Source organism: Sarcophilus harrisii, chromosome 4, assembly GCF_902635505.1.
Source record: "Sarcophilus harrisii chromosome 4, mSarHar1.11, whole genome shotgun sequence".
Lineage (NCBI taxonomy): Eukaryota > Metazoa > Chordata > Mammalia > Dasyuromorphia > Dasyuridae > Sarcophilus > Sarcophilus harrisii.
This window is the reverse complement of record NC_045429.1, coordinates 398,934,629-399,222,986: the sequence shown is the minus strand read 5'-3', so window position 1 is coordinate 399,222,986 and position 288,358 is coordinate 398,934,629. Positions and strand designations below refer to the sequence as shown.

At 34.2% G+C, this 288,358-nt stretch overlaps 1 protein-coding gene across 4 annotated transcripts; it reads right to left on the bottom strand.

Annotated features, from left to right (window-relative positions):
* Window positions 1-93,109: 93,109 nt before the first annotated feature.
* SNX7 (sorting nexin 7) lies at window positions 93,110-221,597 on the bottom strand. 4 transcript variants are annotated; one of them, XM_003769678.4, is made up of 9 exons: window positions 221,369-221,589; window positions 198,934-199,116; window positions 192,256-192,366; window positions 190,782-190,946; window positions 184,838-185,036; window positions 172,813-173,012; window positions 155,051-155,137; window positions 115,040-115,192; window positions 93,110-94,585 (listed from the first exon to the last, which is right to left on the bottom strand). In XM_003769678.4, exons 1-9 carry the CDS (start codon window positions 221,552-221,554, stop codon window positions 94,508-94,510), a joined length of 1,362 nt encoding a protein of 453 aa, XP_003769726.1. In that variant the 5' UTR covers window positions 221,555-221,589; the 3' UTR covers window positions 93,110-94,507. The 4 variants fall into 4 exon arrangements, with proteins under 4 accessions (XP_003769726.1, XP_031822987.1, XP_031822986.1 ...); XM_031967127.1 differs by lacking the exon at window positions 221,369-221,589 and adding an exon at window positions 199,321-199,339; XM_031967125.1 differs by lacking the exon at window positions 93,110-94,585 and adding an exon at window positions 100,743-100,811 and having other exon boundaries at window positions 221,369-221,597.
* Window positions 221,598-288,358: the final 66,761 nt, after the last annotated feature.

The following is a 288,358-nucleotide window of genomic DNA, read 5'->3' as shown; positions in this document are numbered from 1 at the left end:
AGAAAGGCAACTTACAGACTTGCTAAGTAGACTGTGCACCCCAGGATATGTTTCCTAAATTGTGTAAATCTACATTATATTCACATTATTGTTGTTCAGTTATCTGACTATAACTCCAGTTGTGGTTTTCGTGGCAAAGATATTGGAGTGATTTGTCATTTTCTTCTACAGCTCATTTTACACATGAGTAAACTGAGGTAAACAAGGTTAAGCAGAGAGATACTGTTAGTATCTGAGGACTGATGAACTCAGGAAGAAGAGCCTTCCTTACTTCCAGGTCTCTAACACTGGGCAACCTAGAGTTCCCTACATTCACATTAATACTTAGCGAATCCTCTCTTCTAGAGGTACATGTAAGTAATGGGGAGACTACTGGATCATACATCTGAAATTCTAGATCCTGACTTTCTGATCTTGGGCCTGTCACCTAAGTTTTCTCAGATTTTGTGTTTTGTTTTGTTGTTGTTTTGTTTTTCTTTAAGAAGAGATGAATAAAAATGATAGTGAAGAAGTATTTATTTTGTTCTAACACCTGCTAAGCTCTGCTGACAAAGACAGAAAAAAACAATCTCTTTCCTTTAGGAATTTACATTAAATGGGGAAAAAAAACAATATTCTTGGATAGTGGTGGCCAGGGAGGGGCAACTTGGTCTAGAAAATTACAGAATCATGAGTGGAGTCATACAGGAGTAGATTTAAGTGCCTCATGTAGAAACAATGGTGATTTGATCATAGTGATGCAACTGGAGAGGGAAGGGCAGCAAGACCTTTAAGTGAGGACTGACTGTGGGAGCTAACCAGAGAGAGTGAAGGAAAACATAATCAGAACTTTCCTAAAATTGGGCTAATAATTTGTGTCTTGCTAGTCTCACTGGGGACCAGAGAAAAAAAGAGATGAGATCACAGAATTTCAGAGCTGAAAATGCCCTCAGTGCATAAAGTTAAATTAAATAATGCATTTACTTGACAGTTTTCCCTAAAACTGAAAAAGTTATTTGACCTCTAAGTACCCTCAAACAACTCTCTTGAGACTATAATTTTCAGAGAAATTGCTATCTTCCGCAGTAGAGGAAGCTCTTCATGACAATAAAATTAAAAATCCATGTTTCAAAATGATGTCCTGATGCCTTGTAAGGATTGTTCATATTTAAGAGAGAAGAAATTTGGGACCAGAAAATGGGACCTGAAATATGGGAATCTCCTGAGTGTGAATACTGCTTTGATGTCTCAGTAAAGTTGGTAAACAAAGAAGTAGATGGTGTCTAGTTCTGGAGTCAGGAAGATCTGAGTTCAAGTCACAGACACTAGTTGGGTGAGCTTGACAAGTCACTTGACCTCAGTTTTATCATCTGTAAAATATGATAACAATAGTTCCTACCTCCGAGGATCAAATGAAATAATAAGCTTTTTATCTTATTGAATAGACAATGAGATAATATTCTAAAAGCATTTAGCATAAAGTCTGGCATATAGTAAGCTCCATATAAATGGTAGTTATTACTAAGCTGTCTTCATGAATTTCTATAGTTTAAAAAATTGAATTGTCAGATTGTTAAGCCTCTGATAATGAACATCTCTGAACTTAGGTATTAGCACAAATAGGAGGATAGAATCTGTGGGGCAGAAAGGCAATAGACACTAGCAAGAGCTTTAAAAAGGGCATGGATCTCTCCCACTCTGAGGCTACATCTAAATAGCATATAACTCTGGGATAATGTGAGACTTCATTTTAACATAAGGTCAGGTTGAGTGGAAGGAAAAAGAACAAGAGTCATGACTCTTTTTGACATAAAGGAATGAGGTTCAAATAGTTTGATTATTGAGATCAATTTCCTCATGTTCCTTTGTGTTATGGGGACTGTGTGTGTGTGTGTGTGTGTGTCTTTAGAGAAAGTCTTGTACATTGCCATATTCTGTGAATTTCTGCAGGTTTTTGCAATAAATTCACCAAAGGACTGAATAGGGGGAGATATATGTTGCAAGGGTAGTAAAAAGCATGCTGTTAACTAGGTACCTAAGGAAAATAGCAGATCTAGTGTCAGGAAAACATATATTCAAATTCTACTTCAAATACTTAACTGTTGTTCAACCCTGACAAGTAATTTCACTTCTGTCTGCTTCAGTTTCCTCAATTGTAAAACTTATTAATAATAGCCTCTGCCTCAAAGGCTAATTGTAAGAATTAAATGACATAATACATTGCAGAGACTTGGTAAACATTTGTTCTTTTCTCATAACAATACCTTCTGAGACCTGCCTTAATCTCTGAATTAATCTGTAACTGAAGTTTCAAGAATCTTGTGGTCAGGAGACCTTGACACTAGAACAGTATTCAGATAAAAGATATATAGTTCATTATGTGATCCATATTTGAAATCTTTCCAGCTTGGCAAGACCTCCAGATTTTAAAAGCCACTATAAAAACCCTGAAGAACCCAGCAGCTCCACATGTTTATAAGACATCAGAGGAAAATGTTAGAAACTTAATTTCAGTCTTTTTTTCTTTCTGAGTCATGTCCAACTTTTCATGATCCCATCGGGGGTTTTCTTGGCAAAGATACTAGAGTGGTCTGCCATTTCCTTCTCCAACTCATTTTATAGAAGAGTTCAAATAGGATTAAGTGACTTGCTTAAGGTCACACAGTAACTCTCTGAGGCTGGATTTGAATTTAGGAAATTTAGTCTTCATTCCAGGCTGAGTGTTCTGTCCACTGTGCTGAGACTAAATTACAAATGAATATTTCAAAATTTATTTTTAAATTAGTGATCTGAAATTTTAAAAAGTTTTGAACAGAGTTAAGAATTGTTTTTAAAATGTTGTTTAGATTTACTTGGGTCCCTTGATGTTTATTAAATTAGAGGAGACTGAAAAGTGCCCTTAAAATCACCTAGTTCCCCAGGCCTCCACAATTAATAGGCATATATCCTTTTCTTAAAAATCTCATTTACTGTCACATTTTACTATGTGGGAGTTATTCATCTATAAGCAAGGATGTATGTATATGTCTATATACACATAATATTAGTTTAGAGTTAGCAGAATAGTAGTTCTTGCTTATTTTTCATTTTAAAGTTTAAAAAGTGCTTTCCTTAAAATAATCTTGTGAGATATATAGCATAAGTATCATTATCCCCATTTCACAGAAGAGGAAACAGATTTTGAAATCTTTACTAACTTGCCCCTGGCTAAACAAGTTGGTAATCATCTAATCTAAGCCTTGTTATTATATTTTGTACCTTCTGAACCATATTGTACTGTTTTATGAATCTTTGTTTTGAGACTGACTTAAAACTCCCTGAGTTTGCCCCTGGCTTTCTGACAAATGCACCTAGACAACAATTGTTTTTCCAAATTTTGGCATAAAAATCTACACTAAGAGGCTCCTCATCCCTATGTATGACAAAGTTACCACCACCCATGAGATATCTCTCAGAGCAAAAATTGTTAGCTGAAAATCTCTAAACTTGCTATTTCAGTTTAATGAAATTCAACTGCTTAGCTTTTTTATGCTTATAGTACTTTTTGGGACATATTAAAAGATAAAGTCTCTCCTTAAAAGATACCATAAATTAACTTTTATCAGCTATTCTCAGGACACTTTTTATCTAGAGTTTGGAAAGACACCAGGTATCTAGGAAGAATTATCACTTTCAGGCTCTGGCAATAAACATTTGAACACACCAAGTAAGAGTTCTAAGTTTCATCTATCTATAATGAATTCCATTCAACCAAATAAACATTTATCAATTGCCTACTGTTAGTAGAACTCAACACTAGGTTGGTGGAAGATAAAGAAAATTCACAAAATATTGTGGTTTGATATTTTAAAAACACCTATTATGTGCTAGTCATTCTAACAGGTGCTAGAGAAATAAAGATAAAACTTGAAATGGTCTTAGACATGAGAGAGCAAGCTTGCATCCTACTGGAGGGAAAACAGCATACATGTGGATAAATTAATATAGAACATAAGGCAAAAAAATATAAAGTAACTTCAAGAAGGATTAGATATTAAGTAGGCATTAATAATTGAAGGTATTATAAAATATATGATCTCTCTTGAGCATCACTGAAGGGTGTTAGGGACTCTAAGAAGTGGGAATGAATAGAGACAAGCATTCTAAGTATCAGTATAGGCTATGCAAAGAGATGAAAAATATAAGATATATGAGCGGTGATTAGTTTGGCTGATATTCCCACATAATAATCAATCTCTTAAATACTTTAAGGTCAACATTTTAGGATAAAAGATCAGTGATTAGAATGTAATGAATATAATGTTTCAGAGGAAAATGCAAAATAAAACAAAAAGATAAATGAAGATCATCCATGAATTCATATATTATGGTATATAAGCTTCCATGAATATGATTTTTTAATATGCTGAACTTTTATTTTAACAACTATATTCTGTACTCCAAGTCAGAAATCTGAAAATGAAGGGATACAAATGAGACTTATTGATAACTTAATTTTTTTAAAAAATGGTTTCAAAGACACAAATTCTCAAGCTTCCACTCAAAAAAGTAATTATCTTTTCATGCGAACAGAAAAAAATAGCTAGAACTCAAAAAATAATTGTTGATTTATTGACAGTATAGTAAAATAAAAAAGTGTAGCTTTAGGCAATAAAGCAGATTTTTAGATCCCTGGATATTAGTTATCCTTTCATTAGTTATCCTGGATTTAATGCCATCTGGCCTGAACCATTGGTTTGATTTTTTTTGTTGTTTTTCCCCTGGGGTAGAAAAGTAGAGAGGACATTAATGATGAAATAGGATATTTTGCCTCAGTTCTATGATATTGAAAGCAAGTCACCTGCTCCACAGACCAGCTCTGCATAAATGAATCATGCATTATTTATTGTTTTTATTCAAATAGTGCCTGGGTAATTCTGGTGTTATAAGGAGTGTAGGCTGCTTAAGTGGGGGAGGCCTCAAGGGCAGATGTTACTTGAAGTCTGAGCTCATACCACAGCTACTGCAGAGTCTCAATGGTCTACTCTTCTAGTGACTATGTGGCCAATAGAAAATTATGTCATAACTATTTCAAAACAATCTGTATCTAAATATTAATTTATCATTTGAAGTGGAATTTTACCTCTTTTGCAATCATGTAGCTAGGGCACCCTGTCCTTGGTACCTAGGTGACTAGAAAACAATTAACTGTTGAACTATTCAGGCTGACTCTTTCTGAACCCATTTTGGGATTTTCTTGGCAAAGATACTGGAGTAGTTTGTCATTTCTTTTTTCAACTCATTTTTACAGATGAGATACTGAGGCAAATAGAGTTAAGTGACTTGTTACATAGCTAATAAATGTCTGAGGCTGGACTTGAACTTATGAAGATGAGACCAAACTCAAGAATCTAAGATTTCCCAGTCCCAAATCCATTGTTTTATCCCTTGTGCCACCTAGCTGCCCTTAACTATTAAATTAAATTGTATTGAATTGAACTGTTTAAACTAGAACTAAAGCAGAGATTGCTACATGATCTTAAATGATATTTCTTTTTTTTTTTTCATTTCTTCCTACAAAGCAGGACACCATATCATTTATTTATTTTTCTCTTTTTAAAGGATATTTCAATTAGGTTATTGTAGATTTGGAGACTAATTCCTCATCTGGTAGGATCACTCCCCTTTTCACTGAGTAAAATACTTGAGTGAACTTCTTCTAGTACCTATTGCTAGATCCGTAATATAGCATACTTTGGTAAGCAAGATAGAATAGCATTTTCTAGCACCCTGTACTAGATGTGTATATCATAGTATACTTTAGTAACCGAAAGACAGTAAACATTTTTAGTACTTCATAGAGGGCTCATTGTATATACTATAACTGGAATATAAATCAAAAGGCACTTACTGTATGCCAGGTACCTCTAAGCATTGGCAATACATATTACAAAAAAACGAACAAAAAATTTTAAAAAGCACTTGACTTTTGAAGAAATTTATGTTATAATAAAGAAACAACAAATAATTCAGAACTTAGAAGATGAATACAAAGGAGAAATTAGGTAGGAGTAGTGTGGAAGGCAAAGGAAATGGGAAGGACAAAGAAAGATCTACTCTTTGACTGAATCAATCAGTCAGTGTGTCAACTAGGAATTTTTAAAATTATTTTTATTTATTAATTTTTTAATTCCTGGAATAAAACAAACATTTTCTTAACAGTATAATAAAAAGATAACTGCACATGAAACTAAAACTCTATTATGTACGCCTGGTTTTTCTTTCAAAATATATCATAAAGTGATTTTGGAGAGACTTGAAGAGGCTTACATGAACTGATGCTTAGTGATAAATGAGCAGAACTTGGGGATCATTGTACTCAGCAACAACAATATTATACAATCGATTCTGATGGACATAGCTCTCTTCAACGATGAGATGACTGATGACAGTTCCAATGATCTTGTGATGAAGAGAGCCATCTACACCCAGAGAGAAGATTGTGGGAATGGAGTGTGGATCACAACATAGTATTCTCAGTCTTTTTGTTGTTGTTCTTTGCATTTTGTTTCCTTTTTGATCTGATCTTTCTTGTGCAGCAAGATAATTGTTCAAATATGTTTACATATATTGGATTTAATATATATTTTAACATGTATAATATATATTGGATTACTTGCCATTTAGGGAAGGGGGCTGGGGAAAGGAGGGGAAATTTTGGAACAAAAGGCTATGCAAGGTTCAATGTTGAAAAATTACCCATGCATATGTTTTGAAAATAAGAAACTTTACTAATAATAAAAAATAAATATGTCATAAAGTTATCAGAAATTTTTTCCTCTTCCCTCCATTTATGATTACCATTAGACACAAATGTGAGTGTGTGTGTGTTGAAATCATTCTATACATACTTCTCTTATCATTTCTTTCTTTTTATAGATGTAGATAGTATTTTCTTTCATATGTTCTTTGTAGTTCATTTGGGTGTTTGTAAGAATCAGCATGACTTATTCAATCAAAGTGGTTCTTAAAATGATATTGCTGTTACTATAGACAATGTCTTCTTGCTTCTACTAATTTTGCTCTTCATTATGCAAGTCCATGTTTTTCCCCTAAGATCATAAAACTCATCATTTCTTATATATAGTACAATACTATTTCCTCACAATCATATAACACAATTTTAGCCATTCACCAAATGAGGGGAATCCCTTCATTTTCTCCTCTGATTCCTTTTATTTCTTTTTCTTCTATTGCTATTGGTAGGCTTTCTAATGCAATATTGTACAATATTGGTACAGTGGATATCTTTGTTTCATACTTTATCTTGCTGGGAAGACTCATTCTCTCCTCTAATTTTCTTCTAGAAAAAAAATCTAGAATTCTTTTCTGTCTCCTCAGAGACCTTACTATATATTGGGCAAAGAGTACACATGGTGAAAAAATAAAGATAGTGGGATATAGAAATGGTTTCTATAGAAATTTCTATGGTTTCTCAGGTCATTATAATTCCATTTAGTGAATTGCTTCTTTCAATCAACTTCTATTTCCTATTCCCAGTAGGATCAAGCCCAAAGTGTATAAAGCATTTTAACTAGCAGCGAAAGAGATTCTAAATTAATATAAAAAAGCTGTTATGGTAAATAATGGTTAATTTGCTTACCAAGTCGTTTAGAATGACATTTTGTGAACAGGAGATTCTTAATGTGTCTTAATAACACCCCAGGGATCTCAAAAGAGTTACTTCACTTCCCAAATATAAATCTCTTAATCCCCCATCATTAGTTCATTTTTCTAATAAACCTCAATAACTCATTCATCTTTTCAACAACTTCTTCATAAGTCATATGTCTTTATGTTAGAAAGAGCAAAAAATTAAAATGGATTATCCATTTTTTAAAATTCAAGAATGAATCATGGTATCATGAAAAGAGCCCTGGACTAGAAATCAAAAGATTTGCATTCTAATTCTGGAAATATTATTTACTAGATCTCTGGCCTTATGTCAATCATAATTTTTCAGAATATTGATTTCTTATTCTATCAAATAAGAGATGAGATAACACAATAGATTTTTTATAATATTGTGAAGATATTCCAAATGCATGAAACTTGGAAACCTTTAAGTGATATACAAATATATAGTTTAAGAAGAGCTTCACCTAAGACTTTGTGATTGGAGCTTTGTTACAGTGCCTTAAATTTTTTAAGCCATGAACTTTAACACATGATCTCCTCCAATAGAGCTAAAGCTGTAAGTTATCCTAATTACTTCATGTATTATCTTCCTAAGACTTAAAGTTGATTTAAAAAGAGCTCTTTATTAAAAAAACAAAAATAAAACAAAAAAAAACTTTTTTCCTGGATGTATTTCATGTTGCTTGACCTTAATACTAAAATTTTCAAGTTACAATTCTAAATTTAAGACCTCATGTTTACCATCTCCAAACTTGATGTTTTACCCTCTAGGTCACATTACCTCTGCAACAGCTCAGATACAGAGGGGTTTTTTTCCTTCTTAGATAACAATAAATCTGGATCAGATTAAAATAAATGTCTTTGTGTAGAGAATTAAAACAGTATATTTAAAAATGAACTTTTATGATGATTTAATTATCACATGAGTCCATTAAGTTCTCTGAATCATACATTTAAAAACATATTATTTTTGTTTGCTTCTGACATGCAACAAAAATTTATTTGCCATCTATAGTATATCCAGAAGTTTCATGAAAAGAGAAGGAAAAGACATGTTCTTTTTCTCAATGTATCAATATCTGTTAAGTGACTGCTTTGTGCCAGGTATTGTGCTAAGCACTGGAAATAGATAATTAATCTAGCTGGGGAGAGAGATTATATATAATAAAATATCTGTCACCATCACCACCACCACTTATCACTTCCATTCCTGTCCCATTTTTCCATATTACTTCTGTCTATAAAGATATTTTTTGTGTCACTGCAATAAACAGTCAAAGTCAAAATATTTAAAATATAAATGATTATTCCCCAGACATATGTGCTTAGCTTTCTGTTATTTAACATTTTATCTATGATAAAGGTATAGATTTACCTATCATGCCTATCTAAGTTACAGACAACACAAAATTAGGAGAGGTAGCTAACATGCCAGATCACAGAGAAAGGACTCAAAAAGATTTCCACAGATACTGAACACAATTTTTAGCTAGCTGCAATTTAGTAAGTATAAGGGTGTGTATGTATGTCCACATAGACAGTCAAATATAATTCATAGGGAGGCATGAATACATATCTCTAGATTCTCACTCAACTTTTTCTAAAAGAGGCTGATTTCTGTCCAGAAGGGAGGCAGAGAAAAGGCCATTAGGGTGGCTGCTCTGCTCTCCTAAGAGAGAAGGGGTACTAAAATTACATCTGTCTGTAATAGAATATAAGGACTAGATGATATGGACTAGAATTCTATATCTATGTATCTCACCTAAGTATTGTTGATCTAGAGGAAAAATTTTTTTTTTCTTGGGCTCAAAGATTTTTCTGGTTGATATTCTTTAAAAGTGGAGGAATTCTCTGAATTCTCTGAAGGCTTGGTTCCATCCCACCAAATACTAGTAACAAAAAAGACAATCACAGATAGTGACTATTGAATAAACCCATTTATTAAAGCAGATAACAAATAGAATTCAGAAAAGATAATATATGTAAAGTGCTTAGCACAGTGTGTAGCACATATTAAATGTTATATAAATGCTTATTTCTTTCCTTTTCTCTCATCCAGTTTAGAATGTAACAGAAAATACATAGAATGAATAAATTTTCCCTCTGCCAGTAAGGTCAGTCAAAAAATAAACATTTATTAAGCACTTACTATGTGCCAGAAACTGTATTAATGACTAGGACACACAAAAAAAATGCAAAAGAAAGCCTTTTTTAAAAAACACAATCTAATGGGGGAGACAACATGTAATTGGATATATAAAAACAAGCTATTCACAGGATAAAGAGGAAATGATCGACAGAAAAGGCACTAGAATTAATAAAAACTGGGAGAAACTTCCTATAAAAAGAGTTGAAGGAAACCAGGGAAGTGAGGAGGTATAAATGCAGAGGGAAAACAATCCAGGCCTGAGGGAGAGCCATAAAAAGTGAGATATATGAGAGAAAGGGGAGGGAGAAAGACTGAGGGATAAAGACAGAGAGAAACAGAGAGAGATAGAGACACACAGAGAGAAACAGAGAAGGAAAGACAAACAGAGAGAGAGAGAGCAATAGATACAGAGAGACGGAGAAAAAGAGACAGACAGACACAGACACAGAAAGGAAGAGAGAAAGAGACAGAGTCCCCATCTCACCTAAGGGAAAACTCCCCAAAGTCTCTAGGAAGGCAAAGTAAAAATGAATCCTTCGTTATCAAATCATATTCTCCCCAGTATTTCTAAGGTCAGCAATTCTGATACATAATGAACACTGCATGAAAACAGATTCCTAAACTCATGCTGACATCTTCAATTGAGATATAGTTTATGGCTGACAAAAATTTAAGAAAGCATCCTGGTTGTGAAAGCATCTCCTTAGAATTAATAAACCTTATCCAGTGGTTTAAAGCTGTTCCTTAGGTAGGGTAAAAATGGAATCAATAGGGAAATATATAACTGCTCATGTTAATTTATTCTTGAGAAGTTACTTCTTAGAATTAGTCAATAAAAATATTTCCTTGAGGATTCAAACTTAAATTTGAAAGTACTTCGTAGTGTGCCTTTTTTGATTAAAAAAAACACAACAATAAATTGAATAAAACAATTTATCATAACATCTTTTATGATTGATTTTATTGGTACAAAATATGTAAATTACATTTTATCCCAAAGCCCAAGTATCTTAAAAATGGCCAGCTTTGGCCAAATACAGCTCAGAACATTTCTAATATCCAATCACTTCTTTCCACCTTCACATCCTTCACCACCTTTCATCTCAGTTATTCCATTAGCTTCCTAATTGGCACCCCATTCCCATTGCCAAATGAACTCCTCTACTCAACTAACTTCTGAACTTTGCTATTGCCTCTAGGCTACAATAATGTAAAATCTTCTTTCTAGTTTTTAAAACTTAACACAATCTGACACATATTTCATTGGAGTATCCCTCCCACAATTCATGATCCAGGCAAATTGACCTTTTCTCTGTTCCTTACATAGGATGTGCCATATTCCACCTCAATGACTTTGCACCTGCAGTGCCCCATGCCTTGAATGAACTCTATCTTTACCCCCATCACATAGTTCTTCTTTTCCTGTATAAGTAATTCAGCTCAATCTCGATCTTTCTAATTAAGCCTTTCCTGACCCCCTCCCTTACAGTGCCTTCTCTCCTAAACTATTTGTGTTTAATAACTATATATCATATATGTGTATGTTACATGCATATATATACACATGTGTGCATACATATACATATATATAAACATATGCATGTGTATATAAACATAGTCATCTTCCTACTAGAAGATAAACTCAGTTGAGTATGGAGGGATTGTTTCATTTATATTTGTATCCTCTGGTTCAGAGCCAAGCAGATAGCAGGAATTTAAGAAATAATTCCTAATTGTTTCAAAAGGCTATATTAGTCTGGTGAGAAGTGATATCTGGTTGGGTTTAGTAGAAACAGACCATACTAAAAACTGGGAGAAACTTCCTATAAAAGGAGTTAAGGAAACCAGGAAAGTAAGGAGGTATAAATGCAGAGGGACAACAGTCCAGGAATGAGGGAAAGTGATAAAAAATAAATATGTGAGAGAAAGGGGAGGGGGAGAGACTGAGGGACAGAGACAGAGAGAAACAGAGAGAGACAGCCCATACTAGAGACACCATGGCAATGGGATTCTGAGTGAGTTTGCTCAGGGATTCTATACAATTGGTTGGAGAAAGACAGATGACCAGGAAAAATCATTGCCCTGAGGAAGAATTATATCCCAACAAGGCTACAACCTGGTGCCCTCATGTTCACCATATTAGTTACATCTCTCATATCAATTTGAATCTTTTTTACTGTTATGCCATAAGGATCCAATTCACTTTCAAACCAGCCATTATCTTCAACAACCAAAATCTTAAGCCTGTGGTTTGGCTAGCAGCTTCCGTTGCTTCCCCCAGGCTGTTTTGAGCTATTTACAGAATTTTTGTTTACTTGTTTTTTTTTAATTAAATACTTCAATTTCTCCCAAATTAAATGTAAAATATTTTTTACATTTATTTCAAAACTTTGAGTTCTAGATTCTCTCCCTTCCTCCCTACCCCACCCACATTCAGAAGGCACATGTTAAGTTATGCAAAACATTTCCATAAATGTCATGTTGCAGCACAAGAAAACATAGATCTCCATCCTCTCCCCCCCCCAAAAAAAAAACCCTTAAAAAATAAAGTGAAAATAAATAGTATGCTTCAATCTGTATTCATACACAATCAGTTCTTTCTCTGGGTATGGATATAGCATTTTTCATCCTAAATCCTTCAGAGTGGTCTTAGAGGATTTTATTGCAAAGAATGGCAAAAACAGTCACAGATGATCATCCCACAACATTGTTATTACTTTGTACACATTATATTTAATTTTGTTTGAGTTTCTTTCTAGGTTTTTCTGAGAGCATCCTACTCATTTTTTTTTTCTTACAAATTTTGTTAGGTTTTTACAGGTCTACACATTGAACCCAATCAACTTAATACTAAAAGCACCATAATATGTAACTTTAACATTGTCCTGGTCTTGGTTCCATATCTGATCTAATGGATCACTAGGATAGATAACTTTGCTAAAATAAATAGACTTTTGATTAAAACTTATTCTAATATCATTAGGTAAAATCAATTCTCTTGGTGGCTGAAAAGTACCTTCAAGATGACAAAAGCATATAAAAGATGCCAGCAGTCAGGATAAAAATCAATCAGCAAAACAACTTTAGGTCTCAGGAATTCTTAGCAAAAGTTCTAAAAACTACTTTTATGGGTTTTTTCCCCAAAGGAGTAAATGGTTGAGTCAGAGAAAAATCCTCCTAACGGCAGAATTAACTCAAACTTCATCAGATTTATATCACATGTTCCTTTCTCACAGTGGTCCCAGTTAGTATTTTGGGAATGTCAGAAAGGAGAAGGAAAGGAAAAGTTAATTAATGTCTTTCAAGTTCCACAAATATATTACCCATGACAGACAGTTATAGTTGCTCCTAAAAGTAATGAAAAAAATTGTATGGGATTTATTTCTTACTTAGCTTTCATTTTCTTTCCTATAATTTTACTAGAATTTGATCCTTTATAAAGAACAAATGGTAATAAAGGAATATTTTTTGCTAGATAAAGATGAAGAAAAAGATGTTTTTCATCTGTAAAATTGGCAATTATAATTTCTGGGGGGATTACTATGGAAGAAATAATTTCATTCCCAGATTGTGTTTTTGTTTTCCAAAATAGTCTCTAATCAATCTTTAATTACAATGCCATATTCTTATGGTCATTTATTAATCCAACTAAATTCATTTAAACTTTCATTAGAGTGCTAGACTTGTAGCCAGGAAGACATGGGTAGAAATTTTGACTTTAACATTTGTGAGATCTAAGAGCAAAGTTCTGTGAGCATCAGGTCTCCACCTGTAAAATAATGTTGTTGGACATGATAGTTTCTAAGGTGTCCCGCAGCTCTGAATCTATGATTCTATTGTAGCATTTCAGCTCTGGGATTTACTCTTCCAACCTTCACTTGGACTACAGGGTCAGGTCTTCAGAGCACAGCTGCCTACATTTCCCCCTAGAGATCCTAAGAGATTGGGGATTATTATTTTTTCTCTATTATCAGTCATTAGCCCATATTCTAGTTTGTTTTCCTTAATAACATTCCTAACCTCAATCAACTAATTAACATGTATTAGTTTTTATAAAAGAACACTTGCTTAGAAGGTAGGAAAAGAACTTACATACAACTTCTCCAGTGTGAAAATACTTTCCCCCACCATCTTGAGAGTTGGAAAGAGTGAGTTCAAACTTATAGTGTTGCTGCAAAATAATCACATTGAGTATGGCATAGTCAATAGTCAAATTACTCCCTTGCTTGCAGGATATGACATATTTATTATGCAAGTCAATGCATCATGACTTGAGTCACACAAGCTGTTCCACAGGGACAGCTCATCCTGAGGCTCAGCTGCCAAAGTTGCTTGCATACTCTGCTACCCTTTCCTCCCACCAGAACTCTGATATATCGCCTCATCTTTCAAAGCTCATCATCATATTCATGTCCTTTTTGTCCCTTACACTAATTTACCTAATATCAAAAAGCAATAAATCTTTGCAAAGAACTGGAAACATAATAGGTGTTCATCAACTGGGAAAATAGGTAAACTGTGATACGTGCAGTCAATCAAGGAGCCATTTATTCAGCACCCATTATGTACCAAGCAAGTGCTGAGGAATAAAAGGGAAAAGATAGTATGTTTTCAAAGAGTTTGAAGTATAATGGGAGACAAAACTTTAAATGAAACTAGAAGAGGAGGATTAGGAGAGAACTCATGAAGTTAGGAATGTAGCCAGGTGAGAAAATGTCTGTTTTTCTTTAAATGGAGGATATAAAAGAAGCTCTCCACTTCTCACCTTCCACCCTCTATAATCAGAAGGAAAGAAGATCTCCAGGGCAATGGATACTGAGGAGAGATGAGGTCAAGATTGATTTGATCTTGCACCTTTAAGGGATTCTGAAGAAGTACAGGAGTGCATTCAGATGGCAAATTATATAATAGAGTATTAATGAATGTAATAAAGTATTACTGGATTATAGGAAATGACAAATTTAATAAACAAAGAGGAAGATCACCTGATGCAGAATGAAGTGAACAGATCCAATAAAACATAGACATAGATCCAATAAAACAAAAATGACTACAACAATATAAATAAAGCAACCACAAAACAATCTAAAATAAATGTTACAAAATTACAAAGAATAAGCAGCATCCCAAGAAAAGAAATAAGAAGAACCTCTATCATACTCCTTTGTAGATGTGAGAAGGTTTTAGATATGGAAATTTTTCATGTTTTCAGAATTTTTTTAATGTGTTTTTTGGTTTTGCTGATTTTTTTCTTCCTCATTAAAAATTCCCTAAAAATATTATTTGTTATATGGTATGAAACTGGAGGAAGGCAAAGGGGGAGAAATACTGTGAGAAATTTTGGTAATGTTAAAATATCAATAAAATTTTATTTTTTAAAAAGAAAATGAATATTACAAATGTACAAAGGATAAGCTTTATCCTAAAGAAGAGTTATGAAAAAAGGACTGCTCCCACTCCTTTGCAGAAATGATGAGAGAGGGAAGGTATCCAACAAGTGTGAAATATTACATATATTTTTAGTATTCTTTTTGATGTATTGATATATTGTTTATGTCCTCTCTTTTTTAATTAAAAAAATAATTCTTTGTTATGAGAGATGCCTCTCTGTGCAAGGTAGAGATATAGAAAGAAATGTAGGCAATGTAAAGAAATCACTTTAAAATGATTTAAAGAAAACAATAAATTCAAAAATAGAATTACCATGTGTTCATGGCCACATGGCAGCTAGTCCAACAGATGAAACAGCAGGCAGTAGGCAACTGATGGCAAGCTTCTACCACTTCTGCCACTTCTGCCTCAACATCTCTTTTTATCTCAGTTCCCTAATTTTTAAAGTGGCCATGATAATAGTACCTACTTCACAAGATTCTTTTGGGAATTTAGCAAATATACACATATTTATACATATATGAATACATATATATGTATGTATGTAGCTAAGTTGTAGTATATAAATGATAGCTATTATTAGATTGAAATGAACAGGATAAAAAATTATGTGAACAATTTAATATATGAACGGTATTGAATATATTATAAAAAAGACTAGTAATTAGTCTTTACATTTCTAAATGGCTTTATTTTAAAAGATAAAAATGATGAAGAATAAAGGTGGTAAAAGATATCTGAGAGATATGAGACCCCAAAGTAACTGCCACAGATTCTTTAGAGCATGTGTTTCAGATTATTCCAAATGCAACTTCAGGAAGAGCCATATCAGCAAGATGGCCCAAGATGGACCTGTCAGTCACATACATCATTTTATGTTTGGGAGTTAAGACAGATACTTTAGATCATGGAAAGAAAAATGATCAAAGCAATGTGAGGACATAATTCATTACCAAGAACTGATGATGCTTTGCGCATCTGATGGATTGGTTTATATGACAACTCATTTACTATTGCACATAGACTTAAAATCAGTTTTTTTCCCATACGTTGCTGAATTTCAAACCATTAGCATTCAAATACACCAAGAAGTTGGGCTTGAAAAATGGGTTTGAGAAGGGTCATTTGAGATTATGTCAATTTTCTCAGGCACAGTTTACTCATTTATTATTTTATTTGCATAATGCATTGTCTTGTCAGTGCTGAGCAAATTAAACAAATAAAGAATAATTCCTCTATAATATTCGTCCATATGGAAAAGATTTAGGAAGACTCAAGATATCCTTTAGCACTTTGAAATTAGCAATAGAGCTCAAAATAACATATGATTACCACCTTTTCTCCAGCCCTGTCCCCAAAGTGTTTCCATTTTTCATTTCAGGCAGTTGAAACAAACCAAATTAAAATAAAGAAATATTTCCATATTCCCAACTTCCTACAATGGCATTCTCTCACATTACTTGGCCTCAGGCTTTTTCAGGATTGAGGAAACCTACTATTTGACAAAGCTTCAGAGCACATTCTCCAGTGTGACAGATAGCAATTGGGCATTTGTGCATCTCTGCTATTTTGGCAAAGAGAGCATGCCTTTGACTAATGAGAGTTGACATCCAATTGGCCTGTGTTGGTTCTGCTGTGATAGCCTTATGTGGTTCTCCAATAACTTCAGTGAGATCCCTCACCCATTCTACTGGGTTTTCGATGAGTTAATGAACATTTACTAAGTGTTTCCTATGCACCAGGCATTGTGCTAAATTCTGGGGGTACAAAGAAAGGCAAAAGGCACTTCAAGAAGCTCATAGTCTAATGGGGGGAAACAACATGCAAACACCTATGTGCACACAGGCTATATCCAGCACAAATTCAAAGCACATTAATAATAGGTGTTGGAGGGTGAGATGTGTGTTGGGAGGAAAAATGTCTTGCAGAAGGTGAGATTTGGGCCGAGTTCTGAAGTCAGGGAATCCAAAAAGCTGATTCTCTCCACTTTTACTACCCACTAGAGTCTTTGGGCCATTTGCATATTTGTTAAGTACACCAAATATGTCTCTCTCAAAGCCATCATAATGGTGTAAAAAATGAAAAAGCATGGCAAAATATTATGGTAACAGGGTAGAGTGCTATAGGTGAAAAAACTAATGGAGAGAACTGGCTTTTATACATCTATTGGGTCAAAGAAGACTCTCAGAGATATACTAGGACTCAAAGATATACTCAAAGAACAACTTATCCATTAGATTTTTTTCATAGACTGTCAAATACCCCATCCTCATACAGACAGGTGACCATAGGATCATAGTATAGAAGAGAACTTAGACCTCCAAATCCCTCATTTTGTAGATGAAGGAACAAATTCAAAAAGATGAGGTGACTTTTTCAAAGTGATGGTTGTTGTTTTTGTTGTTATTGTTGAGTTGTTTCAAGTCATGTCTGATTCTTTGTGATGCCATTGGGGTTTTCTTGGCAAAGATACTAGGGAGATTTGTCATTTCTCTCTGTAGCTTATTTTACAGAGGAGGAAACTGAGGCCAATGGGGTTAAGTGATCTGCCCAAGGTCATCCAGATTGGAACTCAGATCATCCTGATGGCACTTTATCCACTGTGTCTCATTACATAAGCCCAAAATGACAGCACTGGGATTTCAACTGAGATTCTCTGACTCCGAATTCAATAGTTTTTATATGAGGAAAAAGCTCAAAGTCTGAAAACAACTAAATTTTATTAGGTTGTGAAGAAAAAGTATTTTTATCCCCATATCCAGTATCTTGTGTATAGTAAGCATTTAATAAGAACTTGTCGAATTGACTTGAATTAAATTGTACCTTAAAGTACTATATAAATGTACAATACTAGTGTGTTTGCTATGGGAAGAAAAGAAACATAAAATTATATAGATATGTGTACCATTAAAAGATTGAAATTGTCAATAATTTATTTAGAGATTTCTTAGGATGAACATCTGAGTCTCTTTCTTTTATTTTTCTATACTATAATAATTACCCTCTACAGAAAATCAATAGCTATTGCTACTGCATTGGGCTACACACTGCACACAGAAACACACCATTGTCCTGAAAGCAGCATGGTAGGAAAGGGCAAATTAGAAGCCGTGTAACTTTTGTTCCTATTGATTTCTCAGTAAATAATTCCCAAGTGGAATTCATTTTCTGTTACTATGGGTCAAAATATTGGCAATCAAAAAGTCAGAAACAAAAGCTTATCACTAGAAATTTTTGAGTTGCTTGTTGAGAGAATAGCACACTCCCAACTGCAGCCAGGAATCCGTACTCCCATCCAACATGGACCAGTGGATTTATTGTCATTCCTAATCAAATGATGACAACCTGATTTAAATTTTTTTAAAGTGATGTCATGGAGAGATCACTGGACTGGAACTCACAGAATCTGCATATCACCTGTGCAACTTTGGACAGAAAAATCTCTTAACTTCTCTGTATTTCAGTTTCCTTATCTGTAATATGAGAGAATTAGATTAAATGACCTTTAAACTTTCTTTCAACTTAGCTATAAATCCTACCATCCTATTATCTGTCCTTTCTACTTCAAAGGGTTGATACAAGAATCAAATGACATCTTGTGGAAAGTCCTTCACAAAGGATAAAGTGTTTTGTTCGACTGAATTAAATGTAATTTACTAAACATTAAGCATCTACTATGCGTAAAACATTCTGTTAAGTAATGGAAGAATAAAGATGAAACTAATATAGACTGTTCTCAAGGAGCTTATAGTCTAGTAGGAGAATGTAACCTATCTATAAATAATCATAATTGAAAGCTGAATGTAGTAATGTGGCAAATGAATGATACAGAAAAGTTTTAGGAGGATTTGAAAAAGAAGCTGGAGAGATGAAGAAAAGCTTTCTAGTGAATTATTTGAGGAGTTGATATTTATTATCATTATTATATGAATAAAAATATTACATCAAATTGATAATGTGACATAGTGCATAGAAAGTTGCTCATGAAGCCAGAAAGAGTTGGGTTCATGTTCTTATGACTCATCCTCTTATGTCACTTTGGGTGAGGCATTTAACTTCTCCATTCTCAAATGCCCTCAGTGCCCTAATTAGGCAAGCTCCCCAGGAGTGATAATTGTCTTTCACTTTGTTTGTATTAGTATTCCCAGCCCTTAGCATGGTGTCTGGTTCTAGTACATGCTTAATAAATGCTTATTGCCTGACTGACCCATGGGTGCCTAATAAAACCATATCCTTGTTGGTTCTTTACTTCACTCTGTAGAAAACATTTTAAAAGATACCTTGTAAAATTCCACAATTAGATTAATCTTGTGTTTGTACCAACATTTTTACTTCTCTGTTTTCAGTAATATGGATTCTCCCCACTCCACCCTTTACAGGTGATAACCTTTCACCTCTTCTTATCCTCTTCAATTTTTGTCCACCTTCCAAAGGAAGATGGAAACTTTCCCATGTAATTCTTTACGCATAAAGGTTAATCTACTTTATTTCAATAGTGGTAGGAATGTTGAGGAGAAGTTCTCAGATTTAGATATTTTCCAAATAAACCCTCCATTGCAAATATATGCTAAGTGCCATTTATTTTAATAATTCATTTTGTATGGTAGGACGCAGAGCCTGGGATATGATCAATGACTCCAGAGAGAATGTAGAATACCTTGAGCAAATGTGAATAGCAAAAGAAACTCCAATTATCCCATGGAAATCCCTGGGCCTTGTCTAGCACTATGCTCCTTTGGTCAGTTTCTATGTAATACCTGGCCTGGGGCTGGCAGCAGGATCCACCACTTTACTGTCCTGACATCCAGGACAACTGTCCTCTTGTGAATAAGCTATCCTAATTAACCCTACAAAAATTTATTAATAACCCAATAAAATCTACTAATAACCAAGCCAGCAGGGACCCCTCTTTGTTATCTCAGTATTCAGTAAGTATGGCCTCCTACAATTGACATAATAGGGCAGAACAGATCTACTCCATTACACACGTAAACCAGAAGAACATACAGGCTGTTCTGAATGCTGAATACTATTATTCCTTGCTACATGAATATCTATCCCATCTCTTTTATCAAATCATATATATACTTGATATAGTTTACATCTCATAAAATATTTATCATATTATTAAGGAACTCTATGCATGTTGAATAAGATAAAAATCTAACATTAGCAATGATTCAACATCAGATGCCTAAAGGAAAAGATTATTTCCTCCTCAATATAGCTAGCCAGAAATGTCAGAGATTATCACTAAACAGAAATGCAGAGCATCGGATGTCTTAGAGCTTCAGAGGATCACAGATTTTGAGCTGGAAGAGAAGTTAGTGCTCTATCCTACACTCAGCTATTCTCTTCTATTTGGATTTTATTCTCTTCACAAGCTTGTCCCTTCCAACTTTTTCAGTCTTCTTTCATTTCACCCCCCTCTAGCCCAATGACATTGACCTCCTAAATCTTCCTTGCATGTTATGGATACTCCATCACATGATTACAATTTCATTCATTAGCTGTCTCCCAGACCTAAAATGTTCTCCTCTTTCATTTCTGCCTCTTTTCTCATCCCTTCTTCCTTTCAGTCTCAACCAAAATTCTGCCTTTTGCACAAAAGTCACTCCTGCCTTCCCTTAATGGTGAAGACTTTGCTCCAAGATTACTATTCTTATATTTTTTGCATATTATCTTCCCCATTAGACAATGAGGTCCTTGAGAGCAGAGACTCTTTTGCTTTTCATTGTATCCCCAGTACTTTGCAATGGGCATGGTATACTGTAGGTACTTAATATATGTTGCTTGCTTGTCATGTTGACTAGGTTATCTCATCTAACTTCCTTTTATAAATGGAAAATTAAATCTCAAAAAGGTCAAAGTGGCTTGGAAATAACAATATCACCTATTTCTTAGAACTGTTTTAAGGCTCAAATGAAATAATATATGTAGACAACTTTTCAAATTTTTTAAATTTTTATATGACTTTATATTAACATATAAAACTTTATATGAATATTAGACAGCAAGGTATCAGAATGGATTGGATTGGAATTACTGGGATTGTAATTAGGAAGTCCTATGTTCAAATTATTCCTAGATATTACTAGCTGTGTTAGCCTGGACAAATCATATATCCTCTCTCAGCCTCAGTTTTTGCATCTTTAGAATGAGAATAATAATATCCCCTACCTCACAGAATTCGTGTGATGATCAAATAAAATGCAATAGCTCGTGTAAAATACTTTGAAAACATTAAAGTAACATATAAATACTATTTTTATCATCATTACTCAGATTTATATAGTCAATGTTTGGCAGCATTCAGATCCAAGGCTAAAAGTTCAGTGCTCTACTCCAAAGTTTCTTAAACTGTGGACTGCAACCCTACATGGAATTGTGTAACCAAATGCAGGGATTGTGAAAATTTTGGCAACAGTTAAGGATATCAAATAATCTCCCAAGATTTAATTCTTTACGTGAAAATAGATAATCACATCTATCTCATCCATCCATCTTCAATTAAAAAATATGTATACAAAAGAATTGTTTTTTAAAATAAATTTATTTATGATTTATTATCAGTAAACGTTTGATTTATATACCTATTATATACTTATATGCCCAGAATCTTGTAAAAATTTCTCAGGTGAAAAGGGATCGTGAATGGAAAAATATAACATACTGCCTCAGCTATCTAATATTTTATCACCTAACTCTTTAGGGGGAAAAGTGAAAATAAATGGTGGAGTATATATATATATATATATATATATATATATATATATATATATATCAATGAGCAAAATAAAAAAATTTTCCGAGTAAAAGTTGTGTTTTACTGGTTCATGAGAGTGGTGGAACAATTGTTGATTCTCACAATAGGGCAAAAATGGGAGATTTTGGAAAAGCTGGTGCATTTAAAGAATAGTTAATCATTACTTTGGGCACTCACCTTAATCCACTGGACACTACTGCTGAGGCAATTTGAGATGTCATATTAGGCACCATTTGACATTCAAAGAAGGTCAGAAGGACAGCTGATAGTTAATTTTCTGAGAGCACTTGCTTCTCCCATCTCTTCCTCCCCACATCCCATCCATTTCCCCCCCAAAAAAGGAGGTTAGGGGAGAGGGAGAAAATTCCTTCATCTATACTTTGGGTTTTCAATTATTACTTTCCCTGGGATTGCCAGGGAGAATTGTGGCTACCCCTTTGAATGACAATGTTTCAACCATTTTTGGGTTTGGAGGAATCATTTTCATCAGGGCTTTTTGGAGTATAAATAATTTTTCTTGGCAGATATTGCAGCCTCTGCAGGGCTCATTAGTCTTTCTGGGAAGAAGACTGTCACAAAAAGAGGTAAGGTTTGAATGGAATTCCTAATGGATCTACAATGTCTGTGGCTTTCCTTAGATCTCTGAATTCCAAAGTAGGGCTTTCAGAGTTGTCATTTACCTGACTGTTCATCCCAGAGCAATGAAGCTGCTATTTTCTACATCTTTTATTCCCAGCCTTTCTTTTTGATGCTTACTCCATGGAGGGAGTGAGAGGAGACACCTATATGATTTAACAGCATTGGCAATCTCTTCAAACTGGTTTCCTGGTTCATCTACACATGAAGAATCTCTTTGCAATGGCCGATTTCTCAGAGTTAAGCTATCATATCTCCTCTCCCTCCTATGGGTGCTAATGCTGGAAGCTTTCCTATGTGATCCCTTACATAGAAAAATAATTCAATAAATTTCACTGCAAGGAAGAAACTTTATAGTCAAATCCTAAAGTCTGTTATATACTTTCCAATCAGCTCTGAGAATGAATGATGAACAAAGTAGATTTTGTTTCATAAAAACAAAAGAGCTTACTGTGTTTTCTTTGATTTTTTAAATCTATCCATTGTGTAAAGTAAATAAGTAGAAAGGCTACTATCATTTTACTAATGTTTTTGCATTTGGTTCAGATTAATAAAAGTATTTTCCATTTCTTTTTATAAATTACTTATTACTTTGAAGGAAAAAAATCATGTAATACCACAAAGGGCATAATTCATGTAGTCATCCATAATGCTTTGTTATGCTTGACTGTGGCAAACTAAAGGCCATCTTAAGGTCTGGAAATCCTTTGTTCAAGACTGCCTTTAAATTACACTATTTGTGTAAGCCAAGGTAACGTCATCTACCCCAACCTCCATGTCCCTGAGCAAATGTCTAGGACTATAAATTACAGATTAATATCTAGGCTGCACTAGTGAAAAAACTTCCCACACCAGAAGTTCTCCATATCCATATAATCACAAATCCATATAATGTTATGGAGAAAGAGGAGTCAAAGATCCTGAATTCAAATCTTCCCTTGATGTTTACTAGCTGTGTCATTTTAGGTGTCTTTACATTTTGCATCACAGTTTCTTCAGTTTTAAAATGAAAGGGATGAACTAGATAAATTCAGTCCTTTCTATCTCTACAGCTAGAGGCAGCTAAACAGCATAGGACTGGATCTAGCGTGTGGAAGAACTGAGTCCAAATCCAGTCTCAGGTACATACTATTGTGAATAAATCGCTTAACTTCAGTTTGCCTTAGTTTCCTTGTCTGAATGGGGATAATAACAGAACCTATTTCAAAGGATTTTTTGATGATTAAATGAGATAATAATTTTAAAGCAGTTAGCATAATGCCCCACATATAATAAGCACTACATAAATATTAGTAATGAAGAGGAGAAGGAGAGGGATGGAGACAAAAAAGAAGAGTCAGATAGAAAAAGTAGCTCTGATACTTGATTTCAGGACTGGAAATCACCTGGAACCCTAGTCACATACTTCTGTAAATTGATAAACACACAATACATGACAACCCAATAAAAAAAAGCAAGATTTTATAATGAGGTAGCACTATAAAGGAATTAAGAGAGTTTCAGAATATCAATGAAGGAAATAGTGTGAAATACCAGATTGTGACAAAGTGAATCTGTTTTAAGAGGATACATGTTAGTTGAATTCATAGCCTTCAATTTATTTTTCATTTGCTTCCTTATGTGCATGAAATGAGAAGCCTATTACCCGTCTCTAGTCACCTTAATGCAAAAATAATTACAAAACTGTTGTCATCCTACTGAATCATAGCTGAATAGCACACGGGAAAAAATGAAAACTCTCAGTCTGGCTTATTCAAGATTTAAGCTAATTAGGATGAGCAGATCTCAATTTGATAATTGCATCTTTCTATTACTGCTTATGTAGACTTGGTCTATGATGCTTTGTTTCTTAACTGAACATCAATTGACCCTAACAGATATGGAATCAGAATACGAGATCTAAATAATCTAGGCTAACCCTGTCATGTTTTAGACATAAAAATATACACTCACAGAAGTAAAGTGATTTATGTTATATGACAAAGATGAGACAAAAAAGTTAATTGCAGGATATCATGACATCTATGACCATTTTCTTTCTATACTAAGTGGTTCTTCCAATTAAATGTTTGAGATTTTTAGTTGTTTTTTTTTTTCAAAGAAACTGCAAATCTATTGTAAACAACTTTCTGTTATTTTAAAATATATAATAAAGTTGTTATATAACTTTTAAACTTTTTCTTCTATCCCCCCCTCTAAAAATGGCTTACATTAGATTAAAATGTGTACATATAATTATGTGCATATATAAATGTGTGTAAATATACATTATATACATATATACATATGAATCAGCATATACACATTTCAATTCACTAATTCTTTCTTGGGATGCAGATAGTATCTTCCTCCACAGATCCTTTGTAGTTAATATAGTTATTTATAATAATAAAAATGATTTAGTCCCTGAAAGTTGTTCTTAAAATAATATTGAGGTTACTATATACAACATTCTCTTGGTTCTGCTCATTTCTCTCTTCATTATTTCATGAAAGTCTATTCATGTTTTTCTAAGATCATTGAACTCATCATTTCTTATAGCACAGTAATATTCCATTAGGATTATATACAACTTATTTGGCCTTTCCCCAATTGATGGACATCTCTGCAATTTCCAGTTCTTTGCTACCACTAGGAGAGCTGTTGTAAATATTTTGGAACATTTAAGTTATTTTCCATTTTTTCTCTAAGTATCTTTGAAAACAGTAGCACTATTGATAGGTCAAAATGTATTTACAGTTTAATAACTTTTTCAGACATGATTCCAAATTGTTTTACTAAAATGATTGGATCAGTTCACAGTTCCACCAATCACTAATTCACTAATTAGTGTCCTGATTTTTTCACATCCCTTCTAACATTTGTTGCTTTCCCTTTCATCTATTTTAGCCAATCTGAATTTTAGCTAATTAAATACAACATGAAAGATCTCTTATTGTTTCACTGTAGGGTTTCACTGTAGGGTCTCACAGTGTGAATACTCCCTCTACCAACTCAGACTGCAAATCCTTTCTTTCCTTGAATTAATAGACAAGGAACTAGAGAGTTATCCAAAGTTAAATCACTTGCTAAGGTCAAATAGCAAATAAATGGCAAAAGTAAGACTTGAACTCATCCCTTCCTGATTTAGGAATTATATCACTCAGAGTAAGAATACATTAAAGAATAATCTGGCACAGAATAGAATAAGGAATTCTAAACTAAGAAGAAAATATCTAAAGTCCACATTATGATCCCAGGATAGACAGCTATTTTGATAGTCTTATCAACTATTCTTACAAATAACTGTAAGGTACTCCAATACAACAATCATTTGTTTATTGCCTACTGTATGCAGAGCTCTATGATAGGTTTTGGGAAATGTATGGAATAGCTATGTACAAAGTAGGTCATCCTTGAGGACAGGAACTTCCTTTTGACTATTTCTGTATGTTCAGTGTTTAATACAGCATATGGTATATAGCAGGCACTTGGCAAATGTTTATTGATTAATTGATCAATTATAAGTCCTAATTCCAATCCTTCTAGAGTTTACAATTCATTATCAGACACAATCATGATTACTGTACTACAAAATATTATATGATCAGTGTGTAAGAGTCACAATACAAAGTGCTCTATAAAGTCAGAAAAAAGAAGATTGTTACTAATGTTAGGCAATATGGAAAGCTTTAAGAAAAAAAAATGATTGGGGTATCAAAGGAAGGGAAGGAACTCAGCTATCAGTGGAATCAAAATGAATATTCTAAGCATGAAGAATGGTATGAGCCATAGACACACAGAGCTTTTCTCAAAAGGTAGAGAGAAGTATATAACGTAGTAATGAGCATCGTGGTTGCTTTTCCAGATTATTATCCTACAATGATATGATATAATAGAGAAATACCTTCCTAAAAACGTCTTCTTCTTCTACTATCATAAAATTGGAGCTATAACATAGTGTGTTTATTTAACTTTCTTATGGTCTTCTCTGTGTTGCTAATGCTTAAATCAACGAGCAGTTGGGGAGCAAAGTAATCCAGTTTCAGGATCACTGATGCGATGAAGGTCCTGGCATGATAAAGTGAGAAAAGAAAAAACACTGAACAGGGATTTGTGATTAATCAGTAGCAATAACAGTGTCACATCAACATTCTCTTGGACACATAGAAATAAATTTTCCATGGGAAGCCTTGCCAAGTAGTGTGATCCCTGGCTATGCATTAGAGTAGCAGCTAGCAACCAAAGTATGACCTAGAAAGGAAAATGACATTGTCAGTAAGTATGAAAATGATTTTGTGGAACAATGTTCATGAATCATTTAACATGATTAATTATGCATTCATCCAAAAAAGATTGCTGTGTCCAAGGATCAACCTAGTTGGATGCAGAAAAACTCATTACTAGAGGGTTGGCCACTAGGTCATGAATTTTTTGGTGCTGACAATCCAAGAAACAAAGAAAAATTGAAAGTGACCCTTGATCCTATGCAGACTCCTCTTGTTTTAATGGACATCACTGTAGAGTAGCACGAAATGCATGAATAATAATAAATGGATGAATGGGATGCTAAAAAATGAGACAGTTTTTAGACTATATACATTATTTTAATTATGAGCATGCTAAATATATTATCAATTTGGACAGTGTCAATATCCCCTCCCCCCCAAAAAAGTGAAAATTTAGAACACTAGGCCAAAACCAGAATTGGATAGTGACTAGTCCTGTGATTTCATTGATACAAGTAAAGAATGAGGAAGGAATAAGCATTTGTGTGTCAAGCACTGTGCTGGGCACTTTATAAATATGATCATATATTTGATCTGTATCTAAAAACATTCAAGATGTAGAAATTTCAACCATCAATGCAGCTTACTTAGTTCCTTCTCTGCAATTTGTTATCTTAGAGAGTTGCTTAAAACACTCAAACATTAAGAGATTTGTTCAGCAAAGAAAGAAAGGGGGGAAAAAGGAAATGAGCATTTTAAAGCACCTACTAGATGTCAGAAACTATGCTAAGTGCTTCACAAATATCTCATTTGATCCTCACAACAACCTGGGGAGGTGGATACTATGATTACAGCCATTTTACAGATAAGGAAACTGAAGCTAAGGGAGATTAAATGATTTTCTCATGGCCAAAGAGCTGGCAAGTGTCTGAGACTGGATTTGAACTCAGGTTTTCATGATATACTGAATAATTCAGTAGTTACACAGGGTCACTCTGCTAGTATGCATCAGAGGCAGAGCATGAACTCAAATTTTTGTGACTCCAAGCCAACTGCCTCTCCCATATGCCATGCTACTTCTCAGGTAAGGATATTTAGTAGGGAGAAATTTTAAGCCTTAAAGTTGTATTACAAATATCTCCTTTACAAGTATAAAATGGAAGAGACATAGGCAAGGTAGACATTCATCTAAAAATATATAGATAGTTTAGGGAATTGAAAATTCATAGACTTGTGATGGAGAGAGCCATTTTCATCCCAAAAGAGGGCTGTGGGTAGTGAATGTGCATCACAACACAGTATTTTCACCTTTTTGTTGTTGTTTGCTTGAATTTTATTTTTTCTCATTTTTTTCCTTTTTGATCTGATTTTTCTTGTGCAGCATGATAATTGTGGAAATAATGTATAGAAGAATTGCAATATATGTTTAACATATATTGGATTACTTGCCATCTAAGGGAAGGGGTGGGGAGAAGGAAGGAAGAAAATACACAAGGTTTTGCATGAATAAATATTGAAAACTATGCATATATTTTGAAACTAAAAGGTTTTTAAAAAAGGAAAAAAAAAAGAAAATGCACCATAAAATACTTTGTAATATACCTTGGTGCTTTCCAAGGCCTTTTGTGATCTCACTGAATGGGGAATTCCTTCCAATGGCATGTCACAATCAATATAAGTTTTTGTCATTGTTATACATATAGCCACCCATAAATCATCCATAAGGACTCACTCAATGTACTTTGGCACTTTCCTGTAGATCTCTTGACATTCTAAGATTCTCAGTGGAGAACACAATGACCTTTTCCCAGTTCTCTTGACATAAGTTTATCAATGGAGAATACAATGACCTTCCTCTGCATCTCTTGACATGATTAGGTTCTCTCGGGAGAACACTGCCTGTCTAATTTAAAATCTTATTTTCATTATATGTCCACCCAACCAACTTTTTTGCTCTTGTTGTTGGTGATATCTCTTATACTAATGACAGTTTATAACTTTTTTGATGGTAACATATTGCAGCTTATTTTTTATCTACATGTATCTCTTTATTTCCTTTCTGGATGCATTTCAGTTTATCAATATCCTTGCTAAAACTGGATTCCTTGGATTCCAGATTCCAGAAACTAGGAAAACTGAACACAATACCCAAATTGTGGGGAGAGCACACCATGAAATGAACACTATGATCCTCAAAATAGGTTAAAATCATATTAGCTTTTTCAATTGCTATCACATTGTGATTAGTGTTGGCCATACAGTCCAACAAATGCTCTAATCTTAAAAATATTTTTAAAAATTAAAAAAAATATTTTAATAGCTACTGTATAACTTTTACTTATGAAGTTGATATTTTTAAGATTTTAAGAATTTTTAAAATTTAATTTAATATTTAAAATTTTAAGATTCAAGTGCAATCATTCACACATTATGTTTATCCAAAATATTTTAATCTATTGATATATATATTTGAATTCTGACTTTATCATCCAGTGTTCACTATTCCTTTCATCTTTGTACCATCTGTGTATTTGAGTAATGTAACTATGCCTTTGTCCAAATAATTCATTAAAAAATTGCATGTTATAAGGCCACGGGGTTTAGCTTTCCAGTGCACTACATTAATGTTCTCGTTACAAGTTGACCTTAAGTCATTAATAACTACCCCATATAATTGTACTCTTATTTAGAGCTGATTTCTCTATTTTCTACAAAAATTTATGATAGCTTTTGTCAAATGCTAAGCTACATTTATGGCTTTCCCCCCTGGTATATGAATCTAATAACCCAATCAAAAATATGAAATAAAGATACTCTGGCATGGCTTCTTCTTGATGAAGTCATTGCTGACTCTTTGGAATCATCACTTTCTTTTCTAAGTGATCATTAAAAATCTTATTCATAATACATTTTAGAATTTTATCAAAAATTGAGGCCAAACTCATTAACCTATAATTATGGACTACATTATCTTATTTTCTCCTAAAAAGAGGGATAGCATTTACCCTTCTGTATCCACAATCTTTAAAACATAGAGCAGATTATCACATCTGCCAGTTCTTTCCGTAGCTAATAATTTGGTTCATCTGGACCTTTTGACTGCTGGATATTCTCCTCTCTGTCTATTTTTATGGCACTGTTCTTTTGCAATTCTCCTACCTATCTGACTGATTCCTCTAAGTCTCCTTTATAGAGTTCATTTCCCATACTCTATAGATATGTGAACCCTAAGACTTTATTCTTGTCCCTTTTCTTTTTTTTTTTAAATCTCTTGATAATCTTACTAGTTTCCATGTGTTCAACTATTAATTAGAAAGGAACTAAAAGCCATGTACTCCAACACAAAGCAGTTAAATGGAAAGAGCACAAATAGCTAAAGAACAATTCTTTGAGAAAGGAAGATATAATTTCACATCTTTCCTCAGATAATAGTTGTATAATTCTGAAAAAAATCTCATAACTTTTCTGTGCCTCAGTTTCATTATATATAAAATGGATAATAGTAGCTGCAGTAGTTAGTTATTATTACCTAATATTGTAAAGATCAAATGAATTAACATATAAAAAATCTTTTGCAAACCTTAAAATGATAAATAAATTCTAACTATAATTATGAAGAAAAAAAGAATTCCTTTACAACAAATCTGATCACTCAATCATCTAGCTTTTTCTTGAAACTTTTTAAGGAAGACCCTACTGCCTCCTGAGTCCATCCTACACCAATGTAGCCCTACTTATTAGGACTATGTTTCACTATACCTTACTATTTCATTGAATTATATTTGCAAAATCATTTAAAAAGAAACTTTCTTAAAGATAAAGGATTTCCATATTATGTTATCAGTTTCCTGGCTAAAGGTATATTAGGAATCTGGAAGAATGCTAAGCTATACATTTTCATTTCTTGAGACTCCAAGAGAAGGCAGTGTACTGGGCTTTTCATTTTCTTTTCATCATATATCCTGGCAACTGTTAAGGCTTGTCTGAGAGATGAAGAACATGGGGTGTAAATATGTAAATGAATTATCTTCCACAGTAGGGTTGAGTAATCTTAATTTAACAAAAACCTTAACTCTGTGGTACTGCTCAGCTCCCACTGAGGCCTTCCTTTCTTTGCCAAAATAGAACTGATTGGCTTCTACTAAACAAGCACGATATGGTTCTTCCGAAGGCAGCTGGTGCATTCACCTCATTTGTAATTACCTGGCTTGAGAGAGGTTGATTTCTTCATATTCTACACATTTGCTTTGCAAGATTTTACTAATATTCTTTTGGGAATGTAAAAATCTATACTCTACAATATGAAGTTCAATATTAGGACATGAGAACCTATTTTTGTTATTTATACTCAGTACTGATTTCAGAAACAAAAAATAAATAAGTTCTAGGTTATTGGTACTCTGTGCTAATTGGTCCAGTGTTCACAGTAATCCTCTGATTATTCTGGCTGATTGTTAACTAGAGAATACTAAGAGCTATCTAAAAAATACTAAGAGCTAGCAATAAAACTTGGGATTTTTATCCATATCCCATATCCATGGGATCCTTATCCATAAAATGATTTGGAGAGGGAAATAGCAAACCAGTCCAGTATTTCTACTAAGAACACCCCAAGGGGGATCCCAGAGAATTGTACAAAACTTAAATGACTAAACTACACCAATACATATTTTGTCAGCCTTGGTTATCCTAGTGTTGCCTCACTGCTTTTTCCTCTTTCATTTAATCCACTCTTACAAAAAAAAAATAATTAGTTCTCCAGATATGGAAGAGGGATGAAATATATTTGGAAGTGAAATAAATAAATAATAAAATAAATAAAATAAAAACAAAGATAAAAAAGGAGCTACTGTTTGATAATTTTTTTCCGTTTGTTAAATCAATAGCTTAATGTAATAAACAGTGGCATATGTACTTTGCTCTAGGCTAAGACAAAGATGGGAGAACTTTTATTTTATTTCTGCCTTTATTTTACCCAATAGAATATTCAGAAGAGGAATAAAAAGCAAACATTTCACAAAATGTATAAATGACTCAAAATAATTTCTATTGAGTCACTGTAATTTTTCTACCTACATAAGTCCCATTTTTACACAGGGTCCCATTTCTTCCAGACTCCATGACATGTTATAATCTGGACTCCCCATAGAGAGCAAATAAAACCAGGATCACTAGTTTTAGGGCAATCCTTCCAATCTCAGGGTGAATTCATTTTCCCACAGGAAGTCAGGAAGTCTCATCTAAGCATACAGTGCTTTTCTACAATTCCACTCTCACCTTAAATGAGACCATATTTGGGACCAAAAGCCAGGCGACCCCTTTCCCAGTAGGCTCACAGTATCTAACTTATTTTTAATAGCAGAGTATTTCTCAGGATCATAACTTTTGTTTCTGCCCTGTCAAACACTAAAAGACATGGATCTAATCCTCTTCACCACTCTGTAAGAGGCACCTATTTTAGGAAACTGTACATGTCTTGTTACTGAGAAAATTAAGATTGATCCTATAACATTTATTTATTGATCCAATTTACATTTAATTGGTTTTGTCCTGTAACCATTTTTTTTTCTGTAACTTCTTTTTTAATTGTGGTTCTTTGAACTTAGTTAAGAAATTCAGCTGGCTTGTAATGGGTTAAACTTAAAAATACAGATCTCTTGATAATCACTAATCTATTCTTGCCTCAAATAATTTAACTGGCATTGGGGAATGTGTACACAAAGGGAGTCAGACCTGATATCTACACTACCAAGCAATTCTTCAAAAATGTCTGGTTTACTGTCCAAAATTTTGGGCCTCTATCTTAAATTTGTATTCAAATAATGAGCACTTTTTAGTCTCAAGAGAGAAGAAGCAAAATCATTGCTAGTTCCCCTTAGCAAACTTCCAACCAGATATGTTATTCCTTTTGTTTTAGCTCTAGTCTTTTTCACTTAATCCCATGATTTCATCCACCCTGTTCTGTTCTTTCTTTTGTTCTCTGCAAAACCTATAAAATGGGAACTGTTTTTTTGTTTTGTTTTGTTTTTTGAGTGTAAGGTCTTTGGCATGAATGAGGGCAAGCCATTATTGACAGGCTGCATGTCCTGATAATAAATCTTACCTTGCTGGGAGATTTGCTTCCATTTATTCCTTTGTTAAAACTAAAACACAACAGTATAAATTCAGATCTAAAAAGTCTCAACTTTGAAATTATTCACAAGGCAATCCTCAAGGCCTAGAAAGTACAAGGAATCTATTTTTTTAAAAAAGAAAGTCAAATTTTAGAATGAGTTATTGAGGAAATTTTTCTTCCTTCTCCTGTTCCTCCTTCTCTTCCTCTGTCCCCTCCTCCTTTTCCTCCTTCCCCTCATCCTTTTCCTCCTTCCCCTTCTCCTTTTCCTCTTCCTCCTCCTTCTCCTCTTCCTCTTCTTCTTCTTCCTCTTCTTTTTCTTCTTCTCTCTAATTTATTGGCAATTTCATAACAACTGAAAATTTTATTTAGCTTTCTGTTTAATTTTTCAAATATCAAGCATTCTCAAAATGAATTTGTCCTTCCTACTACCAACCTAGAAATTGAGGAGTGGAAAAAAAAAGCAAAAACAAATCCCTCAATATATCTACCTAGTAAAGCAAAACAAATTCCCACACTAAACATGCCCAAGGTTATATGTCTACTTTGCAATTTAAGTTCATTGCCTTTCAAGAGATGAATAATATGCTTCATCTTCATTCTTTTGGATTCCATGAACAGGAGTAGAGATTATGTGAAATAAGTGAAGGTAGAATTGATAGGATATGGTAATTGATAGGAAATGGAAAGACATGGAATAAGCCACTGAATAGGCCATCTAATATGACCTGAATAAAACTAACTATATGTAAATACTATTTAAATCATAAAAAATATTTGATTCCTACACTTTTCAAACATCAAGTAGCCACAGAAGTATGAAAATTATTATACAGGATACAAAAAAAAGTAGAAGGCATGATTCTTGCTTTGTGTGTCTAAATCCAAAATTCCAATATTTCATATATATAGACTGTATTTATTTATTGCTGAGGCAACTGGGGTTAAATGACTTGGCCAGGGTCACACAACTAGGAAGTGTTAAGTGTCTGAGGCCAGATTTGAAGTTAGGTTCTCCTGACTTCAGGGCTGGTGCTTTATCCACTGTACCATCTAGGTGCCCCTAGACTGTATATATATATATATATTATACTAAGGTCTATATAATTGTTGGATGGGACTATTCAAGGAAGGCTTCATTGAAGAAGTGAGCTGGATTGGGTTGTGATGTAAAAGCAAGACTAAGTAGGCAGAACAAAAGAGGAAAGGCTTTCTAATGCATGGGGAAGATAAGTACAAATAAGGAATCAGACATGTGGAGGAAAAAGGAGACAGAGCAGACATGCATTCCTGTTAAAAGCATAAATAATGCTTTTAAGAAGGAAGGAAGGAAGGAAAGAAGGAAAGAAGGAAGGAAGGAAGGAAGGAAGGAAGGAAGGAAGGAAGGAAGGAAGGGAAAAAAATAAGATAGGTAGGGAGAGGTCAGATGGTAATGAATGATCTTATTCCAGGCTAAATAGTATAGATTTGATCTTCTATTGGAAATAATATTTAAAATACTTTCAAGCACTTTGATTATGAAATTATCACTAAAGTAGAACAAGAGACTAGAAACCAAAGGACATTCATTGATTTGCTCAAAATCACATAGATGAAATTTGAATCCAGGTTCTCTGACTACAAAGCCAATATTATTTCTACTATACCCCAAAGCATGTATTATGTGCTATAGAAAAATAGAAAAATAACTCAGCCTGTTGGGACCTGTTCCATTTCCTCAATATGATAAAACACTCACTATATATCATAGAAGAAACTACCCAAAAGATTAGAGACTTTTCTTTAGCTGTTTATTCTGTGGATAACACAGAAATCCTAATGCTCCTTTGATAATGCTTCAATTCAATATAAATTTATTAAATATTTACTATGTGCCAAGCATTAGGTATAAAAATAATAAAAAAGAAAATCCCTGCCCTTGAAGAACTTGCAATCTACTGAGAGAAGACAACACATAAAAGGAAGCTAGAAAGCAAGAGCTACCAAGTGTGGGAGCATGAGGCTCACTGGAGTCAAAACTAAGCGGACCTGCTGACGAAAAGAGAGAAGTAGCTGGAAGATTCAGATCCTAGCCATTTATAAAGGAAGGCTTTGGGAGGAGTTTAGTGTATGGGATGCTAGAAGTACCAGAGTCTCTGATATAAAAGTTTGCTGAGCCCTTTTCAGGACTGTTTATCTCCCTTTGGTGTCTACTTTCTCCAACTCTCACCTCTGGCTCCAAAAAGCTGTAGCATGAGGAATGGCTGGCTACATCCTAGTAAAAACAGCTGGGTAAACAGGCTAAATAAGGCTATGAGCAACCAGTAGACTTCACACCTATTGGTGAGTTAGGGAGCGTCTATCACAGCCATGTGAAGACTTTCCTTGGTGGAATGGGCAAATGAGAACAATTTGTTCCAGTGGCTCACGGCAGCCAAAGCAGATACCTTGGAGCATTTAAGGCTTGGTCAGACACTGCAGGTGCCAAAGTCACCTACTACATCCTGACCCATCACTAGCCTTGCTACTGGACTTCTGTGATTCTGGAAAAAAGAAACTGAGTTTTTTGTGCAACTCTTCAGGCCCTAGTCAGGATATCACCTATGATGTCATTGGTCCGCTTTGAAAAGGAAGGACAGACAACAGGGATCTCTACCCTCTAGCCCTCCAATCAGAGGGAAGGAGAGATTGAGGGAGATGAGTTGTTCAAATCTGAGTTAATTAGAATGATGATGATAATGTTATAGGAGATCAGTTTATCCTAGATGGACCATGATGTTCCCTGGAATTCAAACCAAGCAGAACTGCTGATCACAAGTGGAGAGTTAGTATAACTGGCCCACATGCTTTTCCAATCATGTCATTATTTTTGTTTTTATACCACTTGTGCACAAGTTAATGTTGGAAATATGATATCGTTTACAGTACTTTTATTCACATTGAAACTTTACATTGCCATTTGATTTACTAGCAATAATCATTGTAAGTCATGGTGTTCTCTTTTTCATAGCTATTTAGGATTCCTGGGAAAATATTGAAATTAAAACAATTGTTTTTCTGTCGGATAACAACTTGGGATCATTAAAAGCACTCTGCAATTTTCTAAATGAAATGAAGTCTACTGTTCCATATCTTCTGCATCTAAATGTAACGTCTGTCCAAGATATTGATAGTCTATTTCAATTGGCTGTCATTTAGACTTCATTTCACAATCTGTGATATTTGCATAATTCATCTATTGGTTTTATATTGAGGTTTTTTTTTTTTTTTTTGCATGATCTGCTGGGCTTTTCACTTTTAATTGGTCCTAGATCTCATGAAAGAGAATCTATAGAATTCCAAGATAGCACAATGGGTACAATGAACTCAAATAAGAGAATCACCATTTACTGAAAATGTTTCTTCCATTTGGACTTGTCACAGGATATCATCTATGACAGTGGAAAACACTTTTGATAAGCATGCCTCCATATTTTTTGATTCACTTGATGTCAATTAGATTAAGGATCTTAACTGATTAATGATAAGAATCATTAAATAAATTTATTTATGTGGTTATCTCTTTCAAGGAATCACATGGGATCGGAACATATGCATGGGCAACATCTTGTTGAAGGAGAGCTTTTAAAGTTTCATTTTAATCTTTTGATAGAATTCTGATAGAATTGAATTTATATTCCTTTCAGACTATTTTCTGACTAAGACAATATCCCTTGTGTAAAATCATCTGTGAATACATTTTTATATATATTTTCATCCAGGTTACATATGATGAATACATAATCTCCTCATCAAATATGAACAGTGAGTTAGACTCAAAATTTTCAAAGGAGGTTTATATTTTGTAATTTGAACAGTGTTTTCTGTATTTCAATGGTAGTGGTTTCCAAACCATTCATATAGGTAAGGAAGTCTGGAGTGGAAGATGGGAGAATGCTCTCAATATTCTCCCATGAATGCTATACAATTGAGGATCATGGGGCACTGATTTCAGAAATATTGAAACTGTAGCTGACCCAAATTCCTTTGAAAAGGAATTCAAATAGATGCATGTAAAGTTTGACAATATATAAACATTTTAAGTCATTTGTTAAATGCCTACTATGTGCCAGATACTGGAGCTATCATAATAAACTTTATTAAAGATTTATATTCCAGAAAATGAAGCAGTTGTGTCATGTGGCAATAATAACAATAGTAATAATACTATTTATGTAATACCTACTATGGACCAGATATTTTGCTAAAGGCTTTACAATATTTCATTTGATCATCACAACTCTGGGACACAGATATGATCATTATCCCCATTTTATAGTTGAGGAAACTGAAGCAGACAGAGTTTAAATGACTTTCCCAGAGTCACACAGCTAGTACGTATCTAAAACCAGATTTGAACTCAACACTTTCTGACTCCAAACTTAGCACTCTATCCTCTATGTCATCTTGTTACATCCTGAAAAGAAGGAAGAAGAGCAGATGGACTATTCTAGCATTGTATTTCTATGCACAAATATTTAAAGGACTCATGGATGGCTTCCAGCATATTGAGTGGGTCATTATGAAAACATATGAGCAAGTCATACAGGATGAAAGGGAATAGATGAGTTGCAATCAGCCTTGGAGGAAGGAAGTCTAATACCAATGAGACTACAGATTTATTGAAATGATGAGGTAAGGTACTTTAAGCAATAGAGTTGTCCAAAAATGGAATAAGCTGCTTTGAGAGGTTTTGACTTCCTGATCAGGAGTGGGCTTCATTTAAGCTAAGTGACTACTTTTTGGGAGACACTACAGGCAGGATTACACTTTGGGTGGGGGGTGGCGGGGTAGAATGTCAGTCTAGATGACCTCTGTAACTCTGATTCCAGCTCTAGGGAAAGATATCATGGTATTGGCAAAAGTAAGAAGAAGATCCCTTCCCTTTCAGGCTGTGGGTTCAGAGGTTCAAAGGAGAAAAAAAAAAATGCTTCTAAGAGCATCTGTAGGTAAGGGTAGGACTTTCCCTCCTTCCCTCCCTCTGTCCACATATACTCAGTCACAACTCTTAGAAGAGAAGTCGTTGCTGTTATTCAGTAGGGTCTAATTCTTTGTGACCCTATTTGGGGCAACTTTGGCAGAGATATTAGAGTGGTCTGCCATTTCCTTCTGATGTCATGATTCTCTTCCAGAATGAAGGACAAACAACATTTCCTTCCCCAGCTCATTTTACTGGTAAGGAAAGGAAAGCAGACAGGCTTAAGTGATTTTTCCAGTCATGAAGCAAACAAGTGTCTGAGGAGGGAATTTGAACACAGGTCTTCTTGACTCCAGGCCATCATACCACCTAGCAGAAAGCAACTAAAAGAAGAGATTATCCTTTCTTTGAAGAACCCACCATTATTACTAATTAATTAAAGTTACCAGAGGAAGTAACATAGTAAAATCAGAAGATCACTGGTTGTATAGTCAGGGAATGTTGCCTCTGCTACTTACAATTTATGAGGTCTTGGACAAATCGTGACTGTTCTGTGCTTTATTTTCTCTTGAAATGAAGGAATTGTAATAGATGATTTCTAAGCTTCCTTCTAGTTTGAGTTCTGCATCTGTAATCCTAAAATCCAATAAAATTACAATAAGAGACTAGTGTTCTTGACTAAAAATATCTTTTTAAAAAAATTGTCAGTCTGTTTACTTTTCCATTGGCCAGGAACACATTTGGGAGTTGGGGAGTGGGGAGTAGGACTCAATCTGTCTGAAAAATCAAATTTGTCCTGGTTCACATACAATTGAATTCTTTAGACAGTTGGCTGACAGAACACTGATATTCCAGGCTGCACTTCAGAGGATTTTAATGAAGGTCATTTTATTTACCCAATAATATTTTTTAAAAATAAGAAATCTATCTTTCAAAACAGCTAGGTCATCAGAAGGACCATGTTCAAAAGTCAATGACCACAAATGCTCAAAATATAGTCTTTTTATACTTGGTCTGCCATTATAAAGTCCCAATAGTCTGGAAAACAAAAAAGGCTATGGAGAGGAGCTATTGAAAGAGCAAAGCAAAACTTGTGGCAACAGAACAGCCAAGGAAAGAGGAAAATGAGAGAAATGTGAGCAATGCAGAACTGCTCAACTGTAACTGCAGCTTACCCCCAACATGACAGAGAGCACAGATGGACAAGGGATTAATGTCCCCTGCAAGCCCAATGCCACCAGGCCAAGACCCTACAGTCAGACCAAACTGTCTTTTATTTAAAAAAAAAAAAAAAAAGCAAATGTCCTACTGCAAGCTCAGAGCTATCAGACCAAGGCTCTACAGTAAGAGCACACTGTCTTTTACAAAGAAAAGCAAATGCCGTAAGCCAAATGCAGCCATGTGTGAGCACCACCAAAAGACACGGCTAGTTGCCACGTTAGTTTTTAAAACTGGCATTTAAAATCACTCAAACAGATGGAAGAAAATTATGCAATAAAAAGTTGACATTTGATTCTACTCTGTATGTTTGTTAAGTTAATTCTTATTATCTCAAACTGAGATTAGTACTGAATGATAATCAGATTGTGACAGTTTGTAGGTCATGTGAGGATTACATCGCTTCCAAGGGCCAAATGGAGACTAAGTGATGCTTTGGTAGGTAACAATTAATCACAAGTATATAATTACATCAAGAGGTTTCAAGAATGACATGGTTGGCAAGGTCAAAGTTTACAGAAAGAAATATTAAATATCTGAAGCACATCAATTTTATTTATAGGAATAAAAAGTTTCATTGGTATGGAGTATCAGAATTAATGGAAGGAAAAGAAGAGTTAGTAGCTCCATTTTTACAAAGGGAGAGACACAGAAAGGTTAACAATTCCATAGTCATAAAATTAATAAGCCTCAAGGACAAATCCTTTTCTATAACCTCCTCTTTCTTGTGTCATGCAATTCTGTAAAACATTGCATAATATGTATGTTATTGTATTTGGAATAACATTTATTAGAATAAAGAATTTTGATAACTCCAGTCCACTCTTCTTCCTCAGTGAGTTAGTTTGTGGTTTACAATCCTTTCTTTCCCAATACCTCATCTTCTTCCAAGGAATTTTAACATTCATTTGATATTTCTTCAATAACCCTAACTTCCCACTTAGTCATTTCTCATGACCTATTCCTCTATCACACTCCAGCTATACAGAAAGATAGTCATATCTTTAATCTTGCCATCACCTACAGGTGTTTCATTTGCATGTTTATGAGCTTTGAAATTCCTTTATTTGCTCATCATCTGACATCATTCTCTTCTTCCTGTGTCTTGTATCCCCAAACTTTGTACTTTGTCTTCATCAAATCCTCAGTCCTTCTGCTAATCAATTCTTTCCCAAGCCATTATCTTTGTATTGACTACACATTTTCCCCCTTTTCAGCATTACCCTTTGATGAACAAATTCGACTTTACACTGTCTTCTCCCAAGTTCCTTGCCTCTCTCTCTATCCTACTTAATGTCCCACAAAACTTCAACCTTAGGTTACTTCCAATCTTTCGAATCTTCCAATCTTCTAAACTTCCAACATGCTAAACACAGATAAGAAAAATCATGAAGCCATGCCAGCTGGGTACACTATAAATTCATGTTACATTATCTCCACTAGGCCCTCTCCAAAGCAAGGCAATCCTTTAATACCTCTTTGATGAATTCACTATATCACTCACCATGGCAGCTTTTCCAGTCTATTCCTCCCTCCTCAAGCTCCTTATGATCCCTTGCCTACCCACTCTCTTCCCTGAGAACTTTGCCTCATTTTTCACTGAAAAAACAGACCATCATCTGAGAGTTCCTTATTCTTCTTCTCACATTACTCAGATACTCTCTGCTGCTTTTTCTTCATTCACCCGTCTTCCAAAATGAAGCGGCCTCTCTCCTTGCTAGGGTAACCCTATAAATAAATGCCCTCTTGCTAATCTTCAAATCTCTTCCTGAGTACTTCTCTAGTGTTTAGAAATATACCTACATCTCTTTCATTCTTAAAAAATCCTCATTCAATTTCACCATCCTTTTTAGCTATTATATAATATCTTTTCTCCCTTTGGTAGCTAAACTCCTTTAGAAGGCCATCGCCAAATAAATTCCTCCATTTCCTTTGCTCTCACTCACTCTCTTTTTAACTCTTTGAAGTCTGACTTCCAACTTCATCATTAAACTAAACTGCTCTCTTTAAAGTTCCAAACATCCCTTAGTTGCCAAATCAAAAGGCCTTTTCTCAGTTCTCATCTTGCTTGACTTCTCTGTAGCTTGTGAAATTATCAGATACCTTCTTATTGATACTCTCTTCTTTGAAGGTTTTCTAGATACTATTTCTAATTATTGTGTTCTCTTTTGGATTACTTCTTTTCTGTCTCCATTGCCAAATCTTTCTCTAGGCTCCATCCTTTCTAGTCAGTCAGACATAGATAGATAGATAGACAGACAGACAGATATATAGATAGATGAGTATAAGTATAATAACTTAAATATATACAATAAATCTAAGAGGAGACAGAGAGGGGGGATTGAAAGAGAGACAGAAAGAAAAAGACAGAGAGACAGAGAGGAGGTGGGGAGGGAGGAAGAGAATGTTTGTTGACTCCATGAGAACTGAGCAATGATATCACCAATCTCTCTCTCTCTCTCTCTCTCATGCTTTCTTTCTCTCTCCATATATAGACATATGTACAAAATTATATATAAATATTACATAACTATAAAGTGAAATATAATTGTATATCTGAAATATATACATGCATATACATATATATATATATATATATATATATAAAACTTGGTCAATCTAATGGCTACTCTTATGAATTCAACAAATATCTCTCTGCCAATGATTTTCAAGTCTATTTGTCCCATAGACATCCTAAACTTAATATGTTCCACACTGAACTTTTGATCTTTTCCCCATCCTTTTGTCTTTTCCTAACTTTACTATTAGTATCTACTCAATCAATCTAGCTCACAATTTTGGTGCTATCCTCAACTCCTCATTCTCATTCTTGATATTTCATCAGTGGTAACTAGTCTTTCACATAAGTTACAGGTGTTAATAGCTCAGGGAATCAAAGAATTTGACATGTGGAAGGGATGTTAATGGTTTCTTAGTTTTTCCCATGTTTTAAAAGGTTTCCTCATTTTAATATGTAAGACAAATGGACATCTGATGAAAGACTGAAAACCTCTAAGGAACAAGGACACATCTTGAGACATCTTATTTTATTTTTAGACCTCTTAAATGTGAGAAAGTTTAGTTTTATTTTGCTTTGTTTTGTTTTTCTGAAGTTACACTTTAACTTGATTCTTTTTAACCTTTAATTAGTATCCTTTGGGACCAAACCGAACAAATTTCACTTAACATTTCCTCAACTTCAATCATTTTATAGTCCTAGAGAGTTGCTAGGCCCTTCCCTCAAAAAAAAAAAAAAAAAAAAGGCATTGCTTAGCAACCAATTAATTTACAAGCCTCTGTAACTGGCCCAATTGACTCTTATATCATATATCAACATACAATCCCAAGATACACCTTTCCAGAATCGGGATTCTGTCATTACAAAACATGAAAACTATTATCTGTGTAAAATTCTTTAAAAAAAATTATTTTAAAGATTAGTAGGGAAGGGGCAGCTAGGGGGCACAATGGAGAGAGCACCAGCCCTGAAATCAGAGAGACCTGAGTTCAAATTGCTTGATACTAGGTGTCTGACCCTAGGCAATTCACTTAACCCAATTGCCTTGTCCCTCCCCAAAAAAATCAGTGGGGAAGTTATCTTTCCTATCAACCTCAATCCTTTTTCTAGTTCCTCCATTCTTGATGCCAGGGTATCAAGCTTTCTTAGTTTTCATCTTCTATAGTTAATAAAGTTACCAATTTAAAAAATCCTTCTAGACTGTTCGGTTCTGCACACATATATTGTATCTAAGATCTATTGTAACCTATTAAACATGTATAGGACTGCTTGCCATCTGGGGGAGGGGGTGCAGGGAGGGAGGGGAAAAATCAGAACAGAAGTGAGTGCAAGGGATAATGTTGTAAAAAAATTACCCTGGCATGGGTTCTGGCAATAAAAAGTTATTTAAAAAAATAAAAAAAGAAGTTAAAAAAAAAAGAAACACTTTGAAGCTGAAAAAAAAAATCCTTCTAGGGCAGCTAGATGGGTTAGAGCATTGGCGGTAAAGTTAGGAGGACCTGAGTTCAAATCCAGTCTCAGATACTTTCTGCTTCCTAGTTGTGTGACTCTGGGCAAGTCCCTTAATCCCAATTGCCTCAGCCAAAAAAATAATTAAATAAATAAATCGAAATTTTTTAAAAAAATAATTAAATAAATAAATAAGATTAAATTAAATAAATAAATGGCTAAATAAATAAATAAATAGAATCAGTAAATAATTAAATAAATGAATGAATAAATAAAAATAGATAAATAAATAATAAAATAAATAAATAAAAATATTATCAATAAATAAATAAATGAAATATTTAGGGGATAAAACCCCTAAATAGAAACTGAAAACTGAAAAAAGGAATATTCCTAAAATAAATAAAATAGATACTTAAAAAATAAAATTAAAAATCTAGCTACACAAATATCCACTACATTGTGAGAAAGAGAAGGATCAAATATGGGACAGAGTTGCTACTCAAGGAAGATGGGACAATGATAATTGACAATAGAGGAAAAACAGATTTTATTTTACTTCTGTTTTTTCTACCAATGTTTGGTTAGGAAAAAAGAAAACTAAGGTGGCTAATGGGTAATCAATATCTAAGATAAGTAAGAAAATAATAAGAGAACATGTAACTGCTCTTGGTGAATTCAAAGCATTCAGTTTATATAAATAACATCATTAAGTAATGAAATAAATGGAAGATGTGATTGCTGAATCACTGCCAGTGATATTTCTAAGTTTGCAGCAAACAGAAAAGGTACGGCCAAAGTGGTGGAGGGCACATGTGTTCATCCAGTTTTTTTAAGGAAAGTGAATCATTAAGTCAATCTATAAGTCAGGGAACTTAATTTTGATTCCTGAGAAATTTCTGAAATGTTAATAATAATAATAATAATAATAGATAACATTTATAAGAAGTGTATTTTGTGCTAGGCACTGTGCTATTTGTCATAATTATTACTTTACTTAATTCTCACAAAAACTAACAGAGATGGAAGCTATTATTATCTCCATTTTACAGATGAAGAAACTGAGGTAAACAGGAAGAAGTGAATTGCCCATGATCACATAGCTGGCAATTATCTGATGCCAGATTTGAATTCAAGTCTTCCTCTACTGGTATTTCATCCATTGGCTTATTTAGTTATTGTCTCTACAGAGTGAACATAAAGAATCAGCATAGTTTCAAGAACAGATCACATCAAATTAATTTTATTTTTTACATAGGTATAAAATATTTGCTAAAATATTTTATGTTATTCTTGTGGAAAAGATGAAAAGCTATGAACTTAAAGATAGAACAATTAGAGAGATTCATTTCTGGTTGGAAGAGACATGATTAACCAGCAATTTAGCTAGAAAAAAAAATCTGGGTTTTTTTAGTGGACTATAATTTCAATATGAATATGGCCACCAAAAATGCTAATGCAGTGTTGGCATTTATTAAGGTAGAAAAATCTTCCAGGAATAAGGAAGATCATGTCTTAGTCCTGCTCTACTTTGCTGGGATCACTCCAAAACTATATCATTCTATTCAGTTAGAAGGTATAGGTAGCACAATGGATATAGTACAGGCTTGGAGTCAGGAAGACCCATCTTCCTGAGTTCAAATCTAGTCTCAGACACCGTTTGAGTGAGCTTGATCAAATGACTCAACCATCTTTGCCTTAGTTTCTTCATCTGTCAAATAAGTTGGAAAAGGAAATGTCAGTATCTTTGCCAAGATACCCCAAATTGGGGTCATGAAGAGTCATATATGACTGAAACAACTGAACAACACGAGCACAATATTTTAGAAAGTTCTTTAATAAGTTGGAGAGTATTTAGACCATAAGATACAGAACTTCAATGGGCTTTGGGCCTATGGTATATAAAAATCACTTGAAAGAACTAAAGGAGTTTCTGGAGAATATGATAGACATCTTCTAATATTTGAAGTACTGTCATATAAATGGAAGTATTTGTTCCATTTATGTCTAGAGGGAATGATCAGAAGCAGTGTTTACAAATTCCAAAGATGTAGATTTGATGTAAGCAATAGTTACAAGTCCCAAAGAAATATGGTTGATATAAGGAAAAAACCAAACAATAAACTTCCTTACAATTAGAACTGTACCAGTATATGAATTGCTGCCTCAATGGAAAATGGGTTCCTCTTTATTTAACATCATTAAGCAGAAGCCGGGTGACCTCTTGTCAAATATGGTAGATTAAGGGCTCCATTCAGAGATGGTTTAGCTAAAAGGCTGCTAAAGTCCTTCATAACTTTAAAATTCTATAAGTTTGTGAATCCACTTCAGATGCAGAAATCTTCAGAACTAAGACTCTCAGTCATTGACTCTTGAAAATCCTCAAAGCATTCCCATTACAGGCTAATAACTCTTCCTTCATGACATAACAATGTCATACTTTCTCCTTTAACCTCAGTGGCATTTAAGCAAGCTTTGCAGAAAGTCTTGCTACATTGTACAAGAACAATCCTTCCAAGTATGGGGGAAAAATCCACAATCAGCAACTTCCTATCATGGTATAATCAGGCCTGATGGAAGCCTTATTCTCCTCTCTCTTGGTCCCTTGGTCAAGCCTGTCAATGAGAAAAATATTTCTAAGACAGCACTAATGATCAACATCATCATCAATGATTCAACAATGAGAAAACCAGAACTCCTCAACTCCTCAGCCACTCATTAATGACATGTAACCCAACTGTCAAGTTTGCAGATGTTACTATAAATGAATTTAACTTTTAGAGGATTTATTAATGAAGATATCACTATTAATATAAAAGCATCACTATAACCTCCTTGAGGTCAAGAATAATTTCTTATACTTCTGTCATGTGCCCTATGACATACATATAGGGGATCCTCAATAAATCCATAATGATTGATTGCTGTATAGATTTATACCTAGTCTTACAATATTATTTCATCTAATTCTCAGATCACCTTTGGAACATTAAGTGGTATAATTTTCTGAATTTCACAAATGAGAAAAGGCAGACACAAGTTAAGTGACTTGCCAAAGGTCACACAGATCAAGTAGACAGGATTTGAATTCAGATATTCCTGACTCTCAAGTCCAAGACTTTAACCACAGATCTGGGAAGAAGATATTTTCACAACATGTATTTAGTAAATCTAGTTTGTATGCATGTATATATATATATATATATATATATATATACATATATACATATAAATTCATTCATTCATTCGTTTATTTATTTATATATGATGTTTTGTCTCCCTTGGTACAATAAAAGCTCTCTGGGGGCAGAATTTCTGTCTTTTTCTCTAGTACCTGGTACTTAGCAAGTATTTAATTATCATTTGTTGATTTGGTTTTCAACTATACTCTATCCTGAAGACAGTGCATAGCCCCAGAATTTTTTTTCTGACTTCCTGTATTTGTGAGGTGATTTCCCATGTCTAGTACATACTCCCTTCTATTTCTACTTCTCAAAATTTTATCTTCCTTCAAGACATAGTCAGATGCACTTTTCATAAAATCTTTATTTGTTCCATCGATTTGTTACTTGGCTCTCCTTGAAATCACTCTACTCTTTTACATATCACCTGTGTTTAATTTCTCATGGACATACTACTGTTCACTCTTCTTCCCTCTTGAGCCCCAAGTAAGTTCCTTCAGAGAAGGTAGTGTTTCTTTTTTTAACTTTGTATCATCAGTATCTAGCACAGTGTGGTACATAGTAGGTATTTTATACCTACTATGAATAAGATTGAGATTTTGTGTGTGTGTGTGTGTGTGTGTGTGTGTGTGTGTGTCTATAGGGGATTCCCACCATTGAGGGAAAGACAAAACGTCTGATTTTTAAATATTCAAAGAGATGAACAAGCGAATTGTTCCATATCTGAGATTATCTTTTTTCTTCTTACTATCCCCAGTGGCAAGCACATTTCTGGGCAAATAATATTTGATCTATGTGTTGAATGGATAAAAAGATAAATGAATGAAATCAAAAAGAACACTCAAATTCTCTGAATTTCTTAAGCATTTGGAGTACCTCTTAACCCAGTTTGAGTTATGTAGCAGGGGAAAGTTTTTGAGGATTGGATCTTCAGCTCTCATTGCTATTTTATTCTTATGATCTCCAGTCCAGCCCCAGAAGACTGTGATATAGATCTACACAAATTGAGAAGGCTGGAAGTATATCAGATTATCAGACCTTGTAGCACAAAAGGTGAAAAAAGGAAAAAAAATATGAAAGAAAACCAAAATCACTATGATTATATCCCATCACTCCCAGTCATGAGTCTGAGCCCAAAGCTGATAATGGACAAGTAAAAAATTCTACACATCAATTGTGTTGTCTAAACAATGCTTAATAAGTACAGTCTCCTCCCTCATACATGAACATCGAATTGATATTTTTTTCCAGTGCCATGTAGACAAAGACGTAATGGATGCTTTTCACACAGGTGGTAATACTAAAATTCCCAATGATTTGGTTTCATGCACTAGATAAAGAAATCCTAACAAACCTGGTATTTGGCAGGGGGAAATGGCAGGCCAGATTGGAGGATGGTCAATGGATGAATGTTTTTGAAAGCTGGGGACATGAATCACAGTTTAAATATTTCCATGAAAACCTGTGGAAGCTCACAAAAAAGCATCCGAATATGTTAATTGTGTTTGTCATCTTAATAAATTCCTCATTAAAAAACCTGTCACAGACTTGCCGCTCCAGTCTCCTCTTTGGACATTTCCCAGTCTCAGCATGTAAATTTTTCTCTTGCACATCTGCTAGGAAAATGCAATTAGTTAAACCCATATGTCTCAGGGGAATATAAAAAATTTAAACAGCCAGAAAAGACCATGAAGCCTAACAAGCATATCCTTATGGTTTCCCAATTTTCATTTTTCAATGGCTTTAACTTATCCTCTTCTTCATCATCCCTATGCTCGTGTATAGTCATACCATCTCCCAAAAACCACATGAGTCCTTAGTAACCTTTCCCTAGCAGATGCTATTATATGCTGAGGTCTTTGGAAGTACAGAGAGCATACACATGCATGATTCTTGTGACACCGGTCCTTTATATACTTCTCATGCTGTTTTCAATGCCTTAATTGATTCCAGGAAGAACAAAAGTTTGACATGAAGAGAAATCTCAATTAGACAAATGCTTGTGCCTTTTCTGACAAGCCCTAGAATATCTGATTAGGTTTCAGGTCATCCTGGATACAAAAGCCATTAGGGGAAGGAGATAGAGTCTAGAATCATTCTGGGTTCTTTTTGGTATTTGGGTCTAATTAGAATAGTTCTGGGATTGGCTTTACAATATTATGGGAACAACACCAAATATCTCCCCATGACATTCAAACCCTAAAGTTAACTTTGGAGCTAAAGATCTACCTTTTTTGATGTTGTTCAGCCATCTCCAAATCTAGGACCTTATTTGGGGTTTTCTTGGCAAAGATACTGGAATGGTTTGCCATTTTAGTTGAGACTCAATACATATAATGAATTTAATATGTCAACATCTAGTTCCAAATGTCTGAAAGATAGTTAGAGTGTGAGATTAGAGTTCAGCAGAGAGTTTGGGGCAAGATAGAGAAATCTGAGAATCATCTGTCTACAGATTGTCATTGGAGCTGATGAGGTCACCTAGCGTAATGTTCGGGATGGCTTTCTGGAGGGCATTGGGACCAGGCCTGGTCTCAGCAGAATAATAATTTCAAGAATAGTCAGGAATAAAGTCCAAAGTCTTTATTGTCTCCTTCAGTTTCCCAATCTGAACCAGTCTCACCCATAGTGCAGCAGGCAGGAGAGCCACTAGGAGACTGATCAAAGATAGAATGTCTGTGGCTGACTTTGTCCTCAGTTTAAATACCCTATTACAATTACATCAATTGCAGAACTATTACATCACCATGCTAAGTACTAAGTATATGTAAACTAGATAACCATTGTGTCATCAATTCCACGAAGTTAACACCTTGTTTCAAGTGTACTTCTTTCAAGTATACTTCTCCAGAATTCTGGCTCTTTAGACCCTAGTGAAATAGTATAGAAGAAGAAAAGGGAACCATATAGAACCTTGAGGGACATCTACATCTACAAGGCATAATTTGGATGAGAATCCCACAAAGGAGAAAAGAATCAGTCAGATTTGTTGGAGGAGAACCAAGAGAATGATCAACAATGTTAAAGGCTGCAGAGACATCAAGGAGAATGAAGTTTGAACAAAGGACATTGGATTTCATTTGTAACTTTGGAGAGAGCAGTTTCAGTGGAATGATAATATCAGAAACTGGATAAGAAGAGAGTGATAGGAGAGAAAGTAGAGGCACTTACTGTAGATAGCCTTTTAAAGGAGTTTAGCCACAAAAAGGAAGAGATATAAAATAACAAGGATGGAAGGGTCAAGTAAGGTTTCTCCTTTATTTGTTTGTTTGTTCTTTTCAAGATAGTGAAAACAAAGACATTCTAGACAGTAGAAACTGGGCCAGTAGTAGGGAGGGGGATCGAAAATAAATGAAAGAGTGAGGATGGCAGAAATGCCAAATTATTGACGAGACAGAATGGAATAAGGTTTCTTAAAGAAGCAGAAGTGTTAGCCTTGGTGAGGAGTAAGATCATTTCATCATGAGAGAAGAAGGAAAAAGTAGAACAATGCATTTGAATGATAAGAGATAAGGAATAGAGGAGGAGTTCCCAGTGAATGGCCTCAATTGAGGTGATAAATTTGAAAAGCATGGAACTTAAAAGAAGAAATATTACTGAATGATAATGGAAAGGGGAGAATCTAGAAATGTTATCAAGAAACAAGGAAAATTTCAACTTCAACTCCAATAGGGATCGCTTCAACAAAATTTGTAATAAAAGGTCATCCAGAATTTCCTTAAAGATCTATAATTTAGAAAATCCAGGAATTAATTCCATATTTGCATTCTAATTGCTGGGAACTTTTTTCTCTTTTTTTTTCCCTGCTCTCACAGATATGTATTGTAATCTCCAGCAAAATGTAAGCTCCATAATGGGATTCATAGACCTCAGAGACCATTTAATTGCTGCATTTGTTTTCTTCATGCCCATCACAGTGCTTGGAACAGAACAGATTTTAAACAAATGCTTATTGATTACATGATTGATTACTTTAAGCCCATGAATATCTCTATAAAGTCAATCAATAAACATTTATTAAGGGCCTCCTGCATGTCAAGTGATGTGCTAAGTACTGGGAATACAAAAAAATGAAGATAGTCCCTATGCTCAAAGAACATGGAACTAGGTAGTACAGTGGAATCAGTCTTGGAATGAGGTAGACTCTTCATAATTTCAAATCTGACCTCAGACACTCATTAGCTGTGTGACTCCCAGATAAATCACTTAACACTGTTTACCTGAGTTTTCTCATTTGTAAATTGAACTAGAGAAGGAAATGCAAATTCTTCCAGTACTTTTACCACAAAAAGTCCCAAATGGAGTTACAAAGAGTCAACAAAACTGAAATGATTGAACAGCCCTTAAAGAGCATATAATCTAAATCTATTCATTTCCCCTAGCTCTGTTCTCATCATCAGGAAAAACAAATCTAACTCTTTGAGTCTTTAAAATATTCAAAAACAAGTTTTTACCACCTCTCTTTCCTACCTCCTACCCATCCATCCACCCCCTACTCATATAGCCACCCATTGGCAGATGAACACATACACACACAATTCTCTAGGTTAGGTGCCTCCATTTTGTTCAGTTGATCTTTCCATACCCTGTCATCATTCTAGTCACACTTTTCTGGATATAAAACTTATTCAAATGTATCTCTCATTTTCCATTAGGGCATTACTTTTAATGTGGATAAATGGAATGGATATATTGCTTGTTCTTAGAGGCTTCAAACAAAGCAAACTGAATGCCACAACTTTTTCAAAAGATTGTTCTCATGCTTAAAACAATATTTCCTTTGTCATTAATTCTACAATTTAAACCAATATTATTTTATATTGAATATCATATGCATATAATTATCAATATAAACAATCTTCCCTCAATATAACAAACCATTCCTTCATGAATGAACCAGAATCACCACCCTTCTTATAGTTCAACAGAGAACTGAAAGCCTATATGGCACAAGAAAGTAATTTATTTGTCTTTTCCCCTCAGTCATTTTCACAAGGGACTGAATAGCAATCAATCGTGTCACACATGTGGGGACCTACTTTAGCTGTCACTACTGGATCAATAATACAATCCATTCTCCCCCCCCCCCCCTTATTTTCAATCTCCAAGTTGACTCATCATTCTTCACTTCAAATTAAGTACTTCCAATTCACCACTCCATCTTTGCCATCCTGATTTTCTAGTCCTTTTTTCACTTTATTGTGATTTTCCACTGTATGGCTCATTAGCTCTGACATTCATCTGTCTATGCCAGACACAGGTAAGAATTTTCTTTCACTTGTGGTCAAATCCAGAGTAGAAGGTACACACATCAGTACACACACATAATACATGTCTGGATATATGTGTGTGTGCATACACAAATGAATATACGCTTTTGGAACATTGTTATAAACATATCCCAGAATGAGAAGCCAGAAAGTCTCTCCAAGGTTTGGTTTTTTGGACAATGGCTTCCAAACCCTCACTGGAAATGGAGCTAATGGTTTGGAGGAAGGGATGGAGGGAGATAAAGAGGGAGAGGGAGAGAGGGAGAGAAGGAGAGAGAAAGGGAGGAAGGAAGGGAGGGAGGGAGGGAGGAAAGAAGGGAAGGAGGTAGAATGTGCATGAGGGGAGGGGGATATTATTGCTGAGAATCTTGGGCTTACTTCCCCATAGGTGACAATACCTGATTGGCAAAAATGATGGCATGGCACGGATGTCACGTACCTTTTCCATAAGTGTTGCTATACTTTATGATGGCTATGAGGTTGAAAACAGAGATAATGGTCTTGTGATACTATTATTGAGCTCATGTATTCTTGTTTCCAGACTTTTCCCATCAGGGTCTGGGGTAAAGTAGTGGTCAATTTGGGGGACTGATAGGGAGGATAGAGGATCATGACTTCACCGAGCTTGCACCCATGGATGATGGCTCGGGGCTAGACTGGAAGCAGGGCTGGGCAGTATAGAACCATTTGTGCTATCATATCTGGACTTTTTAAGGTGCTTTTATGGTATTCTGCCAAAAATTCAGTTAAAATTATCTCTGAAAGGCATGATGATCAAAGTTCTCACCTTACTGGAGAACTTACTCTTCCATCTACCTTTACACCATTGGCAGATGGTCAAGAACTACTATGGAGCACAAGATACTCCAACAAGACACACAGATTCATATTTACTTCCCTGGATGCATATCTGCCTATTGCCACTTGGGAAGAAACAGAAATAAGACTAAAAGGTTTCCCATTCAGAATAATGTAGTAGCCCTTCCCAATTCCTAGAGGCTCACCTCAGTCTGAATCTCAGTTTGCAAAAAATTTGAAAGCCATCTAAATGTACCAGCCTAATTCAGCTTAATTGGTGGCCAGGAACCAATAATAAATGATTTCCATAGTTTCTACTAAAATGTCTCATTGATGAGTGTAAATTAATCTGGATGTCTCAAAGCCTATTCAAGTAAGCATAAGTACTGAAAAAGGTTTACTATACTAAAAAGTCTTTGACTGTGATTCTAGAGGCAGACTGAATCATCTATTCGCCAAGGACCAATCTATTCAACAAGGACCAACTACATACAGAAAGACATACCATTAGGTTTGCTATTTAATTGCATTTTTTTAGTTGTGACTATTACACCTAACGTCATCAAAATAATCACAGCTACAATCTGATAGCAGAAAGTACTTTTTCGAAATGTTAGAAAGACATTAAGGAGGGTGAGATTACCATGAGACATACCATCCAGGCTTTTGAAAGGCATGAGAAGCAGACACTTATGAGAAAGATATCCATTACTATAGACTCAATCTTAATATGAGCTTTATCCCTCCAACTAGAATAGTTCCTTTTATTTAGACTATCCTTGGGTATGCAACTTAGAATCATATAGGTCACAGGGGCAGTTATTCAGGGGTTCAATAATTGGCCAAAATGCATCTTGGGTATTATAGTTAAGGGCATTCCAAATTCAGGCAGTGACCATTATGTTGCCATAATGTGTTGAATATATGTTGCATATAATTCCTTTAGCTGATTTCAAATAATGGTTGCTATTTTATCTCAAATATGTGTGTATGTATGTGTGTGAAACACACAGAGAGAAATAACCTCTTTGCCCAACCTATTTTTTCATATAGTCTTTCATAAAATCCATCTCTTACACAGACAACATAAGAAACAAAGGGAAAAATGGTCTTCCCTCTTTTGTGTCCCCTTTCTATCTTCATAGACAGAGTGGTAATGAAGTACCATAGGATGTTAAGAAATACATAGTTTTTAGAACATCTTAAATATTAAATAACCAAAGAATTAACATATAATGGGAATAATTAAATCATGTCAATACTGGCATCATCATGACAAATGAAAGTAGAAAACATAAAAAGAATTATAAACAAGTGGAAATATAACTCAGAAATTTTTCTTTGGAGAAATAACTAGACACTATGGAAGTAGCTTTATTGTGCTCCCAATGGCAACAAGAAACGTCACGTCACGTCACGGACTTAATTGTCCGTGTCTTTTATGTATGGTTTATGATCACCATAAGTTTAAAAAAAAATCACCAGATTTAATTGTATCTTTTCTGTTGCAAGGGATAGAGGGACAGAGAAATTCTAGTAACAAATAATATCACCCAGACTATCTACATATATTTTAATATTTGATGATTTCAAAAATACAACATTGGCCATAAGGATAGATGAGTAAAAGCTTATTGGAAATTGGCTCAAATTTAAGGAACTAAGTCCAAGAACCTATGAGTCAGTCATAAGTCTCACACCTATGAAAATTCAATACTTTTTTCAATAAGTAAGCCACAAGGTGCTGAATATGGTAAGCATTGAAAGGCATCACACACACAATTAGCTACATATCATAACAGACAGAAAATAACTGGTTATTGATGTGAAAATCATATCAATGTAACCTCTTCCCAAATAATTTAACCAGAGAAAACACAGACAGATGCAATGAAAGAATCAATCAATCAAAATGTAAACTATGTATAAATAAATACATAATATATTTTTGAGTAATAAAGTCTTTTGATAATTATATAGAGAAAATGATGCCGCATTTTAAAAAAATGTATAACTATCTGAATCAAAGCCATCTCTGACTTTTGATCACAAAGAAAACCAGTTCATAATTTCTTTTTCCAGAAGGAAAAGTGGAAGAATTCCAGTTAAGTCCCCAAGAGGGAATACTTTCCACAAAACATCAAGCAACCTTGTGAGTTAATGATCTCATTAGAATTCCCACCAGTAACTGGGTAACTATAGTAGATAGGACAATTGACTGAAGTCAGTAATAGTGGCCACTTGTGTGAAAATAGTCAACCACAATGGAAACTCCTATAGCTAGATTTAGAAACATATTTAGTTGAGGACTGTAGCAGTTTCAGGAATCTCTCATGATACGAGAAAAATTGTGGCTATGAACCCTAAAAAGACCCCAGCTTTTGGAATTATGCAGAGAAACACAACTAACAGGAACTTCAAGTGTATCCTTGAAATGTAAGGGGGAAAAAGAGTATTCTTCAAAAGGAGAAAAGCACTCCTACTCCCTAGGATCTGTCTTCCTTCTGCCACGTCTGTTCTCTATGCATATACCTTCTTATTTTCACATTGAATGTGAGCCCAATCTTCTTAGGGATCTTGTATGAGTGGAAGGAAAGTAAGCCACAGGTTTGGGGTAAATGTTTTTTCTACCAACTGTTAGTACTCTACTCTTTTAAGGAAATACTTTTTGCTAAAAGCAAATTGGCAACTCCTATCCATGAAAAGACTAGAAACCCTTGACCTTCTTGGCTAATAGAGTCAAAAAGCATTTGCTTTCTAGTTACCCCAATTTGCAAGCACTAATGAAGGTTGGAGGAATGAAAGCAGAGGGGAATCTTATTCCAGAATGTATTTTCTGTGTACAGCCAGATGACTAACTTCTTAGAGCAAATATCAAAACTACCACAAAATCTGAGTAAAGATTCATATTAAGAAGACTCTGATTACAATTCTAATTGTTCTAAAATGGTGTTCCAAAGACAATTTATAGGCAAAAGAAAAGAAAAAGAAAAAGAAATGACAGAATGTGAAAATAACGACCTTAATGATTTTGATTTCCAGCTCAAACTCAACAAATGCCAAAGCTAATGCCATAATGAGTCCAAAATTGGGGCGGGGTGGGGGGAATTGTGTTAACTTGCAAGTATTTCGTCCTCTTAGAGAAACAAATAATAACCCAGAACAACCTTGATGTAGCACATAATTTTATTTATTCCACACCATGAAATTAGATGGTAGAATATTATGAGCAGCACTACCTCAAAAACAGTGAAAAGCAGTATGATAGAAAACTAGACAATTTCAGTTGAAACTCAATTAAGCTATCTCATCTTAAGAGCATTTTGACTGTAAAGGATAATAAAACTGGCAGAAGGAAAACAAAGAGGCAGAAAATAGAACAGATCTTTAAGAATTTCCATAACTAATTGCATCATCAATAACAGGCAAATACATTTGTGCTATGTGAGAAAAAAAATAGCATTTGTGAAATTAAAACGAGTAGCTGCACTAGGTGAAATTTTCAGTGGAAGTCTATGCCTGAGTGATACAATCTTTGAAGTAATCTCATTTGTGGACTTTTAAAATCCTTCTCAATATAACTCTCTTATGTGTTATATATTACTTTCTTTTAAGCACTTGTCTAGAGTGAGTGGGAGAGAGGAAGGTGCCATTGTTTCTGTCACACTCTCTGTGCCATGAAAATGCTCACCACTAAGAAACATCTAGTCATGATGAAGCATTGAATTTAAAAGATTAAATATCTATGTATAGGACCAAATCTGTAAGACACATGATTACTTAGATCCCATGCTTAGGTGTTATCTTCCTCCAGAACTTACCTACACGTTTTCACTCTGAGTTCCCTAATAAGAAACTTTCCCCTTCCATTAATGATGCCACTCAATCAGCTGCTTACATATATTATCCTGGATATTACAAAGATATAGGATTGTAACTTGACAACCAACTCACAGTGGTCAAGAAAAGCCTTCCTCTCCCACCATCCTTAGAAAACAGAGACACTAACATTTTCTTTCTTCAGAAGAGGAGAGCTTACTGTGGGAAGGATAGCTGTAGCTCTGTAAGGGCTATTCTGGCTGGATTAAGACATGATTAATTATTGCCTTAAATTCTACCAAATTTCTCACCCAATATATTTAACAGTTACATTATCCTTCCCAGAATAAATGGAAGAAAAATAAATGCTACTGTTTCTGCTATAGTCTGCCATGAAGATGCTCATCATTAGGTTATTTTTATCCCACAGATTGAGGATTCAGTTTCATTTGGAAATATTAATTCTATATCTTTGGAGACAGATCTGAAAAATATATATCATTAGTCAGACCACTTCTTCAATTAACTTTTTGTCCCGGTTTCCAAGCAGCATGTAGAGTATATAGTATACCGTGAACCTAAGAACCGAAGAGAAATTAATATCCCACAAACTCCCATCTGACTATTTTCCTGGGAGTAGAGTAGCCAGGGTCACAAATACTAGGGAGAACGCCACTGCTACAGAAGAGAGGGAAAAGCCTTGAGATCATGTCACATAAATATTAGTTCAAGGAACTTGGGATGACTATCTTAAAGAAGGGAAGATTTGGGCTGGGTACAGGGTCTTCAAATATTTTGTAGAGTTTGAGTCAAATGTCTCCCATAGGGGAAATGTTTCCCAATTGAAAGTTTCTCATCACCTTACCTACTGTATAGTTTTCCATATTCTCAAAAACTAGAAAGAAATTTGGACAAGAGATAAAACCTCCAGAGGAGGAAAAAATTCTAAATAAATTTTAATTGAATCTCTGATGTTCTCTTCTAGTCTGACAATGTCAACTCCATATTCAATTAACTCCAATGGCTCCCAGAACCTCCAGGATCAAATATAAAATCTATTTGATATTCAAAGTCCTTCACAATCCACTCTTCCACTCTCTTTCTAGTCTTTTGACACTTGTGTTCCTCATATATGTATTCTAAAACCCATAAACTACTTTCTCCCTTGTGATTCTTCAAACAAGATAGTTCATCTAACTAAACATTTTCATTGACTGTTCCTTATGCTTGCAATGTTTGCTCTCCTTTCCTCTGCCTCCTGCTTTTCTTGGCTTTCTGCAAATCCCAGCTAACACCCTCCTCCCTTCTACAGGAAATCTTTCCTTATTTCTCTTAATTCTCATGCCTTCCCTCTGTTGATTATTGTCAATTAATTTCATTTAGCTTGTTTGTGTGTAGTTTCTTGCATGATATCTCCCCCATTAGACTGTAAGATCCCTGAAATCAGGGACTGGAATGTAGGAGGCACTAAATAAATGTCTTGACTGATAATCTCGACTGAACTTGGGCTTTTTGCTAACCATCATCCATGAAACCTGGTCCCAGGTGAGCTTTTATTTGGGTAAAGAGAGGATATCAGAATTACACAGGAACTATTTACCTCCAATTTTGCTATTTCTATTCCAGTATTTTTTGTTTATTTTAATGCATGTTCCTTAACTGATCTGTTATTATGGATAGAGACAGGGATTTGACCTATGATCTCATTGGTAAAAGAAACTCCTAAGTGAGAAATTCCCTGTCAGTGTTCAAGTTGTAGTCTCAAGCTCAAGCATTGCCTAGAATGTTGAGAGCTTAAATGGCTTGCTCAGGGTGGCACATGTGTCAGACATTATGAGTCAGATCTAGAACTTAAATTCAGATCTTTCTGACTTTGAAACTCTATGCATTTTACTATGTTGGTTCTCATCAGAATATATAGAGCTATTTACCTGACCTTTAAAGTTCTCAGAAAACTTGGATACAAAATGAACCAAGACAGGTGATAAGCCAGCTAAAATAAATTATAATCCTTTACAATATCCTTGCATTGACCTTCTAATCTGTATAAATCCAGTGTAGAGTGACATACCTAATGTAATTCATGTAGGAACTCATTATTCATTCTCTTCTCTGATACATAGTCCCAGCTGAGGTCCTCCACTCCTACTCATTACTCACACCCATCTCTATTATATACCCCAAACTTGTTAGTAACTCCTTGCCCTATGCCAATGTCCTTTAACATTTTATGAATATAAATGTTTAAGTTATGATTCGTAAGTTGAAATGCATGGGATAAATGTGAGACTGAGCAAACTTATTTATTACAAACACATAGGAAGAACAATCCTTTAAACTGTCCAAAGTCTGGCTGGGGTCATTGGACATAATGTCCATCCAAGCTCTAGAAATCTCATCTAAAAGCCTAATAAATGATCTACTCCAGGGTGATAGGCAGTTGGTGAAATCCTGAGCAACATCATGCAAGTGACACCATGAAATTACCTCCAAATTAATTCAGGCAGATGTACAGCAAAGACACCAGCAGCTTTGTTTCCCTGTTTCCTCTGTTCATTTCCCCACAATAAACATCACTGCTCATGATCCAAACTAATTACACAGCTCTCCAACGTTAAAGGAAACTCCATTTTCATCCCATTTCTGACACACTGCACTTAGTTGCTTCCCCCTTTAATGCCTACATTCCTCCTCTTATGAGGACCCCAAGCTGTACTTCCACTTCTTTCCTCAGCTTCCTTCAGAAAAAAAAAAGTGATTCCACACATTCTGCCCATCCTTATTTCACTTAGGGTTAATCTTAAGGCAAATCCTAATTATAGGGATTTAATGTTCTTTCAAAACTAGCTATTTTAAGACCTGTTTACAAGAACCCAATTTGAAGCATCATTCAAAAGCAGCTTGAACTGATTGCCTCCTTCTTTGAAAGAGAGAGAACATCTAACAGCAGACTATCCATTTGTAGCGGGTTCATCTGCCCTATAATTAAGACTCCATTGCAGGCTTGCTCCAAATGTGCTGCTGCTACCAGAGAACAGCTGAGGTCCTTGAGAGAAGTCAGAATATCTGTTCCAAGTACTTTATCCAACATTTTTTTTTCTAAACACCATTGGACTGGTTACAGTACTGAATTTGGAGGGCAAGAAACAGTGATGATACAGCAACATTTAGACACATATGTCTTTTGTGAAGTCAGTATACCATCTTTCCTCCCACTGTGATCACTTGAAAGTCTGTCTGGTGACTACATCTCATCAGTATCTTTTGGCCCTGTGACTGGACCCTCTGACCAGAGGGCAAGGTTATAGGCTTCATGAATCTACTTAAAGAAGTTCAACACAATTTCCCCATTTCCCACTAGGTGAAGTGCTTTAAGACATCCCTGTAACTCTCTAATATGCATCCTTTCCCCCTTTAGCTCTCCCTTGTATGTTGTTTTCCTCTTATTAGATTACAACCTCTTTGAAAGCAGGAAGTATCTTTTTTTTATATTTCAGGTCATATCACTTCCTTACATATTTTATCACTTCCTTAGTAAAACAGGAATTAATTTTTTTAAATGACAATTCTCAGGCAAGTTCCAATGGTTTTGTGATGAAGAGACCCACCTGAATCCAAAGAGAGAACTGTGGGAATTGAATGTGGATCACAACAGAGTATTTTAGCCTTTGTTGTTGTTGTTTGCTTACTTGTTTTTTTCTTTTTTTTTTTTCTTTTTTGTCTGATTTTTCTTATGCAGCATGATAAAGTAGAAATATATATAAAAAATTGCATGTTTAACATATATTAGAGTGCATTATAGAGGAGGGAGTAGGGGAAGTGAGTGAGGGAAAAAATGGAACACAAGATTTTGCAAGGATGAATGTTGAAAATTATCTATGCATATGTTTTAAAAATAAAAAGCTTTAAAAATAAAAATAAATAGAAAATGACTGTGATTTAGATTACATTTGGGTAGTAGGGATTTTAAGGGATTTCTAGTTTAAGAAACTATATGGTTCCATATAGTTTCAAAGACTTGTCACTCTAAGTGACATAGAAAAATAGGTATCTGAAAGGGTATGAACTGGGAAGCCATATATAAAGATGGTTCAGGAATTCATGTCAAAAAATGGCAAAGGAATACAGGAGCAATCATGAGGGGGGAAAGATGATGAACCAGGGAAGGAGGTCATTCAAAAGAAAGAAAGGAATGAATGAATAAATAGATAGATTAGTATATAGATAGATAAATAATAGAGAGATGAAGGAAGGAAAGTAGGAATGAACATTAAAATTAAATAAATTACATAAGTTATTGCAATTTGACACTAAATGTCACCTGAGTTCTGAGAAGTAAAGGATAACATCCAGGTTCATAATGAGGAATTTATCATTCAAAAATACTATATTCCAATACCCAGAACAATCCTTGGCACAAAGTAGATGCTAAATAAATATTTATTGACTAACTCTCAATTATGGCATCAATATGATCATGGGATACTATCCTCTGATTCTCAGAGCTCAGGTGGCAGTTAATGTCAAACCAGTCTTTTCGAACATAAACTCATTCCTATTTCCCCAACTATTTATGGAAGTGATATAATATTCATTTTATTTAAAAGCTAAGCAAAAGGGGCAGCTAGATGGCACAGTGGATAGAGTACCAGCTCTGAAGTCAGGAGGAACTGAATTCAAATGTGACCTCAGAAGCTTAACAATTCCTAGATGTATGACCCTGGGCCTTTTTGCCTCAGGAAAAAAACAAACAAACAAACAAACAAAAACCAACTAAGCAAAAGCTCCAGAAACTGGACGGCTAAATATTTGTAATGCTCCAAAGACTCAAGGCTTCCTTTAGAAGTGGGAAATGGCCTTTTAAGAAAAAGAGTGGAATCATAGAGTTAGAGCTAAAAATCACATAATATGGAAATTAATACAATCTTCTCATTTTAGAGGTATGGTAATTGAGACCTAAAGATGTTAACTGGCTTGGCCAAAGTGACACCATTAGAGCCAAAATCTGAACCATTCAGTTCTCTGTAAATTATACCATAGACAACATGAATAAATTTAAGGGAATGGTTTTCAACAATTGAATTCTAAAGAAGCAAACGAAGAATGCTCCAAGTCCAGATTGGGGTCTCAGTGTCTGAAAGAAGTGAATAAACCAGAGGACTAAAATTAGCAACTGAGATGGCATGAAGATTAGAAATAATAGAAATCATTGAAGAATTGATAATGTTGAATCTGAAGAACTTTGGATAGGAGGCTCATGATAGGGACTTTCAAGCATTTGAAAAGTTGGACTATGAAAAGACATTAAACTTGTTCTACTTGACCACAGATGGAACCATCACTAGGAGCCATCAGTAAAAATTGCAGAAAAATAAATGTCTGTTTAATGTAAAGAAACATATTCTAATAATTAGAGCTATCCACAAATGGAATAAGCCTCAGAAAGTAATGAGTTCCCTACTACTAAAAATTCTCAAGCATAGATGGGATGATCACTTGGTGGATAGATTGTAGAGGAGATGCTTATTTAGATACCAGATGGATTTGTTGATCTCTGAGACACTTCTATCTCTGAGATTCTGTGAGTCTGTGACATGTCATTGTCCCACATACAGACATAAAAGTCAGGAATTTTTGTCATTCCATTTTTCTCTGCAGAGATGTAGACATTATAAATTTAAACAAAAAATTCCATAAGTCAAATAAATGTATGTAGGAACAACAAATCAAATCAACAGAATTTTACTGATCCATTATGAGAGACATTGTGTTAAACCCTCTAGGGGGATACAGAGATATATTACTCATTTCTTGTCTTTGCTGGGTTTGTTGTACATTTATCTGTAATGAATGTCATTAATAATTTGAAAAGAACAACAAAACAAAACAAACATGACATTCCATATATGTCAGCCTTTGAAGAAGTAGAATGTTCTTGTAGTTTTATTTCTATGAGTGCCTTCCACATTTCCCCTAACTCTCTCAACCATAGCCAGAGGTATGCTGGGTGTGCTAATAAATGTTCAATAATTAACTATAAGATACATTGTGTGATAAGTATTTTTCTATCACTTTCTTAAGCTTAAACAATCAACAAAATAAGAAATCAAGTCCTGATTTATTAATGTTTGCCAGTTTCAGAGTTGTAAATGTTGACATTAAAATTTTAACATTTGGCTCCCAGAAATCTGAATCATCTCTCCAAGTCTTCATTATTAAAAATAGATATACTGATACTTTTTTTTAAAATCCCAGTTTTTACTAGCTATCACACACACACACACACAAAGAGAAACAGAGATACAGACAGACAGACAGAGAGACATAGAGAGACAGAAAGATAGGGTGACAGAAACAGAGAGACAGGGAGAGATAGAGACAAAGAGAGACAGAGAGAGAGAGAGAGAGAGACAAAGAGAGACAGACAGACAGATAGAGACAGAGACACAGTGCTAGAACCAAAGCTTCCGTAAAGAAAAAAAAAAGCTATTAGTGACTGTGTCTAACAATATATGAAATGTTTTGTGTTTCTGGGTCCCTACCTTTCAAATGAATTGAAGGTGAGGGAGACATATTTCACTAACTCTTTTCTTGGACTATTATTAGTTTTTAGTTTACTTTAGGGTTCAGCTTCCTTTTTAATAATATTTTCATTTACATATAACAGGTGTCTAAGAACTGACGCATTCCAGAATTTGTAATTGAGGGACAAATATTATTTCACAACCCTGAAAGTGATTTGGATGATCTTGATTTTTGAGCCAGAAGGGCAATTTTAGTCAGACCTAGAAGTTTTTATAAAAAAAAGACAAATAGCCTGAGAGAAATGAGACTGAGAGAAAAAGTGGGGACTGCCAAGAATTTAGCAGTAGCAACAAAAGCAACTGTGAGAACAATCTTCAGCCCCATAAAAGATTTAGAGAATTGAATTGGAAAGAATTGCTGACATAGGGACAATGGGTGAAATGAGAAACTTAAAAGGAGAGATGAGTTGGAACAGAGAAGGGAGAGAATGAGGTGGGGGCCACTGGCTCCTTAAAAACATCTTTAAAAAGAGAATTGTGACCCAAACTGTCAGCTATTCTTCCTTCTTCAATAATAGAGAGAAGTTCCCTCCCCTCAAAAAAGGAAGCTACTCCCCAACTTCTCCTCATTATATCTTTCCAGAAATAGATATTACACACCATAATATACTCTGCTTGCTTCTTTTTTTAAAGCATTTCTTGTAACATATGTAGATGTGATCTATACAGAGATATGATCTACATATAGTTTATGTAGGTCATAGTAGTCATAGATAGAAATATAGATCTCAAATATGAAGAAGCCTGAGTTTATGTGGAGATATATGAAAAAATAAGTTAAGACAGGAAGCTAAATCTCTGAATGTTAATAACTTTTCTAACTGGGGGCTCTGAGCTATTTTGACTAGTTAATAATTATTCATTTGACAAAAACATAAGATGGGAGAGAAAAGGAACAGATGAACTTAGAGTCCTTTATATTTTCCCCAAGCTAACAGCAAATTAATGTTTTGCTTAATTAAATTTCTAGTCTCTGATGTATAAAAGGAAGAGGAACAGAATGAAGATACAGGAGAAGTGGGTGATAAGCACTGGCTGAGACTCAGATCTAACCCTACCAAAAAAGAGAGAAAAGGAAGTATTGAATGTTTTTTCATTGTACGCATTCTGTTCGTTGTTCTGATTCTATTTAGGACCATAAGATCATAGATTTGACCTTAAAAGGACCTGAGTAATCATAAAGTAATCATCTAAACTTTTAATGAGCAAATATACTATATGTAAGGTGATGGGAAGGAGGGGAAATTTTGGAACACAAAGTTTTGCAAGGGTCAATATTGAAAAATTATCCATTCATATATTTTGAAAATAAAAAGCTTTGATAAATATATATATGTATATATATATATATATATACACATATGTATATACTATATGTAAAACATCAGAGTAAGCACTGGGGATATAAATACAAAAGTGAGACAGTCCCTATCTCCAAGAAATGTACATTCTAGTTTGATTTCCCTAGTTTACAGATAACTGTGAGAGTTATTTCACCATGTATAAATGATTAAATGGTATAATAGAAATAGGAGAGCTGGTATATTGACTAATTCCAACTAAGTACATACAGAGACACATACCTACCACACCCAAGGCCTTTTTCTGCTCTCCTAAATGCTAATTTCAAAGATTTGGATGAGTCAGGAGCTCATTAGCTATCTTTTTAGCAGGTATTCTAAGAGCTGGGCCACTTATCAACCCTTTTTTTTCCCCTTGTTCCTTCCTAGACAAAGAACCTATGAATTAATAGGACTTCTGGTCAGTAGAGTTAATTTATTAGTGAGAAAATCATGAGTAGAAGAAGGGGTATCTACTCTGCAAACACATTTCAAAGGTTAACAAAAGTAAAATGTATATAAAGCACAGCTCAGTGTGGAGACAAGCTCTTGGAACCCCTTGCTGGCTCAGTCAGAGTAAATTAACCCCCTTGCTTCACTTGGGTAGCAGCTGCAGAATACAGATTAAAAACTTCTCCCCAGACAATATTAGTTTAAAATATTCATTTTCCTTCCCCATAAAGCCAAAATAGAGCTGGACTGTTATGTCAGTGCTTAAGAACTGAGCTTGCTCAATCAAAAGTTCTTAGGTAAATGAGGTGACAAATGCTGAGGAAGGTACTTGAGAAAGGTTTTCTTCAGTGCCTCAAGACTTGTTGGCCATTAGTGAAGAGGATGAGTATGGAATTGAAATGGAAGATTCTGACCCTACTTTAAGTTTTGGGGATATTTCCCTTTTTGCAAAGACACACTTTTGGGGACAGAAAGATTGATCATTTCAGTAAGAGCTCTTTGCTGAATGAAGGCTCTAAAACAAGATTAGGAAGGAAATTTCACCTGCTTTATTAACTGCAGACTGAATGAAAGGGGATAATCTAAACCAGAAAAAAAATCAAACTCATTGGGTGTTATATATGTAATAAAGCCAAGAGGAAAATCTTTCAGCTGCAGGCCTGAGAATATGGGCCTACAAAATGTGTAAAAGGAGAGTTCTAAAGTGTATTGAGAAATCTAGCAATGACCTCCAAGATAGAATAATAATGATTATTATTATTATCACCATCTTTGCTTTACAATACATTATTAAGTGTAAATGATGTTATAATCCTCATCTCATTTGAACCTCACAACAAATTGCAAGATAGATGCTATGTTATACTCATTTTACAGATGAGGAACTGAGGCAGAAAAATTATTTTCTCAGGGCAAACAGCTTACAGTAAATAACTGAGATCAACTCTGAATCCAGGTCTTCCTCTCTCTAGCTCCAGTGCTCTAGCCACTGTACTACCTAGAACCAGGAATTAGGTAAAGTTGAGCCAGGTTCAGAAATGGGTTAGCTCTTGGAAATGACTGAAATGCCAGTCTAGTAGCAGCAGCAGGAAAGAGAAGCACCTCCTGAGTTTTGGTTGTTTACTTATTGATAATATTTATAAGAAACATTTATATAGTACTTTAAGGTTTGCAAAGCATTACAAATATTGTCTCATTCATTCTCACAACATCCCTGGAAGGTAGATGATATTACTATTCCCAATTTTATTTGTTTATTTATTTATTTTGGTTACATTTTAAATTCTGAACTCTTTCCCTCCCTCTATCCCTCTCTAACCTACACTAGAGACCATTTGACATAAATGTATGTGTGTATATATGTGCACACATATACCTATCCATATGTGTATTTATGTATGTATATAAAACCAAACAGTACATACTTCTATTTATCTGTTCTTTCAAAAGAAGTGAATAGGATCTTTCTTCATAAGAGTACTTATAATATCCAGAATAACTTAGCCATTCATAGTTATCTTTTGAACAATACTGCTGTTACTCTATAAAATGTTCTCTTCATTATTCGTGCAGTTCATTATTCATGCAATTTAATAGATTAATAATTATTCATGCAAGTCTTTTCATGTTTTTTGAAAGTCAATTCATTTTTTTCTTAGAGCATAGTATTACATCACAATCATATATCACAACTTTTCTATCCATTCACCAATCGATTCGCATCTGTTCAATTTCTAGTTCTTTGTCACCACAAAGAGAGCTTCTGTAAAGATTTTAGAACATAATAGGTTTTTTACTTTTTCCCTGATCACCTTAGGAAATAGGCCTAATAGTGATATAGCTGCACCAAAAGGCACACACAGATTTTTAAAAATAAGCTTTAAAAATAAAAAGCTTTTAAAGATATATATATATAACTTTTTGAGAATAATTCCAGATTGCTTTTCAAAATAATTGTATCTCTTCACAGCTCCACCAGTCATGTATTAGTATCCTAATTTTTCCATATCCTCTCCAACATTTGTCATTTTCCCCTTCTATCATATTCACCAATCAGATAGGTGAGATGATATCTCAAAGTTGTTTTAATTTGTATTTCTTTAATCAATAATGATTTAGAACATTTTATATATGACTGTATATATCTATATTTATATCTATCTATCTATCTATATATATCTTTGATTCCTTCATTAAAAAATTGCCTGTTCATATACTTTGGCCATTTATCAATTGGGAAAAGCCTCATATTTTTATAAATTTGATGAAAATCTCTATATATTTAGATATGAAATAGAGAAACTTTCTACTTAAAAAAAATTCCCAATTTCTGCTTTCCTTTTAATCTTGACTATATTGATTTTATTTGCACCAAACTTTTAAAATTCAATGTAATCAGACCTATCCATTTTATCTCACAATGTTCCTTATCTCTTATTTATTCATAAATCTTCTCATCCATCAGTCTAATAAGTAATATGTTCCAAACTCAGGAATACAGAGGTTAAATAGCCTATCAAAAGTCACATAACTAGCATGTGTATGAAGCACGATTTAAACTTGGGTCTTCCTGACTTCAAACCCAATGCTCTATTCTTTGTGCCATCATCTGCTTCTACTGAGTATGAATAAGAGAAAGAAGATCGGATGTAGTGCAACCATATATCATCAAAAGTTTACTCCACTGCCTCATTAAAATAAAATGGCTTTACTGAATTCTTATAGAATCTCTAGTAAGACATTTAAATAAAAAAAGCAATGACAATCAATATGACAAAGTGGATAAGAAATCTTGGAGTCTGAAAGAATAGGAATCAAACTCTGCTTTTGATAAAAAGAAGCCTGGTGACCCTGGATAAGCCATATAACTTTCAGAGCCTCAGGTAACCCACTTAAGAAGAGGTTCTTAACCTGATCTGTGCATAGATTTCAGGGCTCTGTGAATTTGATGAGAAAAAAAATTGTATCTTTCTTTTCACTAACTTCTAATCTGAAATTTAACATTCCTTCAATTATGTAAAACCATTAATCTGAAAAGAATGTCTAAATTTCACCTGACTGCCAAAGAGGTCCATGATATAAGCAAAATGATTAAGAAGCCTTGTTATAAGACTATAAATTGCAGAACAAGTATCTGTATGACTAGAGTAAGTTACTTTTATAGTCAACAGGGACAAGCTCTTACTTGTTCATGGCTGTATCATTGCTATGTTTCAGAGGCAGAATTTGGACCCATGTCTGCAAGGCTAGTTCTCTAAACACTATTGACACTATATTGTCCCTCATAAGCAACATCATCCTCCATCAAAGGCTTACTCTGTTGCTTCATTGAAATAAAATGGCTTTACTGAATTCTTATTAGAATCTCTAGTAAAGCATGAGTTCAAAAAGTTTTTACCCACTGGAAAATCTTCCATTTTTCCTATTAGATAAGGAGCTAATTATGGAGAGTAAGTTGGTCATTGTGAAATGAATTTTTGGCCACAACAGCCTAAAAAAAACAAAGATGAATACAAAAAAGGTCCTTAGTTCTTCTTAGTCCTGTTCTACTTTAGTGGTTACAGTAGCAGAATAGTAATAAGAAAGGGAACAGAGGATGCTAAGACTGACACAAATGGGGGGTAACATGTAAGAATGCATTTAACCGTGCACCTGTAAGGGTGAGATGCTTTTGCCAAGAACCAAGAAATTGACATAGTATTGGAAGAACCCAAATCATAGAAATATTGAAGTTCTTTTAGGATGTAAAAGGAAATTGCTACTGAGAGAAAGGATGACTTGCAGACTCTCCTAAGACAGGCTGATAAAAGAGCTGGTGGAGTTGATATCATCATGTGTCCAACAGCAATGAGAAGCATCAAACATGATTCCATCTTTCTTCATAATGTGCAAGAGAAACCTCAGCAAAAAGGATAAAGTGCAGATAATTGCAGTTTATGATCGAACATTTTTGTGCACAAGGATTTTAAGGTAGAGCAATCTATAATGATCTAGATAATGATCATCCACATTGAACCAGTATATATTTTCAGACTTGTAACTTCAATGCAAAGATCAGCATAAGGGGGAATAGTAACAAATATAGATAAACAGGGTTTGAGGTAAAGAAATGAAGGCTTATAGATTACATGGACCTATATGTTTCAACAGCTTCATGAGTCTGTTGAGTTCACAGAGATAGATTTAATAGTACAAACATACATATCCCCACCTTCAGATTCTGCAACACTTTTGCCCAAATCCTGCAAAGAATCTTCCATAAGAGTAACCATCTAATAAACTGAAAACTTTTCTTTAGTTATCTAGATATTACACAATTACCAGTGAAGAATAAAAACTATCGATTTGTTGTCTCATTCACAATATATAAACATCCCATTTCCAATTCTATTTGCACATCTCTGATGATACAATTCTATAATGCTTCTCCATTGGCTATACATTGTTGCATACTTATGTCTTTCTCTTTGAATGATGTGCAACTTTAATTTTTTATAGCCTGTGGCATTTGATTATTCACATATAGCATCATTAGGAGAATGTGAGTAATTGATAAAATGGGAATTTGTGTCAGAGAGAAAACCTTCTTTGCTCCAGCACAAATCCTACTCTTACATTTCCCATTTCTGTCTCTGTGATTCTTTCATCTTCAATCTCTTCCTATCTACTGACTACATCTCTGCTGCTTACAAATATATTCAATTCTTCCCAGTTCTTAAAAATATGCCCTCAAATGAATTTATGACCCCAGTATTTTCTCAAGCTATCATCCTGTATCTCTACTGCATTTCAAAAGTCAGAAATTCTAGGGGAAAAATAAAAAGCTGTTCTCAATCGTTATCCACACTTCTTTCTTCTCATTCTCTTCTAAACCCTTTGCAATCTAAGTTTCAACCTTTTCTGTCAACTAAAACTATTTTTCTTCAAAAGTACCAAATGATTTCTTAATTGTCAAAGCTGACAGCATTTTTCAGTGTTTTATCATTCTTGACTTCTCTATGACATTTCACACTTTTGACCACATTCACTTCCTAGACATATTCTCTTCTCTCTGTGTTGTTTTATTTTGTTTTGATTTGCTGATCTTGGTTACTCTTATTCCTCCCCCTACCTCTTTGCCCATCCCTTCTTGGTTACTTTTGAGAGATCATCACATATGTCCTCTCTGCTAACTCTGGATACACCCCAGGGCTCTGTTTGGACCCTCTTCTCTCTATACACAGTTTCTCATTGACTTCAATACCTTTGATGGCTCTAAATCTATTATGTCCAAACCTCTTCTCTGACCTGTTTCAGCCCCATATCAGCAACTACCTGATGGATATTTCAAACTAAAAGACCTATAGGTGCTTCAATTCAACATGTCCAAAGCATGAATCATTTTCTTTCTCCTTAAATCTTTCTTCTCTTTCTAATTTCTCCTTTTCTATCATGGGTATTATTTGTCTTCCAATTTCTCCAAATTCACAACTTCAGAATATTCCCAGAGGTATTTCTTGCCTTATTTATTCAATTAGTTACCAACTGTTATAAATTCTACCAGTAAAACATCTCTCAACCATTCTTTTCTCTCTACTTCCAAGGCTACCATTCTAGTTTGGGTTCAGATCTCTTCTCACCTGGACAAATTTTAGAGCCTCCTAATTCATCCTCAATTTCAGTCTTTTATTTAGTCTTTTCCTCAGTAGTATCTGACTCTTTGTAACCCCATCTGGCCGTTTCTTGGCAAAGGAGTGTTTTTGGTTTGCCATTTCCTTTACCAGCTTATTTTACAGATGAGGAAAAAGAAGCAAACATGGTTAAGTGTTTTGTCCAGAGTCACATAACTAGTAAGCATCTGAGGTGGGATTTGAACTCAGGAAAGTGAGTTTCCCTGACTTCAGGCTTGGCAGTCTATCTACTGTGCTCCCTACTAGCTCAATTTCAGTCTTTCTCTTCTTTAATTGACATAGTTGAAAAAGTGGGATTTCTAAAGCATAATGCCTAACCAGGTCACTCTCATATGTAAAAAGTTTCAGTGTTTCATGATTCCTGAGAGTTTACTATTGCCCCTATTATCTTGATACATTCCTCTATTTGGCATGGAAGCCTCCACAATCTGGCTCTAGCAAAGAACTTTAAATAAGATAAATGCCTATAAATTGGGGCAAATTGGAACAGACCAAATCAAAATATATGGAAGTTAGGAACATTTATTTTACCATAAGAAATTATGAACATAATGGGTTCTGAGAAAAAATTGAAGTCCGTGTTTCATCTGATGAAGAATGAATTAAGAAGAAAAGAAGAATAATTTTTGTGACAACATCAATGCTAATATAAAGGGAATAGATTTGGGAGTTTTAGTGGACTTCTGTCTTAATATGAGTAAACAGTGTGATATAACAGCAAAACAAAAAAAAAAAAGCATATATTCCAACACACTATTATCTACATTAAGGTAGGCATAACTCAGAAGGAAGCAAGGAATCCATTGTGCTCTGTCTTCATTAGATCTTATTTGGCATGTTGTATTTAACTCTAGATAGTTTAAATTTGTAACTGTACTGTTAAATTTTATATTATATATAATTTATATATATACATATATATCTTAAAATGGGCTGGAACAAAAGATCATGATTTCATATAAAATCTAATTTTTATATTTTCTGTTTTGGAACATTTATGTGTGTAGATGATGTGTGTTGATAATAAAAAATGGCATCAAAATAATATAATAGGAACAGAAAAAAATGATATTAATAAGCTGGAGAATTCCACAAGAGAGTAACCAGGATAGTGAAGGGCCTTTTTTCCATTATAATCATAGCCAGCACTCTTATGTACTTACTAGCTAGACACTATGATAAATACCTTACAGATATTATCTCATTTGATCTTTACAATCCTGGGAAGTTGTTCCTATTATTATCATCTCCATTTTACAGTTGAGAAAACTGAGTCAAACAGAACCTAAGATCACACAAGTAAGTGTCAGAGGCCAAGTTTGAATTAATGTCTTCCTGAGTCCAGGCCCAATACCATATCCACTATGCCATTTAGCTGCTTATATCCAGAACATATGAAGATTGACTGAAGGAACTGGGCATGTTTAGTTTGGAGAATGGAAGGGTCAGGGCAAAAGATAATACTTATTTTTGAGTAGGGAATATCAGGGAGAAAAAAATTTGAGGATAGAACCAAGAGCAATGGGTTGCAGTTGGAAAAATGTCATTTTAGATTCAGGTTTAGTTTTTTAAAAATGCCTAAAATTAGAACTGTCCCAAAGTAAAATGTTCTACCTCTAAACATAGTCAATTTTCTCTCCATGTTGTTCTTCAAGTAAAAGCTGGATAAAACTCTTGCTGACTATGCCCTCATAGCATTTTTCTTTATGTATGGTCTGGATTAGGTGACTGTTGGGGTTCTTCCTGTTAACATTAATTCAGATTCTATCATTCTTGTGATTGGACTTAAATAATCTGAATTATTCAGAAGTGATTGTTGTCACCTTCTACAGAAAAAAAAAAATAATGAGATAAAGAGGCTTAGCATGCAATCCATGATATGTAGGTAGATATATAACTTATAACTCTAGTCTATCAATACTGATACCTTGAGAATTACACAAGAAACAACAAGCAGGATTGAGATTTGCCTAAGGAAAAGAATATGCTGAAAAGCTCATAGTGACTGAGCAGATTTGGAAAACTACTTAGGCTTTCTTTGTGAAGAAAGATCCATCTTTTGTTAACAGTGATATTTTTTCAATAAAGTCATATATATGTTCACAAAAATCATGATATACCATCGCCTCTGAAGAATTAAAGTTGCAAATAAAGGTCAACAGAGAACTACACAATAAGGATAGATATGCTATAATGTATTACTAATTTAAGTAAAATAAAAGATATTTTCACAAAATTTACATTTAGAAAAATGGGTGTGTTGATCAAATAATGAGGGTGAGAAATTATAGTTTATACTTCATTTGTAGCTATGTAATGACAAGGAGGAAGGTCTATAGCACCTTGAAAAAAATCTCCTACAGTGTAGGGCTTTTTAAACTTTTTCCACTTGTGACCCCTTATTTGCTCAAGAAATTTTTAGGTGACCCCAAATATATGGGTATGTATAAAATATGTAAAATACGTATGTAAGTCAAACGTTTACTAATAATAAATCAAAATTTCATCATCTTCACATTCAGTTACATGACTTCATATGGGATGGCAACCCACAGTTTAAGATGTCTTGCCATAAAAGGTAAGGGCAGTTAATGGAGCTACCATATATATACTACTGAAAAGAGTACCAACATCAAATAAATCATTTTGTTGTTGTTGTTTTTAGTTATGCCTAACTCTTCATGATCTCATTTGGAGTTTTCTTGGCAGAGATACCAGAGTAGTTTGCCATTTTCTTCTCCAGCTCATTTTACAGATAAGGAAACTGAGGCAGATAAGATTATGTGACTTGTCCAGAGTCATACAGCTATGAAATGTCTGAAACCAGATTTGAACTCAAGAAGATGAATCTTCCTGACTTCAGGCCCAGGACTCACTGTGCCACCTAGCTTCCCAAAAGAAATCATAGATCTATCAAAATATTGGTGGATCCCTAACAGTATAAGCTGAATCTTGCAGTTTTAGTGTTTCTACTGATAGTGTTAATAATTGTCTTAGAACATAGATCATTTTCATCACAACTAATTCAAAAGCTTTTAAATGGATCATGGGACCACTTAGCTTTGTTTTTTTTGTTTTGTTTTGTTTTATTGCAGAGGAAGTCAATAGTAGCCTAAACAAAGCCTTTTCTGAGGGTCCTAGTGATAACACTCAATGTGCCTTGCAAGAAGTCAGCCCTCCCCAGTCTTCAATATATTCACAGGTCACTCAGCATAAGAGGTGATGGGGAAAGCTGGGTATTCATGAGAGGCATTAAATAGGCATGTCAGTCTTTATGATCCTGCATGACAGCTTGCAAGCCATAGCTTTCCAAATGACAAATAAAGTATTCCTATAGCAACTCTTATTTCACCATGGTTTTTACTATAATCCTTAAGATACACATTTCCTCACTAATGAAATTTATATGAAAGGGAGGTATCAGAAGACTTGGCAAATAGTATGATAAGGAATTGTGATAATTCTTGGAGCAAATATATATATATATATATATATACTTTGAACTTTATTCTTTTCTAAAGTGGCTTTTAAATATTTATTTTCACATTATTCTTTAGCTGCTATTTTTTACAGTTGATGTGGAATTAATTTTGTTTTTCACTGCCAGCATCAATTTCATCACCCTGCTTTCTAAGGAGAAAGAAATATGGGAGAGGATGAAGGCCACAATTTTTTTTAATTGTGGAAACTAAGCTATGTTTTACAAATATATACCAAAATTTAACATAAGGTCACAGCACCAGATATGGAGGGGCCTTTGAAGTTGTCCAGTTCAACCCCCATATGTTACAAGTGATTGAACTGTAACCAGAAGAGTCATGGGAAAGGTCCCACTGGTAATGTAATGTCAGAAAAACTGAGGCAAGATAGAGATTAAAGAATTTTTAATATTTTGAGGAGGAGAGATTGTGCTGGGGGTATATTGGGGAGTAGGACCATAATTCTGATAAATCGGGATTAAGAAAAAACAATGACAGAATGGGGGGAGGCACCAGACACTGGTAAGTAGGGAAGATCTGGGGTCATGATGTCTAAGATGGAAGGTCTTTCCCCTTATGTGGATTAAACTTTTACAGTTTATAATCTTAGAGTAGCCAGCCCTAAATTATATCAGTCCTAAAGATTAGGAGGGAGGAGTGGTATTGCAACCAGGGGGATTGAAGCAGAACAATTTAGGAAAATTGAGGCAGGACAATAAAAGGGAACTGTGGCACAACAGTAAGAACTGGGTTAAGTCAGAATTTGAAACCAGGACTTGTGCCTCTAAGTCTAGCATTCTTTCTACTACATCACTCTGTCTTCTAGCTTTGGTAGCTTGTGATCCCATTACTCCCATTAATATAATTGCAAACCATATTTCATGTCTTTGTGTTGTGTGAATCTCTCCATAAATCCTGCCCTAAATAAATAAATCTTGCCCTAAATCCTCAAATGGGGTCTCTAACATTATGTTCATGGCCTTCATCTAGATCTCTGACATGATATGGTTGCCAGAACTACCCATTAGTTCTTTTTTACTTTCCCTACATGACCATCCCACCTGGTTTTCTGGAAAAAAAAGAAAAAAAATATGGTAACATCCTGTTTAAAAAAAATGCTTCTCTTACGCAAATCTTTGCTGGTAATGTGTAACTGGTGACATGTGAAACATGAATCTTTCTATGATCCTTTGGGTGACATTCAAATTTAGTTCTTCAGATTTGACTTTCCACAATTTCCATTTAATCAATAAGACTCTTGCTACCACAAAAAGCACTACTATGGCTATTTTGCAAGAATATTAATATTAAAAGGTTAACAGTTTGTTTCTGGGAAAAACATGAATTAAGTAAGTGGCCTGCATAATTGTCTAAAAGTGACATATTGCATTGTCTTCTTCCAAGTATTAACTGGTTCACTGTCCATTTACAACATCTGTCCAAGATACACAGATTGATAGAACAACTCTATAAGTTGTCTCTCCAACGCATATCATAGTTTTGACACTAGGCATTCATTACCTGTATGGCTTTTTTCCTGTGTGGATAGTTAAGTTGAACTAATTTAAACAATTAAAGAGTCTGTTTGGAGACAGCATTGTCTTGTATATAAAAAACAACCTCAAAGTGAGGAAAGCCTAAGCTTAAATTAAAATGCTAACCTTTACCACTTTTGTGACTCTGATCAAATCTATTAACTTCTCAGTGCCCTAGGCCAGTGGTGTCAAACTCAAAAGAGAAATGATGGTCACTAATTTAAACAAAAGGATTCCTCTAGGCTGTATATTGATATAATTTTAAAAGGTATTATTTATTTTTTTAAAATTCTTATTTATTTTGTTAAATATTTCCCAATTACATTTTAATCTGGTTTGGAATGCATTCAGGTATAGTAAGCCATATTATATGTTTGAGGTCTCTGGTCTAGGCAATTTTATAACTAAATTTCAAGGAAGATGGGAGTTCCTTTTATTTGATGAATAAGTCTAGTTCCTATCTATTCTCATACTTAATGCAATCATCACAATGTTAACAGCAAATAGAAGCCTGTAGAAGATTGCCTATCTATAGTGAAACTATTCAATGTGGACTTTGCTGGCTTAAGAATGATTTTTCACGGGCTTAAAACAAATAAATGTACCTAACAATATATTCTATGATAGCACTGAGCACTTTGACTGAGATATAGAATTAATCAAAGATCCAAACTATATATGAAGAAGCTCAAAGTACCTCCATTAAATCAATCAATGCCAATAAGTCACACATGAAAAAGTTTATAATCAATCTGGAAAGAATGAAGTGTTTTAGAGTCACTGGATGAATATCATGGCCTTGGTATTTGCTGATTTCAGAGGTATAAATACTTAAATCAAATATTTAACAATTAGATCTCTTAAAACAGTTCAAATAGTCTCTACTATGTCTCAGCCCAGGTCCTAGTTTCTTTTCAAATGAAAAAGCCTAACAGTATCTTTTCTCTACTAAGCATAGCAATCCACATCTGCTTCACAATTGCTAATTCTAGTTTCTAAAGGCACTAAAAGACTCTGTGTTTTGCCCAGGTTCACACAGTCAATAAGACAGGAACTGAAAGCAGACCTTACTACCTTCAAAGGTGGATCTCCATCCACAGTATCATACTGCCTATCATACCTTCAACACAGTAGGTGTTTAATGAATGAATGTTGGTTAAATCAAGCTTTCATTTAAGTGCTCTGTAGATCCCTAACCTAGCTGTTACTGTCACCTGCCCTACTCTCAACTGAGATGTCACTTCCTACAAGAAGTCTTTCTTAATCATCGTAATTGCTTATGCAGGATTTGCACCCAGAATTTCTTAACTACAAGTCTATCCCAATACACAATGCTCTTTCTAAATATAGAAAAGGAGTTCTAAAATTTTGCTGAATTTAAGGGTAAATGAATGGATCACCTTGGGTTTCCTCCCAAGGTGGAGGAAATAAGTTCTTTTTAAGGTCATTTCCCAGCTTTAGGCTCTAGGGCTGACAGCAGCCTGTGGGAGGGTGTTCTTCACCATTAATGCATAAGTCCCTGTCTGTTTCACTGCCATTCCATGTTTGTGACACAATTACAGATTCAGTTGGGTGCTGCATTATTTTTCTGATCTCCTAACAACTGGGTGTCAAATTTCTCCATGCACCACCACCCACTCACAACAAGATTAGACATCAGCTTCTTTGTTATCCATTTCTATTAAAGATTTCTGAAAGCTAAAAGGAATAAATTAGCCACACTGCATCTGTAACAATATATATGTCACCATCTGACTGCTTATGATAGTTTGCTGGTCGTATGGCAATCCATATCAAAAGAAAAGCTGTTTTTGTTATCTTAAAAGTATGACCAGAAATGATGACAAAGCATATATATACACACTCATCTCTTGAAGGCGCTGTAAATTCATACTTCATTCTAAAATGGAATGTGTAACTTTTTTTTAATTTTAGAAATGAGACCTTTATCAGAAATATTGGCTGTAAAGATTTTTTCCCAACTTTGTACTTTCTTTTTTTCTTTTTATGTAGTGTTTATTTATTTTTAATATGCATTGCTTTTTGGGAAAGAAAAATCAGAGCAAAATGGAAAAAAATGAGAGATAAAAAAAAATAAAAAAGAAGTGAGGAATGTGTAACTTTATCAAAAACAATTGACAAGCATTAAAATTGTTATTTTGTTCGCATCCTAATGTTAATTAGATGAAACTAGAGTTTTCTGGAATTTCATTTGCCTCAATATATATATATATATATTTTTTTTTCTCCTTCCTCTATTCGCACATAACTCATATAAAGATTTCCTACCTTATATTTTTCTCTGAAATTCTTTCATTTAAGGTAGTGAATTCAGAAAGTACCCATGAGATACCTAGAGTATCATTGGTATTAGAGTTGGAAAGGACTTTAAACAAGGAATTTTTTTCAGTGAAGTTACTGAAAATGTATAGAATACTATTAAATGACTATAAATTTGAGGCTCTAGAGAATGGACATTAAACATATCTTTAACAAATGATTGCCTTTTCACTGATGCTGATTCCCCAAGAGCAGTGAACTCTGGGTCAGGTGGCAGGGAAAATTACAAGTGTTTGCTTGTCAGTCAATGGCTTCCCAAAGCTATTTGGATTTGCATCAGTCCAGAATCTGAGATCTTCAGACAACCAAACATTTTCCAAACACCTGCGCTTTTTCGAAAGTGGTCATTACATACTTTTTCATGCTTCTTTGAGTTCCAAATGCTGTAAGCTGGCGAGTTACTATGACTACAATTTTTATTTGTTCATAAGACAAAACCAAAAGGTTGGCATTCCTCTATGCTTGAATTTGGCTTTGAACCAATCAAAGCAGGTTCGTAATTAATAACAGAGAGGTGCGAGAAGTATGTATTTATAAGTAGTAGTTATTTTACACTGAAAAAAGTAGGAATATTTCCACAAGTATATTAACCCAGATACAAGGGACACAAATAACACTAGGAATGGAAGGATCAGTCATTTTCAAGTCAAATAGCTTCATGATGGTATCTTAATTTGTAACAATCAAATAAAAAATATATTTGACCTCAAGGGTAGTTGAGGCATGAAAACTCACTGTCTATATTTTGGAATACAAGTCAGTTAAGTATTTCATCCCATATATTTGTGACAAGTCAACTCAAGGAGAAACTTCATTTGGTATAGAGGAATGTGTCTGTATGGAGCAAGAGGGCTTTCTGAATATTAAATATCTCCCAAAGGTAGAGCAGAAAGAGATAATAATCATCCTGGGTTCATAATTATCAGTCATTAGCTTTGGGGGCAATTTGTTGTGTTTCTTACAAGGGAAAACAAATATGTTATAATCTGCTAATCTATCATTGTCTTTGGTGGTCCCAAGCATGAGATCTCTAATTATCTTTTGATTATCCTTGTACAAAAACTAGGAAAAAAAAAAAAAGAAAAATACAAAAGAAAGATGTGACTTTGCCACATCTGTTCTTGGAACTTTTGTTTTTGGAAAAGAGGCTTAAACTAAGAAAAGGATGGGAAAACACAAATATAATACCATTTCTGCCACAACAAGGACTTAGAACTATGTACTAAGTAGAATAAATACTGTACTATTCAAATGAGTAATCCATAAATACATAAATACCTGGAACTGAAGAACGGACCCAAAACTCTAAAACTCCTTGAAGGAGAAAATCTCCTTCAACTCTGCCTCAGTGAGAGACCACCCCAAAGAATGAGATAAAGTGGTTTATCTAGGTGGGGTTAGTTCAGTCCTGAGCTAAAGAATTCCAACCCTATTGAATTAAAGAGACTCATTCAATTCTAATTCCAGCTCAAGCTGAAATCCAGCTTGTAGATAAAAAGAGCCAACTTGGAACTCCACCCACTAGCTCAGCCCCCATGGAGCAGGCTTGGAATATAGCCAAAGACTTCTTATAAAAATGGCAATTAAAAACTCATTTCTTTGCAGAAAGGTCCTGATATGCCATGCCATGCCATGCTAGGCTATGCCATGCCATGCCAAGGAAGCCTCTTCCCACTGGAATAATATTCTCTTCCAGTGTTACCCTCTGGTAACCTCACCTATTTCCCTAACAAGACTTATGCCGCTCTGTTGGGACCTCTCCACAAGAAACTTTACTTCTCGGTCAGATTTTGCCTCTAAGGAATTCAGCCTTTCTATTCTTGCATAGTAAAAGCTGACTTCCCAATGCCAATAATAAACCTCTTTTATCTGTCTAGCCTTTTTGGATCTGTAAATTCCTTTACAGAGAATCTCTGAGCCTCCAGAAGGGGGTTCTCCAAAACTCCCTACCCTTGTGCCAAATCCCAAGGGGGTATAGGGAAGCCAAAACTCTCCATTTGGTTCCTTGAACCCCGAACCTGCCACTAGACCATATCATTTAACTCCCTGACCACCAGAAACCCTAATCTCATTTTGATTCCCTAAATCTAGACTTCATCATTTAGTTCCCTGACAGGGAACCCCAAAACCTAAACCTCATCAGAGGAAGCATCATAGATAGACAAAAAGTTGGACTTAGAGGAGCCCCAATAGGAAACAGAGAGTAGATTCAATTGTCAATCTATGAGAAATACAAAGCTGCTTTAATAACTCCTAAATTACTCACAGAATTAAAAGTCTATCTACTTAGCACAAATATTCTACTATTGTTGCCATGTGGTTGCGAGTGATCAAACATTGAAGTCTTAAAAGAATTAAAAATGAGTTTCACACAGAGAACAATGAGGCGTGACCAGTCTGCAACAGAGAATAAACATGAAATGTTGAAAAATCCAAATATAGTTTAAACTTGGAAAATTTATGCATCATATTACTATTAGGTATGTTATACTAATGAGAGCAAAGAAAAGGAAAAAAGACCTATATGCACAAAAATGTTTATAGCAAATGTTTCTTTTTGTGGTGACAAAGAATTGAACTTGAGGACATGTCCATTCACTGGGGAACAGTTGAACAAAGTGTGGCTTTTGATTGTGATAGAGTATTATTTTTCAATGAGAAAGGATGAGCAGAATGTTTTCAGAAAAACCTGATATCACTTATATAAACTCATACAAAATGAAGTGAATAGAACTAGAACACTGTACATAATCACAGCAATAGTGTAGGATAATCTACTGTGAAAGACAGCTATACTGATCAAGACAATGATCCAAGAAAATTCCAAAGGACCCAAGATGAAAAATGCTACCAACCATGAGAAAGAGAATGATGAATTCTGTGCGAATATTAAGCATCCTTTAAAAAATGTTATTGATTTTTTGGTCTCTTCTTTTGCAAGATGGTTAACATGGAATTGTATTTTGCATGACTTCAAAAAAAAAGAAAATGTATGAATTCTCATTGTTTAACTCTGAGGATGTTTTGCCCTCATGTTTTGATGACATTTTCTTTAGATCATCATAGTTGTTATTTCTGTTGCTCCTTCATTTTCAAAAAACCATTTCTGATATTCCAATGACACCAGGAGGGTGATGTCTTGATTTGCAAATGAATTGAATTTAGGGAGGAGGAACTTGACAGAAAATAATTTGTGTAATGAGTTTGTGGGAGAGGGAGGTAATGAGACTCCCATAAAACATGGAAAAGACTGAGGAGCTTACCTCCAGAAAGGATGATGATGAGTAATGGAAGCATCCTGCTCTGCAATTTGGTGCATGTGCAGATGTTCAATGGTTGGTTCCATTCTGTTAACCCCATAACAAGGAGACAAATTGGTCATTGTCTGCATAGCCAGAACTGAAAAGAGCTTAAAAGGCATTAGTACTATATTTGTCACATGAAAGAAATTTGGCAGATTGTTTTCTTTCTCAATTTGTGAGAATAATTTAGGTAGTAAGGGTATGAATGGTTTTTTGTATATTGGGTAGAATAGACCTGTAAGCCATTGGAGCAAGCTTCTTTCTGCCTTCATATAGTAATTTTTTATACTTGGTTCAATTTCATTTTTGAGAGCAATATCTTGCTCTGTTTTAAGTTTTAATATTTGAGAGTATTTTTGTAGTTTATTTTTGTAGTTTATATGTGGGACAGGTGCTAAATCCCCTTACCCAAATTAACTACTCAGAGACATCTTCAGATACATTTAATTAGTCCCTCCAGGGAGAAGCCCAAGCCTTGAGATCATGTGACTTCCTGCAACCTGGGCCCAAGGCCTGATCTTCTGGCTCTGCAGACCTCTAGGAACAGGGATCATGTGATTTAGGCTTAGTTTGACCTACTCCATCTCAGAGACTCTTTGAAAAAACTTCACCTGGTTTCATTCATTTATCTTCTGGTTTTGTTGTCAAATAATTGCATATAGCTACTTTATATTTTTTATAGTCTAAGTACACAGGAATTGTAGCTAGAAAATAAGTTTGAATTCTTGCTATCAACTGTTCTCTGGCTGATTTTAGTGAATTCTTTAATCTCATTGGACCTTGATTTCCTTACCTATAAAATGCATTTAAATAGATGACTTTTAACACCAGTTTTAAACTAAGATTAAAGATTTGGGTTTTTTTTTTTTTTCCCATATATGAATGTCAGCTTCTTACTTAGATTATAAATATTCATAGAACAAATTTGGTTCTAATATTTTGTTTATAATATGATATATTCTCTACTTCAGTTTTGTTCAATAAATTTCAGTTTAATTCAATTTATCTCTACCTATCTTATCAAGAAGGCACTGTGTAAACTCTGGAAATACAAAGACAAAAGTACAATAGACCCTGCTGTCAAGAATCTTGCATTTAACTGAATTGTTCAATATATATATATATATATATATATATATATATATATATATTTGTAAATCTATTAGACGGTGACTTTAGAATTTTAAGGTGAGTTGCCTCTAGGGATTACTCAACCTTAGAAGGAATTTGTTGCTGTAGGGTCAAAAAGTAAGTGTGCATATTTAAATCAGCAGCATCTGTTTTTATGATGACCTAGAAATCTACCAAAATATCTTTACAGAAATTTTGAAAATGAACAGTGATTTGAGATGGCTGATTATTTACTGAGGTTTATTTTTACTGTTGAGATAGTGAAACTAAGATGTGCAAACAAAATTCCCAAGAGTACTTCAGAAATATTTTAGGACTAGAAAGCCCTTTAGAAAGGATAATCCCTCCCAAAGACAATGACAATTTAATTCATGGATTATTTTCTTTAGGAAAGTGTTCTGGACTGAATATGTTATATTATTTATATACAAGATGGTAAATATTTCCTCAGCAAAGCCTTCAGCTTAATGCTAGTCATATCTATAATTTATTCACAATGAAATATGAATCTATGAATTATATGAATATAGAGAAGACTGATCCAAATGACAGAGATCCATCTTAGGAAGTAGAGAACATGTATTTTGACTAAAATATAAAAATATAAGAAAAGATGTGTCAAGCAGTCTTCAACAGGAAGACTCAACAGCAGAGGAACATAGAAAATATCAGAATCAATGACCTCCTATGACAAAAAAAAAAAAAATAAACCCGAAACTTGGCTTTTATCTTAGTATCCCTTACACCCAGAAGAATGCCTTATATATAGATATAAGAATTGTATCTATTATTTCATTGGCATAGAGAATTTCCAGATGAGAAAATACAGGGGACAACTTTTCTACCATTTGTAGATATGGGGAGTTGTTAGGAATAATGCAATGTTAAGTGATTTGTCTAGGATCAGACAAGCTAGCAGGCGTCAAAAGTGGAACCTGAACCCAACTGTTCCTGGTTGGAAGGCCAGAACTTTTTTTCATTATTCCAAAGTGCCCTGAACATAGAAATATTCTAATGACGGAGAAACTGAGGCAAGATAGAGATTAGAAAGTTTTTAATATTTTATTTGAGAGGGAGAGATTGTGCTGGGAGACCAAATGGATCCATGGTTTGATTCCAGGGCTGAATGAGACTATCATCTCCAAGAATCCAGTTGCAAATGTGAGTTCTAAATGACATATCTACATGTAGCTCCAAGCTTGGGTAAACAAAGGGGAGTGGAGTCCAAAGTCTGCTGAGTGGGAAGCTCCAAGAAGAGGACCATCAATCTGCTTCTGACAGATTGGGGATAGGACCATAAATTCTTACAAATTGGGAGGACTTAGGAGGTGTCCAACTAGAGCTAGGAAGTCTGAAACTTAGAGATATAGACAATGCCAATTAGGTATCTGAGATAGGACATCTGCAGTCATCTTTTGAATGTCAGATCTCTGTAGCCCTAATTTATCTCCATTTTAATGAGCAGAAAAGGGGGATTACAACCAGGGGAATTGAGGCAGAACAATTCAAAGAACTGAGGCAGAACAATTGGGGAAAATGAGGCAGGATAATTCAGAGAACTAAGATAAAACAATTTAGGGAAACAGGCAGAACAATTTAGGGAAACTAAGGACAATTAGGGAAACTAAGGCAGGACAATAAAAGGGAACTGTGGCACAACAATATATATAATTGAATTGAATTGGGTCCAAATTTCCTTTATTTTCTTCTCATTATCCTATTTGACATATATATATATATAATGTGTGTGTACAATAGTAATAAGATTCTTATGAGGATTGTATTTTAAATGCTGAAATATGTAAAAGGGCAAACTTTATATTTATAATGAGACTAAGTATCCTCAAAAACTTTTCTTTGAATTATTTTCCCCCAAGGATTATGTGTGTGGGGGCTAAGGGGCAAATAACAATGCATATAACAGAGATTGTTTTACTGAGAAACTATTAAAAAAGAAAGAAAGAAACCTAATTGCTTACAATTATCTATATCTAGCACCACTTTCAACATATAAAGGCATTTGGGACAAGATGGCATAATGTGAGATAGGATATCAGATAATTAACTACATGTCTAGAGGAGGTCCTACATTGGCAGAGATGATATGTTTGATGGAAAGACAAACATCCAAAGGAGGGAGTAACAAATGGGTCAAGGGATAGTTACCTTAAACAATGGTTAGCCTGGATCCCATCCTTTTATTCTGTAACTCCTTGGTCCCACCATGGAAGACTCTTAGAAGTGATCCTTATCCATTTATTATCAGTATGAGTGGGTCTTAGAATAAGCCTACTATTCCTACTTTCTAGATCAGCAGATCTAATAATAAAACAATCCACAAATGAATCTCTCTATAAAGAACCTTCTAAAATCAGCAGTCATCTTGACTAAGCAGAAGAGATAGTCAATCTGATTTTTTGGTTCATTTCTCTTCTAATTCCTGCCATTCACCTGCTTCTAAAAGATTGTTTAGCTGATTGTACCTTCAAGAGAAAAAGTTCTCTGAAACAAAAAATGAAGTTTTTTTAAAGTAGTTAAATTTCAGTTCCAAGGTATATTAGTGTGTGTACTGTTTTAGTCTTTCCATGTAGCACATTTAGAATATGAAATGAAAAATATGCTATCAAAGCCCATGAAAGCCCCTTAGAAATACATTTTTTTTTTTGCTTAACATGAGAATTGAGGTTTTTGCCAGTGAAGGATGTCCATTTGAATTTTAACTTTCTTTTCCCCAAAGATCAAAATAAAAAATGTTTTTATTAATATGGAAATATAAGTAAAAGGAAAAATCAATATGGTAATAAAATGAAATTAGACATCTCCTAGGATGGTATTGCTCAAAAGGTAATGTGTCATACTTAAAATTTTGTGGCAAAGTTTTTATGTTTTCATTATGATCAAAGGGAAAAAAAAAAACAAACGATTAGCTGGAATAGACAGTGGTATATTTCTCTGGATTTCTAAAGAATAAAACATTGGTGACCTTTTTTTCAAAGTCTGAAATGTTTTTAAAAAAAACAAGCTTGAGGCAATTTGGCATAGGGGGTTGGGGGACACCTATGTGAGGATGATATAACTGACATAATTCTTGGTTATAGAGTATCTTGATATTGGAATCAAATGATCTGCCATCACAAGGCATACTCATTTTTGGTTTGCTTTCATAAGTTTTATTGTAAGGTACTTTAGAGGTAGAGAAAAGATAAAAATCTCTAGATATCCCTAAGCAATCAGTGATATTTAGCATACTTTACTTGGCCACAGAATGGCCCATCTTCTCCTCTGCCCCAAGGATAAGTCATCCTGTTCACACAAAACAGGACTTCTGCTAAAACTAAAGTCTATTTGCGCTGTTCAAATGGGAGTAATTAGGCAGAAGATTATTAATAGACTTGTTATTGTATCAGAAAAAATACCTTTAAACCTAAGGTAGCCTCTAATGATTAAACATATATGGCATTGGCTTTAATTACTAAGCTTATATATAGGTTCATAGATTGAGAGTTGGAAAGGTCCTCAGAAGCCATGTCATCCAAATGATTTTATAGATGGGGAAACTGAAACCCAAAAAGGTCATATGTCTTAACCAAGGTCATATAGATGGTAAGTATCAGAGGAAAGAGCAAGATGCTTCTCCCTTCCAAATGCCAAATGAAACAGCAAGCAGAAGCTTGAACAGTTAAAGGGATGGGACTTCTGATAATTTTTATATTGAATTCAGCCAATGTTGGCACCTAGATATAGATTTGGAAGGGTCATTTGAAATCTACCTATTGGACAGTTGGGAAGTTAAAAAGCCTATCAGGATTTTAATTCCAAACATGAACGTAGACTGAACAATAACTGAATATTTTAGAAATTTGTGCTGTTGTTCTTGTTAATATATGCCATGGATGTTTGGAACATAATGAATTATGAAGAATTGTCTTATTTTATATATGAATGAGTTGTAGAGATAGAAATATATATATATACACATACAGATATTTGTGTCTAATGCTAGCAATCACTAGAGTGGGGGTAAGGGTGAGGGAGAAATAAGAAAAATAGTTTTAAAAAGTTATAACTTTATCTTTTAAAAGAATAAGATGCACAAGATAGAGGTATCATTTCATGCAAAATCAGCTTTTTTTTCTATTCTATTATATTATGGAAATGCTTGTTTAATTTCTTAAGTTCAGAATTAATAAAATTAAAAAAAAAAAAAAAACAACCCTGCCTTCCACATCAGAAGGACATGGATGTAAGTCTTGCCGCTGCCATTTTGGCTTTGTGTCCCTGGTCAAGTTCATTACCTTTCAATTACCTAGTGAACTCTCTAAGACAGTAAGTTGCAGAGAACATGCTGTAGTACATTGATAGAGACAATTTTCTCATCTGGAAATTCCCTATACAAAGTAAATCATTGGTTCAGTCCCTCTCCTCTGTCCTAACTACTCTGGATAATTTCCAGAATTTAGTAGATTTATCTACTAGTTTGCAGTGAAGGAGAATGAAAGCTGATATAATTCACCTCTGAACTCAAAGACACACACATATGCACAGTGTATTTGTGTGCATGTTTGTGTCTATCACAGAAGGGTTTTTCCCCCTAAATTCCTATGTAAATTATACCAGCTGATTGGTTTTATGAGGTCTAATCCAGCAAAAGTATATAAAATGATTAAGAACTCAAATGGCATGGAGATAGCAAAGATGAACTAAATGGCTGTTATTGTATCCTTTCTGAAGCTTAGTTTACCATATCAGCGTTTTCATTAGGAAAGCAATGACAGAATTTGTTTAGTGGGTCATTTTATTTTCTAAGTGGGATCCAAATCATTGTGAGTATTTAGTGAATTGATATGCTAGTTTGCAGTGAGGGATCATGAAAACAATAGTCATGGTTCATCTCTGAATTTAGCTTTAATCATTAGCACTGGGGAGAAAACTTAAAATTCAGATCTTGCCCAGGAGCCTGCCCTGGAGCTGATCATTTTATTACAATCAGACATGGAGAGGAATGCAGAATCTGAGCTTCTGTCTTCATTGTTAGGCTGGTGCAATGATTTTATATGAGTCAATACATGTGACACTAAATGGTTCATGGAGCTAAGTAATGTAATACATTCACGTGATGACTCAAATTCCCCTGTCCCCATAGACTGCATGTAATCTAGATGCCCTCTTGCTATTTTTCTGCACCTCAGGGCAGATACTCATTGCGAGAGGGGACATTCATGTCATAGAAATTCTTCAGACTAGCATCCCAATTATAAAATAGCAGTGAAGGGACAGCTAGGTGGAGCAATGGGTGCAGCACCAGCCCTGAATTCAGGAGGGCCTGAGTCCAAATCTGATCTCAAGACACTTAACACTTCCTGGCTTCAAATCTGACCTCAGACACTATGAGCTGGAGAGGAAAAAAAGGCAAAACCCCTACAGACTCTTTACCAAGAAAACCATCACTTAACCCCAATTACCTCAGCAAAAAAAAAAAAAAAAATTAAAATAGCAGTGAATTGTCAATCAGCTGGGCTAAGAAGGTATATTGATACTAAATTCTCATTCAGTCTTATTCTTCAAATGATTTTCCCTAAGAGTCACTAAGAAAATGTCAATCAAATGAAATATTCTGAATATTAGTTATCAATAACACTGTGCTTAAGAATTAGCAAGAGGGTACAGTAGATAAAGTGGACTCAGCTTTCTGACTTCAAATCGGGTCTCAGACACACACTATCTATGTGACTCAGGGCAAGTCACCTAACCCTGTTTGCCTCAGTTCCTCATCTGTAAAAAGAGCTCGAAAAGGAAATGGCAAATAACTCTAGTATCTTTGCCATGAAAACCCCAAATTGAGTAATAAAGAGTCAGACACAACTGAAAAGCAACTACTGGTCTTGTTCCTTTCTTAAAGAACCTCCCACTCTACAATGTATGTGCCTGAAATTAGAGAATAGAAAGGAATATATAATTACAAATTCAGATGAGGAAGGATTTATTGCATCAATGAGATCACATCTATCAATATGGCGGGAAAAAAAACTGATTAAAGGCTGTCTACTGCCCAGACTTTGATATAATTGGATAGAGATCCTATTGAAACAGTTCACTCAGTACCTATATCTTGGACATGCAACATAGATAATAATTTGGGCCTAAAATTCAACAGGGAAAAGAAAGTGAATTAGACTGAATTTAGCTAAGTGGTGCACTGAAAAGCATTGGCTTAAGAGTAAGGATTATCAAAATTGGAATCCTGCCTCATATCCTCAGAAACTATGTGATCTTGAACAAATCATTTAACATTTCTCATTTGTAAATTGGGATAATATTAGCACCTCCTTCAAAGAATTATTATGAAGATCAAATAAGATCATATTAAAAGCACTTTGCAAATCTTAAAGTGCTACAAAAGTGCTAATTATTATTTGAGGAAGTTGTGTAGTACTTTGAATAATCTCAAGATCCTTTCCAAAACAAAAACCCACCTTTTAAACACAAATAATCGTTTGGTGCTACCATCTATGTGCCTAAAAATGATAAAATAAAATAATCTTTAAAAGATGAAAAATTGTAGTGATCCAAACAGAAGAAAGGTGAAAGGTGAGCACAGATTATAGCACTCTAAAAACAAAGATATATTCAAAATGCAGCATAAAGAACATCATCCAGCATTACAGAAGATGAAGGCAATATCTTCATGTATCAATTAAGTGATAAAGAGATGGTCAATCTGTGTTAAAAGCCTCTAGTATGTTGCATGGATAACCTGGTAAAGAATTTAAAGACGGGAATGGATATGAGGTATAAAAGATGAAAAAAGGTAGGTGGGTTATAATCTATGTCTTAGGAGAAAGTACCACATTATTTAGTCATTATTATGCTATTTATGTGATTGTGTTTGATTCTTTGTGAGCTCATTTGGGAGTGGAAACAGGCAAATAGGGTTAAGAGATTTGCCTAGTCAAACAGCTAGCAAGTGTCAAAGGCCAGATTTGAAGTTAGAATTGACTCCAGACTTGGTATTTTATTCACTGTGCCAGGTAGTTGCCCTGCGTGATCTAGTTAGGAGGTGCAGTGGATAGAATGTCTGACATCAAATCAGGAAGAACTGAATTCAAATCCAGCCACAAAGCTAGTGTATGAGGCTAGATTTGGATCCAGGTCTTCTTCACTTCAACTCCAGTACTGTATCTATTACACCACCTACTAATATACCCAAAGAGCCGCAAACACTATATATGCAATCTTATTGTTTTGGATGCAACTAATTGATGAGCACTAATATTATTTTTTTTGAGAGTAGCCAGGTAGCATGATAGAACATCCAGTCTGGACTCAGAAAGACTCATTTTCTTGACTTCAAATCTGACCTCAGACACTATGAGCTGGAGAAGAAAAAAAGGCAAAATCCCCACAGACTCTTTGTCAAGAAAACCTCAAATAGGGTCACAGAGTCAGGCAAGCCTGAATAACTGCATTTTTAATCGATTATATTCATAAGGCAACTGGGGAAAGAATTGCATGTCTTGTCCAAGGATTTAAGTTTCAAACAATTTCAACTAAATTATCCTCAAACAATATAAACTGCATATATGTCATTTTTATTAAAACTAATAGTTTGGTTCCTGATTATTGACAGCCTTTGGTGATAAGTATATGCTACTGTTCACTAGATTCAAAAGAAAAAGAAAAATATTTAGCTACCTTATTTGTTTAGTTTTCCACAAAATATTTTCATTAAATATTTCTTTAAATGAATGAATATTTCATGGAGTACAACATTGACTTCTACAGGGTATATCAATTTAGAATTATTCCTATTTTACTTTGACTCTTCTTCAAAGTGTTCACATAGTTGCTCTCTCTTTATCAGTTCAAAGACTTTGAAACAATGTGATATTTAAAAAAAATAGTCTTTTTATAGCACTGAATACTTGAAAGCAGTTTGAATTCTAATATTTTTTTTTTGCAAATTATATTTGATTAGCTTTATCAACGTTTCTTTTGATTGAAATGATTGAATTTCAGATGTCCTGTTCATTTCTACTGTCTTTTGAAATAATTAAAATTATTTCCTTTTAAGTCCATATTTTTTTCAAAAATGCTTGTTTTGTTTAGCAAATTCTACATTTTAATTCAAACTTTTTCCTTTATTTTTGAACAATGACATTCTAAGTATATTTTGTTTAGTCATTTTTTTCAGTCAGCTCTGGAGCTTCCTACCCCATTTTAAAGGACTTTTCCTGGCAAAGATACTGGAGTGATTTGCCATTTCTTTCTCCAGCTCACTTTACAGAAGAGGAAACTAAAACAAAAGAAATTAACCAACTTGCCAGGGACCATACAACTAGTGTCTGTGGCCAGATTTAAACTTAGGTCTTTCTAACTCTAAGCCCACCCTCTATCCATTGCATCACCCAGCTGGCCCCATACTTAGAATGGCGTGGAATATTTTCCCTTGACTTTTGAGCTTTTTCTTATATACTTAATATGCTTATTATTTACTGATGGAGCTCTGGAATTTGAACAGATATATATGATTAACTTAAATTTAAGGTTCCTCCTTGCTGACAGTATGTAGATTCCATTTTTCTGTATTTGCCTTCTGTTTCTACTTCCAGGGTAAAAAATATTGTGTTCAGAATTTTCATTTGATTTTTTTTAGGGAAGAATTCTAACTTGGATTATCTCTGTGCATTCAGGCCCAATTTTGTTGGCTTATAGAATTCATATATGTTTTTCTAATCTTGTTGTCATTTGTTTTCATTCAGTAAATATTTCTTTCATATCCCTAATTTTTCTTTTCTTTTCTTTTTCTTTTTTTTTTGGCTTCTTAATCATTTAATCTTTTTTTTTTCTTTTATTTGTCTAATTCTTTTTTTTTCCCCCCTTTGGAATTCTATTTTTTTTCCCTTTATTCCTTTTAACTTTTCATTACTCTTCTGGGACATTTCAGAAATTCAGGCTGCTACTGTTAACCTTTGGTATTTGTTGTATTTTAGCTTTTAACAGATTGTCCTATTATCCCCACTTTCTCACTAAGCTAGATTGTCCTATTATCCCCACTTTCTCACTAAGCTTCAACCTTTTCTCATCTTTTGGCTACTCCTGGCTATAAACATACTAATGTCTTCCTCATCTTAAAAAAAATCCTCAACAGATCTTTCAGTCCCTACTAACTAGCTATCATTCTATCTCTCTCCTCGTTTTCACTTTTCATTTTTTTTCTTTGAAAAAAGGAAGAGTGCAATTAGTGCCTCTACTTTCTTTCACTCTCTTCTAAACTCTGTAATCTTGTTTTCCAACTTCGCCAGTGAACTAAAACTACTTCCTCAAGTCACCATGACCTTTTAATTGCCAACACTACTGGTCTTTTCTCAATCCTTAACATTGAGTTTTCTTCAGTCTTTGACACTGTCAGTCATTCTTCTCTACAATATTGTCTTCTCAGTCATGGGAACATAGCTTTCTCCTAGTTTCCTTCATTTCTCTGACCATTTCCTCTCAGTCACTTTTACTAGAATAAGATTAAGAAGAATAACTTTTCTTCCTTGCTCTTTATCCAGGTCAAATCTGCTAATTGTGGATGCCCCCTAAGCTATAATATATGTTTCTCATTTCTATTCCTTCTATCACATATTTCACTTGGTGATCTCATTAACTTTCATGGATTTGGTGATCATCTCTATGGAGATGATCCCTAGTGCTAAATCTCTCCTCCTTTCTAGATTTGTATCTCTGCCTATTGACCATCTTGAACTACATGTTCCATAGAAATTGTACTTAATATTTCCAACTGACCTCATTATCTTTCACCTCAAAGTTTCTCTTTTTCCTATCTTTCCTGTAAATATAAAGGGAACTACCATCATTCAAGTAGCCCAGGCTTACAATTTGGGCATCATTCTCAGTTCATCACTCTTTCTCCCTTATCCCATCTATTGCCAAGTCTTGTAAATCTGACCTTCATAACATCTTTTCTCTCCTACTGCTTCTACTCTTGTATATGGGTCTTCATTTTCACACACATGAACTATTATAATAACCTACTGGTTGGTCTGTCTCAAACTTCTCCCCATTTTAATCTACCCAATGCTCAGCTACCACAATGATCTTTCTAAAGCACGGATCTGAACATATTACCCCTCTATTCAAACAATTCTGGCTCCATATTACCTCCAAAATCAAATATAAAATTTTGTTTTTCCTTTTAAAGCTGATTCTAATCTATATCCTTTCCACTTTTCCAGGATTCTTCTTTTCTGCTCCTCTTCAGAGATTCTACATCTGGCCCCTTTGTTGTTCCCCAAATAAGACACTCCACCTCCCAATGCAGGCATTTTCACAGCAAATTCCCCTTACCTAGAATGTTCTTCTTTCTGACCTTCATCTCTTTGATTCTTTCAAGTCTCAGCTAAAATCCCACCTCCTCAAAGAGGTATTTATTTGATCCCTTAAATGCTAATGCTTTACTTTTGAAATTATATTTGATTTATTCTGTATATATTTTGTACGTTGTTGTTCCATGTTTCCCTTAATATTAGATTGTGGGGCTTCTTGAGAAATACTACTGTTTTTTATTTTCTTTTTATTCCCAAGACTTATCACAGTGCTTGATATATAAGATATGCTTTGGTAAATGCTTGCTGGAAGCTCCCTCTATTTTGTTGAATCTATTATTGGATACTTGAAAACTACCCAAAGTATAAATGTTTCTTATTTTAATTACATAAAGCAATTCAAATTCCAGGTTTTTTTTTTTTTCCTTTTTTCCTGCTAATTACTGTCATCTCATGGATCACCTTTTTTCAAAAATCTCCTGGTGCTTCCATTAGTTCTCTATGCATTTGGTAGTGATTTTAAAATATTTTGAAGGAATTCATAAATCTTCCTAATTTGCAGCAAAATCAAATAACCAAAATTGGTTTTTTACATTAGATATGACAGTGATATGACACAGGTATGACTTCAATAAGTCTTAGTAAATAAAAATCAGCTAATTCAGTTTCTTGATGTAACTGCAAAATTAATATAAACAAATAAAAATAAATGAATGCTTTAAAGCATGAAATGTGCACTTTCTAAAATAAAATCTATTTTGAATTGTGAAGGTACAACAAAAAAGGATGTTTTTGATGGAGGAAAATATTAAGTCAAAACTTCCTGCTTATAGTCTTAAATGTACTTATTTTTTTAAAGAAGTTTATTATATCACAGTTATCCAAACTACTCTGAAGGCCACTTTTTATCTCATTAGAGCCATGTAATACTTCTTAACATGTCACTATAAAAACGCATTATCAAAAAACCCAGATTCTTTTGAGAAATATCAAGGAAATAAAAAATGAACATTCCCAGTACACTTGTTAACTCATGCTTAATTCATGAGCAAACTACACCACAGTGCTGTCAGGTTGTGAATGTGGCATCAAGATAGTAAAAGACCTGAACAGAAAGCTACTGAATGCATCATAAACATCAGATCGCACAGATTGTAAATTCTGAGATACTATCTAGGTTCTCAGTTTAATTTAATGCCACAGAAGCTTCAGTAACGTCAACATCAAGACTTTCTGAGAAAGGCATATTTATTAATTGACATAATGAGGAAAGAAAAGACATTGATTTCCTTTGTCAATGTAAGAAGGCCCTAATATGATAAACAGAATTCTACTGATGGAACATCTATTTGGAACCAAAGCAAATGTTGGTATCATCTTCAGATAAAAGTGAAATTGTACAGTTTAGATAATTTTTTAGGAAAATTAAGACTATCCTTTTTGGTAATATTTCCCATTTCTGAGTTCACCCAAAAGATAGGCAATAATACTGAAATTTTGATAGCATTTTAAATACACTCTCAAACTTGATAAGCTTGATAACTCTGATATGTTGGTACTGATTGTTATAATCCTTAATTTCAGCTGAGGATCATGATATTACATAGTTAACACTCAACACAGAAGCCATCTACTACAAAAACCCCTGATCTTACACATAAGTGATATGAGGCTCATAGAAGTTTCAATGGTTATATCATAAATAGGTATCAGAAAAACTTGCAGATCTAGGTCTCATTTTACTCCAAATGCTGTGTTCATTTAGTAACAACATTCAGTCTCTCAAGCAATGCAGAAAAAAATTGTTCTACATCACACATAGATGACATCTGGAGCCAAAAGTATATTTCATCTGAGACACATGATGGTGCAGATAGGAACCATTCATCAAATTTCAGGCATTTCTTATTAAACTTTTTTTATTCAATGTAGTCTTTACAACCTATTCAAAATGTCACATCCCAATTATAGAATGCCTGAGAAAACAATTACCATATGCAAGTACTTAAAGACAAAAATTTTGGGATAAATGAATTAAAACTAAGCAATATATATGTATACCATGATCAAAATGCAGGTGAGAACCATGGAGTACCTGAGTTTTCAAATTATTGGCTTTCCAGATACAGTGACTGCATTTTGACCCAGTTATATTAAACGCAGCCCACCCCATGAAGAATGTCTTTGGTTGGTAGGCACTATATCACCAAAGGTTAGGCAAGTAGTCTTTAAGTATGTTCAAGGCTTATCTTCAGATATTTCTTCCAGATGAAGGTCGGTTTGAGTTGTAAGGAAGGACTCCCAAGTGGCAAGGCACTTTAAAAAAAGAAAACAAACAGAGGTTAGACAAACTCACTTTTCTTTAATATTGACAGAAACAATACTAGTTGATAAATTTCAAATTTCATTGTATTTCCCCATTTACTCATTTGAAAATCTTGCAATTATTTTCATTATTGCTTTTCCCTCCACATTCACTCAACCATTCTTCATTCATAATATTTCTTCCCACTTCCTAATCTCACTTTCTTAGTTCAGGCCCTCATTCTCTCTCCCTAGTATTTGAGAAAAAGCCTCTTATTCTTTTAAATCCTCTTATTTCTTCATGTCATATTAATCTTCTTAATGGTCAACTTTCTTCAAGTCATTAGCCTGTTTAAAAAAAAATCTTTAATGACTTCCCCCTGAGTCATTCATTATTGCAATGGATACAGTGTAGGACATTAGAAAATTTATAAGCTCTGGGACTCTGGGCAAGTCACTTAACCTTTGTTTACCTCAATCAAAAGTTTCCTCATCTTTACAATGGGGACAATAGTAGCATATGCCTCATAGGGTTGTTGTGAGAATCAAATGAGATAATATTTGAAAAGCTGGTAATAACACAGGACATTATAAATGTATATTACATTCTCCTCTGTCTAGGAAATAAAATCCCCACTCCTTAGCCTGGCATTCAAAAATTCCTATAATTTGAACTACAATCCATTGTGGGTCTTTTTTTTTTTTTTTTTTTTTTGCTCTATCTCATTCTTCTCTTTTGCACATGCCCTTTATAAGTTGGATTATTCAATATTCTGTTGAACACATTTCATTTGTACTATTTTCTCCTTTTTTACTACTACCAGCTAAAACCCTACCAACCTCATCCTGCTCCTCCAAATGGCTACCTTCTCCACTGAGTACTTCTTGATTTTTTTTTGTCCCTCTTTCTTGTATAAAGATTCAAATATGACAAAAATGGGAATGGTGATGTTGGAAGGATAGTTGAAAAGTGGACACATTAATGCATTGTTGGTAGAGTTCTGAATTGATACAACTATTCTAGAAAGCAGTTTAGAATTATGGAAATAAAACAACAAAAATATCCATACCTTTTGACCCATGGAATCTAGTACTAGGCATATAAACCAAAGAAGTTATTGATAAAATCTCTTTTATTCATCAAAACAATTATAGCAGCACTTTTTTATGACATTATTTAACTAGAAATAAGATAGATGTTCATTAATTGGGGAATGGCTAAAAAAGGTGTGGTATATCAATGTAACAGAATATTATGGTGCTGTAAGAAACAACAAATATGATGGATATTTGAATAGGAATAATTTGAACAGGAATAAGAAGCCTGAATATGAACTGATGTAAAATCAAGTAAGCAGAGCCAAAAATAGACAAAGGAGAAACATGGTCACAAAGAAAGGACATGAGAAAACATATATTCTACTTTCCTAATAGAGTAGACAGAGACAGAATATTAGAGATTAAGGCAGATAAAATTAATAAAATATCAAAACTGAGGAAAATCAGCTTATTCAAGGTCATAGTACCAGGCATATTTGATTCCATATAGAATGAGTTAGTGTTCATATTATATGTAATCAATTTTTTTTTCATTATTAATATTTCCTGTTACCAAGTAGGATTGCTAATCATAAGTGTAAGGACAAATATAACTTTAAAAATATACTCTATGTGCATTTTACATTCTATTGAAATTTTGTTGTAATGCTTTGATTTCTGATGGGTTTAAGAATATTTTAGCTAAAAGAAAAATTTATCAGTATTGCTTCAAAAGCAAGTTTTAAGAATAAAAATCAAAGTTCATGAGTGTTATTTAAATAGAAAGAGGCAGGAAAGTTCAGAGGAAAAGGATGAGATGGGTAACACTTAAAATTTATTTTATTCTAATTGCTTTCTTTGAGTATAATTCCTATGAAGTGTGTTGAATAAGTAAGAACGTGTCATCAGTATAAGATGTACACAATGCTTTACTTGGAGGACTTATTTAGAGATCTTATCTCCCAGCTAAGTCTGTTGTTTATAACTCTCTTGTGCTTGGAGATAATTTTAGTCAAATTCTGTTTTAAATGTGGTACCTAAATGTCATTTAGTAAATCCCATATTAATCCCTAGAAACATTCCACATGCAAATACTCCAACCCCAAACATTTCAGATTGTTTTGTGGTTTGAGATCCAGAAATATGAATATGAAGATTATGGAAATATATCAATTTTAGACAACTGAAATTTCAGAGATATAAAATTGGCAGTTTCTTAAAATCATATAATCAATCAGGTGAAAGCAATTTAATTAATTTTTAAATTCTTCCAGGCACAGTAGAGGATAATGCTGGATATAAAGTCAGGAAAATGTGAGTTCAAATCTAGCTCACACATTTATTAGCTAGATAATGCAGAATAAGCATTTAACCCAGTTCAATCTGTTTCTTCATTTATAAAATAGAGATCATAATAGTATCATCCTCCTAGGGTTTGTAAAATGATTTGTAAAGCAACCTAAAGTCTTATTATTAGCTATCATTATTTGGATATAGAAACATACAAATCAATACTTATTTAAAGGTTGCAACTCCATTATAGAAAATGTCCATTTACTAAAACAACATCAAAAATAATCTTACAGACTCAAATGAACATGTGACTTAGGGTCAATTGTTTGCTTGCTTTTTGGAATCACTTTCAAACTTTAAGTATTATATGTGTGTGTGTATATTTAAGTTTATATATGAATATTTTGTTGGTTGATTGAATGAAAGCTATCTAAGGAGAGAGACTGTTTTCTTTTTTGCTCCTGTATCCATCCTCAAAGCCTGGCACAAAATAGATTCTTAATGAATGCTTGTTAAATGACTGCTTTATTGATAAAGTGATGGTTTTTCTTTTGCATGCATATTCTGCATAGATACTGAGTTGATGACAGTGGATAAAGTAGAGGGAAACTGGCAGTAGTACAAACTTGGAAAGTATAACAAATAAATTTTCATAAAGCTTCAGCAAATATTAACTGTTTTGAAGATCTCAAATTAATATTTAGAATTCTGGTTTGAAAGTTTATTTTTTTAATTTTGTTTCCCCCATAAAGTAGCTATTAACTAACACACATTTTCTTTCTTTCTCTCTCTCTCTCTCTCTTTCTCTCTCTCTCTCTCTCTCTCTCTCTCTCTCTCTCTCTCTCTCTCTCTCTCTCTCTCTCTCTCTCTCTTTCACACACACACACACACACACACACACACACACACACACACACACACACATTTATTTGAGGGTTAGGGATAGCTAGATGTGCACCAGCCCTGAAGACAGGAGGACCCAAGTTCAAATCTGGCCTCAGAAACTTAACACTTCCTAGCTGTGTGACCCTGGGCAAGTCACTTAACCCCAATTGCCTCAGCAAAATAAATAAATAAGATAAAATATCAAATTATGCCTGCGTGAAATTTATTGGAAAAAAAATTGCCAATCCCAAAGAAAGCATTCAAGGATACTTTAGACTAAATGGTCTTGAAAGTCCCAACACAGTCTAATACTGAGATTTTTAGAAAGACAAGTTCACTCAAAGTCACATAACTAAATAAATAGGACTCAAATCCAGTTTTCCTGTCCCTAAATTCCATATTTTTCCCATTATATTATTCTCTTTAAGTGGGTTCTATCAATTTACCCTTTTGGTGTATTAAATCTCCAAGGCATTCACCTGTGACCACCAGATTAACTGCTTGGGTGCTCCATCTTACATATGAGAATACAAAGAGAGTTCATTATTCTACCCTACTCCCCAAGTCACTCATTCAGGTTCCACCACAACTCGGAGCCTCCCCCTATCATGTGTCCTAGACTGGTTGCTTCTCTTAGAAACCTGAGGGAGGGGACAGCTGGATGGCAGAGAAGAGTCAGGAGGACCTGAGTTCAGGCTGACCTCAGGCACTGGACATGCACTTGGTTGTGTGATCCTGGACAAGTCACTTAACCCCAATTGCCTCACCAAAAGAAGAAACCTGAGGGAATCAAGTAGTCTTGGTATCTTCTGAATAATTAGCTCTGGAATAGCCCAAGATAAAAGCAAGATGCTCCCAGAAATCCAGTCAAGTCTTGACTGCTTCAATCCTCTGGAAAATTCAAGTTTGGCTCAGGGAGGGAATGAGTCTCAGTACAAATACCTAACTTAGCCCAGGAGTCTCCAGCTCAATCTTCAAACTAGGGGAGCTCAAAGAGGCCAAAATGAATGTCATGAAAAGCTGATCTCTCCATAGGAGTCAAAGGTTATCCTATTTATCCATGACTTGTTAAGTATGGAACCTACTTTTAGCAAGATTTTGGTTGGGGTATTCACTTTGAATCACTTTCCTAGGAGTAGCAATTAAGTACTTAGGAACCTTTGTCCTATTTCTAGGCTCCCTAAATGTATGGTTTTAACAAGTACTGAAACAGCAAGCATTTATTAAATACCTCAAACATGACTATTAGATATTATTGCAACGAGGATACCAAATACAATAGCTCCTTCTCTCAAGAAGATGCATTTTATGGAACCTGGGGGAGAAGGAGAGATAAGTAATTGTGTGAAATCTGGGAAGTTCTTATAGTTGGTGGTAAAAAGAGAATATTTATTCTATAATCCTGGGCAAAGATCTCAAAATGTGACTTGTAATGTTATGTATAAGCAAGAGCAAATGAGGCAGTTTAGCTAGAATACAAAGTGCACAAAATGAAGTAATGTGTAATAAACTTGGAAGAGTAGGCTACAGTAGACTAAAAAGGATTTAAAAGCTGAACAGAGAAGCATAACATTGAATAGGTAATGTAGCTAACCTGAGCCTTGATGTTAAAAAGTTTTGGAGAAAAGAGGCTATAAAGCAATAAACAAAATGATCATATATGTCAAAGGTAGATTCAAATTCAGATCTTTTTCATTTTAAGCTCAGTGCCCTAGCCACTAAGCAATGTTATCTGAACATGTTATACACAGACAAAATAATACAAATTCAAGTACAATATATAAACACCTGTTACTCAAACATCTATCTCTTCAGTCACAGCTACACACAGGAAAGCAATTAACGACAGTGACATCATTCTTAAATTCCAAAGGGAAGAAGTATTAGAAGGGATTTGACATCAAAATCATTGGCACTTTTCTTCAGAAAATTAATTTAAAGCTATCTAATTTATGGATATATCAAGTTCAGATATATGCAAACCTCTGAAAAGAAAAAGAACCTTGCTCCATGTCTTTATCACCTCTCTTTGGCTTTTAGAGCCCTTACAACCTGGCTCTTTCCAACATTTCCAATTTTTTTTTTTTTTTTTTTACACTTTCCTATCAGGTGGACTCTATAATCCAAAAAACACTGGTCTTTGTGCTGTCCCTCAGTCTCCTGATTCTTTGTTTTTTAACTGGTTTTCCATCCATGTTTGGACTACTTTCCTTCCTCATTTCTGTCTCCTGGATTTCCTGGCTTTCTTCAAGACCCACTTCAAGGTCTCTGCCATCTTGTTTTTAGATCCTTCCCTCTGAGATTGCTTTCTATTTCCATCCATTTCTATTTCTTGCATATTTAATTACTTGTAAGCTGTCACCTTCATTAGAATGTGAGTATCTTAAGAGCAGGAATACTATATTTGTCTTTTTTTGAAATCTCAGTACTTAGTACAGTGCCTGGCACATAGCAAGCTCTAAAATAAATACTGCTTAATTGTTTGACTTCCTGAGTTTCAGTTTCCTTATCAGAAAAATAACAATAAGCTATTAAGTGCTTTCCAAGATCCTCTACAACTTTAAATCTTATGGTCAGTTACAATTCTGACAGTATTATTGTCTAGGCTGGCAAAAGAATTATATGATTTTTGCCCTTATTAGATGATGCTAGATATTGAGAAGCTTGGGAATCAGTTTTAGGCTTTTCACCTTAGTTGGTAAATTAAAGATTTATATGGAAAAGCATAAAAAATAATTTCTGGAATTTTCCTGTTAAGATTGTGCTAAATGTCACAGATTTTACTATAAATTGTCTTATTTAAAAAAAAAAAAAAAAAAAAAAAGCAAAACTAAGCAGGTCATGTTAAGTAATAAACACTGAAAATTTATAAATGGCCTAGAAAAGCCATGCTGGAGAAGCAAAGGAGATGCAAAGGAGACATGGTACATATATCAAAGATGGAAGAGATGGAGGGTCAATTCTGTCATTAACTAACCTGACACTCTGAGAAACTTCCTTCTGGAGGCATATTTCCTCTTCTCTTAAAAAAAAAAAAAAAAAAAAAAGGGTTTGGATTACTTGTCTTCCAAACTCCCTTCTAAGATGTCATGACTTTTTTGAATATTAACTTTATTCATCTAGGAGGACAAAAAGCCCAGAAATTTGTAAATTTGTTCCCTATGTTTGGAAAATTCTTTAAAATAGCAAATGATTACAAAGCCATATATTTTACAACCTGAGAGATTCTTGAGGCTACAGTCCAACCATACAACTTCATATTTCCCACACTACTTTGATTAAAGAGTCTAAAGTTTTGTGAATCATTGAACAGCACTGAACAACAGAATTATGCCATTAATACATATTTCTTATTCATTCTAAATTCCCCCATATAAAACATTTTAATGCTATTTTCATGTCTCAGTTTTTTTTTGTTTTTTTTTCCCAAATTCACAATTTCTCTTCTGATGCCTATCATGACATGGCAGTGGACTGAGTTCTCAAAGAATTACAAAAGTGTTATGGACCGGAACTTTGAACTTGAAACAAAGGATTCTTACAAGGTGCTAAGTCAGTGGAATTGATAGAGACAATAGTTATCTAATTTAGCATGGTTCAGTATGATTGATTTAATCCTACAAGGAGATATTATGGACCAGAACTTGAAATAAAGTAAGTACTAAGTGGAATTGAGGAGACAATGGTTAAATCTAGTTTAGCATTGATTTAATCCTACCACAAATAATGGTTTCCTAGAACATATATGGAAGAAGCTCTCGGGGCCAAAAAGAGACAAGCACACTAGAAGCTCTCAGAGGCTGAGACAGATTCATTCCACCACCCTTGCGATGGCTGCAGGTTAAAGCACAAACCTTTGGAGTCGGGGAGATTCAGAAGCCAGAGAAGGCAGGTGGGAGCTCAAGCTCTCGGAACCAAGGAGAGAGAGACAGGCCTCCAGAAAAACTAGCTGAGCCCCAAGTGAAGACAAGACTTTGAAGGAGACAATAAAGGATTTGAACTTTAACCCCTGGCTACTTGTGTGGTGATTACTGAGATGAAAGGAAGGCTGCTCCCAGAGACCCCAAGAAAACCTCAACAGAGAACAATACATTTTAGAAAGAATATTACACAAAAGATTATTTTAGTAGATACTAAGTTCCAAGACCTCTTACTAGAATGACTCAAAGTGTAAGTGCTCTTTAAAATGTTTCAATGGGAAAAAAAAAAACAAAAAACAAAAAAACCTTTCTGTTTCGTTCTCCAGATTTACCTAAATTGCCTCCAAATAATTTTACCTTTATGGTTCGAAAAACCATATTAGTCACATGAGTAAACTTTCTTAATATAAAATTCTAGCTCTTTACCACCATCTTTTATTTATCTTATTTCCTTTGAATATGTCATATCCATCCAAAGCTATGGTCCAGTTGTAGGTTTCTTTCTACCAAATCTCAGTGATAGCTATGAGATAAAATTTGCCTTCTCACATTAAGATTTTCTCTTGTTGTTTTTTAAAAACTTAAAACTTTAAGCATTTATGTATAGACATTTGAAGTCATGGGATTTATTCTAATTCCTTTATTGGAATTTTTATGAATTTGTGGATATTTTATTCCTTAATCTTCCTTCAAGCTATTTGTTGTTGTTTAGTCTTCTTTCAATTGTGTCCAACTCTTCATACTTCCATTTGAGGTTTACTTGGTAAAGATACTGGAATGATTTGCATTTCCTTCTGTAACTCAATTACAGTTACAATTAGTGAAGATAAAACTGAGGCAGAGTTAAGTGACTTGCTCAGGGCCTCACAGCTGGTGTCACATCTTCCTGATTTCAGATGTAGTACTTTATCCACTGTGCCATCTAGCTGCCTTTTTACACTAATTAATTGTGTTTGAACCAGTCTCCAGACCAGTAGCTATCCCTGAAAAAAGTTGTTCAAATGTTACTCAAATTCTCCCAAATTTTGCCAAATTTCTTCTCCCCAATTTCAACCTCAGAACTATTTCATCAATTTAAAGTCCTCCAAGTTAGCTACATAATTTCCTTCTTTCTCATTTGGCTAAAGTCCTTTTGACTTTTTCTGATTCTTCTCTCACAATCTTTTGCCTCAGAGATTGGAAGCAAAATCCCATGAAAGTTTATTGAATGCATGATAAATTCAACCTCTGAAACTATTTTATCTGCCTCTTCTAGGAAACTTTTGAATCACTCTTCCATTTAATTGAAACTTTTTGTCTTTTGGTCAAATTTATATAAAGAATGTTAACCTTGCCATATTTAAGTTATTCTAGAAGTCCTTAGTGATGAAAAGGATGGCAAATTTGGAGTTCTAACTATTAAGTGAAAACTTGGATGTGATTTTAAAACTGCAAGATACTTACGACCCCTGCTCCCTTTTTTTGCATTGAAAAGGCAGAAGATAATCACTCAGACTGAAGCAAGTAAGCCTCTCTGTGTTTAACCAGATTGATCCCCAGAAAGCAAAGTAAGTCTGTTACTATTACTCTACTCAGAACTTTTCTAGTATGGTAGAATCTTCTAGACTTTGAACCCCACTGGCAACCTCTTTTAGGAATCAATGTCTTCTTAACTGTTATGATGTATCTTTAGAGTAAAATTTTATGGTGCGAGCCTTGAAATATTGACTAAAAATCAGTATTATAGCTTAAATTTAATAGCACTGCTAATATAAGGAAATAAAGGAAATGTGATTGTAATCAAAATTAGGTTTAGTGCCAACCAAAATGAGAAATAGTGTTTATATATGTTAACAAGCAACAATCTTATTTTTGGGACTCCATAAAATTGAATACACTAAGATTCTACATATCTGAGCTGTAATTCAACAACTCCATGGTTTTGAAAATGTTATTAGATTGTTTATTACATACAAAAGCAAAGAAAATATAGGAAAAATTATTTTAAAATAGGTTTAAGTTAAGAAAATGAAGTAGGCCATTCATCTTTTCAAAAAAATGATGGATTATAGGTACAGAATGAGACATATATTTTCAGATATGATTAATATATCCATTTGCTTCTACCTACTTGATATTCTATTGAGGAATTAGATGTAGGTAGTATGAAAGATGGAAAAAAAAAGAACAAATACAAACAACAGAAAAATTGTAAAAGTTCAAAAAGAACAAAAATAGGAAAATTTTATTACTATCATGCTAAATTTAATACGCAACTAAGAAACATACTATACATAATTTTCTATATACAAATTTTTTTGTCCTTTATATATTGATAAGTTTGTTTGATGATTACTAAATACATAATATTTTTAAAAAGTCATTTATATCTCACTAATTTTTTTTAAAAAATTATGATTGAATTAACTTTAATTCAGAAAAAAAGAGATTACGCTACTATGCAAAAACAATTTTCCTAATACTGCAAAAGTCCAAATTTAAACTTTATAATTTTGAAAGATTATATAGGCATGATTCCAGGAAGGCATGTTTTGTAATTTTAGAAATACTAATATCACAAAAATAAGTTGGAGAATTTGGATCATTCTTAGTCTAAAAATTGCTACTTTGTCCCACTCTGTCAAGGAGCTATATGGGAGAGGTTTGCACATATAATAATGCCAGAACACTTAGAAAGATTACATCAGGGTACAATACTGGAAATGTCTTATTGGCTATAAACGCCACCTTGTGGTCAATGTCTACAATTCTGCATCTTTGAAGAAAATTAGTAGGCACTTGTTAAGCTGAGAACTACCATCCATCTCTGACACTTGGAACATTCAGTTACTTAAAATAAATTTTTAAATATGACATGCAAAAGCATATTTGCATTGTGGGGCAATTGATACAAAATCTTAGGCCATTTTCTTCCTTCCTTTTCTTTTTTCTTTCTTCCTGCCTTGATCCCATCCTATTTTTTTTTTTTAAGAAATCATAGTTAAAATTTAGTAATTATTTTAGGATAGTAACAGAAGCAGTGGCAGTAAATTTATAATTATATTAGCTTTTTCAAAGTATTTCCACACATTATTGCATTTTATCCTTCAGTACTTCAAAAGATTAGTGTTTTTTTCACATTTTTAAACGTCACCCTGATAAAGTTGAGATTCTTCTTCCATATTTAATTCAGACATAAATTATTACTATATTCTTATTAAAAGTAAACAGAATAAATTATTAGAAATGTAAATGTAAACAAATTTTTCAGCTAGCTAAAAAAATAGGTTCTCCTTAAAGAGACAAATGACACAGTTGGTCTTCTAGTGTGTCCAAAGACAAATATTTTAGGGTAGATCTAAGATGTGGGAGTTGAGAAGACTGAAGAGATCCATGCTGTCTCCCGATATCACAAAAATATTAAGATATTACAATAGAGAAGAAAAAAGAATTTAATAATACATATAAAAATAGAAAACAATAAATTAAAAAATTAAGAGATATTAAGTGTCTTTTAAAAATGATGGAATGTAAATAATTGATTAAAATAAGAGAGATGGGAAAATATTATCTGAAAGATATTTCCTTAAAAGAAAGAATTAAGTAAGAATTGGCAGTGTTAAGAAGAATCCTATGACCAAATGAAAGACCTTAAAATAAAAAATTTTAACTATCAGAAAAGAAATTAAGAATTAAAAGAATTGTGAAGGGGGAAATGATTGGAAATAGTGATCAAAAGGACCAATAAGAAATATTTGATGGCATCCTTGGGCTAGGGCTTATGATTAACATAAACAAAACAAACAAAACATTGCTGAAAATACAAAATACAAAACAAAACAAAAACACCACTGACAATGCAAAATTACTGAACAGCTATTGCAGAGGATGGAAATACTGAGAAATTCTCTGAAGATCCAGATAACACCCTTCCAAACCAAGTCAATGATAGCAAGCTGACTTCATGTAAAAATAGACCGGAGGAAAAAAAAAAGATAAAAATGCTTTGGAAAATATAGTTCGGGATTAAAAAAAAAAGGAAGAGGCCATAAGAATGCAGATTATTCAGGCAATTCACAATAGTATAATATGAATATTTTCTTTAAAAAAAAAGGCAAAAGGCACTAGACAGGGCAAGTAAAATACAAGTTAAAGTGACTAAATAGACATACTGAAAATCACTGGTTACTGATAATAGGAATCATTTAAGAATTAGCTTATGGAATTTCAGAAAGGGAAGACACTAGAAAAATGGGAAAAATCATGAGTGTTATTTCAAAAAGAAGTGAAAAGAGACCAGCAACTTCAATACAATAATTTATATAATATCTTTTATGGGAAAGCATCTACATAAAAACAAGGGTATACTTGAAAACATGAAAAAGAAAGATTGTTGTTTGTTATTCAATCATTTTCAGTTGTGTCTGCCTCTTGATGATTCCATTTGGGATTTCCTTGGCAAAAATAGTGCAGTGGTTTGTTATTGCTTCTCTAGCTCATTTTAAAAGATGAGAAACTGAGGCAAATAGGATTAAGTGACTTGTCCAGGGTCACATAATAGGTGCCTGAGACCAGATTTGAATTCAATTAAAATAGTACTGATTCCAAACCCAGTGTTCCACCCACTGTGCCATCTAGCTTTATAAACTTTATAAACAACCTTCTATAGCTAGTTAGATCTTCAGCTACATAACTGACTAAAAGATATAGAAAACATGTTATTTTATTAGGTTTATTGTTTGTTGATTATTATTTTAAAATATACAAGTAAAGCTCAACAAGCTGTCATCCAAAAGAAAGTGTGTTCATGAATGAGTCTTTTAGCTGAAGTTCATATAAGATTTTGATGGATATATGAGAAATATGTGTATTAAGTGATTCTCTGGTTATTAATATTATATGAGGTATTAAGCAGGGAGATATATGCCTACCAAAGAGTTAGTCATTCTCACAGAGGATTTCCTAAAATAGAATTCTAAAAGAAGAAATAATTGCTATAGATAGCAGGGGATTACAGGAAGAAGGGAGACTCCATAAGGCATCTCAGCTCCCAACAGGTGTCTGACTTGAAAAGCCAGAAATGGTAAAGCTAGTAAAATAGCGAAAGACCCAAGTCTTTTCATTGGATAGACAAATGGTCACCAATGTTGTCTGCTTCCTGTAGACCACATCACTTTCTGGAGCTGACTTAGGTTCTGACCTTTAGAGACTTCAAGGCCTTGAGATCATATGACTTCCTATATTCTGGGCCCAAGATCTGATCTTTTAGCTCTGCAGACCTCCAGGAATAGGATCATGTGATTTAGGCCTAAGGTCTGACCTACTCTATTTTATAGACTTTTGAGAAAACTTCACCTCAAGAGCCACCCAAAAATGCTTAAAAACACACAAAAGAAAAACAAGTGGATAAAGAATGTCAATTATCAAGATAATGATATATAATGGGATGTCACTGAATTAGTTTATCAGTACAAATTACCTTAGACACTGAAGACATATGATAAGTTTGGTTCAGAACAAGACTAGACCCAGCAAGACAGTATTTGGAAAACTGATACAATATTTTCAACAATCTCAAACTACTCCGGACACATAAATCCATCTTCTTAAATAACATTTTGCTAGTGAAGCTGAATGACTAAAAAAAAAAAAAAAATCAAAGAATACTATGATCGCTAAAGAATCAAAAGATAATGGAGAAACAAATGATGGGCATAAATAGATTGTAGCACATTATCAATGAAGACTAATGCAAAAACACATTCTTTGTCTGTCTGTCTAGCTGTCTCTTTCCGTGTGTGTGTGTGTGTGTCTGTGTCTGTGTGTGTCTGTCTGTCTGTATCTCTCAGATAAGTTCATGGATATACAGAATACAAAAGATGTAACACTTCAAAATATCACTGATTTTACTCATCACTGAAACCCTCAAAAATCAGCCATAACTAATCGTCTAGTGACCAATTATCTATTGATAAGGTTACACAAACTCACTCTTCTATCCTAAGTGATATTCAAAAGAAGAAGAGGGACAATCATAATTGGAGAAAAGTTGATAATAAAAATATAGTTAATGAGAAGAGCAAAGAAACTAAATTTTATGTGCACGAAATGGCATTATAACTAAAGTAAAAATCCCTTAAATTACATGGAGAAATAAGCATTAAAACTATTGTAAATTTCTTACTAAAATAAATCTAATCTAATGATAAAAAGGACGTAGTAAAGTACTTGAACAGAAATTTAGAGGAAAAATATAATATACTTTTGGTGAATGCCACAGCATTATATTTTAACTCTAAGAGAATCTTTAGGTTTCAAATGTTTTTGTTTTGTTTCTTTGTTTTGGATTCTATTTTCTAATCCATTCTGTTACATTCTCCATTTTATGGGAAAAGGACATTCACATTTACAGGAATGATTATAAATTGTGCTTTTCCCTTTGTCCTATTCTTTAATAATTTTATCTTCCATCCCACTCTCAAAGTTTTACAAAGAAGAAAGTTTGGATAAGAAAAAGAATAGAAACAATATCAATAAATTATAATTGATGTGGTCTAATCCAGGATTTCTTAAATTTTTTCCACTCACAACTACCTTTTACCTGAGAAATTTTTATGTGACCCTCTAAACTGAAGTGGTAGTATCTATGCATGCACAATGCTAAGTACATATATTATGTATTCAAAACCAAGGATGCAGTGAAGTCATGTACCAGAAACACTTCAGATTCATTATACATTGAATTTTTGAATGTTTCATTCAGAAACCTTTTGTTATTGCCAAATTTTTTAAGACCTCCCCCACGTTCAGCTATACAACCCATATGGGGTCATGATCACAGTTTAAAAAGCTTTGATCTAATCCTCCTCTTTGTCTAGCCCAGATCCCAATCATTGATTCCTATACTGCCCCTTTCCTTATAATATTTCCTTTATCATCCATTCTCTTTTTTTTTTTTTTTTTTGATCCATGCCACCCTTGGTTGAAGTTTAACTTGCACCTATTCTTCTGAACTCTACCCTTCCTCTTAAACTCTCTGCTTTCTTTCTCTACCTCTATTAAAATTAATTAATTGCTATTCTATACTGTGGGTGGGTGTTTATGCAGGGGTGGTATTTGTGTACATGTGTACTCAATTCTCTTTTGCCTTGTTCAAAATAGAAAGTTCATACAATGATCACTTTCAACCTCCCCCAACTTTTCCATGTTAATATACTCTTCTTCTGAAATACTCAGATTATGAAAACTCAAAAAGTCCTCTCTTGTCTTTCTCATTTCTTCCCATCTGCATGTCTTTTTCTTTCAAACAAAAGAGAACAAAATCATCCCCACCCTCTCCAATCTTGTATTAATTTTCCTATATTTTCTCTATGATCCTTGAAGATAGGTATCTAAAGGGACATAACTTTTCTCATTCTAATAGAATTCATGCCCTTCATTTAACCTCCTTCTAGTCATTTGCATGCCTTTACCTTTTTGGTCTTTCATGTCTCTTGTGCTAATATGAAAGATTCCACTCTGATCAGGTTTCTTTCTTCTTTTTCTTCTTCTTCTTCTTCTTCTTCTTCTTCTTCTTCTTCTTCTTCTTCTTCTTCTTCTTCTTTTTTTAAATCAATCATTCACTTTTTTTTTTTTTTAACTGAGACAACTGGGATTAAGTGACTTGCCCAGCACACAACTAGGAAGTGTTAAGTGTCAGAGATCATATTTGAACTCAGGTCCTCCTGACTTCAGGGTTGGTGCTCTATCTACTGTGCCACCTAGCTACCAACCACTTTTTTTTTTTTTTCTTAAACAGGAAAGCTTGGAAATCTATGCTTTTAAAGATTCTTCCTTAAACGCCCCATAAGATTATTTTTTGCAGAATAAATTATTTTTACTTGTAAGTTTATTTTTCTTGTGCTTTTGGAATACTATAATCTAGAATCTCCTCTTTTTTAGTCTTAGGTGATTCTATCATTTCTAAGTACCTGTATTACTTTTTTATTTTTTTCTGGCTGCTTACTGTAGTTTTTCTTTTGACTTGCAAGTTTAAGATTTTGGTTATCATATTCCTGGATATTTTAAAGTAGATTATATTTTTTATCTTGTCCTTTAGCTCCCAAATATCTAAGATCTTTTCTCTGATGATTTCTTGGATATTTTATCTAGGCTTTGTGTTTGGTCTCATACACATTTAACTCTATCTTCTACATATTTTTAAAGTTAGTTGCTTTGATAGTAGATACCTCATATTTTCTAAATTAGTAGTCATTTTGCTTTGCCCTAATAATTCTCAGCACATTAAATTGGAATTCAATATATCTTTTGGGTTATGATTTTTCAGATTTTCCACAACTTATATGAGACTTTAGAAAATAAAAAGGAACTTTATATTTCTTTCAATCTATTTATGTTCTACCCAGATACATTCCTTTGAAATGGACTCCAGAATGTCCATGGCCCTGAGAACTTCATCATCAGGAAACACGTTATCCTGGGAAATTACATTACTTTTGGCACTCATACCTAATCATGACCCTCAGGACCTCCAATTAGAAGGCACAGGGGGCAGTTAGGTGGCATAGTAGATACAGCACCAGCTCTGAAGTGAAGTTCAAATCTGACCTCAGGACCTAACACTTCCTAGCTGTGTGATCCTAGGCAAGTTACTTAACTCCCATTGCCTCAGGGGGAAAAAAAAAGGAAGGAACAGTAAAATACTCTTCCCAAACTTCCATTTAAAGAGGGCTCAGAAACCCCATCATAATCACGCCTGGTGATTTCTTCATAATTTCTTTTTCTGGTTTTCCATTTTTTTGTCTTCTCCCATTAGAAAGCAAGCTCCTTCAAAGCCAATATTTTCTTTTTGTACTTCTATTCTCAGCACTCATCACAGTGCTTAACACATTATCGTTGCTCAGCTATTCAGTCTTGTCTGATTCTTCATGATCCCTTAGGTAGTTTTCTTGGCAAAGATACCCGAGTGATTGGCCATTTCCCTTCTCCAGGAGATTGGCAAACAAAAGTTAAATGACTTGCCCATCTAGTGACTGTGTGAGGCCAGGTCTTCCTGACTCCAGGTTCAGCACTGTACACTGGGCCTCCTAGCTGCTTCTGAGGCAAAACGAGCTTCCGAGATTTGTCCCAAGAAATACTATAATCTCTGGTTTCCGATACACTGTCCTAATTTTGCAACAGGGTCGCTAATCTTTCTTCCAATTCTGTTTCCTCCTTTGGCAATTCCCATTAGGGAATTTTGCTGCAATCCTGCCAGACCTCCCCCATATAGAGGAAATCATTCTGGTCTCGGGATTCCCCAGGAAAAGTTGTGCATCTATTCTGAAGGCTCTTTGCTCCTGCTAGGCTTCCAGCAGGAGAGCTGGCTTTTGGGGGCCTTGAGGCAAGTGTACCCTTAGGATAGCTATGACCCCTGTTGTGCCCTCAAACACTGTGCCTCTGACTTCCAGCCCTGCATATGGAAGGGTCCTGATTCATAGGCTTGAGGTCCTAATTATCAGAGATCAGACTGCCCTCTTTTTAACTAGATCATTTCTGCTCCATATGCTGAAGCTTTCTAGCTACCTCTTGTAGATTCTTTGACTGTTGTTTCTTTTTGATCTTATTGATCATTGTTTCATTTGGTGACCATTTACCTATTTGATGGTATTTGCTAGTGGTAACAATTCTAACGTGCTTCCCTCTTAGTGAAAGTCACCATTTTTTTCCAGATACTAGTCCAGAACACCTTTGATAATATGTGGCAAGGAATTATTAGAGACTGATAAGATAGTGAAACAAGCATTTAATGATTAATCAAAGGGCCTGGATATGAATCTCAGTTTCGCTCACTGTGTGAACATGGAAAGTAACTTTAAAGAGCCAAATGAACTCTCCCATTAACATAATTAATAAATGTGATGCCCACTTTGGAGAAATCATGTATCTTCAGTGATTTTAAATAATACAGTCAAACCTAAAAAGAATAAAGTGGGAAGGGCAAACTCTTACCCAAACTAATTTATGATATATAATTACTTGGGTACCAAACAAACTGAATGAGTCAATGTGTAGAGCTAGGTATAATATCTTCTAGAGTCACAGTTCTGCATGTAATTAGGATCTTATGCAGCTAACTGATTCACATCCATAATCTGATTTTCCTTTGCCATTAAGATATTAAAATCTAACATTCTAATTAAGTCATGCATATTCTGTTTAGTGTGAGGAAATTCAAGGATAAATGGCTGAGTCCCATTTCATCTCTTGCTTTAACAAAATGGATCTCTTTTTTGTCTTATTTACATGTAAAAATTGAGATTCCTCAATATGATTGAATTACAAAGTAAATGGAAATATTCAGTTTCCATGTCTAAGTTATTTTGAACTTAATAGAGAATAGCAGATTGTCCATGCTTGTGCCTTGCAGACTTTAAAAAAAAAAAAGACTTGATTATTCAAGGGAACTGTCTTTATGATTATGCTTTCTTAGAATGATATAACAATTTTAGAATGATCTATGAAGGGAACAACCAATAAGTAATCTCAAAACAGTTTCTGATAGTTTCTGAAGTTGGAATAAAAAAAAACAAAGAAAAAGATTCATCCTAATTTACAAATGTAGATTTAAGATAGTGCATACATTTATGAAGGTTTAAAAGATCATGGGGAGTGGTGGGATTTGCTTAAAACTAAGTATACAGAAACTGTTAGGAAAAACAAAAGAGCTTCATAATATTACAGCATAAGGTTAAGTATTAAAGATATAAAAGTTTTTCAAATGGGGAAAAATAAATAAATATGCAAATGATAAAAGCACATATATACAAAAGGAAGCTTTTACATTCTATGTTTCTACTGATAGTAGATAAAGCAGGGTTTTTTTTTTAATATACATACTATATAATACTTTGCAAACAATAATAGTTCAAACTTATCCCTGAATAAATATTTTTAATGAAGCATTTTCACAAAAACTTTTTGATACCATTTTCCCAGAAACATGAGTTCATATTCCTCACCTCTGAACCTTTGGAATTGCTTGATCCTGACTAAATCAGTTAATCTTTATCTTGTCCTGTGAGCCTGAGCCATCTTAATCTTAATCTTTGCCAGAGATTAAGCCAGAGGCAACTCCCTAGGATTTATCTACTAAACCATGAGTTCTCCACCAGCTTTCAAGGTGCCCCTATCATCTGGAAAATCCCCAAGCTAATGCTATGCATATTCAAGTAATGATGGTTAACTATTAAGATAAAGAACTGGAAAGATACAAATTATTTATTCAACAAAAAATATTTTAAATTATTTCATTACTACAGACTTTTGAGATAATTATGCTTAAGGATTGGGAAAAAAATCTAATTAAATGCATATTAAGAAAACATATGTACTAGTTATTGCTCCCAAAGATGGAGTATTTTATTTCCAAACATCTTAGAAAATGTTGGACAATAGCATTATATGAAACAACTGCATAATTTTGTCAATGAATCATTCCCCTGTTTTCATTAAATTCATATTATGGAATCTATTTTCCTAAATTACTTTTTTGAAGAATTCCAATTTGCATTTAGAACTGGAAAATTATATTTAAAGCAAAATAAATGGTAGTCTCTACCCTGAATTAAGAAATGATGTTAATATTCTATAACTGATTTTATAGCTCCCTTTATTATATCTTGATTCAAGAAAAAATAAGACAATGAAAGAAACTAGAATAGTATTCTCTTTAATCTACCTGACAATCCCACCTGACCTCAGATCCCCAAAATATAAGGAAGGAGAAAAAAAGAAAAAGAGACACAAACAGGAAGAGTAGTTGATGATATTATACAATATTTTTTTAAGATTCCAGAAACATATAAAGAACTTTCCTTACCTCCCCTGAAACAAAAGAAAATGGAAAAAAATAGAGCCAAACATAATCGCTATTCTATATCCCTTGCCAATTCCCTTCATCTCAAGTCCTTAAATGTGTCTAATTCTTAAATTTCAGCCACTAAAATAATTTCTTATGTTCTATATATTGTCTATACTTAGTTTCTAATCTGCAAATCTGAGAAGAGTGCAGGAGTTCTTAAACTTTTATATGTGTAATAGAATCTTTTGGCAATTTGGCAAAAGCTATGAATCCATTCAAAGAACTAGGCTTTTAAATGCAAAAAAAAAAAAGAATAAGAAGAAGAAGAAGAAGAAGAAGAAGAAGAAGAAGAAGAAGAAGAAGAAGAAGAAGAAGAAGAAGAAGAAGGAAGGAAGGAAGGAAGGAAGGAAGGAAGGAAGGAAGGAAGGAAGGAAGGAAATCAATGAAACATGGTTTATCTATTTCTTTCTCTCTCTCTCTCTCTTTCTCTCCCTCCCTCCCTCCCTCCCTGTCATGGTATAGAAGAAAGTAAAGAAATAAACATTAATTGCCTTCTATATGCCAGACATTGTATTAAGTTATGTGGACATAAAGAAAGTTCTCAGGTAGTTCACAGTTTAATGAACTGAATACTGCAAAAGTTTGGTTTTATTTACGCCTTGTTTTTATATTTCTATTACTTCCCATTAAGTTTTCATTCTCTGAATGAAACATATAAAGAACTTTCCTTACCTCCCCTGAATGAACTTTGCCTTAAAACATTAACAAATAACAAAAAAATTAACAAATAAATAAATAAGTCACCCTAACTGACAAGGTTTACCATAATCTGCCTGTATAGTCCTCTCAACTATTCTGTGAAAATAAAGAAGTATTTTCTTCATCAGAAATTGACAATGACACCTGGGTTTTAATTCTACCTCTGCTATTAATTACCTAGAAGACCTTGTATTACTTATGTCACTTCTATGAACTCAATTTTCTCTACTTACAATAAAGATCTGATTTTCATAACTATTTTGAAAAGAAGATGTTATTACTATTACTCATTTTAAAACTCAGGAAAATGAAGCAAACCTCATTTTACAAGTAAAAAAACTAGAGATTAAGTGACTTGCCCACCTACTAAGTGTCTACTTGGAATTGAACTCAAGTCTTCTTGAGTCCAGCCCCTGTGCTCTATCCATTGAACCATCTAGATGTATGTGTCTGTAGGACAGGGAGCAAGGCAGTTTGAATATCATTACCTCTCTGTCATGTCAATTCTCTGGGACTCAGTTTCCTTATGGTGAAACAAAGGAACACAATTAGATGACCTCAAAGGTTCCTTTTTAGCTTAAACACAAAATTCTTCTGTAATTGGGCCCATATACTCAAGCTGAATTTAAAGCACTTCTGTGCTTCATAAGCTACTTTTGGTGAATGTATAAATTTTAGAGATTGAAAGAGGATGGCACAGAATAATGCTGTGTTTGTGTGAGAAAAATGAGGTAAGCATTCATGAATTACCTGTTCATAGTAGCTGATATTTTTCTCAGCCATATCTGTAAATGCCATCTTGATATCATTTTGCATATTTTGTTTCCATCTGTCCCAGTCAGCTTTCAGAGCATTATTAGCACATTCCACCTTATCTTCTAGTTTGCCGATCTCTTCTGTAAGCTGAACATAATTTCAAAGGAAAAAAATCAATTAGAGGATTCCTTTTTTAAGCATTTTAAATTTTAAAAAATTTTAATAACATTTTATTTTCCCCAGTTACATGTAAAAACAATGGTTAACATTCATTTTTCTTTTAATTTGAGTTCTATTTTTTTCTCTCTCTCACCTCCTCCTTCCCTGGAATAGTTAAAAATTTGACATAGATTATACATGGCATGGAAAACATATGATTAAAGAAATCTTGCAATTAAGTGATTTCTTCATTTTTTTGGTTAAATATGATACAAATACTGTTTAGAAATAAAATGTTGGAAGGTCACCAACCTCAGCACTTCATACTTTGAGATAGAGCTGAACAACTGAAAGAACTGGGCCATGAGGCAGAAGCCCTGAGATAATCCTACTCTTTTGTAGTTTGACCAATTATTAGCTCATTACATTGTGCCCTTTACAATCCTATTCTAATTTAAACAAAACAAATTTGAAAAAAAAAACTTACAACATCCTTGAATTTTTCAAACAATACTACTTTCATTCCCTTGGTTTAAATGAAATATCAAACAAACTTCATCTTCACCCTGGATATTTTCTACCTTGTTTCTGCTATGACTCCCCTGTATAAATCAGACTCCTAGTGACCATGCCTGAGATGAGCTAACCCAGTTAAACTATACAGCTTTAAGCTCTCAGGAACTACATGTGCTGCTGACCATAGCATTTCCCCTCTTTCCCCGCTCCATTCCCTTTTAGTCCTAGCTGTGAGAATTGTAATCATTTCAATTCAGCCAAAATCTCTAAAAAGACCATTGATATTTTAAAGGAATGACCTATACCACCATACTTGTGACCTCTAAATAAAATACTATTCTGTTGTCAATATGGGCAAAGGAAGAAAAAAGGAATAAAAATTTGTTAAATGCCTTCTATATGCCAAACACTATGTTAAATGTTTTACAAATATTTCATTTAATGTCTCAAAACAACTCTGAGATGTAGGTATTATTACCCCTAGTTTACAGATAAGGATACTGAGAGGTTAAATGAGTAGTACCTTAAGATGAGGGTAAGTCTCTAAGGCTAAATTTGAACTTAGGTCTTCCTGTCTCTAGTACCTAGCTACCTTTATATCCCCCAGCATATGCTATCTCCTTATCATTAGAATATTGGCTTTTTGAGGGATTGTCCTGGTTTTGTATTTATATATTGCCAGTACTTAGAACAACAAAGACCCAGTCTTTAATAACTACCTTTTCTTTCATTTATCAAACCAATCAATTAAATACTTATTAGGTCTCTACTAGTACTAGGGTGTGTGTGTGTGTGTGTGTGTGTGTGTGTATAAAAGTAAGGGAGTATGAAACTTCTATTCTACTTGAGATTTGAATTGACTAAGGCTGCCATAGGCTTCTTCCCATATCCAAGATTTATAAGACTAAGAACCAGAGTTGGCATATGCCTTGTTCCTTAGCTCTACTGCTTCCAGATATTCCTCTGCCTTCATTTCCTCAATAACCTTTTTCTCCTTTGAAATCCATAAAAATCTATGTATACAAAATATTCAATCCAGAACACATGTAGTAGGTGGCTACTGTGATGTCCACACAGCAATGTATATGCATGCAAAAATGTCTTTCCTGTATTGGATATTGGTCTCTAAGTTACTGCTGTTTTCCCTCAATTCTTTATCTATTGCTCTGAATAGACCGAAGAGGATGGAAGATGATATGATATAGCCCAAGTACCATTAAAAAGAAGAGAAAGTGTTGTCTTGGACAGGACAATGAACTTAGAATCAGTGAAATATTGGTTTAAGTCCCACCTTAAATATAGCTTAAAATTAGAGCTGAAAGATAGATTCAAGGTCTTCCTAAAGAGGGATGAGCTGATGCTCTGCTTGTGCTGCAGAGAATATAGTAAAGTCACAAAAATCATGAGGCAAAAGATCATCTAATAAGGAGCAAAATAAACAAAGCACAGAGGTTGATGATTTCCTGCCCAGGGGCACAGAGGCAGTCATTTGTCAATTTGATAACCAAAATAAAGAGGTCTGGTTTTTCCTGGAGCATATATTGAAGACATAACAGAAAATCTCCCTCCACTGCTCCATACTTATTAAGATGACAATTACATACATTTGGTGATTCACATAAGCACAAATGATACTAAGAGAAGGAAACTAGAAAATATTGTCAATTGTTACATGATCTTGGGCAAGAAACTAAACAAAGGGGAATAGATGTTTTCCTTATGTTATCCATTGAAGGCAAGGGACAGAGAAGAGAAAAAATAATTAAAGAAGTAAACAGGTGACCTAGAAATTGGTGTCTGAAAAGTGGTTTTGGATTTCTGGATCACAATATAATGATGCCAGATTTCTGACAGGGATGGAATATACCTAACTGATAATAGGGCTAGTAAAAAAGCATTTTCTTGTTTTCTTGAATGGGACAATGAGTAGGGAGAAGATTATATCTACAAAGAAGGAAAAAGGATAAAAGTTGACATACTCAGAAATTCACAGAGAAAAGATCCAAGAAAGTAGCTAGTTATAAAAAGTCACAACTTCAAGTATCTACACAGAAATGCAAAAAGTTTAGGGAACTTTGGAGTTCCATAACTCCAAAGGAGTTACTAGATTTGTAGTAGAAGAAGCTAGACATCTTCATTCAAGGAATCATATTTGACTAACCTAAATAAACATGGCTAAAACTTGGTCAATGAAGCCTATGATAGAGTATGCTTCTGAACAGATATGTCTATTTTAAAACAAAAGGTACAGGTAAAAAGTAATGGAAATGAGATAACATTACATATTAAGAAAGTATACTCATATGAGAAAATTCAAGAACCAGAGCAAGGAGAATGATGGAGATTATTTAGGAAAAAGTCAAACAGAAGTAATGTTGATGAAATGTACTAAGAACCACGTGGACAAATGTAGGAATCAAATGAGGAATTTGACTAAATGATCACAATCCTTTTGAGCAGTATGGAATAGTAGAAATCATGGAAATCTTGAAGGAAATTGATCACTCCATTCTAAAAGTTGTGATATAAAAGAAGAGGACATTTAGGTAAAATCTTGACGTGCAAATTAAATTTTGGGAAGCAACCTTTAAAGGATTCAAAAGAAATATAGATGGAATTTTAGGAAGTAAGAAGTACTTCAAGGGCAATCTATTCAAAAAGAAGGGAGATACTTATGAAAGGAATTGTGAAGACATGATGGAAACAATTCTACCAGAAAGAAAAAGTGGCATTAATCCAAAGAAACATATAGATGCACAAGGAACTCACCAAACAACTTAGTTTTTAAAAAATGGCTGGATAAATCAATCAATAAATAAGCAGTTGAAGGAATCAACAAATGTACAAAAAGCAGAAGCAAGGCCAGGAGACAAATATAAATGCATAATGATATTGTAAAAAAAAAAAAAAAAAGTGAAAGAAATGATAAAGGTTAGAATGATATGGAATTGAAGAGATTCATGACAACAAAAATATTATTTAAAGCTAAATGGAACCTTACTTGGGATGGATGGGATGATGATAAATCACAACAAATAGACAGCAGAGATGTTCAGTTCATATTTTGCTTCTGCTTTAGTTATAAAAAACAATGGCCTTTACACTGGTGATCAGAAAACAAAAATGCTTACCAGGGAATTGGTAACTCAAGATAAATAAAATGGTAGTAAGATAATACTTCGCTGCTCTTGAAGAATTCATGCTGCCTTGCTGGGGTGAACTATATCTCAGTAACATAGGAGGACTATCTACATGGATTTACTAAAATGTGGATTTGATTAATTTTTCTTTTTCTTGAAAGATATTAAAACTGTCCTTGATATTTATTAGATTAATGATTTGAATCCATGTCAGTTTCTAATTTCCTGAGAATAAGAAATGTAGAAAAGCTACAGTTCCTATTTGATGCTTGAAAGATGTTCTATCACATGCAATGCAGAGGGTAAGAATGTTGTATCTGAAAGATACTTTTCCCATATCATGGCTGTCAACCTTCTTTTCTTAATAGTTGAAAAGCCTAAATTTTACCTTATTCCAATATCCAACAAACTACCAGGGAATGAGCCTCAGTAGGGCTTTTCCTACAAGACTTAAGTTATGAAAAATTGGCAATATGCTAATCAATCAATAATAAAGTTAAGTTAATAAATAAATGTGCAAAAAATAAAAGCAAGGCCAGGTAATGGAGGTAAGCATATAAGAATATGGCAAGATACTATAAAAAAAGAACAAAAAAATGATAAAGGTTATAATGAGAAGGAACTGAAGAGAGACTCAATGCAACAAAAATGTTATTTAAAGCTAAATGGGAAAGCTAAGGCAACATCAGTGATATCTGAAAGATCATGGAAAATAGAAGAGTTAATACAATACTGAAGAAGTCCCAAGGTTTCCCCAATTTTCAAAAATGGGAAGAGAACAAAGTCTGCAAATTATATCAGTAAGCTTTATTTCAATTCCTATGAAAATTCTAAAACAAATCATTAGAGATGATTGATGAATATCAAGAAAAGAGAGTCATCATGCCTTTGCAACAATTCATTTCAGACTAGCCTTATTTCCATTTTGACAGGATTACTAAAACAGTAGATGAAGCAAATAACATCAATAAAACATACCTAGACTTTATCAAAGCACTTGTAAAACACCTCAGACTAGGGAAGATGAAGAAACAAGGGCTAATACTACATAATTAGACATCAATAGTAGAACCTTTAACAATTTTGTCAGTGACCTGGATAAAGACACATGTGGTATAATCACCAAATTAGTTGATGACATCAAGCTGGAAGGAATAACTAACAGGGGATCAGAGAATCAGGGTTCCAGAAGAACAGTGGGAAGAATCTAAGAAGATGAAAATCAAAAGAGATGGATTATCAATTTTGCTTCTGTCAATTCTGTCAAATTCTGGACAAAAAAAAAAGTCCATTTTGAAAGTATAATATAGGGAGGTACTTATTCTGAAAGAAACCTTAAGGTTTAAGTGGATTATAAATTCAATATTAATTAATAGTATGACACAGTATTCAAAAGAGCTAAAGAGATCTTGGACGGCATTTAGAAAAGCATAGCTTTTGGGAATAAGGACTCTCAAGATGCATATAAAGAAACCAGCTTTTTAAGCACCTTGTTTATGAAATGTACTAAAAATAATGTTACTAGCAGTATTCCTTTTACTGTTTGAGAGCATTAAGTTCAAATAAAGAAATAATTGGGTTTTCAAGTACTGTAATTTTTTAATTTTAAAAGCAGGCTACCAATTATATTTCTATTAGATGTTTTCAATTTTAGGAACATTCTGAGATATCAGGAATATTGCCTTTTCTAAGAGTGACACATTGGAACTACTAGAAAGTTTGCACTCAGTGTATATGAATAAAAGGGGACTCACAGGATTGTTTCTAGTGCTCCTCCAGGCATACCAGATTATTCTGAAGAAAACTTAATGGAAAACTCTTCTCTTTACATAATGATATGGAGATTGACCCCCTTTTGGTCAAAATCCTTAGCAGCAGAAGCTTTACACCAGTAATGAAAGAAATTCCCAGAGGCTTCTCATAACACCCAGGGTAATTTCCACCTTGGTACCTTGCAAAGTTATTAACAGAAATTCAGGTCAACAAAATAAACTGTTAGTTTAAAGCAATGTGAAAGTAAGTTGACAGTAAAGATGCTATGGTTACTCTAAATAAAATCAAGCTGCAGAGTGTGATCCAAAAGGGGGGCTGAGAGATGTTGGTGGGCCTTGGATTAAAACTTTATAAATGAAATGTCTATATAAATATTCCTATGCAGCTCCAGGAAGTGGAGGATGAAGATAAGTAACATTTATTTAGCACTTATTATTACTAAGCATTGTGTTAAGTGCTTTAAAATTCATATCTCATTTGATCTTCACAACAGAGATTGATACTATCATTATTGCAGTTTTATAGACAAGGAAACTGAGGCAAAGAGAGCTTGAGAAATTTGTTCAGGTAGGATTTGAATCCATGTATTCCTACTCAGAGCTCTACTGACTTTGCTGTCTAGTTGTTCACAACTCATCACAGACACTGAGGATAACCTGTCACTGACAGTAAGTTGGTGGCTCACACTTTTGTGGGATGAATATTTTCAGACACTACTAACTTTGTGCTGGTTTATAGAAATGGGAATCAATAGGCCTATTTTACCCATCTGGACCTTGTGTTTTTTACCAGAGCTAACTAACAAACAGAATCTTCTCCAATTCTACCCAATGTAAGGTATTAATGGTTGCATTGGTGCAGAGGCATGTGGAAAGTACATAAAACTTCATGTGTTCTCGTGCACATGGGATGAAAAAACACCTTCTAGATCTCAAGTTCCTGGCCCAATCCTTGGAGATCCAAGATTATTCCACAGTCAACAGAAATGGTAGTTTCTGAGGAAAAGAAGCAGAAGCAATTAGGTCTAGATTAGGGTATTGAGGATTATTGGATTTTAATTTCCTAAATTTTAAATGCCTGAGCATATCTGTAGAGATGAAAATGATAAAGGCACAGATGACTAGAACATGGGGTAGCCAAGGACAGAGGGACCATGGTCTGAGTGGTAAGAATCCTTGAACAGCTGGAAGTTCCTCCTCAAGAGTAAGCCATTTACAATTCCAATAGACTTGGGATGGAAAATGCAATGTGCATCCAAAGAGAGAACTATGGAGACTAATTATAGATCAAAGCATACTATTTTCACTTTTATGTTTGCTTGTTTGTTTTCTTTCTTGTGCTTTTTTCCCCTTTTGGTCTGATTTTTCTTATACAACATGACAAATATGGAAATATGTTTAAAATAATTGCACATAATTAACTTAAATATGGGAGGGAGAAAGAAAAATTTGGAGCAAAAAGTCTTACAAAAATTAATGTTGAAAACTATCTTTACATGTATTCTGAAAAAAAAAATACAATTGAAAATTTAAAAAAAACAGTAAAAACTAATTGTACTGATTAGTTGTTTTTCAAATAAAATTATAAAAAGATGACAGGAACTGAAACAATATTGTATATGAATTAAATATTAATGGACTTTATCAAAAATATATTTTTAAAAGAGTAAGCCATTTGACAACCTTAATCAAATCTCATTTCACTTCTGAGGACCAAAGTTTGGGGAGGGAGCAGAATTCCTAGAGAGTAAGAATGGGATAATGGCACCATCAATACCACTCTAGAAATTGTTAATTGTCTCAGATTTCTAAAGTTGGGCCCTCTTTTAGAAATGAAGAGTTCTTGAATTTTCTGGGAAACATCTGATAGCAAGAGAAGAAGTATATATCTTGGGCAGCTCCTTTCTTGATGACAGCATTTCTACGAATCCAAAGTTTAACCATAATCAAATCTTCTATGAGAAAACTAAAATTCCAAGTCAGATGTACTTTCTTAAAGAAAAGGAGGATGCACATGGCCCTGAAAAGTATGAAGAATGCCAAAAGTCTATATGTACAATATAGTAGAAGAAGAAATCTGGAATTTACATTTTACTATCAGATCATATGGTCATATAGAATGGAGATGTCAATGTTGTCATTCTCAAGTGAATTTCTTTCAGGAACACTAAGACCTCAGAGAAGAACTATAAGAGTAAATGGAGTAGAAATACAAATTATAGATTCTCAATGATGTGGCAATTATAGAAAGGGAAATAATACTTGAGATACATTTAGACAAGGAGACAGGTAACATTTTAATTTTTTGGTGAGTCCTTTTTGATCTCAAAGAAGCCTTTAAACTTCCAGCATAACAGAAGAATCTTGAGTGGGGCTCAAGATCCTTTTTTTTTTTTTTGTCAGAGACTAGATTCTGGAATCAGGAACTATCCAGAAATGTCCTTAATATCAGATCATAACTATCCAAATGAGTTATCTCCCTCTAAACTTATCAATATGATCAGTATTATCTCATGTTTAGCCCTCACATTCAAATTTGGTTGCTTTTTCACAGTTACAAATATAGAACAATGAGGGAGGAGCCATGATGGTGGAAAGTAGACAGGACTTTGCCTGAGCTCTTCCTGGCTTCCCTCAGAATCAACACCAGATCTAGCCTCTGAATGGAATTGGAGTGACAGAACCCATATATTTGGACATGAAGAGACAAAAAAAATCTATTACAGTTAAGGCAAAGAAGGGAGGGGGATGAATATTGAAATCTCATTGGATTTGGCTCAAAGAGAGAATATCATACATATTTAGTTTAATACAGAAACTTGTCTCATCCTATAGGGAAGCAGGAGGGGAAAGGGAAATGGAAAGAGGAAGATGAAGGGAAAAGAGAAGTAGAAGGGGGAAAAGATAAGTAAGAGGGGAGGAGGCTAAAAAAAATGAAGGGAAGATTGAGGGAACTGGTGGTTAAAAGCAAAACACTGGAGAGAAAGAGAAGGAAGAAAAGAGAAAGAAAAGTATAACTTGGGGAAAATAGGATAGTGGGAAATATGGAGTTAGTAATTTTAACTGTGAATGTGAATGGGATAAAATTTCCCATAAAAGAGAAGCAGATAGCAAAGTAGATTAAAAGCCAGAATGCTACAATATACTGTTTACAAGAAACACATTTGAAGTAGAAAGATATATACAGAGTATAGATAAAAGGCTGGAGCAGAATCTATTATGCTTCAGCTGAAATAAAAAAAAAAGCAGGGGTAAGTTTACTTGATCTCAGATCAAGTAAAAGCAAAAAACAGATCTAATTTATAACATATATAACTATGGGAACCATGGATAATGAAATAATATCAACACTAAACATACATGTACCAAGTAGTATAGCATTCAAATTCCTAGAGGAGATGTTAGGAGAGTTGCAAGAAGAACAATATAGCACAACTATAATACTGATGGATCTCACTCTACTTCTATCAGAACTAGATAAATCGAATGACAAAATAAACAAGAAAGAAGCTAAGGAGGTTGTAATGGGCCATAACTCTGGAGAAATATACTCGAGACAATGCTTCTCTAGTTTACATGTACTAGTATAGTTCCACTGAATTAACACTTTGTTGTAAGATTACTTGTTTCAAGTACACATGGCCCTCTACACCTCTTGCTTTCTTTTGTTTTAGAACACAAGTGGTCATGCCCTCCCTGACTTCTCAGGAAGACAGATGAAAAACACCAAAGGAAAAGGGGAGTCAAACTAGATATTGTTAGTGGGTTTCTGGGCTGAAGGGTTTTACTAGAAACAGTTTTGCACAAACCCATCAGCATGGGAGGTATTACACAAGCACATAGCAATAATGCACAGGCTTAGTGATGACTTGAATTAGTGATGACTTTCCCCACAGTCAGTGCAAGCTCAATGTGGTGCAACAAACATGAATTGTACATGCAAGTAGTGGTATAACAAACAATATGAATCAACATGGTGTTCTAAAAGATTTCCAGAAGTCCTAGAAGGAGGGTATGCAAACAACAGTCACACATACGCCTCCTTCAGCAGCCAAGAGATAGTCCAAAACCAATCTATTGTCCATTGCTTCACCACGTCAGGGAATCCAATGATTCCTTCAATTGTCATTGCCTCATTTCTAAAATATAATAGAGAATTTACTCAACTTTGTAAAAATACAAGCCATTCTCCTATTGATAAATGGTCAATGGATATGAACAATTTTTAGATGAAGAAATTAAAGCTATTTCTAGTCATATGAAAAAAATGCTCTAAAGAAATGCAAATTAAGACAATTCTGAGGTACCACCACATACCTCTGAGATTGGCTAAAATGATAGGAAAAGATAATAATAAATGTTGGAGGGGGTATGGGAAAACTGGGACACTAATACATTGTGGGTGGAGTTGTGAACTGACTTAATGATTCTGCAAAGCAATTTGGAGCTATGCCCAAAAGACTATCAAACTGCATATCCTTTGATTCAGCAGTGACTCTATTGGTTCTGTATCCCAAAGAAATCATTAAAAAAGACTCACATGTGCAAAATTGTTTGTAGCAGCCCTTTTTGTAGCAAGGACCTGAAAAGTGGGTGGATGTTCATCAGATGGGGAATGGCTGAATAAATTATGGTACATATATATTATGGAATACTATTATTCTATAAGAAATGATCAGCAGGATGATTTCAGAAAGTTCTGGAGAGATATATGAATTAATGATAAGTGAAGTGAGTAGATGCAAGAGAACATTATATATAGCAACAAAAAGATTATGTGATGACCCCTCTGATGGATGTGGCTCTTTTCAGCAATGAGGTGATTCAAGCCAGTTGCAATGGACTTGTGATGGAGAGAGACATCTGCATCCAGAAAGATGACTATGGGGACTGAATGTGGATCACAACAAAGTATTTTCACCTTTTTGTTCTTGTTTGCTTGCTTTTTTTCCCTTTTTTTTTTCTTTTTGATTTGATTTTTTTTATGAAGCATGATAAATGGGGAAATGTGTATAGAAGAACTGCATGTGTTTAACATATATTGGATTGCTTGTATTTTAGAGGAGGGTGGTGGAGGAAGTGAGGGAGGAAAATTTGAAACAAATAGTTTTGCAGGGGTGAATACTGAAAACTATCTTTGCATGTATTTTGAAAATAAAAGGTTATTATAAAAATATATATATAAAATAACTATTTCTGAGATTTTGGTCTTTGGTTTTTTAAATATTTCTCATAATGCTTATAACCACTGGGGAAATTATCATAATTCTTTTTAATATTTTATTAAAAATTGTTTTATTCCAAATGGAGCATATTTGTTTAGAAATAAATGTAGAGAATGACAAACAAGCAAAAAAAAAAATCCAAAATACAATTATAAATAAAATAGGCAGCTATTAAAGAATTATTAAGATAAACAGATAATGGAAAGATTGATCAATATGAAGGTTAAAAAGATCTAACTTGTTTCCTTTGCCCACAAATGCTGGGCTTCCTCCCTTAGAACACTTAAAAATATGTCTATGATGAAAACAGCTAAAGTACTGCCCTCTTGTGTTGGTATAAGTGACCTAGTATATAAATAAATAATTTAATTTGCTGTAACAGAAATCAGTACCAGTCAGAAAATCTCAAAGATAGAGAAAAAATTATTACTTATAAATTAAAAGAAAAAACCCTCCACAAACCATCAACAACTATTATATTCTCAGCTCATTAAAAGTGCATTTGCTGTAAACCCAGTTGTATTTACTGTAGGCTCTATTTTTTGAAACAATTTTTGTTTTGTAGTGCTATGCTTCAGTGTTAGGAAAACTGCAAACTAGCAAACAGAGATGTGCATTTCTGGGTTCTAACATATTTAAATGTGCTGCCTACATTCAATTAACTGGAAGCTTTCAAATGCATTTCATCTATTGAATTAAAGTACAGTAGAAAATGTGAGGGGGGAAAAAGAAAAGTTCATATAGCAATCTTGTAAGCCTTCAAGCCCTATGTAAACAAGTTATTTATCTATCAGATAGGCAATGCAGTGTAGTGTCTGAGGAGCTGAATTCAGTCAGGAATCCATGGCTTCCAACCCTGCATCTGACACATACTGATTTAGCTATGGTGGATAAGTTTTTTAATTACTCAGTGCTCTAGACAACTCTCTAAGCTATGTTTCATAGAAGATGATAGGTATTGGGATAGGAGTGTCAGTCAACAGCAAAATAGAAGAATAAGAAGTGCCTGCTTAAAGACCTCCAGTGATGGGGAACCCACTACCTCTCAATAGTCAATAGCTGATAGTTAATTTATTAAGTTCCTACTAGGTGCTAGGCACTCTTGTAGGTGCAGAGAAGTACTCAAAAATTCACAATATAAAGGAACAAGCAAGCAAATATACATATACAAACTATATGTGTGATAAATTTGGAATAATTAAGTGAGGGAAAGCACTATAGGATTGAGAGTATGTAGTAGGAAATAAGTTATAAAAAGACAAGCAAAGTAGAAGGGGGATAAGTTATGAAGGACTTTCAACACCAAACAGGATCTTTTATTTGATTCTTAAGAAACAGGGAGCCACCGGAATTTATTGAGTGAGAGGAGGTGATATGGTCCTACTTGTATTTTAAGAAAATACTTTAGTGGCTGAATGGGAGGTGGATTGGAGAGGTAGAGAGATCCACCCAGTAACCCATTGGGATGGACATAAGGTGATATGGGCTAACATCAGAGGAGGAGAGAGAAGGAGTGTCAGAAAAAAGGAAGCATATTTAAAAGATGTGAAGGTGAAAATAGGTTTTGGCAACAGATTACGTATGAGGGATTTCACCTGGGTTGGAAGCTTGAGGGACTAAGAGGACCCTCTACAATTATAAAGGTAGGAAGTAGAGACGGTTTAAGTGGGAATGATGAGTTCTGTTTTAGACATGTTGAGGTGAAGATGTCTAGTGGACACTCAGTTGAGATGTGTGAAAGACAGTTTGAAATTTGAGGCTGGAAGTCAGACAAGATGCTGGGACAGAATAGGCAGATTTGAGAATTATCAGCAAAAAGAAGGTAATTCAATCCATGGGATTGATAACTGAAGTAGCAAAAAGGGGAATAAAACAGGACAGAAGTCTGTGGGACACCTACAGTTAGTGGGTGTGATCTTGTTGAGGAGCCAGCAAATGAGACCCTGAGTGAGCAGTCAGACAGGTGGGAGAAGTAAATGTTTCACACAATAGAGAGGAGAGAGTATCAAAAGGAGACTATGTTCAATAGTGCCAAAGGCTGCAGAAAAGGTTAGGGGGCTAAGAACTGGGAAAAGATCGTTGACTTTGGCAGCTAAGAGATCGTTAAGAACTTCGGAAGAAAGCAATTTTAGTGGAATGGCAAGGTTGGAAACGAATCAGTAAGAGGTTAAGAAGAGATTAAGAGAGGAGAATGAAAAGTCATATATTATAAATGACCTTTTCAAAGAATTTAGCCACAAAGGGCAGAAGAGATAGAAGAGGATAGTTAACAGAGATATAAAGTGTTTTTTCAGAATGGGGAAGACATGAACATGTTTTTAGGCAGTAAGGCATGAACCATTTGACGAGGAAATATTGAAAATAAGAGAAAAAGTTGGGGTGACAGAAGGGATAATATGTTGTAAGAGACAAAAAGAAATGGAATTGCTTGAGCATGTAGAGAGTTCAGCCTTGGTAAAGAATAATGTCAATTCATCGTATGACATAGGATGATAAAGTGGCAGAAGGCAAATGAATGATAGATGAGGAAGAGGGGAGAAGAGAGAGTTCATGACAAATGGGCTCAATTTTATGTGTAAAAGATAAAGCAAGGTTCTCAGTTATTAAAGTGAGGCAGAGGGAGCCATGCAAACTTTGAGGAGAGATGAAAAGGTTTAGTTTTGAGTTGATAAGGGATATATAGTAGCATTGTCTAGCAACAATAAAGGCCCAGTTGAGATTGTGCAACATCAATTTATAATGGACCCAATCAGAATGATCAAATGATTTTCTCTACCTTCATTCAACAGCATCTATGTAAGAGCAAAGAAGAATGATGATCCAAGACTGCAGTTTGTCAGAGAATAATCAGTGAAATGCTAAGGGACCTAGGAATTAGAGAGGAGGACAAGGTAAAGTTGAATTAATTCCCAAAAAAGCCAAGATAGGGAAAAGGAGTGAGTGGTTAGTAAAAGGGAAAAAGTGAGATAGAATTGAGAGGGTCACGGGATTAGAGGTCATGATCTGGACAAAGAGTAAGATTTTGTAAAGGAAAACGGAGGGAGAAGTGAAAATTCAATAAATTCTGGTTGGATAAAGGGATTTAGGAATTTTCAAATGTGGGAGTGGTGTATTTGTGCATGATGGTAGTAAGATCAAAGATATGATCATCACATTTATGTGTGGCAGAAAAGGATGGAAGGCTAGGTCATGGGAAGTAAGAAGGTTGGAAAACTAAGTGATCAGGGTGTTTGAGAGAGTGTTAAAGTCATTCTAGTATGAGGGTAGCAGCAGGGGAGCAGAAAAAAAAAAATTTGTGCCCCAAGATTGTATAGGGTTCTGAAAGCTAATCACAAAACTTTACATTTTATTTTTCAGGCAATATGAAGCCATAATAGTTAATGAAATAAGAGTATCATATGGTTAATCTATGTATATGAAAAATTACTTTGGCAGCAATACATAAGATGGCAGACATAAGACACAAGTCCAGGAACCAAAAATTGCAAGGGTCTAATCTATATGTGAGTGAAAATAATGGATCAGATAGAAGTAATATTATAAAGTTAGAAATGTCAAAATTTTGGAACTGATTGGGGCATAAGGGAGTAAGGAGTCTAGGATATTGCTGAGATTACAAACCTAAGACATTGTAAAGATAATAGTATTTTCAACAAAGTGGGAAGGCCAGAAGAAGGGAAGATTTATAAAGGAAAGATAATGAGTTCGGTTTCAGACATGTAGAGAGGTTAAGATGTTTGATTGTTTATATTAAGTGAGGCACAAAATAGGGAAGTGGAGGCTTTCCAAAGATATTCACCCCTTTCATGCTCAAGATTTAAATGGAAAAAAAAATTATGCTTTTGTTTGGAACATATATTCCATTAATTGTCCTAAATCACAAAACTTAAAAGGTTCTTAAGTGACACGTATGAAATATTTTAGTTTTACAATGACAGGAAAACCAAAAAAAAAAAAAAAAAAAAAAGACCCAAAACCTAAATGACTTAAAAATGTCTCTTGTCCAGCCATTGACAAGGCATGTATTTGACAATTAACCCACCGAGTTATTTTTAACAGTATGTATATAAATTATGCGCAGGCACTACTTTTAGTGAATGGTAAATTGGGTTGAGAAATGGAAAGGAATGTGATGGGAGAGATTGAACTTTGGAAACTGCAGTACTTTTATTGATCCTCAAGCTGTTTCCTGGTGTGTAAAGATCCATCTTTTCAACACATATTCTAATGATTCTCAATGGTTACAAATCTAAATAATTAAAGGTGTAGGTGGATGTAGACAGGGCTCATGAAAGCTGCAGCACACTGACAATGTACTATTACTGAATATATGGTACCACTGAATAAATAAGTGACTGGAAAAGAAAGTGGACCAGTCATAATGGAAGCAAAGTGTATCAGATGGGCAGCCTGAGAACCTCACCAGCACCTTGGAAGAGACCCAGAGGAAATACATTAGGGGATCCTCTGTGGACAATCTATGAAAGAGTTCACACAAAAGTTATACAAGGTTAGAAGAATAATGGATTGGCTGGGATACTTTTGGGAGGTGTATCATCTACATGGGTGAGATTCACTCATGATAGATATTTATAAAGCACTTTCCTCACAAAATCTTGTAGACAGAGAGTGTCAAATATTATTATCTCTCTTTCACAGAGGAGGAAATTGATGTTCAGAAAGATTAAATGAATTGCCCAGAATTAGGAAATTCTGAAACTGATCTTTGAGAATTTATCTTCTAAATCCAGTCAAATCCAATCATTTATTTTTTTTTCACAGAAATTTGTCTATTAAAAATTAAGTTCTAAAGAGATTATCTCCTTCTAAAAGGAATAATTTGCCTTCCTTTAAAAAATCATGATTGGGCACCTAATATAGGAGAGGCTGTTCTAAGCACTTAAGGGAAGAGAAAAAAATAAGACATAGGCCTTGCTCTCTACGATATTATAATTTCATTGAGAAGAAAAGATATGTATAAATTACTACAGTATGTGATATCCATATGTGAATTAATACATATGTCCAAATTAAATCAGATAATCTCTCATGAAATAAAGAAATTGTAATCACCACCATTTATATAATGTATTTCCATATGTGTGTGTATATGTGCATGTGTGTGTGAGAGAGTGAGAGAGAGAAAGAGAGAGAGAGAGAGAGAGAGAGAGAGAGAGAGAGAATCAATGTGCACTGGCCTTTGATTCAAAAAAACCAAAATTCTCAGACCTTTATGAGCAACATGGCCTTGGGCAAGTAATAAGTTTTCTTCAATATTTCAAGGATCTATGATTTTGCCGGGGAGGATTATTACTTCCATCAGTGTAGACTGGGAAACTTAGCAGATATTCTTCATGAATTGCTATTGTTGAAAAATGCTTTCTTCCTCCATCTATTGACAAAGTTATCTTCTGTGACTGAAATTCATTCCCTCCTTATTACCATCTTTCAGATAAAGAGGTGTAAGAGAAAAGACTAGAAAAATAGATAATACAGTTAGATGGTAGAAGGCATTCAATTCCAAAGTAAGTTACAAGATTTATCCAATATGCAAAAGTGAGAAGACTTTTGGGCAATGAAGTGCCATGATGAAAGTGATAACTTAGGAAAATCTAGAATCAACATCCTGGATGAATCTGAAAAGGGAGACAGTTGGAACCATGAAGACCACTTAGGATGCTATTACTGTAGTCCAGACCAAAGTAATAAGGCTTCAAGTAATCTGTGGTGATAATGGGAATGGAATGAGTAAAGATGTGAAATTGGGAAATAATTGAAAGTGCTTCGTTATTAATGGGGAGTCAGAATTCAAGAAGAGATCAAAAGACATACCCTTAAGATTCTAAAATTGATGCTTCTTTTACTATGATTCGGATCCTAATTATTTCACCCCTAGATTACTGTAATAGAATCTAATCATAGGTCCACCTTGATTAATCCTTCATATTCCAATAGACTTGGGATAGAAAATGCCATCTGCATCCAGAGACAGATTGAATTGAATGCAGATCAGAATATACTGTTTTCACTTGGGGGGGGGGGAGGGGGGGAAATTGGAAAAATAAAATAGCATTGAATTTTTAAGTGTTTCAGTGTACTTCCCTGATCATAGCAAGTCCTCTGCTCAAAAACCTACAATCGCTCCCTATTATTATGAAATAAAATAGATATTCTTTATCTTTTTTACCTACCTGCAATAGACTCCAATCTTTCTGTCCAGCTTAATTTCAATGAAAAATGTTTCATAATTGTGTTTATATGGTTCCTGGATTTGTTTTGGCAGGCAGACCCTGAAATACTTCACATTATCTCCAGTTATTTTAATTGGGGTTTCTCTTTCTATCTCTTACAGCTGGACTTTGTTGGTAACATATAGAAATGCTGATAATTTATGTATCTAACTTAATATGAAACAAAATTCCTTGTGTACTCTTTAGCCAAACTTGACTATTTGTTGTCCCACAATTTCATTTTTAACCTGATCTCCTTGCATATACAGGCCACTTTCCAGGCTTGGAGCACAACCCTTCTTCAGTTCTATGTGCTAAAAAAATTATTTTCTTCTTCCAAGGTTTGGCTTAAAAATCACTTTCTTTAAGAGGTCTTATTTGTTCCCCTTAGCTAAAAGCACCACTATATTTTCAACTGAAAATCCTACCTTATCTTTTATAACATTGATACATTCTCAATCAATCATATACTCATCTCAATTCTTGACATGATTCCCAAGTAGTTTAGGTATTTATTTCCTATAATTTGATAAAAGAATGTAATTGTAGTTGTTTTAAAAAGAAATATTAACTTTAAAATGAGTATCTAATTTGGTTGCGTTATGAAATTAACTTCCCTCTCAAAATCATACTAGATCACTTTGAATGGACCCTACCTTTTGTCCCTACTATATCTTACATTATATTTATTTGTATAAATCATGTCATTATATTAGGTTTTGCATTTTTATCTTTGTATTATCAAAGGATACTTTTTTTTTATTCTAGACACATTCTCTCTCTCTCTCTCTCTCTCTTCCTTCCTTCCTCCCTCTCTTCTTCCTTCCTTCCCTCCTTTCCTCTCTCCCTCTCTGTCTCTCTCTCATATTTTCTTCCATTCTTTTTCTTTTCATGTCTTCTTCTACCAGACTATTCTTTTGCCCATGCCAAAAGTTTTCATAAGTATTACTTATCTCCAGGTTTTTTTTTGTTTTTTTTTTTTTTTTTTGGTAACACAGAAACTATTGACCTTGAGATAGATTCTTACTTCTGGAAGACTTACAGAATTTTTTGTAGGAGTTTGGGTTAAACAGTATAAATATTTCCTGGCTTTCTGGTAAATGTCTTTTCTCTTTCTTAGATTAGAAATATTCAATATAAAGACTTGTTAACAACAACAACAACAACAACAATAATAATAATAATAATAATAATAATAATACATAACATTAATATCATAGAAATTTTATATATTGCCTACTATATGCCAGGCACTGACCTTAGAAGTTTACAATTGGTATCTCATTTGAGCTTCACAGCAACCTTGGGAGGTAGGTGTTACTATTATCCTCTTTCTGTAGATGAGGAAATTGTGGCAGAAAGAAGCTAAATGACTCCTCCAAGAAAGTTAGTCTCCAAGATTGAATTTGAACTCAGGATTTTCAAACTTTAGATCCACCACTCCATTCTTTGAATCAAACATATTTTCTTTTAATATTGTACTGTTAGTGTGGAAATAAAGATGCTAATTCCTGAAAAGTTAAGAAATTAGTCTATCTTTAAAGTTTCAATATGGTACAGAGAAAACTTTACGCATAGACAGTGAAATGCAAGTGCTCATAGCTTCTACAACATAGGAAGACTTTGCACATGAGCCTGGTGACAAACTATCTCCCATCTTAGGACCAGCCTAGCTAAGTATGGAGATGGTCACTATCATTTGATTGGATGGTGCAGTTCTGTCTTTTCCATACCAACTCTAAGACTGTTTAGTTGTTCAATAATACAGTCATGTCCAACGCTTTATAATACTTTGGGCAATACTTGATCATGATATTTTCTTGGCAAAAAGAAAGACCATCTACAAAAATATAAATGTGCATAAATGAAGGATATATTCCACTGTAAGGAGATCAACTCACTAGAGTTCTGGAAAGAAATAAATGAAAGAAAAAAGATTAGGTGGATGTGGTTATCTTAAAGAGTTAATAAAAATTCCATCACAAACCCTATCATCTAAAATAAAATATAGTTATCTACCTCAGGTTTAGCCCACAATTAACTATTAAAAGGAAAGAAACAAAGGATTCCCATTACAATTTACTGAGGTGACCTGGGAAGTACATTTATATTCAAAGCATTTCAAAGGAAACATTTTTGTTTGACTGCCTAGATTGATCCCACCCTAGACTCCCACTCTCAATTCTAAGCCAGCCTCAAAATAACAGGCCTGAGGTGACTTTTCCATATGACCAATCCATCAACATCCCATTGTTATCTTCATCCTCATTTTGTGTACTTCAGGTTAATAATATATATGCCCAACTTAACTCAAGATAATAATGGCCCATTAAATAAAGGACATTGGCGGGAAATGTTTATGTCAAACTGTTAATGTATCAGATAAATCAGACAAATTGCACATGTAGTACCAACACTGAAAAGTTTGTCTTTTATATACTTATTTGATATTTCTTCTAAATGATTTTCTTTTTGTTGATTTGTGAGAATGTTTTCCTTTGATAATATTCTACTTCCTAATTTCAGCACACCTACTATACAATAAACTAAACACTAACTACAAAAAGTCTTTTGATTTGTAAATGCCCACAAAGAAATAAAAGCCAACCCACACAATCCCTTTATTTCAACCTTAACTTTGACCATATCTTTTCCTCCTACTTCTAGATCAACTGATCTGTAAGTTACCACCCACTACTTTCTCCTAATACAACTTATCTAATCATGTTTTACTAAAAACTAATTCATGTTAATAGGTCATGTTCTACCTTGACTTTTATTTTCTTCCCCTTTTCCCCACTCCAGACACCTTTTCTGACCCTAGAATTTTTAAATCAACACAAATCAAAGAAAAAAATGAGGCTTTATTATTTTGTATAAAATTGTAATGAATTGGATAAGAAGTTCATCCAACAAAATAATTCCTATGTAGGAATGCAGTAGGCATTTTAACATAGAAATTATACCAATTCAAAATCAAAAAAAAAAGAGAATGCACTAGTTTCATAGCTCTAGTTTCAAAGCACTTTGTACTTCATCAGTTAAATGAAGGCACTGGACTCAGTACTGGTAGTCTATAAAATCTCTTCCCTTCCATTTACAAATCTATGCTATGTATCAAATATGTGCTAGGCACTATTCTAGGCAAGAGAAATACAAAAACCTTTCTAAATGTTCCTCTACCAGATCTTCATCTTTTTCCTAACTTTTCAAAAATCTATCTTTGTATCTCTTCGGCTTATCATTTCATTAATTCAGTCACTTTCTCTGGCTCTAACTACTGTACCAATTCTAAGTATCATTTCTACCTTCCAAGTTTGTACTTGCAGATTTAACTATAGCTAGGTTCCCTTTAATGTGAATCATTAGTGAATTCTCTGAATTATTATCTCATTATTTGAATTTGTACTGCTTATTTCCATTGGGCTGGACCTATTTACCATATTTCAAATAATTATAACTTTGAATGGTGAAAATTTGAATACATGTAACCATTTCAGGTGATTCATTATTTATACTAATAAGGACCTAGTTGTATCTTTGTTAATTCCAGACTGTTATCTCCAACTATCTCAAAGACATTTCAACCTGGCTTTTATAATACAGAGCATTATACCTTGTATTGGTACCATAGTTTTCTATTAAGTCATAAGATGTTTGGGGGTAAGTGGCAGGTCCATATTTCAGCTAATCTTTATATCTCCCATAGGACTTAGCACAAAGTTCTACAAAGAACAATTAAAGTCTGTTATACTGTATTTCTTCTCAATTGGCTTTCTGCCATACAATTTAAAAAGATGGTAACAAATAGGATGTCAAGAATCCCTGCTACTCATAGATCCACCTGGCAAACTTTTGCAACACAAAGCTAGGCAGGAATCCTGGTATATCCCTCTTAGATTATATAATGAAGAATCAATCATATTTCCTTACCTGCTCTCCCCAGGATTTTTCCATACTTCATTTACAAGCTAATTTGCTTACTGAATTATTTAATACTGAAGGTGTCTTTTTTTTTTCAAGATCTTGTTGATGTTATGAAAATCACTGTTTCTTTACATATGTATGTTCATTCAAATATATGCATATACATAAATAAAAGCAAATGTATCATCAATGCTATCCCTCTATATGGCATTTTCACTATTTTTCAGTACAGAAGAAAAATCAACAGAGTAATATATTCATTCACTTGGTAAAATCCCTCTGATGTTCAGAAAAGCCAACAATTTTCCCCCCAAGTACTCAAAACTCCAGAATGTACAATACCTAAATATAAGGATTTTTAGATTGACACTCAATCACAAGACAATACCAATTACTTTTAAAAAGCAATTCTAATCTGACAGTTACATATTTCTGGGGGAAAAAAGGTATTAACTTAATTGAGGAAAGATAAGAGTCCCTTTAACTATATATTATTTTCTAAAATATAAAGAGGAAATATATGTCTGAAGAATCAGAGCCTTGAACATTCCTGATTACATCCCACTCTTTAGGCATGGGAATGATTAACAAGCTGTATCTCTTTTTGAGATACCTTTCAAAATTTTTTTTCATTTTCAAATAAAAACCTTTACCACTGAAACTCATACTTATTTGATGGAAAAGAAAAAGAGAGATTCTGCCAGAATCTTTCAAGAAAAGGAAACAATGATAACTGAGAACATGACAAAATTAATTCAAAATTCCATATCACTAACCTTGACATGAATATAATTTGAAACAAAATAGTCTAATTTGGCAAAACAAGAAAAACTAAAGGACAAAGGAGTTAAGTGACTTATTTGGATTATAGAGAAACTCAGTGAAGGTTCTTCATATTTGTTTTTGTCTTACTTCTTTTGACTGGAATTTAAAATGTCCTGTTTTCCTTTTCTTAAATTCTTTAAATAGGAATGAAGTATGTCTTTAAAGGATAAAGCTTCAGACCTGAAAGTATCCATATTTTTCAGCCTGAAAAAAATATGTCATTCAAAATAGACTTGGAAAATGATGTTATATATTGATTTTTGTGCTTTTTCTATTACTACTTTAATACTTTAATTACTTCTTTTTTGGGGGGGAGAGGGAAAGGGCAAAGCAATTGGGATTAAGTGACTAACCCGGGGCATACAGCTAGTAAGTGTTTATTGTCTAAGACTGGTCCTTCTGACTTCAAGGATATTGCTCCATCCACTGGGACACCTAACTGCCCCAATACATTAATCCTTTAAAACATGAAGGATCCATTATTTTGTCTGAGTAGGTACTCCTTCCAATGACAAAATGCAGCTCCCCTTACAACTTGGTAGAAAATCTCACAATTCACAGAACCTAAGGGTGTGGTGTCTCTACTACATAGAAGAATGCTGTGCATTGAATGGAACTAATTGATCAGCAGCTGTGGCCAATGTACTTGTAGCCTAGGCAACATAGGGAGACACAGCATTCCCCCCACCCCAGCTCCCTCCAAAAAGATTTTCCAAGTCCAAAAATATTCATCACTCTATAGCTAACTTAGCCATGACAAAATTTCTGAACTTGCACTCACAGCCTCTCCACTTTCGTGGAATCTGCCAAAGCCTGGGTTCTACTGGCATAGTTTTATGAATCAAGTATCACTTTCATACCAAGATGAAGAACCAGAAGAAGACTTTAATGCTATAGTCACAAGTAACTGTCATATCTCCACAGAATTGTGACCTAATATTAATGTTTTCCCAAATAAATTTCCAAATTCATTCATTGCTTGTAATGATTGCATTGCAATCTTTCACATGATTATTAATAGTTTCCAGATTACATTTTTGAAAAATGTTTGTTCATTTATTTGGTACAGGGATTTCATAGAAGCCTAGAATTACTTTCGTATAGGGAACTCTTGAATGTAGAAATTCCCTCTATCCAAGCAAGTAGTCACTCTATAAGTAACTAAGCTGAGATATTAAACATATTTAGTGGCCAGAACCAGATTAAGTAAATAGGAAATATTTAACAAAATAAATAAAAATTCAATAGAATACAGATAATGTTAATATATGATTTCTAAATCAATATGTGATCCTCAGAGATCTTTACATATGCTTTTGCTTTTGATACCACAGCCCCAGTGACCAAGAAGATTGGTCTAGGGTCACACAGTCATTATTGTCTCTTGAACAATGGTTTTTCTGGCTTCAAAAGAGGCTCTCTATCTACTAAACCACACTGCCTAATATTTTCTGTGTCTCCACATATAAATAATTTAACATATATTTATTCCTTCTATGTCTTCCATATCAGATGCAAAGCTTTTTTTCCCCCTCAAGTGGTAATTACCCTGGTCATTGTTACCTCTATTTACATAATTCTTGTCTATCACAGAGTACAAGTATTTAGACTAAAGGCAGAAATTGAGTCTGCTTGTCTCACTTTATACAAGACAATGCCCTGTATAACATGCCACTGAAACTTATAGTTAATTATAATTTTTTAAAAATTATATTATTCAATAGTCCATAATAATGATCCTCAGGAAAAAATTCTGCATATTAAGAATCCACAAGGATGAGAAATAGTGCTTCATATATGCAATATGTCCATATTAAGCTTAGTTCAAAAAAGACACATGAAAAAGTGCACTTAGTACTCTTTCCATAGAAATATACCTCTCTGATAAGGTTGGCAGTAATAGGTATGGAACACTGCAATTACATCATGTCATGTCTTTCTAAATTTTGTGGGGGGGTTTCTCTTCCTTCTCTTCTCCCTTTAATATTAAGAAATGCCTCTCTGGAAGAGGAGTGGTAAAAAAAGACTGAGGAATATAAGTGATAGAATAACAAAAGATTATAGTGCAAATTAATTTTAAAAAGACACTTCATGTTAAATGAAAATAATCTTATTCTTGACCACATTCTTTTTTCATTGCACGGCTCATTTGATAATTTACTGTTTCATTTAACTTACAATGCTTTATATAAATTACTTAATGAAGGTTAGTTGTAGTATTTCTCTAATTCCTGAAATTTAAATAGGAAAAAGGCAAGGATTTCTTCATGGTTTCTAGTTTTTGCTCTGAAATCAGAAAGTATTCCTTCAATTTTTCCCTTATAATTTTGACCTCAAATCTCTCAAGTGAAAGTCTACCTTTAACTTATACCCCTGCTCCAATCCTCTGGATTTAAAAATTTGGCAATTAAAAAAACAAACAAACAAAAGTGAACAACACTTCTATAAAGCAAAATATTTGCTTGGGAGAGTCTTCAATTCCACATAGAAGCACTTTATTAATAAATGTTAGTGAGAGGACTGCATTTTCTTTATTGTGTTCAAAATACTTATTTTTACTTGCTAATTGACTAACAGTAAATATCCATAAATTCACAAGAGATAAATCCAAGAAGGGAGCCCAGGATAAAGCCCATGGCTCCATATGTCTATATACAAATGCATAATGTATGGATCTTAAGAAAGTGAACTGAAGAGATTAAAGCTAGGAAGCAAATTTTACCACAGAAGCATCTCTGAGAATTGGAGAGATTAGAACAAAAATTTGGCTCTGAGAAGATGTGCCTTATTTGAAAAGAACAGAATAGGATACAATAGAATTGCATAATATGAAGTTATAGCATTTTGGGAAGCATTTTGACAAAATCAACAAGGTGATGGACATGAGAGTGTCACAAAAATATACTACAAACCACATGGAGAGATTTAGGGATAGATGAGGAGTTTAGAACACAGAATTCACAAAGAGGCACAGGACAAATTCAGCTGATTAATTTTTTCACACAGCTGATGGAATGTTATCTTTACCTAAAAAAAAAAAAAAGCTAATAATTTCTAAATTTACTCAAATGATAACTTTATTCTTCAAAAGGAAGAAAAACTAGCAAAGAATTACTCTATTAGATCTAATTCTCACTGACAGGAAGGAATTAATTGCTGGGATGGAATGATGGGAACTTTGGGGATGATGACTATGTTAACTTAGAATTTATGATATAGAGAGAACTCTGGGAAGTCTGACATGCAGCCTTGATTTGGGAGAAGAGATTTCAAAGAGTTTAGAGAAAGCTCAGAAAGTGGTAACTCTTGGGCCTAAAATTCTATTGGGGAAGGCACAAAGGATGAAAAGCTGTCAAGACTGAAATTCCAAAGGATTCCAAGACTGAAATCCAATACATACTTATGTTCTAAAAGTTAGGTATATAATTAAGATTTATTTATTACACCAGTTCTGGAATAATAAAAAGAAATCAATCAAAAAGTAAACAAATATTTCCTTTGTTCTAGGAATCCTAGAGGGTGTAAAATGTAGTTTCTCAATCAAGTTGGTCATTCATACAAAAGCTAAATGTTAAAGGAAATTTGGACATCTTTTGGATTACTATATACAATATCTGTGCAAACCATCTTACCTACTTTGAGTGCAGACTTGAACACTGGTTCATCATGACCTCAGAGATAACATTTCACAAAGCATAGAATTATTAGATTTTTAAGCTATTTGCTGGGTCTCTCTGAGTTGTTGTTAAACCATTAAAGATTTACTAGCAGAAATATGCATAGCGTTCATTTTCCTTTACCAAAATAGCTATGAAAATGTGACAATGCCTCATTCCCTGCCACCTGCCCTCCAACTGCTCCACCCCCACACAAATGAAGCATGCATCAAAATGTAGGCTGTAGGAAGCTGAGTTTCTACATGAATTCTAAAATGAGTTTCTCCCAAATGTGATAACTTCATAATGCAAATTGCCATTGTCTGATAAAAAATTTAGAATCAGGAAAACATGTTCTGCCTCTTCCCATTTATCTCACATCTAGTTTTCTGAAAAATTACCCAAGCACTTTGAAAATTGTCATTGTAAAGCCATTCATGAGTGAATGATCAGATTCTGGCTTATTTGTAGATGTTCATTTTAAACAGATATTCATTAAGTAACCTAAAGGATAATTTTGTTTCATAGTTTACAATTCTTAATTCTTGACTAAATTTAGGAAATCTAGATCCACATTATACATTAAGAAAAAGGACAGTGAAGTAGCTCTGAACTTTCAGTGGAATGAGTCACCAACAGAAACAAAACTTCAGGAACTTTCAAAGGTTATCTGGAAACACTTGTCTTTATCTATGGATCTCCAGGGAACTGAATTCTATGCTAAGAAGGAGATTCAAAATTATGGAAGTTATGTTAGAGTTCTTATAAATCAGGAGTTTATACTGGTTAAATATATATATATTAAGTTTTGGTAACTGTTTCAGTATAATTGATTTCCTTTGGAATGCTCTCTCTATATTTATTTTACTTAAAAACATTATTTTAAGAAGTATATAGATTATCAGATTGGCTGACAGAGGTTTCTGTGCAAAAAAAAAAAAAAAAAAGAAAGAAAGAAAGAAAAATAGTTAAGAATTCTTTCAATAACCTTGTGCTACTCTTGAATAATTCTACCAGAATGTGTTTCACAGAGTACCACACTGGAGTTCTAGGGGTTGGCACAATAACTTAAGCCAAGAACAGCACTATTTTCAAACTTTAAAGTCCAAGTATATCACATGTTTACAGAAAAGCTATGCTTTATACGCAGAGGTTCAGTTTGTTATTTAAATATGACACACGGTCCCATTAGCAATAGAAATAATCTTATTCTTCTCCATTATAATAATATTCAGTGATATAAAAATCTATGAATTAATCTCTGTGTTTTACTTGTCCTTCTGCTGAAGCAAGACTACACCTTCTCTATAAGTTATATTGGTTTTCAAAGAGTTGCTGGGCTAAGGAACAAAAGCTTAACACGCTGGTGCCACCCTGGTGATGTGATACCCCAAACTTATGCAGGCCAGTTTACAGGCAAAAGCTAGTATGACCTAACATTCCCTTTCTACCTTGGTTGGACCTGAAAGAGCTTGAACTCTATTGAAAGAGCTTTCAGGATCCTATGGTCACCTACACACCATAATAAGGTAAAGGACCAAGACAATCAAAAGAGAAATCCATTATAATACAACATAAAAGAGAAATGCTTATATGTACTTACAGTACAACAAACAAAGTAAATAACAAACTTGGAGTTCCCACCTTTAAATTTCTACTGGGAGATAAAATAAATATTCTGTGAAAATGTTGATGTCAGAAACAGTCCCATGCTAATATCTATCCAATGCCATTTGTGTCCATTTCAGATCTATCCTTTCCAGAAGGAAGAAGGAGGTCCATCTTGCTTTGCACATCACTCAGAAGCTTATGAGGTATTCTTGAAAGAGGTAGAGCAGGCACTAGTTCAAAGAAATTGGTCAAGCAAGGCAAGAAGCTTTTTGACAAATATAGCACCTCAATCATCTGTTGAATTTAGCTTATTGGGCTTATAGTCAGAAAAACATGAGCTTAAATTCTATCTCAGACATTTATTCATTGGGCAAATATGAGCAAGTCATTTAATGGCTCTGAATTTCAAGTTCCTTCTCTGTAAAATATGGATATAATACATGCATTAACCTACCTTACAGGGTGGTTATGAAGTTCACATGAGCTAAAATATATAAAGTACCTTGAAAAAAATCAAAGATACACATATATATAAATATAGAAGTTTTTATTGTATTATTATTATTTTTATCCTCACTGATCATATCCATCAAAGGATGGAGTTCAGAAAGAAATGATGCTGGGACAAGTCACTCTCCATTATCACATTCATATTTAATGATAAATGAACTACTGCACAGGTAGATAAAAATAACTGCCTTTTACAATTTACTAGAATTATTGGGATATGAGCTCATCCCCTATAAATTAATGAAAGCTTCTTTGATACAGTTTCAATGGTGGACAAGATATCAGCAATGATATTTACTTTGTCCTACTTCCACCTGGTTTCCTTATTTTCTTCACTAGCAAGCTATGTTTTGAGAACATTCTATGTAATTATTTGTTTGGGTTTTTCGGCCCAAACTCCCGAGTGAGGCAGGTCTTATATGACCAGCAATACCCGCTCACCTGAATGGCGAAGACCATGAGTAATGAGGGGCAAGAGCCAGGATATTGAAAGACTCCGTTTATTACAAGCTCTGCAAGTCCTTTTATCTACTCAGTACCTTATAGCTCAGCATAAGCACATTCTACCTTATAGTAAATATATGACTCCCGAAATGGTGATCTACAGGAAGCTACACACAAGTACAAAGTGAGCATCCCTTTCCTAATAAGGTATGTGGATATTGTTCTCTCATCTCAGGTCTGGTATGCTTCTCCTGGAACTGCCACGTAGCTTCTTGGGTGAGGACTCTTTCCTCCCAAACGCCATCTTGTTCATCCTCACAAGACTACCCTCAGTTTACCTGAGTCGCACCTCGTGCGATATCCATGGCTGGTGGAGGGATTGGCAAGTTCTCTTAAAATTATTAACATTCAGTATAGCACCATTTATTAAAATAACAGATTTAAAATTTTATTAATAAAAGTAGTGAAATTCACAAATTCATATTGAAAGCATAGAACTGAAGAATCGATTTTCTTTTCCTCAATATACTGAGAACAAGCTGAGATTTTTGTCATCAGATCAGTTTCTCAGGGACTGTGCACATTTCTCTAAATGTCAAAAGCAGTCATTTATATTAAGGTGCCTTGGGAGGAAAAAAAAAAACCTAACAAAACAGCCCATTCATTCAAAACTGAAGCCACAGCAGACATACAGCTTGACTGAGCATTATAAATGTTCCTTATTTATTTTATAGCTAAATTGTGAAGGGAGTAAGATATTTTCAAATCACAAATCCTGCCTCTGAAATCTTAAACTATAGCTCCTTGAAGACATCTCCAAATTTTTCTTTTCCAAGATTTACCCATGACCTTTATTTCCACTACCTTGAGAATAAAAATTAAATCATTTCACAGATAATAGTATCTACATTTTCATTGAAGAAAACCATATGCTATTTTACCACCCCACTGAACATCTTTTGTAATACTCCACATCAAGCAATTTCCACGCTGTCCAGATGTGACCTTATTTAACCTCATCCTACCATGCTGTTTCGTATCATGTTCTTCTCAATTTCTAAATACTCTACATTTTTCAAGCAAAGTAAAACAGTAAAGGTAATGATTTCTTTAATGAAATTGTGGCTGCTGTTGCTGTTATTTTTCCTTGAAGACTGGTTAAGAAAATACTTGTGAATGGGAATAATAAGAGACAAATGCAGAAGAAAAATGTGGGAAAGTAGGGACACTAATGCACTGTTCGTAGATTTGTGAACTTATGCAATCATTCTGGAGAACAATTTGAAATTATACCAAAAGAACTACAAAACTGTATACTCTTTGACTCAGAAATATAATTAGTAAGTCTGTGTACCAAAGAGATAAAAAAAAAAAAAGGAAAAGGAACCACATGTATAAAAATATTTATAGCAGCTCTTTCTGTGGTCACAAAGAAATGGAAACTGAGGAGATGCCCATCAGTTGGGCAAGCTGTTGAGTAAGTTGTGGTATATGATTGTGATGGAATAGTATTGATAATAAAATGATGAAGGATATGGTTTCAGAAAAACTTGGGAAAACTTATATGGACTCATACAAAATAAGAAGACAGAGAACACTGAACACACTTAACAGCAATACTGTGATGAGAATCAACTGTAAAGACTTAGCTACTTTGAACAATAAAATTATCCATGTCAATTCTAAAGAATACGTGACAAAAAAAAATTTCATGACTGAAATTGACAGATGTATTTATCTATAAAAGTATATGGAGATGTATAAAAGTGAAGAATACTATTATAGAAAGGGAATTTTTATATATTTTAAAATTTTCAAATAAAAAATAAAAAGCTAAACATAAGCTAAATAGGGAAAAATCTATAGATGGAAGGCACTAGAATTAAGAAAAGCTTCCACATTCTCCAATTGATAAATAGTCAAAGGATATGAACAGACAATTCTTAGACGAAGAAATTGAAACTATTGCTAGTCACATGAAAAGATGCTCCAAGTCATTATTAATAAGAGAAATGCAAATTAAGACAACTCTGAGATACCACTACACACCTGGCAGATTGGCTAGAATGACAGGAAAAAATAATGCAGAATGTTGGAGGGGATGTGGGAAAACAGGGACACTGATACATTGTTGGTGGAATTGTGAAGACATCCAGCCATTCTGGACAGCAATTTGGAACTATATTCAAAAATCTATCAAACTGTGCATACCCTTTGACCCAGCAGTGTTACTACTGGGCTTATATTCCAAAGAGATTTTAAAGTAGGGAAAGGGACCCATGTGCAAGAATGTCTGTGGCAGGTCTCTTTGTAATGGCCAGAAACTGGAAACTGAGTGGATGCCCATCAATTGGAGAATGGCTGAATAAAAAACACATATGAATATTATGGAATATTATTGTTCTGTAAGAAATGACCAGCAGGATGAATACAGAGAGGACTGGCGAGACTCACATGAACTGATGCTGAGTGAAATGAGCAGGACCAGAAGGTCATTACATACTTCAACAACAATACTATATGATGATCAATTCTGATGGACGTGGCCCTCTTCAACAATGAGATGAACCAAATCAGTTCCAATAGAGCAGTAATGAACTAAACCAGCTACACCCAGGGAAAGAACTCTGGGATTTGACTATGAACCATTACATTGAATTTCTAATCCCTCTATATTTGTCCACCTGAATTTTTTATTTCCTTCACAGGCTAATTGTACACTATTTCAAAGTCCGACTCCTTATACAGCAAAATAACTGTATGGACATGTATACATATATTGTATTTAACTTATACTTTAACATATTTAATATGTATTGGTCAACCTGCCATCTGGGGGAAGGAAGGAAAAAGTTGGAACAAAAGGATTTGCAATTGTCAATGCTGAAAAATCACCCATGCATATATCTTGTAAATAAAAAGCTATAATTAAAAAAAAAAAAATAAGAAAGAAAGGCTTCCAGTAGAAGATGGGATTTTCTCTGAGACTTTAAAGATACCAGGGAAGGAGACAGAGATGAAAAGGGAAAGCATTTTAAGCATGGAAAGACAGACAGTGAAAATGCTCTGTGCATTCCTCATTTCCCTCCAATTACTCTGCTTAGTTCTAACTTCAGGAAGATTACCTCCCTCCTTCCACCTTTCAGCTTCCATTTCTCTATTGTCTTCCCCTATTTGATTATAATAAGCTCCTAGAAGATAGGAACTAATTTTCTTTGTCATTGTTGTATCACCAATACTTAGTACAATGCCTAGAACACAGTAGGTGCTTAATAAATTTTTAAGGACTATTGGTTCTTGGTCCAAAGAAAGTGTCTCATGTGAAGAATAGGTAGGAGTCACTGTTTAGTCCAATGTTCACTCCAGTTAACACTGGATTACAAAATACCTGGAAAAGAGTATGGTATAAAAAGATTGGGAAGTTAAGAAGATTCAGGTTGTATAAGACTTTGAATGACAAATGAAAGACTATGCGTTTGACCAGGAAGTTTATGGAATGAGAATTGGGAAGAGAGGGAGGAGTCAGATATATATTTTAAGAGGTTCAGTTTGATAACTGAATGGAGGAAGGACTGGAGTAAGCAGGGATTGAGGCAGGGAGGCCGATCGGCAGATTATTACAGTAGCCCAGCATTGAGGTGATGAGGACCTTCACCAGATTGGGACAGAGTCAATGAAAAGAAAGAGGAAAGAGATCTTAAAGATAGATATAAATAAATTTTCAACTGACTGGATATCAGGAGTGAAAGTCCATGAATATATACATATATGTAGATGTGTACCCACACACATACATACATTTGTACATTGAAATACTGGTTGAGAGTGGAAAAGGGAAATCCTATTTGAAGATCACTCTGTTCAGACCTAGTTGGGAGATGAACAAGCATATATTTGAAAATAAAAGATACAGAAAGATCAGAAAAACAGACCTTGAAAGTTTTAGCTTTTGCCTAAATTTATACTAATATAATAACTCCCAGTCATGTCCCTAAATTTTCTCTATAAAATCTACTTATGGGCCATCTCGCGGCCGCTGCCTTCCTTTGGGTTAGCCCACCACAGCACTCTGCCTTGTGGTGTCTTTCTTCTTCCCCTTCTTCTTTCTCTTCCTCTTCCCCTTCTCCCGTGCTCCTACCCCCATGGTACCTCTCCCAATTCCACTATGCTTCCCAACCTCACTTCTCCTACTCATAGCTGGCTAACGCTTTTGGGGTGCTATGTCCCTTTCAGGAACTTGTTTATCATATGTTCTCCTAACTCTAATCCCCAGTATCTAGTGTATTCCTTCATTCTATCTGCAACTTGTTCCCTTAAATTAACCTATCTTTTGCCAAAGAGAATGGCCATTGTGAATTCTTCACGCGACTGAACCCCAACTTTTGGTGCTCGTCATAATCTGATGTCCATGTTACCTACATCATATTGGTCCTCAAACCACCACCATTTGGTACCAAACTCCATATCATACATTACATTAATACGACTTATAATTTAGGAGACTGGAATAAAGAACTGAAAAATGAAGTGAGTTGCCATTCAAAAAATATAGCTACGTGTGTCAGAAACAGGACTTGACCACTGATCTTCCTGATTCCAGGGTCAGGTCTCTAACCACTATGCCAAGGCAACTTATGGAGCTACAAGATACCAAGACTAAAGCCAGTCGTCATTAAAAAGTTAGGAAGCCAGAAAGACCAAAGGTGCACCCATTTATCTCGCCACACTAAAGCTTGACTGATTTGGCTGATGTGACCCCTAGAATGGACAAGGCATCCATGCCCTCTCCCTTTCTTAACTGGCTGTAACTTTATCTGTAATACTCCTCTGGGCATTAATGCTTTCACTGGGATGTGTCTATGCATACTGATCTTGCAGTCTCAGGCAGGTGTTGGTGGGAGGTCCTAGGAGCAGACCCAGCAGGAGATCTAAAGATACAGTCCAGGGTTATCTCTAGAGTGGCTCTGCCAGGGTTGTCATGGAGATCAACCAGCCTATCTGCAGTTCCTAGCCAAGGTCACCATAGTGATTAGGAGGGAGCTGCTCCCTCACTCAACTCATTGAGGTGGGTTGCCATGGTTACCTACCACTTGTGAGAGTTACCAAGGCTAGCTTATTCCCGGTGTAACTCTGGCAGGCTCTTTCCCTCAGGAAATGGGAAACAAATGCATTAAATGCCTTTAATGTATAGATACCGAAACACTCAGCTTTTCATTTGCTCCTAAGAAGGGTTTTAGAGGTTGGTTGTTGTTTTAATGTTCTGGGATTGTTTTGATTCCATGTTTATGGTCAGTCAAAAAAAAAAAATGTAGTATATACATCATGCCTGAAATTACTTCCTGACTTCTTCCTACTCTTCCATTTCTACCTAGTGATTTTTTTTTTCTTTTTTCCCCAAGAGTTGAAGGTTTTACTGATCCACCACAAGTGATCTTCCTCAAAACTTTCAAACCCGCTCTATTCTATACTTTTTTCAATATAGTTAGTAAAAAATATTTATTAAATATCTACATTGTACCAATCATTATGTTAAACATTGTGGCAGTCTCTATCCTCAAAGAAGTTATATTCTAACTGGGAGAAAGAACAAGTATAAGTGAATGTGTCAGAAAAGGAACTTTATGGTTTGGAAATATACTGTGGTGGGTTAGTAGAGCCACCAACATGTGGATCAATATATCTTTCTAAAAGTAATGATGGTGATGTGATTTACTCTCTTCCCCTGTCAGGAAGAAACTACTAATAGATAATTATTTGGACTATCTAGAAAGGAACTGTTTAGCAAAGCCTGCTGTTCATCCCCCAAAATCAGGTGTCTTCAAACAACCTTTGGAGATATTGATTAGCATATTTTCAGACGGGTCTGAGATCTGGTCAGTCAAGTGTAGTTAACCTGTTCCCAGATTCCCCAATTTTTGAACCCCCTGACTCTTCCTCTCCTCTAGGGTTCCCTTCTGCCCTTGGTGTCTCCACCTTTACACCTGAGAAACCCTAAAGCTATATTTCTCCTATTGTTGTGCCACAGTTCTCTTTTATTATCCTGACTTAGTTTTCCTAATTGTCCTGCCTCAGTTTCCCTGAATTGTTCTGCTTCAGTTCCTAATTGTTCTGGTCAACAGCACCCCTCCCTCTTAATCATCAGAATATTTGATAAGGATAAAAGATCTTATATTTTAGAATATCAGAATGCCTCTCCCCATTCCAATCTATCAGAATATCAGAAAACAGATACTGTTTTATCAGATGCCTCTCCCCATCTCCAGGGCTTCCCTGTCAGTCCCCATTGACTCTTAGCACTCTGATTCCACCCGTACTTTGGTCTACCCCTGTATCTGAGCTACATCTGTGTATATATGTGTGTGTATGTGTGTGTGTGTGTGTGATTAAGAACTCATATTGCTGGATTCTTGGAGACCATAGTCTCATTCAGCCCTGGGACCAAATCATGGATCCATTTGGTCCCAGTACATCTCTCCCTTTTAAATAAATTATTAAATACTCCCTAATCTCTATCTTGCCTCAGTTTCTCCAGCATTATACTATTAAAAAAATCTGCTTATAATTAGAAGACCTTTACTAAATTCTCTTCGGGACTAAGCCCATTATGACGTACACTCTTTTCTCTCCCTCTTAGGCCTTCCCTTTAATGGCATCTATCTCCTTACTCTAACTCTGGTCAATTTAACCTGACAGTTAATGGCTTACTCCCATCTTGGAATATTTCTCTTCTGGTAAATTGCAAGTTCCTTTGGGGAACTTGTCTCTTTCCTTTCTAACTATATGCTTTCTCAACTCTATTTCATATTTACCATTCCTGGTGAGTATTGTATTCCTTCATTTTGACTGTAACTTCTTCCCTAAATAAATCTACCTTATGCCAAAGAGAATGGCCATTGTGAATTTGTCACATGTTTATTTTGAACCAGGTATTGCTATCTGGACAACATCAATAGTATTGATTTGATTATTGTTCTAGAATGAAAAAGGGAGAGGAAGGTAGGTACATAGTTACAAAGCACCTAGTGGTATAGTAGAGTGAAAGCATGGCAAGAGCCCACCTACAACAGTAGACCTTGGGATATGCTCACTGTGAGAAATGGGTTTATTTGGTTTCAACAGTATATAAATTAAATTGGAGAAGTGAAACTTAAATTAAAATGAAACCCACAGGGCAGCTGGGGTGGAGGTTATTTCACCCAAAGTTCCTTAGGGGCAGGAACTGGGTTTCATAATCAGGGGTGGTGGCTTGAGATTTGAAAAAAAGCCTTTATTCTTTTATTCTTTGCCCCCATTCTTTGTCCACTGATACCTTTCCCAACTAGAATGGAAGCTCCTCTGGGGCAGGGACTAGATTGAGTGGGAAACATCCTCCTCAGTTAAGAATTTGATAGCTTGTGGTTTTTTTAGCCACATTTTTTTTTTCTTTTAGAAACTGTGCTTTAGAACCCCAGCCAATGGGGAAAGCAGTCAGGGAGTTGGGCAGGGAGTACCTGTCAGGGAATGAAAGGGGAAATGCCCTTAGCCAGGGTGCGTATCTTTCTCAAACTACACTCTGTGTGTCCCAGACTGTGCACCCTTTGTCATAAGAAGGAAATAATTTTTTTCCTACAATCATACTTGGATTTCTGATTGTCTTAGTGGTCGCTACTGTCCCACACACTCACCAAATGATAACCAACCCTTTGGAATTGAAAGAGTTTAGTCTTCAGGCATGATTTTTGTTCTTGGGGAGTGAGGCAGATGATGGGAAGATCCAGGGGGAAATATTATCATTTTCTGTTATGGTGTGTGAACCTGTGATTTTATGGGTGTAGAGAATTACCAGTGTGCTAACTTACTCCAAAGCATACCTGCTGCTCATGAAATTTATAATCTTAAAATGTTGAAAGGGGAACCAAGCAGTTAAACAATAAGCTCATCTATTATTATATAGCTAAGGTGTCAGAATCATGATTTGAATCGAAATTTTCATTTTGTGTATTATATAACTTTTTCCCAATAAACTGGAATCAAGGGATGATTTAATTTTCGTTGTTATACTCCCTAGTATTCAAGTGCCCAGAACAAAAGATCTACTTTATAAATCTGTGTTTGACCGTGATTGATTTGAATTTGACCAAGGCATTTTATTTGGTAGTCCTGTGCCCAGTCATAAATTCTCTGTAGTCTGTCATCTGTTCAATTTGAAGGAGATGGACCTCTTGGTAAATCTTTCAATTTCAAATCTGAATTTTTTCAAAATATTCATAACAAGAATATAATAGAAAAAAATGGGGGGGAGGGCAGTTAGGTGGATAGAGTACCAACCCTGAATTTAGGAGGACCTGAGTTCAAATCTAGTCTCAAATACTTAACTCTTCCTAGCTGTGTGACCCTGAACAAGTCACTTAACTTCAATTGCATCAGCAAAAAAGAAAAAAGAGAGAACAATTTTTTTTCTTGTTCATTAAAAAAGAAAATCCAAACAAATATTGTTACCAAACAAAAAAAAAAAAGATATAAAATGTTTTTCTGTGGTCATAATTCAGAAAAGTTTAGGTTATTAGTACATGCTGACAAGCTATAATGGTTTGGATAACATAAATCTATATAGCAAAGGCAAAGTATCAGGGCTAATCTATAGTTATTGAAGTCTGCAAAACATCATTGGGAGAACAGGTCATTCTCTTTGAATAGAAAAAAACCTACCAAATTGGACTAAAATCATTTTTCTAGTCTTTTAATTTGGGGAAGATGCCAAGTATGTTTTTCCTTTTCATTTAAAAAATTTGTACATTAAAATCAGTGTTCATTGGAAGCAAACCTATAGCTAAGTCACAGGAATGCCTATTGAAAGCAAACATTTAGGTTTCAAGCCATTTTGCAGAACTTTTTCTATGAGACTTGAAAATATCCTTAGAATTACTTATGACATATATAGGATATTTTAAATTTGGAGGGGAAAAAAAGCAGTGCAAAAGCATATCATCAACGTGACTCATTCTTTATAATGTGCTTGCCCATAAAAGTTGTGGAAGTATCTTAAGTATTTGACAAAAAGAATTATTTTACTAAGAAACCCAGTTAATTTAGACAAAAATGTTATCCCTTCCTCTTTATTTTGTTTTAAGCTTTTGCTTTCATTTAAGAATAATTTCTTCATCAAAAATCATGCTTCTCCATGCTGGCCATATTCTAACACTCCTACATATTTTTACTATGCTGTTCATCACAACCTAGCAGAGTGTGAAAGAATATCAAAATACAAACTAAATTGGGGAAGCTAGATGGCGCAGTGGATAGAGCACCAGCTCTGAAGTCAGGAGAACTTGAATTCAACTTAGCCTAGCTGTGTGATCCTGGGCAAGTCACTTAACCCCAATTGCCTCAACAACAGCAAAAAAAAAATTAAACATTTTCAAGGTTTCTCACATGAAATATGTCCCCCCCCCCCATTATTAATAAAGAGATGTCTTTTCTTTTCAGGAAGGCAAAGCTTATTTACCTTTTCTGCTATCCCTTCACATCTTCTATAAAAGCTTGATCCCATTATCATCCTTTCTCTATCTAATTTTTAGTCTTTCTCTATCAACTTACTGATTCATATCCTTCTCCCAATATATGTATTCAAATTACCCTTATCCTTAAAAGTCCCTCTAGATCCTACCATCACCTTAAGGTATCATTTCATATTTCTCTTCCCTTTCTCAACAAAAATCTATCTTGGGGGAAAAAAACTGTCTATACAGGCTACTTTTTTTTTTTAACTTCTTTTCCTTGCTTTCTTATTCCTTCCTAGTCTGACTTTCAACCTCATCACTCAGTTGAAACTGCTGATTCCAAAGTTACCATTTCAGTGGTTGTTGCTAGTGTTATTCTTTTACAAATTAATTGTTTCAATTAATAGCCACTGATTTTCTGGCCCTTAAATCTTTCCACTTCAATGAACAGACACACACACACACAGACAGTGAGACAGAGAGAGACAGAGGGGGAAGACAGAGGAGAATAGAGAGCAGAGGGGAAAAGGGAGAAGTGCAGGAATAGGGGAAGAGAGAGAAAGAAGAGACAAGAGACAGACAGCATAAAAGAAGAGAAAGAGGAGAGAGAAAGACAGATAGAGACAGAGAGACAGAGAAAGAGAGAGAGAGCCAGAGAGAGCCAGAAAAAGAGAGAGAGACTGAGAGCGAGAGAGAGAGAGAAGAGAGGGGAGGAGAAAAGAAAACCCTTAAAACAAGCATTCACAATCAAAGGAAAGCCCCACTTTGAACATGTCTGAAAACATGTTTCATAGTCCTTGAGTCACTTCTTTGTGAGAAGATGGTTAGTTTGCTTCACTTTCAGTCTTCTGGAATAATGTTTTATCATTGCAATAGAGTTCTTGAATATCTCAAAAGTTGTTTTTTTTTTTCTTTAAAATGTTGCTGTTATCCAGTTACTCTTAAATGCAAAAGTTGATGGGTTTCTCTCAATCCTCATTATTATTAATCTCTTGGCAGCACTGAGAATCCTGAATTCCATACTTTTTCAGTTTCTTCTATGGGTTTATCCTCCATTTTCTATGTCCTACCTCCTGATATGTCCCAAAGTTCTATCTGGAAGCTTCATGTGTGTGTGTGTGTGTGTATGTGTGTGTGAGTCTGATTGTCTCTCTCCCTCTCTCTCCATTTCCTTCTGTCTCTCTGTCTTTCTTTTTCTCTCCCCTTTTCCCTTTCTCTTCCCCTCCACCCTTGGTGACTTTATCAGCTCAATGGAGGAAGAGTGAAGAGATGAAAAGAAAATAGATTATGGTCAGATTAGAGGATTTCAGAGGTCCTGAACATGAAAGTGGTTCATATGTGGTTGATAATGAAATCAAACTATAATTTTTGTGTGTGACTGACATGGGTAGAAGCATAGATCATGATAAATAGGTCGAGTAACTAAGTGGTTAGAGCATTTAAGGGAGTGTTAATGTACATGTGGAACTCTCCTACTATGATAACAGGTATTAAGGACGAGAGATTATGAGTCAGATACTAAGCTCATTGAGAAGAGAAACAATAGCTATCAAAATTTTGGTTGGATGATAGATGTGGATTGTAAAGATCTCAAAAAGAGGAAAGGTTAGTGAGTGGTGAACATATATAGTGCTTTGAAATCTGGAAATCTCTTGACATATTATGTCATGTGATATTCATAGGTGACTGACATAGGTAGTACTATTGAACAGAGGGGGAAAATGAAGCCAAAAAAAAAAAAAAAATTAGTGAAAGTCCCAGAGTTAAATAACTTTAGGAAGAATATGAAGTAGGATTTGAATTCAGATTTCCCTGACAGTTATAGAGTTCAAATAATTTAGCAAGTATAGTTTTTAGGCACATACATCTATGTAGATGTATGTTTTTACTTTTTAGACAGTAGTCAAAAGGATTGAAAATATAGTCATTTGTCCAGGGTCACAAAAGTTAAGTCAGAATAAAGGCTTTTCTTAATTTTTCTTATTCCAAAGCCAGATATATATATATATATATTCTTCAACATTGGCTCTCAGAATTCAAGACAGACCAGTTAAATCATAACACTTGTAGTGAAAAAGTTTCTACTTTTAATGGCTATCTATGTCCTTGAAAACTCGGATAAACAGTTTTCTTAGCTGAAGTATGGTTTGAATCAAGTGCAGCATGACTGTTTTTATTTTATTTCTTAAAATGAAAGGATTGTACATAACTAGGTTTAGAATCAATTACTATGGTTATGATTAAGCAGGGAGTTTTATTTTGTCTTGTTTTTAAGTAGGCAATGTCCTCAGATACCCATCAAACAAAGAACACAACTAGAATGTGGCCCCATAGTATAATATGTAAGTTTCTCATGTGATAATCAAAATAAATTAGGTTGTGTGGTAATAGCTTAATCCTATTTTAAAAAATCTTCAAAAAACAGTTTAGTGGAAATGGATATAAATGTATTGCTAATGAACACTTGAAAGCAAACTTTATGTGATAAGAAGAATAAATCTGAAAACTTACCAATTCCTTTTCAGCCTTTTTGTTATTCAAAGCTTCAACTCTGGAATCCAGTTCTGCTTGAATTTGGTCTCTTCTTTTCATAACTCCCTTTATATTAAAACATGCAGATATAACATGTTGCAATTCATTCTGTCAATTGTTTCAATAATAATCTTATAAAACACAATTAATGAACATTTTACATTATTAAAATGTAATACATTTTAATAATGGACAAGATTACAATATGACTTCCTGCTAGTTTGTTTGCTTACTTGCTTTTTGCTTGCTTGTATTTGGTCTGGTTTTTTTTTTAAATTACATTATTAAAATGTAATACATTTTAATAATGGGACAAGATTACAATATGACTTCCTGCTAGTTTGTTTGCTTACTTGCTTTTTGCTTGCTTGTATTTGGTCTGGTTTTTTTTTTAAATTCAGAGCTTTTGTCAATGTGGTCTTTGGTCAAAGAATTAACAAATTCTTAGTTAAAGAATGTCTTTAAGAAGGGCAGTATGGCATAGTAGATTGAGTTCTGGATTTAGAATCAGGAAAGCCCAAATGTGAATTCCACCTCTGACACTGAGTAGCTATATGGAAAAAGGCAAACTAACCTCTACAAGTCTTAGTTTCCTTATATTGTAAAAGGATGAGATTGAACTACATGGCCTGTAAGGTTTTAAATCTCTAGTTCTTACAACTTTTGGTGTCTATTTGTTTTATTGTTTTTAATTCCTCATTAAAAAGTTAACTTGAAACCAACACTTAAAGGATTTGTTTCTTCAAATCCATCCCATTCTAAGATGTTTTGTGATATATCTAATGTCCTATTTGAATATAGTAAAGCATAATTGCTTATGAAACATTACAGTTATTGTCAGAATAGAGAGCGTAATAAATTTCAAGTAAGAATACACAGAGGCTTTAAGGACAATGTTAGAAAATATCAACATCCAAAATTAAGTCTAATAAATAATATAGGGTGGATTAGTAGAAGTAACTAACTCTAAAAGGTTATTTGTGGTTATATTTTTAATAGATTTAGAATGGTTCTCAAACCAAGTATTGAGGATACCATTTTAATGTACAATTTTAACAAAATGTTCAATATCATGGTATTGAAAATAAAAGAAATATTGGCTTGTAGGTGACAGACACAAGCTTCAGTTTGAAAGTATATCTCTAAAACTCCATCAAGAATATCAATGCATTTTCTAGTATTTTCTCAAGAGACTAGCAATAGAATATAATTTATCATAAATGAACTCAACTGAATTACAAAACATGCCCAAGAGATCATAATATAACAAGCACAAGATCAGATTAATAAACATTTGAATAACTATATATGTACACACACTTGAATGAAAAATTATGTATAGTTATATAGCACTTTGATTCTTACATATGTAATATATATCAGTATTTTTAAACATGAGTTCATAATATTAATCACACTTTGGCTCCTGCATAGCTATTAAGTATTTCTAAGTAGATCTGTGTGTGCTTAAATAAAGATAAATACACACAAATAAGGTCTTATAGAACCAGATTTTAAACTCCATGAAAAGACAGATCCTCTCTGAATTTTTTCCTTTTCATTTCTCCATATACTTAATATAGTACTTTATACATCTTAGATAATTAATTGGTGATTTCTGCATAAATAAATGACAGGGCAGTGATATACTTGTTATCTAAATGAGTGAAGATTGGCCCAAACTATCCAATGTAATGCAGTAAAATATCTAAGTTCTGTAACACTAATTATATCCTTCTAATTTTAGGGGGCTGAGGCAAACACAATGTAAAGAGAAGATGGAGACAATTTAAGTTTATTAGCTTTAAAAGTTTCTTTGTATTAAGAGTTTTGCAGACTGACTTATAAAAATGTACCACTAAAGCTTTGTGGACTGATGATTAGAAAATGAGGTGATAGTTAAGGTGAATCAAAGAGTAAGAATTTATCACCACAAAGCTGCTTCTTTACAAAAGCAAGCAATCAAGCATTTAGTAATTGCATCTGATCCCAGCTCTAGACTAGGCAGAACAATCCCTGACTTTCTAGAGCTTGCATTCCAAAGGAGAGACAGCATGTATAGATGCAGATATATACAAAACATAAATTTTGGAGCAAAAGTTTCCTTCAGAAGGAGGCACTTGAATGAATTCTAAAGGAAGCCACTAATTCCAAAGTGTCAGAAGAGATAGGATTTTAGGCAAGGGACAAGTTCATCAAAAAGCATAGAGCACAGAGAGCTGGGGTCATATATGGACTAATAAGGAGGGTGATTATGGCCTAACATATAAGAAGATTGAAAAGGCAGGATAAGGCCAGATTGTGAAGAGCTTCAAGTGCTAAAGAAAGAGTGATTTAGATACTGAATAAGGAACTGACACGACCAGAAATGAGCTTTAGGAAAATCACTTTGAAAGCTGTATGAAGCACAGATAGGAAAAGGGAAAAGCATGAGATTGCAGAACAACTAGGAAATTACTGGAATAATCCAGGCAAGAGGTAATTAGGATTAAGGTCTAAAAGAGGATGGGTGTTTGTGTGAGTAGAAAGAGACATAATCTGATGGATGTTACAGACATAGAGACAAGATTTGGTAACTAATTAATTAAATAGGGGGATGAGAGAAAGGATTTGAAAATAACATTGACACTGAGAAACTAAATGATTAAAAGGCAGATAAGTGGTATTGTAAATAGAGTGTTAGGCCTGGAATCAGAAAGATCTGAATTCAAAGCTGATTTCAGACACTTATGTTTATTATTGTTGTCATTCATGCTAGATTCTAGAAGAGGACAATGACATAAAAAAGCTGATGTCTTGGCTTGCAAGTGAATTGGATTTAAGGGAGGTAAAGCTATATAGAATCATCTATCTTACTTTTATTAGCTGTGTGAGCCTGAGCAAGTCTGTTATCCTCTCTCTGTAACAATCTCCATGACTATAATATAGGAATAAAAATAACTCCCAAGTCTTAGTCAGGGCTGTTATGATGATCAAATGAGATATTACTGTAAAATTCTCAAGAGCTTAGCACAAAGTAGGCGCTTTAATAAATGATTGTTCCCTTCTCTTCCTCTTTTAAAAGGTGGCTGTGCCCTCAAAAGTAACATGGAAGTTCACAAAAGGGGAAGACTGAAGAAAGGAAGAGGTTAGAAAGGGATAATGAGTTCTTTTTCAGACATGCTGAGTTGGAGATTTCTTAAGACAAAAGTTTGAAATGATCAGAAGATAGTTGGCGATACTTGACAGGAGTTGAGAAGAGGAAAAACTTGGAGACATAGTTTTGAGAGTCACTGCAATATAGATGGTAATAGAATCCGTGGAAATGATGAGGTTACCAACAGCAAAAGTATAGAGAAAGGAAAAAGAGACCCAGAAAAAATTTTTTGGGAACACTCATGGTTAGATTCAATAACAAGAATAATAATTAGCCTAGTGAAGAAGATTTAAAAAGAAGCAATCAGACATCCAGTAGGGGAACCAAAAAAAAAGAATAATTTCTTGAAAATCTACAAGAGAGACTCTCTAGGATGAGATCATTCACAGTTTCAAAGGTTGCAGGAAAATCATGGAAGATAAGGACTGAGAAAATGTCAGTAAATTTGGAGATTAAGAAATCGTTGGTAAGTTTGGAAAGAGCAGTTTTTGTTGAATGATGAACACAAAAGCAAGACTACAAAAGCAAGTTTAGAAAAGAGAAAAAAGGGGAAAAAAATGGAACCAATGACTGTAGACAGCTTTTTCAAGGATGAGAAAGGAATGAAAGATTTAGGACAGGAATACATTTGGAACCAGTTCTGTGATAACATGATTTTATGGAAATATCCCTTAATTATATCCAATTCATTCTGCACTAACCACACACATCTTGGTTACTTTATAATTTAGTCCTGAAAAGGACTCACTCATTTGGAAGGAACAGCATGTACAGCATACTAAGGTAGCATCACTATGGCAACAATATTTTCCAAACCAGAAACTGGGACAAATGATTTTCTTTTTGAAAAAAGTCATTAAAAGTATCTTTTCTTTTCTGAAATTGTGACTGTCCATGAAGGTTCAGGGATTAGAGATGACATGGAATATATTTTGTAGTTGGGAATTCAGAATGGGTTTATCCAAAGAGAAAAGCACTAAGGAAACAACTGAGGAAAAAGTATCAATAATAGTAATAATAACAGCAGCAGTAATAGTAGCAGCAGCAGCAATAATAGTATTAGTAATAATCAACATCAGCAATAGTAGTATGTAGTATCAATTCACATTTACATATATTATCTCAGTAGATCCTTACAATAGCCCTAGAAAATGAGTGCTATCATTATCCCCATTTTACAGATGAGAAAGAAACTGAGGTAGGTAGAGGTTAAGTGACTAGCCCAGGATTACACATCTGGGGAAGGATTCAGGTTTTATGATTCCAGGTCTAGCACTCTTATCCACTGAATCACCTAATTGCTTTACCACAAGCTGGCTTTCTAATTTGTCAACTGGATAACATGCAGACCAAGAAGCAATTCCACAGAGCCTAACCACCCTTGGGTAAGCAGATAGAAACAAGTTCACAAGCCTATCAAGCTAAGAATTAGAATTTTGCTTAAGGACATTACATCATGTCAAGTCCAGTTTGTATAACTAGTTAACCTCTTTCCTGACTGTCTCTCAATTTCATTAGCAATTATGCAATGAAATGTACTCATTACACAAATATACATGTATATAAAAACACACAGAATACTAATACTTATGGTCAAGCTACTCAACATCTTTGACATTTGATTTCCTTATTTAGAAAAAGGTGATCTCAATACGTTCATTGCCTATTTCACAAAAGACCAAATGGGAATGTAGATTTGAAAATCAATGAAAGGAGGTCCTGAGTAACTAAGTGTCATTGGCAGAAAAAGACTGAAATATTGATGAAATTACTCCCTTGAAGGGTACTGATAAGGATCAATTTAGCCTCATAGTCCCACCTTCTGTGAAGGTCATGAGTAGTCCCACCTTGTTATATCCAATCAGAAATCTGAGTTATGTCAAACCCCTGAAGTTAAATTTCTCCTATAAATCTGTCCATGGCTCATGCCATCTTTGCTGAACCTCTTTGAGTTATGTCTGTCCCAACACTGTTTCTTGGTGTCTTTCCCCTTCCCTCTCCCCCTTGTCCTTGCCATATGGTGTCCCTCCTCTCATCCCCTACCATGCCTCTATTCTTTCTCCTTGTTATAGCTAACTAGCTTTTTTAGGGTGCTAAATTCCTTTACAGATTTAGCCTGTCAGCTAAAGGCATACTCCAACCTCATGGGGGTATTCCCTTTCTCCTTGGTAATTGTGAATTCCACTAGAGTACTTGTCTTTTTCATCATTAATTGTTAAAATCCCTATACTTGCTAACAATATGTTCCCCAACTCTATTTCATATTTACCACTCCTGGTATCTACTGTATCTCTTCAGTTTGTCTGTAACTTCTTTTCTTAAATAAATCTACCTTTTGCCAAAGAATATGGCCATTGTGAATTCTTCACATGATTGAATCCCAACATTTGGTGACTATATCAAACTCAACATTTGGTGCTGAACTCCAAACACATGATTTGAAACCAGAAATTGCTCTCCTAAATCACATGAAATGAAGATGCTTTAAAGCAAAGCTTCTTAAACTCTAGGTCAAGACTCCATCTGGGGTAGAGTAACTGAATGCAGGGGTTGTGAAAAGTTTGGCAACAGTAAAAGGTTTCTGAATGCTCTATGTTCTGAAATATCAGATATTCCACCAAGATTTAATTCATTATATAAAAATAAACAAGCACATCCATCTCATTAGTAGGCAAATTTGCTTTCATCTTAAATAAATGGTAAAATTGTATATATATATATATATATATATATATATATACACACACAGATACACACACTCAAGATTTGGTTTTTTTTATTTCTTTATGATTTATTATCAGTAAATGTTTGAATTTGAATTATATACCTATTTTATATACTAATGTACCCAGGGTAAAGTAAAAATTTCTTGGGTTAAAAGGGATCAAAAATGGAAAAAGTTCCAAGAAGTCTTGTTTTAAAACACAATACAAATTTTAAGAGTTACTAACTATAAAAAAAAAAAAAGTTATGCTCTGTTTTATCTGTCTTAACTATTAGAGAACCTTATTCAGAACTGAAAAAGTCGAAAAACTGAATGTTGATTTTTAAAATAAAAGACTAGAAACATGTTAAGATTGAAAAAAATAATAAAAGCAAATATGTATTAAATACTGAGGTACTGAGAAATATGCTGAGGGATAAAAATACAGAAATTAAATAGTCTTTGCTCTTAAGAAGCTTACATTCTGGGGGTAAAGGTAGGGAGCAAGAGTGATGGAATACAGTTTGTAGGGGAAACAGCAGTAAGGAGGTCCACCTGAAGGGTGCTTTTATTCTAACAATCTGTTAATGACTGTAAAAGTCTTCTTTCTGACTTTAGAATCAGTGATCCTGAGGTCCCCCTTCTCTTAGAATGCTATCGTTATGAAAACATTAAGAATAGTTGGGGAGGGCAATAGCAAGCTTAGCCCTTTCTCTGGGGTCTTTGTCAACTCTCCTTAATTTTTATGCTTGCCAATTTTTTTGAAACCATCAGGGTAAGTAAGGTCATCAGCCTTGAGAACTGAGCCTGTTTAGGATTTATAATTCTTAAATAATGAATGTGTTTACTAAGAATATACAAGCTAGTTTAATGATTGATCCTTTGTACCAGGTTAAGTTTAAACATATAAATCATGTTAAATAAAATCTCCTATGTGTTTAAGTCCTGGCAAACTTTTAAAATAATGTATCTAGTCCTAAACAGTGATTAATAGAATTTTCTATCAGAAATAAAATCTCTTAGGATTCTAACTGATATTCTTTTGAGTTTTGAATTTGAATGTCATAAGTTACTCAGAGAGATGCTTTCCTGAACTGTCACAAGTGGATGTTTTATTTGGGCAAAAGTTGGGAGGATAACCTTAGCTTCTCCTTAAGGTGGGATACTTCTGACTCACTTTTCCAGTTGTTTCTTTTTTTCCCGCCCGATTATTCCTGAGTCTGGCTATGATGTAGCATTGTTACTCATGACTGGTTGTCAAACAGAGCTAAGGATGCTTTATCCTGTCATGTATGTCCTCTTAAGCAGAGGCCTGACGGACCTTGTTTTGACACTATTATACTCATGTCACTACTTTTTCCTCTTTTAGTAGATTTCTATAATCAGAACAAATGGTCAGTAGAAGTCACGAACCCAGTACAAGTATCCCAGGGGACAATGGTTTTCTACCTTAGATCTTAAAGATGCTTTTTTTCCCAAACCATTGCATAAAGACTCACAATTTCTTTTTGTCTTTGAAAGGGCAAATCCAAGGGAACATAACCCCCACCAATTAACAAGGACAGTCATGTCCATAACATGGAGGTAGCTAAAGGTTTACATGACAGCCCCCACATATTTGGACAGACACTGGCTATCCAATACGTAGATGATATCTTGATGTGCAATCCCTCTGGAGAGGCTCCTTTGGGAGCAGCCATAAAAACCCCTAACTTCTGGGCCTACAAGGGCTATAAAAGTTTCTTTGTCTAAATGCCCATCTAGCCTAGCATCCTGTTGAGTATTTGGGCCATGAATTAATTCTCACTTCCTTTTTGCTCACAGCAGAGATGAATCAATCCTATCACTCCCTGAACCTTCTTCAAAGAAACACTTTGTACTTTCCTGGACATGGCTGCATTTTATACCTAATTTTAGTTATTGCCAAGTCCCTCTATGATTCTATTCTAGGCCCACACATAATTCCCCTTAAATGAGACCCTGATCAGGCCAAGATTTTTAAGATCCTGAAAGCTAAACTAATCTCTTGCTCCGGCCTTAGCCCTATCTAAACTTTTATGCTGTACGTTGATGGATGGTGGGTCCGGGTCCTAGGAGTCTTGACTCAGTCCTTGGAACCCTATCCTAGACCCCTTGCTTGCTTCTCAAAGAAACTTGGTGTCTTTGGGGTGACCTTCCTGTCTTAGAACAGTGGCTACTGCAGCCCTTCTAATTGAAGACTCTCCCAAGCTCACTCTAACCATTGGGGTTTCTAACTCCCCATTCTGTTCAGAGCATTTTTGTTTCACTATAGCTTTAGAAAGGAAGTCAGTCTAGCCTGACTTCAAATATGCCTTTCATGTTTTGCATGCTCATGAGGCCAAAGGGAAAGAAAGATGACCTTTGACAACAAAAATAAGTAAATAATTCCCCCGGTTAGTGTGCAGGGAAAATTCTACAATTATTACAAGCTTTTCATGGACTTAGAAAGGTTTCTGTTATGTCTTGTAAAGGATACCACAAGGGGGATTCACTTAAGGCAAAAGGAAACAGTTTGCAAATGCAGCTGCCCATGCTGCTGCCTTTTTGCCTCTGACCATGGCACCTTTAATTTCCCAACTCCTACACTCCCTCATATCTCCCAGGAACAAGCCCTTGCTAAAGAAAGGGGGTACACTCTTTCTCTTTCTTTCTGGTTGGTTTCAAACATTTTCAGACCAACTTCTAATCCCAGAAGACAGCCAGTGGAAATTTCTCTTTGGTCCACAAAAGCTACTCACTTGGAGGGGGAATGCTCTCCAGTCTCTTGTGAAACCTATTTTTACTATTCACAAGCTAGGAGAAACAAACAGATCTGTCAGGTCTACCCAGTTTGTGCCCAAGTAAATTCTGAAAAGTCTGCTAAACCCCCCATCCTGAAGCTTATCTGGAGGAAAGGTCCATATTTAGGGGAAGACTGGAAGATAGATTTAACATATATCCCCCCCTCTCAGGGGGTTCAAACTGCTTTTGGTTTTTGTTGATACCTTTACTAATTGGGAAAAAGCCTTTCCTTGTAAGACTGAAAAGGCTCAGAGGTTTTTGCTAAAGGAGATCAAACCCATTTGAGATTAACTATTATCTCCATTCTGCATGTCATCCTCTCTACCCACTGTTTAATGCCTTTTAAACCTTATAGTGCTTGCACCCTGGGCCACCTGAGCATTCCTTTCACTATATATAATGTCATATTATTTTACTCCTTACACCTACTCCTTTGAGGAGACAAAAGGGATTTGGGGGAAACGTTCTTGGTATTTACCCAGGGAAAAGCTGTCTGGATGAGAGACATTCATAATTGCCTATCTATATCTCCAAGTCTCTCTCTGGATGGGGTTTCTGGTTACCGTCCTTAGTAATCCCCATACTAATTCCATTAAAAAAATTTTTTTTTTTTGCTCATATTTGGCCTTGCATTTTTAACCTACTTGAAGGTTTGTTTCCTCCAGACAACAAGCTATGAACTTCCAACTATTTGTTCAACCTGAATACCCTCAGAATGCTGCCATTACCATTTTCAAATTGTGTGCCTCCTCTACTCAGTCTGGATCCCAGTAGGCAGGAACCAGAAGATGTGATCTCCGTCCCTTTGTCCCAAATACATTTGGGGTACTGCTTGAGAGGGAAATATGATGGAATATAGCTTCTAGGGGAAATAGCAGTAAAGAGGTCCCCCTGACCTTAGGGTGCTTCTATTCTAAGAATCCATCAATGATTCTAAAGTCTTAATGAATTTAGAATCAGTGATCCCAAGGTCCTCCTCTCTTAGAGTACTATTGTTTTAACAATCTGTCCATGATTGTAAAAGTCTTCTGGCCTAGGAATATAATAATGAAGTTTAAAAGACCCAAATGTTGGGATGAGACACTCTAATAGCGTTTGCAGTCCCAGTCTCCAAGTTAAGTGGCCAAAAAAGGGTTTATTGTGATGCTGAGACTTCTGTGGGTTAGGATCCTGATTACGAAAATAACAAGAGAACTGAGAGATAGAATACAGCTTTATCCTATCTCTTATCTCCAAGGCTAAAGAGTACAAGTAGATTCCATGTCCAGAGGCTAAGAAGCAAACCTCCAGATGAATCAAGGGTGGTGGGCTAAAGAGTAATCTCCAAATGAATTAGGGGTGGAGGGTGGTGAGCTGAAGAGAAATCTACAGGTGAATTAAGGATAGTGATTATCTCAGGAGTTTCCCCAGGCTAGAAGCTAAGGAGTAATCTCCAGGTGAATGAAGGGTGGGGGTGGTAGGCCAAAGCCAGAAGATTCAGGGTTTCTGGACCCAGGCCCCTCACCTTTGATCAGGGGACCAAAGACTCCTATTACATCACAAAGAACTACTAATGAAGTCCAGGTTGCAATAATTAGTTCAAAATAAACATGTGACAAATTCACAATAGCCATTCTCTTTGCCAAAATGAAGGATTTTTTTAGGAGAAGAGTTTACAGATAAAAATAAGAGATAAAATAGGCACATGAGGAGTGGCCAATATGAAATGGGAGTTGGGAGAGCTTATAGTTAGCAAGGAAAAAGACAAGTTCCTCCAGGGGAACTCATAATTAATCAGGAGAAAGGAAATATTCCATGAAATGGGAGAAAGCCATTGACTGGCAGGTTAGACTAACCAGAGTTAGCTAGAATAAAGAGAAAGGTATCATTAAAGGGAAGGCACTATGATAAAAGTAAAAAGAGTACTTCATAGTGTTCATGCCAAAGGTCACTTTTAATGGGGTGACCAGTTCCTCCATTTGTCCTATTTCTTAATTCTGCCTTAAGGTCATGACCGTCCCCTCTTAATGGTTGAGATAAAGGTTTTATAGACATTCCTTAATGTCATTAGAATATCAGTAACCTCCATCTATGAGGTTATCCCCACCTAGGTCTCTGTATTATGTCATTGTTCTTGTTATTCCATAAAAGGCTTGCTGTCCAGATACTTGGGGCTAGACTCTTTGAGATGATAGTCTCCTCTAGCCCTGGGATCCATTGGTCCCAGTATTTCTCTCCATTTAATAAATTATTGAATTGGTCTCTAATCTCTATCTTGCTCAATTTCTTTTGGCATTACAATAGTGGGTTTAGTCTTGAAGAGAACTTGGCAAAGATCTTCATCATTAGCAGATTGAACGAGATGAGGTGAGATCTTTCAAGACAGTTGTGAAAATCGAGTAAGGATTCATTTACTTCAGAGTGTGAGTAGGCCTGAAGGACTTTAAGCATTGATCAAGAGAGCACACTCAAGTCCCCTTCCTGCTATCCTCCCATGACATCATTTTCTCCCTATTTCAGTCAAATATGGGCAATTATGTACTTACTGGTCAAGTTCAATTTCTTGGGTAGTTCCCATGTTTAGAATGTAAGATCCTCAGCCAGTGAGCATGAGTGTCAGTGATGGGAGAGGGTATTTTCGTTAGGGATTAAGGTGCCTCCTCCCTTCAATTGCCTGCTTGGATGGGTGGGATGACAGATCTTTGCTTCTGGCGATCTCTCCAGCTTTTTTATTAAATGGTGATCCCTCACCATTTCTGAACCACACAAGATCTTTAGAGGGGAAACAGAACCTTGGGGGTTTCTCAGATACAAAGTGGGGGACTGAAGGGGAAGGAACAGAGAGGTAGATGGCCTGCGCCTGGCAGATCAGATCTCAGACCTGTCTAAAGATATGCTGATAATGACAGACTGGGAAAGTTAACTTCTTTTTGTATGCAATTGTGATTGAGAGTTTACATCAGGACTATTTTAACTTATGGTACCAGGCAGTCTGAGAAAGCTAAATTCCTTCAAAGTTGTCATGAATGTCATTAAAGATTATAACTAGACTTAACAGTAGACTCTGACTTTACATTATTCTATATGAACAAGATTTGGTAGTTCACATCACTCCTACAAGGTTTATTAAAGACAGCAAGTTCACATCTATGGAGAAATTTTCAGGTTACAATTTGAGAATGGAAATGCTACAAAACAACCTTCCTTTTATTTTTGTCAGGCATTCCGGTGCTGTCTTTTTAGTTTACCACTTTCTTCAACTATTTAAAGGGCTGTCACAAGGTAGAAGGTTGAGGTGTGTTCTGTTTGGACACAATGGGCATTGAATGAGGAATAATGGATGGATTTGGCAAGGAGAAAAATGTAGACATAATAAGAGAAAAACACTTCCTAACAATGACGGTCATTCATAAGCTTACAATCTTCATACAAAAGCCAAGTGACCATTTATTATATATGTTACAATTGGGATTCCTTAAGTATGGAACTAACTGAGTGAAGATGCTATTGTGGGAATATAGCTTTAAACTATACTTTTAATTATGACTTGAGACTTTATAATAAATAAAGATATAGCAAAAGTTGTCCCCTCCAATTTTCCCACCACTTCTTAATTAGCATTTAAGTACTTCTTTTAAAGTTGATGATGGCTTTGAATTATATCTCCTTGTATCAGTTCTCTAAGGAAACTTAAATTAAAAGTTTATTATTATTGAGTTGTATTCTTTTGTTTCTGGGTTAGATTTCCGTGATTAGAATGTAAACCTGGACTCCCTCAAACAATGAGAGAGAAGACGAAGGAGGGGTGAGGGGGCTTCTATGTTCTGAGTATTTAATCTTGTGTTTTGAAGTCATGCTTGACACTCCTTTACTGACAAACGCCTTGTCAGACAGGAGATTCCCTTTCTCACAAGATGGTAATAAACCCCTTTTTGCTTTTTCTTACTCCGAGAGTCTCTGATTGCTTTCTTTTACTCAAAACCTTCCCAATAGTTCCCAATAGTTAATCTTAGTGTCTTTCTTCTGTTAATTGCTTCCTATTTATTCTGTACTGGCATCTAGGAGGAACCTTTTGTATCTTTTGGTTTTCTCAGAAATTAGCATATATCCAGGAACAAAGCCAAAATTTACTAAATGTTTACTTATTATGGGGAACCCTGAAACTGTCCTCTTTGAAACTGTCCTTGACTTTTGGAGTGAGCCCTGAAACTCTTGACAGGGACCTACCTTTTGGGGCAGTTAAGTGGTTTTATTAAGATTATCCCAGGACCACTCCCTACTTAGCTGGAATTTAACTGGTTTCATTTAACTGGAGATCTGGACCTGATATTTCTATTGAGTAACTGCATCCTCATTTGAGTTGAAAATTAGTCCAGGACCACTCCTACTTAGCTTTAGCATAAATGGTCTCATTTCATTGGAAATCTAGGCCTGGGGGCAGTTTCAACATTGAAGGAATTTCATTCAATTGAAACTTCAGTCTCAGATTTCCTATTAAAGGGCAATTTGGGGCTCATTTCTTTGCAGAGGCCTGATGTAGGAATCATGCCATGCCAAGGGACCTCTCTCCTCTTGGCAAAGCTGCCTATCAAGACGCCTGCCCACTGTGAAGAGACATTCTCTTCTCAGAGATAAACTTTTTGTTATCTCTTTGCCAGGATTCCTCTGCTAGGACCTTTATCTCTCTATCAGGACTTTGTCAATGGAAGTCAGTCTTCCCAACAAGAGCTGATTTCTGTAGTGTCAACAATAAACTTCCTTTTGCCAGTCTAATATTTTGGGTTCATGAATTATTTTATGTTGGACCTGCGCCAACCAAAGAGGGGTTCCCACAACTCTCTGCACTGCCACTAACTGCATCACTTGTCCATTACATCTCTAGCTGCCAAGAATTTTCTCTAACTATACAGCTGCTCGGGAATGCTTATCCTCCCCAAATCTGTCTCCCAGACTTGCTTTTAAATTCCAACAAAAATCCCACCTAGGGAGAACAATAAATACAGCCCCTGGCCTAAAGTCCTGATGATCAGAGTTCTAATTCTACCTCTGACAATTAAGCGCCATGTGACCCTAAGCAAGTCATTTAAGCCTTTCATTTTTCATTTCCATTTCTTCATCTGTAAAATGAGCAGGGGAAAAGAAATGACAAACCACTCCAGTGTCTTTGCCTAGAGCAAATATTTTGTGACACCAGTCTGTGACCCCAATCTTTTGAGGTCCCTTTTGAATTTCACCACTAACACCTGAGGAACCAGTCTTCCTACAACACTTCCCCCACTCCTGTTTATTATCTATTTGCTTCCTTGTTGTCATTTTAGACTCAGCTCCTCAAGGTCAGTGGCTATTTTTTGCCTGTTTTTATATCCCTGGTGGTTAGCACAATGCCCGATATACAGAAGGCGCTTAATAAGTGATGCTTTTTTGACAGACTGGTATGAATTGGACAAAATGAACACTGAGAGTCTTCACAATAATTCTGTGATTCTGTGAATATGAAAAGAATAGAATGAAAGAATTTATGGTAGAGCTCCATTTGAGACTAATTTAGTGAAGTCATTAAAGAACCACTCTAGAGAAATAGGTGGAATTTGTAGGCTGAGCTTATATTCTGTATTAATTAAATTCCATTAATTTTTGCTGGTATAGAGAACAGATGTTCCTTTGGGAGAGGCCATCTAAAAGAAAGGAAAAGGAACCAGGTTCAGAATCTCCAGCAACTACTATATAATCTGAGGCTAGAATTTACAATTTGAAGGAAGAAAGTAATTAAAAACCTTGGGAAAAGCTTTATTTCTTCCTTGGAAATATTTGAATGATGAGTCATGAGAGAATAAATCTCAAGAAATAGGTGGATCAAGTAACCTCAGATTAGTTTAGATCAGATACTTTTATTTTATAAACTATGTCCAGTTAACTTTCATGGACTGAGTTTGTATTGCTGTTTTGAAGGGTTTTTTGGTTTTATTTTTTGAGGAATAATAGTTGGCTGATTTTTTTCTTAGGAAAAAAGTGTATAAAATATAATCCAGCCTTTTCTCAGTTTATTCAAGAGTAGTTTTTGGTTTTTTTCCCATACTTAAGTAAGGTTAGACTGGAGACCAAACATTCCCCTGGAGAGTTATTCAGTGGGGCTGATAGCAACAACCAGATAATTGCAATTGAGTTCCAGAGAACTGGGGAATTGGAACAGGAAGAATAGGGTCTCAGCTAACTGCAGGTATTTGTTACTTCTGACTTGACCAATTCCCTTATTTTACCTACTCTAATAACTGCAAAAGTGGCTAATTTTTACAATTTGATAAAGTATACTGTTAAAATGGTTCTAGTCAATATAACACATATGGGATGAAACCAGTCAACTCTTCTAGCATTATGAAAATTTAACGCTGAATTGTTTTATGCCAAGCTTCATATAACATTGAGAACAGAATCAAAATTGAATAAACCAATAATACAATAGTAGCTGGATGGTGCAATTGATAGAGTACTTGTCATGAGTCAAGAGGACCTGAATTCAAATCCAGCCTTATTACACTTAACATTTACTAGATGTGTGATCTTGGGAAAGCCACTTAGCCCCAATTTCCTTATCAGTAATAATAATACAAAATCATCTATCCCTTTTTGACAAAGGCCTTTTCCTATAACAAATATGCTCAGATTTTCCCTATTTTCAAAAATCACACACACACACAAAAAAAAAAACCAAAATTAAAAACAACTGCTTTAAGCATGCTATTTTCCCTTTTCTCCTTTCCCTTCCAACCTTTCTTCTTCCTTTCAATCTCAAATATCTAAAAAAGAAGAGTGGACACATTTTCTCCACTTTGCCACATTTGATTCCTCTTTAACCCTCTGCAAAATGGATTCCCCTTCTACCACTCAATGAAAATGTTCACTCAATTATCAGTGAATTGCCAAATTCAATAGCTTCTTCACAATCCTCATCCTCCTTGATTCATTCTTCATTGCTGTTTCCTCTTACTTGTTGACACCTATTCCTCCCAAGATCCTAGTGAACCACTCTTCTCTGATTCACTCATTCTTCTGTTATCCCTCCTTGAATGTATTTGTATCTCCAGTATCAGCACAGAGAGTAGGCACTTAATAAAGTATAATAAGAATAAGAATGACAAGAATAACTGACATTTATCTATAGCTTTATTATTGCAAAACAATTTACATATGTTGTCTCATTTGATAACCACAACAAACCTATGAAGTAGACATTATTACTATTCTCATTTTTCAGATGAGGAAACTGAGTTTAAATGACTCCTTCAGGAAGCACAGAATTAATAAGTTGTCTCAGGCAAAATTTCGATTCCAGTGCTCCTGAGTCACAATAAGATGATTTATTTATTGTGTCATTTAGCAGTCTGTTAATTGATTGGTTGAGATCAGCTGATACCTCTTCCATGGATCATGAAGCACAATAAAAGGAATTCCATTACAACACATCTTTCCATGATCATCCCAATTGGAATAACCTCATCTTCCTTGAATTTTCTCTGCCAGTCTGTTTGAATTCACTAATACATTTGAGCACATTCTAACTTGGATTCTAATTATTCACATATTTCTGTGATTTGTTTTATCTCTGAATCTTCAATATTTGCACAGCATCTTGTACATTTTTTTAAAATTAATAAATCTTTGATTTTTATCTGTGCAAGTTACCAGAAGTAGTAAGGAATTCCCTCTGCCAATACAGATATATTTTTTTCTCCATGACTTATTTTCTTGAGTTTACTTTTGCAAGGGTGAATGCTGAAAACTATCTTTGCATGCATTTAGAAAAACAAAAAACTATTTTTAAAAGTTTTTTGGGACCCTAAGAGGGGAATGATTTCTCCAGAATGAAAGAGTCAGTACATGTTAAAGATGTTTATAACTCAGTTTCCTGATGTATGAAAAAGGGGGTTAGATTAAGTGAGCTTTATAGTCCCTCCAATGCTAGATTCTGTCATCCATAATTCTGCAATTATATAAAATATAGAAATTAAAGCTGGACCTCATTTTTTTCAACTACAAAATAAAGTTTTTAACTAAGTGATATCAGAATTCCAGCTTGCACTTATTGAATTATTTTTTCAATCACATCAGACTCCTTGGGGTCCATTTAGGGTTTTTTGTTTGTTTGTTTGTTTGTTTTGCTGAGGCAATTGGGGTTAAGTGATTTGCCCAGGGTCACATAGCATTTAGGATTTTCTTGGCAGAGATATTGGAGTTGTTAACCATTTACTTTTTTCAGCTCATTTTACAAATGAGGAAACTGATATCAACAGAGTTAAATAACTGGCCCAGGATCACATAGCTAGTAAATGTCCAAGGCCATATGTGAACTCAGATCTTTCGGACTCTAGGCCCAGGACTCTGTCCCCTGTGCCATCTAGCTGTCCACCATCCTGCTCTAGAATCCCATAATATGGAGCTAGTTTGAGAGTCAAACAATTTTTCCCTATTCAATTATCCATAGAACAAGTACATTAAACAAAGTAAAAACTTTTCTGGTCAACTGAACTGGAGTGATTAATTTATTTGTACGGCATTTCTGATGTGTTTTTACCAAATCCACAAGTAAATGAAGAAATAAATAAATGAAGAGATATTTATAAATTACAGTGGGTACACAGAAGTTTCTAACCTTCAAACAAGGAATGAAAGAATCATGGTTTTCTGTATTTATTTTCTGCTTTCAAAAATGTTTCAGTCTCTGTGCATCATCGAAATAAAAATTGGGACTTTTAGTAAGATCCAGTTTAACTTGGGCATATCTTATGAAACCCAAAGAATGTTGCTTAAAATGTAAAAACAAACGATCTCTGCCTGGAGAGGAAGGATTACTTAATCTTTTTTTATGGATATGAAAAATGTTGACCATCTGCTGAAACCTAAAGACCCCTTCTATGAATGATGGGGTTTTTTAAATGCACAGAATACACTGTATTAAAAAGGAAATTAAATGCATTGAAATCTAGTCAAAATTAAAAAAAAAAAAAATGATTATGAACTCCAGGTTAAGAACTAGTAGGAAAGACAGGTTATTCTGACAATTACTTCTTGTTTCTGTGTTACATTCAGTATTTAAAATAAATAAATAAATTCAAGTAAACTTACCATTAATATTTCACTATAAAGGACATATTCATGTACAACTGGAAGCAGTGTCTCAGAAAGGTCAACTATCCGTCTTTCAGTGGCCTTACAACACTTGTCAATGCAGCTTGCCACACCTTTCAGGGAGTCAACCAGATCTTCTTCAGATGCTGACCACCAGGTATAGATTGGTCCATATTCCTTCATTTCCTCAAAATACTCTAAAAAGCAAACACAAACAAACAAACAAAAAGGACACACAGAGCTTCTTAATAAACACTATAATTGACCAGAAGCTGTTAAAAAAAAATATATATATATATACACAACTCAGGCATAACACTTGAACACAGTCTTTTTTCTGATACTACCAACAATAATTTATTTAGGCTAATATAGTAGAGGAAGTCGTGGGTTGAGAGTAAGGAAGTCCTGCTTAAAATCCTGTTTCTAGCAGATATTTACTAGCTGTGTGACTCCAGACAGGTCCCTTAACCACTATGACCCTCAAGATTCCTCAATCATAAAATTGAGATAATAGTACCTATCTCCCAGATTGTAGCGAGGATCAAATGAGATAATTGATATTTGTAAGTATTTAACATAATGCTTGGCACATAGCAGGTGTCCAAGAAGGAAGTAAGATGGGGGAAAAGAAATATTGATCAAACAACAGGTACTTGATCAATATTTCTTTTCCCCCACCTTCCTTCTTTCTTTGAATATACTTTGCTGAATATTTGAATCAGCATTCAAATTTTTTTTTTTAAATCTAAACAAGCTATACTTTTCCAATATAAAAATTACTATCACAGCACTATCAGTTAAAAGTTAAACACATACTTTTTGAGCATTTTCTGTGTATGTAAGGCGCTCTCATAAATACTTAAGATTCGAAGATGAAAGACAATAGAGTACTTGCCATTTAAGAATTTTCAATCTATTAAGAGTTAGTGAGTTGTGTGGGGAGAGAGGGGAAGAGTTAAAATATACATAAATAAATAAAAATATGATAAAAAGTAGGGAGAAGCTATGGAGACGAAAAATTCTAAAACAAATGTATAGAAGAAATGTATCTAGATGTACAGACTATATGAAAAAAGAAATATGAAATCAGAATGGAAAAAGTTGAAGTCAAATCATTTGTTATTCAGTCATTTCTAACTCTTCATAACTCTATTTGGAGTTTTCTTGGCATAGATACAGAAGTGGTTTGTCATTTCTTTCTACAAGTCATTTTACAGGGAAAGAAACTAAAGCAAATGCCCAAGGTCACACAGCTAATGAATGTCTAAGGGTAGAAGTTGAACTCAGGAAGAGGAGTCTTTCTGATTACAAGCCCAGAACTCTTATCTACTGGACCATCTAGCTCCCTTGAAGTCAAATGATGGCTGGTCTTAAATGCCAGACTAAGAAACTTGTATTTTACTCCATAAGCAATTGGGATCTACTAGAAAAAAAAATTATGTTACACCAGTCTAAGTTTCATTAATCTTATTTTTGTGAATTGATGTACTACACAATTTTCAGTAAAGTTTTAGTTCATTTTCATGACAAGCATTAAACTAAGAGTCTATATTACAAAATTGTGATAATTATTTGGACCCCTATTTTATACCAATCAGTTTTAATCAGTTTAATATGATTCCACATGGATACTGATTATTAGTTCTGCTATTAGACCTCAGATAGTTCACTTGCTTAACTATAGGAAGCTAACTAAAGGATCTCTACCCTCGTTTTTCCTTGTGATGGTGAGCAATACCAGTGTGGTGGAAGTGACTCAATAAAATGGAAAGGTCCCCAACTATTTTTGTTGTCCCCCTTGTCATCTCTTACCCACAATGGGGAGAAAACCAAGAGCACTTGGCCAGTAATTGACTCTGGTTGCTGGTCTCTGACTTGTCTTTCAACTAGCCCATGAATTGCTCATCAACTTGGTAGGACCTTCTGAAAGGTCAAAATAAGTTTATCAAGATCACTCATTAACCCATTCACCAAGCAATGGGCTTTTGTATTTTGTGTAGACTCTGCTGGAGAGTTTGTATTGTCTGAGTGTCAAGTACTATAAAACTAAGGCCCTGGAGGAAGAGGCCATCTCAGATCTTAAGGATGACCTGAGATCCACTGCATTAGAGAGGATCATGGACTCTTTAATAAAGTGTCATTGGCTCAGAGGTCTGCTTCAGTATTTTTTTATTGTAGGTTAGAAAATTTTAGAATCCCACAAAACATTTTTTTAAAAGAATTTTTTTTTTTTTAAATATATGAAGTCATAATGACTTTTGAACTCCAATTTAAGTCTCTCATCCACTTACTCAGTTGTCAGGGAAAAAATCACAGTCCTCGACTTCATCTAGTTTTGGATTGAACTAAACACTTGGTCCAAAGCATGTTCTCTTTAAGGTGATATTTCACTGGCTATTGTACCACTGGATAGGAAATACTTAACTCCAGTTAGATTGCTATAGTTATGCTACTCAGGAAAATTTTAGATGGTTTATTAAGAAGCAGTTTGACATATTAAATTATTTCTAAATGAATGTTTAATTCTTTTTTTGAAAAAAAAATTCTATGTAGTATCCTCATGAGAATTTTGACTATATCAAAACAATTTGAAATTAGAAAGAAAAAAAAAATAAGGCAAAACACTAAGTCCAGTAGTTTTTAATTATATCCTACTCCTCATTTGTACTTTGTCTTGGTATTAAACATTTCTGTTGTTAATTTCTTTGTTGCAACTGATAGGAAAACTAAGATCAAACTATTATTTGAGACTTTTTGACAATTTTTTTTTCATTTTTTGATCATCTGTAATAAGGAAAACATTTGAAGTTTTCCAGGCAAAGATAATTTGCCTTCCCCTTCTTCAGCTCATTGTACAGATGAGCAAATGAGGCAAGCAGAGGTTAGTGACTTGCCCAGGTTCACAGAGCTATTAAGTGTCTGAGGCCAGATTTGAACTCATGAAGATGAATCTTCCTGATTCCAAGCGCAGTACTCTATCTACTGTGCCACCTAGCTGTCCACAATTTCTTTGTAGAATGCTGGTTCCAAATGTTATCTTGAAGCATTGTCAAATAAGACAAAGCCATTAGATGTTTTCATTGTCAAGGAGATTTCCAACATTTCAAATAAATCTTTAAAAAAATCCCAAAAAACCTTGTTTTTCATTTGAGAACAGGCAAAATGCCATGCAAAAATAAACATTTACTTCAAAAATAAAGTTCATGGTTTCATCATGATATGAGAATGATCTTATATTCCCAAAGACAACTTCTATAAAGTACAAGTTCTAAGAGGTTCTGACAGGCTAGAAAGCTTTGAGTATAGTCCCACAAAAGATTATTTGCCTTCTGAGAACTTCTCTAGTTCAATATGGAGAGTGTCATCACCAATTTGTTGTTCTTTTAGTGATGAATTCACTGGCCATGACTAGAACACTAGTCTCCAAAGAATTTAAGTTGAAGATCACTCAAAAGGTAAATGAGCAGACTGCCACACCTTAGACTGTATGTAGGAGATTTAATGTTTGATGGCAAGAAAGGCATTAAAGAAAGATATGAACTTTCAAAAAAGGATGTCCACACAGACATACAGAGTAAGAGCTAACTCATAGATGATCCATGTGATTTCTGTTACCCTAGAAATATGAAAAAACTTAGAAAAGACACCTACTATGTCAGGTTGATCCCATGTGTCAAAAATAATAGAACCTGCATAAGAGTAGCAAGAGTGCTCATGATATAGATGAGTAGCAATATGCATCACTGGAATTAATACCAACATCAATGGGCTCACAGGTTCATTTTAGTTTTTAAGTAGAATTCAAATTTTAGATGAGAAACAGATGCATGGACTAACCAAAGGGTTGTTGTATCAAATGATTAGTCTACTGAATGCCCACTTTCTAAGTTAACAAGATGATTTTGAAAAAGCCCTCCATTTTATTCTCTCCTTTCATCTTTACCTATGTCATCCTCTTGTTTCCACACATTTCTGTTCTTTTTTCATTTCTCATCAGTGCTTCCTCCTTCTAAAATAACATAGGGACAACAGTAATGAGAAATTAGCATTTATAAGGCACCTTAGGGTTGACAAACCATTTTCTGTTATTTCATTTGATTGATATGAAAATGTAACATGTTTTTTACCTGTATAACTAGTTAATGTTCTATTCCCTATTTTAAATGATAAAATTGCTGAAATTGCATACTTTTAACAAAACATGGCCACAATACAGTTTAAATTGCCCTTTATTTCATTGTGGCAACTGATTTATGTATATTTTTTTTCTGGGATTCAATAGTCTGCTAAACAAATTAAATATCTATGCAAAAATGCAGGAGAATATTTAATCTTCTAAGAGACTTTGTAATAAGTTTAAAATTACACAGTTATATATGCAAACAGTGACTTCCTTGTATATCACTTTCTTTAATCATTAAGACAGGTCAGAAGGACCTCTGCTCAGTAACACTTTCAGCAAAAAGCTTTGTTCATGTTTCTCTATGTACTTGAAGGTAGTAACCCTATATTTTGCTGTGTTTTTTTAATTGCTTAAAAATTTAGGGTTATCTCACACAAATCAAATCACTCCCTATTTCCTTAAATGGAATATTACAACAATCTTGAAATATCTGAAAGGGTGTCATGGGTAAGGGGGAGGGAGGAGGGAAGGAAATGGACTTTTTATTTGGCCCTAAGGAACAAAAGTAGGTATAATGGGTAGATATTTCAGAGACTCAGATCTGGGCTGAAGGGGAAACAAACAAATCTCCCTAACAATTAGGATGATTCAAAAATGGAACAAATAGTCTTAAAGAACTAATGAATACTTAAAGAACTGGTAATAGACTTCATCAAGTAAAGGTGAAAGACCATCAGTGAGATAGATTGTACAGGTTCAGGCTGGGCTAGAGGATCTTTTGTAGCTAGATAATGTAAATGCCTTTGAAATGACTGAAGCCACTGACAAGAGTTGTTCATCTTTTATGTGTTTTACATTTTTCGCATTCATTATATCAGCTATCACAGTCAGACTTAGGCCTCTTTTCTTGGCTAAAGAATATCTGAGTTTCTCTCAGGCTCTGATTCTGATTTTTTGGTTTTTGGTTTTTTTGTCAAGGCCATCCCCTCTCTCTCTCTCTCTGAATTTGATCCCAATGCCTGTAATCTCTAGGACATTGCAACTTCAATCACTGTCTCCCCTGCCTCTGGAATTTTCAACTTCTGTCTATCTGCTAGCAAATTCTTTATTCTTTTCAAACATATCCTGGTCTCCCTCATAATAAAAGAAACAAAAACCTTCATTGGATCTTATCATCCCCTAAAGGAACTATCACTCCATATCTTTCTTCTTTCTCAAACTCCAAGAAAAAAAAGTTGTTTATACTTCATACTCACTGTCTTTACTTCCTTTCATCTCACTCTTTTCTTAACTTTCTACAGTCTGTCTTCTGACTTCATCATTCACCTGGAACTGTTCTCTCCAAAGACTCCAATAATCACTTAATTGGCATGTCTGATGGCCTTTTCTCAGTCCACATCCTTCTTGGAAGATCAATCAATCAACAAGCATTTATTAAGCACTTCCTGTATGCGAGGCACTGCACTAAGCATCAAGGATACAAAGAAAAGCAAAAACACTGTCCCTGTTTTTAGAAAGTTCATATTCTAATGTGCGTGTAAATGCAAAAAATATGTACAGACAAGCTCTGTAGCGTTCATGGAAGGCAATCTCAGATATCAAGGTACTTGCATTGATAGAATTTGAGCTAAGTCTTGAAAGAAATGAAGAAACCTAAAGATGAAAGTAAAAAGAGAGAGCATTACAGGCAAGAGGGATAGGCAGGGAAAAGACTCAGGAGATGAACTGTCATATGTGAGGAAAAGCAAAGGAGCCAATGTTGCTAAATCAGATTACATAGAAAGGAGTAAAATATACTTAGTAAGGTAGGAAGGAGCCAATTTGTGAAGGTCATTAAAAGCCAAAGGATTTTATATTTGATACTGAATGTCACAAGGAGCCATTAAACTTGAGTGAGTAGGAGGGTGACATACAGACCCATGCTTTAGGGCAGTGGTTCTCAAACTTTTGTTTTCACTATCTTTATCCTATTAAAAATTATTGAGGATCTCTCCAAAGCGTTTTTGTTTATCTGGATTATATCTATAGACATTTACCATACTGGAAATAAAAACTATTTTTGAAATTGTAGACCTTCTAAAAGAGTTTCAAAGATCCCCAGGATTCTTTAGACCATACTTTGAGAACTGGAGTCAAGAAAAAGTTAAAACAGGGTGAATAAGCAGAAGGTTCCTGCAATAGTCCAGGTATGAGAGAATCAAAGCCTGTTCCTGAGTATTGTCTAGATAGGAAGAGAGAAGGTATGACATAAGAGTTGTTTTAAAGATGAATCAACGGGAAAGAATATAGAAAAAGATTCAAAGATAACATCAAGGTTAAACCCTGGGTGATTAGGAGAGTAATGATGTCCTCAGCAGTGAAAGGGAGATGATGAGACTCTGCATCAATGTGATAGGTATATGAGAATAACGAAAGGGACTAATATGTGAGATGTTGGGAAGGCAGAAATGACAGGACTTGACAATAGCATGGATATACAGAATAAGTGCAAGTGAGAAATAGAAGACAGTAACAAAACTGTGAGCCCAGGTGCCTAGGATATATTAATGAATCTATCTTTCTGGATACTTTCCCTCAATGGGTTTTCATGATACTCTTCTCTCTTGGTCCTCATCTTATCTGTCTGACTGCTCCTTCTCCATCTGCTTAGCTGACACTCTCAATCACTACATGTTCCCCTAGGTTTTATCCTAGGCTTTCTTCTCTCTATATCTCTATATTCTTTCCCTTTAGTAACCCTGCATATGCTAGACCTAGTTGCAATTCATGTATATATGCAAAAATGTGTATCACATGAGAGTATACATATAACACGTGCATAAACACAGACATTCATATGAACTCATATATATGCACTGTGTGCATATGTACAAATATAATATTGCTTAATTAATGATTATTGATTAATGGATTTATTGATAATATGTTTACAATAGATATAGATATAGTTTTATTTTAATTTCTTTTTAAAAAATAAAGAATTTAGGACAAAAAACTAATCCTAAATTAAAAAAAAAAAAGAAAAATGCATGCTTCTTTTCAATTAAAAAATAACTTTTAAAAAGTTCAAAATTAGTGGCAGTTCTAATAAGATTCCATAGAAGATAACATGGCATAACAACAAATAGATATTATGCAATTAAATTTAATCTTTATTTTGGTAGTACTTACTATAAATATAATATTGCTAGGGGAAGGCTTCATATATAATCTTAACTTTATTTTAATGTTTTATATGTTACATATAATATATAGTTATATTATAAAATATTAATCTGCATTTCAATTTAATTTCACAAACATTTATAAATACCTACTAGGTGGAAAGCTCTGCACTAGGTGCTGCAGGCATAAAGATAAACATGAAAATGTCCCAAGGATATCAAACATTAAAAGGGGATTCAATATATTATAGTCAAGTAAGTAATGTTATTATTATAACATTAGTTCTAGAGTAATACTACTAGGAAAACTAATAAAGGAGGCAAAAAAAAAAAAGCAGTCAATTTAGAGTCAGGAGAATTAGGATCAATTTCTTTACCACTTAGGACACTTTTTATAATCATATTCAAAAATTATTTGGAATGTCAATATCCTCATTTATAATATGATTAATACTTTCAATATCTAGCCAGAGGACTATTGTAATTAGGCAGTCAAATGAAATAATTAATGTGATATCTTCCACTCATTATTATTAAACAAGCAACATTTTGCCCCTAAACAGAATTTGTATATTCAATATTTTCTAAGGAATACTATTTCTAATGCTGAAAGGGCCATCAGAGTCCAACCTTCTTGTTTTCAAATAAGCAAACAAGGATCAAAGATCCTACAAGTATTGAGGGATAAAAGCAGAATGCTCCAGCCCCATTCCTCAGACTTCAAATCCAGAAATCTTTCCACTGCACTACACTGAAGCCTAAAAAGGAAATGAAGTTAATAAAATGGAGCAGGAAAGTCAATAAAACTAGAAATTGTTGTTCACAACATAATACTAGGGAACATGCTTTTCATTTTTGAATATATTTATCTTCACCATCATCACAATTATAGTGTTCTGCATAGAAAAGCCACTCAGAAAGTGTTTTTGATGAATTAAATTCTTTTAAAAATAAGAATTTTAAGATAAAAAAGCTAATCCTTAGTTAAAAAAAAAAGAAAAATGCATGTTTTTTTCCAATTTAAAAAAAAAAGTTAAAAAGTTAAAAATCAGTGACAGTTCTAATAAGGTTCCATAGAAGACAACATAGCATAATAACTTAATGATCTACAATAGAAGGAGCAAAATGTCAAAGATTGGTAAGTTCACTTGATTTCACTGAATAGTAACAAAAAATAAAAATGACAAAATAATAAAAGCTAGTATTTACACGAGGCTTTTTAATTTTAAAAAGTGATTTTCATTTCATTTGAGCCTCACAACTACTGCATGAGATGGGTGCTATTATTATCCTATTTACCGATGAGGAAACTGAGGAAGACAGAGAAGTTAAGTTATTTTCCCAAGTTTGGATTGCTAGTAACTGGAAGGATGAAATAAGGTAACATTGGCCTTGTGTTTATTTTTTACCATAAAATGCTAAAAAGAAAAAAAAGTTCATTATAATTTCAATTTCAGAAGCATTCTGAAACTTGTATTTCTAAAGATACTCATAATTTAAAGTGGGATACATTAAGCTGGGGAAAAAATTAAAATCTCTTTCATTTGAATATGAAATAACCTATGCAGGCTGAATGGACCATCTGGGACAACAATTTCCCAAAGCTACAAAGAACAATAATCTCATCATTTTAAAGAAAATCCAGTTTCACACTCTAAAGACAAAGAATGCCCTTAAGTTTTGAACAGTGACACTCTAATATGTCATATTTTACATAAACTTGCAAATCAGATAATCTTCTCACTATACTATACATTTGGATTCAAATTTACAAGGTCTATCCTAACATCCAGTTTTCTTAGAAAAAAAAGCTTGATAAACAATACAGCTTTCGAGGGATTATATAAAACAGCTGCCTGGGGCACATTTATATTCTATAAATACTTTAAGTATTGCCAAGGGATTCTAAGGAGCCTTCTGTAACTAAGGCTATCCAATGTATGCCTCAAAAATCTATATAAAAGACACATTAATAGAATAGAAAAGAAAAGGGCCAAATGATGTAAACAGGTACAAACCAAGAAAGACTGAGAGAATACTTACTGAGTTACTTTAATCATCAGTATGACATCATGAAATACCAGCATATTGATAAGGGAATAAGTAAAGAGGAAAGTAGAAATCACAGGATCATAAATTTCAGATCAAAAGGAATATGAAAATTTATCTAGTCAAATTGTGTCATTTTACAAATGAACAGATTATGGGACAGAGATTAAGAGATTTGCACACACAGATTCTACCCAGAGCTGGGTTGTGAACTCAAATTCTATGCCTTGGACCAAATCCCAAAACCTTGAATTTTTTTATATTTCATCAGAATTTTATTCCACTCAATAACTCATTTTTGAGCCATTTCTTGTCTTGATAAGACACTTCACCATTGTTTTCAGGTCCAACTTCTCAGCAATGATAGAGAGTAATTTGCCATTTACTTCTCCAACATTTTACTATTACTATTGTTATGTCTTTTAAAAAGAACATTAAGCATATTCCTAACCAGTATACTACTACAACAATGTTCTCTGAGAAAATACTATTTATGATAATACATTCATATAAAACCAATCAATATTTGATGATTAATACATTTTCAGGATTCTTCACTTTACAAAAGATACTAAAAGTATTCTTAAAATAGCTAGTTTACCAATGCATATAAAATTACTCCATTTGAAAAAAAAATAATAATTTATTAACATCAGGAACAAAAAAGTGAGACCCACTTATAAATTATGCTTTTTCTGACTGATAGAAGTGCTTTCTTTCTCTGTCCTTATATATCTGTTGTGCAGAATATTAGGCTTTCACTGAATAGGTGTAAAAAGGGAAAAGTTAAATTCAGAGAGATTAGGTGTTCCTACCTAGGTAGAATAAGGCAGAATTCCAAGTTATGTACTATGTCCACAAATTACTCCCAAGAGCTGGAGTGAAAGTGAATGAGAAGACATTGAAACATTCTTTTTCTTAACTTCAATTTGAAAGACTTCTTTATGCTTCTGCCATAATACAATATATCCCTCTAAGTTTTACTAGTGAAGTATTAAGCTTTAGTAGTTTCAAACCACAGTAAGACACTTGCTACACCCTGTAATATTATCTTTTCCTCCTACACATTAACACATCTTGGTCTCCAACTTAACCCCTACTTAGCACACATACACCTTTTAAGAAGAAGGATCGAATCATTCCATCTTCCACAATGCCAACCACAGTGCTTTATACATTTTATATTTTCCACAAATATTTGTTTAATTGACCTGGTATCAGTGAAAAGATTTACTTAATTTCTCCTTATAAAAACAGAAGACTATGCTTTTTTTCTATCCAAAAAAATTGGAATGCAGCGTGTATCTTAACTTCCAAAGCTGGAGAAATTGTAAAAATAGAAAACAAATTGAAAAAAAAAATAGTAGGAAAAGGCATAAAACATATATCCAAGAATTCATACATGTGTTTCTGTGACTGGGTCCTGTGACTCAGTAATTCAAAGAATTATTAGAATATATGGCTATTTCTACCTGGAAATTCAAGGTTCATTATATCTCATTTCCTCTAACTCAAATTCAATGGATCATAGAGTAAGAGTTAGAAAAGACTTAATTCCATAGGCTCATTTTACAAATGAGAAAATGGAAATTTAGGAAGGTAATTAACTTGCCAAAGATAGCATTGAGATCTGAAGATTTAAACCTAAGTCCTTAGGTTAAGCTGTCACCATGATATCTTGTAAAAAGGCAAAAATGCAACAATCTCAGTGATCAAGAAATTTACACAGCAGGGGCAAAAAGGGGAGATAGGAAGGGTAATGTTCATAGATAAAAAATACAAAATTGTGTGCGTGTGGGTAATGTGGGACTAGAAGAGAGGAAATTGTGTATGTGGGACTGCAAGGGAAGAAAGAGAAGTACTAATAATTGGGAATATGAGAAAAGTATAGACTGAATCTTGGAGGATAATGTAGGGGAAGAGAACCTTCTGAGTATAGGAGATACCCTAAGGGGGAAAAAAAAAAAAGAGGTTGGAGATGGAACATGTACATTTAACAATTAATTCAGTTTGGTTAGAAGCCAAGAGTTGTGAACCAGTTAATATGAACCAGTCTACAAAGAGACTAATTGTGAAGGAATTTAAAGGCTAAAGGAGTTTTTTTTAATCTTATAGGTGGTAGAGAATTATGGGAATTTTGCAGAGAGAGATATGGTCAAACCTAATTTTCAGGAATACTCAGTTAGCCCTTGTGGGGAAGATAAACTGAAGACAGAGATCTGAAGCAGGAAAATGGACTGGGAGGTTATCGAAAAAGCCTAACAGAAAGGTGATGAGAGCCAAAACTAGACTAGGAACTATTTAAGTAGAGAGGACAGATAAAGGAAAGATGTTGTGGGGGAAATGAAGGCACTGGGATACTTTTCAATCCATGGAATACCAGGTATTAATCTTAATAACCTATTATCTGAATCTAAAGTTCAGGTTTTCATTTCTTTTTGTCATCTAGCTTTTCTTGGCAATATAGATAATACTACTTATTAATAACCAGGAAGTATAAAATAGATGCCTGCACACATAAAAGATTGGGAAATATGTCTATAGATCAGGACTTAGATTTGCAAAAGACTAAGTTTTTGTTATTTAAAAAAGTTAAGCTGAAATTCTAATTTTAAAATGTATATCCCCAAACAGAAAGTGTATCATAAACAAGAAAAAGATTAAAGTCATTAGGTTTACATACCCTTTTCTTCCTTGTAAATTCTATGAGATATTTTGTCTATTAAATTTATCTCCTGGCTAAATGTTCCCATATAGTCATTCATTTCATTGAACTCATCTGGGCGGTTTTTAACTCCTCTCACTGAGGATGCTACAGCTCTGACTGTCTGCCCCATCCTAGTAAGCAATCCAGGACCTTGTTTCTTATGCGAAGAGAGCTCCTAAAAATAAAACAAAATAATGAAAGTGAAGTAGGTAACAGTCATAGTAGTAGAGTAAATTTCAAGAGTTAAAACACACACAAACACAATGAAGGAAAAAAATAGAGGTTATAAAAATAATGGTACAAAGCTTATAATACAAAATACAACATTTGGGGTAGATTACAGCTTGCTGCAGAAAGATGAATTTAAATGTTTCTAGGTCTTTCTTCCTCTGGTTTTCATTGTTTTTACTGCTCAAATTCCACTTTAAATGACAGCAGAAAAACATATTAGTCATGAATAGTTGAAAAACAGGAGAGGATGATAAAAGAAAATATTTTGTATGAGGATTATGTGTCTGACCTGACTTCATTGATATACAGAGCTCTTAATATGAAAGATTTAATCACTGCAGGGCACCAACTGTCTTTTATAATGTGCAATTAAAAAAAAAATTACAAATGACAGCCATACCTTTTTTTTTTTTTTTTTTAAAAAGGTGATCTGCACCATTTCTCTGTTTTAATTCCATTCTGATTTTAAATTAGGAATTGACACAGCCTCTAATTGGTCACTATAAATGGGTATTTAATGAGTTGTTTCTAATAGAATATGGTTTGTCTTTGAACATTACAGTAATTCTAATTGCAACACAACATTTTTCCCATTACAATACAGAGCCAAAGAGTAAAGGGTATCATCAAGGAATTCTCTGAAAGGAAGAAAATATGGGCTGATCACATGGCAAGACAGAGATCAGAAGTGATCAATGATGGTGTTGCAGAGATAACCTCATGATATCAAAAGAAGACAAGCAGGACCCCCAGTGCATTGACTGTTCAATTCCCTCCTCCCCCCCCATGACAAACACAGAGCAGTATCATCCAATGGCATGGTGATCTTCCTCATTGGGCAGAACTTGCAAATCAACTTGCAGATCAGAGATCCATTTCAATACATTAGCAAGATATCAAAGCATCTGCTAAGTGATAATACTAAAGGTGGGTAACTGTGGACTTGGTAAGCAGAAGAAAGAGTCAAATGATATTCAGATTTATGGTATCACAAACACTTTCCCAAGACCCTTTTGGTTTCATAACCTATTGGTTTCATACACTATCCATATCCTGAATAGTGTTTGGGACATAGAGGTTATTTAACAAATGATTGTTGGATAAATGTTGAATGAATCTAAAGGGTTGAAAAATAATAAGAAATAACTTGAATCATAATGAACAGTATAGGTCTTTTGAAGCAGAACATGGGTCAAATATGAGTTCAAGAGACAGTTAGAAATAAGAATAGATTCTGAAAATCAGGAGACTGACTGTGAATAGGCAATTTTAGTCATTGCCTTAAAAATAGAGAAGATAAAGGAATGATAAATCATAATTGATTTTTTTTTTTACCATTCCCCAAATTCTACTTATCCCTCCCTTACTTATAGAAATAGCTGACTCAAACCATGCTTTCTTTTTTATAGTTAAAGTTTCCAAAGTGTAATGGATCTCCATGGCTATTTAGGAATATTCTCTAAAAACATGTACAATGAATAGCAGCACAATCCTTCATTGATGGTTTCTTTACTCCATCACTGTTCAATGAAGTCCATTTTTCTTTCACTTGTAGGCCATTTAAACTTCAAAAAAGGAATTATTTACATTTTAAGCCAAAAAAATCATGTCTCTGCAACTTCTATCCATTGCCCATAGTTTGGCTTCTAGCAACTAAGCAGAATAATTTTAAATTCTCCTCCTTTCAAATGACAGCCTTTCAAAATCTCAAAGACAATTATTTTATCCCTTCTAAATTTTGTCCTCTTCAGACTAACCATCCATAGTTCACATCAAATAGTATTTATAAATCATGACTTCAATGACCCCATTCATCCGAACTATGTTCCCTAAAATTTGGTGGCTGGAATTAAATACTCTTGAGTGTTCTGATGAAAAAATCACCCTCTTTCCAATTCTGGACATTATGGCAGCTAGGTGGTGTAATGAATACAGCACTGGGTTTGGAATCAGAAAGACATCTTTATGAGGTCAAATATGGCCTCTGATATTAGCTGTGTGATTGTGGGCAAGTCACTTAACCCTGTATGTCTCAGTTTCCCCATCTGTAAAATGAGTTAGAGAACCTACTCCATTACCTTTGCCAAGAAAACCCCAAAATGAAGTAACAAAAGAGTTGGTCACAACTGAAATGACTGAACAATAACAACAATAAATACCTTTTTACAAACCATTGATTTGGGGACTGCCATTATCATACTATTGACTCATACCAAGCTTACAATCTATTTAAACTCCCTATCTTAAAATATGTTTAGCTCAGCAGCTACCATTCCTAACTTGTATAAATCATTTAGAACTCATTATCAAATTACTTATGCTTTTTCAATGACTAATTTATTGATGTCTTTAACATTATTTCTTTTTCTTGAGTATACAGAAAATAATTGAATGATATAATAAAGAATTGTGAAAAATGATAGTACACTATGATTGAGAACCCTCACAAATGCCCCTAATGAAGTTCTAAAAATACATTACAAGGAATAGTAATCAATCAGGACTGCACAAAAAAGTCCCAGAATTCTGCAAAAGCATGGAACAGTGAGAATCTAGGGTTGTTGGAAAGCTAAATGTTAAGACATCTGATCCCATAGCTAGAGCAAAGCTCAGCATAGGCAGTTTCAGGAATATAATTCCTGGTGAAGGAACGGAATAGCACTAACTACCCATAACAAGGATTAGATTTATGACCTTGGTCTTATTAGCACCAAATCTCCGGCCAGCTTTCCTTTTGAAAAATGTTTTAATGTCACTTTCAAAACTATGAATCACCGTTTTCTCATGAATCTCTGTACTGGCAGCCTTATAGAGTAGAATACCTAGTTTGGGTTCTGAGTTCTATATCTTTAATGAGAGAAAGATAATTGCTACTTAATTGTCTTGGAAAGATAAGATGGGATTCAACAACTCATTGCTATTGTTTCATCATGTTCAATTCTTTATGACCTTATTTGGAGTTTTCTTGACAAAGATAATGAAGTAGTTTATCACTTCCTTTTCCAGCTCATTTGACAAATGAGAAAACTGAGGCAAAAAGGGCAAAATGACTTGTCCAGGGTTGCACAATTAGTATGTGTTTAAGGCCAGACTTGAACTCAGGTCCTCCAAATCCCAGGAATAGTGCTCCATTCACTGAGCTGCTCCCAAAACCCATTACTAGTATCTAAATTACTTTCTCAGAGAATTTTTTCTAAAGAAGAAGTCATAGAAGCATCATATATTGTATTTTTCACAGAAAGTGTAAAAAAGTGCCTAGCTTGTTATATTTGAGGTGAACATAACCAAGGTTTGCACTTAATAATGATGTGACCATGAGGAAGTCATGTGATGTCCCTGAGCCTGTGTTTCTCACCTTCAAACAGAAATTATAATATATAAAAGGCTATCATTTAGAGATTTTTTTTTATTACCTATATTTAAAAAATATTCAAATAAGAGGTCCAGGGTTTGAACTGAAACTCTGCCATCTACTAACTACCAAATTAACCTTAGGTAAATAATATAAACTCTCCAAGACACCATTTCCTCTCATCTAGAGGAGAATGTTGGAGCAACATCAGATAAAGGTCTGATATCAAAGAAACAGGGAACTAATATAAAAATCGAGGTATAGAGTCTTGTCCTAATAGAAAGATGTACAAAGGGTTTGAATAGAGGATTGCTACAAAAAATTGCAAATTGTTGATAACCATATGAAAGAATTATTAATATTGAAAAGATTATAATTGAAATGATGGAGATTTCAGCAAACCTGTAAAAAGCTAACAATAAAATGGGAAATCAGTGCTAGAGTGAGTTGCAGAAATAAAGATAAACTGAAGATCTTAGTTTATACAAAGCTGTAGAAAGACAGAAATGCTAAGGAATTGTTTTGTGGAGTTCTGAACAGGTCCAATCATTCTTTAAAGCAATTTATGACAAGGCTAGGTATATATGCTCCTTAAAAGGGACAAAGAAAGAAAGAAAGGACCTTTACATTATAGCAGTGTTTTTTTTGTATCAGCAAAAAATTGGAAATAAAGTAGTTGCCTATCTATTAGAAAATGGGAAATAAGCTGTGGTATATTAGTGTAATAATAATGGATATTATTACAACAAAATATAGAGAAACATGGTAGTAAGAATTGTATAAATTGATACATAAATATACAGAACCAGGAAAATAAACTATATACAATGATCACAGCAATGCAAATGGAAAACAAACAAACAAAAAACAAATGAATGGGCAGTTAAATGGTTCAGCAGATAGAGGACTGGCCCTGAAGTCAGGAGGTCCTCAGTTCAAATCCAGTCCCAGACACAACTCTTCCTAGCTGTGCGACCTTAGGCAAATCACTTAACCCCAATTGCCTTCCCCTCCCCCCACAAAGAAAGAAAGAAAGAAGAAAAAAAAGAAAGAAAGAAAGAAAGAAAGAAAGAAAGAAAGAAAGAAAGAAAGAAAGAAAGAAAGAAAGAAAGAAAAGGAAAACTGTTAGAATGAACAAGCTTTTGTAAGAAAGATGGGATAGTTGGGATATTATGGGAATGTAATTTTGCATATATTGGTTTGATTAGTTAAAGTGTTATTTTTAATAAACTCCTTTTCAAAAAGGATGTATCCCCAAAAGAAGTTGGGGAAGAACAAGTTGAAGAAAGTCCATAATATATAAAGATACTTTTCTCCCCAAATAATAAGGATTGGACTAGATGACTTCTGAAATATCTTCTCCTTTTACATCTTTGATACTATGATTTTAGTGACAGAACTCCTTGACCAGACAACACATTTATCCATTAGTGCTTAAGAATGATTTGTTAGCATGACTTCTGTTTATTGTTTGAAGCACAACATATGACTACAGGCCAGTTTCTTCAGTCACAGTGTCTTAGACAATTTCTAAGAGTTCAATATAGGTCAGGAGTTATGATATGGCCTAACCAGTAACAGGCATAAAAATATATAAAACCTCACTGTCAGGAAATAAAGTATATAATACTTTATCCAATTCATTTGTTGTTTTAAAATTTATTTTAAAAATATAGCAAAGCCTATAAACAAGATAATAATTCACTCTTTTATAGAATTTTAAGACTATCTCACATCAATCCTGTGATAGACAATCCAATTAGTAACCTAATATCACAGATGAAGAAATTAAGGATTTTGGATGGTAAATGACATGTCCAAGGTCACACAGTTAGTGAGTACCTGAGGCAAGATCATGTAATTAAGTTTGAATGTCTAAGAATTGAAAATTGTAGGCAGTCCTCTGGAAGAAAAAGTATAGTTTGGTTGTCTTTCAAAAAGATACAAGGTGTCCAGGAGAACTGATACACACCATCACATTCTTATTCTCCACTATGCCAAGAAAGAAAAGATTTTTTTAAAGCCCTGAATATTTATTGAACACAAGCAAAGAACAATCTGAATTTTTAAAAATCATCTTCAAAGAAAGAAAGAGGATTGTATGTGGGAGGAAATACATGGTTACAAATAAAACAAAACCCTAAGGTTTTTTGATACTTTAGAATTAATATAAGTTCCCTATCTAAAGACCATTTACTTATGTTAAAAACTTCATCTTAATTCATTCAATAGAGAACAATGCTTCCTGGAAAAAAATTAGTAAAATTATAAAAACAAAGTCAATATAATATTGGAATGTATAAGAATAATAAAACTGAAAAATCAAAGATTTTTTACCCAGGCTTGTGCAGTAAGAAACACTTTGAAGTCTTCATTAAAAGTTAAAGTTGGATGATCAGCGATTCGATTTAAGAATTTATGCAGTGCCTTTCTTCGTGTCTCAATGAAGTCATCATTAAATCGTTCCACCATGCCTTTCATTATGAATTTTTCTGGCAATGGCTAAGGAAACAAAACATAACAATATTACACCAAGTAGATGATGGTAGAAGATTTTCCAAAAGCCTTAGTGATGTTTTCAGTTGTTAAAGCTTAAGCTTGTACAACTGTAAGAGACTTTACTATCCATTCATTTGTAATCTCCTCATTCTGTAGAAATTCTGTAGAAAAAAAAGAGAGAGATCAAGAGAATTTAAGTAATGAAATGAGGCAATGTGGTACAATGGATAGAGTACTGTATTTTGAGTCAGAAAGACTCAAATATCGCTTCTGATACTTATTTAGCTAAATGATCCTGAGGTAAGTCATTTAACTACTTTTAAGTGTCAGTTTCCTCATTCACAGAGTGAAAGTTGGATTAGATTGTTTCTAATGTCCCTTCCATTTCTAAATCTATAATTTAATGATCCTAACTGACCTTACATTTACACAATGTCTATTCATATTTTTATCCCTGGGACCTGACATATGGTAGGTATTTAATGACTGACTTTAGTAGAAAATCTGGGATTTGAATCCAGGATGATTTGATGAGCTTGATGGTGCAGCTGTCTATAGAAAAAAAGATCTTTTAAAAACGATTTAACGGTACACTTTGAAGTAGAAAGTAGTAACAGAGTAAAATGTAAAAAAAAAAAAAAAAAAATAAGCATTTCAATGAAGTCTTGATTTTTTTTTTTTTTAAAGGCAAAAACATTTTCAAAATGAAATCAGGCAAATTTTTAACACCTAAAATGAAGTTTTAAAAACATTAAACTTTTTTTTTCCTTTAGTATAAAAAGGAAGGAGTTGGAAACTATAAATTCATTTATGTGGGCAATTCCTATTGTGGAAAATTCTTCAATGTACATTGGCAAACTATCGGTAACCTATAGCCCTAATGATTTGAGGGGATCACTGAGACTTAAATGAGAAACTATAAATTCATTTATGTGGGCAATTCCTATTGTGGAAAATTCTTCAATGTACATTGGCAAACTATCGGTAACCTATAGCCCTAATGATTTGAGGGGATCACTGAGACTTAAATGATTTCATCATTTAGCATCACCCAGCAGGACTGGAAGCCAGTCTTAACTTCATAATTATTCCTCTATCCACTACACCAGAGGTATCAAACTCATGGCTGGTGGCCCCTGGAAAACTCCTGAGCTGAGAGGGAAGCAGATTAAAATAAACTTGGGAAGGGTTTAAAATATATAAAAATGCAACAAATCATAGGTAATGTTAATTTATGATTCTCTAAGTTATTATGTAGCATGTAGGAATCCAGTTTAGTAGTTACTACAGTCTGAAAAACTGATACACTTACAGGAATAATGAGGGTGGGATGCGCCTCTTCAAGTTTTCCCTTTAACCAAAGGAAATCTTGATAACGTCTTCGAACTTCAAATTCACTGGAATCAAATTCACCACGAGATGTCTGAAGAAAAAAAAAAAGAATAAATAACTCAAGATGGATGGTGTTTGTTTATTAGTTAGGACATGCTAGAATAAATCTGAGCCTGGAAAAAAAAAATTAACAAATACTAATTATTTTATGTTTGTCAGCTTGTATATTATTTTGGTGTAGTGAAATATCTGCTCACATAGCAGATGAAACAAAGCAAGTTGGATATCCTTCCTGAGAAAAAGCAAGCATCTAACTGAAATCCCTTTAGCTTTGAAAATCAAAATTGAAAAAACTGTTTTATAACAGCCATCTGCCAACCATAAAATGTTATAAAATCATTATATTGTGCATGTTTTTCCTTCTAACATATACATATGCTCTGAATATAGTGTCTAAAATTACTGCCATTCACCAACTAATTAAAAATCAAAATTGGAGGAACATCTTTTTTGTTTTCCATTTTATTACAGTCTAGTGAAGACTCTGACCTTAATTGCAAAGAAACATTTCCTAGAAATTTGCTCAAATCTTTCCTACAATGTGCTGAGAGTATATGAAAACTCTGACATATTCCATACTGATCCAACCATCACTTAATTCAACTAATATTTTTTTTGACGCAACAAGAAAAATTCACTATTGTTTTCAGGGTTTTTTTTTTTTTTAACTGAGATATGAATTTGTCACTTACAAAAGAAATTAAAGACATTAAGGCGAATATTTTCACAAAAAGGGAAGTGTCAATTTAGAGTTTCTGGCAAGACAATAAAAATAAAGATGAACCCAAGCCAAACAGAAACAAAGATTCTCTAATTAAAAAATGAGAAGATAATATTTATCATGCCTCCCAAGAGCTCATTTGCATGTTCTTGTTCTCTCTCTTTCTTTCTCATCTTTCCCCATATCTCTCCCCCACAACAATAATCTTTTTGAAAAAGTTTTGTAGGTAGTATTTCCTCCCTCTAATTGTACTGAAATTTCAGAGAAAAGATTTTGTGACAGTAATGTCATTGTTGAAATTTTTTTCTGTAGGAGTACTGTGGGATGAAACATTGTTAAATTCCTTAAAAAACAATCTAGCACGTACATTTCACACATTGGAAATGTCTATCACATATAATGATTAAATCTACAATTTGCTACAAGTTATAAAATGCAGAATTAATTGTCAAAGTGAGGATCAGAAAACTATTAATGTCAATAGGTTACTTCTTTGAAAATCACTGTTTCAAATAATATAGTCAAGATATTTTCTTTGCAATGCATTAAAAGGGAATAATGTGATCTGATTTCAAAAACTTAATCTTTAGAAAATGTTGCAAAACTTTCACTGTTGAGTAAATACACAGAAATTGCTCAAGTTAAAAAACAAGGAATTACATATATGTGTGTATATATATGGAACACTGTTAAATAATTTAATAACATGTATGCTTGATTGAATCTATACTTCTTCCACAGTTTCCAATCCTGGAAATAGAAATTAAAATTATATAGTTCCAAGTCCTACAGAAACAGACAAAATAATATAATAAAATAAAATAATATAATGTAATAATAAAAAATTATCATTTTAGTTTTATTTATTCTGAAAGCTTAACTTTATATTTGATCTCAAAGAACTATGTTCATGTTTCTCTTATATGCTGATTTCATTCTACATAATATTATAATTATTTGTATGGATCTCATCTCCTCTATTGGTTTTATGCTGTTTTGAAGTCAAGGGGTGTAAATCTTTCCTAAAATTTAATGAAGTGAATTACAGAAAGTAATCACTTAATAAACTGCTGTTAAATTGGAATGAAGTGTATTTTTATTTTATAGTTCAAAAGGGTAGCTAGGTAGTGCTTTAAATAAAGTACTGGAGTTGGAGCCAGGAAAATTCATTTTTCTGAGTTTAAATCTGATCGGAAACTTATGTGACCCTGGGCAAGTCACAGAATCTTGTTTGCATCAGTTTCCTCATCTATAAAAATGATCTGGAGAAGAAAATGATAAGCCATGCCTGTATCTTTGCTGAGAAAAGTCAAATGGGGTCATGAAGAGTTAGATGTGACTGAAAAATAACTGAATATCAATAAAATAGTTTAACATATTTAAATGCAGTTTTACAAGTACTGTATCTAAAAGGTAAGAAAGAAGATAAAAATAAGACAAGAAAAAACTTTCTAACAATGGTGATTTTTCAAAAGTGGAATGGGCTGCCTTGGAAGATTCCCCCCATTGAAAGTCTTTGAGCAAAGGCGGAATGACTACTTTTAAGGTTTATTGTTGTGATGGTTCTTTTTAGACTATAGATTGGACCAGATGAATAACTGAAGTCCCTTTCAACTCTGATTCAATTATTCCATAACAGAAAATGACTGGGTCAGAGAAATGTTTCTGTTCTCTGGGACTAGGTTTTATGCTGTGTGGAATCACTATTTTCTGTTCTTATCTCTATTCCGTGCAAAGGTGTAACAAGTAGATAGCAACAAATCCTGACCCAGGAAATTCAACGGAGTCAGTGTCATGGTCAGTCTTTCTAAAGTAGGGAAAGGTCTCAGACCTATCCCCATGAAGAAGTTTGACAGCTGGGTTATGAGTAAAGGGCTTTCAAGACACATAGATAACTAAAAGTTCACAGTAGGACATCTCCAGATTATAAAGGAGTTATGACCTAAAAGTTTTTTATGAAAAAGATCATAGATTTAAGACCAGGAAAAGACTTTAGAAGGCATTCAGTTCATGCCCCTCATTTCACTTATAGCATGGTGGTTAGCCTAGAACGTACCATGAAACATGACTGAAGTTAAGCCTTGAGCACATACTCTGTGCTGTGGCTCAGTGTTATTGGGAAGATGTAACAAGCAGGGGCTATGCCAAGGAATATTAGCCACTAAAATAAGAGAAGCCACATACTCAGCAAGCTAAAAGAAGAAAATAATTTCCTACTCTTATCCGTTTTTTAACATCAGAAGCTTGGAGTCTTTGTGCATACCTTTAGCCTACACAAATCAGAAAATAAACATCAACTCATCAAATCTCTGACTGCCTCTTCTGCTTTGTGTCTCTTTACAAGAGCACAGAGGATCAAATAGTGATCCTAAAATGATATTTCTAACTTTGGCAATAAGCTTATGAGTTTGCTTTTTCTGAGATCACATGGGACTAAAAAGTGATCTTAAGAAGATTGTTTCTAACATGTTTAAAAAATTAAGAGCTTCTAGGATCAAATGAGAAAATATTTACAAACCACAGCAAAAGGCTTAGCACATAGAAGGTGTTCAATAAATACATATTCCCTTCAACTAGTTCTAGATGCTAGTTATCAAGCAGGGAGTGGTCCCCACAACTTTTGGAGTCAATCATAACAATAAACCCAATTTATGTTCTGATTTGTCAGATGATAAAGACTCTGAATAAATTTCATGGACAGTGCAGAACTATAGTGAAAATGAAATGCATGTTCAGCAACTCCTAGAAATATTTCATGTTTTTAAGTATGACCCCAATCCCCAAGAGTACAACAAGAGTACAATAGGGTCACTGTACCATACATTAACTATCTGTCAGTATGCATCCATGAGTTCTTTGTGATTTAAACATTTCTTTTATGGTAGAGAAAACAGATGTTTTCCATCTGACCTACTCTGTACACTGAATACCTTGTAGAGTGATCCTATTGTTCCTTTTGGGTGAGTCAAACCTAGGCTCTGGAGTTAAGGTATAATGAGCTACAGAGCACAATAACAGCCTGACTCCTCTCTTTCAGTTCAATCATAGCCTAGGTGGGACATATTTAGTATTCTAAAAGACACTTGGTTCTCAGTTCTCTAAGGGTATTGAGGTAGGGACTAGCACTTCAAATTCAGATGTCTCCAATACCTATTCATGATTATTCACAAAACTGAGGTTTATTTTTTATTAGAATATCTGTTATATAGGGATGTATAATTATAAATTGCATAAATATGTGAAATATATGTAAATATTTGTATGTATGCATATGTAGTGTGTGTGTGTGTGTGTGTGTGTGTGTGTGTGTAGGTAGGTAGGTATATATATATATATATATACACAAAAGCTGGGGAGATGTCTAATAGTGTGACCTTGAAGCCAGGAAGTCATGGTTCATGCCCAGCTTTTGATACTTGCTAGTTATGAAACAAGTGACTTCCTATACATAAACCATATTCTCTCATTGACTATTTCTTAGAATTCTTCATTTCCTTTAAAGCTTAACTCAAGCTCCATCTTTTATATAAGGGATTTTCTGATCTCTCAAGCTGCTCTTGTCCTTCCTCCATCACAAGTATATTTATATATTTAGAATATATCTTTAGAGTTTGTAGTAGAGAATATAGCCTCTATCAGGGTGGAGGTTTCTTCACCTTTGTATTCCTATATAGCTCTTGACACATTTTTTTTTTTAAATTAGATGGGTGATTTCATTGACATAAAGTAGTGGTATTACATTCAAATAGAAAGTAGGGACACCTGACCTTATATAAAGATCCCTGCAAATATATTGTCTATCTTTTGTTGTATTTTCTATTTATTTTGGAGAATATTTCCTAGTTACATATTAATCTAGTTTGAACTACATCTGCACTGGGTCTTGACAATTTATGTATGGATCAGCACTTTTTTTTTTTATCATTTAAAAATTTTAATAATAGCTTTTTAATTTTCAAAATACATTCAAAGATAGTTTTCAACATTCACCCTTGAAAACCCTGTGTTCCAAATTTTTTTCCCTCCCTTCTCCCCATCCTCCTCCCCTAGACAGCAAGTAATCCAATATAGGTTAAACATGTGCAATTCTTCTAAATATATTTCCACATTTATCATGCTACACAAGAAAAATTACAGATCAGCACATTCTCTGCCCAGATCTCTACATGGTTAAGTCACATAGCCAGTGTGTATCAAAGACAAGACTGAAACCTAGTATATCCTTACTTCAAGGTCAATTCTCTAGCCATTATTCCACAATACCTGGCATTCAGCAGGTGTTTAATAAATCTTATGGATTGGCTGATTGAGGTGGGCAAGTCATTTTAACAGTCTTTGTTACAGGAAACAATAAATTATAAAAGAATTATCAATTTTCAATGATAGTAGAAGTTTTCCTACAGCAAGCATCACACAATAATGAAATTTTAGATAGATTTTTAAAAAAATTCATGTAAGCATACATATATATATATGATATTTTAGTAAATGTAATGGTATATAGGTACATAAAATTATATTTCAATACTTTAGTTGTTCAGTCATTTCAGTCATGTCTGAATCTTCATGACCCCATATGCTATATTTTCTTGACAAAGATATTGGAGTAGTTTTTCATTTTCTTCTCTAGTTCATTTTACAGATGAGAAAACTAAGGAAACAGACTTAAGTGACTTGCCCAGGATCACAGAGCTAGTAAGTGTCAAAGGCCATATTTGAACTTAGTTTTTCTTAACTCCAGGACTGGTTCTATCCACTATATGATATTTAGTTTCCTACTTTAAGGGTCAATAAATTTATAAGAGTAGGCACTACAACCAATAACATAAACTTTAGCATTCTATGACTTGGTAAAATGTCTTCAAGAGCTGTTATGATTTAAAATTTTATTTTCCTGATGCTAAGATGATAAAAAGTGCCTCCAAATGTAAGCTTGCTTAAAGGACCTGGACTTTTGTTGAGGTACATAGAGTCAAGATAAGAGAGGGGAAATAATGGAGAGTGTACAATGGTAGCATAAGAAAATAATTTGACAGATTTAAAGACACTGAAATAAATCAACAAGCAAAGGTATAGTACTGTGCTATATACTTCAGATATAATAAAGACAAAAAAAAAAAATAACAAGCAAAACATAGGAGCTGATGTTTGAATGAGAGAGACAATATACAAACAAACATGTGGATAAAAACCAAATCTATGATAATGGTAATCTTAGAAAAAAGGAACTAGCAATAGGGGAAAGAGGCAGTGGATTGACCTATATGAATGCTGCTTTATTTTTACTCAAAAAGTTTTGTTGTTTTATTTTATTCAAAAAGTTTTTTCCTGGAAACCCAAAAGTAAGCTCTGGTCTTATTTCTAATAGGCAATGAAGGTAAACTATCTGAACAACTCAATTTGTAAACCTATAAAATGGGGGCATTAACCAATTATCTAATCAAATTTTGTGAGGATCAGTCAAATCTTTAAAAGAGTTTTAGAATATGTTACTATATGAATTTGATAAATGCTAAATGCTACTCATAAAAAAATTTCTTCACAAAGGGTATTTTTCATAATTTTATAAACTGAAAAAAAACCCAAACATACAATTGTGTATTTATTATTACAGACTGGGCACAATTGCTTTGAAATGGAACACTTGTATTGTAGCTTCAACCCTATGTCTGAATTCAACCAAACTCTTGGGAAGCAGCTGGTGGACAGAAGAGAAAATATGAGTTGTTCAAAATGCTCAAGGCAATGATGAGCAATTCAGCGCTAAATCCTGCCAAAATTCCAAAATGCCAAGTGTAAAATCAAATGGAAGTTCTGCTAAATTTTCAAAGAAAACATTTGTGATGGAGGAAAAAAGAAAGTTTATAAAAGGGTTACCTTAGTTGTAACTCTGTAGGTGATGAAAGTTTCAATTGTAGTAATGTGACTTTCCGGATCATCAACTGTAATGAAAAGGTCCTTGGAGTCTGGCTCATCTTCAAATTTATATTGGTTTATCATGGATAAAGGGGATGTTGGCATCAAAGGACTAAAAGAGTTCATGTCCATCAGAGAGGCATCCTAAGAAAGAAAACATTAGAAAACTCTTAAATTTCTGTGACTCCTAAATACCATGTTAATGTAAAATGATAAATGTATTATGCAGTAAACCGTAGCAAATTCTACAAACTGCAAAGTACAAAGATGAAGACCAATAGGAAATGTATTTTTTAGACACTTGCAGGAGTGGTAATGATGTACGCTGACCTTGCCACATTCCCTCACCTGATATGTCCTTGTAATCAATGGCATGTTTCTGGAGACAGCTAGACAGGATCGATGTGTACACATAGTTTGTGGTGATGAAATGTACTATAGAGAACAAATCCATGAGGAGGCTGAATCTAAGATCCCTGGTTTAATAACCAGCTACAAAACAAAGAGGTGATACATCACAATGAATGCTGCTATACAGTAAGCAGTTTAAAAACAATGGTTTGATGGAAATAAGACTATGCTAAACAAGAGGTAAGCAGATCTGACAATAGATGCCTGATTTGGGGCAAGTCACAGTCAGGGAGTTAAGAGGTGGGAGGGAGGGAGTGGTCTCTATTGTCTAATTTTTTTTAAAGGTAAAACGAGGATCTGTATGACCAAAATGATCCCTACCTGAGGGTTAACTTGAGCTCTGTCTGAACTCAGATCATAGCCTGAAATTTTGAACAAAAGTTATTTTTAATTAGCACACAGAATCAACTGTTACCATTATGAAACTGACAGCTGTTGGTCAAGGCTGAAAGACTTAGAATAATTTCACAATGATAATGAAAGGTAAATGGAATTAATCACATAATTAAGTTCAGCCATCTAAGATATAGTTGATATAGTATATATACACATATCCACACATATCCACATATGTAGACCACTACCTAAAACTTGGATACTCAGACCTACTGAATTAAATTCCTTTTTTAGCTCTTTTCAAGGGTGAAATAACTGTTTGTTTGTTTGTTTTCTGTTGTTTTCCTTACTACAGATAATCAACAAATGAAAAAAAAAAAACTTATGTCAAAAAGGCCAGGCCCAAGTAACAGTTTGACTTAATTTTTCTACAAATTGTATCAAAGGAATTAACAAGAATAGAGTGTCCCTTAAAGGAATTAACAAGAATAGAGTGTTTAGATACCAAGACAAAGAACAACAAAGAAGATAGTAGCCAGCTCCTGCCCTAGAGAATCTTACAAGCTAGGTGAAGAGAGAAAGCATACAGTAAATAAAAAGATAAATAATTATGGAAGCTCTATAAATAGCACTTAGAGAGAGCAAAAGATAAGACATCAGGAGAATACTATATGATCCATTCCTGATTGAATTGAAGATAAAAATGACTTTAAGTCTTTCCAGGAGGTCTAGGTTCCTCTAGACTGACCAGGATTTGGATAAATCAGGAAGAATGGGTCACTGAAGTAACATGAAAAAAAAAAAAAAAAAAAAAAAAAATGGGATGAATGGGAAATGTCTAATGTAGGTGAGGAAATGGTAGGAGAGGAAAATTTGAATCGTAGATTTGGTCCAGATGGCAAAAAATGAAAATTAAATAATTCTATATTTTTTTTTTTAAAATTATCAAATAGATTAATAGGAAAATTTATAACAGTATCTAATAGGATTCTGCAAGTACTTTAGGTCCCTCCAACTGTTTCTGAAGAAATATAGATTCAAATTATTTCTTAGGCTTATAAAGCCATAGGTATTAGCGTAGGATAAGATCTTAGAAATCACCTAGTCAAAGTTCCTCATTAGGTAAGGAAACTGAAGCCACCTAAGGGAAGAGAAATGACTTGCTCAGGATCACACAGGTTTTAACTGGTAGAAGAGAGAATGAAGCCCAGCTCTTAGGACTATGAAGTCTCTTCCTGTGAACCCTAATCCAAGCTCCCCTCCTTATGACAGTGTGACCTCAGGAAAATCATTTGATTTTACAAAGCATTAGTTTTTAGTTTGCAGAATTAGAGGGCTAGTCTTGGGTCGCCACTAAGATGAACTTTAAGCTTTAAAATATGATCCTATGCTCTACAATCTTGAAAAGTTTTTAAGTGATAGAAATCTCCAAATAAAAGACTAAACAACTTGAGCGCAGGGATTTTCTTTTGTCTCTTTCTGTATCCCCAGTGATTAATTCAGTACCTAGTACAAAGCAAGCACTTATAAATGTTTATTGAGTTTTTCAATTGAAAAAAAAATTCTCTTAAAAACCCCTTCTAGAAAAGATCATTTAAAAAAATTTCCAAAATTTGAAAAATAAACTGAGAAAAATTATCATTTATTTAAAAGTATAGAATCAGACATATAAAAACTTATAATGAAATTGTTTATTTTGATTAACTATTTGAGTTGGGGCTTTTTAAGCTTCATCTTGCTATCTAATGACATCTAATTCTATTTCTACTGGGTTAAATTATGGGTACAAAATTAACAATCAGTTTCTTCTAGCTTTTAAAAACAGTCTTGTGGAGGAGGAAAGTATGCATGATTTTTGCAAAGTTACAGAATATAACAAGCCCAGTAAGGCATGTAAGGAATGTTTCCATATCAACCAAAAAAAAGCTGCCTTGGAATTATAGTCATAAACTCAGGAATATTTGAGATTTCTGAAGAATGAAATGATATCTAAGGGGCACTTCATATTTATTATTGAAGTTCTAAGCAAAACCGTGACAATGGGTATTTTTCATATTGGATTAAGAAGCTATCAATTCCTATGAGACTTGCACTGTGTCTTGAATAGCAAAACAATATTTGTTGTTTGCTATTTTTTTTATTTTTTTAGAAAAAAGTAATTAACTAAAAATGAACTCTTGTTAACTTTTCACAGCATATTCTTTTCTAAGAAAATGGTAGGATGAATCAGCAAGGATGACAAAGATATCTAATCTCTATGAAAAGCAGTATCCATTCCTTTGAAAATCTTAGGGCATGAATTCTAATGTCTTAAAACCAACACCAAAGCTGTCATTCTATGGTATTTTAGGCAAAGTCTTTGAATTTTCTCATTTTCCTTTTTTAAAGGAGAGAAAAGATCTTTGTCTTTTACATAAAACAGATCAGTAAAATATAAACAAAAGTAAATATTGAAAAAAAATAAACATTTTAGTCTAATTTAAATAAGTGAAATAGAGGGGATAATGTCAGTTTTAACTGCTAATAGTGAGGAGTAGCCTCAATGCCAATTTTCCAGATGGTAAATGAATTTACTGTGGAACAAAGAATTTAACACTACCACTGAGGTAAAATGATGGAATTACAGATGTAAGCTGGAAGGGATCTCAGAGGCAAAACATTAATTTTTCCAGATGACAAAACTGAAGCCTAGAAAAGCTGTGGTTTCCCCAAGATTATATAATATAAAGAGTAACTGACAGATGGGGAAACTAAGGCTGAGAGAAATTAAATGACTTGCATTTGATCATCTAATTACTAACTATAATATTTCGGATTTTTACTTGGATCTTCCTAAGTCCAAATTTAGAAAATACTCATGTATTATGAGTACTCATGTACTCATGCCAGAAAGAATCTCAACATTTAATTCCTTTCTCAGTACTGGACTTTTAATGCTATAAACATCTTAGAGAACTGTTGTCATGACCAGATTACCAGTCTCAGTTCTGCTAGAGAGATAATTCCTTACTTAACATAATCGTTGATGGAGTTGCCAGGAGAAAATGGAATTGGTCCATTTTAAAGAAAGTTTCTGTTTGGGCTCTATTACTACAAAGATAGATTTGAAAATTTAGAGCATATTAAAGAAAAGTGCTGCTATACTTTGGAATAATTAACTGATTAGCATTATTTCTACAGTATGCATTTGATAATGGTGAACATCCGAGCAAAGCAGTAAAGTGGAAAGATGATGGTTCCATCTTCTAGATTCAAGCCTGGTATTGGAGGAAGCTTTATCCCTCACTCATATGCTCCTCAGGAACTTCTCATCAATGTGACACAAATCATCCAAGTTATTACTGGATCTCATAGACCATCTGCACACAAACAGCTTTTTGCTTCTTCGCAGCAAAGAGAAAGTCACTGTGAGGAGTGTGTTAAGTTAGAATGCTGGCATGAAAAGACCATGCCAATGAAAGTGCTGATGCGAAAGAAAGACGCTCACCAGTCATGAGACATCTGGCTAAAAAGCAACTTAATGTGTGGAAGGAATTTGAGAAACCAAGCCTGTTAAAGAGGGACACTCATCTCGATCCGTCTAAAATTAGACTCACCAGCTGTGTTTTGGTTTAAAAACCCCTCCAATCTGCCTGCTTATTACAATAATAATAACAATGCTGAGGCAGGCCAGGAGCAGACAGGGCTGGAAGTGTGATTTAGGGAAAAGGCTGTCTGTGACATGTTGTGAAAGTAGGGATGAAGTACTTGGCCTTTCTTGGCCTAATTTCCTTCCACTAAAAAAGAGCTTGAGATGATAATCAGCAAGCTGTTAATTAGTTCCTTCTGCAATAAAAAAGGCTACCTGAGAAGTCCAGGTGTGCAGGACCACAAGGATTTATCAGCTCAGTAAAGCAACTCACTGACAGTTCTCATCTTTAAAACTCCTTTGAGAATTAGTTGTAGATGAACAAAAATCAACTTTTCTAGAAATGACAAATATTAGTTTCATATTTATTTCTTATATTGTATTATGCTTCTGTTATGATGCCCATTTTTACAAGTGTCCAAATGTACAAAGATACATCACCCATCTTCAACTCAATAAGCATTTATTACAAGGATGCATATATTAGCATCCAAGAGAAAAACAAACAGTTGTTATGATCAAAGAACTTATTTTCTAGAAAGGAGGAGATTAAATACACATATAGTTAAGGAAATTAAAATTATATGCATAGTAATGCAAGAGATTAAAAAAATCAGCATAGCACAGTAGATAAAAAGCTAGCTTCAAGAAGCCCCAGCTTGGATCCCCTTCTGTGATACATAATGACTGGATGACTCAGATCAAGTTGTTTAATTGAGTAGGTGCCAATCCACATTAGTAGAGAAAGTTCCCCACAGGGAGCTCCTCCACCTATTGAAATATGAGGTCCAGTTAAAAAAAACAAAACAAAACAAATAACAACAAAACCAATCACTGACAAACAACTGAGGGGATCTGAAGGGAGATTGGGAAATAACAACAACAACAAAAACTCAGCACTAACAAACAACAGAGAGGATCCAAAGGGAGACCTGGGGTATCTCTGAGCTGTGCTCTGAAGGAAGTTTGGATCTTAAGAGATGGGAGTAAGGAGGAAATATATTCTGGTCAGAACCAAGAAAAGCAGTAAAGTCCCTTAGATCTAATGGGTTAGAATGATATTTCTTCAGCATAAAAGGAAATGCCACAAAATACCAAAATATCTTCCTCTTGTCCTCACCAAAAAAAAAAAAAGGGGGGGGGGGGGGGAGGGGGTTGAAAATCTGTCATTTTGTGCCCAGGTCCTTCTAGTTCATTTATCACATATTATCACCTGAAAGCTTTCTAGATTATAATGCAGCATTAGAATAAGATAAAAGCAGGAAAGATGGTATCTTTTCCGCTGGTTTCATTTGTGGACAAGAAAGTAACACAATATATTTGTACCCATCTGCTACACAATAGAAACATATTACAGACAATACACAAGAGTTCTGTACTTAACAAACTATTAGGTAAATTTTGAAGGGATAAAGACATTTTTCCAAAAAATTTCTGTTCCTACTATTTAGGACTGTTCCTAAAATTTAGGACAGTAATAAGGTTAGTTATGTCAAGTGTTCACTAATACATGGAATACCTTTGCGAAGAGGAACAGAGCTATAACCTCAATGAGTTAATAAATAGTGAAGCTAAGGTTTTTTTTTTTTTTGTTTTTTTTTGCAAAATTGCAATATATCAGAGATATTTTTGAGCCCAAGCATCCCCACTAAACTGAAGAGTATAACAGTTACCATTTTATTGTTTTCTGATATTTCAGTCTTTCTCACATTACCTTGGTAATATGCAAAAAAGTACAGGTGATTTTTATGGGCTTAAAAAAAGAGTTGACTAATGCTTATCATTAGGAAGAGTAAATTGTCACTATAACATAGCTCAAGTTTTATCCAGTATATCTTACAGTCACACACAAGGATATTGGTAATAATAAGAAACCTGGAGAGTTTATCAATATATTCTTCTAGTTTTCGAATAATTTGGCAATTTGATGGCCTATAGACATAATTTTTGTTTTTCAAATATATTCAGTAGCTATTGTAAGTTAAGAATTATATTCTATAAACATTCATGCAATAACACTTAGAAAAATTATGAATCTTTCATATATGACTAAAGATAAAAAAGTTATGATGAGCTGAAAATAGTATGATGAAATTTCACTGAGATACTTCTCTCAATACCTGAAAGTTGTTTTTTCCTAGTTATCCTGACAAGTTAAATAAGAAGCCAAAATCATGGTCATAATGTCTTTTGGGAGGTTGGCAAAGAGAGTCTGTTGACAAGGCAGGATGAAGCCAAAAATCATAGTAAGAGTAACTTCCAATCTTTCCAGTGACTATGAGACTGAGAAGGAAATAATGACATCAAATTTATGTCATTGGTTTGTTAAAATTATTTTTCCTATTTTAGTCTTGACCTGTGATTTTTATCAGTATGGAGAATTCTCCACCAGAAAAATTCCTCCTCTGAAGTAACTTGTTTGAAATTTTGATTTGGCCGGCATCAAATGTGTGACAGAAGAACATAAATCCACATTGCTGTGATTTTAAGGTTGGTCTTCTATAGCTGGAGTAATATCCTAGCCCCTCTTCCAATGCAATTCAAAATGCAATTCTAAAGGCATTAGAACCATCCTCAAGACTTGGTTGACTCATGAGATTAAAGACCAGGCAGTTGACATCATTTGCTAGTTGCTTGAATACAGAACAGTCACAAGGAGCTCCAAGGGCCATCTCTGATGTATTTGACTAGTGGAAAACAAATGGCAGCAACTCAGGTTTAGAGGTTTAGGTTTCCTAAACTGAATTAATTTGGTATCCTTCATGCTCATCTTCTATGAACAACTTTTCTGTGATAGGCTAAGTAAATCTCCTTTTGCTAACAGCTGATTGATTCTTGAAGTATCTTGTTTTATTTCATTATCAAACTCAAACTATAAAGGGAATGGCCTGGGACAAGCCCAGTCCAGAACACACAGTATCTACTATGCCATGTTACGATAGTGTTATACAATAAATGGCAAAGAAAGATCACAAACAGCAATGGCCCATAATGGAATCAGTCACCCAGTGCTAGAGCCATATTTCCTACAACACACAACATATAGACCTATGTAACAGTTGTAGAAGGTGGAAAATAGCTAAATGTCTCATTACTTTACTATATGATGTGCCGAGAGAGTAGACCACAACACAGCATTCTCACTTTTTCCTGTTTTTTGCTTGCATTTTGTTTTTCCTCAGTTTTTTCCCTTCTTGATCTGATTTTTCTTGTACAGCAAATATGTATACATATATTGGATTTAACATATACTTTAACATATTTAACATGCATTGGACTGCCTGCCATCAAGGGGAAGGGGTAGAGGGAGGAGGGGATAATTTGGAACAGAAGGCTTTGCAAGGGTCATTGTTGAAAAATTACCCATGCATTATGTTTTGTAAATAAAAAGCTTTAAAAAAAAAAAAAAAAAAAAAAAGATGTGCTGAGAATAAGTAGGGTAAGCAAACATATGTTACCAATCTTACTGAAGCAGAAATGACCAATGCCTGTGGTCAGATGGATAAAAATAGCAGGCCAATGTAATACCCAGCGATTACAAAAGGAAAAAGATAATATGGCATATTGTGCGGCCAAAGAGACACAGCTACAAACAGGAGCAAGTCGTACAAATTGAGACTATAACCACAAATCAAAGTATAGTCTTTATATTTGTATGCTACGAAAATTTTTTTAGCCATAGCTGTAATGTCATAAGCTTGCAACAGGAAGATCTTTAGGCTACTGAAATTATAAATGTGAGTTGCTCTAACTTCTAACCTCCAAAAACCCAACATCTCGATAAAATAGAAGAAAAAAGTCTGCCTTTAAGTAGAGTTCCAGAAGATGCCAACAATATCCAAGAGTCATTTTGCTAATCAAAGAAGACTGTATCTCCCTTTGTGAGGCAATGTAGTATAAGTGGATATAAGCACTGGATATATTTAGAAAGACCTGGATTCATATCCAACCTCAGCATCAGTTTCATGTGTGGCCCTAGATATGTCACCCACCTCTTTTTTCATTACTTTCTTCTTTAATAAAATAAGAGAGGTGAACTTGATGATTTCCAAGATCCCTCCCAGCTCTAAATTTGTGATCCAACAACCTATATTCCTAGAAATATATTATGACATTTTGAGTCATTTGACAGTTGTAGCACCATTCTAAAATCTTATTGGATGTGTCTTAGCTTAGCACAACCTAGAAATCATTTTTAGCTACCCTTGACATTCTCCTCTAGGAAGTCATCCTTGACTAAGTTAACTATGAACTGAATTTACTTAAAATATATAATATTTGCTACATTATCATAAAATATATTGTAAGATATCCAAGAGAAGGAAATAGCATATTCTTCACATCCCTTACTATGTAGCTATTGATATTCACTGTCTCCATTTCCTCTCCTCACAATCATTTCTAAACTCTCTGCACTTGGCTTCCAGTCTCATCATTTAAATTAAACTGTTATCTCCAGAGTTATCAGTCATTTCTTAATTGCCAAACTTAATAGGCTTTTCTCAATCTTCCTCCTTCTTGACCTACTAGTGGCACTTAATATTGTCAGTCACTTTCTCCTCTGGTTCTTCATGACACTACTTTCTTATGCTTAGTTCCCTTTGTTGGGAACACATCAGTTCACTTAAGATTCAATTTTCTCTACACAGATGATCCCCAGATAGTTATATCAGCACTGGTTTCCTTCCTAAACTCCAGTCCAATATCAGAAATGGTCTACTGGACATTTCAAACTGAGCATATCATAGACAGGACATCTCAGACTTAAATTAGATCTATTGATCTAAAACAAGCCTAATATTTTTCTCTTCAACCCCTTCTAATAGTACTAGTAAAATAATAATTATTATTAATAATAACTAGATTTTTTATGGTGTCTACTATATACCAGGCAGCGTGCTAACTGATATATATATATATATATATATTATATATATATATATATATTTAATATAAATATATGCTTTAAAATATATGAGATAATATACATAAGATATATAGACAGATACATATTATATATATATATATATATATATATCTTATCTGATCGCTACAACACTGTGAAATAGGTACAGTTATTATCCTCATTTTACAATTGAAAATACTGTAACAAATAGAGCTCAAGTAATTTGTTCAAATTCACATAACTAGTAAACTTCAGAGATTGAATCTGAACTCAAGCCTTCCTGATTCCATGCCCAATGTTCTATCCACTGTATCACCTAGTGACCCTTATTACTATTGAGGATATCAGAATCCTCTCAGTAACACTGGCTCATCCTCAATATCTCAATCTCTAATAAATTGCCAAATCGTTTATAATATCTTTGGAATATATCCCATTCTCTTCATTTACCTATTAGTTCAGACCTATATCACCTGCACTAATGAAATAGTTTTCAAACAGATTGTCCTTCAAACTTCTCCCTGTTCCAATCCATCCTCCGGATAATTGCCAAAGTAATTATCCTAAAGCAAAAGTCTAACCAAGTTTTTTCCGACTCATTAAATTCCAGTGCTACCCTATTTCCTCCTTTACCAAATAGAAAATTGTTTATTTGGCATTTAAAGATCTTCATAAATTGGCCCATTCCTACCCGCCTAGTATTCTTACATTGCCCTCCCCCCCAAATCCACTTACTCTGTGTCTCATCTCTGTGCCTTTGTACCAAATATTGCTCCATGACTAGAAAACTTTCTTCCTCTTCCTCTTCTCTCCCTCTTCTTCAAGAAGTTCCATTCATCTTCTTCCTGATGTCCCCAATTTCTAGAATTGAAGTCATCTTCCCCATTCTCAGCATGTAGCTTGCTTACATGTTGTTCCCCCACCCCCTTAGAAGAGCAAGGACTTTTTTAAACCTCTTTATCTTTGTGTTCCTACCGTATAACATAGATTTTGGCCCATAACAAGTTTTGAATTAAATGCTTATGGATGGATTGCTATAGCAAGTTCTGTTTGCAAAATAAAATGCAACTCTTCCTCAAGCACAAAACAACCATTCTACAAACACTCCATCCATATCAATCTCTAAATGAACCCTGTTTCCCCCTCCAATTTCAATGAGTCAGTCTGGTTCCTCATTTGTAATGGGCTGAGGCTTGAGTTGATGCACTGAGGTCCCAAGCACTTGAGGCTAAATAGTAATTGGACTATATTAATATACATGATTGGATAAAGAATGGTCCCTGCCCACTCTCTGTGCAAGTCCTGATATGCTGTATAAGAAATGACGATTTGGGTGGGTGGAGGCAGAGAGAGACAAGAAGAGAAGCTGGGAGGGATTGAGCCTGTGTTCCATACTCCTAGCTGCTAGTCGTGTGGCTTCTGGTCTAGCTAGCTTCTTGACTCAGCTGCACACATTGCTATTGCCGATTCCCTTCCACCTCCAATCTTTCTTCACTGAGAATAAAGACTGACAATTTTCCCCTAACCTGAATTCCTGACTCCGGCTGATTTTAAAATACGAGGTCTTCACACTCATTTGTCTTATTCAATATAATAACCAAACTGGCATAAATTGATCTCCACCAATAAGAGTGGCAATGAGATACTTTCCTTGCCTCTTTTTTCCCCCACTCCTTCTTTCTTCCCCTCTCCCTATGCACTGTTAAAAGTTAATAAATATTACTTCAGCCAATGAACTTCCACATGTTCAGCCACATACATTTTCTCTTTTTCTTCTATTGTCCAAGTAGCATACGATAAAAACCTCTCCCTTTCTCTTCTTCCATTTGTGGGTGAAAGAATGACTTCTAATCTCATTTGATTAAAACAATAATAATAATAATAATAATAATAATAACAATACTTAAAACCAGTAATAAGGAAGGGAGAAAGGAAAAAAGGAAGGCAGGGAGGGAGAGGTAAAGGAAGGAAAGAAGGAAGAAGGGAGAGAGGGAGGGAAGAAGAAAGAGAAGAAGGGAAGGAGAAAGGAAGTTTAGGAGGAAAGAAAGAAAGGAAGGGAGGAAGAAAGAGATGGAGGAAGCAAGGAAAGCAAGTAATACTTTTGTAAATAAAATTAGAGATAAAATATCTATAACAACCAAACCCTGGAAATCACTTTTTGAATCTTTAAAAAACTTTCATCTCCACTTCATCTTCTACTTAAAACTTGCTTTTTACAAATGCCAACATTCAAGATATAATAAAAAAGATTTTTTTCTTATAAGTAATACAGCAGTCCTGAAGCAGTAAGAATTCTCTGCTGCTTTTCATTGCAAGCACATATTTCTTCTTCTTCTTTTTTTGTTTTTAATTTAATAGCCTTTTATTTACAGGTTATATGCATGGGTAACTTTACAGCATTAACAATTGCCAAACCTCTTGTTCCAATTTTTCACCTCTTACCCTCCACCCCCTCCCCTAGATGGCAGGATGACCAGTAGATGTTAAATATATTAAAATATAAATTAGATACACAGTAAGTGTACATGACCAAAACGTTATTTTGCTGTACAAAAAGAATCAGACTCTGAAATATTGTACAATTAGCTTGTGAAGGAAATCAAAAATGCAGGTGTGCATAAATATAGGGATTGGGAATTCAATGTAATGGTTTTTAGTCATCTCCCAGAGTTCTTTTTCTGGGCATAGCTGGTTCAGTTCATTACTGCTCCATTGGAAATGATTTGGTTGATCTCGTTTGCTGAGGATGGCCAGGTCCATCAGAACTGGTCATCATATAGTATTGTTGTTGAAGTATATAATGATCTCCTGGTCCTGCTCATTTCACTCAGCATCAGTTCGTGTAAGTCTCTCCAGGCCTTTCTGAAATCATCCTGTTGGTCATTTCTTACAGAACAGTAATATTCCATAATATTCATATACCACAATTTATTCAGCCATTCTCCAACTGATGGACATCCATTCAGTTTCCAGTTTCTAGCCACTACAAAAAGGGCTGCCACAAACATTTTGGCACATGCAGGTCCCTTTCCCTTCTTTATAATCTCTTTGGGATATAAGCCCAGTAGTAACACTGCTGGATCAAAGCGTATGCACGCAAACACATATTTCAAAGACAGTATGTTTGTTATTGGATAGTCTGGGAACCTAATGACAATTTTTAACATTGTCTGCAGGAAAGTGTATTTTGAGTCCCAAACTAAATGATTTACAAATGAATTTTTAAGACATAGGCTGTTTGAGAGATGTAAATAAAAGGATGGACAACAACTCATTTTGGCAAAGCACTTCTTGATACTATTTACTATGAAACATAACAAAAATGTAAATCAGCAGTATTCAATACTGAGAGAACTAGAGGGAAAATAGGAACAACATTGATGCAATGTTGATGCAACTGTAAATTTATCCAACTACTCTGGAAAACAATTTGGAATTAGCAATCAATCAAACATTTACTAAATGTTTATTATATGCCAAGCAATGTGTTGGGGGGGAGTGGGAAGGCAGAGATAGTCCCTGTCCTGAAGGAGCTTACATACAATCCAGTGAGGGAGACAACCTGAAAACAAATGTATACAAGATGGTCCATATATATAACATAAGAGAAAAGTGGACAGAAGGAAGGTAATGGAATTAACAGGGGCTGGGGAAGATTTTTTTTGGAAGGTAGGACATTAAGACTTAAAGGAATCCAGAGAGGGTCAGTAGTGAGGGCAGAGGAGAACATTTCAGGCATAAGGCACAGCCAGAAAGATGCAAGAAAGATGATTATCTTATTTAGACATTTATGATGCAAAGATCCTGTTCCTGAAAATGGAACTCAATAAAGTTAAAGAAAAAAAGCTAGGTTCAACATATGCCAAAATATTGGTAGCATTGTGGCAATAAAGAAATGGTAACAAAGTGTCAATGGATTAGGAAATGAGTGAATAAATTGATGCAGAATAATAATGAGAACCAGAGGGAAAATATGGCTAAAGTAATGTAACTGAAAAGAACACTATATATTTATAAAATTTCAATATGGGCTGTTAAGAAGAGATGACAAAAATCATTCTTTCAGTCTAAAGCTGGGGGCTATGGATATGAAATTTTGCATATGTTTTAAAAAATGGGAGTGATGGTGATGGTCACTGTTTCAGTTAATTTCTTTATCACAAAAAAAAAAAAAGGTCCGCTGCTTGGAATGGAAGGGGCAATGAGACTTGGAGTTCAGGAAACCAATTGTGACATAAAAACTAAAGGCATTATAATAGTTTCATGTAAGTAAATAAATTACTAGAGAGACAGACTAACCTAGTATATTGAGTCAGTTTCAGAACTAGGAAGAATTGGATTCAAGTACTAATTCTGACACATATAGATTTTGTGATCTTAGGCAAGTCATTTAACCACTTAGTGGTCTGGACAATTTTTGAAGAATATAATTGATAGAAAAGACACTAATTTGCATTGGTAGAAGGAATTTATCTTACAGGGAATTCTCTATACCAAAGAAATAATATGCCCAGGCATTAGCCATGTTAATTTAAAAGAAAAAAACCCCTTCAGGCATTCATCTTTTTTATGTTTCTTGATACCTAAAAACAACAACAATGGGGGAGGGGGGGGGGGAATTGCCATAAAGGTCACTGCATGCCTGAAATACAGTGAGAAATTTATAACAGTTGCCAGGGATTTTAATGCTGAGTATTTTCTTACTACCATATTTTTCTGCCACCTGGAAACAGACACAAGGTATAAACATGTGTATGTTTTCACTAATAATGTTTTACAAATATTTATCAAAAGCTAAGTTTATGTGTATATATATTGCATGTCATCTCAGTCAGGGAGCATAATTGTGCCACAATGGTTCAATGACTATCAGAAATTGAGGGCCTGGGTTCTCCCTGGGCAGCAATGGTAATTACTCACTTAAGAATATACACAACTTATGTAAACAAATTAAAATACTGTCTCATATAAAACAATGGATGAGGGAATCAAGGAGGAACTATTGATATGTATAAGTTTTAGTAATGAGGTGACATTTCAGCTATGCATTAGGCCAAGTACAAAACAAACCATCTTGAGAAAAGATTTCTCTAAATTCTTTTGAACTCAGTTTTCTTCTCCTTTTCCCTATTGTAAACTTAGGCAAGTGCTTGTTATGTCTTCTATAGAAGAATTTCTGAGACTTTTAAAAAGAAGTTGTTTCACAAATACTTAGGGTAAATAAAGCTTTATTTATTTATTTTTGTCATGTGGATATCTGCTTTTCTTTATTAGAAAAGGCACTTTAATTTCAGCTATCCAACTCATGCAAATGGGTATTCTTCCAAAAGTTCATTACTAAGTCTCTTTGCAGCTGATAATGCATTTTCTTATATAAACACCATTATATGTGGTGATTAAGTTTCTAGGTCATCCCACAAAAGCCCATTTAACTCACAAGATAACTAAAATAGACAGCCAGGAGTAATATAAACAGCAGTATTAGAACTTGACATTTATATAGTTCTATAAATTTGGTAAAGTGCTTTATACATATTAGTTCATTTGAGCCTCACAACCTAAATATACCCATCTTAGTTAGATTTTATAGGTGAAAATAACTCTATTTTACAGATGAGGAAAATGAAACTATGAATTTCAGTGACTTACCCATAGCCACATTAGGCTATGATGTATGAGGAGTAGGATTTGAAACTAAGTCTTCTTTCACTTGCTATGTGAATGAAACCTTTTCTGATCTTTGATGGTAAATGTTTAAGAACTGACTAGAATAGGGTAGGGGGTAGACATTATTCACAGGGCATATTTTTAAACTTAATCTGCATTATTAACCTTTTTCTCTATCACTTTAAGCCCAGACAATCAATAAAACAATAAATCCTGATCTATGGTTGTTGATTTCTTAGGGATGAGGGCTCACACTGAAAAACAATTACCTCTTGCAAGTTCCAACTGGCCCTAGCACATCTTTGTGTATACATAATACTTGTAGAAATATGTGCATTTTTACAACATTATCCCTTGCACTCACTTCTGTTTCGACTTTTCCCTTCCCTCCCTCCACCCCCTCCCCTAGATGGCAGGCAATCTTATACATGTTAAATATGTTATAGTATATCCTAAATACAATATATATGTGCAGAACTGAACAGTTCTCTTGTTGCACAGGAAGAATTGGATTCAGAAGGTAAAAACAACCTGAGAAGAAAAACAAAAACGCAAACAGTTCATACTCATTTCCCAGTGTTCCTTCTCTGGGTGTAGCTGATTCTGGAAGACAGATATTATTTCATTTCTTTTTCTTTATATCCTCAGTACCTAAATTTAAGCTAGCATATAACCAACATTTACTAAGTGCTTATTGGTTGGTTACTAATTAAGTCTTGAACTCTACCCATTGAACCAAATTGACTTTCCAAAATCTAACAAGCAAGTGTAAACATGATTTCAAGAGGAGTTTGAGTCCTGAGTTCCATCTCAGGATGCCAGGGATCCTGGCACTAGGATGAACGGTACAATAGTTCCACTGTTCATTGCCTTGGACTGACCACCTCTAGAGTGCTCCATTCAGTTCTGGGCAGTAAGAGAAATGTGTTCCATACTCCTCCCTAAATAATTACAGAAGGCCTATACTTGGTAATTGAGTCATCCAGAGGTCTAAACTGGAAGTGAGCAAAGTCTGGACATTTCTAACTAATCAATCCATTAAAGGCATCAGAATAGATGCTAACAACCTGGTTAATCACAAGAGGAAGGAATGGAAGGCTTCTAGGCATTGCCTGAAATGAAGTGAGGCTATATAGGAAGTATACTGAGATTGGCCGAAGAAACTCCCCTATATTCTAGGTTATGCATAAAATAGCAAGCTAAGAACTCAAGCAGTATTAGAATGCAGTAGAACTAATTAGGAATCTCTTTGAGGAAAAAGGAGAATGAAGGATGAATAGAAAGCTTGGAAAAAATAGTCTCCTTTCCAGTCTCATTATATGAACCTCAAGGGGTGAGGGAATTTGGATTTCTTATCAGTCTTCTAGGAATGGCTACATTGGGAGTTAGGGACAAACAAGGTGTAGTGAGGAAAGGTAGCTTCAAAACTCTAGGAGCCTACCAGAAAGCACCACCATATCCAAGAGAAACTCATAAATGCCCTTTGAAGGGAAGAAAAGGTGGTGAGAAAGGAATATATTGGGAGAAAGGGAAAGGGTGAAAGGAGGGGAAGAATAAATGGAGAGTAAGTACAATCAGCAATAGTAATTGTAAAAAAATTTTTTTGATTCTATCAGAGAAACTTGCTTTAATTTTTTTTTTTTACAATTACTATTGCTAATTGTACTTCCCCCCATTTATTCTCCCTTTCCTTTCTATATCCCTAATGAATAAGTATATTATTTCCTATTTGAGCCAATTTTCATGAGTAAAGTTCATTTATTCCCCCTTTTCTCCTCCTCTTCTCCTTCACTATAAAAACTTGTTCTTGCCTCTTTTTTATGGCAGATAATTTGCACCATTCCACTTCTCTCTTTCCCTTTCTCCCAATATATTCCTCTCTCACCTTCTAATTTCATTTTTTTCGAATTTCATCATTTTTTAAAAAAAGATATTATCTCTTCATATTCAAGGCACACCCATGCCTTTTGTCTATTTATACTCCTTCTAGTTGCCATAATAATGAGAAGTTCTGAGTTACAAATATCATCCTGCCATGTAGGAATGCAAAACAAATAAACCCTATTAAGTCCTTTATGATAGCACTTTCCTACTCAGGCTATTTCAAAGCAATAGCTTGTCAGTTTTTAGTACTGGTTTTCATTTTAATATAAACTTTCCTCTATAATTTGATACAACTGAGATGCTCTCATTGTGACCTTTAATGGCTCTTTGAAACATGACTTTCCCAAACTAACAACTTCGGCAAGATCTCTAGCAGTCCCTAATGAGTGCTCAACAAGAATTACATATTTTGCCTCTTTCCATGCTATGATATAACATTAAAAACACAACAAAATGCCACGTGTATGGCATGAAATACAGCAGTCAACTGACAGAACCTGCTAAAGTTGAGGAAGCTAATTCAGTCACATAATTTGGTCAAACTTGGAAGTTCTGTTAGTTCAGTGTCAACAGAAGCATGCATATATGATCACTTTAGTCACAAAATTCAACCATATTTAAATTGTCTTAAACAATTAAGACAACATAAAAAGTTGTAGAGAGACAGATATAAATTTCAAGTAAGAAAACTTCATAAAAATTACAACTATCCAAAACCAAGATGGACTGTCCCAGAAAGCTCTTAGTTTTCCTCTCCACTTTCAAGCATCCTGGATATGCAATAGAAGACATTCTTGTTCAGATACACTTTACATGAAAAGGCTTCTGAGGTCTCTTCCAACTCAGAGATTCTATGATTAAATTACTTTCTACTCAGAGCTAACAAAACTATTTTACTCCTATTTTATTTGTTTTCTTTGCAAAGAATGATCAACTTTGGACTGAGAATGAGAAACCAAAAATAAATAGCTAACAAGGATTTTAAATCTAAGATAAGAAAAGGAACAGAAAGAGCCAACTTCTAATACTTTCAAAGAATCCAAATCATCAAGCCAAAATGAACTGAAAGAAATGCAAGTGTGATTACTGAGTCATTGTCAGTGATCGCTGAAAATCATGAAAATTAGGAAAAGTAACATAGGATTAAAGAATGATAAATTTTTTTTTAGGGGAAAGAAAGTTTGTAAAATATCGTTCTGCTATAACAATGGTAGTGCCGAGGGTTTTACAGATACTATCTCATTTGATCCTCATATGGCATGCATATACTTCTTAGCTCTTGTTTTGTATACCCATCAAAATAAATATTAGATCCAAGATCCTGATTAATTTAATCACTTCTTATTACTATGAGAAACTGATTGCTTCTTCATTTAAATTTCCTTCATAAAATATTCTGCTGCTGTTACATACTTATATCCATTTGTCAACTGACTCTAAAATGAACAATGAGATAAAGTTAACCTACAAAAGTAGTAAAACTCAGGTTTGAATTCACAGTCCTTGATAATCCTTTAAAATAATTCAGGGCTTATTTTGTTTAAGACTGGGTAATAGTTGATAATGAGCTATGATAAATAATACTTGCGTCACAATTTTAACTTTCCAAATCACTGGTTCTATTGTATCACAATTTGTACTGGCTATAATCTCCACCAATGTCTTAGGAATGGGGAATTCTGATTAATCAAGTAAACTGGTTAATAATGAATTAAAACCCTTTAAACACATAATTTAACTTCTTGCTATAGTCCAAGTTTGCATGAGTCATAGTATCCTAAATCCCTATTAGTAACTGCCAAAGTTAAAATTTAACACATGCATAAAATTAATTAAGAGTCCTCCACTCCTAGACCCCATGGACTATTTATTTAAAATAACAGCAAACTACTGTCTTAATTACTTTAGAGTAGCATAAGTGCCAATGCTTATCATGGTATAGCTGTAACTCTATAAATATTCTCCAGAAGAATGCCCTCAGAGAAGAAATTATACAGTTTCAGTATTAAGACTCTCTAGTTCAACGTTTTGAGTGATTACTATAGTTTATAAATTATTTGAGGGCAGGAGTAAAGGTTGATATTATCTCCTTCTAGCATTTATCACAGTGTAATTAATAAAAGTTTGCTGAATGAATGAAGAAAAGTACCACTTATATCCTCAGTCTCACAGGTAGTCTTACAAGGATAACATCAGTTCAATTTCTTTCTCTTCTTAACTTCACTCCAAACTTCTAAAAAAAAAAAAATGCAGGCAAGTACAAATAGTATATTATCCAAAAAAAAGCTACATCTTCTTGACTACTTTGCGATAGATCTCTTTCTCTTGAATAAATTACATTCTTATACTGACATACTCCAATCATAAGTAGTCATTCTATAATATGTCTTAGATTGTATCTATCTCTTTGCATTAAGGTTGCATTCACCTCCTTGTACTAATGTTTCTTGGCCCTTTTGTTTAATATATCAGATAAAATATTTGCAAAATGTGAAATGGACAATAGCCACATGAGGCCTTTAAAAAGTCTTGACTCACTTTCAATTATTATTTTCTGAGAATTACTAAATAACTGCTTTACTGTTGTTCTTTTTTTAATATCTCTTCTGTTTCCCCATAGCATCCATTTTTATTGTGGGTATTTCTCTACTTTCCCTCTCAAATTTGAGTTTTAACTCTCTTGGGTAATTCAGTGTGTCTCCTGCCAAGACTTCTTCCTTGTTTTCATAAAATACACCCTAGTCTTAGATCTAATCTGAAATTTAACTTTGATCATGAAATGTGACTTTGATTCTGGTAACATAAGCAAGATACAGTCTGGAAAACCACATATTATCATTTTGAAGCTGATTAATTTATTCAACAACTATATTTCCTCAGTTCAAAGTATTGTGCTAGGGAATTATAAAGATAAGAATAAAGGAGGTCCTAGCCTGTGAGGATTTTACAATTTGGCAAGAGAATGACACCCAATTAAAAGTCAATGAATATTTATATAAGATCAATATGTACAAGATACTTGGCTTAGTATTGGAGAAACCCAAAATAAGTAATAAAATCAATAGATGAGGAAACAAATAAATAAATTAATAAACATTCACTGACATCAATGAGCTTAAACTGGAATGTATAGATACAGAAATAACAATTTTAAAGTGCTTTGAGAATTGAAAGGAGAGTTAGAGGTTTTTCTGGCTACCAGAAAATATCAGAGAAATTGTCAGGAAGGAATTGATGTCTGAACTGAACTTGGAAATATGGATAGGAGATTAGACTACAAGTTTAACAAAATGAGATGAGGTTAAGAGTTGGAAAGCTTTGAATGTCAAGCTAAGGTATAAGTAGTATATTGGAAAACTTCCAGGCTTTCACGAAGGTTCTCAAGAAGTGAACAGACATTATCAGAGCTATTCTATAGTATGGTTTATTTGGATTGACATTAATCGATTAAGCCGGCAATTCAAAAGTTTTCTAAAATATTGTTCTTCAACTAAGGAAAGTCAAAGGACTCCTCCTCTGCAAATGTGGTTCCTCCCCCTCCCCCTCATTTTTCAATTTCCCAGATCAAGACCTATATTCGTGAAGCCTTACTATCAATGATTGTACCTTCATTTGGAAATTAAACAGTAGCATTTATAGTTCACATATACATGATAAGTAAACTATTTTGGCAACACAGATCTTAAGACCTTTGAAAACAAAAACTATCTTGAGTATTTCTTTAGATCTTCTACAAATTTGGTCACACCGCTTTATGCTCAATATTTATATATTCATTGAAATTTAAACAGAGGGACAGCTTAAAAGTCTGCAAACAGTCACTCCATTACTGTGATGCTTTGTCCAACATTACTGAATCTTGAGCCTTGACAAATGTTTCATTTCAACCAAAAGCTAGCATTATATTCAACCCTAGATACACTAAGTGGCAATATGAAGGAAAACAGAAACCAACCAGTCTCTGTATAATTTAAACATGATGTGTATTCAAATTTAAGGCTGATTAATTTATTCAGCAACTTATTAAACTAAATTGCCCCATGAGATCAGAGACCTGAGAGGCTTGCTATATCACTTTTCACATTTGAACTTTAAATGATTCTGATTTTTTTCTCCCTTAGAGATTAGTTTTAATGGAAAGGTAAAGTAGAATATTGTGACATTCTATTTAAAGAACCTAATGATCCTAAGGGCATATGACAGCAAGAAGAAAAATACAGTATTGGATGTTTCCTTTTTCATTTAATTTAGAAACAGAGTATCTTGAACAATACAATCAAGGCCTTAGGAACAAAATGATGTGGGCTGAGATACCCCTTGCCGTCTAAAAGTTTACAATCTCATTCTTTGAGGCAATTCAGGCTACAGAATTAAATCAAGAACCAGCTGGTCCACTTACCCACCTCCCTTCACAATCCTGCACATAAAGGGTTGGTTATAATTAAGTTCATTTTTCCAGACCTCAATGTAACATTTAACTGCTGCAAAAGCAGTAGTAATTAATACATTGTTTTAATCTCAACCCACTGCCTCCACTGACAGAAACTTGATCGAAGCTGGAGTTTCATTCACGGCTCCCCCCCCCATCCAAGTTTTTCTTTTTTCTTTTTTTTTTTAAAGAAAGAATACTTATCAGTGAAAAACAGACAAGCAGGTTAAGTAAGCATTTACTTTTAATAATCCTTGGGGGCATGATGCTTGAGGATTCAAGAGACACGCCTTTGCTCTTAAAAGAATGTGTGGAAACTAGTTTTCAATCGTATCTCTTTTTTCCATAAGTTATATCTTTGAATCTTATTTCTATTTGAATCCCTTTCTATTCCCTCCAGGCTGGTGGTGGATAGGACAGGGATCCCTTCCGCAGGGATCTATGTGTAAAGCGAGGGCTTTTATTCTCAGTTTCTAAGTTAAAAAAAAAAAAATCTAAATCAATTAGAAACCCAGACGGGAGCCCTCTAAGCCTCAGGCTCTCTCCGAAATCTCGGGGCAGAAGGAAAAGGAAGGAAGCAAGTGGGGCAAGGGCAGAGTCTGCCAGCATCTAACCACCTTGCCCAGGCAGGGCACGATCTAGTCTGGCCAGGAGGTGGAGAAGGGGGAAGTGTCGAGGATGCCATGCCGGGACTGAACTTTCCTTTCTAGATCCCAGTCCGACAGCAAAACTTTGCAGTCTTGGAAAGCGAGACACTCATAAACACAGATGGTCAAAGTGCGGAGAAAGCTGAAGCTGAGAATTGAAAGCCCAGCTGTTTGGCTCTAGGCTTCAAACTTCTCTCCGGACAAAGGCTCGGAGGCTTGCAAAAAGCCTATGTTAGATACAATCGGAGAAGGAAAAGAGAAGGAGGAAGACACGGAAGACGAGGAGGAGGAGGAAGAAAAGGAGGAGAAAAAGAGGCTGAGGAGACCCCCACCCACCCTTCGCGTCCCTCCCCTTCGCCCCCCCGCCCCCCATTTCCTGGCAGGACCAGACAGTGGGCAGGGCCCACTGACAACCTCGGTGGCAGCTCTAGAAGAGGAGTTGGGATGGTTCCCCCCGGGCGCGCCCCCACAGCTGCCGCCGCCCTCACCTTGCTGAAGACCTCCAGGTCATCCTCGTCCTCATCTAGGTCCAGCACCTCGGGATGTAGCAGCACTGCCCCACGACCACCGCGGGGGCTCTCCCCACTGCCGCTGCCCGCCCCTCCGCCGCCGCCTCCCGCTCCGCCCGGGGGCCCTGGGGAGAAGGGCTGAGGTACCCAGCTCTCTCCGTCCATCCCGGCCGTGTGTGAGCCCTGCCGGCCGCTCGGGCAGCTTCGACTCCCCCGAGCTTGCCCATTGGCTCGGCGCACATCCTCCGCCTCCCCTCCCCGTCCTCTCCCAGCCCCTGGGCCCGCCGCGCTGCGCAGAAGCGGAACTACCGGGCTGAAAGCCCTGCTACGCGGCGCGGAGGTTGAGCCAGGGTTGCGCTGCGCTAGGCTGGGCTGGGCTGGGCTGGGCTGGGCTCTGAGCCACCGCTGTCACGCTCTGGGAACACCACTGGAGAGGCACTACGCAATCCGGGGTCAGTGGGAGACGGAGAGCCCCAGGAAAAGTAAAGCCGCGCAGGCCCCTAACTGGGATAGAGAGCCCCCCCTTTTCCCTAACTGCTCCTCGGAAAAAAGATCAGGCTTGGAGGCTAGGAAGGGATCGCGAAGGACCTCCAGTGTACGAGGAAAACCAGAACAGGCTGGTGGGAGGCGGGGTGGAGAGAAGTCTGGGAAGAATGTAGAGAGTGGACGAACAGCTTTCTAGGGACGGAAAGCGGAGGGCCCTAGAGGAACAAATAAGTATTGGAAGAAGAGAGATGGCAGATTTCTTTTTGTTTCCCCCGTGTTCTTGTTCTCGTTCCACTGTGCTCAGATTAGTAAATGTATATCTGGTCTAGTTTACTTATCCAAAAAAGAAACACATCCAGAGGAAATCATTTCACTCAATTAGGCAGATATTGATATTTAAATATCAGACCTTTTCCCACCGGTAAACCTTTTAAGTTAAATACTCTGCCTTAAACAGAGGAAAGAGTTGGAAAAGTCTCTGGATTTGGAGCCAGGGAATCTGGGCTAAAATGCTAGTTCTGCACGTTAGTTAGTTAAGGTAAGGATTGGACTGGATGATCTGTAAGGTCTCATTCAGTTACAAATCAGAGCTTAGATTTACTGCCGAACAGAAGAGGCCGAGGTTCAACCCCATCTTGTTAGCTGAGAAAAGTGCAAAGAGACTTCCTTGTCCAGGAACTAAATAGGTAATAAATGTCTGAGTCAGGATCAAAACAAGTCTTGACGCCAAGTCCAGCACTCTCTCCACTGTCATGTACTCGCTACCATGTTCTTTTGAGTGTAGTAGAATGGGAGGAACTCTCCGAAACTTTTGCCTGCTGATCTGGTCTTGAAAGCAGGAAAACAGACCTGGTTTTGAAGTCTGACTCATACATTGAGCTGATTTGGCCCTCGATAAATTGTCTGCATCTCTGGATATCAATTAACCTAAAATCTAGGGTCCCAAATAGTTTAAATCTATGATCTTGATATCCTCACATCTAAGCTGATATATATACTCACGTATTGCCTTTCAAAAGCTAAATGGCATTTATATAGCAACTTATTTTTTTTTTTTTGCAAAGTACTTTACATATGCTAGCACATTTGATCCTTAAAACAATCCTTTGAGATAGACACCATTATTAAACCCACATTAAAGAGCCTGGGGAAAAAACTTGGACTTGCCAGTTAGCCCAACTCCTAAGTGGCTGGAGAAGAGTCAAATTTGTCATCTGCATACTGTCCACACCGCCACCTAGGGGCCAAAAGAAGGTAAGATCTTTGAACGCAAGGAGTGCTCTGATTTTGTCTATATCATCAGTTCCTGGTATATAATAGGTGTTTAATAAATGCTCTTTTATATTTAGTAAATGCTTTTAATAAATGATTATGTGACCTTGGGTCTCAATTTCCTCATATTTTCTGGCATTATTTCATAGGACTGTCTCAAGGAAAACATTTTATAACTGTTAAATTCTCTTACCTGTGTGAATTATTAGTATTAGGTAGATACTCAAATGTCATAAGGGCCAAGGTAAAGTAAGGAGAATTCAACATAGCAATACCCTTCAAATTGGGTAAAGTCTAGGTCTGGGTTGTCTAAGTGAATAAGTCCTAATTCTATCTAGGCAACAGCAGACCCAATCTCTCTCAATCTCTCTCCCAGCCTCCTGTCACACTTGTCACCAGGGATGGATCTTCACCTCAACATATTCCTTCCCATTTTTCTTCTATGTGCTCTGGGAACAATAATCAAAACAGTAAAGCCATTGACTGAAATTGACTCTCCTATGGCTCCACTCAGCCCTATAGGATTTCCCAGACCAAAACTACTCTCCCAGTCTACTACTCTCCCATGTATTCTTTCTCCTCCTTTGTTCAGTTGTGTCTAACTCTTCATGACCCCATTTGGGGTTTTCTTGACAAAGATACTGGCGTGGGTTTACCATTTCTTTCTCCAGATCATTTGACAGATAAGGAAACTGAGGCAGAAAGGATTAAGTGACAAGATCACATGGGTAGTAAATGATGGAAGCCAGATTTGAATTCAGGTCTTCATGAATCTGAAGCTAGCACTCTATTCATTACACCACCTAATTTTCTCTTTCTCCTTCCTATTAGAATATAAGTTCTCTGAAGGCAAAAACTGTTCAGCTTTTGTATTTTCATCCCCAGTACTTATTTCAGTGTTTCGTAAATAGTAAATCCTTAATAAATGCTTTTTCTTAAACGCATTGATGAGAGGTACAAAATCAAAAGGACATTTTTCCTGTTCTTTGACCTCCATTTCCAGAATCAGAATCTTTTTACTGGTTATCCCCCATATTTGGCATGTTTCCCCTCCTCATCTCTGCCTATTAACATCCCTGACTTCCTTCAAGAGAAGCCCGAGGTAAAAACCTGTTATCCATTACAGAGAGGTAATGGATTTGGAATGCAGAATTGAATATGTATAATTTTGTCTACTGTCATTGGAAAGACTGTCCATATTTGTTACCAAAATTATTTTAAATTTTTTTCTTTAATGGAGTGGAGGTGGGAGTGAAAGGAAGTAGATTCTATTGATTTTTTTAAATAGGAAAAGGGTACCACAGCCTGCACTTTTAGATGATGTCATTGTATTATTAGTTTTAATTCAACATTTTATTTTGTGGCCAAACACCTCATTAAATGAAAGCAATTTGTAAATTTCTTTAACATGATAAAACATTAATAAAACTTTACATGACAAAAAAGAGACAGTTCAGACCCAATCCTTTGCAGATCTTTTCAGTTCTTCTCTCTCCTGTGTCTCTATATTTAACTTGGATGTTATATAGTTGTTTGCATGTTTTTCTCCCTCATTAGAATGTGATCTTCAGGGTAGAGACAATTTTTTTTACTTTTTTGTGGATATAACCATTATTTAAGATAATAAATACTTAGTATACTATAAAATATAAGTACTTAATAATCAAACTTGTTGATTAGCTTATAAATTTCTATTTAAATTTTTTTAAAAACTTATACCAAAAAGAAGAGTTTTTGTTTTCATGTTTTCTTATTTGATGCCCCACTAAATGAGATTTCCTACTTCCAATTTAATTGCTTTGGTCATTGACACTAGAATATTCCCAGTCCTCTTCAGTGACATTTTTGATTCCTTCATCAATTTAATCAATTAGCTGAGCATTTATTAAGCTAGGTGCTGCATTAGGTTGAGTTTTAAGAACCATTTTTCCCTTAATGAGCTTGAATTTTATTAAAGAAAAATTTTATATGTACAGATAAGCAAATTCCAGAAATTCTAAGAAAGACTCAATTTATCTTTCTGTGGAGGTACCAGATTTCTTATATGTTCTTGATATCAAGTAAGAGTGGCCTAGACTTAGTCAAATTTGGAGAGACTATGCTAAAGAGTCCCTCCCTTTAAGAAGTTCACATTCTAAAGGGAGAGACAATATGAAAATAATTAAATACATATAGGAAATGTATAGAGTAATCTATCAACAAATATTTAAGTGGTTTTTTTTTTGGGGGGGAGGCGCAGTTTTAGGAACTGTTCTAGGTACTAAGGGAAGAAATACAAAGAATGACAGATAGTATCAGAATGGAAAGCTATAGCTACTGACAAAACTGAGAAAGGCCTCCTACAGCATGGAGGATTTGAGCTGGGTCTTGGAGGAAAGCTGGCATTCTAAGAGGCAAAATTGAGAACATTACAGGTATGGATTACAACTAGTGCAAAGACACAAGGAGGGCAGACTGAATTTCCATGTGAGAAATATCAAATAAGCCAGTATTACCAGATCAAAATATAGATGGAGGGGAAGCAATACAGATGGAAATGTAGGAAGGTTGTAAAGAGCTTTAATTGTCAACCAAGGAATTTTAGATTTAATCTCTTGATTAATAGGGAATCACTAAGATTTATTGAGTAGGGGAATTATATAACTAAACCTATGCTTTAGTATCAAAGGAAGGATGAATTGAAGTCAAGACAAATGAAACAGGAAGATCAATTGGAAGACTCTTGCAATAGTTTATATGAAAGTTGAGGTAGGCCTGGATTATATATATAGTAAAGATAGAAATGATAAGAACTGACAACACATCAACTCTTCCACACACAAGAGGAGAAAAATAATTGACAAATATTCTTGTGGAAAAAGACATTGTTTCACCATTCCCAGTAGCCTATGTAACTACTGCATCATAATTAGCAAAATTCCTTTCACTTTAAACTTCTTCCCTATAACTCTTCCCATGTTCTTCCTATCACCACGACCTTCCTGCCCACCATCACTTCTAGTATTGGTTGCATTTTCTCTCAAAACCCAAACATAACTCAATGGTCCAAATGCAAGAGATAAAATACTTTGAATTCCCCATCACCATTTCTCAACTTTCTCTCTACCACCATTATTCAATACCTTTGAGGTTCATGCTATTTATATTTATTGCCTAGTTCAGATCCTGGTGGTCCTCATCTACCAATCCCCAAGACATTCTTTCTCTTTTTCAAATAAATAAGTAGCCTTATTCACAATGTTTTGTTTTGTTTTGTTTTCCCATTCTTGCCCTCATACTAGGGAACAAACTGCAACGTATCTAAACCTCCCATGTCCTCCATCTCTTCAACTTCTGTTATTTATTCTTCCACTCCACTTCACCTTTCACAACTGAAACCATAAATTTCATCCTTCTATCACCATCTGCTGTTCAACTTCCATATTAAAGAAATCTGACATTCATTTATCCAATCAATCTTTTATTTTTCTGTCTCTACCCTTATTCTTCCTAAATTTATTCTTCATTCTCATTAAAACCTCTAAGCCCTCCAACCCCTAAATTTTCTCAGGCCTTTATTCCCCTTCCAGTTATATTCTCTTCCCTTGCTATACTTGACCTATCAGTAAATCTATTAAAATCTATACAGTATTGCCTGGATTATTTCCACCATCAGTTTTCTTCACTTTTACTTGTGCTACTAATTGATTTCAAATGAAGTCACAAAATCATACTATGTTAAATAAAATTTTGTTTTCTGGTCTCAAATGGGTCCTCTATTCGGGAAGACAAAATTTCTATTCCTCCTTGATATAGTTGCCATCACAATCACCTTGGTACTTGTTTAATTAAGAGAGTTCCTCGTATCACTCAAAGGGAAAGTTTTCCAAAGTTTCTGGTATAACAAAATAGGGAATAAGAGCATGATAAAGATTGCCAGCTTCTTTCCCTGTTGGCTTTTTCCCAGTCTTTCTCTCCCATTCCAGCCCTGAAGTTTGGAATGATGCATTTTCTATCTTACTCTCCAAGCTGAAAGGCAGATCAATTGCCTTCTCTCCACCTCTCACCAATTCTATCCTTCACACAAGTTTGGGATGTTGAGATATTGAAAAATCAATCCCACAAAAATCAGGATATATACATCCTCACCCCCCCCCCATATGTATATATACCTTTTCGTCTTCATTCACTCATTCATTTCACAGAGAATATTGGCCCTAATGGTATAGCTGGGTCAAAAAGGTATGCACATCTAGGATATTTTCTGGACCTAGGTCCAAAACAGCTAGCTCAATTCATAACTCTACTAACAATGCTCCTAGTTTTTTTCCATAGCTTCTATAAACATTTATTTTCATATTTTGTCATCTCTGTCAGTCTGATAGGTGTGAGTTGGAGCCTCAAAATTGCTTTAATTTGCATGTCTAATTTTTATACATATTATTCCCCTCTATATACTTTACAATACAGTTATGCTGGTCAGATATTAGAAAAACATTAGAAAAACATAGAATCACTTACATGAACTAATGCTGAGTGAAGTGAGGAGAACAAGGAGAACATTGTACATAGTAACAGTAAGATTATATGATAATCAGCTGTGATAGATTTAGCTCTTCTCAACAATACAATGAACTAAGACAATTCCAATAGATTTGAGATGGAAAATGCTATCTGCATTCAGATAGAGAAGTATCTGAATGCAGATTGAAGCATACTGTTTTTACGTTTTTTGTTGTTGCTGTTTGCTTTTTCTTTCTCATGATTTTTTCCTTTGGTTCTAATTTTTCTTTCACAACATGACTAATGGGGAAATGTTTAAAATGATGGTACACAGATCTAAAATTATATTGTAGAGCAGCAGTTACCAAAACCATTTGGTATTGGCTAAGGAATAGATTAGTTGATCAGTGGAATAGGTTAGGTTCAAGGGACAAAACAGTCAACAACTATAGCAACCTAGTCTTTGACAAACCCCAAAACCCTAGCTTTTGGGATAAGAACTTTGATTAAAAATTGCTGGGAAAATTGGAAAATAATATGGCAGAAACTAGGCATTGATCCACACTTAACACCGTACGCCAAGATAAGGTCAAAATGGGTCCATGACCTAGGCATAAAGAATGAAATTATTAATAAATTAGAGGAACACAGGATAGTTTACCTCTCAGACCTGTGGAAGGGGAAGGACTTTATGACCAAAGAAGAACTAGAGATCATTACTGATCACAAAATAGAAAATTTCGACTATACCAAACTGAAAAGTTTTTGTACAAACAAAACTAATGCAGACAAGATTAGAAGGGAAGCAATAAACTGGGAAAATATTTTTTACAGTCAAAGGTTCTGATAAAGGCTTCATTTCCAAAATATATAGAGAATTAACTCTAATTTATAAAAAATCAAGCCATTCTCCAATTGAAAAATGGTCAAAGGATATGAACAGACAATTCTCAGATGAAGAAATTGAAACTATTTCTAGTCATATGAAAAGATGCTCCAAGTCATTATTAATCAGAGAAATGCAAATTAAGACAACTCTAAGATCCACTAACACCTGTCAGATTCAAGATGACAGGAAAAATAATGATGATTGTTGGAGGGGATGGGAAAACTGGGAATTGATGCATTGTTGGTGGAGTTGTAACAATCCAGCCATTCTGGACAGTAATTTGGAACTATGCTCAAAAATTATCAAACTGTCATACCCTTTGATCCAGCAGTTCTATAGGGTTATACCAAAGAGATACAAAGAAGGAAAGGGACCTGTATGTGCACGAATGTTTGTGGCATTCTTTGTAGTGGTGAAACTGGAAACTGGTGGATGCCCATCAGTTGGACAATGGCCTTAAAAATTGTGGTTATAATATTATGGAATATTATTGTTCTGTAAGAAATGACCAACAGGATGATTTCAGAAAGGCCTGGAAACCCGAACTGATGCTGAGTAAATAGCAGGACCAGGAGATCATTATATACTTCAACAACAAACTATATGATGCCGTTTGATGGACCTGGCCATCCTCAGCAATAGATCAACCAAATCATTTCAATGGAGCATAATGAATAACCGCTACACCCAGAGAAAGAACTCTGGGAGATGACTAAAAACCATTAATTGAATTCCCAGTCCCTATATTTATGCCCACCTGCATTTTTGATTTCCTTCACAAGCTAATTGTACAATATTTCAGAGTCTGATTCTTTTTGTACAGCAAAGTAACAGTTTGGTCATGTATACTTATTGTGTATCTAATTTATATTTTAATATATTTAACATCTACTGGTCATCCTGCCATCTGGGGGAAGGGGTGGGGGGGTAAGAGGTGAAAAACTGGAACAAGAGGTTTGGCAATTGTTAATGTTACCCATACATATAAACTGTAAATAAAAGGCTATTAAAAAAATAAAAATAAATAAATAAAAATAAAATGATGGTACAGGTTGTTTTGGGGGATGGGAGAGATAAAGGAGGAAGAGAGAGAAAAAAAAGCTCAAAATCTTATAAAAATGAATATTGAAATAAGGTGATTTAGGCCAATTCCAATAGACTTGTGATGGAGAGAGCCATCTACCTCCAAAAAGAGGACTAGGGTTACTGAATGTAGATCACAACATAGTATTTTCACCTTTTTTATTGTTGTTTGCTTTTTTCTTTCTCATTTTTTTTTCTTTTTGATTAGATTTCTCTTGTGCAGTATGATAAATGTATTTATATGTTTATAAGAATTACACATATTTAACCCATATTAAATTTCTTGCTATCTAGGGGAAGGGGTAGGGGAAAGGAGGGAGAAAAAATTGTATACAAGATTTTGCAAGGGTGAATATTGAAAACTATCTTTACATGTATTTTGAAAATAAAAAGCTATTATCAAAATAAAAATGAATATTGAAAACTATCTTTACATGTAACTGGAAAAAATAAAATGCAAATGAGGGTAAAAAAGCAAAAGAAAACAATACTGCCATGATGGCCTACTTGTTCTTCACAAGCAACAATTGTGCCTTTGTCTGGAATGCTCTCCCCTGCCATCTCTACCTTTCTTTTCTGAATCTCATTTTATCTCCTATGAATCTCTCTTATCCCTTATTTAGTCAAGAATTCTTCTCATATCTGCGTATCTGAGGTATTTTCTTCCATGCTCCTTTAATTTGCTTATGATTTATATTTGTTATTATTATATCACATTTTATATTATATTATAACATAACATGTATATTATAAATATATTTATATTTAAATTTATATTTAAATCATATACCCATTTGCAACTTACCTTGATAGATGCTGTGAAATGTTGGTTCTACACATAGTTTCTGCCAGATGTTTTCCAGTTTTTGTCAAATAGTAAGTCTTTGCCCCAGTAACTGGGGTCTTTGTAACCATCATTTTACCGAGGAGGAAACCAAGTACAAAGAAGTTAAGTAATTTACCTAGAGTCATACTTTATTACCTAAATGAGGGGAGCCTTAATCTCCATTTTTTCCAGTCTTTACAATCCTCTCTGAAATTTTATCCTGAATAAAATTTGCATTTATATATATATGTGTTAGAATGTGGTGTCCTCCATTAAAGTATAAGCTACAGGTATAAAGAAGGGTCTATCTTTCTTTATATTTAGCACAGTACCTGGCATATAGTAGGCACTTAATAAATGTTTGTTGACAGAAGGACATTTTACCATATTGCCTTTTTATATATTTGTATATAGCTTGCAAGAATAAAAGTAACATTAAAATCATACTACTCTAATTTGGTGTAATGTCTTGACTAAATAAGAATATATCTTAGTCAATTAATTGCTTATAAGCCTTAGGCTAGGTGCTTAAAGGCCTTAATATTGGAATGATGTTATATAATCTTGTTCAGAGAAGGTGAGGAGACTTCAGGATGAGGAAATTGAAGCTCAGAGAATTTAGGTAAATTTTCCAAAGTCAGAACCCAGGTCATCTGACAATTCTAATATGCTTTATATATTACTTTGAGGTATGAAATAATCACAATTTGTCCAAGATTTGACATGCTTTCAGATAGTTTCCAACAAATTTTGTAGTAAAATTTTTAGCCTGTGATTAAAGTTGTTTATATATTTTTAAAAAATAAATAAAGCAATCCTGTATTTGAAGTGGGAAAAAAAAAAAGTATAAATCCATTGCTGAAATGTAAATATTTTGATCACACTGATCTGGTATAAGCTAAATAGAAATTCTCAGCTTGCTGTGATCCCTTAACAGCAGAGCATTAAGTCAGTTTCATGCTTTATAAACAGTGATCTATCAGTAGTGATATGTATGACCTTGATGCTACTATGAAATCAAGTCCTAATGTGCTGATATTTAACACTTGCAAAAACTTGACCATATCCTAATATTTGATTTTTTTCAGTGAAAATAAATTTATATTCTTCTCAATTTCCCTTCCTCCAGCAACTGAGAAAAGAAGAAAACAAAACCCTGGTAACAAATATACGGAGTCAAACAAAACAAATTGCCTCATTGGCCAAGTCTAAAAAATATATGTCCCAGTTTTCACTGGCAGTCCTCTATGTTTGTGCCAGAAGTACCTAGCATGCTTCATCAACATTCCAAGGATGATTAGTCACTGTGTCAATCAGAGTGCTTAAATTTTAGAAAGTTGATTGCTTCCATATGTTGTTATTTTATAAATTATTCTCTTGGCTCTGCTCATTTCTCTCTGCAACAGTTCATATATGTCTTCCCTGGTTTCTCTAAAACTATCCCATCCATCATTTTATTCCATGCATATACCATAGCTTTTCTATCCATTTTCCAATTAATGGACACAACAATGGACACAATAGCTTTTTATTTTCAAAATACATGTAAAGATAGTTTTCAATATTCACCCTTGCTACAACAACCTAAATATATAAATGTATATAAGTATATAATACATATACACACGTGTGTATGTGTGTCTGTGCATATGTGTATAGGTCATTTCTTTTTTTATTTGATCTCTTTAGGACATAGGCAAGTTGTCATTCTAAACTTTCTAACTACTTTTTTTAGGGAAGTTGCTTTCCCATTCAGGGATTCATTTTCCACATTTACAAAATGAGGCTTTTCACCAGATTGTCTTTGAGTTCCCTTACTAGCTCTAAGATTTAGTAATCTATGATCTAAAGGTCTTTCAAGCATGTTTTTATTGTTTTAATGAATCCCATACTTTTGTATTTAAAAATCCATATCCCTTAGTAGGACACAACCATGACAATTAATACTTGCTTCTTCTTGTTCTTGTTTAGTCATTTTTCAGTTACATGTGACTCTTCATGATCCCTTTTGAGTTTTCTTGGCAGAAATACTGGAGTGGTTAGACTTTTCCTTTTCCAGCTTATCTTGAAGATAAAGAAAATGAAGCAAAAAGGGCCCAGAGACACTGGACTCCAAGGCTAGTTTACCTGCTGTGCCACCTAACTGTCCTAATATCTCCTTACAGACTCATTTCAGTCAGGGTCGGTTGAGCATCTTAGAAAACTAGTTTTAGTCATAAGAAAAAACCCTTCTATTTGAAAGCGTTTTAGAAAGATATTTCATTTTGTAGAAGAGAGTAAGTTAGAAAGATTGTGACTACCTCTAGTCTAGACTCTGGTTTCTATTTTGTGTAGGATTTAGACAAATTACCACAGAAAACATCTTGAAAGCAAGGTAGATTGAGATGGATATTAGTAAATATAAACAATTAATAAAATTTGGGCAAAGGCAAAATACAAAGGAACCCCAAACACAAGCTTGGGTGGATTCAAAATAAGACTTGGGGCGAATAGACCCAAAATAAATGTTTTGAGTGTATCCAGGAACAAGGGAAACCAAAATTTCTTGTTATCATTTCTGGCAATCCTATTACTGAAAACAGAATAACATTTTCAGTTCAAATAATTTCTAATTATATAAAGTTAAATTTAAACAGTTTAATAAGCTTTCTGAACAATAAAATAAAGCATTTTCCTTACTAGCTCTCAACTCCCTAGAAATATCTTTCACAATAGTAATATGCAAGGAAGAGCCCAATTCCTCTGGAAAAGAGAAAGCATATCAATATAGCTTCTTTTTTTCCCTTTTTTAAAACTCATATAATTCAGTAGGAAATGTCAATCTGCAGAGGAATCAATATAAAAAGAGGAATATGATGTTCACATTCAAGTCCTTCTGTTGTACAATGATCTTATATCTCAACTTTTCAGATGAAGACTGATGTAAGTAATCTACCATCTCTATTAACACCTTAAGTTATGAAATTGTACTTTACCTTCTAGAAAGATTCTTTCTACTATTGTTTTTTCCCTCATCATAAATCTAATTTAGGTTTGCCAACTAGATGATACAAGCCTTTTGAAATTAAAACCCAAATCCAGTTAAGACAGTAGAGTAACTTTGCTTTGTTGATATTCATAAATTCAGAGATACATATAAGCAATTAATTCTGGGTGATTTATATGAGGCAGAGAGAAGCTGATTAGGAAGAGCAGAGCTGATGGAGGTGCCATAAACCCCAGCCTGTCGTTAATCCCCAGACATGTTCTAAATCAAGGTTATTAGTCTCTTAATGAATTATGCATCTCTATTTTAAAGAGGATGGTATTGACTAGATCCAGTATTTGACCTAATATTTGCTATTTGGTTAGATTATTTATTTAATAAAGAATTCCTTTGAGAAGTGACAGAAATGAATCCCTAGGTAAGAAAAATGTTTCTTGTCTCTTCCTAGTTTGTATAAGCATGTAGCTGATTTTCTTTCTTATAAACCTCAATAAAAAACCTGGGGAGTGAAATAAATAATGAAACAAAGTTCTTGACTGGATTCTTGTATTTTTTGAAGCTATAGAATTCTGCAGCAAAGCCATGTGATTTAGTTATGCAAACTAACTAGCAGGTTTTTAATCACTGTATTTAAGAGTGATATAGTAATTTCTTGTCCAGTTTTGTGTTGGAGCAGTGCAGTGCTTAAAAATCATTCTTAGGTTTTTAAAGGATTTCATCCTACTTAGGTGATTTCATTTTTTCCTCCACTTCCTACTTAATAATAAATCACAAGCTGTAGGATAGCATGGACATCCGATTTTGTTGTTAGAAATTTGTAATTCTCAGCACATTGCTAGTGTTGCATCTTCTCAGGCCTTAAAAACCAGGGCCAAACCCCCAGCTAACGGCAGGATTCTCTGGTTTATAACCAAGTTAAGAAGAACTCTCTGTATCTAGTATCACAGGGTCAAAAAATCTCCATCCTCTCATCTCCATCTGGCCCTGGTCCAAGAGACAGCTACCAAGAACCATTATTTATAACATCTTGTGGGGGAGGGAAGGTGATATGACTTCACTGGTTTTTAGTAGCAGTACCCCTCAAGGCCACAAGTTAGGGATCTTACTCCATGAAAGTAGATGACCTTTTCCCTTGTAAAATAGATATGACATTCAATTTCCAGAGAAGGAAATTAGATTTTTGTTATTGAAAATGAGGGGAAGGCTTTGTAGAACATCTGTGCTAAAGAATATAAACAAGTGGCACAGATCTAGAAAAATGCCACAAAGGCCTGAATAAGCTTCAATATATGAAAAAAATGTTTGTCATTTTTTTCCACGCCTACCCCTTCCTTTCCCCGCCCCTCCCCGGGTTTTATTTATTTATTTATTTTTTAGCATGAAATCTCCTCCCTGGATCAATCCCCCAAGTCTTACCCTTAGGGATTCTCTCTTTTAAATCAGGATAAGTGATCTTTTCAAACTCCACATTCCTCCAAATTATATCAATTTTAAGAGCTCTTTTCCTTCATAGAAGAAATGATCTCATAGGAGCATTCATCAGCGGACTTGCTACCACCACAGAAATTAGATTTTCCCCTTCTGCATCCCCACCTCTACATTTTTTTCCCTCTCTTTGTCTTCTCACTCATTTTTCTTAGAGATTTTTTTTGTCCTTAGAGACTATAGGAGTTGTTTTCACTTCATTGTTTACCTTTGACTTGATTAGGGTATCTTATATTCCCCTTTATTTACTCTCTTGCCTTCTCTTTTATTTTTTTTTTTTTTTTTTTATTTAATAGCCGGTACGGTACTTTAGCATTACAGATTGCCAAACCTGCTAAGTACATGTAATTCCTTAAATAAAGCTATTAAATAAAAAAACAATTGCCAAACCTCTTGTTCCAATTTTCACCTCTTACCCCCACCCTCCCTAGATGGCAGGATGACCAGTAGATGTTAAATATATTAAAATATAAATTAGATACACAATAAGTATACATGACCAAACGTTATTTTGCTGTACAAAAGAATCAGACTCTGAAATATTGTACAGTTAGCTTGTGAAGGAAATCAAAAATGCAGGTGTGCATAAATATAGGGATTGGGAATTCAATGTAATGGTTTTTAGTTATCTCCCAGAGTTCTTTTTCTGGGCATAGCTGGTTCAGTTCATTACTGCTCCATTGGAAATGATTTGGTTGATCTCATTGCTGAGGATGGCCTGGTCCATCAGAACTGGTCATCATATAGTATTGTTGTTGAAGTATATAATGATCTCCTGGTCCTGCTCATTTCGCTCAGCATCAGTTCGTGTAAGTCTCTCCAGGCCTTTCTGAAATTATCCTGTTGGTCATTTCTTACAGAACAGTAATATTCCATAATATTCATATACCACAATTTATTCAGCCATTGTCCAACTGATGGACATCCATTCAGTTTCCAGTTTTTAGCCACTACAAAAAGGGCTGCCACAAACATTCGTGCACATACAGGTCCTTTTCCCTTCTTTATAATCTCTTTGGGATATAATCCCAGTAGTAACACTGCTGGATCAAAGGGTATGCACAGTTTGATAACTTTTTGAGCATAGTTCCAAACTGCTCTCCAAAATGGCTGGATTCGTTCACAACTCCACCAACAATGCATCAATGTCCCAGTTTTCCCGCATCCCTCCAACAATCATCATTATTTTTACTGTCATCTTAGCCAATCTGACAGGTGTGTAGTGGTATCTTAGAGTTGTCTTAATTTGCATTTCTCTGATTAATAATGACTTGGAGCATCTTTTCATATGACTAGAAATAGTTTCAATTTCTTCATCTGAGAATTGTCTGTTCATATCCTTTGACCATTTTTCAATTGGAGAATGGCTTGATTTTTTATAAATTTTCTCTCTTTTATTCTGTAATTTAATATTAACCTTTAAGCAGAGTGTTGTGAAGGTTACCCATGATGTTCCATGCCCATTTCTTCACCATGATTTCTATCTAATGTCACTTCTCCTCCTATTTACTTTGTGTTCTTTTAGAAATAAATCTCTTAGTAGTCTCTTGTTATTTTGTTGTCCTTGGTTTCTGAGGTTTTGCAAAAGAAATACTATATATATCTAGATATCTTTCAAGGAATGCTTCAAACACCTCTTATTTAAATAGAATTTCTATTCACTGTAGTGAAAGGTTAGCCTCAGTTTGCTCTTAGAAAAATATTCTATCCATTCTGTGGTTTTAAGTGCCTAAATGGTATTTTTTTGTTATTCAAATTTCCTTTCTTTTATGTTTAAAGTTACTTCTCACTTTTGGAATTTGTCTTTGGAATTGTTAAACTTAATCAATCTGTTTCTAGAAGTTTGTAGCATAGAGTTTTTGTTTGTTCTTATTTGTTTATTTATTTTGCAGGTGATCTGTGTTTTGTTTGGACTTGTGCTTTATTTCCAAAGTTTAGAAGTAGTTCAGTCTATTTTCTAGTTGTATTTCTTGCATTAAGAAATTAAAGCATTTGGTGACACAGTGTATAGAATGCTAGAGTCAGGAAGATCTGATTTTGAATATGGCCGTGGATATTTGTGCTTTGGCAATTCATTTAACCTCTGCTTGCCTCATTTCCTTTAACTGAAAAATGAACATAATAATAGCAAGTACCTCCTAGAGTTGTGAGAATCAAATGAGATAACATTTGTAAAGAGCTTTGCACAATGCCTAGCACAACTATGTGTTATATAAATGCAATTACTATGTTTTTGCTGTTCAGTTTATACATACATACATATATATACACATTCTTCTGGGAGATCTATAAAATATTACTTATCTTTATGAATTCTGCCTTCAAAATCAGCATATTTTGCTCATTTTTTCTTTTAACATTATTAATTTCTGTTACCCTTCTTCCAGATTGTCTTTCAATTCTGTGTGTTTGCATTCCTAGTTATTCTTTCTATTGTTTCTTTGATGACACTTGTCACAATAGATCCATGTATATCTATTCTAATAATTATTTCTGCTGTGTGTAGGTCATACATACTTTCACAATTTTTCTTTCTTTCTGAAACGACTCAGGAAAATTCTGGTATTGTTTGTTCCCTTCTTTGGAAGAGTGTTCTGCCTCATCAAGTGTTGATTCACTTTCTTTTGTTTTACAATATTTATTCTTAGATGTCTGTTCAACTGGAGGCCATATTTCTTTCTATCATTGATCTCTTCCCTGTTGATTTGTTTACGTTCAAGGTCTCTAACTGGATTTTTCTTTCTTTTGATTTAGGTATCATCTCAGAATTGAAAGGGATATCACACTTCTACTCTATACTGTATTTGACAAAGTGTGTTCCTTATAACATTCCCCTAAAGTGATCACTTTGCCTCTGCTTAAATATCTTCAGAAAAGAGCAGTTTCTTGCCTTCTTAGGCAGCTCTTTCACTTTTTTACAGCTTTAATTGTTATAAGGTTTTCCTTCCATTAGTCTGTCATCTGCTTTTCTGCAGTTTCCAAATTTTTCTGAGTTCTATCTTCTGAGGCTTTGCAGAATAAATCCAGTCCCTCTTGTTTCACATAGTCCTTTAAAGTATTGAAGTCAGACATCATGACCCCCTAAATATTCCCCAGGTTCCTTTTCCGTCCCACTTTCTTTTTGAAAAGTTCCGAGTTGTTTTAGAACTGATGCTAGTGTTTCAAATCAGCCTCAGATCTTTTCTACAACTCAAATGAGCCAGTCTCTTCAATCAATCCTCCTAAGATAGAATACAGAAAGGTAAAAGTCATTGCCCTTGAGGAAGGTTACTGAATGACTATTGCTTACACTAAGTAGGACAGGGGCCAAGTATGTAGAAAGATTTGAGAGTGAGGGATGGGAGGGATTTTCCTAGACCTTTTTCATTTAGAGAAAACATCCAATCTTATTTTCTCTTATGTTCCTCAGGCAATCTTGGAGATCAATGTATGATTCTGACCAGGATAGATAAGGAAATGGAAAGATCAGTGAGAAAGGAGTCTCTGTGTCAGTATTAGAGGCAGGGGGAATGGAAGCCTTAAGTAGTCCAGTTTGGAACATGCTGATTTTGAGGTAATGGTAAGATATTTGAGTGGAAAAATTCTGGTGGAGATAGAGACTGAGAAACAATTGAAAGCAAAAGTTTGAATTTGTGCTGCTTTATCTTGCTTTGGATGTGTTGTCTATTAAAAACAAAACAAAACACCAAATGGAGTAATTATTAAATATACTAGAATAACCCTAATTCTAAAATTCTATTTTTTTCTGACACTACATGCAGATGAAAAACTCATAAATAAGTAAAGATGATAAGACAATGACATATCAACAGTTTCCCTTATGGAAGCCAAGTTAAATAATGTTCCTAGAGCAAAACTGTCCCAGAGAAATTAATGTAAGAAAAATTGTCAGATGATTTATTATTGTTTTGGACCTAGAAGAAAAAGTAATTATTTACTTCCTAAAAAGTAACCTACTTTTTCTTGAGTTACTTTGTGGTTGTAAACAGGGTTGCAAAATAAATAAATAAACAGCATTCAAACTGTAACATTTGAATCATTCAGGAGAAAAGCAAAATTGGTGGTGAATTATTAATGTTCTTCTAGGACATAGGAAATAATGGTAAATGTTTAAAAGTAATTGACAACTGCTTTTACCTTGACATCCTGGTTGTGCAAAAGTAATGGCTCTCAACATCCCAAATTATCTGTTGGCTTCTGGGATATGGTTCTGAGTGTTGGCCAGACTTTCTAGACTGAGACAATCCTTCAACAAAAGGTCAAATTGAATATACTTTTTTAAGAAGAAAAAAAAAAAAGATCAAAATCAATAGGAAAAAGTTATATTCTTTACAGCATTCTCCTCTCTGCCTTTAAAAAGCAAAAGCCCCAAAACAAAACAAAAACCTATTTTAATGAAAAGCACCTGTCCACCATAAATTAGGACTACTAATGAAAGACATCTATCTTCTTTTTTCTTACTTGGAAGGGAGAATTGTAAAATGTTCCCAAAAGTGTAAGATAATAATATAATTAATAGTAATGAACTTCTTGGTTTTTTTTTAACAACTAACAAAATTTTAAAACTTACCTAGTACTTTTGAATATAATTCATTATTTAAAAAAGAATTTACTTGCCTATGGATTGTCATTTTGTTAGTGAACACAAACAACCCCCTCCTTCCCTCCCTTCCTTTTTAAGAGTTTTATTCTCTAGTCTGGGACTGGAAAGCCACAATAATTAGATTTTGACCCTGCTTCAATTTGCTTTAGCAACCATTTATATAAATGGCCTGAGACTGGCTGAATTTAATTCCATCTTGAGACTCTTATTGCTCTCTTGTTATGTCAGAGAAGAGTTTGTTTCCTACGAGGGGCTGTTCAGTACATTCCAAATTTAATTACTAAAGACTATTTGGTTGTTTGTGTAGAATCTTTTTTGCTTGGTCTCTGGCAAGTAGGCCATTTGTAATATATAGAAATGCTGTTCTAAGATAGATTATAGCTACTACATAAAAGAAAGTTGCTTCAAAATTATCACTGTGGTGGTACCCAAAACATGTATAGGAGTTATTATTATTATTTTAAATAGCTCCTTGGAGCAAGTAGATGTTGCAGTGGATAGAGCAATGGCCCTAAAGTTAGGAGTTCAAATCCAGCCTCAGAAACTTAACACTTACTAGCTGTGTGACTTATCCCAATTGTTCCACAAAAATAAAGACACCAGGATAGAAATTGGCTAACTGATGATTATATATCACTGGAAAAGTAGTATAGTGCTTTACCAATATTAGCCCATTTCAGATTTACAATTCTGTGAGGTATATAATTACAGATATTATTATCCCCAGACAACAGATGAGGAAACTAAGGAGAGGCTGAGAGATTAAGGAACTTGACAATAGTCACATAACTGATACCTTTCCTATTGAATCTGAATCCAGATCTTTCTGCCTCCAAGTTCAACAAACTGTTCACTATGCTCTACTGACATTTAATCAATCATACATCAATCAATAATATATATATATATTAAATTGCTTATTATAATAGGTAAAACAATGTACTTAACCAGGCAACCTTGGTAGTACAGTGCATAGTGCACTAGGACTGGAATCAAAAAGACCTAAAGTCAAATGTAACCTTAAACACTAGCTGAATGTCCCTAAGTAAGTCATTTAACAAATCTTTTTTGTTTAAGTTTCTTCATCCATGACTTGGGGCTAATAATAGCACCTACTTCCCAGAACTGCTGTATCAAATGAGATATAATTACAAACCACTTAGCATAGTATCTGGTATTTAGTAAGTACTGTATAAATATTATTTAGTATCATTATTCTTATTGTTATATGTATATAAAATAGTATTATCAGACAATTCTTTCCTTCAGGGGCTTTTGATCCAAAGCCCAACTTAATTTCTAAAGAAATTACTAAATTGAACAAGACCCCAAACAAATAAACAAATTCTACCATTATTCCCTTAGAATCACCCTAGTACTAAACTAATATTCCATAAATTTGTTTTCTGGGTCTTCAGTGGGAACCTGGGTTCTCAAATGCTGTATCAGAAATGTATAAAATCAGCATTAGCTGCCATGTTAGAAAGGCTCAAGGTACAATCTGAGTAACAATTTGTTTTCTGAAGACTGTCTTAGCTAAATGGGAAAATTCATCATCAGGAAGCTGACCATTTGGTGTTGATTTTTTTGGCCAAAGAATCTGTTAAATAACAAAGACCATGAAACTAAGATGGTGTCAGTTGCTGGAATAAAACGTCTTTGCAACTTCAAATGGAGATGAATATTTCCATATGAAAATTGAAATTAACCACAGTGTTTTCACTGTAATTGCTCTTTTAAAAACAGTTTAAAAATTAAAATGTGAAAAACATTTTAAGTTTTCAAACACTAACAATCACTGTGAAGATAAGCAATTATCACAGTGGAATTATATAATTTCAAATGTTAGAAATTGTGAAAACAGAGAAGAGAGGAGAATTTACTTTCTACACAATTATGGGCAAAATCAAAGGAATAATTAGTTCAATTCTATCCTGAATACATATTGTACAGATTGGAAACTGCCTCATCTGGCCTACTACTTTAGGCAAGTAAGCCTGTTCAGTTGATTCTTCACTATCCAATCTTTTTCTTTCATGCCTTGTCAACCATCCTGCTGGTCTAGCTTCCCCCAACACTTCCCTTGCACTTCTGGAACTGTGATGAAAAACAACTCTTCCGTTTTCCTTGGAAGAGGTTTGTCAATTAAGTACTCAAGGGCTTATTTACCATCACTTTGACCTTCTAGATGAAAATGTCTCTAGACTACAGTGCCCTGAATATGTTATCTACTTCTTTTTTTAATTTTAGAATTTAAACTCCTTGAAGGAAGGGACTACCTTTGCTTTTGCATTTGAATTTCTCATGATAAATACAGTGCTTAATAAAGTCCTTTTCATTAATTTATAAGCACATAGTATGTGCAGTATAAACTGGTTTTTTAAGTCAAAGAGGCCCAATATAAGGAAAATTCCAGTGATAATTTTTAATATTTTGAATAAACAATTATTAAAACTAATAGCTAAATATAAGTTTAAATTATTTTTTTAAAATTTTAATTTCCCTTTACTATGGAATCATAATAAACTGCATCATTCCTTTGGAGAGCAGGGAAGTGGCCTCAGATCTAGGAAGATTTGCTTTCAGATTTATTTTTGACATACTGTGTGACTATATGCCTTAGTCAAGTCACTTGACTTTTGAGTAGTGCAGGCCATTCTTTTTTTTTTTTTTTTTTTTAATGTTAATTTGGAATTTTTTTTTTTTTTAATTTTTTTTTTTTATTTATTTAATAGCCTTTAATTTACAGGATATATACATGGGTAACAGTGCAGGCCATTCTTTAAGAATATTACTTGCTGAGAAAGTGTCAAGTTGTACTGGAAGAGAGAACTTTTCTCTTTTGGAAATTTTCTATATCAGTGAGTCTAGTTGTAATTTTTGTGGAGTCATAAGAATTGTACCAATTTGTACTACTATAGGATTTAAGGTTGAAAAAAAAGTCAACACCAGAGGCATCAAGATTATTAACTTCATTTCAAAGATGAGGAAACTGAGGATCAGAAAGACTGCCAAAGTAGAAGGAATGCTGAATTTTTAATCAGCTCTATATCATGTCACCTAACTTTTCTGCACCTTACTTTCCTTATTCATAAAATGTATATAAGTTTTAAAGTACCTACCTCATAAGGAACTTATAAAGTTCAAATGAAATAGCTCATGTAAAGCATTTCATTTTTATTATTTTGCCGTATCTTGTTATATCTGACCCCATCTCTCTACTTGCACAACCACGTCCTTATTACAGGACTTCATTACCACTCACCTGGACTATTGCAGTGGCATCCTAATTATTCTTCCTCCCTCAAACATCTCCTCACTTTAATCTGTCCCCAATATAGAAGGCACGATAATTTCCCCTATATATAGACATGACCATGTCAATCTTCTATTTTATTGATCTCCATTGCTTCTGTGGGTGAAGGTGAGTATAATTTTTCTGTTGTTTAAAACCCTTCACTTCTTGGTCCCATAACTATGTAAGTGATTGTCTAAGTACCTAAGTGTCTAAATTTACAACTGAGGTGGAATAGAAACCTTTATTCAGTAACTTTAATCCATCCATCCATCTTATTTTCATTATTACATAAAGATAGAACAATTCCTGAGACTGTCTTGATTAACATATCTTAAGACAGTCTGGAACCTGGTCTTAGTCATGTAGACTCCACTTGATCTTTACCTGGCACCTCCTCAACTTCTCTCAAATCCCTCCCCTTACTCCCTAGACTTGTTCTCCTCTTCTCTCCTCTATAACTTTAAGTCCCCAAACCCAGAAGCACATATCATATACGATTCAGCTTTGCTTAGTCATATTTGGTTGAGCCTGTGAGGTATTTTACACTAAATGACATTCTTTGTCTGGTGACAAATATCTTGTGATTTCTTCACATCTTGAACCATTTTCCTGAAATTACCACTTCATACTGCTCTCCCATCTAATAGCTTGCTAATCCTCATAAAATTATACTACTTCACAATTGTCAGAACACATAATTCCTGAGGTGTCTAAGTGAACTTACAGATGGCTCAGCAAAGAGGGGCTGATTTTCAACAAGGCAGAAGGAAAGAATCACTCATTTATGGCTCTATTTAATTAAACAAATGTTGACAAATATTTGAAGCCATGAGAAATGTAGAAATAAAAAAATCTAAGGCCTATTTATGAAAAATCCCAATCCTTTGACCCTTTGAAATACACAAAGTCCTCTGTGGTATTAATCCTCTCCCTTCCCCACCCTAATTTCCCTCTCAGCTAAAAATGCCCCAAACTCCTTTTCAGATGTGACAGGTCTATGACTGTGGAACATTGCATATGGATTCATATCTCTTTAGATGTATTGATCAGTTTTGCTTATTTTCTTCCTTTTTCTTTCTCTTTTTCTTTCAAAAATCCTTGTTTTATGTGATGGAAAAAGAGAGAAGGAAGAATACCAGAGGAAATTTAGGTGATGCAACAACAACAACAAAAAAATCAATAAAATTTATTTTTAAAAAAGTAAATCTAATGGAAGGATGAGACACCTGAAGGCTAATCCTAGCCAAAAAAAAAAAAAAAGTCTGCTCTTTCTCCATGTCATATTGAATCATAGATTTCAATCTGGAAGTGACCTTTAAGGTCATCTGACTTGGATAAATGCCTAAGACCAACCAACTTGCTAAACCAGAAATGATGGCATCATTTTAACTTTTCTCTGGAATTATTTTGACTTAAGGATATAATATCATAATTACCAGTCTTATCAGGCTAAATCTACCAGTTGTAAGGGAAAAAGAAGATATATATAATGTTTAGGGATATTATATATCTATATATCTACATATATATATATCTATAGATATACATAGATATATGTATATATACATATACATATATCTATCTATCTATATACATATATATATATGTAGATATATAAATATATATGGAATATAATATATATTACTATATTTAGTAGTAGAAGGGTACTTAAGAGCATCTAGTAATTTATAGATAAGGAAATTGAGGTCTAGAGTGGAGAAATGATTTGTCCAACATTCCACAGATAGTAAGAAATAAAAAAACAGAATTTGAACCCAGGGCCTCTGAATCCAAATTTAGCACTCCATCCACTGATGGATATCCAACTCTTTTTATTCTCAGATTTTTAAATCCAAAGGACTACAGTTGGCTAAAGGGAGAGAAGTTGACTATTAACAACAAATAAATAAGCCTGAAGGAGAGGATCACTAGTTTTCTGCTCTATTCAGTTAAATAAATATTGACAAATGTTGAATCCATAAGGAGTGTAGAAGAAAAAGACTCTTTGCAACACGTCCATTTCTTTCCATTTTAATTTTCTTATACATTACTCAGGTCTAGGACTATTTGTGCTTCACGCCTGATGCAGCATTCCTCATCACCATACCTTTGCACTGGTTGCCATCTCCACCCCATCCCATCCCTTCCTTGCCTGGAACATTGTCTTTTCTCTCCAACTTTTTGGAATCCATATCTTCTTTCAAGACTCAGTTCAAGCCTCCACCTTCAGAGTAGAAGGAGCCCTTCCTATTTCCACTTTCCTTCCTTCCCTCTCACTCAATACCTTTTCCAATAGTGTCTGTTTTGTATCTTGTATCTATCTGTTGTTGCACACTTTATCTCACATTAAAATATAAACTTCTTGAGGACAGGGATTTTCACTTTTGTTTCTACCCTCGGGGCTTAGCAGAATGCCAGATACTTGAAAAACAATAAATAAATAATTGCTGATTGATTTGAAAGTCAGTCTCAGGAAAATATAGACTTCCCTAAGGGGTGCAGATGAAATAGGAGAGTGCAGGAAGCTTTTTTGGAAGGTAGATCTTCAGGTGTTCCAGGTCTGGAAGAGACTCTACAGAGGAGAAGGCACAGTGCCCATTGCCCCAGCTCATTACTGTCTGCTCTAAAACCCTTTCTTCTACACTTTAGAGGAAAGACATGAATCCAGATCCCTGTGCTTCTGCCCCAGAGAGCTAGATTTGGCCTTTCAGAAATCATAGAACCAGGCTGACTTCAAACAGAGGTAGTTACTGAGTGACAAAGGGACAATAGGGCTTGTCCCCTCCCAGAAAGGACTCTGGTATCATTTATCCAGTATAAATCCTCACAAGAATTTCCTCTATACTAGATCCAACAAATGGTCATCCAACTTCTCCTTGCAACCATTGGCAATCATATTCCCCTTTAGGAGCTCTCTCATTGTCAGGAATTTCCCCTTTCCCTCAAGCCCAAATCTTCTCTGTGGCTTCCACCCTTTGTTTCTAATTTGGTTTTATAGGGCCTAGGAGAACAAATCTAAGGCTTTTCCCCCATGATGGCCCTTTAAAAATACTTTCAGAATATTACCATTGTTTGTGCAAATACTATGACCTATCCAGAACCAGTGCTGATATTGATGTTAGTCTTTCTCTGCTCCCAAACATACCCAGAACAGCTACTTCTTTTCCCCTTCCAGCATTGACAAAAGTGGCAGCAATGGAACTCACAAATCTGTGGGACAATAGAATGTGGAGAAAAGAGAGGTGGCCTGGTTTCTTAAGTGAGGATTAGGGACTATGGAAAAGGGTGGATCTTTGTTCTCAGGCTTCAGAAGGTGAGTTGTGGGATCTAAATGGTCCTCACAGACAGGGAACAAATGTGTAATCACTCACATTTATGTGTCTACTTTTTCCTATCATTATTCTGCATTATTTTGTAGATAGTTGGTGTTTAACACATGTTTTGTTCAACTGAATGGAAGCCCTAGAAGTCCAGGAATTTACATTACTAATCTTCTACTCTGTGGTCCAGCCTACTGTTCCTTTTGACATTTTTCATATATAGCACTCCATCTTTGGTTTTCTTTTCTTTTCTTTTTCTTTTTCTTTTTTTCTTTTTTCTTTTTTTTTTTTTTTTACTGTTTATTCATTTTGTTTAGAATATACTTCTTCTTCACTGCCATGTCACAGCATCCTTCATTTCCTTTAAATGTATTATATTTGATACAAAAGATCTGATTCCTCCATTGTATTAGTGCCCTCCCTTCCTTATATTTTATTTAACTACCTGATATTTGTTCTCTTTTTTCTCTGTGTACATACTTTACCTATATTTTGTCTCTTCCAATAGAATATAAATTCCTTAAGAGTAATTTTTTATAATGATTACTACTACTACTACTTGCTGCTGCTTTTTTTTTTTTAACTATTACAACCATCAGTCTATTTATCCCCAATTCCTACTATGACTGTAGTAGACTACAATTTTTGATGATTGATTATTTTCTTAATGTTTCACACTAATTAGAGTTTGTACCCAGGTCCACTTGTCTTTCCTTGACATGAAACTGAGCCAAAGTGTGCCTTTTTAAAGAATCATCTCTTCTAGACTTCTCATGGAAGTATATACCAATGTAAGATCCTATTAGACTCTCCCAAATTAAAAACTAGATTTTTATCCCCAGAGAAAGAACTGAAAAACAGGGCTTATGAAAGCTATTTTTGAATCTTGAACCAAGCCCTCAGATTTCTACCTATGTGTAGCTTTTGTTGCCAAATAGATAAAATGGCAGTTAGAGAGAACTAACTAAAATGATCAAGGAGGCAAATGTCTTCCATTTCAGGTTAGAGTCATAATTAGGAAGAAATTACTAGAGATTTTCTGTTCAGCAGGCAGAAACAACTGGGTCTAATGTCTGGATAACAAAAATAATTAGGTAAAGTAGGAAACTACCACATGGGGTATGGGGAACTGCTTCTTCTACCTCCCCATTCTAGAGGAATACCTGAAAGCCCTTCTAGTGCTGATAACAACAGAGATCAGCTGTTCCCTGTTGTTATTCCCAAGCAACTTTGCCTTATAAGCAACAGTCAATTTCCTAGGATTTCTCTTCTTAAATGAGATATTTATAATTAGTGCTTGGCACAGTGTCTGACATATTGTTGCCCTATGTAAATGCTAGTTCCCTTATATTCTAATTCCCCTCATTTCTTATACTTTAATTCCCCACATTTCTTTCTCCATCTCAACTGAATTATCTTAAAGGTTGACTTGAAGTCTTTACTGCCCATGTATAGTGATACTTATCACTTGTCCTGGGTGGCTGATAATCTCTCTGGAATAAAGAATTTGAAACTTTTTATCTTGGAAAGACAAGGGAGAATTGAGATATGATAATATTTGGAGACAAAACTAGGGAAGGGGAAGAGAAGGGAAGGGAAGGGAAAGTCAGAGAAGGAAAGGAAAATAAGCCTTTAAGTAGGACCTACTAAGTACTATGCTAAGCACTTTACAAGTGTTATTTCATTTGATCTTCACATTAACCCTACAAGGGAAGAATTACTCATTCAAGATCATACATCTGTCCATTAAGTTTTGGATTTGAACTCAGATCTTCCTGACTTTACTATACACCAGATCTATTTTACTACCTATCTGCCTAGTTAGATTGGGCTAATGTGAGCAATAAAATGATATAGCTTTTTCTCCCCTATGTAGCCAAACACAATACTTTCCTACAATTAATATACCTACCTAAACACTGACTCTTCAGCACCTTCCTTCTCTTCTTTAGTTTGATGTTCCTCTTCCCATTCCCAGTCCAAAGTTCACAAATTGAACTGCTTCATGGTATTGTAGCCTGAAGCCTTTCCCCATTCCATCTGCACAATACCCCTGCCTCCCTCCCCCAACTCTGTGAACCACGCCTGGCTCTAGATAAGATATAGTTGAGAATCTTTATAATTCGTGACCCCAAACAGGGCATTTTATTTTATTTTTTTACCAGGATACAAATTTCATAACAAGGTCATTTATCTCAGTAGCGATGTAATTAATCATAGGATATCCCTCTCTATACACATTAAACTTAGTCTCCCTTGTGAAAATATCCAACCATACTGGAGAACAATTTGTAACTATGCCCAAAGGGCTATTAAACTGTGCATATGCTTTGATGAGGCAGTGTCTCTACTAGTTCTGTATCCCAAAGAGATCATAAAAAAAGGGGAAAGAATCCATATTTGCAAAAATGTTCATAACGGCTCTTTTTGTGGTGGCAAGGAATTGGAAACTGAGAGGATGTCCATCAGTTGAGGAATGGCTGAATAAGTTATGATATATGAAGGTAATAGGATATTACTATAAAAATGATGAGTAATCTGATTTCAGAAAAGCCTGGACTTACATGAACTGATGATGAGTGAAAAATGAGCAGAACTAGGGCATTGTATCAAAGAACAACAAGATTATGTGATGATTAGCTGTGATGGACTTGGCTCTTCTCAGCAATGGGGTGATTCAAGGCAATTCCAATAGACCTGGGATGGAAAATGCCAGTCACATTCAGAGAGAGAACTATGGAGGCCCAATGTGTATCACAGCAGAGGATTTTCAACTTTTTGTTTGTTTTTTTCTTCTCATTTTTTTTTTTCTAGACCAATGTAACAAATATGGAAATATGTTTAAAAGGATGGCACCTATTTAACTTATATTGCATTGTTTACTGTGTGGGCAGGAGGGAGAAAGGAAATCTGAAATACAAAGTTTTACAAAAATGAATGTTGAAAACTTTCTTTACATGTATCTAGAAAAATAAAATATTATTGAAGAAAAAAACTTATTCTCCCACACAGCCATACACATTCAAAAGTAATGCTGGAACTTTATAAGATTTATGAAAAACATTAATACAACCACATGTGAGGGATTCACTTTGTTAGCTGTGTTTCTGGAATCTAGAGCCAGGTCAGGCAGGTATTAGGTGATAAATAAAAGCTTATAGATTATACACACACAGAGCACAGACCAGGGAACATCCACAGAGAGACAATTCATACTTCTGACGCTCCAAAGCTACCAAAGCTGGATGCCAGTTTTAATCATTCTATTCTTTGTCAGCCATTGTTTTCTATTTTTCATAGGCAGGACCTGTATTCTGTATCTTCTTCATTATTGTTGATTAATTGGACTGCTTATCAAATACCAGAATACTAAAATAAGATATTAAAAATTGGAGGAGACTTTTTTCTTTTTAGGCAAAAAGAAGCATCATCATAAGACAATATAGCTGAAAAGAGAAAGCAAAGATCACCTAGTATAACCTTTTACTTTTTGTGGTTAGAAACTAAGGCACTGAGAGATTAAATGCCTTATCCCAGTTTCTACAAGATCTAAATTCTGACATAGGATTTTAAAAATAAGATTTACTCACAACAAAACAAGTTTGCTTTGTTTGTTTGCTTGTTTATTTGTTGTTATTTTTATAATATAATCTGCCATGAAGACTTAGAGTACTTGTTACTTCTAACTGATAATGCCTGAATATCCATGATTTGGAGATCTTGGGGAACTTTCAGTATAAAAACTCTCTTTTTTCCAGTCCCTCACTTTTCATCCTCTTCATACCTGTCTGTTGTATATAAATAAGTCTTCTAAGAAGTTACTCAAGAAGCAGAGAGGTTTGTGATGGACCAAGATTCACAGCTAATAATTGGCAGAGCAGAATTACAACCTTAGGTCTTCCTTCTTCAAATCTAGCATTCTATCTAAGGTGACAGTGCTTGTGTCAAGCTAAAATGAGCTTAATATAAGTAAATTCAAGAAAGAGTTAAGTAGACTAATCAATGATAAATGAATATTAAATAATTTGGTCATATGACCCTGACCTTTCAGAATGAAATTATGAAAAACAATTATCATGTTCTCTCATTATCCCTTAATGGCACTATTAGGGCTAGAATTCTAGGTGGGATATACCAGTTTGTTCTCATTCCACTTTTGATATCTTTATTAAACCATTTTCTTCATTTTTTTATATCATTATATTCTCATTTTGACAACTTCCACTTTGATTAATTAAAAAAAAAACTTATGAAAGAACATTTGAGTGATTTTTACTGTTATTTGATGTAGTAATTAGGCTATTTTTCATGTTTTATAAAGAAACTTTCTGTAAATTTGCTCTCTATTATTTCCTGTCTCCCCACCCTCCAAAGCTACTGAGTACAAAAGCAGTGACTCATGCATCCTATGGTTGTATCATTTTTCAGAATAATCCAAGCTCTTTTGACAACATAGAAGTTTTGTGTGTTTTTAAAAAACCACAAAACTTGGCAATATTAGAACCTTGGGGATTTGAAACAATGTAGAATATCATGAGAGGAAGTAAAGTGGTTTGTATTTTTCCATAATGAGTAGCACATTGAATGGAGTGCTTGACTTGGTATATGCAAAAGTGGGTTAGATTATGTTAGCCACATGATCCTAGTCAAGTCATTAAACTTGTCAAAAACGGCAGTTTCCTCATCTGGAAAATAATAATCATGATTTACATATCTCTCAGTGCTGCTATAAGGAACAATTTTTGTTGTTCAATCATGTCCTACTCTTGTGAGCCCATTTTAGGCTTTTCTGGCAAAAATATTAGAGTGGTTTGACGTTTCTTTTTCCAGTTCATTTTTGCAGATGAAGAACTGAAGCAAACAGGGTTAGGTGACTGGCCCAGAGTAACACTCAGAAAGATGACTTTTAGCCTTGACTCTATGTATTGGACCTATCTGTACTTTACAAACTTTAAAAGATAGATTGTTTGTCCTGTGATTCTTTGGTATTTTGAGTGCCCTCTACTAATAAAAGTCAGTTTGTTTGTTTGTTTTCTGTAAATTGCAGGCTTGAAAAAGTGGCTAGGACATTTAGACTTGCCTTGCATCACACAGTGTATGTCAGAGACATAACTTGAACCTAAATTCTAAGTTCAAGGCCATCTCTGTATGTCTTACATGCTGCCTCCTGGAGGTCAAACAAGTAGTTGTCCTGAAAATAGTGAAACATTGGCTTCTAGCTGGACTTTTACAGAAAAAGGAAGACTTTCTCCAGATGGGAGGAAATCCAACTAACCCTACAGTTTAGAGAAGGATAAGTAGGAGGGAATAGGAGGAAGGAACTGCCAATGGTATTGATCTTGGCAGGAGTGGCAAGTTTTAAAATATTATAGAAGAAATGTGAGTTATTTTACTATTAAATTGCAAATTTGGAAAAAAAAAATCTAAAGATGGAATAATTTATGGTTTACATTAGATCCAATTCCATACAAATGTTTATAGAATGAGACTTCTATTTTAAGTTTTTTTTTTAATTGTATAGCCCCAATATGGGAATAATTCTGAAGGCTCTTTTGCCAACTTAAGTGAAATTTGGTGGTTTCAAAACATAGAAGCATTCGATTTCAGTTGCCCTGGCCAATTTTTACATAAATTTTAATTTGAGCAAATTCAGTTTGTTTAAAAATGAAATAAACCAACTTTAATGGGGAGGAAAGGCCAGGAGAATACAAAATTATCTGGTAGAGATAGAACAAGACATTGTGATTATGATTATGAGCATACAATATGACTGAAGAGGTGGGTAGTTTGGGAAGCATTTGTTTAGCTTCAGCTCTAAAAATAAACATCACAATTTTACAGTGCCCCAAAGGCCAAAAGGGAACTTTTTTTTTTTTTTTTTTTTAAGAGAAACAATTGAAAAAGACTATAGTAGTAACCTAGTTCAGATCTTTTATAGGTTAGGCATTTAAGGGTCAGAGAAATTAGATGATTTGTCTAAGATCTTGTGAGTCATCTTGTATTCCCGGGGGAACATAAACTCTTTTATACATGAGCAGAAGAAGCATGATAAAAATGTAAATCCTTCAAATTTTGAGCTTTTTCTACAGAATTTTGATACTTTTAATGTATTCAGAATATCTTCTAACTATTCTCATACAGTCATCAGACTATATGTAATCATGGAAAAGTATTTTATTGGGAAAGGGGAAAAGATTTGGAAGAATAAGACAAAGTTTCTAGCCACAATAAGTGAGCAGTCTTCTTCATAATGTAAACATTAAACTGCTAGGACTGTTAAGTGCTATAAAAGTGATGGATTAAGAAAAAAAATCTATTATGATTAGAATTAGCAGGGAAAAATTCAGGAAGGTAGGCCTTGAATTGAGCTTTAAGGTAGGTGAAGCATGGATTTCCAACATGATTTTGCTGATAGGAAGGAATAAGGAGCTCTAGTCAGAAGTAATAACCTAAGTACAGGAGTGAAAATAGAAACAAGAATGCTGTTTTTGAGAGACAATGACAGGAGAGTAGCTTTAAAAGGGCAGATAGTTCCTGAATTAGGGAAGCAGGTTTAAGTCACAGCTTGTCCATTAATTAGCATGTGACTACATCATTCTTCTGCTCCTCAGTTTTCCCACCTATTAAAGAGATGAACTCGATGATCTCTAAATTCTCATAGCTTTTGCAATTTATCAATCTTTGATTCTAGGCTAACTATGCTATATACTTTGGAGGGTAGAGGGAAAAGCTGAGTGATAAACAGAGTAATGGACTTGGAGTCAGAAAAAACCTGGGTCCAAATCTTATTTCAGACATTTTCTAGCTGTTTGACTCTGGGCTTGCTACTTAAAAAAAAAATTTTGTGCCCATTTGCATAGACTTGTGATGGAAAGTGCTATCCCAATGCAGAGAGAAAATTATGCAGACTGAATGTGGATCGAAGCATAGGATTTTTATCTTTTGTTATTGTTTATTTTTTCTTTCTTGTGTATTTTTTTCCTTTTCATCTTATTTTTCTTATGTAGCATGATGGATATGGAAATATGTTTAGGAGAATTGAACATGTTTAATTCATATCTGATTGCTTGCTATCTTGGGGAGGTGGAAGAGAGGAAGAAAAATTTGGAAAACAAGGTTTTGCAAAGGTGAATGTTGAAAACTATTTTTGCATGTATTTGAAAAAGTAAAATATTATTATGAAAATCTTATTTAAAAAAAAACTCTGTGCTTCACTTTCTTATTTGTAAAATGAAAAGATTGAACTTCAATAATCTTTAAGATCCTATCCCTCTCCAAATCTGTAATCCTGTTGATGGAATACAGCTTCTAAGGAAATGTAAAAGTAACCCTAAGTTACTGTAACTCCCTGGCTTTGGAAGTGCTGTAGTTATACAAACAATGCTAGCTTCAAGATAACAGTCTGTCGGTCAGTAATAAGTAATTTTTATGGTTACCAGACTAAATCATGAAATGCAATAATGAGGTGTATACCAGACCATTCCTCAACTCTACCTGTAAGCCATATAATTAGCATATTAGTGACATGAAGTACCCAATCTCTTTTTTTCCTATACATTTATCTTCTTGCTCTTGGTTCTTTGCTAAATCCTTTTGGAGCATAGCCTGCTTCAATTAGCATTACAATTATAATAACTTTTGCCCCTTGACTTGGAGATGTGTTCAAGTCTGCAAATTCTTTTTGAGACATCTCATGACACCATTCTGTAATCCCAAACTTATGGGATCTCCTTTCAACGTCAATACTGGAACCTACGTTCAAATCCTAATACGTACTAACTTCATAGAGTGAAAAAGTTTTTTAAACATCTAAATGTGCAGTTCTCTTAGACTGTCAGGCAAGAGTTCCTTTATTGTATCTGATAGAAGTATCTTTAGACAGGGAGTTTCCTCCTTTTAAAAACTCATTCATTTAGATCAAAAATGAACATTCAAACTGAAAACAAGTAAACAAAAATTCAAGAACCTAAAAATATATAGGCAAGATCAGAGGGAGGAAACAGTGGACCAGACCACTTCAGTTGTTTAATGCTGTCATTATTCCAAATGATGATCCTATCCTCATTTGTTAATTTCTTATGAGAATGGCACTAGAAAAAGTATCTTTTCAATATAGATCTTGTTAAGCTCAATTTAAAGAAAAACAATACCATATAGAGGATAAACTAGTAAGTCCTAGACCAAGCCCTATTTGGTCACTGTTTGGGTCCTGATTGACTCAGATTGATTGTAAATAGCAGTCATTTCTACTTTGGCCAAAAACCAAGAGGGTTTTCTCCTCCCAGATTCACTCATTTATTAATTTAGTTTTTTTTTTTTCCTTTGGTGGGGGAAGGCAGGGAGGAACTACTTGTGGCTTTAGTCAAACAGACCTATTGAGGACCTTAGCTTAAAAAGGCCAAGGTCTCCCACTTTATCCAGGGCCAACTTGATCTATAGCCTGCCATTGGACCCAGATGCTCTGAAGGGGAAAGTGAGGCTGTGAACCTTGCACAGCCTTCTCTCACTTCGACCTAATTCACTTGCGTGTCATGACATCCCCTCCCTGGTGAGAATGAAGGAAAAACAACAACTAGAAAAGGATTCAAAAAGCCTTATTTTTATTTCCAATTATTTCTCCTCCCTGGTTTATAGTTTCTTCATTTATAATAGTAATAACAGATACTGATATAGTACTTTAAAGACTTCAAAACACATTTTAATGCATTATCTCATTTCACTTTGAGAAATAAATCCTCCAACCCCAATTTTACCAATGACAAAATTAATTCTCAAAGAAATCATTGGACTTGCCTAAGGTCATAAAGTCTGGATTTATCAGAGGTTGGTCTCTGAACTCATGGGTTCAGTAGCTGAACCCATATCTTTTTAACGTCAGATCCAGCATTTTGCCTGTTAAAACCTGCTATCTTTCACAGACAACTGGTTGGTATGAAATGAATGGATTGGAATATGTGATCTCCAAGATTCCTTCCAGCCAAGAACACAGATCTATGAGTCTAAATAAATGCCCAGAATAGTTTCTGGCATATACTTAGTGCTCACTAAATTTGCATTGAATGAATCAATGTGCTATAAATTCAAATATTCAAAATTCCAACCAATATGTTTCCCCCCTGAAGCTAGCTAGGCATTTGCATGTTAATAGAAGCTTTGTCATGGGATGAAGTATATTACCCAGGTTAGTTGATCAAAGAGAATTAAATTTTCTCTGTGATAGTAGACAGAAGTTCCTTGAAATACATGATAAGGACATATTCAGGTTCAGAACAAAACCAATGTTTGAGTGTGAGAAATTTAATTGCTTGTTTTGAAGAGTCAAAGAAAAATTACCGATGTGTTTGTAAGTCAATTAGAGACTGTATGTTCATGTATGAAATATCAGGATCCACTTTAACTGTTGAAAGTCAAAGTGAATTGACTTTTCCAAGATGATGTATACTAACAAATTGTAAAGGCAACTAGTATATTAACAAGCATTTCCCTGATGTTTATTCTTTCTCTCTGGATTTAAAAAAAAAGATTTGAAGTAGGGACAAACAGAAGGAAAGGATAGTTTTTGATTTTTTTTCCTGCAGAAAAAAAAGGGAAATTTTCATTTTTCTTCTATTCAGTTGTGCATTCTCTAACATAAAACAATATCACATTCCATATTTTAAAATTTAAAATGATAAAAAGTTCCAAGTACACATGATAGAGGGAAGTGTGGTTGTCATTAATCTTCAATGTTCATTTATTAAGCACCTCCTATGTGGAAGACATCATGGAAAATACCAAGTGAGTAATGAAAAATTTTTAAAAATTTGAATTCTACATGCAGCCATTCTGGAGAGCAATTTGAAACTATGCTCAAAAAGTTATCAAACTGTGCATACCCTTTGATCCAGCAGTGTTACTACTGGGCTTATATTCCAAAGAGATCTTAAAGAAGGTAAAGGGACTTGTATGTGCATGAATGTTTCTGGCAGCCCTCTTTGTAGTGGCCAGAAACTGGAAACTGAGTGGATACCCATCAATTGGAGAATGGCTGAATAAATTATGGTATATGAATGTTATAGAATACTATTGTCCTGTAAGAAATGGCCAGCATGATGATTTCAGAGAGGCCTGGAGAGACTTAATGATGCTGAACTGATGCTGAGTGAAATGAGCAGGGCCAGGAGATCATTATATACTTCAACAACAATACTATATGATGATCAATTCTGATGGACGTGGGCATCTTCAACAATGAGATGAACCAAATCAGTTCCAATAGAGCAGTAATGAATTGAACCAGCTACACCCAGGGAAAGAACTCTGGGAGATGACTAAGAACCATTACATTGAATTCCCAATCCCTATATTTTTGTCTGCCTGCATTTTTGATTTCCTTCACAGGCTAATAGTACACTATTTCAAAGTCCAATTCTTTTTGTAAGCAAAATAACTGTTAGAACATGTATACATATATTGTATTTATTTTATACTTTAACATATTTAACATGTATTGGTCAACCTGCCATCGGGGGGAGGGGATGGGGGAAAGGAGGGGAAAAATTGGAACAAAAGGTTTGACAATTGTCAATGCTGTAACTTACCCATGCATATAACTTGTAAATAAAAAGCTATAATTAAAAAAAAAAAATCTGAATTCTGTTTTCAAGTAGTGACTTTTAAAAAATTAAATTAAGATATATTCATATATTCTTGTTCTTTGAATCTCTCCATGGATCTTTCCATCTCTCTAGCAATAAGTTGCTTTTCCTCCCTAATGTTTAACTTAATAGGTGTAAGGAGAACATGTTGTATTTTGAAGAAATGTATTGTCATCCTCTTCCCAGTCATTCCATATCTCCAATGAGTTTAGTATGCTATCTCCAAAATAGCTAAGTGTTTTGGCTAGGCTTGTGACTTTTAGGTTCATGGTATCTTCAAATTGTATGTATATTTAGAATGGTGGATTGCCTTTTTCTTAGGAGATGTCTTTTTTGGATAATAAGAAGACACAAGTTGATATCAGAATATATGAATTCATAGGAAAATAGAGAAAGTACTATGGGAAGAGAATAGTCTTTTAGGCTCAAGGCTCAAGAAAAAGTGAAACCTATAAATTCCTATCTTCCTTGTCCAGTTCAGTTCATCAGAGTAGGAAGGAAACAAGAACTCATTGTAGACATTGTAGAGGAATAGAGATTTCACAATTAGCCAAGATTTCCTTGGGTTGTGATTTACAAGAAACTAAGCATTATGAATGAGATTATGGTTTTGCTAAGCTCATACTAATACTAGTAATAATAAATACAACTGATATTTATAAAGCTCCTTAAGGTTTAGAAAAATAGAAAAAGAGATATAAATGTGTGTGTGTGTGTGTGTGTGTGTGTGTGTGTATAGAATCACATTTGATCTCATAGTAGTCCTGTGAATTAATTACTATGGACATTTTTATTCTCATTTTTACAAATGATGAAACTGAAGTGCAGAAGGTAACATGGAATTGGACATTTAGCTAGCACTGAAAGTCTAATTTAAACTCAAGTCTTTCCTAGCTCTAAGGGCAATGCATGTAATCATGAGGCTTTTCAAGAAAATACATACATTTCATATCAGGTACTTCTCATCCCTAGTTGACTTTGGTGTTATTATCTTGTCATATTTTTCATTTAATTGTTTTTCTTTTTTTAGTACTAAATATGTACACATCTAGATAGGTCTAGTGAGGGCTAAAAGCAGACAGTACCTGCCTTCATTGAGTTTGCAGTCTAGCAGAGGAAAGAAAATGTACAATTACTCATATATGGCAGATTGTGAGACTACCACCAGAGAAACTACTTCCTACTAGGATGAATCACAGGAGAGTTCATGAAATAATTGTGATTTAATTTAATAGAAACATATTGCTGTGGAGAACAGGAATTCTCAGAAAAACAATTGACAGGAAGAAAAATATTAGGTATTTTTGAAAAAACAATATAGTCTAATTTGTGTGCAAAAATGAGAGATATCTAAAAAGTGCTGTTTTTTGTTTCAAAAGCTTGGATCTTTAGGTTTTTCACATACTAAATCTCTATTGATCATTTGCTATAATGTAATATCCTACTGATCCACAACTCTATTTGTTAGCCAGACCTGATTGCTTTAATTAAGTACCATTTATCATTTTAAGAAACTCTCTTGTATTGGTTTATAATATTCTGTCTCTATTTTGGGACTTCCTGGTTTAGGTATAAGCACCATATTTGTGTCATAAAAGGAACTTGGTGGGACTTCTTTGCCTTTCTTTCCAATTAATTTATATAGTATTGGTATTAATTTTTCTTTATATGTTTGGTAGCATTTACTTGAGAATCCATCCAATTCTGCATATTTTTTCTTAGGAAATTCATTGATGACCTGTTCAATTTTCTTTTTGTAAGATCAGGTTATATAAGTCTTTTATTTCTTCTTCTGTTAAGTTAGGTAATTTGTGTTTTAGTAGAGATTGATTTTATTTAGATTTTCAAATTTATTTAGCATGTAATTAGGCAAAATAACTCCTAACAATTGTCTTAATTTTCTCTTCATTGGTGGTGAATGCACCCCTTTCATTTTTAATATTAGTAATTTTCTTTTTTCTTTTTTTTTAATCATATGAACCAAGTGATTTGTGTATTTCCTTGTTCCTCCTCTCTCCCTCCCCACTCTATAAAACCAGCTTTTTAATTTTATTCTTTAGTTCAATGGTTTTCTTACCTTAAATTTTATTAACCTCTCCTTTCATTTGCAGGATTTCCAACTTTGTATTTAATTTATTCTTTTCCTAGTTTTTTTAATTGCTATTCTAACTCATCGATATGCTTTTTTCTCTATTTTATTGATGTAAGCAATTAGAGATATAGATTTTCTCTAAGTACCTCTTTGATTCCATCCGATAAATTTTGGTATAATGTCTCATTGCCATCATTTTTTTTTAATGAGACAATAGAATGTTTCTGATTAGTTCTTTGAGCCACTTATTTTTTAGGATTAGATTATTTAATTCCAATTAATTTTAATCTCTTTCTATTGTTTACTATTGAATGTAATTTTTATTGCACTATGATCTGAAAAGTGTGCATTTACTATTTCTGCTTTTCTGCATTGGTTGTGAGATTATTTGTCCTAACAAATAGTCAATTTTTGTGTAGGTGCCATGTGTCACTAAGAAAATATTTATTCCTTTCTATTTCTACTCAATTTTGTCCAGAGAGTTATCATATCTAACTTTGTCAAAATATTCTTACCTTCTTAAATTTTTTCTTGGTTTTTGGGTTTTGTGTGTGTGTGTGTGTGTGTGTGTGTGTGTGTGTGTTTAGTTAGATTTATCGAGTTCTGAGAGGAGAAAGTTTAAGTCCCCTACTAGTGTAGTTTATTATTTATTTCCTCTTGTCTCTTATTTAACTTCTCCTTAAAAAATTTAGATATGGTTATCATTTGGTGCATATATATGTTTGGTTTTAATATGACTTCATTATCTATGGTACCTTTTGATAAAATATAGTTTCCTTCTTTATCTCTTTTACTTAGATCTCCTTTTGCTTTGTCTGAGATCACGATTGCTACTTCTGCTGTCTTTGCTTCAGTTGAAGCATAAATTCTGCTCCAGCCTCTTATCTTTACCTTTTATGTGTTTCTCTTAAGATATGTTTCTTGTAAACAACATATTGTGGGATTCTGATTTTTAAAAAATCCATTCTACTTCCATTTTGTGGGTGAATTCATCCCATTCACATTTATAGTTATGATTATTAACTTATTTCCTTGCTATTTTTTTTATTTGTCTATCCATCTCTTTTACCCCCCTACTCTTTCCCTCCTCATAAGTGTTTTATTTCTGATCACCACCTTCCCTTATCTACCCTCTTTGATCCCCTTCTATTATTTCTATCCTTTTTTACTTCCTTATAGGATAAGATAGATTTCTATATCCAAATGAATGTGTTATTCCATCTTTGAGTCAATTTTGATGAGAGTAAGCTTTGCCTACTACCCCAATTTGCAATTTACCCCAATCTTCATCTTCCTTCTTCTTCAGTGCAATTTTTTTTTTTTTTTTACCTCTTTTAGATCTAACCCTTATGGAATGAGAAGAGAAAGCAGAACTAGAAAAGTGGGAACAAAATAAGGTGAAGATGTTACAATAAGTAAGAAAGAAAGGAATCGCAAGGTTAGAGAGAGGCAGAAAGTGATTTTCAAAGAGTAACAAAATAATTCTCAGAAGCAGTAGAGAAAAAAAGGAAAGGGAACAAGAATTTACATGGCACCTACTACATATCAGAGCTTGTGCTGAGTATTCTTTACAAATATTATCTCAGATGATCGTGCCCTTTGCAGACATGAAGCAGCCAAACATCAAGTGATGTTTGGCTAACTAGATGAACAAATGAATAATACTATAATTCAAGAAATTTAAAGGTAGTACAATTTTTGGAATTAACTGATAGAGATTATGAAGTTTGATAAAATGGTAGAATCATGAATTTTACAGCTAAGAGACTTGGGAGGTCCTTAGTCCTGAACCTTTATTATGTTAGATAAAGAGAGTTACAGAAATTATTAATGAAGCATCCAGCTCACATACTTAGTTAAAGGAATGACAAAGTATAAAAGATCTTCATCCAATACATTTCAATAAACCAAGATGTTAAAATGTTGACAAAAATTATAATCCCAAATAGGAATTATATGAAAATTGTGGGTGAGGGAAACTCTCTCAATTGAGTGGAGTAAAATGAATATTTTAAGGACATACTGTAATATTCTTGTCAGGTGCTATTTCCAATGTATGTCATCATGTATCAGGCACCAGACTGGGAATTTCAATTTTGGTAGATTCATTATTACTTATAATGAGAATAGATTACCTTGGAAATGTTAGAAAATGTTTCATATTATATATTTATTTATTGTCTTGCTTCCTACTTCATCTCTAAGAGTTCTTGGGAATGATCTTAATTCTCTGAACATCACATACAATTCTCCACTGACTCATTCCTTGCCTTCTTTTCCTCCCTTTTTTTCTTTTTTCTTCCTCCTCCTTCCCCTAAGGTAATGTTGTTTAGTGTCTTCTGACATTCTCTGTTCTGTTTCACAAATGAACTTTTATAGTAAACCAGCAATTTTTCTTCCGGATATAGGAAGCTATATTAGATATTATTAATATACAAGCTAACAAATCACTTTGTTCTATCATCATCTGACTACCAAAAGTAGCTTTACAAATTAAACACCTACTACCTTTGAAAATAAATTAACTTATCATATTAAATTTTTAAAATTCATCAATCAAATTAGATTGTCATTAAGTTGTTCAATAGTCATATCTTTTATATTGATATTTAGAAAGTAATCAATATTTTAGTTTTATGGATTTTGTTTTTAAGATTATATAATGCTTTTGATTGCCCCCATATATTCCCTACTGCAAAAACAAAAGAAAAATAAACAAACCAAAAAACCCAATTATTTTTATACCCCCAGTATTTTAGAGATTCCTGAAAATTATAGAACATTGCAACTTCAGAGGAGTTAAAATTCCTGATGGTCCAAAGGACAATAGTCAAGATAGCATTATGGCTATAAGGAAAATGAGCATATTATTAACGACTTGAACATGAAAAGTGTCACAAAAGATATCATCTGTAACAAGTATGGCCAGAAAAGAAGGTAGACTATCCATGTATCTCAGGCAAAGAATAACTGATTATACATTTTGAACTAGAAGAGTCATTAAAAATCATATAACCCAGATCTTTCATTTTATATATAAGGAAATTGATGCCCCTAATTGGCATGATGTCTTTTATGATATTGGATTGATATTATTTGGAAAATTTCCAGAACAAATATGAAGAATTACCCAGAAGAAGAATGGGATAAAAAATAGATTGTGATCTGTACCAAATGACAGAATAATGCCTTTTATTAATCAGATTACGAATATACAAGAAATATCAAAATATTAATGTTATCCATATACAATAAAATTGACAATTTCTCTCAATTGAATGAAAGAATATGTGTGGATATATAGGATTATAGATCATGTTTTAGAGACTAAGTCTACCTATATTATATATATACCTATATTATAGTGAAATTAAATGGCAAAATTTCTGATTGCTTGAATATTTTCTACATATTACAGCAGCTATCTTTAAATGTTTCCATCTAATTGTTGTTTGAATCAGGTCATAGAAAGCACCTCAAGATCATTTAATTCAAGTCCCTAATTTTATAAAGGAAGAAATTAAAGTCTTATTAAGCTCACCAATTTATTTCAAATCACCCAGGTTATATTTATCAGAAAGGGATTTGGACCTAGGTTCTATGGTTCCAGAGTCAATTCCCTTTCCATTACAGTGTGAATTTCAAAGGTTCCCTGACATGACAAATATAGCAAATTCTCCTTTTAGCCAACTTAATTAACTATGACTTTCATTAATTCACTTTACATTTTGGCATATTTCTAGACAAACAAGTTGGCTCTTGAGTAAACTATCTGGATTAAGTGAATGATTTTTCCTGGGTGAGTTGGTTTGTTTATTTCTCTCTTGGTACAAAGCTGTAGTTTTTGACAATGGCTCACGTTGCACTGACAGCAATGACAGAAATACAATGCCATACTTTTTTTCCCAAGTGGATATAGTCATTGAGGCATTAGACATTAGCAGTTTATGAGAATCTCATAACTTTTAAGTCAATGATATACATTGTTTACCTAAAGTCCTATTTTTTGAATTTAGTTTGACAACTTAAGAAAAATGTGTTTTTGCTAATGTTAGAAATTACCTGAGTACCCAAATCAGCATTGCTTTGAATTGTTCATTGAATGAACAACAATTCCAAGAACCAAGCTGGAGTTAAGAGAAAATCTGAAAGATAAAGTTAGTGTTTTCTTGAATATTGTATTAAGAATTAAAGAACACTACATTTTAACTACATTTCTAATTACTATTAAATAGAAATGAGATTTTTGACTCAGGTCATGGCAATAATAAAGCTAATTATAATAGTTTGCATTTATGCAGTGCCTACTACATTATCAGTTATTATGTAGATATTTGTAAATATTACAGAACAGTTAGTTGTGAAGATCATCTTAGAAACCATCACACACCACTTTAAAGTGTGACTTTATATAATAAATGTTAAGGACAATGAATAGGGTATGTGGGATTTATACCTCTATAACCTGCTTTGTTAAAGCTTTGAATATCTATGAACAAATTGATTACTCTAATCTGTAGTAAATACAATAGAAATTGTAGAAGAAATGTAATTAAAAGATGTTGTAAGTAGAGATGAAAAGCTTTGCCCTAAAAAAGCCAAATTGAGGCTGTTTCCTTATGTTTAAATACTTATGAATGGTAAATATTGAGGGTCAGTTAGGCAATGAAGCATAAAAAACTGCTAGGATTCTGGTTCAAAAATTCAAATCAAGTCAAACGAAATGTGTAAAGTACTTTCTATATACAAGCCATTATGTTAGTCCTTGTGGATAAAAATCTCTTTTCCAGGAAGACTTCATTTAAAAACCTGCCTCTGACAATAGTTGTGCCAAATCACTCAATCTCCATGTGTCTCAGACAGCTCTTGTTGTTCACAGTCATTTTCAGTTGTGTCCAACTCTTTGTGACCCCATTTGGGGTTTTCTTGGCATAGATACTGGACAGGTTTGCCATTTTCTTTTCCAGAACATTTGACAGATGAGGAAATTGAGGCAAACAGGGTTTAAATGACTATCCAAGGTCACACAGTTATTGTTTGAGGCCAAGTTTGAACTCTCAAACGATGAGATCTCCTGATTCCAGGCTCATTGCCCTTTCCATTGTGCCATTCAGCTGTCAGAAAACTTCCTAGGTCCTATCTGTTAAACCATTAAATGATTCCTATCTATACTTAAGGATAGAGTTCATGCATAAGGAGTTCCATATGCTGAAAATAGTCACAAACCTTGTATTTGAGACTCATACTATTAGAATTCCCCCAACCTGGCCCAGTCCTGACTTCCTGAACTACTTTCCCATCTCTAATCCAGAGGTTTTTGTTTTTTTTTTTCCATGATGATATATATCATCTTCATGATTTCAACCTCCTTTCTCCGATAGTGAATTCATCCATGGAGCCTCCTTTGAAGAAGTACTCATTCAGCCACACTTTGTTCCAGCTTGGTTCAGTACCCAATTCCTCAGACTCTCTTAGTTTGTCTCCCAGGTTTTCTTTCCCCACCCTTCGCTATCTTGGCTTTCCAGCTTCCTTTTATATGTTGTCTTTCCTCATTGGAATGAAAATCCCTTTTATTCACCAGATTTATCACAGTACCCGGCCAGGAAGAACTTAATAAATGTTTTATCTAATCTAATTTGCAATAATGTCAAAGTCATCCATCAGGTCATCCTAGCCAATATTTCAGCCTTAATACGCATAACTCTTTTCCATAAACTCTTTGAATTGTTTTTCATATATGACAATTCATTTTCCATGCCCCTACCTTTGCATAGCTTATATCACAGACCTGAAGTGCCCTCCTGCCTCCCCTTTGCTTTTTAAAATCTCTTGCTTCCTTCATTAACAAAGTACAAATACTACCTTCTATATGAAGTCTTTCTGATTGCCCACCTTCCAGTGCTTATCCCCTCAAGCTACATGGTAACAATTTTGTATTGTTTGTTATTGTATTATTAATGCTTTACATGTCACTTGAACAGAAGATTACTGAGGGCAGGAAATGTTTCACTTTTTCCTTTTTTCTCCTTCCCCTTTAAGATTAATCTTCCTTTCCCTCCTTTCCTTCCTTCCCCCCACCCCTTCCCCTAGCTGGCAGGTAGTCCAATACATGTTAAATATGTTGAAATACACATTAGATCCAATATGTGTATATGTATTTATCCAGTTATCTCGTTGCACAAGAAAAATCAGCTCAAGAACGAAGAAAAAGAAAAACTGAGAAAGAAAACACAAGGCGAGCAAATAACAACAGAGAAAGTGAGAATGCTATGTTGTGTTCCACATTCTGTTCCCATGGTTCTCTCTGGATCAAAGGGTACTCAGTTTGATAACTTTTTGAACATAATTCCAAATTGTTCTCCAGAATGGTTGGATTCGTTCACAATTCCACCAACAATGCATCAGTGTCCCAGTTTTCCTGCATCCCCTCCAATATTCATCATTATTTTTTCCTGTCATCTTAGTCAATCTGACATGTGTGTAGTGGGTGTAGTGGTACCTCAGGATTGTCTTAATTTGCATTTCTCTGATCAATAGTGATTTGGAGCATCTTTTCATGTGGCTACAAATAGTTTCAATTTCTTCATCTGAAAATTGTCTGTTCAAATCCTTTAACTATCAATTGAAAAATGGCTTGAACTATTATAAAATTGAGTCAATTCTCTATATATTTTAGAAATGAGGCCTTTATCAGGATCTTTCTAATTTGAAACAGTTAGTGTCCTTCTTGCTCCAGTTACACCACTATTTAAAAAAGACTCCCTTGTCCCATGTAACTAATAGACTAATATCAGTTACAGAATATCTGTGCAGACTCCAGAGTCCATGTGCTTATTTCATCATTTTAGCATGTTATGCAGTATCATTAGCCTGTTTTCCTTCCTTCTCTACCTATTCTTCACCCTTGTTGTTATACTAGCGCTGTGGTTTTATTTATTTCCACTCCTATTTCTAATAGTCATTCATGAAATCAAATTCTGTGACCTCTTTGAGTATTATGTAATAGGCATGCAAAAGTCTCTCTCTCTCTCTCTCTTTTTTTTCCTAATAAACTATTGTATACCAGTTGTGATCCTCATCAGGTAGGTTACATTTATATAACATTTTAGAGTTCTCAGAGTCCTTGATATACATTGCCTTTGTGGGTTTAGATGAAATATGCTCAATTATTCCCCAACTGCATCTAATAGGACTCTAGTTCTCAATAGGATTCTAGTTCTCAACTATAGGGAAAAAGTGTCAGCTTGTCTTTGAAGGAATGGGAAACTGCCCATAGAAAGAAATCTGAAGCAATGGTGGGGGAGAATAAATGAATGCTAAAATCAGCATAAATATGAATGCTAGTTCAGGATTTTTTTTTTTTTTAATATCCCAACCTTTTCCGAAGGAGTCCATGGTTAGATTTCAGGCTTTTTGTGAATTTAGATAGTACAAAAATTATATTTTGATTTTTTTCTAACCTTTCAAGGAAATTTAGTTATTAAATCAATTTAAATATATAAATATTAAATTTATTAAATTCAGTTTAACAATATTATACTTACACTAGATTTTCGGTTTCATCAAAGGGGTCCATGATACAACAAAAATTAAGAATTCCTGTGCTCATGGGATCAATATTGTTGTTTAATATCTTGAATCAATTTAAATATATTCACATTTTGCTAATGACATCATTGTATCTAGATAATAAGTAAAGTAATCTGTGTGTATGTATGTATATATATATATACACACACACACACACACACACATATGGGTGGTTGGGGGCTTTATTGTATATGTTCCTAAATGAAATGTGTTTGCTATGCAAAATTTACATCTAACATTCTTTTTTTGTTTGTTTTTATTTTATTTCTAAAAGCTTTTTCTTTTCTTTTTTTTTAATTAAAGTTTTTATTCTTCACACATATGCACTGATAATTCTTTGACATTAACCTTTGCAAAACTTTGTATTTAAAACAATAAAAAAAAAAGTACTTTTGGTGAGCAAGAGAAGTTCAGTTGAGATAATAGCAAAATTTGCAACCTTGTTGGAGGGAAGAATTTATAAAATGCATATGGTCCAAGTAACATAGAAAAGAAATCGAACAGTTGTTTGAGCAGCAGTTGGTCTTAAAGAGAATAGAGGTAAATGGGATTGTGAATAGGCATAGATCAGATATAAGACACAGGGTCTAGGACAGATGTTTGCTCCCCTAGAATTTCAGCTTGAGTGAGAATTAGGTACTAAATGAAGGCAAAGGAGAAAAAAAAAAAAAGAACATCTTTCCAGGGGCCAGGAAAATCCCCTTTGGAGTAATAACCTTTAAGCACTCTCTTAGTTAATGAAAAGAAAGATAGTCTATTAGTCTGCAGTCATTTTAAATAGTTTTAATAAATTTAACAAATGTTCTTTAGTTGTGCTGAGGATAAGAAGGTGGGGAAAAAACCTCACTAAATAATTATTTAGTGTGCATGTATGCAAAAGTTTATAATACACTTTAGGACCTCATTTGTATAAGAAAAATTTGAAGAGAAGAACACAAGGCATTCCGGGAGTATAAGATTACTTCTAATTGGGGTTCTATTTGGGATGGAAATTAAAAAAGGCTTTATGGGGAAAATGACATGTGAACTTGACCTTGAATGAAGAGAAAGTAGAGAATAAGGAGGCTCTATTCTAGACAGGAATTGTGTGAACAATTGAAGGTACATATTTATATCAGTTTAGGTAGTAAGAAGAAATAAGTAGGAAGGAACAAGAACTTATCAAGTGTGCCAAGTACTGTACTAAGTTCTTTAGAAACATCGTGATCCTCACAACAGTCCTATGAGATATGTATTATAATGACCTCTGTTTTATATTTGTGAAAACTAGGTGCTATATGATCTCCATTTTATAGTTAGGAAAACCAAAAGATGGAAGTTAAATGACTTGCCCAAAATAACACAGCTTGTAGGCATCCAAGGCTGGATTTTTAACAGTTCCCCAGTGTGAAGGTTTTCTGGAGGCAGCCTTAGTTTCAGTTAAAATAAATAATTACTCCAAAATTGCAGCCAGCTGGTAAAAATGCAAACGTTTATTTCTCCTTCCAAAATAGCCCTGTTAGTTGAGGCCTAAATCTCTGCTTGAGCTCTTGCAGCTTTGTCCTTGGCTTCTGCCTCTGCTTTCTTCAGCCTCCAGCCAGCACCAAGGTAGAAGATATGATTAATCTCTCTTGCCTCAAAGATAGGGCTTGTAGGCTTTCTTCCAGAGTCTCTGTCTCCTAAGTCCCACAAGAAGAACTAATGGATGGAAGAAGGAGATTACACAATCAATCCGCAAAAAGGCAATCTGGAGGAAGAGGGATTCTGGGTTATCTCCCAGAGTGCGAAACCCTAACCCTGAACTCTCCCAAACGTGTGAACTCCATTGGGTACTTAGATACTTATGAGCTCTCTAAATGTGTGAACACAAACATTGTTCTATCAGTTCCACTTAATACTTTGTTTCAAGTTCTGGCCCAAAATATCTCTTTCTAAGATCAAATCAATCACACTGAACCATGCCAAACCAGATAACTATTGTCTCTATCAACTCCAATGTCTTAACACTTTGTAAAGATTCCAACACCCCAGTAAGCTATCTATTCTACTATCTAGCTGCTCAAGGGAAAGAGATGATTGAGGTGACAAACTTTTTTGATTGGAGAATGAAACTGTAAATTAAAATTGTTAAGTTTAGAGGAGAGAGATTTTAGGGGAGAGTGTAATGATATAGCTGGAATGGTTTTTAGGCTAATTATTTAGAAAGGATCTAGAAGGAACTATATAACTCACATTACTCCTTTTATTGATTAGGAAAATGAGCCCTCAAGAATATTAGTCAGTTTTTCAAGGTCGAGGAAGTTTTAAGAACCAGAGTCACATTTATTTAATTCCAAATCCAGTGTATCATACTGTCTCCTATTAATACTGTTCAACAATTCAAATTTGTGCTGATAGTAGGATGTGTACGTAAAGCTATTCAACATGTAATTGAAAATTTACTGCTAGAGCTCAATTTAGAGGTCAAGTCCAAAGATTTCTATCTGGGTATCATCTGCATGGAGATTTTTGAAACCATGTTGATAGATGTATCAAAAGCAAACCTGCTAGGGTAGTATAAGGATTTACCTGGAGCTCACAGGGAAAGGAGAAAAAAAGAAAGGAGTGATAATATTTAACTAGATGATCCCTTGCTGATAGATTCTATTTATCCTTACGCAGTTGACAAGGCATCTATTTATGTTGAAGACAGAGAAGCTAAAAGTGACCTGAAGGGTAAGAGGGGAAGGAGAAGACCATACAAATAGAATCAAAGAATCACAAACTCTCAGAGTAGCAAAGTACCACAGGGAATATAAAGTCCAACTTATAGCTTATTCTGATTCTTTTCTATAGAATCTCCAGAAAACAGTCTCCAAACTTCACTTGAAAACATGTAGTGAGAAGTAATTGACCACCTCCTGAGGCAGCACATTCCAATTTTATACAACTCTGTTAGGAAATTTTCCCATACTGTGAACTTAAACTTCCTATTAGCAACTTCTACATCTTGTTCTCAATTATGTTCTCTGGGGCCAATTAAATCAAATATAATATCTTTTCCCTATAATAACACTTCAAAAATCTGGACATAGTTATTTTGATCCTAAATGTATATATTTTTTACCAAAGGAAAATTCATGTCTCTGAAAAGTTTTATTATTAAAATAAAAAAGATCAATGCTCTGATGCATTTAAAATTAAATTACAATTTAATATTGTGCAATTAAAATATTATGAAGCAAATACATTAGTAATCTAAAACAAGTACAAAAGAAGAAATCTTGAAAATTAGAAATTGAAAATCAGAGTAATAAAAAAATGAAAAATAAAAAATGATTATAGAACTGATTAAAAGCTAAGACCTATTTTAAAGATTAATAAAATAATCTATTTTATGACCTGATCAAAAAAAAGAGAAGAGAAAGATAAACTTACCAAATGAAAATATGAATTAGGTAAATTCACAGTAGAAAGGAAATAAAGAGAATTGTGAATAATTATCCTTCTCAATTAAATGCTACCAAAACTGAGAATTCAGTGGAAGTTATCTATCCAAAAAAGTAAGCATGTAAATTAAAAAAAAAAAAAGTCAAGAAATGGATATCTTTAACTATCCAATATTAGAGAAAGGATTTAAGCAAACCATAATTGAAATGTATAAGTGTTTGTGTGAGAAACAATAACCTTAGGCTGTGTGAATCTGTTAGTGGAATCTATCAGATATTTAAAGAGCAGTAATAATTGTACTGTAAAAATTAATCTCCAAAGACAAAAAATATTCTGTCAAATTCCTTTTGTAAAACAAATATAATCCTGCTAATTAAAACAGTGAGACAAAGAAGAGAAGACAAATATAGAATAATATTGCTAACAAATATTGAAGCAAAGTTTAAATAAAATCCATTGTAGGAAAGCTATAACAATATATTCAGAAAATAATTTATAGCGATTAAGTTAAATTCATGCCATTGATAAATAGAGTATCTAATTGTGATAAAAATATTATTAAATATCATCATCACGGAAAAGTCTTTCTCTAATATTAACAAAAGCACACATTTAAAACTAAGAATTATCATTACTAGCAATGGAAAAAAAAAAGTAGAATATATTTAGATCAAAGAACAAAGCCAGGATGTCCTCTCTCCGCTCTGTTATCTGATAGTTCAAGAGTTATTAGCTATAGCTATAATAATAATAACAATAATAATAAAGTACTACTAGTTATAGCAGTAGGTGTTATTCTTCTTCTATAGCTTCCTATGTTTCAGGAATTGTGTTAAGTACTTTAAACATATAACCTCATTTTATTATCATCATTGTCCTGGTATTTAGGTGCTATTGTTATCCCAATTTTGCCTGTGTGAGTTACATAAAATTTAAGTGATTTGTCCAAATAAGTATCTGAATCAGATTTAAAATCAGGTCTTCCTAATTTCAGTCCTAGTACTCTATCTACTGCCTCGCCTAGCTGTCTAGAAGAAAAATAAATAAAAATAATTGTTGCACAGAAAAAATGGGAGAATATTTAAATAAATAAACATTCACATACACACACACACACATATCAGTGCTTAACTATATAACCTGCTATGAGGATCTGGGGAATAAAATAAAAAAATGCACAGCAGAAAACAAAAGAAAACCTACAAGGAAACAAAGAAAAGATGACTGTTCTGAATACAATGCCTTTTCTTTCTATATAGACTTACTTGATATGGAAATTTATTGTCATACATTTTGAATACTCATGTTCTGCTGTGCACATGATAATATATTTTTTCCTATTTTTTCTATTTTTTTAAAGTTTTGAACAAATACATTAAAAATATAAACACTGTCAAGGGATAGACAAAGTTTTCTATATCAGCAGATGACAGATGCATTTAGAGATCCCCAAAGAGAGAGCAAAGAAACTGAGACAATGTTATCAAAGTAGGCAGATACACAACAAATCCCTCAAATTACCATCACTCTTATATGTCATTTAAAAATTCTGGAAGAAATGGTGATAAAAATTTCATTTAAAATAACTATATAAGACACAGAAATACCTGGAGTTTGCAAGGTTCACAATGTGGTTGCTGTTGTTATATGTCTGTTTTTTTGGAAGAGAACCAGTGACATCAGGAGGGTGATGTCTTCTTGACTTACAAATGAATTGGAATTTGAGCGAGGCAGAGCTGTGCAAAATCACAAGCCTCATTCTCTCTTGCAAGGTCTTTGAAGTCTAAGGGCAAGACATAGGTCAAATCAACTGGTGATAGCCTTGTATAAGGCTTGCATAATTACAAGTATAAAGCACTCCAAACAAATAAAAAGAGACAAATATTTGGAGAAAAATTTCCTATTGATGGTTGGACTGTGTCACTATGATAAAATGATATTACCTAATTTAATTTAAAGACAGCATTATACTAATCAAATTATCAAGAGTATACTTTTTAGAGTGAAACAATTTAATAACAAAATTCATTTACAGGGGAGGACCTGGATGGCTCAGTGGATAGAGCACCAGCCCTGAAGCCAGGAGGACCTGAGTTCTATTCTGGCCTCAGACATTTAAAACTTACTAGCTGTGTCACCCTGGGAAAGTCATTTAACCCCAATTGCCTTGAAAACAAATTAAAAAATAATTTACAGGAACAAATGATCTAGATTAACTAGGGGAATCATGAAAAAAGTACAATTGAAAGGTGGCACAATTCATAATAATTAACACTATTCTATATATAAAAGTAAGAAAAAATATTAAATTCCAGTTTTTTTAAAGAGATATTTGTGAAATTGACTAAATAAGCAAGAAACAAGAAGCCAATAATAATAGCATATTGTTTATTAAATTCAAGAACGCCAGTGTTTGGTGAAGAATTCCTTTTTGACATGAAGTACTGGAAAAAACCTCTGCAAAATAGTTATATAGAAATAGGGTTTAAAATGATCATTCAATGTCATATGTCACATAAACTTGGTTGTGGTTAACCTTAGATCCATGAAACCTTAAGCAATCCATATATAGATCTCAAGGGATTTACAGATTTGGATGAAGAAAAATTATATCTTATTTACTACTGATTTCTAACTGAAATTTAGAATTTTGTTCATATTTTAAACAAAATAAAACATACTTATTCTGGAAAGGAATCCATTACTTTTACTAGATAGGTAAAGGGAACCATGACACACATAAAAAGAAGTTCTGTCCCAAATGAATATGTGATCTGAATATTAAAGCTCACATCTTTTAAAAATATCAAAGAAGTTTCAATTTTGGCTGGGGATAGGGTTGACTTCTTAATCAACTAGCAAATATTTATTTATCAGATATGTGCCTGACACTGTCTGGGGTCCTGGTATACAAGAAAAAATCGAAGCAGTCCCTCTCCACAAAGAACTTATATTCAAGGAGGGGAAGCAACATATACAAATGTAAGTATATGCAAAATAAGTTTTACATATATATATATATACACACACACACATATACATATATACACATATGTGTATGTGTGGGTATATGCATGTGTATACACACACACTTTTTCTACATTTATTTTTGTTTGGTTTTTCAATATTTTTTTTTTCCAGTTGCATATAAAGTTAGTTTTCAGTTTTCATTTTTGCAAGATTTTGAGTTCCAATTTTTTCTCCTTCTTTATCATCTACCTTCCCAAGACAACAATCAATTTGATGTAGACTATGATATGTACACTATTTTAAAAAATATATTTCCCTATTAGTCATGTTGTAAAAGCAAAATCAGAACAAAACCATAAGAAAGAAAAAGCAAACAAAAAGTGAAAATAGTATGTTTTGATCTACATTCAGTCTTTATACTTCTCTCTCAGGCTGTGTATAGCATTCTCCATCTCAAGTCTATTGGTATTGATTTACCCTATAAGTTTAATACAGTAAAATTCAGAAGAAAAATAAGTAAATGGCAGAAAATATTTGTTACACATTTCTTTGATAAATATCTCACATATAAGATAGAATTGATTCAAACTGATAAAAACTAAAAGCCAATTTTCAATAGCTAGTCAAAGTCTATGAGGAATCGGTTTTTACAGGAAGAATTTCAAGATATAAAAAATAATATAAAAATACTCTAAGTTACTGATAGAATAATGAAAATTAAAGTAACTTCCAGGTTCCATCTCACACTTCTCAGACTGGCAAAGTGACTAAAGAGGAAAATGATAAATGCTGCAAAATCTATGAAAGAATAAACACAATTGAGACAACCATCTTGTGAAACAATTTGAATTATGCTAAAAAAAAATAGAGATACAAATACACATACATACACATAGAAATATATAAACTCTGTATACTCTTTGATCCAAATATGCTAATACTAGAATTATATCTCAAATCAAAGAAAGAAGAAGAGCATTTTCATTGTACTCAAAAACTGGAAACTTATGCAGTAGTACTCTCCCAAATGTTTTCTGCCTTTTATTCATGCTAATTTCTCTTTATATTCTATCTCTGAGTTTCTGATTCTACCTTGAGAATAGAATCTATATTATTTTTCATCTTTAAGTAAAGGTTATTCATTTCAGATTTTTGCTAACTGAAAACCAAAGCCAAAGCTTTTATATTAAAAATACTAAGAAAGTAGTTTCACGCAGACATGACACTTATCCAAAACAGAGATGGCTGCAATACATAATTTCTCAGCTCAACATTGGAGCAGCAGTGGAATATCTATCAACAAAATAGCTAATCTAGTAACTGAGGTACTGAGCAAGACAAATACTGTGTCCTTCAGGAAATGATTTGAGCACAATTCCCAAGAGTTTTAAGTTGAACCAGTTCCTGGTTCAACTGTGTTCCCTACCTTTCTATCTCAGTACCATCTTTAAATTTGTGTAAGCTTTCTCTCATGGATATTATTACATGGTGAAATATTATGGCCTCAAGTTTATTGGTGGAATGCTGTATAATTATTATTTTTGTCTCTTTCTCTTTTGATAAGAAAGACATAAAGAGAAAGGAATAGAAATCTTATTGGGGAGACAAAGAAATATGACAATATATGGTTGCTATCAACGAGTTTATGATCTACATAGATGCAAGAAATGTAGGAAGTAGTTAAATAAAATTAGACAGTAAGCCATAGGTAATATGCTGAGAAGGGAAAGAAGTGATTAGACTTTATTTTTCCCCATTTCTTCTGCATTCACATTAGGAAAATAATTTTTCTATTTCTATGTAAGTGTTGTCCAAAAGTGTTCCCCATATATATCTTCTCAGGAGGTTAACAGATTATTTCCATTTACTGAGTCTAAAACTGGTCACTTTGCATGTTTTCTCTCCTGTGTTATTTAAATTATTTTTAAAAAGACAAGAAAGTAATGATCAGGTGGAGTATTTATAAAGTTCTGGGGGATTCTGATGACTTTTTGCTCACTGATTAACACAAAATGTGATTGTTTTCAGTCATTGCAGTTATTTGAGTCCCAATTAGGATTTTCTTGGCAAAGATTAAGGAGTAGTTTACCATTTTATTCATTAGCTTTTTTCAGATGAGGAAAGTGAGGCAAATAGGTTTAAGTGACTTGTCCAAAGTCACATAGCTATTAAGTGTCTGAAGGCACATTTGAACTCAGGTCTTCCTCATTCCAGATTATACGTTCTATCCATTGTGCCACCTGACTGCTTTTTTTACACAGAGTGTATTTCATCTGAGTTGTTTAGTAATCCAAACAATGAACATTAAATAGCTATGTACTCTAAGAAACTAAAGATAAATGATCTTATTGGGATTCAAAGATAAGAAACCACTAGTAATGATTGCTACATAGGCCAAAAGAGTGAAATTAGATCCTATCTCAGTCATTTGAGAAACTAGAGATTTATGCAAGTATATGCAACTTGCAGTATTTGTTACAAGTTCAGTGAATGAAGAGATTGGACAAATAATCTCCAAAGTTCCCTCTTGCTCTAAACCTTCTGAGCCCTAGAGAACTCCCCAACTTCTTTTCCTGTCAATTTCCAATGATAAATTGAATAAATTCTGTTACTTAGAATAAAGAACAACTTACTTTTCAATTTCTGGGGATCTTTTGGGTGCCAAATATATGTTTTTATTCAATTTTTATGTTCTAAGGAGGCAGGTACTATTATAATTGTTACTTTTTGTATAGGCAGAGGTTCTGTTGGATAACTATAAAAATTGGCGTATAAGAGAGTATATCAGTTCTAGTTTAAATATTAGTAATCAAACTGCCTAATAAAGTTTAAAATAGTCAAGTAGAAAGAACATAAGAATGATATATTCTCAAGTACTAAGATTGTATCATCATATCATATCAATTTTCTGTTTTACAGATCTTGTTTATTGTATACATGTTTTATTGGAGTCCAAGCTAAAGCCCAGGGGGTACTTGAATATGATTGAATTTTCCTCTCCTAACATATATCTTTTCCTGAATTTTTTTCTCCTAACTTATACATCTTTTCCTGACTAATTTATCAACTTTTATATTATTTTTGAAGATTTTTATTTAATACTGTTCTTCTTTTAGAATTTTCTCCACAATATAAAATGCATTGTGGAGGATTACAACATGATATTTCTTTGTGAAATGTCAATCTTGGCACGAAATCTTGAAAAACCTTAGTGCTTGTGATTTCAAGCATAAAAGGACCCTCAGATTTATGAGGGGACGTTACAGTAGGGAAATAATAGGTCACTAGCTTTTTTATGAGAAGCTGGCTGACAAAATAGTATTAGTTACCTGAGAGTTTGAATTATATCAGGTGTTAGCCAGTTCTCTCATTACTATTTCTTAAATGCATCCTGAATGAATGAACCAACAACTGGATATTGAATATATACATGAATATTGAGGGGATACACCGAGTTTAATAACATTATGATATTATATTTTAAAATGCATTTGAAAAAAATGAAATTAAAAAAAAAAGAAAATCTAAATTTGACTTCTGAATGCTATGCTATTGCCGTAAGACATTTATTATCCTTTTATAATTTGTCATTCAGTTGTTTCAGTCAAGTGTGACTTTTTGTGGCTCCATTTGGGGTTTTCTTGGCAAAAATAATGGAGAATTTGCCATTTCCTTCTACAGCTCATTTTACAAATGAAGAAACTGAAGCAAATGGCATGAAGTGGCTTGCCCAGCATAATACAACTCCACAGTGTGTGAGACTGCATTTGAACTTATGTCTTACCAACTCCATGCTCAGTGCATTATCCATAGCACCAACTATGTGCCTATCATCCTTTTTTGTTTGTTATCAAACTTATGATACTTCAATTTTGTTGAGTCAATTCTTTTATCAACATTTGTTCACTGACCATTAAGCTGCCTTAAAATATAGTCGTAAAATAAAGACATTTTGGTCAAGAAAGGAAAGTAATTAAATTATCAAGTACATGGACTTCATTTGAAATTTTTATTCCCTTGATAAGCATACAAATTCAAGTACATATTTATTTGATAAATTTAAACACATGTACAATCAGAGAAAATTTCTAGCTCAAGAAAAACATACAAATCTAATAAAAATTATTCCAAAAATAGAATAAGACTTGACAATGATTCTAAAAGTATGTTACATAATTATTTCTGAAAGAAGGAAGCAAACAAATTACCTCTCTTGAGCTCAACATGAGCCTACACAGACTTCTAACTCTAGAAGAAGAAACGAGAGAAAAGGAAAGAAAGAAAATCCATTTTCTGTTTATATCTGCTGGGAAGAAAGAAGAGGAGCTTACAATCATATCCTTTCTTGATTGTATCTTTTCTTTATTTTGTCAAATCACAAGATTCTTTTTAAGAATAATTGGGGTGGAGGTCTACAGACATAAATATTCCATGATTGGGTGTAATCTAAGCAACTATTAACCTACTTCTGGCTATTAAGACCCAGGAATTTGTATTGTGTGATAACAAAGATTTCTTGATTAATTGTATAGCTGGAAGACTTGATGATAAAGAGTCAGAACCCAGTGGATTTACAAAATGGGTAACCTATTCTTCCCTGATTTTTCTTTTATGGCCCCAAATGAGTAAGAGTTCAAATGAAGGGAAGTGTAGTTACCCAGTGTCCCAGATAACCATGGCAATCGTACATGTCATCTTTGTCTTTTTTAAAAATTCATTCTTTCCTGATCTTAGTTCCTGGAAGTTTTTTCCATTTGAAAGATCCAGTTGTCCATTTTTACCATGAAATCTTGCAAATGTGAAAAACCTCCAGATAAAACTTCTTGGTAAAAACTTAATGGCAGTCTTAGGAACTGCAATCACTAGATTTACTGGTATCATTCACGCAAAGAAGGAGGAGCTGATAGAAGGGGAAGAACCTAAAGATATACGGAAAGGTAATCTTTTGATGAAGACGGCAGCTTCAGTGAATGGGACTCTTCCTAGCAAAAAGTTCCATTATGGACTCAAGACAAGTGCGTATCCTGGGGTCCCCCTAGAGTGATCTGTCTAGCAGAGAGCTATGCTTAAAGGGAACTTCGTAAGAGCACCAAGAGGGAAAAGGAATTCCAGGGCCAGGAGTTCAGAGATATAATTTTGCCCTCAATGTGGCAAAATAGGAGCTAGAGAAGACAGAGAGCTGGGTCTGGAGTCAGGAAAAGCTATGGTCAAATCCAGCCTCAACCACTTCATAGCTTTATGACTTGGGGCAGATTATTTGACATATGTTTGTCTCCCTTCCCTCAGTTGGAAAATGGGGATAATAATAGCATCAACTCACAGGATCAAATGAGAAAATAATTAGAACATTTTAAGCTACATTATATGGCAAATAATAGTTGTGATTTGATGGTGACTAGTCCTTCCTAAAATCTCTTCTACTAGCTTAAATGAAGTGAGGGAGGAATGGGTTATAGAAAATCTTTCCCCTGCAAGGAGTTAATTTGTTATCTGTTGTTATGAAGATACTGCCAAGGATTGCTAAATAGGCAGCCATACAATGTGCTATATTGAATTTGAATTTTATTTGAGATAAAAAAGAATGGAAAGTGTGACACACAAATATAGATTAGAATATAGGCCTACATATGCAGCAAAAAAGTTCAAACTCATTATTTTCTCTAGTTTTTTACACAGAAAAACTGTGTGATGGAGAGTTTTTGTTATCTGGAGTAGGACATAGATAGAATTCAAGGTGTTAGTAGATCTGGGAGTCACAAAGCATTTGTCTTATGCTTTGTAGAATGATTGGACAAGTTAATGAGGATTTATGAAGTTCTTACTAGTTAACAAAAATAATACTGAATTCTAGGGATTCAGATTAAAAAATAAGAAAGTCCTTAAATGTAATATTACTTTTTTTTTAAACTAGTGACTTCAGTTAGATCTAGTTATTAGGTATGGTTGTTTAGCTCCTTGGATGTTTAAAGAACTGACATATATAGCTAGAAGTAAAAGCTTAGAATATTGTCCTGGTATAGGAAATTATGAGTATATCAAATTAGAAAATTATGGAAAGACTTGAACTTAATAAGGAAGATGTTCTCCACCTTCACAGAAATTGAAGACAGAGTACTGTCATACATGTATGTACATGAATTTACATGTGTATAAATGTGTTTGATTGTAGGTATTTGTATATGTATATGTGTGTATGTACATATATATGTGTATACCTGTATATATATGTAAATATTTTCACATCTAATTGTAAATTTCTGGGTGGGGTGGAGAAATGGGGAAAAAATAAATTAAAAATTGTACAGATGAAAACAAAAGAAAATTAACATGAACTCAAAGAAAAGATGAACCATTGTAAACACAATGTGTAGTATTAATTATATAGGCTCGCTTGAAATGGAAATTTATTGTTTAATATTTTGGATCCTCCCTTATGTTATGCTGTGCATGTGACAATATTTTGTTTATAAGTTTTAAAAAATAAATATTTTTTTAAGTAAAAAAGGAATTGACATTCAATTGTTGATATGATCAGCTATTGATTATCTTAGAAAAAATATAGAGGGGGAGGAGATCACAGAATTCTAGTTTGGCAAATGTTTTTCTGATTTCCAATTAGTATCTGAGAAAAAGCTCTAGAATTTACTACCAAAGAGATTCTTTGTGAATATTTAGAAAAGAAAGCAATCCTTAAGAAAATCTAGCATGGTTTCAGCGAGAGAAAGTCATTCCAGTACATTTGTCAACTAGATTATTAGTTTGGGAGATTGGGAAATTTCTTGATATATGATACTGAAATATCAGTAAAGTATCTGCCAGTGCTCCATGATATTCTTACTGACAAGATGATACAGTTTGGTGGCTTAAGAAGTGGTTGACTAACCAGATTTTTTAAAAAAGATATTTAATCAGTGTCAACATGGAGGTAAATCTCTAAAACTGTACTTTAGGAATCTTTTTCAATACCTATGTTAGGCAATATTTTCTACCAGTGACTTTGATAAAAACAGAGGATATATTTATTTAATATATGGATAATATGATGCTGGGATGGATTTTCTCAATAACATTTAGGGAGGGATAGGGACCATTACCTCTAGAGGTAGAAGATTTTACTTTTAGATTTATGGGTGGGGGTTTCCACTCAGTCCCAATTAATGTAAAAACATATAGCACTAAGTTACTTCTACAATAGATGAAGAAATTGTCTCAAGAGTAGAAAATAACAAGTTGCTTCTTTCATGTACCATTGATTACTTGTGAACTTTGAAAGACCGATAAATATGAACTTTTGACAAGTATTGGTAGCAGTATTCCCAGAGCAGCAATGGTTGATATCAGTGCCTGCAAAGGGAGCTGAGAGACACACAGAATCAAATTATCTGCACTGAGGAAAGGCAATTTCAGGACTATAAATGGGCTTTAGATTCCAGAGCCTCATGGATTGCTATACCAAGGAGGAATTTCATGAGATCTCTACAAAGAATAAAAATGACTTCTAGGAACAGAGCTGTGAGTTTGCCCTTTGGCCACATGTGCTTTCTTAGTTTCAGATCATTCTCAAACTTGTGCGTGCAAGGGAATAGGATAGTATAATCCATATTTGGAATGATTGTTTCATAGCTTCAAGATATGTCTCCTCAGTAAATATCCTTTTGTAAAAGCTGATTGAGGTCATCTTCTTGCTTGATATTGGGAAGCACAATAGATATCAGTTTGTTAGTTATAGTGGGGGAAACACTACCCTCTCTTTGTTATACCTGGAACCATGAGAAGAGAAATGGTTAGCCAACTTCTGGAGATCCAACCTGTCACTGCTAATGGGATCTAAAGAATTAGTCCCAAAGGATATGTTAAATAAATAATGCTAGAAATTAGAAAAATTTTCTTTAACTCAAGCCAAAATTGCTTTTTAAAAAAACCGTTCTTCCTACTTTTGTCCTTGGAGGACAAAAAGAACAAGTTTAATTGCTCTTACATGATAGTACTTCAGAAACTTGAATATAATTGTTTAAAATGATCATTCAATATCATATGCCACAATAAGCTAAGGTGGTTGTTGTTATTAACCTGAGGTTCTTGGACCTTCATGCAATCTATATACACATCTCAAGGGATTTATAGATTTAGATGAGGAAAAATTACATCTTATTTTCCATTGATCTCTAACTGAAATTTAGAATTTCCTTCACATATTAAACAAAATAAAATAAACATTCTGGAAGAAGTTCATTAGTTTTACTAGATAGCTAAAGGAAACCATCTCTCTCTCTCTCTTTCTCTCTCTCACACACACACACATACACACACACAACACACACACACACACACACACAAAGATAAAGAATCTCTGTTCCAAATGGATATATGATCTAAATATCAGAGCTCACATCATTTAAAAATATCAAAGAAGTTACAATCAAGTATTCTTACAAATTTTGGGGGGGGATGGGGGAGATTTCTTAATCAACTTGTAAACATTTATTTGTCAGCTATATGCCTGACACTGTCTGGGGTCCTGATATACAAGACACAAATGAAGCAGTCCCTCCCCACAAAGAACTTACATTTAATGAGGGGAAGTGATATATACAAATGTAAATGTATGCAAAATAAATTATATATATATATATATACATACATACATGTGTTTGTGTGTGTGTGTATGTGTATGTATGCGTGTGTGTGTGACTACCATGAATCCAACTCCTGACCTTTTCTTCTATTGGCTCAATATTTCTGGTCCCTTCAATTTTTGTTATCTATGCTGGCCCCTAGACCTATTATTAACCTGGTTTCTCTGAGTGAATTCCAGGTTATTAATGCCCTTCTAAAATGTGATATTAGAATTTAATGTTATACTCCAAATTTGGTTTGAATAGGACACTAGTTTCTAACTATAATTCCCCCATTTTGAACTTCTTTGATCCATCAATCTTAATAACCAAAACAACTATTTATTTTAAATTTTTTATTAAGAAATAATGTTTCTTGGGAATTAACTGTTTTTAATGTAACCATCTTGGTGCATTGTGATCCTAGCTTTGTTAGGAGCTCACTGACTGGGATCACAAATAGGCTGCTGCCCACAATCAGACTTCCATTTACTTCAGTGTAACTCCAAGGAAATGCAGAAACAACTAGCAGCAGGTAAAGCTGCCAGACCCCCATAGTTATCCCTTAATCCACTCCCTCAATGCAGCAACAGACATGAGCATCTCCTGCAGGTCTCAGGGCAATATCAGTGCAGCATCAATTAATAGCCAGTGCCTGCAGTCCCTGGCCAAAAAATAAAAAACAAACAAACAAAGAAACAATTACAATAACAACCCAAAAAACCCCTTGAGACAGTGTCCTTTTCACTTTGAGAGCAGAACTTAAATTTTTTAAAAAGAAAAAAGGCCAAAAAGATAAGCAAAAACCATAACTACTACCACCAACAAAAGAATCTGATCATAGAAAGTTATAAATGGTGACAGGGAAGATAAAGATGCAAATTCAGAAGGGGACAACAATGTCAAAACTCTTATAGGCAAACCCCCCCCAAAAAATGGGAAATGCTCTCAAGCCCACAAAAAACTCATTGAAGATCTCAAAAAGGAAATTAAAAATCATATAAGAGAGGTAGAAGAAAAATTAGGAAAAGAAATGAGAGTGATGTAAAAATATTTTAAAAAGAGTCAGCAGCTTGTGGAGAAGGAACCCAACTAAAAAACACTGCTTAAAAGGTACAACTGGTCAAATGGAAAAGGAGGCACAAAAATCCATTGAAGACAATTCCTTAAAGAGTATTATTGGCCAAATGGAAAAGAAAGTACAAAAGCTAATTGAGGATAACAATATCATAAAAGTTAGAATTGAACCAATGAAAGCTAATGACTCTATAAAACAAGAAGGATTAATCAAACAAATACAAAAGAAGATAAAAATGAAAGAAAATATAAAATAAGGGATATTACAGAAAATTACAGAAATATCAGGTCAAGGAAAAAAATATTGTAAGTGGCCAGAAAAAAAAAATCAAGTATCACAGAGCTACAATCAGGATTACACATGATTTAGCAATTGCAACAATAGAAGATTACAGATCATGGAGCATGATATTCCAGAAGGCAAAGAAATTAGTACTACAAGTTTTAACATCAACAAAATGGGAAAAGAAGAGATTGATAAAGGCATGCAACTAAAAAAATAGAAAAAAAATTTCAAATCCCCAACTAGGCACTAAATTGGAAATCCTGAAAATCAAAGGTCAGATTGAAAAGATTGAAAGAGGAAAAAAGCAACAGCTATTGAGCTAATAAATAAATCTAAGGTTTTGTGTGTGTGTGTGTGTGTGTGTGTGTGTGTGTGTAAACAAACAACAATAAAATAAATGTTATTGCTTATTTAAAAAAAAAGAAAATCAAATATCAAGTATCAAAAGTGAAAAGAGTGAAATCTTCATTAATAAAGAATAAATTAAAGCAATCATTAGAAATTATTTTGACTAACTACATGATAAAAAACTTGACAATCTGAGCAAAATTTATGAATATTTACCAAAAGATATCTAGATTGACAGATCAGAAAGTAGAATGCCTAATTAAATCTATCTTAGAAAAAAAAATGAAAAAGCTGCTAGGGTAAAACAATCCCATAGGCCAGATGGATTCATAAGTAAACTGTAACAAATTTTAAAGAACAATCAGTTCCATTGCATATAATTTTTTTTTTAAATAGGCAAAGAAAAAGTCCTTTCAAACTCAAATTTGTGATACAAATATGGTGCTGATGCCTAAACCAGAAAGAGCTAACACAGAGAAAGAAAATTGTAGACCAATTTCCCTAATGAATATAGATGCAAAAATTTTGAATAAAATGGTTGTTATTCTTTGTTCTTGAAGAGGACCAAAATTACATCACAGAGTAGATGTGTCCACCTGGGGTTGATCAGATCAATATGAGCTTGGAATGCTCTTCTATAGGTCAGACACAAATAGTCTCAATGAATGTTTGAGATGGCTTTTCTAACTTTGTGCATATTGTATTTCTTTTGAGCTACTTCAATTCTGCATTTCTCATAGAGCACACCACCTTCTCTGATGTGGGCACGCTATACAAGATGGTCCTGTGACAGTGTCTCCTATATCATACAATCAGTTCTAAAATTCTTGAGAGACCTTGAAAGTGTCCTTGTATCACTTTTTCTGACCACTTTGGGAGCACTTACCATGTGTCAATTTTCCATAAAATAATCTTTGTGACAAGTGTATAACTGGCAGTTGCAATTGGCAGCCTATTAGAGAGCTTATGGAAAATTATGTCAACATTTGGCTACCTGGAGAATTTTGTCAGTATAGTTCATCAATTTCATGATGACATGCTTGCCCAGGTTCTGGACAGTGGACAATGCTCTTGAGCTCTCCAAATTACTAATGGAATGAAACAAGACTATGTGCTTGATCCCTGCTTTTACAATCCCAAAATATACCTAAAAATAATTTTCAACATTTACTCTTGCAAAACTGTGCATTTCAAACCTTTCTTCCCACCCTCCCCCCCCACACCCAGATAAGTAATCCATTATAGGTTAAATTTGGGCAATTCTTCTAAATATATTTCCACTTTTATTATGCTGCACGAGAAAAAAAAAATCAGATCAAAAAGGAAAAAAATGAGAAAGAAAAAAAAGTGAGCAAACAAGCAACAACAACAAAAGAGAAAATACTATGTGGTGATCCACATTCAGTCTCCATGGTCCTCTTTCTGGATGCAGATAGCTCTCTCCATCACAAGTCTATTGGAATTGGCCCAAATCATCTCATTGTTAAAAAGAGCCAAGTCCATCACAGTTGATCAACACATAATCTTGTTATTGCTATGTACAATATCCTCTTAGTTCTACTCAATTCTACTCAATCTACTTAGCATCAGTTCATTCCTCCAGGCCTCTCTGAAATCATCGTACAGATCATTTTTTACAGAACTGTAATATTCCATTACATTCATACTATAACTTATTTAGCCATTCTCCAATTGTTGGGCATTCACTCACTTTCCAGTTTCTTGCCACCATCAAAAGGGGTGCTATGAGCATTTTTGCTTCTATGGTCCTTTCCCCCTTTATATAGTCTGTTTTCTCCCATGCTTTTTAGCATGATTTTTTTCATCCATGTTGTCAAATGATTTCAGTAAAGACATACATGGAATCAAAGTCAGATACTGATGGCAAATTCTTCAACTTAAAAAGGCTACAAACCGAAATGAAAGTAGAGGGAGTGTCGATATATGATTTTTTGTTTGCAGATGATTGTGTGCTCAATGCAGCCTCCAAAGGCAAGATACAACAAAGTATGGATCAATTCTTTGTTGCTTGTGCTAATTTGGCCTTACAGCACCAAGAAAATACAGATCTTACATTAGTCAGCACCACAGCATATATATATATATATATATATATATATATATATATATATATATAGAGAGAGAGAGAGAGAGAGAGAGAGAGAGAGAGAGAGAGAGAGAGAGAGAGAGCGCTATCAGTTACCACAAATTGTGAAATTTTCAATGCTGTAGATAAGTTCTCTTATTCTGGCAATATACTTTCCAGGGATGTCCATGTTAATTATGAGATTGACATATACACATTGCCAAAGCTAGCTCAGTATTTGGGAAGCTCTGAAGAAAAAGTGTGGGTATTAGTCTGACTATCAAAATTAAGGTCTACAGAGTCATTGTGTTGGCCATGAAACCTGAATAGTCTACCAGAGCCACACCAAGAAACTGAAACACTTTCATTTTAATTGTCTTGGAAGATTCTGAAGATCAACTGGCAGGATAAAATGCTAGACACTGAGGTTCTTTCTCAAACTAAACTGTTAAACATTCCACACTCTAATACAAAGAACACAACTCCATGGGGCTGGCCACATTGTTCAAATACCAAATGTATGCTTGCCAAAAATTTTATTTCATTGAGAACTCACACAGGCAAAGTGCTCATAAGGTGATCAGAAAATGTGATACAAGGATATTCTCAAAGTATCTCTTAAGAACTTTAGAATCAATTGTATGACATGAGAGACACTGGCACAGGACTACCCAGTATAATGTTCCTTCAGCAGAGAAAGTACTGTGCTCTATGAGCAAAGCAGAATTGAATGAGCTCAGATGAAATGTGAGATGCACAAAATTAGAAAAGTCACCCAAATGTTCATAAGGATTATTCATCTCTGACTTGTGGCAGAGCTTTCCAAGCTCATATTGGTTTTATCAGCCATACATAATACGACACACTGTAACTTGACTGTAACATAGTGATGTCATTTAGGTTCTCTTAGAGAATGAATAAATATTTCTTAAAATGATAAACAGTATCTAAAACCATCAACAAGCAATATCTGTAATGGGGATAAGCTACAAATCTTCCCAATAAAGTTAGAGATGAAGCAAGGATGAACATTATTATTTGTATTATTTAATATTATATTATAAATGTTAGCTATCACAATAAGAGAAGAAAAAGAAAGTGAAATTAGAATAGTCAATGAGGAAACAAAACTACCATTCTATGCAGATGATATGATGATATACTTAAAGACCCCTAGAAAATCAATTAAATAACTATTGAAATAATTAATACCATTAGCAAAGTTTCAGGATATAAGATAAACCCACATAACATTCTTCTCAGCATTCTTCTCAACAAAGACCAGCAGCAAGAGATAAAAAGAGAAATTACATGTAAAATAACTGTAAAAATATAAAATACTTGGGAATCTATCAGTGATGACAAATCAAGGAAACATAAACAAAATAATGCCCCCATCCCTCCATTTTTCACACAAGACCTAAACAATTAGAAAAATGTTACTTGGGCATGCATAGGCTGAGTCAATATAATAAAAATGACAATTCTAAACCAATTTACTTATTCAATGCCACACCAATCAAAACACCAAAAATTATATGATGATAGATTTAGAAAAAATAACAACATTCATCTGGAAGAAAAAAAATCAAGATTATCAATGGAATTAATGGAAAAAAAATATAAAGGAAAGTGGCTTAGCAGTGCCAGATCTCAAACTATATTATAAAACAGTAATCTTCAAAGCTTTTTAGAACTGGTTAAGAAATAGAGTGGTGAATCAGTGGAATAGAAAAGGTACACAAGACAGTAGTCAATATCTATAGAAACCTAGTATTTGAAAAGCTCAAAGACACCACTTTTTGGGATAAGAACTTCCTACTTGGAAAAAAAATTCTATATGAAAACTGGAAAACAAGACAAAAATTAGCTATAGACCAACATCTCACATTGTATAACAACATAAGGTCAAATTGAATTCATGATTTAGACATAAAGGATGGCAATCATAAACAAGTTAGAACAAGGAATAGTCTATCTGTCAGATCTACGGGAAGGGGAAGAATTCATGACCAAATAAGAGATAGAGAGCGTAGAGAGTAAAATAATTATAATTATACTAAATTAAAAGGCTTTTGTACAAAAAGAACCAATGCAACCAAGATTATAAAGAAAAACAGGAAACTGGAAAACAATCTTTGTATCAAGTGTCTTTAATAAAGGTCTCATTTCTTTTCTTTTTCTTTCTTTCTTTCTGTTTTGCTGAGGCAAAGAGGGTTAAGTGACTTGTCCAGGGTCACACATCTAGGAAGTATTAAATGTCTGAGGCTAGATTTGAATTCAAGTCCTTCTGATTTCAGGGCTGGTGCTCTATCCACTGAGCCTCTTAGCTGCCCTGAAAGACCTCCTTTCTTAAACATATAGAGAACTGAATCAAATTTATAGGAATACAAACCATCCCCCAATTAATAAATAGTCAAAGGATTCGAACATGCAGTTTTCAGATAAAGAAATCAAAACTATTTACAGGCATAGGAAGAAATTCTCTAAATCTTTATCACTGTTACTATTAAAATGCAAATTAAAACAACTCTGAGGTACCACCTCACACCTGACATATTGGCTAATATGACAAAAAAAAGGAAAATGATAGATTTCGGACAGGATATGGGAAAATTGGGATGTTAATGCTTTGTGGTGGAGTTGTGAATCAATCCAACCATTTTGGAGAGCAATTTGGAACTATACTGAAAGGGCAACCAAATTCTGCATATCCTTAGATCTAGCAATATCCAAAAGAGATTTTTATACTTTTGTATTGGGAAAGGAACTACATGTGCAAAAATATTTATTAGTATTTCTTTTCATGATGGGAAAATATAGGGAATTGAAAGAATATCTATCAATTGGGAAATGGCTGAATAAATTGTAGTATATGAATGTAATGAAACATCATTATGAAATAAAAAAATGATGAATAGGCAGATTTCAAAAAAATTTGGAAAGACATCTAAACTGATACAAAGTGAAATGAGGAAAACACTGCACAGTATCAGTATTTGTGTAATGATCTACTATAAATGACTTGATTTTTCTTAGCAACACATGAACCAAAATAAGTACAAAGAGCCCACAATGTAAAATGCTATCCATATTCAAATAAAAAATGGATGGATTCAGTGCAGGCTGA

What these genes read in the sequence shown, in the direction of transcription:
- SNX7 (XM_003769678.4), bottom strand. Translation starts at nt 221,554, where the DNA reads ATGGACGGAGAGAGCTGGGTACCTCAGCCCTTCTCCCCAGGGCCCCCG. An exon ending in ATCCCACCCTCATTATTCCT is followed by an intron (nt 190,947 to 192,255) that starts GTAAGTGTATCA and finishes TTGTTTCCTTAG; the next exon opens with CCATTGCCAGAAAAATTCAT. An exon ending in TTCTTACTGCACAAGCCTGG is followed by an intron (nt 185,037 to 190,781) that starts GTAAAAAATCTT and finishes TTTTATTTTTAG; the next exon opens with GAGCTCTCTTCGCATAAGAA.